Source organism: Lithobates pipiens, unplaced genomic scaffold (genome assembly GCF_037356315.1).
Source record: "Lithobates pipiens isolate NorthernLeopardFrog02 unplaced genomic scaffold, aLitPip1_a1.2 Scaffold_8, whole genome shotgun sequence".
In the NCBI taxonomy this organism is placed as follows: domain Eukaryota; kingdom Metazoa; phylum Chordata; class Amphibia; order Anura; family Ranidae; genus Lithobates; species Lithobates pipiens.
The window spans coordinates 49,611,347-49,855,139 of record NW_027507903.1 but is presented as its reverse complement, the minus strand read 5'-3'; the positions used below and the strand labels follow the sequence as shown (position 1 = coordinate 49,855,139).

The 243,793-nt window shown below is 44.2% G+C and overlaps 4 protein-coding genes across 7 annotated transcripts; 2 read left to right on the top strand and 2 right to left on the bottom strand.

Moving 5' to 3' along the window:
* Positions 1-734: 734 nt before the first annotated feature.
* On the bottom strand, positions 735-134,089 carry SERINC4 (serine incorporator 4). 3 transcript variants are annotated; one of them, XM_077473125.1, is made up of 13 exons: positions 133,899-134,089; positions 133,497-133,667; positions 131,250-131,417; positions 129,213-129,388; positions 114,071-114,150; positions 91,356-91,449; positions 83,362-83,573; positions 75,648-75,743; positions 73,482-73,608; positions 29,918-29,990; positions 29,533-29,578; positions 9,483-9,659; positions 735-2,008 (listed from the first exon to the last, which is right to left on the bottom strand). In XM_077473125.1, the coding sequence occupies exons 2-13, from the start codon at positions 133,581-133,583 to the stop codon at positions 1,920-1,922; spliced, it is 1,425 nt and encodes a 474-aa protein (XP_077329251.1). In that variant the 5' UTR covers positions 133,584-133,667; positions 133,899-134,089; the 3' UTR covers positions 735-1,919. The 3 variants fall into 3 exon arrangements, with proteins under 3 accessions (XP_077329251.1, XP_077329250.1, XP_077329252.1); XM_077473124.1 differs by having other exon boundaries at positions 9,506-9,659; XM_077473126.1 differs by having other exon boundaries at positions 1,868-2,008; positions 9,589-9,659.
* Positions 134,090-147,688: 13,599 nt separating this feature from the next.
* On the top strand, positions 147,689-170,035 carry HYPK (huntingtin interacting protein K). 2 transcript variants are annotated; one of them, XM_077473025.1, is made up of 4 exons: positions 147,694-147,890; positions 151,791-151,846; positions 155,595-155,646; positions 169,580-170,035. In XM_077473025.1, exons 1-4 carry the CDS (start codon positions 147,729-147,731, stop codon positions 169,673-169,675), a joined length of 366 nt encoding a protein of 121 aa, XP_077329151.1. In that variant the 5' UTR covers positions 147,694-147,728; the 3' UTR covers positions 169,676-170,035. The 2 variants fall into 2 exon arrangements, with proteins under 2 accessions (XP_077329152.1, XP_077329151.1); XM_077473026.1 differs by lacking the exons at positions 151,791-151,846; positions 169,580-170,035 and having other exon boundaries at positions 147,689-147,890; positions 155,595-155,654.
* Positions 170,036-199,709: 29,674 nt separating this feature from the next.
* Positions 199,710-214,620, bottom strand: MFAP1 (microfibril associated protein 1). Its single transcript, XM_077471828.1, has 9 exons — positions 214,474-214,620; positions 211,242-211,461; positions 207,598-207,733; positions 206,797-206,978; positions 204,993-205,101; positions 204,265-204,425; positions 202,539-202,698; positions 201,512-201,601; positions 199,710-200,117 (listed from the first exon to the last, which is right to left on the bottom strand). Exons 1-9 carry the CDS (start codon positions 214,550-214,552, stop codon positions 199,938-199,940), a joined length of 1,317 nt encoding a protein of 438 aa, XP_077327954.1. The 5' UTR covers positions 214,553-214,620; the 3' UTR covers positions 199,710-199,937.
* Positions 214,608-224,143, top strand: RPL37A (ribosomal protein L37a). The gene is made up of 4 exons (XM_077471829.1): positions 214,608-214,747; positions 217,849-217,977; positions 218,055-218,137; positions 223,999-224,143. Exons 1-4 carry the CDS (start codon positions 214,745-214,747, stop codon positions 224,060-224,062), a joined length of 279 nt encoding a protein of 92 aa, XP_077327955.1. The 5' UTR covers positions 214,608-214,744; the 3' UTR covers positions 224,063-224,143.
* The last annotated feature ends 19,650 nt before the right edge of the window (positions 224,144-243,793 follow it).

Genomic DNA, 243,793 nt, shown 5'->3' with positions numbered 1-243,793 from the left:
GCCTCAATCATGATAACGACTTCATTCTTGAGTTGTTTGTACATGACCTAAGGGACGGGAAATTGTTAAAGCGGAACCCTCACTCACTTTTCTTCTCTATCTCCCTAGCTCTCTCCCCTCCATATTCTGAAAAGTCCCACCTTTTCTTTGCTTTTCCATTATTTTTTATAATTTGCCCGACCCCACTCCCTCGTCACCATTTTCACCAAGGCAACAATAACGATGTCCTGCTCTCATATCCACATCACAAATCCCAGGAGGCTGCGGGAGTGGGACAAACCGTGGTCGCTGGGTGGAGTTGGCAGGTATCATCAAGGGTAGGGTTACTGAATGCGGAAAAGGCAGCCAACTCACGAAGATGGATGTGGACCGGGATGGTGGCACAGGACTGACGCTGTCACATCTGAAGCCCCATACACACTGTCAGTTTTTCTGTTGAGTTTTTCCTTCAGGTTTACCAAAACCATGTAGTGCAAGGGCCTGCCTGCTTGCATACAAATTGAAACTCCTAAGGTTTGACCTCATATTATATGGTTTTGGTAAATCTGAAGGAAAAACTCAGCAGGAAAACTGATAGTGTGTATGGGGCTATAGGACCAGATTGCAGCAGGACAGCAGTGGATCAGCTGGATAGGTGAGTAGTTGAATTGAGGTCATCGGAGCATAACATTGTATGACATCACATGATAAATAAGCAGGTGTAAAAAAAATTAAAAAAATTAAAGGCAAGAGGGTGAGGTACCTCCTAATTGATGATTTGTTTATTTTCCAGTTTGCAAATATACTGAACAGGCTTTCTTGAGCAGTGAGCAATGACAAATTAATCTCCCACCTACAATGGCTACCATGGAGGCAGTTCCCATTGACATTCAATATAAGCGGGTTACTTCTACACTGACAACCAGAGCAAGAGTTTTTTCATTGACCACCAATGTAAAAGGGCATATCCCCACTAATCACCAATCACTCAGCACCTATTTAAGGGAACACTTTTCCAGTGCTGATTAGTGTGAAGAGACACTTCAATTTTCACAGTCTGTACTACTTTTCTGGCCATTCATATTCATTAATTTTCTTTGTTGCCATATAGAACAATGGGGGGTTGTGAAATATTTGGCTCTGGGTATGCCATATTCTTTATTCCTTTGTAGAAACCATTCAACAACTTACTGATCTGGTATTTTACTGTAAAATGTAGATATAATAATTTTTAACAGGGGTTGTTTGGGACATTAACATTTTTTGAGGGTTCTATCAGGGTAAAAGGTTGAGAAAGGCCTTTGAAAAATATAACAATCCAATAGGAATTTTGTGCAAAACTGGGAGCAAATGAAAGCAGACGTAAAGCAACCAATCCAATGTCATTTGTCATTCTAGGGAAGATCAGAAGATGAAAGCTATATCCCATTGGTTACTGTGGGCAGCACCACTATATTCTCATCATTCTGCCAAGCATCTGATAATGTTTGTTGCCTTAACGTACAAAGAAAATTGTGTTAAAAAAGAAATTGAAGGGTTCCTATGGAATTGAACATTTAGGACTGTGTTGACTCATTAAAGTGAGATAAGGTATGACTGCTAAGAAATAATGCATTAACTCCAGGGTTATTGTATATATCCCTTCTCGTCCAAAAATGTAAAAAAAAAAAAATTTCAGTGCTTGTATTTTCATCCAGTTGCCTCCGCTACAGCAAGTACTTTACAATGGACTCCTTCCATAACACGTATGCACTGAACTAATAAAACCAATGTTCAGTCTGAATGTCAATGCATCAATAAATATAATGGGAGTTACTATTTAGAAACTGTGACTCTGCGTAATTGTCTCCGTCCCAGCATATGCTGTGGAGGTCCAGTCTTCTGGTTTTGTCCATGTCCAGGAAGACACGTCGGTGCCAAAAGTATCCACAAATAAAGAATCACACATGTCCAACAAGAAGCCACCTTGATCCAAAACGTGGGCCAGCTGCCATGGGTAAAGATGGACTCCAGAGATGAATCTTCATAGCTACAAAGGAAAAGGAGCAGCATGAGAACACACTGATCTTCAAACATTAGTCATGCTGATAATTAAACATTACTCATATATAAGGTGTGATGTGTTTGAATAGATTACCATGGTGTGTGACCTTATGAATACACAGTGAACACCTCGCTCTACTCTCTGGGGTAAACATTTCTCTGCTTTAAAGAGCACCTATTGTGTTGGAGAAAACAATATATTGCAAAGGAGAAAAGGAGGGAAGGTAGACATTGTCCTTATTTTTCTCTTTGCTTTAGAATACTTTGGAAAGGTAATATTAAAGCTGAATTCCAGGTATGATCTATATTGCATACATACATTGGTCCAGCTTGGCACAATATAAGTATGTACCACAACAACCTGTTCAGGCATGGACTCCACTGCACCTCTGAAGGTATGCTGGGGTATCTGGCACCATGCCGTAAATCATAGATCCTTAAAGTCCTGTAAGTGGGGCCAATTATTTTGGAGAAAACAATACACTGCAAAGGAGAAAGGAAGGAAGATAGACATTGCTCTTGCTTTTCCTCATTGCTTTGGAATATTTTGGAAGGGTAACATTAAAGTGGTTGTAAGGCCGTAGTTTTTTTTACCTTAAAGCATTCTATGTAATAAGGTAAAAAACTTTTTGTGTAACAGAATCCCCCCCTGCCTCCCCCCATTATACTTACCTGAGCCTATTTATGATCCAGTGCTCTGCATGAAAGCCAAGGGTCTCCTGGCTCTGTCCCTCCTCTCTGGGCAGATTGATAGCAGCAGGAGCCATTGCAATCAAATGCTGTGACGAAGAGTGGGGGGCAGGGCTGAGCCATCCGGTCTGTGTCAATGGATGTGGCTCAGGAGCAAGCCTGCACAAGTGGCCCCATAGGAAGCATCTTCCCATGGGGTCACTTGCTGAAGAGGAGGAGCCAGGAGCGCTGACAGGGGACCCCAGAAGAAGAATATCTGAGTTTCACTGTGCAAAACCAATGCACAGAGCAGGTAAGCATGACTTGTTTATTATTTTATTTTAAAAGGGGAACCTTTAATATCACTTTAAAGCTGAATTTTACGTATTATTGCATAAATACATTAGTCCAACTTGGCACAATGTATGTACAGTATATCTCATATTTGAGGGGCTGCTGGGGAAGATGACAATCATTGTAGTAGTCAGCACTACCAGAGTGATAGCCGCTATTTTCCATGTTTTGTGCCGAGCGGCTTTCCCACTGCATACTGATCACAATGAATTAATACAAAGCATTCTCTAATACAGGCATACCCCACTTTTAAGTACACAATGGGGTTTATTTACTAAAGCTAGAAAGTGCAAAATCAGGCTCACTTCTGCACAGAAACCAATGAGCTTCCAGGTTTTATTACCAAAGCTTAATTGAAAAAGCCTTAATAGAAGCTTATTGGTTTCTATGCAAGTGAGCCTGATTTTGCACTTTCTAGCTTTAGTAAATAAACTCCATTGTGTACTTAAAAGTGGAGTATGCCTGTACTACGAGGTGGCAAAGAGGAGCAATATTGTAAAGATCTCCACCTCTCTTCTTGTACCCTTGCTTTACACAATTTATTTGCAACTGCCAGTTTATACACAAGGCTATATGTACAAGAGGGGAGTCATGAGAAAGCGCTAGTTAGTGTGAAATGCGTCAAATTTGTCCTGTGCTTCCACAGTATCTGGTTTGCTATATGTGGCATTTTTATATGTACAATAAAGTGAATGATGTTTACAGAAGTACGGCCACTTGGATCTTATTTGTTTCCATTTTGCATGGCTGGATGAGTGGAGCTGGCACCCAAGGAAAGGTAGAGAGGATTGTAGTGGCGGATCTTCCTGAAGCAACAGCATATACATTGTATATGTACAAGAGTGTTTAGGAGCCTGGTGTTGATGATGAGAAAGGGACCTCTGGTGGTCCTACATATAAAGAACTAACTGATCCTGAAGGGTAAGACTAGTATTAAAACAGCAAGGGGCATCCATGCTCCCAGCCTTCTTGCTAAGAATTACCAGACAGTATATTTGGTGTACTGAGATGAGTTAAGATCATGGTATACTTTTTTAGTGGAAAAAAAATAAAATAAAAAATTTGATAGTTAATAATCTGCAGACTGGTTTGGTGGATCGGCCACTGGAATTTCTTATGTTTGTGAATAACTGTTGTTCACGAACCACCCTAAACATATTTTGATCTGAATCCCAAAAAAATGCTTTGATCATCTATTAAAAAAAAAAATCTACAATTTGATTTGCTGTTACTTGTTGGAAGGTTCACAAGTAACATACAAGTGGGAGAAGTTATTCCACTCTTCAGATAATTAAACTGGGACATGGCCAACTTTTCTATACTGCACTGTAGAGAAGGCCATATCTGATAGCAATGAGCTGCTTTATGCTATATGTCTGTGCAAATTCCAGGCATGTGCATTTTCCTGCGTATTGCAAAACACTCCTAAACTTACTCCAAACAAACCCATGCCTGAGTCAGACCAGATATAATAACCTCATTGCAGGATCTACATTATCATCAGATGCCAGCAGGTACACTCAGTTTCTCTTAGTTTGCTCCCAGACCTCTTTGAACAGGTTAATGTAATGTTCAGAATGTCAGAGCATGATTTTAAAAATGCAGTTCACCTTCCACCATTCCAAGTGGCAACATCTTCACCTATCAGTAAGTTACTGCATTAGTGCATCAAGTATAGGGATGTGTAAATCAAGTGCAGGGTGGAGGCACAGAAGTGCCCGGTGTAGTCCCCCAAATTGGCCAATAGATGTAACCATATAGTTGGGAGCCCAGTAGTGAAGAGTAGGTTGTGTAGGTTCCTAGGTAGCCGCTAGAGGTCTCCAGATTGATGAATGTAACATATCATAGATATCTAGCAATCGCTTGCCATCCCCCTGCCAGTGTGGGGCATTTTCAGTAAAAGGGCTATGTATATATAGTCAAACGGGAGTCCACCTGAGATGTTAATCATGGGAAGCAGTGCAATGGACCAAGGCATGCAAAGATGTAATCTTTGAGGCTGTAGCTTCTGGGAGCTTCCTTTTAGAGAGGAAACGTGCAGAAATATGGCTACTCACATCCCCTTTGCTTTGCTCTGGCAAAACTCCTATAGGAATGGGATGCTCCTGGACTCGGTTCTCATTTCTCCTGTTTTTATTTGCAATGAAGGAATGTGTCATCACCACGGGGAGGACTGAAAGTATGTAAATATGTAAATCAGTAAAGAGTTGAAATGCTTCTGATGTGTGGTCTCTTTCTTCTACTAACCTAAAGATGGGAACATCTTCTGAAAACAAAACTTGTGCCAGGTGATGCTGCTATTGAGGTCCATTGCCATAAAGCCTGCAGAAGGCATGGAACAGACTACTGGTGGTGCTGGCTAGGCCATACTGGGGGCCTCCTAGAGGTGTCTCTGTGATGGTGCTCAGGGGAAGATCATGTGCCAATAGTTTCTCATTCAGCCTTTCTTAACCTTTTTGTCCTAGAGTAACCCCTGAAAAAAATGTCAGATCTCAGGGTATCCCTGCGAAATCTAATTCATTAGGGGCCATTGGGAAAAATGTTAGCTGGTTCTTCCAAGTGGTGCTGATCTCAGAAATATTCAGGCACAGGTCAGTTAACCACAGCTGAAGGAACCCATTGCAACCTTTGGAGGAACTCTATGGTTCCACAGAACCTTGGTTAAAATTTATTGGTTTAAGGGAACCCACCTATGTACCTAATGTACAAGTGCTCCCTCACTATAATGTCTGTGCACATAGAGGACATGTCCACAGCACACGACTAGGATGCTACACAACACAAACATAGGTTCACTTTTCCAAAACAAAATCATCCTTCTTCCTTTTATCTAAGCCCTTGTACACACGGTCGGACATTCTGACAACCAAATCCGTTGGATTTTGTCCGACGGATTTTGTCCGAAACTGTTGCATACACACGGTTGGACAAAGTTGTCGAAAAATCCGATCGTTCAGAACGTGATTACGTTATTTCGTTATGACGGGACTGCGTTCACGCTAGTAGCCAATAGCTTTGGTGTAGGAATTTGATCTGAGCATGCGTGGCACTTTGTCCGATCGGAATTCTCTACACATGATCGGAGTATGTCCGATCGGAGCATTTTGTCTGAAAATTTTACCAACAAGTTGGAAAACTTGGTCCGTCAGATACTCCGACGGAAACAGTCCGATGGAGACCACACACAGTCGGAATATCCGACAAAACGGTCCGATCGGACACATTCCGTCAGAATCTCCGACCGTGTGTACAAGGGCTAAGGCAGTCAGCAGTGACAACCTGTTATTATAGGATATTGTGCCAAGTTCAGCAACCTATAAAACATTCTTCATTCCATCTGTTTCTATGTGCTCATAATTAGGTTACCTCACTGGACAAAAGTACTCACTTCACCTGCCCAGGGATCAGGAACAGACTTGATTTCAATATATCAAAGGAATGTTCTGTTATAATTACAGAATGGTGTATGCAAAATCCAGAATTACATGCTTCTGATGATGAAATATTAAAGTAAATTGCACTCTTAGCTGGTATGAATCATTTTGTGTGTTATGTTAAAACTCTATCTGATAAGCTAAGATTAGCCAAACTGACCAAAAGGGCATCAAGGCTAACATTCCAGGACGACTACCAAAATGTTAAGGGCAAAATAATATGGAACATTAAAGCTGAACTCCAGGTTTGATCTTTGTTGAATGCTACATTGGTCCTGCTTGGCACAATGTAAGTATGCATATTAGATACCTGATGGTTCCCTGAGGAAGCTGACTATTAATGTAGTAGCCATGATCTTCTGGGTCCTGTGCCAAGCAGCTTCAACTCTGCATACTGCCCACAGGGGGCCACTTACTGGGCACTGTCACCATTCACAGAACACCTTATATTTTTTTCAATGAACACAAAATGTTCTCTGATTGGACAAGGTGGAGAGGGGAGTTGATAAAGTCAAAATCTCCACTTCCTCCAATCAGAGAACCCTTTGGCATTGATTTACTAAAACTGGAGAGTGCAAAATCTGGTGCAACTGTGCATGGTAGCCAATCAGCTTGTCCAATTAAGCTTTGACAAAAAAAATGGAAGCTGATTGTTTTCTATAAGGAGCTGCACCAGATTTTGCACCCTGTAGTTTTAGTAACACCCCCCCCCCCCCCCCTCCTGTATTCAATGAAAAAATAAAATAAAATACAAAGTGCTCTGTGAACAGCGGCAGTGGTGATCAATCAAACCCTTGTGGTCAGCGTGCAGTGGGGAAACCCACTTGGCACAGGAACCTGAGGAACATGGCTATCAATGTAGCAGTGTTGACTAGTACAGTGATTGTCAGCTTCCCCAGCAATCCCTTGGGCATGAGATATACTATACATACTTACTAGGGTTGCACCGATACTGATATTAGTATCGGTGCCGATACCAAGCATTTACACGAGTACTTGTACTTGTGCAAATGCTCCGATGCCGATGCCTAATCCGATACCTGGGTAGTCAGGGGATGATCGGTGCAGAAGTGGGGGCTGTTACAAGCACCGATCTCCCCTTATAGATTTCAATAAAGCAGCTGAGAGCCGCTTCTCCTCCTCTCCCTTCCGCGGCTTTATTGAAGTCTATACAGGGAGTTCGGTGCTTGTAACGGCCCCCACCTCCGCAACGATCATCCCCTGACTGTTCCCTGTGTCCTTCTCCGTTTCCGTCTCTGTGTTCCTAAGGTCTACCTCCAGTACCCCTCCGTGCCCTCCTCCGTCCCCCCCTCCATGTCCTCCCCCGGTCCTTCACTCCCCCTCCGTGTCCTTCTCCGGTCCTTCTCTACTCCCCCTCCGTGCCCCCCCGTCCCAGATCTGTCAGGATGGAGAGTGGAGGAAGGAGCCGGTAAATGTGTAATTTATCGGCTCCTTCCTTTTCCAAATGAACAGATTCGGTGATCACTCACTGTCCATTCATAAGTGAGCATCATAATCTGAGTTTAGAATGCTTCAGTTTCTGAATGGAGAGGAGACCCCGTCTCCTCTCCATTCATCTTTAGTGCAGCTGAGGCTGCAGATAAATGAACTTCCTCAGTCCCTTTCTCTGTCTCAAAGGGGAGATGTCATGACCCCTGATATCTCACCAAAAGGAAAAGTTGTAATAAATAAATATTTAAAAGTAAAATTGTAAAAATAAAAATAAAAAATTGACATTGTCCACCCCCCCCCCAAAAAAGTATTGTAATATATATATATATATATATATATATATATATATATATATATATATATATATAGTAAAAAAATAATAATAATAAAAAAAACTGTGGACACAGTCCATGCCTTATTAGTGCCACCTATCAGTGCCCATCAGTGCTACTGTCAGATGACATTAAAAAAGTGTTGGTAATCAGTATCGCGAGTACTTGAGAAAATGTATCGGTACTTGTATTCGGTCTTAAAAAAGTGGTATCAGTGCAACCCTAATATGTAATACATTGTGCTAAGCTGGACCAAAGTAACTATGTAATAAAGATCATACCTGGAGTCTAAAAAAAAAAAAAATTGGGCCCCGGGCAGCTTAAGTCATAATGTGCTAGTATGCATTGCATACTAGCACATTATGACAGACTTACCTTAGAATGTAGTCCTGCAGTGGCACGCTGTCACCACTGTTAATGCTTCCATCTTCACCCAGTCTCCCTTGTGGGTTTGCAGTATCTGGCTGTTTAAATGTAGCATGTGCACGGGGGTCACGGTCGCAGCACAGCAGTCTCAATGGATGGGCATACTCCAGTATGCCGTCCATTCAGAGTGCAGTGCACACGCGCCAATCATGACACCAGCCTCTACAAATTCACTGTTCCTAATCACACCTAGGCAATTTAAATTGCGGTCAGAATCGTCACGATCCTGCCCGTTATATCAAATCATGGCAAAACGCGGGGTGTCTTTGCGATGCCATTACTTCTTAATGGCACCCCAATCGCGGCGTGATAAATCATGCTGCAATTGCGGCAAATCGCAACTTGCGGCGCTGACGCCCAAAATAAGTTCCTGCTCCTTTTTGAGTGACACGCTTAATGTATTGCGATTTTGCTGTGATTGCAGAGTGATAAATCGCACCACGTGCCATTAAGATGTAATGACACGGAAAACGTCTTACCACGATTTGGAATTTCAGGCAGAATTGTGGACGATTTCGCCTCTAATAAAATCGCCTAGGTGTGAATGGAGCCTAAAGGTAAGCCTTATTATAAGCTTACCTGTAGGTACAAGTTATAAAGCGGACTTTACTACCACCGTTAAGAGACTTGTTTTTAAGACAAGTTGCTGCACTTGCGGAACCCTCCCACATGAGAATGTCAATAGGCACAATAAATGAGGTCTAAGAGCTCTTGTGGACTCTAGCTAAACAGTCAGTAAATCACAGGGAGTCATTTCTCAGCCGGCCTCTTGAGCAGCAGGAGGACTAAGCACCTGAGAATGTGCGGAATGCGCACCTGAACCAGTTGGTGAGCGTCATCATCACATAGAGAGAGGCGAGCACAAATACAAAGTGGAAGAAAGAATAACTGTAGATTACACTTTCCCGCTCATCGTGAATCACCGCTTGTCCACCGCTGGCATCCGTATCTTCCTCGCAGCTCCGATCCCCTAATACAAAGGAAGTAGATTGTGACTGGTAGAAATCTGGTACAAATCAATATATATATATATATATATATATATATATATATATATATATATATATATATATATATATATATATATAAAAACCTGAAAAATAACCATAACCAATATGTACCGGTAACACACCAGTAATGATTTGGTATACCGGTAAACCAGAAACAATAACATATTTAACTATTTTATCCACCCAAAGATATGCGATATGCGATTCCGTTCAGCCAGTCTTATGATTTGGAGACCTCCATCACACTGCATGACCAGAAAAAGGACAACGCTATTTCCTAGTTGTTGCTGACAGCATCCACCTCCATCTCTAGCCTGCTTGTTCACCTCTGTCCAATAAATAGGCCAATGATCTAGGAAGCTGCACACTAGGACATTTTGGAATAACGGTTACTGGTTATTCAGTGTGGCACGGCTTTGTGAATTACATGATTGGCTGATTGGAGTTAAAAATTATTTGGTAGGTAAAATATTTCACATATATTTATTTCAACTGTGCATTTAAAGTGGAGCTCCAGGTTCCTTCAGAAAAAAAGTTAAAGCTCAGCAAATACAAATACTGTAGCTGCTGACTTTTAACCCTGGAACATTTGGCTGCTCAATGTCCAGGACACTTTTTGCGATTTGGCACTGTGTCGCTTTAACTGACAATTGCGCGGTCATGCGAAGTTGCACCCAAACAAAATTGACGTCCTTTTTTTCCCACAAATAGAGCTTTATTTTGGTGGTATTTGATAATCTCTGCGGTTTTTATTTTTTGTGCTATAAACAAAAAAAGAGCAACAATTTAAAAAAAATAAAAACACAATATTTTGTACTTTTATATAATAAATATCTTCCAATTTTTATTTTTTTTAAAGCAAATTTTTTCTCAGTTTAGGCCGATATGTATTCTTCTACATATTTTTGGTAATAAAAATCGCAATAAGCGTATATTGATTGGTTTGTAAAAAAGTTATAGTGTCTACAAAATAGGGGATAGATTTTTGGCATTTTTATTATTAGTTTTTGTTTACTAGTAATGGCAGCAATATGTGATTTTTAACATGACTGTGGCATTATGGCAGACATATCGGACACTTTTGACACATTTTTGGGACGATTGACAATTATACAGCGATCAGTGCTATAAAAATGCACTGATTACTGTGTAAATGTCCCTGGTAGTGAAGGGGCTACCACTAGGGGGTGATCAAGGGTTTAAATGTGTGTTTTCTGGCTATTAGGAACTCACAATCCGCATCTCCTCTCAGAACAGGCATTTGTGTGTTTATACACACACGTCCCTATTCTGCCTCTTGTGCCCACGATCACTCATCATCCCGACCACCGGTCATGAGCATCAGCACCCCGAAGCACCCCGCAGCCTCCGCCTGCTATCCTGCTTAAAGGAGATGACATATAGCAGTATAATGATGGCAGCTGGTCGGCAAGTGGTTAATAGTAGGGCATTTACCTGTCCAGGAATCCAGTGGTGTCCTCACCTGAGCTGATTTTTCAATTGGCTTTCGGGTGCTGACACCATCTTGACTAAGAAGAACCAGCCTTGTGGCTTCACAACTGATTTCCTACTGCACATCTTTGTAAATGGTGCAGCAAACTGAGCAGGAAGTGGGAGCGGGTACCTGTCAAAACCAGGTACCTGCTCCTCCCCAAAAGCTGCCAAATGTGGCAGCGGATGGGGGAGAAGGCAGACAAACAGAGCTTCCCCTTTTGGGTAGAGTCTGCTTTAACTATCCTTCTTTAATAACTTGCTGTCCAGGGGGGATTTTTTTACCTGGTATTAAATCCAAAAGCAAACTTTTATTATATTACTGCTTACCATTTTTTTTAGATGTGATGGCTGCATTTGTTTCCTTCTTTAGGCTTTATTTCTTCTATTTTGATCTGGTGATCCACTCAGTAAGTCTGTTGTTTTTTCAAAAGAACAAGCTCTCCAGCAGAATGTATCAGTTAAAGGAATGAGACAAACCATTTAACACTAGCAGGGGTGCGTACAATGGTCAGCTTTTACTTAGTTATGTAAAACCTTTATCCCAAAAGGAAAAAAAACATTGCTGTCACTGCTTATAAAGTATTTGCTGGAGTTTGGCTTCAGTGTATTTAAATTTGCTAGTACATCTAATACTCCCCTCTCCCTAGACTGATAATGCTGCTGTCCAAATTTGCTCCTTGTGCTCTTTCATTCAGAGTGGGGGCGCTCTAATACAGGAGGTGTGTTACTGGACAGATCACCAGGTGAAAACAGAGGGGAAAAAACCTAAAAAAAAAAAACGAATGCAGTATAAATTTTCTGGGAAAAAATACAATAATATGAATTTTAGAGTACACAAACACAATATAATACCTATTTTTAAAAATAAAATCAAAATGATGATGTTCTCTTGAATAAATAGATATCAAAGATTTAAACACTCAAAACTGCATGCACCCCTAAAATTTTTCAAGGTGGCCATTTTAAAAGCCCCTACAGGTTATTATTATGGAGTTAATCACTGGAAGCACAGCTTTAACCTCTGGCCCACCTTTCCAATTAGATAGGACACAGGTTTGGACCTGGAAACTTTTGCAGACAGGTGCTCACAGCCTAGGCCTGGGGCAATGGAGTGGAAAGAAAGTACCTTTTTTTTAAAAGTTGAGCAGGGGTATGTAATGAACTGGGGATACTGGAATCCATAGATGGGGGGATGTTGTTAGAATAACGTGGAAAAGGTGAACAAACCCTTTATAGAAAGTTGAAAATAACAGACTTACAGGCCAGATCACCAAGTGAAAGGAAAAGGAAAAAAAAAAAAGAAACTTACACTTACAGTATACAGCCAGCACATTTACTCAGCTCTGGAAGATTTTACCCCCTTTTTTATGACCAGGCTAATTTTTCACTTTTTTTTAGCACTGTGCCACTTTAACTGGTAATTGTGCAGTCATGCAGCACTGTACCCAAACAAAATTGATATCATTTTTTTCACAAAAATAGAGCTTTCTTTTGGTGGTATTTAATCACCGCTGGATTTTTGATTTTTTTGTGATATAAATGAAAAAAGATCGAACAATTGGAAAATAAAAAACAAATCCAATAAAATATTTATTTAATAAAATTTTGGCCAAAATGTATTCTGCTACATGTCTTTGGTAAAGAAAATCTCAATAAGTGTATATTGATTGGTTTGCATGAAAGTTATAGCATCTACAAACTATAATATATATATATATATATATATATATGAATTTATTTTTATTTTTTATACTACTAATGGCAGGGATCAGCAACTAATAATGGGACTGTGATAGTGCGGTTAGCAATCTGACACTAACTGATGTTGGGGGGGGGACTGACTAAGTGCCAAGGACACTATTACAGTGATCAGTGCTAATATTATACAATGCTACTGTACTAATGACACTGACTGGGAAGGGGTTAACGTTTAGGGCATTTAAGGGGTTAAATGTGTGCCTAGCAGGGGCAGCCTGTCCATTGTGGGTACACGAGCGCTGCCCCCCCATCCATGCCCCACTGCCCTTCCTATCTATGCACCCAGCGCATGAATTCCTATGGCAGGGATGGACGGGGGTGTGTTTTTTATAGCCAGAGGCCAGAGGCAGAGGCTCTAATAGGCTTCAAAATAGGGTGGGCTCAGGGCGCAGAGCATTGCGTTCAGAGCCCACCTAGGTGTGTTGCAACAGCGAATAAAGATTCGCAGTTACAACACTGATCCTACTCCTGGCCAATTGGGAAGCGGGTCTGATACCCATCACCTGATTGGCTGAAAAGACAGGCTGAGGCGATCCTATTGGACGCCTAGGAGAAGAAGGGAGGAGCCGCACAGAAAAAACAGGACCCCACTGTCAATAGAAGCCCACTGCCGCTGGAACCTGCAGCCTCCCGAAGCCTGCCGATGCCACCGAAGCCCGTCACTGCATGCCGGTGCCCGCAACCCGCCTGCCAGACCTGTTTGGGTAAGTGTGGGGGGTGATGACTGAGATGCCACCGACCAACGGGAGGAAGGAGTGGTTTGCCACCCCCTCAAAAATAAAAAACTCTGGCCACCACTAGGAAGCAAAGTGCAGGTTTTTGCTCTCTTCTGTCATTCGCTCACCCACCTGATCGGTAGACATGTGCACTGACAAAAAATGTGTTCGTTTTCGTTTCATTTGTTTTTTTACTTTTTTCGGAAATGCAAAAATTTGAAAATTGGGAAATCTGAAAATTCTAAATTCCTAAATCCAAAAATTCGGATTTTCACATTTCCGGGTTTCCGAATTTTGAATTTTCAAATTCCAAATTTCCAAATTTTGATTTTCCGAATTTTTGAATTTCCGAATTTTCGAATTTCCGAATTTCTGAACTTTTGGAATTTGAAAATTCTAAAATTCTAAAATTAGAAAATCCGAAAATCTGAAAAAAAGAAAGAAAATCAGTAAAATTCAAAATAATAACTAACTAATATTAACTAACCATTAAATTATACTGTAGGTATTGGAATTTCCTTTCAAATTTGGCTGTATGTGAACGTAACGAATACAAATTTATCGAATTATCCAAAATAACGAATACCGCATCTAAAAATATGGAATGGAACAGATGAATAATAAATAATAATAATAATAAAAAGGTTTTATTATTATTATTGTTATTTATTATTATTAGATTGTTACATTCCATTTGTTTAACCACTTGCTTACTGGGCACTTAAACCCCCCTCAGTCCCAGACCAATTTTCAGCTTTCAGCGCTGATGCACTTTGAATGACAATTGCGCGGTCATACAACACTGTACCCAAATGAAATTGTTATCATTTTTTTCCCACAAATAGAGCTTTCTTTTGGTGGTATTTAGTTACAGCTCGGAGTTTTATTTTTTGCTAAACAAACAAAAAAAGATGCAAAAAAAAAAAAAAAAAAATCATGTTTTAATAGTTTGTTATACAATTTTGCAAACGGGTCATTTTTCTCCTTCATTGAAGTGCGCTGATTAGGCGGCACTGATGGCTGCATTGGTGGGCACTGATGGGCTGCATTGGTGGGCACTGATAGGCTGCATTGGTGGGCACTGATAGGCTGCACTGGTGGGCACTGATAGGCATAGTTAAGGCGGCACTAATAGGCACAGATAAGGCGGCACCAATCGGCACAGATAAGGCGGCACTTATGGGCAAAGATGGGCACAGATAAGATGGCATGGATGGGTGGCACGGATAAGTGGCACGGATGGGTGGCACGGATGGGCACTGATAGGTACCACTGATAGATGGGACTGATGGGCACTGATAGGTGGCACTGATAGGTGGCTCTGATAGGTGGCACTGCTGGGCACTGATGGGCGGCACTGCTGGGCACTGATGGGCGGCACTGGGGTGCAGCACCTTTAAGGAAGATTGTGGGCACTGTGGGTGGCACTGTTGGTGGCACTGCTGGATGGCACTGTGGGTGGCATTGTGGGTGGCACTGTGGGTGGCACTGTGGGTGGCGCTGTGGGCACTATGGGCACTGCTGGGTGGCACTGATGGGGGGCACTTACTTTCATTCAGGATGGCACTGCGGTGGGCAGGTGGGCACTGGCAGGAGGCAGGTGGTCAGCTGTAATGCTGGCCGTGATCGGGACTGATGTCCCGATCACGGCCGCCGGTGATCGGCTTTTTTTTTCTCTCCTCGCGCTGTCAGCGCGAGGAGGAATAATAGCCGATTACCGGCTCCGTTCTGTCACATGATCAGCTGTCATTGGCTGACAGCTGATCACGTGATAAGGGGTCGGGATCAACCCCTTGCACGGATCGGTGATCAGGCGAGTCTCGTGGTCTCGCCGATCACAGAGCGCGCCGCGCGCGCCCCTCAGGGGGCGCGCAGGCTGCTCGTAACCGGGACGACGTCAATAGACGTAGTCCCGGAAAAGTAGATCCGCGCTAATGCCGTCATTTGGCAATAGCGCGGATCTCAAGTGGTTAAATACAGCATTTGTTATTTCAGATAATTCTTAAGTTTGGATAAATTCATACTCGTTATGTTCACTAACAACCAAATTTGAAAGGAAATTCCAATACCTATAATTCAATATTTGTTATTAGTTATTTCAGATTTTCGGGTTTTTCACATTTTCAGATTTTCATTCCTTTGAATTTTCTTTCTTATTTTTCTGAAATGTACCAATTTCCCAAATTTGAAATTTCCAAAATCGCATGGTAAACAATAATTTTAAATACTTTCAAATGACATTCATCAAGCCACCAAATGCACTGTGAATTTTCATACGGATGTTCATTTGAACTAATGCGTGGTCCATAGACATGCGCACAAGGTGTGCCAGGTGTACCTGGGCACAACATAATCACCAAGTTCTGCCCAGATTCCCCCTGCTGCTTGGCTGCAGAGAAAGGGGCTGGGGAATCTTTGTCCTCAGTCTCTTTCTCTGTCTCTTTTGAGACATCAGGGGTGCTTAGACCCCTGATATTTCACTAAAGCCCCCAATGGGGCTCCTAAAAAAATTGTAAAAAAAAACTAATAAAGAATTATTGTAAAAAAAATAAAAATAAAAGTAATAATAAAAAATGATAAAAATAATCTCTGCCCTACTGAACTGACACCGACTAAAGCTCTACTGACACCAACCTCTGCCCTACCGACATTGTCCACTGTTCTACTGACACTGTACATTGAAATAAAGGATGTGATGCGCTGATTTCCAACCATACAATGATCGCAATAGGCCACAGGTCTGCGATTATCAAATAAAGTGCAACTGTGCATAAATTAATCAAGTGATGCTTCTGTGCATATATAACAGTAATAACTAGTGCATAAAACCATAAGGTGACTCTATGTGCAAACAAACGCAGATTTGTCATATAGACCAAAATGCATATATGAAGTGTGTAAACTTAATTACAAAATGTATATAGTGAAGCAAAAACAGATTCTGGATATAAGTTATAACTGGATATACGTTAAAGTGATAACTGGTGCAAAAGCCATAAAGTGACTGTATGTGCAAAAAAACACGCAAGTTTGTCATACAAACCAAAAAATTTAAAAAGTGAATGTTACTTATCAAAAAATGTGTAAAATGGAGCATAAACAGGTAAAGAAAGAAAAAATATAAAATATTCAATTCAAGTGGCCGGCGTGATTGAAGGTAAATGTCCCATACACAGTCAGATCATGCAATCCGATGAATACGCTAAGTAAAACGTGCAGCGTGCTGGGCAATTAATCCATCCGTGATGATCCGTGCAAAAAAGCAAATATTATGCAATTACCTCACTGCTGTGAGTGAACAGCAGTATAAATGATGAACACCAGGATGATTGCAAAAAACGGCTGTGTGACACAATCTATAGGAGACTTCTCTCACTTCCTCGTGCGTGGCAGGTAAACTCAGAGAAATAGATTAAGAGGGACCGCCATAGTGTAGTATTTAAAGCATAGAAGTTTTATTAAATAGGTTTAAAAACTACTCACAAACGAAGCTGATAAGAGCACATCTGACAGACAGCATTAAAGTAAGACCGGATATGAACGTCACTTCCGGGTTCCTACGCGTTACGTCTTGGAGACTTCAACTGGGACACTGTACATTGCCCTACTGCCATATATAGATATATATACATTTATATCAATCTATATAGATATATATATTTTTATTAGGGCTGTGGAAATTAAAGATTAATTCCTCGATTAATTATTTTGATCGATCAATATTATTTTGATCGGTACTCACCTCTCCGCAGGCTTCCGGGTCTTCAGGGGGTTCCGTCGGAGATCTGGTGACGTCACAGACATCTACCTCACTGGACTCCTGGGGAGGAGTCCGGTAATGTTGAAGTTCTGATTGAACGTAACGCGTACGGGGGAGGAGCTATGCGTGACATCACCTGCTGCTGCCCTACGGAACTAACACGATTGTCGGCTTTACATGCTGTGTTTTTATCATCTTCATGTAAGTAGTTTGTGTTTGAACACAAAAAATAAATCTTATACTTAAGCGGTGAGCAGTTAGATCTTTTCTTTCTACCCATGACCTGGCGTCCTTGCTGAGATCTAAGGAGACGTGAGAGAAGTTTATGGTTCGTGTTAATCCTTTTGATACCCGCTTGCATGACCATCTGTTTGCACAGGGGTCCATGCCATAAGATGAGAGTGATTAGTTAGACCGGAGGTGGAGGGATTGTCGCGCTACTGTGGAAAAAAACATTACTTACATCAGTGCTACAGCTTGAATTTAAAACGTATTTGTGTGAACTGTGAAGTTAAGTCATGGATTGTGGAAACGAACTAGTGTCGGGTGATTGTATATAGTGTATACCACATTTACCACTGACTAATGCAGAGTTGCAATGCAAGGAGATCAGCTAAAAGTAGTGGATCTGTATGTGTGTTATAATTAATCAAAATTAGTCGATTAATCTATTTTAAAAAAGTTGATTAATCGAACATGAAAATTTTAATCAGTAACAGCCCTACTTTTTATATATAGCTATATATAGATATATCTTTATACACTATATTACCAAAAGTATTGGGACGCCTGCCACACACACATGAACTTTAATGGCATCCCAGTCTTAGTCTGTAGGGTTCAATATTGAGTTGGCCCACCATTTGCAGCTATAACAGCTTCAACTCTTCTGGGAAGGCCCTCCACAAGGTTTAGGAGTGTGTCTATGGGAATGTATGACCATTTTTCCAGAAGCGCATTTATGAGGTCAGGCACTGATGTTGGAAGAGTAGGCCTGGCTCCACTCTAATTCATCCCAAAGGTGTTCTATTGGATTAAGGTCAGGACTCTGTGCAGGCCAGTCAAGTTCCTCCACCCCAAACTCGCTCTTCCATGTCTTTATGGACCTTGCTTTGTGCACTGGTCCAAATCATTTGGTGGAGGGGGGATTATGGTGTGGGGTTGTTTTTTTCAAGGCCCCTTAGTTCCAGTGAAAGGAACCCTTAAGGAATCATCATACCGAGGCAATTTGGACAATGTAATTCTCCAAACTTTGTCGGAACAGTTTGGGGATGGCCCCTTCCTGTTTCAACATGACTGTGCAGCGGTGCACAAAGCAAGGTCCGTAAAGACATGAATGAGTGAGTTTGGGGTGGAGGAACTTGATTGGCCTACACAGAGTCCTGACCTCAACCCGATAGAACAACTTTGAGATGAAATAGGAGACTGTGAGCCAGGCCTTCTCATCCAACATCAGTGCCTGACCTCAAAATGAGCTTCTGGATGAATGGTCAAACATTCCCATAGACACACTCCTAAACCTTGTGGACGGCCTTCCCAGAGGAGTTGAAGCTGTTATAGCTGCAAAGGGTGGGCCAACTCAATATTGAACTCTACTGACTAAGAATGTCATGCTATTAAAGCAGTTGTAAACCGTTGGACATTTTTTTTTCTCTCCCTGCAAGTAATGCATCGCATACTAGCACATTATGTTACACTTACCTTAAAACTAAGCTCTCCCAGCGCCGTGATGTCAGCGCTGCAGGCGCTTCAATCTTCACCCTCTTGCTCCTGGGTTCGTGGACTCCAGCTCTGTGACTGGCTGGAGCCTCGATGACGTCACTCCTGCGCATGCGCGCGTGAGCTGCTGATTATGACACAGGACTCTGAAGAAATGGCACAGGTGGCCGTTCTTTCAGAGCGCATGCTCCAGCGATGTCACTGGCTGCATGTACAGTAAATATCTCCTAAATGGTGTCTGTTTAGGAGATATTTACACTACCCATAAGTAAGCCTTATTCCTTATTATAGGCTTACCTATAGGCAAAAGTTAGTGATGGAAGTTTACTGCTACTTTAAAGTTCATGTGCGTGTAAAGGCAGGCATCCCAGTGCTTTTGGTAATATAGTGTATATATATATATATATATATATATATATATATATATATATATATAGTTGTGCTCATAAGTTTACATACCCTGGTGATTTTGGCCTGATAACATGCACCCAAGTTGACACAAAAGGGTTTGAATGGCTATTAAAGGTAACCATCCTCACTGATGATCTGTTTGTTTGTAATTAGTCTATGTGTATAAAAGGTCAATGAGTTTCTGGACTCCTGACAGACCCTTGTATCTTTCATACGGTGCTGCACTGAAGTTTCTGGATTCTGAGTCATGGCGAAAGCAAAAGAATTGTCATAGGATCTGCTGGAAAAGGTAGTTGAACTGTATAAAGCAGGAAAGGGATATAAAAAGATATCCAAGGAATTGAGAATGGCAATCAGCAGTGTTCAAACTCTATTCAAGAAGTGTAAAATGAGGGGTTCTGTTGAAACCAAACCACGGTCAGGTAGACCAACTAAAATTTCAGCCACAACTGCCAGGGCAATTGTTCAGGATGCAAATAAAAACCCACAAATAACTTCAGGTGAAATACAGGACTCTCTGAAAACATGTGGTGTGGGTGATTTTAAGATGCACAATAAGGAGGCACTTGAAGAAAGATGGGCTGCATGGTCGAGTCGCCAGAAGAAAGCCATTACTATGCAAATGCCACAAAGTATCCCGCTTACAATACGCCAAACAGCACAGAGACAAGCCTCAAACCTTCTGGTACAAAGCCATTTAAAGTGATGAGACCAAAATTGAGCTTTTTGGCCACAACCATAAACACTACATTTGGAGTCAGCAAGGCCTATGATGAAAGGTACACCATTCCTACTGTGAAACTCAGAGGTGGATCGCTGATGTTTTGGGGATGTGTGAACTACAAAGGCACAGGAAATTTGGTCAAGATTGATGACAAGATGAATGCAATATGTTTATCAACAAATACTGGATGAACATTTCCATTCATCAGCCAGGAAGCTGCGAATGGGACGTACTTGGACATTCCAACATGACAATGATCCAAAACACAAGGCCAAGTCGACCTGTCATTGGCTACAGCAGAATAAAGTGAAGGTTCTGGAGAGGCCATCTCAGTCTCCTGACCTCAATATCATTGAGCTACTCTGGGGAGATCTCATATGTGCAGTTCATGCAAGACAGCCCAAGAATTTACAGGAACTGGCGGCAGCTTTACCATCCGAGAAGATAAAGAGCCTCATCCACAACTACCACAAAAGACTTCAATCTGTCATTGATGTTAAAGGGGGCAATACACAATATTAAGAACTGGGGTATGTAAACTTTTGATCAGGGTAATTTGGGTAGTTCTGTTGTCATTATGATTTAAAAAGAATAAACACAGTTGATTGATAATAAATGGCTTCAGCCAAACACTAACCATGAGTGAAAGAAAAGTTTTTGTGTTATCATTCATATTCTCTGAAAATAGCCAAGAAATCCTAAATTCTGCCAGGGAATATAAACCTATGAGCACGACTGTATATATATATATATATATATATATATATATATATATATATATATATATATATATATGTATATATGTATATATATATATATATATATATATGTAGCAACTGACCCCCGAAGGAGCGGCTGATTTGTTGGGCTTACCGTTACCTTCTTAAAGAGGAAGTAAACTCTGATGAGTTTACTTCCTCTTTTTTTCCCTGCAAAGGTAAAGCATAATGGACTACTATGCATCGCATAGTAGCCCATTATGTGTCACTTACCTGACACAGGAGCCAGCGAAGTCGCGCTGTCCCCTGTAGTCCGCCGCATCCATCTTGCTAGTGGCGTCTCGCAGCTCCACCGCTGTCATTCGGCGAAGCCGCGATGACGTCACTCCCGCGCATGCGCACGGGAGTTGACAAATGCGGCAGCTCCATTTTTGGAACTGCCGCGTTCAGTGCGCCTGCGCGCCGCTGTCTATGGCGCATGCGCCGTAGACAGCGGTGCCCGTTTTCGGGCAAATATCTCCTAAAGCATATAGGTTTAGGAGATATTGCTTGGACCTACAGGTAAGCCTTAATCTAGGCTTACCTGTAGGTCAAAGTGGTTTGTAAGGGTTTACAACCACTTTAACCTCGTGTACGTCTAAGGGTTTCCCAAGGTAGATGGCCCAAAGTATTGTAGAAACTGACACTGGATCCACTTTTGGGATTTTTATTTGCAAAAAAGAGTAGACAAAACACAGTCTCTCAATGAGGGTTAGAGGGTTTAAGTAGAAAGTTCAGGTACTCTTGGAACTGCTCAAAATAGGAAGTCTCTCACTATAGAAATCCAGAGAATAGCCACTCACAACTGGATTCTCACAGCTACCGGATAGACCTCCTCTCACTAGGCCTAGCAGCCGATAGAGTGTTCAGATAAAGGAAAGCCTCTGCCACAGACTTGTATACAGAACGTTTGAATAAAGTCTCTGTCACAGACTTGTTGTAGAACACTTGTAGTAACTGAAGGATGTAGACAAATTTAGAAAGCCCTCATACGGTACCAGTATCTTGCAGCCGGTCCGGTGATACCGTACAAGTGTAGATTCACTTGGTGTCTTTCAACTAAGCCTCCAGGCTCTTTCTGAGAAGCCAGCCTTCAGCGTGGCCTTCTCCCTAACAGTCCTCCCCTGGTTGCTTCCTCAGTTGCTGGGCCTCTCCACAGATGAGACGGCACCGGACCACCTTTGAATCCTCCTTCCAGTTACTTTCCATTGGGCTAGCCAGCCCCTGAGACTCGGAATTGGATGGATCCGCACCCCAGGCCATGAGAGCCATGGGGGCTGGTCAGGAGGACCAGGACCAAACAGACAGAAAGGTCTTCTGGACCGGAACTCAGAAGCACATGATGTCAGTACCTTAAGTACCCTCTCCTAGAGTGCACAGCAGGATGAAACTCCCACTGAGCTGGTTTCGAGAAAAAGTGGCACTCAATGCACCCAGCTGAACTACGTTCTCACAATTGCCAGTGATGACAGCGCCACCTGTGACCAAGCAGAACACAGTGCAATCCAGCTAGACTGGCACTGAAACCATAATTTGGTATAATTAAACCCCAAGTTCTAGGAACTTTAAATAGAGAAAAACACATAGCTCGTGCTCTTCAGGAGCCGGCGCTACATGTATATATATATATATATATATATATATATATATATATATATATATATATACATAAACACACACATACATGTGCCTGAGCTTTGGGATGTACTCCCTAATGCAATAGGCTGCCCACACCTATGACATGGTTAGCTTTAGCTATGATCTCAACGGGTCACCAAAGGAACAGTCATTCCCTGTAAATCCTGAGTGATCCCAATGGTAATTTCAGCCAGTAAACAAAAGCCATAAAGTATGTATTACACAATCCTCTACTGACTTTGACACTGAAAGAAACCTTCTCTTAAGTCTCAATTTTTCATGCCTCCCCTTGTGCATGGCCTAGGCCCTAGGGGAACATTTCTTTGCCAGCTCATCTCCATATACATTTTTTCTTTATGATAGATGTGTTGGTGACAGTTACTGAGATACTGACTGGTACTCCCTGTCTCTACAAATAAGAAAAAAAAAGTCTGGGAACACATAATTATGGTACACAGTGGTGAGTAATAGAAACCCACAAATCACATCATACAGCTGTCTGGCACATCATCCTCAGCACATATTATCTGGTGCAGGTACTTGTAGACAGATGTACATTTAGGGCTCCTGATAACAGCTATATGGATGACACAATAACTTTGCCACCCTGAAAGATATAGCTTTCAACATTCAGTTTTTCTCAGCATGAAGTCATAAAACATGACATTGGGTCCAATGGCATTCGTTTTCTCACTGAAAGTATTCAAGATATGTCTTGCCTCCCAGTAAGTATGTTATCCAAAGAGATAAACCAATTCCCTTGCGCCATTTCTCAACCATATTCCCAACATGTTTGGGATTTTAGTGTACTCTCAGTGACTGTTATTATATTTATCTTTTAATAATAATAAAGACAATCACTCCTCCAACTCATGCAGTTACCGTATATACTCGAGTATAGGCCGACCCGAATATAAGCCGAGGCCCCCAATTTACCCCCAAAAAACTGGAAAACTTATTGACTCGTGTATAAGCCGAGGGTGAGACATGGCTGTCCATCCCTGTGTGTCCGTCCATCCCTGTGTGTGTGTCCGTCCATCCATCCCTGTGTGTGTGTCCATCCATCCATCCATCCCTGTGTGTGTATCCATCCATCCATCCATCCCTGTGTGTGTGTGTGTGTGTGTGTGTGTGTGTGTGTGTGTATCCATCCATCCATCCATCCATCCCTGTGTGTGTGTGTGTGTGTGTGTATCCATCCATCCATCCCTGTGTGTGTGTGTGTGTGTGTGTGTGTGTGTGTGTGTGTGTGTGTGTGTGTGTGTCCATCCATCCATCCCTGTGTGTGTGTCCGTGCAGCCTTGTGTGTGTGTCCAGCCTACCTGTGTCCCGAGCCTCCGTCCCGAGCCTCCTCCGTCCCGAGCCTCCTCCGTCCCGTGCCTCCTCCGTCCCGAGCCTCCTCCGTCCCGTGCCTCCTCCGTCCCGTGCCTCCTCCGTCCCGTGCCTCCTCCGTCCCGTGCCTCCTCCGTCCCGTGTCGTGCCGATGGATCGCCGCTCCAGGATCGCCGCTCTTCTCGGCGGCCATTCTACAATTCAAAAGCCGCGCCTCCGCCTCCGCCTGTGATAGGCGGAACACTCAATTTCCCAGCAGCCTGTGTTCCGCCTATCACGGACATCGTCTCATCCTCGTCCGTAGTACGAGGATGAGCGGATGTCCGTGATAGGCGGAACACTGACTGCTGGGAAATTCAGTGTTCCGCCTATCACAGGCGGAGGCGGAGAAGGAGGCGCGGCTTTTGAATTTTAATGTCCGCCGTCTGTCTGCTCGATACGCTGATCGAGCAGTCAGACAGCGGTGACTCGAGTATAAGCCGAGGGGGCACTTTCAGCCTCAAAAAAGAGGCTGAAAATCTCGGCTTATACTCGAGTATATACGGTATGTGTAAATTGGAGCTTGAACTATTGAGCTTTGTAAGCAGGTATTTTTCAGCACAGCCGGTGAGACTAGTCTGGCTAGCTGAGATCTCCAGCTGCTGACTCAAAATGAAAATACTAAATGTTCACATACAATATTTCTTATTTACCTGACTAAAGGAAAAATATATTTGAAATCGTTTTTTTTTTTTTGCCTAAGCCCCCGTACACACGGTCGGACATTCCGACCACAAAATCCGTCAGAAAAAATCAGACAGATTTTGTCCGAAACTTGTGTTGCATACACACAGTCAGACAAAGTTGACAGAAAGTCAGATCGCTCGGAACGTGATGACGTCCGTTCGTTACAACAGGACAATGTTGCGGCTACTAGCCAATAGCTTTGGTCTCATAATTTGATCTGAGCATGCGTGGCACTTTGTCTGATCGGAATTCTCTACAAATGATTGGACAAAGTCCGATCGTTTTTTTTTTGTCGGAAAATTTGAGATCCTGCTCTCAAATTTTTTCTGTCGGAGTCTCCGACGGAAAAAGTCAGATAGTGCCCACACACGATCAGATTTTCCGACAATATAATCCGATCTGACCTTTTCCATCGTAATTTCTGACCGTGTGTACGGGGCAAAACTTTGACACCTACCAAACGCTCGGTAACATTTGTTTTATAAAAACGGTGTACAACTGAATAACTCAGTTTACAAAGGTGCCCTGAGAACTATTGGTTAGTTGGTTGTTGGTTTGTGGCATGTTAAAATGAGGAATGCAGTATCAGTTGGCTTCATTATATGTGCCTCGTTCACTATGGCTGGCTCTGAGTCAGAAAATTAGGACAAATGCAGCCATACAATTTATAATAAGAGGTCTTTTTATAAATAATTCACTGCGTGAATGTCTCAAGCATTCACTCATCTGTCACAAATAATCCTGTATTTTGCTTAATATTGTTATTTCTTATGATCGTCAGCTCCACCTAGTGCCATAATGCAGTATTTCCTGATTGATGTATTTAATACTGCATTGTGTGCACTAGATGGAGCTGATGATAATAGGAAATAAACATATGAGGCAAAATACAGGTTTCATTTTTTTTTATAGTGGCATTTCCTTCATTACCAGTGACATTTACACAGTAATTAGTGCATTTTTATAACACTGATCGCTGTTTAAATAAATGTCAATGGTCCCAAAAATGTGTCAAAAGTGTCTGATCTCTCCATCGCAATGTTGCAGTACTGCTAAAAATCGCAGAACGCCGCCATTACTAGTAAAATAATAATAATAAAAATGGCATAAATCTTTCCCATAGTTTGTAGACACTATAAATTTTGCGCAAACCAATCAATATACGCTTATTACGATTTTTTTTTACCAAAAAACTGATGAAGAAATTTGTTTTTTAACCACCTCAATACAGTGCACTTACACCCCCTTCCTGACCAGACCAATTTTCAGCTTTCAGCGCTCTCACAGTTTGAATGACAATTACTCAGTCATCCTACACTGTATACATATGAAACTTGCGTCCTTTTTTCCACACAAATAGAGCTTTCTTTTAGTGGTATTTAATCACTAGTGGGTTTTTTATTTTTTGTGCTATAAATAAAATAAAACGTAAATTTTGTGAAAAAAATGCCTTTTTCTTCGTTTCTGTCATAAATTTTTGCTAATTAGTAATTTTTCTTCATAAATTTTGGCCAAAATTTATACTGCTACATATCTTTGGTAAAAATAACCCACATTAGTATATATTATTTGGTCTCTGTGAAAGTTATAGAGTCTACAAACTATGGTGCCAATCATTGAAAATTGATCACTTCTGATCAGGCCTTCAGTACATCAGGTGTACCTCATTTCTTGAGACACTAACAAGTCAGGAAAGTACAAATACCCCCCAAATGACCCCTTTTTACAAAGTAGACATCCCAAGGTATTAAGTAAGTAGCATGGTGAGTTTTTTTAAGTTGTCATTTTTTCCCACAATTCTTTGCAAAATGAAGATTTTTTATTTTTTTTAATTTTTTTTTACTAAATTGTCATATTATCAGGTTATTTCTCACACACAGCATATGCATACAACAAATTACACCCCAAAATACATTCTGCTACTCTTCCCGAGTATGGCGATACCACATGTGTGAGACTTTTACACAGCCTGGCCACATACAGAGCACTAACATTGATGTAGTACCTTCAGACGTTCTACGAGCAAAAATTACGCATCTCATTTCTCAACCACCTATTACACTTTTGAAGGCCCTGGAGTACCAGGACAATGGAATTTCCAATAAAATTACCCCATTTTGGAAAGCAAACACCCCAACGTATAATCTGTGAGGCATAATGAGTCTTTTGAACGGTTCATTTTTTTCCAGAAGTTTTTGGAATATGTGGAAAAAAATTAAAACGCCTTTTTTTTTACACAAAATTGTCAATTTATAAGATATTTCTAACACATAGCATGTATATAGCAAAAATTACACCCCAAAATACATTCTGCTACTCCTCCAGAGTATGGCGATACCACATGTGTAGGACTTTTACACAGCCTGGCCACATAGAGAGGCCGAACATTGAAGTAGTACGTTCAGGCGTTCTAGGAGCATAAATGACACATCTCATTTCATTCCTACCCATCACACTTTTGAAGGTCCTGGACCACCAGGACAGTGAAATTACCCACAAAATGACCCCATTTTGGAAAGCAAACACCCCAACGTATATTCCATGAGACATGTGCTGCAAATAGGTACTCGGGTACTCTGATGGCCTGGTGACAGGTACTCGGGTACTCTGATGGCCTGGTGACAGGTACTCGGGTACTCTGATGGCCTGGTGACAGGTACTCGGGTACTCTGATGGTCTGGTGACAGGTACTCGGGTACTCTGATGGTCTGGTGACAGGTACTCGGGTACTCTGATGGTCTGGTGACAGGTACTTGGGTACTCTGATGGTCTGGTGACAGGTACTCGGGTACTCTGATGGTCTGGTGGCAGGTACTCGGGTACTCTGATGGCCTGGTGGCAGGTACTCGGGTACTCTGATGGCCTGGTGGCAGGTACTCGGGTACTCTGATGGCCTGGTGACAGGTACTCGGGTACTCTGATGGCCTGGTGACAGGTACTCGGGTACTCTGATGGCCTGGTGACAGGTACTCGGGTACTCTGATGGCCTGGTGACAGGTACTCGGGTACTCTGATGGCCTGGTGACAGGTACTCTGATGGTTTGGTGACTGGTATTTGGGTACTCTGAAGGGCGGTGACAGGTACTCATATGGACTGTGACAGGTACTCGGGTACTCAGATGGACTGTGACAGGTACTCTGGTACACAGATGGACTGGAACAGGTACTCGGGTACTCAGATGGGCTGTGACAGGTACTCGGGTACCCTGATGGACTGTGACAGGTACTCGGTACTCTAATGGACTGTGACAGGTACTCGGTACTCTAATGGACTGTGACAGGTACTCGGGTACTCTAATGAACTGTGACAGGTACTCGGTACTCTAATGGACTGTGACAGGTACTCGGGTACCCTGATGGACTGTGACAGGTACTCGGGTACCCTGATGGACTGTGACAGGTACTCGGTACTCTAATGGACTGTGACAGGTACTCGGGTACCCTGATGGGCCGTGACAGGTACTCGGGTACCCTGATGGGCCGTGACAGGTACTCGGGTACCCTGGTGGGCCGTGACAGGTACTCGGGTACTCTGATGGGCTGTGACAGGTACTCGGGTACTCTGATGGGCTGTGACAGGTACTCGGGTACTCTGATGGGCTGTGACAGGTACTCGGGTACTCAGATGAACTGTGACAGGTACTCGGGTTCTCTGATGGGCTGACAGGTACTCTGATGGGCTGTGACAGGTACTCGGGTACTCTGATGTGCTGTGACAGGTACTCAAATACTCTGATGGACTGTGACAGGTACTCTGATGGACTGTGATTGACAGGTACTATGAGGGGTGGTGACAGGTCCTCTTTATTGGGGGGGGGGGCAATCAGTATGATTGGTGTACACTGTATGCGGTAACGAGATGTTACCGCAATCTCCTCCTCACACACGATCGGTGTGTGAGGAGGAGAACCCGGTAACATCCCGTTACCGCAGTTTGTTTACATTTTTGTGATCGGCTGTGAAAGGATCACAGCCGATCACGTGGGTAAACAGCCGGCCAATGGCTGTTTACCAGCGTCGGTGACGAGCAGTGTTCCCGGGGAACACGCCGCCACCGACGTGCACGCGCAGCGCGCTCGCAATTGCGCGCATGCGCCGTGCAAGTTCGGGGTGTGACCATCTGTGATCGGCCGTGACTTCATCACGGCCGATCACGTGGTAAACAGCCATAACGAATGGCTGTTCACCCCCTTCGGTGGCGAGCGGTGTCTCCGTGACACGCCGCCACCGAAGAAACAGGGATGCGCGCGCTCGATCGCGCGCATTCCCTGTTTAAACGGGAGGCCGTCATATGACGGCCTCCCACCACAATAGATGCGCCGCCTGGCCGTCATTTGACGGCCGGCGGTCAGCAACTAGTTAAGAAAAAAATTGGAGGGTATTTATTATAGCAAAGAATATATTTTCAAAATTGTCTGTCTTTTTTTGTTTATATCACAAAAAATAAAAACCGCAGAGGTGATCAAACACCACCAAAAGAAAGCTCTATTTGTGGGGAAAAGGATGCAAATTTAGTTTGGGGAAAGCATTGCATGACCGCCCAATTGTCAGTTAAAGCGGACCAGTGCCAAATTGTAAAAAGTGCTCTGGTCAAGGAGGTAAAATCTTCCGGGGCTGAAGTGGACTGGTCCAAACACTCATGTATAGTGTCGTGAACTTTTTCTCATAGGGTTTAATGAACTCTACCTACAGTGTCAGCGCAAATTCTGGTCAACATGAGGTGGACTAAACTCAACCCATGAAAAGCTTAATACATTTGAGGCTCAAAGACATAAAAACACTTCACAGATTCCTCACCTTCTTCTTCGTCTTCTTCAGGACAACAGAAGCAGCAGGACGCTTTCTACATAAAATGTATAAGAAACAAATTTTATAGATGTCTAGAGTAAGAATAATCTACAATTTAACCTTCAACATCGCAGTCTGCCGTTATGTCCTATCTCACGTCTGACTCCAGCTCAGTGCACTGTGGATCATTGTTCTCTTTTTGCTCAATTTACTGCAGTTATTCTCTCAGTGAATATGCTGATCTGAACTAGCAATGAACCTCCTAATATCCCCTGTACTGAGCACATGTAATGCTTACCCACCAGGAAGGAAATGCAAGCAAAATGACTTCTGCTAGAAAACACAGATTATGTCAAATAAATGTTTCTTTATCCATTGCAAATATTCTACTAACTTGAAACTCGTAGGTATAGACTTTAATCATCCACATTGGACCAAACATTTCTGCAAGGTATGAGGCTTCATTGCTGCAAAAAGAAAACAAAAAGCTTATACTTAGTAGGCAATGCATTAGACATTTAAATATCATGTAGACACTCAGTAGCAACACACTACATTACTTTAAGTGTAAATTACTGCGGGTTCCAGTGCTGTCCTGATAATATTACAAGTACAAAACAATAAAGGTAAGATTGGGAAGAGTGACAATGTTGGTCCGTTTTAGATAAGGCACCTCATCCCAAGAATTAGTTACAAAAGTGAAAATATGGGGAATAGGGATTATTGCGGTGCCACACAACTCAAATGAATAATAGTTTAGAAAAATATATAGTTTATTACAACATAGCAAATAAAGACAAAAATACAGTATACATAAAGATAATCATTTCAAATTTGGGGAGCACACAGAGTATCAATACAGGGCCAGAATGGTCACTGGTGTAGGCCTTGATATACTGTCTTCCCTACATGTTTCGCCAAAACATTGGCTTCCTCAGTGAACAGTAATTGAAAATGATTCTACAGAATAGAAAAAAAAAAACATAAGAAAGATATCATCTACAAATCCCACAAAAGAAAAATAATTAACATGCTGCATGGTATTGAGAGGTGATTTAACTACTTCCCACCCAGCCAATGTACATATACGGCTGGGTGGGAGCCTCCTCCTTCTGACTGGACGTTCAGGAACGTCCTTCAGAAGGAGGGGGATCGCGCGCGTGTGCCCGTGCAGTGGCGCGATCCTGATGCGCTCATGTCACCCGGACACTGCGCATTTTAGATCGGCAGGGGGGCTCTGTGATTGTCCCTCCTGATTAGATGACAGCCGTGTCCAATCACGGCCGTCATGTGATGTAAACAAACGGTGGGTTCCTAGGCAATCGGCTCTCCTCTCCTCACATGGAAGTCGCCGCTGAGGAGAGGAGAGCAGATCGCTGCAGCCGACTGGTGATCAGTGAGTATGAGCTGTTTTTACAGATTTTTACTCACTGATCACCGGTCTAGTATAAAACACACATGTCCCCACACATGTCCCCAAAACACACATGTCACCAAATAATAAAAAGACATGTCCCCAAATAATAAAAACACATGTCCCTCACATATGTCCCACTAAAATCACATGTCCCAATGATTATCTGCACACATATGTCCGTGATCACCTGCACACATCTCTACATGATCATTTGCATACATATGTCCGTGATCACACAAACCAATTATTATACACTTAACGGAATTTTTTTTACCAAAAACATGTAGCAGAATAAATTTTGGCTTAAATTTATGACAAAATATGATTTTATTGGGTTTCTTTTAAAATAGAAAGAAGAAAATATTGTTTTTTTTTCAAAATTTCCGCTCTTTTTGCACTTATATCCCAAAAAAAGAAATATCGGAATTGTGAATAAATACCACCAAAATAAAGCTCTATTTGTGTGAACAAAATGATAAAAATTTCATTTGGGTACAGCGTAGCATGACCGCGCAATTGTCACTGAAAGTGCGAGAGCTCTGAAAGCTGAAAATTGGGCTGGGAAGGAAGGGGGCGAAAGTGCCCTGTATTGTAGTGGTTAAATCCAGCGGATATAGTTTCAACATTTCAACCCTCCCATAGATGTTAAAAAACAACCCCATGTCCCATTGATCCAGTACATACCCCAATACACCCGGCAATACGGCTAGCAGAGTGTCCGCCCAGTGGGTGGCACCCCACTAAACCACCATAATGTGGCTGCAGAGGGCAAAAGACGACTGTTAAAACTAAAAAAACAAAAGAAATATTTAGATTGAGGATAATAAACTGAAATGCCAGTAACTTCTAGATTGTAAGCTCTAATGAGCAGGGCCCTCTAGTCCCTCCTGTATTGATTTGTATTGTAAGTATCCTGTCTGCCCTCATGTTGTAAAGCGCTGTGCAAACTGTTGGCGCTATATAAATCCTGAATAATAATAATAATAATAATAATAATAATAATAATAATAACTATCCCAAAAGCAGTATACATAGGCCAACAAGGCCTCTATACATACCCAATCAAAAGACGAATAAATTCAAAAAGGGGGGCACTGAAAGGACCAATACAAGTAGGATCAGAGTCAAGTAGGATCAAGAGATCAAATTTTAAATTATTATCTTTATGTATACTGTATTTCTGTCTTTACTTGTTGTAATAAAATATATATTTTTCTAAACTATTATTCATTTGAGTTGTGCGGCACCGCAATAATCCCTATTCATCCATATTTTCAATAAAGGTAAGACCTTTGGGTGTCTGTCAAATAGCTTAATGAATTAAAAAATAGAAAGCCACAACTATGAACCATAAGGCACTGGTGCAATTTCAGATGTGATTTGGGTAGGGTTGCCACCTTTTCTTCAAGCCAAACCAGAATACTTTAGTGGCGGCATTTTTTTTGGGGGGGGGGGGGGGTATACGCTATGAGATAAAAGACCTGGGACACTTTTGGTGGCCTGAAAGAGAGTAGTATAGCTCGCTGTAGAAAACAGTGTGCGCGGCTAAATTGTGAGTGTTGTGCATGGAATGCAGGGGTTTGATATGTCCTGGGGACAGGGCTAGTGCTAGCACGGGGGTGGGGAGAGTTAGATATGTGCTGGGGGGGCAGTGGCAGCTGGTGCTTAAAATTTTTTGGGGGGGAGCAAACAAACTGAAAAATTTTGAAAAAAAAAAAAACATCAATTGCACCCTCACTGTGCCCCATACTATGCAGCCACTGTGCCCCATAAAATTCAGCCACTGAACAAACAGAGTCTCCAACCCTTAATGAAATACTAAGAACCACTAACCTACATATTTCTTACGAAGTTATGTTCGCTATCTCCCAAGATAACTCCCACTCACTACAAACAAACTGGAAACAATGGTCTGATTGGTATAACGCAAACAAAGTCTGATAAATACTACTTTCATAATACACAATACTGTCGACTTATTTCCCTCATGTTCTAAATCACATCCCACTTTCTGTTAATTTTATTGTCCTACTAAATACTCTTCTATGACAGTTCATTTTCGACATAATTTTCCCAAATACTGAATATATGGGCTGATAGCTAGCTGGATTAATCACAAGACACCCTGTCGTATGGTTGTGGGTCCTTCCCGGTTGCTCTTACATGGGGTCGCAGTCAGTGTTGGTCATCTTACTTTAAAAAAGTAATTAGTTAAGTTACAAATTATTTCTCCCAAAAAGTAATTGCCTTAGTAACTCGGTTACTACATTGGAAATGTAATTAGTTACTCAGCAAAGTAACTGTAACAGGGGTGGCAGCGGTGGTAATTAAGGGGTGGCAGCGGTGGTACTTGGGGGATGGCAGTGGTGGTACTTGGGGGGGTGGCAGTGGTGGTGGTGTACTTGGGGGGGTGGGTGGCAGTGGTGGTGGTGTACAGTACTTGGGGGGGTGGCAGCGGTGGTACTTAGGGGGGTGGCAGTGGTGGTGTACTTGGGGGGGATGGCAGGCAGCATTGGTACTTGGGGGAGTGGCAGCGGTGGTGGTGCCATCCTCTCCCACCACCACCTCTGCCTCTTACTGATCCCATCCCCCACCACCACTGATCTCATCCCTACCCTATCCCCCCCATCACCTCTGTTGTAGAAGTGATGGTGGGTGGGTAGAGATGGGATCAGTAAGAAGCAGAGGTGGTGGAGGACTTGGGATGGATCGATTGCACTGCAATTCGAACTGTCAGACAGTCACTTACTTGAATGCCTCCAGGGATGCCTTTCCTCATGGGGAGGGAGAGAGACCCTCCCCTTTACTCGATTGGTGTCAGTTGGTCAGCTGACTTAATTTTTCAGTGTCCGCCTTCCTACATTCTCTCTCTCTGGATAGGCGGGGCGGGATGGGGCGGTCCAGACAGTCTCTCTGAGTCTCAGCCTCTTCTCAGCTCAGCGGGCTAAAGCCCCCCTCCCCGCGACAGAAATGAACGGCCAGGCAGTGCAGCCACAGCGGGCCTCCCGGGCGGTAGATGTAATTGCGGTAACGCCACCCAAGTAATGAGAACTAAGTTACCATGATGGGAAGAGTAATCAGATTACTCGTTACCCTCTAAAGTAACTGCGTTAAGTAGCTCAGTTTATTTTAACTGAATTACTTACATCACTGGTTGCAGTATGTGCCCATGAGGGGCGGCACCAGGTGGAGAGCGGTCGGAAACCATGATACATGACTGTGGTGTCCTTTTGAGACATCAATGCTAGTCCTGATTAAAATACTAGCTAAAGTTAATAACCCTATCGATGGTTAACAAATGTTTTTCTTTTCAGCAACATATCTAGACACATGTCAAGTACAATGTGCAGAACTATATATTTAAATAACCTTAGTGAAATGTACTGTCCACATATACAGTGGTGTGAAAAAGTGTTTGCCCCCTTCCTCATTTCCTGTTCCTTTGCATGTTTGTCACACTTACCGTATATACTCGAGTATAGGCCGACCCGAATATAAGCCGAGGCCCCCAATTTACCCCCAAAAAACTGGAAAAAATTATTGACTCGTGTATAAGCCGAGGGTGAGACATGCCTGTCCATCCCTGTGTGTCCGTCCATCCCTGTGGGTCCATCCATCCCTGTGTGTGTGTCCATGCATCCGTGTGTGTGTGTGTGTGTGTCCATGCATCCGTGTGTGTGTGTGTGTGTGTGTGTGTGTCCATGCATCCGTGTGTGTGTGTGTGTGTGTGTGTGTGTCCATGCATCCGTGTGTGTGTGTGTGTGTGTGTGTGTGTGTGTGTGTGTGTGTGTGTGTGTGTGTGTGTGTCCGTGCAGCCTACCTGTGTCCAGCCTGCCTGTGTCCGTCCAGCCTGCGTCCCGTCCAGCCTGCGTCCCGTCCAGCCTGCGTCCCGTCCAGCCTGCGTCCCGTCCCGGCCCGGCCCGGCCCGTCCCGGCCCGGCCCGTCCCGTCCCGAGCCGAGCCTCCGTCCTTCAGCTCTTCGTCGGCGGCCATTCTAGGATTCAAAAGCCGCGCCTCCGTCGGTGATAGGCGGAACACTCAATTTCCCACTGACTGCTGTTCCGCCTATCGGATGTCCGTGATAGGCGGAACACTCAATTTCCCAGCAGCCTGTGTTCCGCCTATCACGGGCATCGTCTCATCCTCGTCCGTAGTACGAGGATGAGACGATGCCCGTGATAGGCGGAACACAGGCTGCTGGGAAATTCAGTGTTCCGCCTATCACAGGCGAAGGCGGAGCCGGAGGCGCGGCTTTTGAATTCTAGAATGGCCGCTGTCTGTCTGCTCGACACGCTGATCGAGCGGGCAGACAGCGATGACTCGAGTATAAGCCGAGGGGGGCACTTTCAGCCTCAAAAAAGAGGCTGAAAATCTCGGCTTATACTCGAGTATATACGGTAAGTGTTTCGGAACATCAAACCAATTTAAACAATAGTCAAGGACAACACAAGTAAACACAAAATGCAATTTGTAAATGAAGGTGTTTATTATTAAAGGTGAAAAAAAATCGAAACCATCATGGCCCTGTGTGAAAAAGTGATTGCCCCCCTTGTTAAAACATACTATAACTGTGGTTGTCCACACCTGAGTTCAATTTCTCTAGCCACACCCAGGCCTGATTATTGCCACACCTGTTCACAATCAAGGCATCACTTAAATAGGAGCTGCTTGACACAGTAAGGTCCACCAGAAGATCCTTAAAAGCTACACATCATGCTGAGACCCAAAGAAATTCAGGAACAATTGAGAAAGAAAGTAATTGAGATCTATCAGTCTGGAAAGGGTTATAAAGCCATTTCCAAAGCTTTGGGAATCCAGCGAACCACAGTGAGAGCCATTATCCACAAATGGCGAAGACATGGAACAGTGGTGAACCTTCCCAGGAGTGGCCGGCCGCCCAAAATTACCCCAAGAGCGCAGCGACGACTCATCCAAGAGGTCACAAAAGACCCCACAACAACGTCCAAGGAACTGCAGGCCTCACTTGCCTCAGTTAAGGTCAGCGTTCATGCCTCCACCATCAGGAAAAGACTGGGCAAAAATGGCCTGCATGGCAGAGTTCCAAGGAGAAAACCACTGCTGAGCAAAAAGAACATCAAAGCTCGTCTCAATTTCTCCACAACACATCTTGATGATCCCCAAGACTTTTGGGACAACATTCTGTGGACCGATGAGACAAAAGTGGAACTCTTTGGAAGGTGTGTGTCCAAGTACATCTGGCGTAGAAGGAACACTGCATTTCATAAAAAGAACATTATACCAACAGTAAAATATGGTGGTGGTAGTGTGATGGTCTGGGGCTGTTTTGCTGCTTCAGGACCTGGAAGACTTGCCGTGATAAAAGGAACTATGAATTCTGCTGTCTACCAAGAGATCCTGAAGGAGAATGTCCGACCATCTGTTCGTGTACTCAAGCTGAAACGAACTTGGGTTCTGCAGCAGGACAATGATCCTAAACACACCAGCAAGTCCACCACCGAATGGCTGAAGAAAAACAAAATGAAGACTTTGGAGTGGCCTAGCCAAAGTCCTGACCTGAATCCTATTGAGATGTTGTGGTATGACCTTAAAAAGGCTGTTCATGCTCGAAAACCCTCTAATGTAACTGAATTAGGACAATTCTGCAAAGATGAGTGGGCCGAAATTCCTCCAGGACGCTGTAAAAGCCTCATTGCACGTTATCGCAAACGCTTGGTTGCAGTTGTTGCTGCTAAGGGTGGCCCAACCAGTTATTAGGTTTAGGGGGCAATCACTTTTTCACACAGGGCCATGATGGTTTGGATTTTTTTTCACCTTTAATAATAAACACCTTCATTTACAAATTGCATTTTGTGTTTACTTGTGTTGTCCTTGACTATTGTTTAAATTGGTTTGATGTTCCGAAACACTTAAGTGTGACAAACATGCAAAGGAACAGGAAATGAGGAAGGGGGCAAACACTTTTTCACACCACTGTATATTGTACATCCTTGTTTATACTTTATGTTTATCATTGCCTTTTCTGATCTCTGTTATATTTGAAAAATTCTCAATAAAAAACAATGTTATGTAGCGCCGGCTCCTCACAAGCACATGCTATATGTTTTTGAAAATTAATATTCCTAAAACCACAGTTGGGTTTTAGGGCTAATTTTGTTAAATCATGGTTTTAGTACCAGTCTAGCTGGATTGCACTGAGTTCTCCTTGGTTGCAGGTGTCAATGTCACCGCCAGCAAGTGGAAGAACGCAGTCTAGTTGGCTGTATTGAGGTTGAGATCAGGACTCTGTGCAGGCCAGTCAAGTTCTTCCACCCCAAACTCACTCATCCATGTCTTCATGGACCTTGCATCTATGTCTTCATGGACCTTGCTTTGTGCACTGGTCCAAATCATTTTGTGGAGGGGGGATTATGGGTAAGGTTGTTTTTCAGGGATTGAGCTTGGCCCCTTAGTTCCAGTGAAGGCAACTCTTGTGCTAGAAGAGGTCATATGGTAGAGGGGGAGGAGATTTGTGCTAGGAGGGGGGATTCAGGGAGGGGTTGTAATGGTAGGGGGGCTTTGGAGTGGGGGGGATTTGTGCTTGGAGGGGAAATTTGAGGGATAGAGGATTTGTGCTAGGGGGTGAACTTTTTTTTGGAGATTGAGAATTTGGGGTATTTTGTGGAGACAGAGGATTTGAAGGGGAAATGGGAGATTTCTGCTGAGATTTGTACTTAGGGTGTAAGCAGGCAGATTAGTGCTCAATTCTTTTTTTGGGGGGGAGGGTTATGTCATGTTCTCCCCTGGCTCTAAATGTCCCGGTACTGTTTGAGAAGCATACTGTATATTCACATATCACTTGGGAACAGGGGGGCGGGGGACACATTATTAGAGCAAATCCTGCAAGTAGATTTAAAGAGTTAATTTCATCAACCAGAGGTTATGCGTACAATGCAAATAATAAACAATTCATGCAGTCAGTCCTCAAGGATCTATGTGGTAGAACATTTATCCATCTAACTCAAGACGTCAATGAAATTGAGCACTAATATCCCCGGTATAATCCAGAATATATCCACACAGACCTCCCCAGGTTTGTCTATTGCATCAAATGTAATCTGAAGGTCCAAGACCAAAATTCAATGACTTTAACTCCAATGTGAAAAGACTACAAAATGACCAGACAACCACTATCCATTTGCAGTCAAATTGCCATAACAGCACCGTATTAAAACACAATAAACAGAATTAAATACAAAATAGGAAAACACAATACATAAAACAACAAAATATCTGTATAATTGACCCTACAAGAGATGAGGTCTTTGAAGGCACATATATAATCACAACAGCCCAACTGTATGTGCAACCTTGTGAAATGTCCCCAGCCACTACTACACTGCCTCAGGGACAACCACCAATGTACCCTCAGATACAGAGTAATCATATCCCAATGTTACCAACGTAACCTATTGTTAGGAAGGGACACCCATACATAGGATAGACTCAAAAATGACAACAAAAATTAGCTATCACAGCAAAATGCTCCATCAGCTTGTAGGCCAGTGAAGTCTACTTTCTCCACTGCAGGTGACACTCAACCTCAGCGGCATTGCAGAAGTGAAGGGGGGCATGGTAATTCTATGCTTTCCTGGGTCAATGGAGGAGCTATCTGATTGGATGCTGCTTCTCATGTGATTCTGGCAGCCATCTTGGGTTAGGCAGAGTCTATTTGAAAACCTTGATCTACAGATTGGCGCCCATCTCATATGTGGGTACTATAGGGAGACGTCACTCATCTGGTAGAGGCAGTGATTAGCAGACGAAACAGGTTCCAGATGAGTAGGGAAAGGATAGGGACAATCCATGCTTTCTGGAGACCTCCCCATTTGAGTACAGACTGGCCAAGCCAGACGCTGTCTGTACATTTGAGATCTGCTCCGCTACACACTAATGTCACATTCTATGAGTGTTCCCGGTCAGACACCTTCCCGCCGGGCTTGTTGTGAATTATTGAATTGTACATTACAAGTTTTGTTCTCTGCAACTGGACTCGGAGTGTTTACTGACGCCACAGCACACTGCACCTCCCCAATGCTGATCAGCAATAACTTTGAATTAAAAAAAAGAAAATATTGATGAGGTTGTATCTAGTTTCTGCCTTTAATTCACACTCACTCTCCACCTACCGCCCCAGATTGCTTTAGAAGATTAACAGAACTAGGCCCTTTTAAACATATCTGGTGGGATTGTCCTAAGAGCTCATACAAACCAATATATATTCCTAGATCATCCCACTAGGAAAAATCCCATAGAAGCCCTATTGTAAATGCCCTACACTTAAATTTTAAGAACTTGATCTATTGAAGGAATTTGACTTCACTCCATGAGATGTACACCATTCTAGGCTTTTCGTAATATCCCTATTCTGTCACCTCGAAAGTGTGCCTACCAATAGTTAACCTCCTTAGCGGTATTCCTGAGTGTGGCTCGGGGTGAATTTTCAGTACCAAAATCGGTAACCCCGAGCCACACTCGGGATCGCATCGCAGGATCCAGGTACAGTTACTTACCTTGTCCCCAGGATCCTGCGATGTCTCCCCACTGTGTGTGCGAGCCGTCCTCTGCTCCATTCATCACTGTGACGGGCTCCTGCGAGCGTTGCGACACATGGGGACGGAGCATGGCACCAAATTCAAAAAGTTAAAAACACACAATGCATACAGAAAACTGGAAACTTACAGATTACATTACTGTATCACATTATTTCACAAACCTTTTGTCCCTAGTGCTTTGTCCAGAGCCTATATGCAATTTTATATTATATATACCAGTACTGTTCTTTCTGCCTGGAAACTAGAGATTATCCATAGCAACCAAAACCGTCCCTTTACATCAAAAGTGGTTTTAGACCAGCTAGAAACAGCGATAATAAATTAGAATCACTCGCAGAATTGAGCGATAGCGATTTGTGAGGAGATCCGTCATCAAATACTGAAAAGTAATGACAGTGACAATTCTGCAACTGAGCAAATCTCTGTGTTTTTAATTTGATTACATTATTGAATCATTTTTAGTATTATTATATTATTATTTGTTATGATTATTTATAGTTATTTATTATATTATAATTTACGATTTTGTGTTTCAAACTTTACCATACCCGGGATGTCTGCTAGACTCTTGTTTGGTCAGATTTAAGTGAGTTATTCCTAAAGTCGCGTACACACGATCAAACAATCCAGTGGAAAAGTCTGGCGGACTCTGCCCGTGTGTGGGCTCCGGCGGACTTTTTTTACCCAAAAGTCCAGCGGACTAAGAAAGTAGTTTTGCACATCAATCTGTACGAGTGCCCCCCCTCCTGTGCCGTACCAGGCCACGTGCCCTCAACATGAGGGGGTGCTTTGGGGAAGGGGGGCCACGTGCCCCCCCAAAGCACCTTGTCCCCATGTTGATGAGGACAAGGACCTCTTCCCGACAACCCATTGGTTGTCGGGGTCTGCGGGCGGTCTTCGGGGGTCTTGTCCCCCTTTTCGGTTCTTCTTGCCGGGCCACCGTGCCTTCTTCTAGCTCTTTTACAAGCGGTGGCCCGGTCTTCTGTCGCCGCGTTGTCGCCGCCTTCTGTTCTTCTGTTCTTCTCTTCTTCTTTTCTTGAGCTGTTGCCTCATCGCTGTCTCTGGTCACAATGACAGGCTTATATAGGGACATTGCCGGATGATGTCACCGCCCATTATGATGTCACAGTCCCAGCACCCTCTGGGATGAACCGAAGTGGGGGACAAACCTCCCGAAGTAAGAAGAAGAGGGCGGCGGCGAAGAAGAAAGCCAGGCTCCTCCGCTAGTAAAAGAGCTAGCAGAAGATAGCAGAGGAGTCCAGCGAGAAGACCCCCCAAGACGGAAGAACCCCGGAGTTGTGCAATAAATTATTTTTAACCCTTGTGTGTTGTGTTTTTTTATTTTATTTCACAGGTGAATGGGTAGGGGTACATTGTACCCCATACTCATTCACATAGGGTGGGGGGCCAGGATCCGGGGCCCCCCTTATTAAAGGGGGCTCACGGATTCCGATAAGCCCCCTGCTCGCAGACCCCGACAACCAATGGCCAGGGTTGTCGTGAAGAGGCTCTTGTCTTCATCAACATGAGGACAAGGTGCTTTGGGGGGGTGGCGCGGCCCCCCCTTCCCCAAAGCACCCCCTCATGTTGAGGGCATGCGGTATGGCACAGAAGTGGAGGGTGCTCGCTCGTCCCCACCCCCATTCCTGGCCTGCCGAGTAGCGTGCTCGGATAAGGGTCTGATATGGACCTGGGTGGGGGACCCCCACGCCGTTTTTTCGGCCTAGGGATTCCCCTTTAAGTCCATACCAGGTGACGGGGCCAGCAACGCTTCCTTCGCTGGTCCCGGCTACCCGGTGCCTCCCTCAAAATGAACGGTCTTTCCTCCGTGTGTGTGGGCGAGTCCGTTCATTTCAAAAGTATGGTGGATAGTCCGGCGATATGGCGGATAGTCCGGCGGACTTAGTCCGCCGGACCTAGTCCACCGCAAAAGTACCGCGTGTGGGCAGGTAGCTCGTTCGGAAAGTCCGGCGGACAGTCCGGCGGTTTGTCCGCCAGACTAAGTCCGCCGGTTAGTCTGATACATGTGTATGCGGCATAAGAATTACAGGCCTACAATATAAAACGCCAAAATTTCCATGCAAAACATTGTACCACTTTGAGCATCAAAAATCTGATATAATCATACCGCCAGGGAGGTTAATGTTGTTAATTCTTTGTAGTAATTAAATGTAAACACCTTTAATAAAAAAATATGTTGAAATAGAAAGAAAAATGAATAAAACTTAGCCCCAACAAGTAAAAGTGCTTTTACCTTGGGCTAAATAAAGATACAGATACTGTAATGGAAAAGGGCCAAATACCTGCTACATGTAATACAGTTACTGTGACTTCTTAAAGTGGAACTTTACTCTCTCAATCAACATTAACTATTTAATCTTTATGCTTTTAGCCTTAGTAAATAGATAGGAAAGCACATTATAGTTACTTTTTTTCCATTTTTTTTTTACATTTCCTCAAAAATGATGTCATACATCTCAGGAGTCTTTATGGGTATTTTCTTTTATCTGAGCTAAGCACACCCTCCTGCCTGCATGCCTGAGCTAAGGGCAGATGGATTCCAGGAAGTAAATGCTAAATGAATCATCTTCCCTTACGCAAGATGGCTATGGCTAGAAATGCTAGGGGGTGTTTTTCAAAGTTACTTCTGAACAAAATAAAGCATGGAGACATGGATGGATGGGTGAGTTTGCTGTGACTATTAACCACTTGCCTGCTGCCCACTTTTACCCCCTTCCTGACCAGGCCAATGTTGAGCTTTCAGCGCTGTCGCACTTTGAATGACAATTGCACGGTCATGCAACACTGTTTCGAAACAACAATTTTTGAATTTTATATTCACACAAATAGAGCATTCTTTTGGTGGTCATTTAATGACTACTGTTTTGTTTTTGTTTTTTTAGCTAAATAAACGAATAACGACCAAAAATTTAAAAAGAAATAAATAACATTTTCATAGTTTGTTATAAAATTTTGGAAACGGGTAATTTTTCTCCTTCACTGATGTGCACTGATGAGCAGGCATTGGTGGGCACTGATGAGGCTGCACTGATGGGCACTGATAAGTGGCACTGATGGACAGCACTGATGGGCACTGGTAGGTGGCACTGATGGGCACAGATGGGCGGTGTTCTGCCGTATAGAGTCCGGCCATCAAATGGTGTCTGAGCAGACGAAGCTTCGGAAAATCTCCGAAGCTGAACGGCACCTGCGCCGTGAGTGGAGGTGGTAGCCCCACCATCCAAGCGGACATAGGGTTGTGAATTTGAGAGGGCCCCTCGCGGGCGAGCTTCGCTCGCCACGCTTCGGGCTCGGCCTCGCTGCGCTCGGCTCTTTTTTATTCTAACTCTATGTCCACTTGGATAGTGGGGATAGAACCTGGACTCACGGCGCAGGCGCTGTTCATCCTCTGCATTTTTCGGAATCTGTGTTCCTGTGTACTGCGCATGCGCAGTACGCAGCGGACACTATCCGATGGAGGACGCTATTTGACAAGACAGCGGCACTGGTGCGCACACATTGGCAGCACTGGTGGAAACACATTGACAGCACTGGTGGCCACTGTTGGGACTACACTCATAATCAGGACATAGATAATCAGTGCCCTGATCATCAGTGTGCATGTCCTTTTTAGAGACGCCAGTTATCAGCTCTTCTCTCCAATCCTCATGCTGTCAGCACGAGGAAAGGAGTACAGATCATGGCTTCTATTTATATCTGTGATTAGCTGTGTCCAGCTCTTTACCTCAATCTTTGATCAGCAGTGTCCTCCGGAGCGCCGTGCGGTCGGCCTGCAGCAGTCGCGGGGTAAGCGCGATCACGGGAGGCCATCCGCGCTGTAGTTGTCATTCGGCTATAGCACAGTTGGCAAGTTGTTAAAAGTTGTTAAAAGTGAATTAAATTGAGTTTTCAGTTTGTAGTGCTCGGATGCAGCTATCTTCTGCTTTAATAAACTCTAAATAATGCCTAAACACAGAATGACACACACTTTATGTTAGCAAAATATAAAGTGTGAAATAGATGGCATCAGCACTATACAGGTAAAAGGAGTCGTGTAAAGTCAGATCTTTCGTCAGCAAATCTTTATTGAGCTTCTAGAAGCTTGACCTCAGTAATACACTAAAGACCGAATAGGATTGCTTCCTTCTTAGTCACATAAATCTGATGCACTTAGGTAGAGGCCAATACTAACATTTTCAACAAAAGAAGCGTTTCTGGTGCTCCGTAAAAGGGCAAGATCTGCTTTAAAGTAATATTAAACCCAAAAACAAAAATTTATTATAATGCAGCTTACCAATTCTTAATTGTGGTGGCTGCATTAGTATTCAGTTTTTTTTTTAAATGCTTTTTTCCACCTTTATTTTCAACTGATGATTTAGCCAGTAACACACTTATGTCTAAAGCCCCGTACACACGATCAGAAATTCTGCCAGCAAAAGTCAGATGTGAGCTTTTGGTCAGAAATTACGACCGTGTGTATGCTCCATCAGACTTTTGCTGAATTCCAGCCAGCAAAAGATTGAGAGCAAGTTCTCTATTTTTCGGTCGGAAAAAGTCCCAATCCGATTGTCTGTGCAAATTCCGACGCGCAAAATTCCTACGCATGCTCGGAAACAATTTGACGCATGCTCGGAAGCATTGAACTTAATTTTCTCGGTTCGTCGTAGCAGGGGCGTACTAAGTGGGGGGGCGGGGGGCGTGCCGCCCCGGGTGCCACACACTGGGGGGGTGTCAGGCCAGCGCCCCCCCTCCCCTCTCCGCAACTGAAGTGTCAGACAGTGCTGTGAGGAGCCCGAGGCACTGGCAGTGGGCAGCATTGCGGGGGGGGGGGGGGTGTGACATCTGCCGGCTCAGTGATCCGGGACCCGGCTCCCCTTCTCTCTGTGGTCGCGTCGCGCTGCCGTTGTGATCAGTCTCGGGCAGCGGCTGTCACTCACAGCCGAGCAGAGTGAAGCCACCTCCCCCTCCTCCATGCACAGCACTGTGTAGACAAGGAGGGGGAGGCGGCTTCACTCTGCTCGGCTGTGAGTGACAGCCGCTGCCCGAGACTGATCTGAACGGCGCGATGTGAGTCACGTGACTACAGAGAGAAGGGGATTATTGCGCCGGGTCCCGGATCACTGAGCCGACAGGTGACACTCCACTCGGGTGCTGCTCGCACCTCCCCCCTGCAATGCCGCTGCCTTGGGCTCCAGGTACACTAGGGGTTCTTTACTGTGGTGGGTCCTGCACTGTAGGGGGTCTGCACTGTAGGGGGGGGGTCCTGCACTGTAGGGGGTCTGCAGGGGGGGTCCTGCACTGTAGGGGGTCCTGCACTGTAGGGGGGGTCCTGCACTGTAGGGGGGTTCTTTACTGTGGTGGGCCCTGCACTGTAGGGGGGGTCCTGCACTGTAGGGGGGGTCCTGCACTGTAGGGGGTCTGCACTGTAGGGGGGGTCTGCACTGTAGGGGGGGTCCTGCACTGTAGGGGGGGTCCTGCACTGTAGAAGGGGTCTTGCACTGTAGAAGGGGTCATGCACTATAGGGGTCCTGCACTGTAGGGGTCCTGCACTGTAGAAGGGGTCCTGCACTGTAGAAGGGGTCCTGCACTGTAGGGGGGTCCTGCACTGTAGAAGGGGTCCTGCACTGTAGGGGGTCTGCACTGTAGGGGGGTCCTGCACTGTAGAAGGGGTCCTGCACTGTAGGGGGGTCCTGCACTGTAGAAGGGGTCCTGCACTGTAGGGGGGTCCTGCACTGTAGGGGGGTCTGCACTGTAGGGGGTTCTGCACTGTAGAAGGAGTCCTGCACTGTAGGGGGTCCTGCACTGTAGGGGGTCCTGCACTGTAGAAGGGGTCCTGCACTGTAGGGGGGGGGGGGTCTGTACTGTAGGTGAGGATTCTGTACTGTAGGGGAGTCTGTACTGTAGGGGGGTCTGCGCTGTAGGGGGGTGGGTCTGTACTGTAGGAGGGTCTGCACTGTAGGGGGGGGGGGTCTGCGCTATAGGGTGGAGGGGTCTGTACTGTAGGAGGGTCTGCACTGTAGGGGAGGATTCTGTACTGTAGGGGGGTCTACACTGTAGATGGGGGTCTGTATGGTAGGGAGGGGGGTCTGCACTGTAGGGGATCTGTGTAACATGCAGAGGGTCCAGAGCTGTGAGGGGCTGTGTAATGTAAAGGGGTGCAGAGGTGCAGGGTGCTGTGTAATGTAAAGGGATCCATGGGTACAAGGGCTGTGTAATGTAAAGGGGTCAGGAGGTTCAGGGTGCTATGTTATGTAAAGGGGTCCAGAGGTACAAGAGCTGTGTAATGTAAAGGGGTCCAGAGGTGCAGGCTGCTGTGTAATGTAAAGAGGTCCTTAGGCGCAAGGTCCTGTGCAATGTAAAGGGGTCCAGAGGTGCAGGGCGCTGTGTAATGTAAAGGGGTCAGGAGGTTCAGGGTGCTATGTTATGTAAAGGGGTCCAGTGGTACAAGAGCTGTGTAATGTAAAGGGGTCCAGAGGTGCAGGCTGCTGTGTAATGTAAAGGGGTCCAGAGGTGCAGGGGGCTGTGTAATGTAAAGAGGTCCTTAGGTGCAAGGTCCTGTGTAATGTAAAGGGGTCCAGAGGTGCAAGGTCCTGTGTAATTTAAAGGGGTCCAGAGGTGCAGTTGTGGAGAGGGGGGGTACACAGTAGTGACAAAAAGATATTGAAGGATGCAGAGGTATGCAGGGGACACGGTGGGTGTTTTTACATTTTATGGTGGGGGGGGGGTGCCAGATATAGGATCCGCCCGGGTGCCAAATGCTCTAGGTACGCCCCTGCGTCGTAGTGTTGTACGTCACCGCGTTCTCGACGGCCGAAAGTTCAGAGAACTTTTGTGTGACCGTGTGTATGCAAGCCAAGCTGGAAAAAACATCCAAGTTTTTTCCAACGGAAATTCCGCTTTTGTGTACGGGACATTAGGCTAGGTTCACACTATACCGGTTTCCTGGTGGCCACATTTTACCATTCTTTTTTCCACGCTAACTGATTGACAACAGAAGGAGATAATGGCTCCTGCTGCTGTTTCTCTGTCCAATGAGGCGAGAGAGAGCTGCTGCTCTCCTGCATATTGCTGGATCAAGAGTGGACACAGGTAAGTATAAGGGAGGCAGAAGGGTTTTTTAACCTCAATGCGTAGAATGCATCAAGGTAAAGAACTTCGGCTTTTAGAACCACGTTAAGAAAAAAGCACACCCCTGATAACAGCAGCATAGTTTTGATGCAGGTGTGGAGAAGTGTGTGATTACGTGTAGTCTCATACACAAATACAGCCATGGCCAAAAGTTTGGGGAATTAAAAAAATATACATTTTCACAAAGTCGGCTGCTTCAGTGTTTTTAGATCTTTTTGTCAAATGTTACTATGGTATACTGAAGTATAATTACAAATATTTCATACATGTCAAAGGCTTTTATTGACAATAACATGAAGTTTATGCAGAGTCAATATTTGCAGTGTTGACCCTTCTTTTTCTAGACCTCTGCAGTTCACCCTGGCATGTTGTCAATCAAATTCTGGGCCACATCCTGACTGATGGCAGCCCATTCTTGCATAATAAATGCTTGAGGTTTATCAGAATTTTGTGAGGTCTTTTTTGTTCACTCGCTTCTTGAGGACTGACCACAAGTTCTCATAATGAAATTAAGGTCTGGGGAGTTTCCTGACCGTTGACCCAAAATGTCAATGTTTTGTTCCCCAAGCCACTTGGCTATTACTTTTACCTTATAGCAAGTTGCTCCACCATGCTGAAAAAAGGTATTGTTCTTCACCAAACTGCTCTTGGATGGTTGGGAGAAATTGTTCTTGGAGGAGTTTTTGTACCATTCTTTATTCATGACTGTGTTGTTAGGAAAAATTGTGAGTGAGCCCACTACCTTGGCTGAAAAGTAACCCCACACATGAATGGTCTCCAGGTGCCTTACTGTTGGCATGACACAGGACTGATGGTAGCGCTCACCTTTTCTTCTCTGGACAAGGTTTTTTCTGGATGCCCCAAACAATCAGAAAGGGGATTAATGAGAGAAAATGACTTTACTCCAGTCCTCAGCAGTCCAATCCCTGTACCTTTTGCAGAATATCAGTCTGTCCCTGATTTTCTTCCTGGAGAGAAGTGGCATCTTTGCTGTCCTTTTTGACACAAGGCCATCCTCCAAAAGTCTTCTCCTCAATGTGCATGTAGATGGACTCCCACCTACCTGCTGCCATTCCTGAGCAAGCTCTGCACTGGTGGTGCCCTGATCCCGCAGCTGAATAAACTGTAGAAGACAGTTCTGCCGATTTCTGAACTTTCTTGGGCACCTGGAAGCCTTCTTCACAAATTGAGTAGAAATGTTTTTTTATGGGATTAAGTTCATTTTTATGGTAAAGAGAGACTTTGCAATCAAAGTGGTTAACCCACTTTCACAAAATCACATAATCCATTCTGTATCTTAATGCAGCGCCCCGCTGTCTCTGTGTTTTATTAAATAAAATACCTCCTTTACCGTATTTTACGGCAGCTGCTGTGCTCATGTAACCGTGTCTCCTCTCTGCACGTTTGACAGAAGCAGCAGGAGGGGCTGAGATTCCCCCGCTGATATCAGCAGGACGCGAGGAGGAGAGAGACACGGCTGGTCACGTGACCACCGGGGAGCTGCTGTGAAATACGGTAAAGGAGTTATTATTTTGATAAAACACAGAGACAAGGGAACACTGCATTAAGCTACAGAACGGATAGTATACAGAAATATTTGTTATTCCTGCAGCAGAAGGGGGATAGGGGGGATAGGGCGGCACTGTCACTAAGTGACACGCGGGGGGGGGGGGGACAGAGGAGACAGACACAGAAGAGCAGGCTGCGGATGAGGCACATAAACTGACCACGGTGTCAGGGCTCAACAGCCATGATTACCGTGGTCAGTTTACAGAGGGGAAGGGAGAAACTGGCAGGATCAGCCAGATTTTTTAGGTGTTACAGGGATCCAAATTACACAGCACAAGCACTGTGCTGTAAAAAATGCTTTAAGCCCAGGTTCACACATGTGTGTTGCAAATTGAAGCTCCGGTTTCACTGCAAAGATAAAAATCAGTTGTTCAGAGGTTCCTCTGCGTTTTAGCTGCAGATCAGTGAGGGGGGGGGGAGGTGTAGTGAGGAGAAGGAGAGAATTTGTGTTCAGGACGGAATGCATCTGCGAATCAGATGCGTTCCCATAGAAAATAATGGGTTGTAATTTGTACCGCAATGCCCAGACACATTTTTTGTGCAATGCGCAGTGCGAATGCAACGCACATATGTGAACCAGATTCATTAAAATGAATGTATTTTAAAATGTTCTGCGAATTGGATGCGGTGTAAGACACATCTATTTGGAATAGGTGTGAACGGGGGCTCAAGGAGCAGGATCCATATTATTTTATTTTTTGGGGGTTAACAAACACTTTAATTGCAATTCATCTGATCATTCTTCATAACATTCTGGAGTATATACAAATTGGCATCATAAAAACTGAGGCAGCAGACTTTGGGAAAATTCATATTTGTGTCATTCCCAAAAGGTTTGGCCACGGCTGTACAGCTTGAACCTAGGTTTAGAGTATCTGCAACAGAGGCACCTTTGGACAGCAGCATTGACTAATAATTTATATGAACTTGACTAATAAATTAAAGTTGAACTCCGGCTAACACTTTTTAAGCAGAAACTGTTTTTTTTATATCATTTTGGGATAAGGGTTTTACATAAATTAATTAAAGCTGACCATTGTTAAATGGTTTATCTCAACCCTCTTACTCCTACCTTTGTGGGACTGCTAAGTCTGTTGAAGCAAATAGAAAAATAACAGATTTACTGGCTGGATCACCAGGTGAAAGAAAAAGGGAAAAAAAGCCCCAAAAAAAAACGACTGCAGCCAGCACATTTAAGCTGCAATATTTTACATTTTTGTTGAAGGGTTTAATATCAATTTAAAATACTGTGCAACCCAGGAGCAATAATCACTACTGTACTATTTTCAGTTAAATACGTATGTTTGTAACCACCAAATAACTGCAATTAGAAAATGTGCCTGAATACTGTATAAAAGCAATTGGGACGGGAGGCCATAAAACAGGATAAAAAAACTTTAATTTTATACATATTCTGCCCTTAGCGCCAAAAATGTAATACTACAGTTCATTACATGTACACCAAAATGCAATAATATGTAGAAAGATGAAAAACAGTAAGATAAGTGGAACAGTCAATAAAAAAAAGTAACATAAAGCAAGTAAACTGACCACAGTGTCAGGGCTCAACAGCCATTATAAACCGTGGTCATTTTACAGAGGGAGGGTATAGCCAGGCAGGATCAGCCAGGTTTTTAGGTGATATAAGGGGCCAAATTACACAGCACAAATACTGTGATGTATAATATGCTTTAAGGAAACAGGATCTGTTTTTGTTTTTTTAGGGTAACAAATGCTTTAAGTGTGTCTGTGTTGCACAAATTTCCCAATTTTCCTTTGGGATTAATAAAGTATTCTGTATTCTGTATTGGGATGGGCCTTGACATCAGATAGAACCCAAGTTCATTCCTATTCAGGACCATTTATGGACAGAACCTCCCACAGGATATAAAGGGTGGTTCTAATACTCCAAATGAGTACTCATACTCAAGTGAGTCTGTAGGTAGGTGCCATCTACTTTCTACACTGCAGGTGGCGCTATTCCACAGCAGCACTGCAGTTGGAGAGGAAGTCAGGAGGATGGTTCCCGTATGGTTTACTGGGTCACTGGGGAAGCAATCCGATTGGATGGCGCCAACCCATGTGTCTCCAGCAGCCATCTTAGATCAGGCAGATCAGTTTAAGGCCCTGGCTCCCAGGTTTGGTGTGCATTTTATGAGTTGGTAGAGTAGGGATAAGTACCCCATCATCCCTACCCCCCTGGTAAGGACAGAACTAGTGGCAGGGAAAGGTTTCTGACAAGAAGGGAAAGTGGAGGGTTTGCAACCTCTCTGGACATCTGCCTGCTTACGCTCATTCTTCCCCTATCTACAGATGTTGCCTGTTTGGCTGTGTGTTCGACTGAAACCTGCTTCTACGTGCTATTGGAACTGTGGGTGTTCCCGGCTGGGCTGCCTTTCCACGGGGTGTTTGCGAACTGGCTTTGCATTATTTCAATACAAATAATTTAATCGCACTGTGTGTGTTATTGCCGCTGCACCCCACTGCACAGCTCAATGTTCAGTAAAAAGATTGTATCTATGGAGGAGCAATTTAGCCAACTTTGTTTAACCACTTCAGCTTTGGAAGATTTACCACCCTTCATGACTAGGCCATTTTTTGCAATACGGCACTATGGTACTTTAACTGACAATTACGCGGTCGTGCAACACTGTACTCAAATAACATTGATGTCATTTGTTTTCCCACAAATAGAGATTTCTTTTGGTGGTGTTTGATCACCTCTGCAGTTTTTATTTTTTATGCTATAAACAAAAAAAGGCCGACAATGTTTAAAAAAAAAAAACAATATTTTTTACTTTCTGCTATAAAACACATGCAATATAAAAAAAAAAAAATCGAATTTCTTCATCAATTTAGGCTAATATATATTGTGCTACATATTTTTGGTTAAAAGATCCCAATAAGCGTATATTGATTGGTTTGCGCAAAAGTTATAGCTTCTACAAACTATGGGATATTTTTATTTATTTAGTTATTTTACAAGTGATGACTGCAATCAGCGACACTTATAGTGGGACTGCGAATCGAACACCTAACACTTTTGACACTTTTTGGGTACTAGTGACACTAATACAGTGATCAAAGCTAAAAAATATACACTGTCACTGTACTAATAGTTATATAGTAGGTGAGATTGAAAAAAGACACAAATCCATCAAGTCCAATCTATGTGTGTGATTATATGTCAGTATTACATTGTATATCCCTGTATGTTGCAGTCAGTCAGGTGCTTATCTTATAGTTTCTTGAAACTATTGATGCTCCCCGCTGAGACCACCGCCTGTGGAAGGGAATTTCACATCCTTGCCGCTCTTACTTGTACACACGATCTGAGATTCCGACAACCAAATCCGTCGGATTTAGCAACCAAATCCGTCAGATTTAGTCCGTCGGATTTTGTCCGAAACTGTTGCATACACACGGTCGGACGAAGTTGTCGGAAAATCCGATCTTTCGTTACGATGGGACTACGTTCAGGCTAGTAGCCAATAGCTTTGATTTAGGAATTTGATCTGAGCATGCGTGGCACTTTGTCCGATCGGAATTCTCTACACATGATCGGAGTATGTCCGATCGGAGCATTTTGTCGGAAAATATTTCCGGCAAGTTGGAAAATTTGGTCAGACGGAAACAGTCCGATGCAGACCACACACAGTCGGAATATCTGACAAAACGGTCCGATCGGACACATTCCGTCAGAATCTCCGATCGTGTGTACAAAGGCTAACAGTAAAGAACCCTCTACGTAGTTTGAGGTTAAACCTCTTTTCTTCTAATTGGCCACAAGTCTTGTTAAACTCCCTTCTGAAAAAAGGTTTTATCCCTATTGTGGGGTCCCCTGTATGGTATTTGTATATTGAAATCATATCCCCTCTCAAGCGTCTTTTCTCCAGAGAGAATAAGTTCAGTGCTTGCAACCTTTCATTATAACTAATATCCTCCAGACCCTTTATTAGCTTTGTTGCCCTTCTTTGTACTCGCTCCATTTCCAGTATATCCTTCCTGAGGACTGGTGCCCAGAACTGGACAGCATACTCCAGGTGAGGCCGGACCAGAGTCTTGTAGAGCGGGAGAATTATCGTTTTATTTCTGGAGTTGATCCCCTTTTTAATGCATGCCAATATTCTGTTTGCTTTGTTAGCAGCAGCTTGGCATTGCATGCCATTGCTAAACCTATCATCTACTAGGACCCCCAGGTCCTTTTCCATCCTAGATTCCCCCAGAGGTTCTCCCCCCAGTGTATAGATTGCATTCATATTTTTGCCACCCAAATGCATTATTTTACATTTTTCTACATTGAACCTCATTTGCCATGTAGTTGCCCACCCCATTCATTTTTTTAGATTTTTTTGTAAAGTTTCCACATCCTACGGAGAAGTTATTGCCCTGCTTAGCTTAGTATTATCTGCAAATACAGAGAATGAACTGTTTACCCCATCCTCCAGGTCGTTTATGAACAAATTAAATAGGATTGGTCCCAGCACAGAACCCTGGGGGACCCCACTACCCACCCCTGACCATTTTGAGTACTCCCCATTTATCACCACCCTCTGAACTCACTCTTGTAACCAGTTTTCAATCCATGTACTCACCCTACATGCCAACAGACCTTGTTTTGTACAGTAAACGTTTATGGGGAACCGTGTCAAATACTTTAGCAAAATTCAGATACACCACGTCTACGGGCCTTCCTTTATCTAGATGGCATCATCCCCTCCAAGAGCTTACATACTATTGATGTTAAGCTAACTGGTCTGTAATTCCCAGGGATGTATTTTGGGCCCTTTTTAAATATTGGTGCTACATTGGCTTTTCTCCAATCAGCTGGTACCATTCCAGTCAGTAGACTGTCAGTAAAAATTAGGAACAATGGTCTGGCAATTACTTGAATGAGTTCCCTAAGTACCCTTGGGTGCAAGCCATCTGGTTCCGGTGATTTATTAATGTTAAGTTTCCCAAGTCTAATTTTAATTCTGTCCTCTGTTAGCCATGGAGGTGCTTCCTGTGATGTGTCATGAAGATAAACACTGAAGTTTTAGTTACTGAAGCCCCCAATTCCCTCCTGAGACGAGAGAGGAGAAGAATAAGAATAAATTCAATACCTTTGTCATACCTTTGCCATCTCCCCATCCTTTGTAACCAGATGTCCTTCCTCATTCTTTAGGGGCCCATATGGTCTGTCCTCTCTTTTTTACTGTTTACATATTTAAAGAATTTCTTGGGATTTTTTTTGCTCCCCTCCGCAAAGGAGTGTCTTTCATGTTCTATCTTAGCCGTCCTTATTGCACCCTTACATTGCTTGTTGCATTCTTTACAAAGTCTGAATGCTGCTGATGATCCCTCAACCTTGTATTTTTTGAAGGCCTTCTCCTTTGCTTTTATATGCATTTTTACATTGTAGTTAAGCCATCCAGGACTTTTGTTCGCTCTTTTAAATGTATTACCCAATGGGATGCATTGGCTAATGCCCTTATTTAATATGCTCTTAAAGCAAACCCTTCTCTCCTCCATGTTCTTTGTTCCTAAGATTTTATCCCAATTTATGCCTTCTAGCAAGGTTCATATTTTAGGGAATTTTTTTAATTCAGTGTCTTTGCCTTAGATGAATGCGCGGTTCCCTCTGCCCAATCTATATCTGGATAGTTAAAATGCCCCATTATGATAACACTTCCCATCCTTTCTCCTAATCCAAATTGTGATAGGAGATCTGTCTCCCCTTCCTCCCTCATGTTAGGGGGCCTATAGCATACTCCCGGTATTATTTTCCCCTTAACTTCATCCCTTTGGAGCTGTACCCCTAAGGATTCCACCTCCTCCCTAGCACCCTTAGTAATGTCATCTCTCACATTCACTTGTACATTATTCTTGATATATAGGCATACCCCTCCCCCATTTTTTACCCTCTCTATCCTTGCGATAAAGGGAATTCCCTTGAATGGTTGCCAGCCAATCATGAGAGCTGTTGAACCAGGTCTCTGAAATTCCCACAAAATCCAAATCCTCTTCGTACAACCGTATCTCTAGTTCACCCATCTTGTCCGCCAGTCATTTGTGAACATGACTAATGACACTGGCTGGGAAGGAGTTAACATCAGCGGCGATCAAAAGGTTAAATGTGTTCCTATGGAATGCTAAATAACTGTGGAGGAGGTGCTTTGACTGGGGAAAGGTAAAGATCTGTATTCCTTCTTAGCAGAAGCGCAGGATCAGTACATTCCCCTCTCACAAAATAGCCATTCTGCCTGTCTCTCGAACGATCGCACGTGCCCCAAAGCCGGAATTGTCAGTTCAGATAGTAGATTTAAATGGACTTGACAAATTAAAGCCTAACTCTAGTTAACACTTTATAAGCTGTTACAGCAACAGTTTTTTCCTTTTGGGATAAAGGTCTTACATAAATGAAAAAAGAGTTGATATCACACAATCTAGCCCATTTTTGGCCTGTATTGACATGTACACTAGGATAACCCAGGTATGCATGCTTATTATAAATATATATATATATATATATATATATATATATATTCAATATGTAATTATAAATGGTATATTATATTAACTTTTATTATTAGACATGAATACATAATTATTTGCATTGCCTTGTTGTTCTTATGGCCAATATAATGTTGCCTGTCCAAAACATTATTTTTTTAAATTTGCCATTAGTATGGTTTTTGGCAAACCCTTTATATCACTGTAAATTCACCTTTTTCTAAGCTTTTACATCTTTCCCAGTCTATAGCTTTCATTCGTCTCAGCTATTATATATTTTACAGTATATTTAGCTGAAGGCAATACATAATATACAAAATACCGTATGTGTTTTTTCCTAGAAACAGGCTCTCACAAGTATGTGTAGTTACTACAAGTATAAGTGAAAGAGCAGCGCATCATTGAAGAGCTATGACAGTAGGAAAATAACAATTACTGATTTATAGTCCTTAGTGGGTGTAACACCAAAAAAAAATGTCATATATTGCAGCTTACTGATCCTTAAATGTGGTGACTGTATTAGTTTTGTTTGTTTGTTTGTTTTTTTGTTTGTTTTTTAAACACCTTTCCCTTTTTTTTTTTTCACCTTGTGATATTGCCACTAACACTTACAGGGTAACTCATAAACCAGGGGTCAGCAATCTTTTTCCACTTATGAGCCAGATTCAATGTATGTCAATGCATGGAGGGCTGCATTCACCTAATAAATGAAGATAATAATCTGGGCCCCTTTACATTACACAGCCCCCGCACTTCTGGACCCCTTTACATTACACAGCCCCCCTACATGCCAACCCACATATTATGCTTTAAAATTGTGCACACTAGTGGAATAGCAACAAACTACGGTACTTAAAAATCTCCAGAGTTACAGAGGTCTTGTGCTACAATTATTGCTCTCGCTCTAACGATCACGGCGATACCGCACATATATGGTTTACATTTGCGGTCACAACTTACGTATGCGCTCTCTTCTGCGCGTGAGCAGGGAGGGACAGGGAGCTTTAAATTTCTTTTTTCTTTTTTTACGCTGTTCCTTTACAAAAAAATAAATCTGATCAATTTTATAGCTGTCACAAGGAGTGTAAATATCCCTTGTGACAGTAATAGGCAGTGACAGGTAATCTTTATGGATCTATAAGACTTTATCTATAAGACCCCAAATCCCTCCTTTGCACTTAAAAGCATTCAAAACAACAAGTTTGGCAGTTGGATGCTTTAATTTTTTTAAATTTGGCACCTTTAAGTCTTCTGTAAACCGGAAGTTATGTCATGACATCGCTTCCAGGTTACTAGATCCGAGACCCGATTGAAGACGATTGTGGCTTAGTTCGGGTCTCCGGCCAGCCGGGGGACGTGCTGGCTGATCGCTCGGGCCTCCCGGTCTGGAGTGCCTGGGCAAGCCATGGAAGGCGGCGGGATAACAGCCAAGTGGCTTCTTAGCTGTGTCAGTTGTTATCACAAGAAAGCCAACTGAGGTTAATATGTCCGGGGTTGATATGAATTCATCACGTGCACTGACAGCCCAGACATTTAGCAGCGGTGGGCTGGGTGCGGCCCGCAGCCAGTAGGCTGCCGACTTCTGTCATAAAGGGTGTCGTAGACACTCTTTAGAATTCTGTCAGCTGCCGTTCCAAAAGTGTTGGTACTTGTGGCCGGTTCATGTACCTGTCATAAAGTCTGCTGCCGGCGCTGGTCACTGAGGCCATTTCATTGATCACACTGACTGGTGCATGGCCAAGGAGTTTTGTAGCAGGGTTGGATAGAGAACCGAGAGACAAATTCCCCATCAGTCTTGTATATATGCTTTACATTCGCACACATTCCTGGAAACAGGGCCCATCAATAGTGGGCGCTGCAGCGACTACCATCTGGTTACTGGAAACATCACAGATAAATGCACATATTCACCAGCACACCAGGATCTTGAAATGTCATCCAAAGGTTTTAATTGCAGAAAGATCACATCCCAAGAGAAAGTGCAATGTTTCGGAGCCTCGCAGGACCCCTTTGTCAGACAGGTGATGAGGTGAACCAGTGACAAGACAGCATATATGTATAACATCCACCAATCAGAGTACAAGAAAAACTAGTGCCATCCCCTCCCTCTGACATCAAATGATGTCATACTCTTGCCAAAATAAACTAAAATACTGCTGGCATTCAGAAAAAACAAAACTACCATTGTATTATTTTGCTGAAAGAGGAGGGGAGCCAGGTCAGGCCGCTATTGCCAATAAATGGGATTCTGAACAAATTCTCCATCGGGTCCACCCGGCTATTGATTGACAATGCATGGCAGTGGGCAGATCCATAGCTGCTATTTCATTCAATATCAATCAACAGCCAGACGTATCTGATGGGGAACTAGTCACTCAATTCCCCATCAGGCTCCACCAACCCAGCAACAAAATCATTTCCCAATCAAGACCATTGCCATATTTGGGTAATGACATCACCACTACCCCGACCACTATTTTTGCATTTAGCTTTAGGCCTGGGAATCTTCTGGCTGAAAGATGAATGGGTCCGCGGATACACTACTGCTCGAATATATCTCCTAAGAGCTGGTCCTAATTTCCCCCAGTTTCCAAATAAAAGAAATGTAGGGGAGAACCTGTTGCTGTCATAGCGGAGGTATTAAGAACTATCCAAGCCTATTTCCCCCGTTTGGACAGCAGCATTGTCAATTTGGGGAGAGGGTTGTGTTAGATAGACTAGCAGATTTAGGTGGACCTGGCCAACGAATTAAAGTCAAATTTCAGGGGCGTGGCCAAGATGGCAACCAGCTAGGACGTGTTTGCAGAGAGCTCCGCACCTGGCAGGCTATTTATCCGGTATTTAGGGACATATATCTCTCCCCGTGGGCCGGTGAAGCGGTGGTGAGGCTCGGGGATGCGCAGGGGTAGCTCCGGTTCCCATAGGAAGAAGCACACGGTCCCGGGAACCCCGCCGGGAACTCCGCTACAGACCCGCGCGGCACGCGGGCAGGCCTACACCAACATGGCGTCTCAAACGGACCACGCTGACACGCCACCGATGGGTGAGGATCAATTCCAAGCTCTTATGCAAGCGATCACTGGTTGCCAGACTACCCTAACCACTAAGATAGAGCAGATACAGCTCGACATGGGGCTTATCCGGCGAGATATGGATAAACACCGGGAGCGGCTTGCCGAGGTGGAGCGGAGGGTTGGAGACGTGGAAGATGTTACCCGCGACCATGATGCCTCCCTCCGTACCCTGCAGGTGCGGGTGAAGGCGCTGGAATCCAGGGCCGAGGACCACGAGAACAGGAATAGGAGGAACAACCTGAGGTTGGTGGGCCTCCCGGAAGGGTCGGAGGGTCGTGACACCGAAGCCTTTACCGAACGTTTGTTACGTACACTTCTCCCGCTCGCTGAGTTCTCCCCTCATTTTGTCGTGGAACGAGCGCACAGAATGCCGTCGGTTCGTGGCCCACCGGGCGCCCCGCCACGCACGTTTATTTTCCGCCTTTTGAACTTTAGAGACAGAGACCTGGTTCTTCGGGAGGCGAGGAAGGTGGGAGACCTGCGCTTTGAAAATGCTAAATTAATGCTCTTTCCTGATTATTCTGTGGAGACGCAGAGGCAACGCAGGACATTTGACCAAGTCAAGGCCCAGCTGCGCACCAAAGGTCTCAAGTACAACATGATGTTCCCCGCGAAACTCAGAGTGATTGACGGAGAATCCGTACGTTTCTTTACCGCCCCGAGTGAGGCCTCCAGATGGATTGATTCCCTTCCCCAGCAGAGATAATTTTTTGATGGTGATTACCCGACTGGGGTCCACAAGCATCACAAGCTATGCCCAGTGTTAAGCGGATCGAATTCCCCCCCCCCCCCCCAGCTCTGTCCCTCCATTTCGGAACTTGGAGGGCAGGTCGGAGTGCCCCTCTCCTTTTCATTACTGGTTTTGGGCAGGGGGCGAGGAGCCGACCTGATATTCTGATGCTCTTTAGGGGGGGTCTACGGGTTCATGTCCTCATATTTCTGTCTAACGGGCCTTAGGGCCCTACCTTTTCTCTAGTTTATACCCGGGGGGGTTTGCGTGACTACTTCTGGATGTGAATACATTGAACTGATGATGCTGGACCCCGCTACTCCGATGTTGTCGCCCTGTTGGATGAGTTGTTACTAAGAATGAGCCCTTGGAACATTCCAAGAGAATCTTGTACTTCAATTGGAGGCGCCACATACACTACGATTTGTTCCCTTTTGTCTTGTTTTTTCTTTTCCTTTGCCTCCAGGAAGCGGCTGCGCTGGAGTTTGTCTACTCTGCGCAGGAGACTCTGTCCTAGGTGTGCTGGTTGATACGCACCGCCCCCACGGGAGATTTCTCCTTTAAATGGGTTTGATTATGTTTGGTTTGGGTTCTCAAACACCCTGGGGCTGTTCTTCTGGGGTGTGGGGTGGGAAGGGAGGGGAGTTCTGTTTTTTTTTCTGTTTTTTTTGTTGTCTTTTTGTTACATGCTTTCATGTTTTCTGGTATAGACAGCGCTACTATAATGAATGTACAAGGTATACCATTGCATTACTTAAGATGAGATATTTATGCCCCGACCCTGGTCGGGTGGTCGTATCCGATGGTCCCCCCTGCCCTTCCAGATTATGGCTCCGTTGAAGATCCTCTCCTGGAACGTTAGGGGGCTTAACCAGAAGATTAAACGCTCTCTTGTTTTTGACTACATGAAAAAATATGTTCCGCATATCTGTATTCTTCAGGAGACGCACCTAGTGGGGGGAAGGATTATGGGATTGAAGAGGCCCTGGGTGGGACACCACTACCATGCCACATACTCCGGCTATGCCCGGGGGGTTAGCGTCCTTATCCACAGGTCCCTTAATTTTGAGCCTCTTGATATTGTCACAGATAAGGACGGGAGATACGTACTGGTCCATGCCACAATAGACATGATAGAAATGGTGCTGGTGGGTCTTTATATGCCTCCTCCTGCGGATCTGTCTCTACTACATAAACTGACTGCCCTGATAGCCCAATTCCAGACTGACAATGTGGTTATAGCAGGGGACTTTAATATTCCTCCTAACCCTTCTCTGGATAGGTTGACGCCTGACCGGGCCACAGACTCTCCAGTTTCTCGCTGGGCACAGGTGTTTGGGCTGGAGGATGTCTGGAGGTGGAAACACCCATCAGATCGCCAGTTCACGTGCCACTCCTCCTCCCACAACACACTCTCCCGTATTGACCTAGTCTATGCTGGTGCCCCCATGCTTCCCAGGGTCCTTGGAATAGAGTTACTTCCTCGGGGCATCTCTGACCACTCCCCAATGCTGTGTACATTGCAAACCTCTACCCCTCAGAGGGATAGACTATGGCGTTTGTCTAGGTACTGGATTGAGCATCCCACCATTGCCTTTGAGATGGGCGGTGAAATCCGGGGATTTTGGGCCTCAAATGTTGGCACGGCTTCTGGGGGGATGGTCTGGGATGCCTTCAAGGCCTATATGAGGGGGTGCTACCTCTCCTCCATTGGTCGGGAGCGCAGGAATGATAAGATCACGGTAGAGGAGGCAGAGGCCAGGGCCCAGGAACTGGAGACCCGGTTCACCCTCACGGGTAACCCGCTCACGGCTCAGGATATGAAAGTAGTGTATAGAGAGGTGGTGCTCCTTAGGGTGGCTAAAACAAGCAAACGTCAACTAGCTCAGACGCAGAGGATTTTTGAACAGGGCGAGAAGACGGGGAGATTGTTGGCCTGGATCTCGAGGGAGCAGGCCCCAATCTCCACTATCCCTCGAATACAGAATAGTGCTGGGACACTGGTGACGGATCCCCTTGCCATTAACGCTTGCTTTGCAGAGTTCTACTCCGCCCTTTATTCATCTAGGGTGCAATACTCAGCACAGGAGTTAAGTGCCTTTTTGGAGGGGGTGACACTCCCTGCCCTTACTCCTGAGGCCAGGGACGGTCTGGACTCCCCGATCACTCTGGCGGAAGTCCGGGTGGCGATGGGGTCCATGCAGCCGGGGAAGACCCCTGGGGAGGATGGGATACCCCCGGAATTTTATAAGTATTATCTAGAGGAGATGTCAGTTAGAATGCATGATATGCTCACCGGGTCCCTTCGGGAGGAGGAACTTCCTCCATCTATGGCACAAGCCATCATAGTGGTGATCCCTAAACCTGGGAAGGACCCCCAGCTGTGCTCGTCATACCGACCCATTTCCCTACTCAACTCGGACACGAAAGTGCTGACCAAAATCCTTGCCAGGCGACTGAACGAGGTTATACTTACCTTGATCCATGAGGATCAGTCTGGCTTTATGCCAGGGAAGGGGACAGATATTAATATTCGCAGGCTCTTTACTGTTATGGCCTCGGGGGATGCAGAATGTGGGGAGGAGGTTGTGGTCTCCCTAGACGCGGAGAAGGCCTTTGATTCTGTGGAGTGGGACTATTTGTGGGCAGTCCTCCATAGATTTGGATTCGGTCCAGCCTTTATCTCCTGGGTCAGGGCGGTGTACAGAGCTCCCACGGCCAGAGTGCGTACGGGTGCGGTCCTCTCCCCGCTCTTTCCCCTCCATAGGGGAACCAGGCAGGGGTGCCCACTGTCCCCGGGGCTTTTTGCACTGGCAATTGAACCTATGGCGGCTATTCTCCGCTCCTCTCCTGAGGTTCGGGGTATTGTCCGGGGTCCTTTGCAGGAAAAAGTTTCGTTATACGCTGATGATACCCTGTTGTATCTCAAGGACGACGGAGCCTCCCTACAGGCGGCACTGTCGCATATAGACCGGTTTGGACAGTTCTCGGGTATACGTATAAACTGGGCGAAGTCAATTCTATTCCCACTACATGATGGTGAGGGTGGTTCCCGAGTAGATGGGCAACTGCAGAGGGTTTCTCAATTTAAATATCTAGGGGTGGAAATACACAGAGACCTGAAACAATTTATTACCCTTAACCTGAGTCCGGTGGTTGCCCAGTTGACCCAGAGGTGTACTGGGTGGAGGTCCCTGCCGCTTTCGCCAGTGGGACGGGTCAATTTAATCAAAATGTCGGTCCTTCCTCGGTTTACCTATCTCTTCCGTCAGACCCCAGTCCACATCCCGCTTAGATTTTTTAAGAAATTAGATGGCATTGTTTCGTCCTTCGTCTGGAATGGTAGGCCGCCTAGAATAGCTAAAACAACCCTCCAGCGGCCCCTTGTGAGGGGCGGTCTGGCACTGCCCTGTTTTCTGAAATATTACTGGGCGGCAGTCCTAGTGACTGTCCGGTGGTGGCTCTCCGAGGGCCCGGTCAACCCTGCGTCCTCGTTGGAGGCGGCGTTGTTGGGCTCTTACGCGGAACTCAGGAACCTGATCTATAGGGGACCACGATCTAACCCTGGGATAACCCTCCCGATGCGTACGACGCTTAAAATATGGGATCTGGTGAACAAAAGGTTGGTGGGCGCAGGGGTGTGGGCCCCGGGGACTCCCCTTTGGGGGAACCCCCGCTTGCCCCACTTTCAATCCATCCCGGATCCGATTGTTTGGGCCAGGCATGGAGTTACAACACTGGGGGACATAGTGTCCCAGGGGCAGCTACTCTCCTTTGATGCTATTAAACAGGCCAGGGACCTCCCGAACCATATGTTCTTCAGATTCCTGCAGTTGCGACACGCCTTCCGTTCTCAATTCCCATCTAGAGCGACTCTTGGGGTGTCGGCGGTGGAGGAGGCGCTTGGTCCTGAGGGGGGAGGGACGCGCACGCTGTCCGTGGTGTATGCCGCGCTGACCGTATCGGAGGAGACTAGGATCTCCCATCTGTTTGAGCTCTGGCAAGGCGACATTCCGGAGCTTACTGAGGAGGACTGGGAGGAGGGTTTAAAGCAATACCTGACCCTTGCGATTTCTGCAAGGGACAGGTTTATACAATTGAAGTTCCTCCACTGGGTATATTTTTCACCGGCACGCCTGGCAAGGATTTACCCTGACCGATTGACTACCTGCCCCAGATGCAAAGAAGATGATGCTGACTTTTTTCACATGGTCTGGTCCTGCCCTGGGGTAGTGGGATTTTGGGGAGGGGTCCTGGCCGATATTAATGCAGTGGGGGAGCTTACGATTCCACTTAGCCCGATACCTCTCCTGCTGGGTATCTGTGATTTTCTGGATATCTCCTGGGGGAAGAAACTGTTTATTTTTTACACTACACTCTATGCGAGGAAAGCCATACTACTGCAATGGAATCAACCTCTCCCTCCTACTAAACAACTGTGGCAGTCCCTGGTGAACGCGGCTTTGCCGCTCTACAAACTTACATATATGGGCAGGAACTGCCCTGGGAAATTTGGGAAGATTTGGGCGGCATGGGTTGAGGCGAAGCATTTGACCATTACTTAGGCTAGGGGGAGAGGAGGGTGGGGGGAGGGGGGGGGGGTCTTCTCCTTCTTTTTTTGTACTCTCTGTGGCTCTTTTTTTGTGTGGTGGGGGGAGGTCTCGGGGGGGCTTTATATTTTATGCTGCAATGATTAGTGACTCTACACATTGCTAAGAAATATCTGTGCTTATATGTGATACATTTGATTATCTGTCTACTCATAATATGTATGTACTTGGCTGACGCATGTCTGTTTTCTGTTTTTTATTTCTTTATTTTTTTGTGTTTGAAACATAAATAAAAATTCTTTGTTAAAAAAAAAAAAAAAAAAAAAAGTCAAATTTCAGCTAACACCTCTTTAACCACTTAAGGACCGCCTCACGCCGATATATACGTCGGCAGAATGGCACGGCTGGGCACAATCACATACCGGTACGTGATTCTTTAAGTGCCCAGCGCACTCCAGACCCGGTCCTGTGCTCTGTGACCGTGGGACCAGCGGACCCGATCGCCACTGGTGTCCCACAATCGGGTCACAGAGCTGAAGAACGAGGAGAGGTCTGTGTAAACAAACCTCTCCCCATGCTTCCCTGTGTGGCTGCCATCGATTGTCTCTTCCCTTTTATAAGGAAGGACGATCAGTGATGTCACATGCCAGGCCACGCCCCCCTACAAAAAAAAACACATAACGTCATACATAACACTAAACTGTCCCCTAGTGGTTAACCCCTTCACTGCCAGTGTCATTTACACAGGAATCAATGCATTTAAATAGCATTGATTGCTGTATAAATGACAATGGTCCCAAAAATGTGTCAAAAATGTCCAATGTCTCCGCCATAATGTCACAGTCACAATAAAAAACCCTGATCGCCGCCATTACTAGTAAAAAAAAAAATATTAATAAAAATGCTATAAAACTATCCCCTATTTTGTAAACGCTATAACTTTTGCGCAAACCAATCAATCGCTAATTGTGATTTTTTTTAACCAAAAATATGTAGAAAAATACGTATCGGCCTAAACTGAGGAAAAAAAACGTTTTTTTTATATATTTTTTTGGGGATATTTATTATAGCAAAAAGTAAAAAATGTTGCATTTTTTTTTTTTGTTTATAGCGCAGAAAAAAAACCTGCAGAGGTGATCAAATACCACCAAAAGAAAGCTCTATTTCTGGGAAAAAAAGGACGCCAATTTTATTTGGGAGCCACGTCGCACGACTGCGCAATTGTCAGTTAAAGCGAGGCAGTGCCGAATGGCAAAAAGGGGCCTGGTCCTTTGGCTGCAAATTGGTCCGGGGCTTAACTGGTTAAGCAGTTACAGCAACAGTTTTTTTATCCTTTGGGATTACGGCTTTACATAAATGAATAAAAGTTGATCAGTGTAAGCACCCCATCATGATTAAATGGTTTGTCCATTTTAGTCACCATTTTGTCACTTTTGCTGGACAGCTTGGTCTGTTAAAGGAAGTTGAAAAATAACAGACGCAGACTGGCCTTACACATGAAGAATTTTGTTTGAAAACTGTCATTTTCAAAACATTTCTTTGATTACCAAAGAGTTAAAGGGGATGTTTAAACAATCAGTTTTGACCAGAGAGTAAAAAAAAACCCAAAGGACAAGGATGGAAAATGTTTGTTGAATCCAATGGGGGTGAACTAACTTGTATTTGTTGAAAAAAAAAATTAGTTAACTCCAAGTGGAACTAAACCCTCCTATCCTTTACAAAGAAGCTGTCTTTTTAGCCTGTTTGATTGGTAGTTGCCATGGTGCTGCACATGTGATCAGTTAGGACACCAGCCATTTGATGGCTTGACAGTTTGGTAGAAAGCACAAGCAACTGTGAAGGTTATCATTCATGACATGCCTTGACCAGTGGTGGCCTGTCCATTAGGGGCGCAGGGGCGGCACCCCCTAATCCAGGTACCTGGCTCCTAATCTACATGCAGGGAGCTGAACGCATGGATTTCAATGGGGTTTATATATTTTTTGAAACACATGATTAGAGCCTGAGGCAGGTCCTGAGACCCAATTGGCCAGGGAGTCTTAGGACTCCCGGTGAATAAGGTCTCAGGACCCCCTTCCTGTTCAGCTGGGAAGAGAAGCAATGGCCCTGGCTCTTCCCTCGGTAAGCGGAGCAGCCTCCTAAGGTAAGGCCACTGATTGCTGCCTTCCTGCCTGTCTTCTGCAGGGATGGGGGGTGGAGGGGTGGGGATGGCAGGTGTGCGCGAGAGGGGACAGGTTTGTTTGCCACCGCCTCCCCAAAATATTGAACACCAGCCACCCTTGGTCTTGACTGTAACTGTTTTGGGAAACCATTAAAATGTTTATGAAGCCTAAACATTTTGCATTAAGGTAAAAAATGTTTAAGTAGTAGTATTCCTCCTCCCACTCTTAAATGTACCTAAGGCCTCATTCGATCCAGCACTGTGCCCTTCTGCAGCAGCTCTCTCCCCTCACTTCTTGCTCTTACAGGCTTTGCTGTTAATCATAGCCAATGATGAAGGAGCGACGACAGTGCTGAGCCCTGCTGTGTGTGTCTATAGATGCAGGCAGCTATGCTTGGGAGTGATCCTGCACTAGTGCTCCCACAGAAAGTGGCTTCCTATGGTGGGCACTCACTGCAGAGGAGGAGCCATGAGAACTGGAGGGGGACCCAAGAAAAGGAGAATCGGGGCCGCAATGGCCACTGAACATAGTAGGTAAGTATAAGCCTGTTTGTTATTTTTTTTTAAAAAGCATTTTAAATCTATGGCAAAATCAAATAGCCAGAGGGATGATTTCTCTTCTTTGCCATCCAAACATTTGAATGAAATTCTGTAGGTGTAATGCCGTGTACACACGATCCGATTTTCCGACAAAAAATGTTGGATGTGAGCTTGTTGGTGGAAAGTCCGACCGTGTGTATTCTCCATCAAACATTTGTTGTTGGACTCTCCGCCAACAAATGTTGGCTAGCAGGTTCTCAAATTTTCCGCCAACAAATTTTTGTTGTTGGACTTTCCGATCGTGTGTACACACGTCTGTCGCACAAAAGTCTGAAGTACAAACACGCATGCCCGGAATCAAGTATGAGACAGAAGACCCCCGAAGACGGAAGAAGACCCCCGGAGCTGTGCAATAAACTATTTTAACCCTTGTGTGTTGTGTTTTTTTTTTTACTTTTTTTCACAGGTGAATGGTTAGGGGTACATTGTACCCCATACTCATTCACATAAGGTGGGGGGCCAGGATCCGGGGGCCCCCTTATTAAAGGGGGTTCCCGTATTCCAATAAGCCTCCCGCCCACAGACCCCGACAACCAACGGCCAGGGTTGTCGGCAAGAGGCCTTTGTCCTCATCAACATGGGGACAAGGTGCTTTGGGGTGGGGGGCCACGCGGCACCCCCCCATGTTAAGGGCACGCAGCTTGGTACGGCTCAGGAGGGGGGGGGGGGCGCTCGCTCGCCGCACCCCCTTTCCTGGCCGACCGGGTAGTGTGCTCAGATAAGGGTCTGATATGGACCTAGGGGGGACCCCCACGCCGATTTTTATTCCCCTTTAAGTCCACACCAGGTGACGGGGCCAGCGATGCCTCCTTCGCTGGCCCCGTCTACCTGCAGATGCGCTCAAAGTGAGCGGACTTTTCTCTGGGCGGGAAAAGTCCGTTCATTTCAAAAGTACGGCAGAATGGCACACACACGGCCGGATTGTCCGCCGAAATGCGAGTCCGGCGGACAGATTGGAGTGCAAAAATACTTTCTTAGTCCGCCGGACTTTTGGGTAAAAAAAGTCCACCGGAGCCCACACACGGCGGGATTGTCCAGCAGACTTGAGTCCGCCGGACTTTTCCACCGGATTGTTTTAGGCATTACTAGCCTGATCGTCAGTTGAAAATAAGGCTACTTTCACACTGAGACGCTTTACAGGTGCTACAGCTCTAAAAATAGCACCTGTATAGTGCCTGTAAAGCGTCTCTCCTATGTCTCCGGTGTGAAAGCCGAGGGCTTTCACACTGGAGCAGTGCAGTGCGCTTGCAGGACGGTACAAAGTCCTGCCAGCCATATCTTTGGAGCACTGTAGGAGCAGTGTATTCATCGCTCCTAAAGAGCCCTTCCCCATTGAAAACAATGGGGCAGCGCCGCTAAACCGCCAGCATAGCGCTGCTGCAGTGGCACTATGCGGGCGGTTTTAACCCTTTTTCAGCCGCTAGCGGGGGTTAAAAACCACGCCGCTAGCGGCTTAATAGCGCAGCTAAAATGACGGTAAAACAGCGCTAAATATAGCACAGCTCTACCGCCGATGCCCACAATGCCCCAGTCTGAAAGTAGCCTTAAGGGAAAAAAAAAGAAAAGAAAGCAAATGCAGCCACCATGCATATAAATATTTTTTTATCTTTGGGTATAGTACCGCTTTAACAAAAACTGCAGCAATATGACTGGTAGCTGTGGAAACACACATATATTTCCTCCAGCTTGTATAAATCAGTCTAATAGCAATGATATACTACTGACAGGACCACACCTGTATAATGCTTTACAAGGAAGACACTTTCCTCATCGTAATCATTTTATTGGGAGCAGTCAAGTCTTTTATGGATGACCTTTCCTCCTTGTTAACTTGCGGCAGTAAAAAGCTTGGCTATAGAACAATTACAATGTGGTTAGAAACATTGACGTTGGCATAGTGCTAGCATAGAACCATAAGTAGGAGTCTATACGTGAACAAACCTCCAAAGAGCAGCTGCGGCTTGCCCCGTGTTTTCAGCTTCCAAGGTTGCTGGCTTAATTAAAGAAGATATTCTGCATGCTTGGAGAACCAACAATTCCCCACGGTCCCCCTCTGCTCTGCTCATGACCTTTCAGCATTTCCACTCAGAGCTCAGTTAAGTATAGTAAACCACATTATTTATAACAGCTGCCAATGCCTTATGGCCTTATTCAGATACCGTAAATATTTTTATGCTTTTGCCAATCATACATGCTGCCTCCCCTTGCATTCCTTGCCACATCCACAACGGTGCATTTATTAGACCAGGATAAGCCCAAGTCATCATGTTGCACACAAAACAAGTTGCACCTGTCCAAAGGATAACATCTGTAACATGTCTGGCAACTCGGCACACAATTACCCATTCAGAGATTTGGTCATGTATGTTCTTTTTGACCACTTAATATATTACTGCCTATATCTGTCTCTCATCTATATACAGGGGCGGACTGACCATTCAGCCACTCGGGCACTGCCCGAGGGCCCTGGACCACTAGGGGGCCCCATCAGGGTTGCCAGCCTCGTAAAAACAGTATGTAAAAATCTGTGTTTTTTTTTTACATCTGTCTCTGAAATATCCCTTACTGACATCTTTTTGGTCTAAAAATCCTGAGATTATAGCTGCCCCACCTCTCCAGTACCTTCTCAGCCAATAGAAACATGTCTGTGTATACTGTGTGATTGTATACTGTGTGATTGTATACTGTGTGTGTGTTTGTTTATACTGTGTGGCCCCATAATCTCTGATTGGCTGGGGGCCCCATAATCTCCTATTGCCCAGGGGGCCCCATAATCTCCTATTGCCCAGGGGGCCCCATAATCTCCTATTGCCCGGGGGCCCCATTAGTTGTCAGTCCGCCCCTGTCTATATACCTATACTGAGATACTGAAAGGTAGTGAAGAAAATAAAGTTAATATATATTAAGATATATGTAATAAATTATGAATATCCCCCCACGCTCCAATCAACTCAAACGTGAAAAACAAATATTACAGAATTAAATTCATACAATACTGTAATCAAGTGCTGCTACTTTCAATATCAACTGTAAAACCAAAGTGAAATTACTAAAAATTCAATATGACTTATAATTGTAATGCTGCGTACACGCGACCGGACTTTTCGTCGGACTTGGTTCGGCGGACTGGAATCCGTCGAACAATTCAATCGTGTGTGGGCTTTTTCTTCCCAAAAGTCTGGCAGACCTAGAAATAAAAATTTCTTCATATCTTTCCGACAGACTCGAGTCCGGTTGAAAAATACGGTCGTCTGTGTGCTAGTCTGACGGACTAAAACCGACGCTAGGGCAGCTATTGCCTACTGGCTATGAACTTCCTTATTCTACGTTATTACGTTGGAATCCATCGGACTTTGGGGGGGATTGTGTGTGGTCAAGTCCGTTCGCTTGAAAGTCCGGTGGACCTCAGCTGCAAAGTCAGTCAGATTGTCCGCCACACCAAATCCGTTGAAAAGTCCGGTCGTGTGTATGCAGCATTAGTCCACAGTAGTGCAAAACATCTATCAACAAAACAAATCAGTCATCACAAAAACGTCAATATTAGTGCACAAAAGTCCTCTAAAAAGTGATTGCATGCAGAGATATGGTCCCCAATGATGTCCTATTGGAATACGTCACCCAGAATTCCACCACTGCTGTGTGTCACATCAGACCCACGTCCATCAATCTGCAACTCTGCTTAAGGATCAGTTGTTGAAAGTCTCCTTATGCCCATACACACGATCAGAAATTCTGCCAGAAAAAGTCCAATGTGAGCTTTTGGTCAAAAATTCTGACCGTGTGTATGCTCCATTTGACTTTTGCTGGCAGAATTCCAGCCAGCAAAAGATTGAGAGCAGGTTCTCTATTTTTCGGTCGGAAAAAGTTCATATCTGAAAATGCGTTTGTCTGTATGCAATTCAGACACGCAAAAATCACGCATGCTCAGAAGCATTCAACATCATTTTCTCGGCTCGTCATACGTGTTGTACATAACCGCGTTCTTGGCGGTTGAAAGTTCAGAGAACATTTGTGTGACTGTGTGTATGCAAGCCAAGCTTGAGTGGAATTCCATCAGAAAAACCATCCAAGTTTTTTTCTGACGGAATTTCTGATCGTGTGTACGGGGCATTAACCACTTTCAGACAGGACCATTTTGCTGGCTTAAGACCAGACCACTTTTTGCGATTCGGCACTGCGTCACTTTAACTGAAAATTGCGCGGTTGTGCGACGTGGCTCCTAAACAATATTGACGTCCTTTTTTTCCCACAAATAGAGCTTTGTTTTGGTGGTATTTGATCACCTATGTGGTTTTTATTTTTTGCGCTATAAACAAAAATAGAGCGACAATTTTGAAAAAAATGCATTATATTTTACTTTTTGTTATAATAAATATCCCCCAAAAATATGTAAAAATAATTTTTTTCCCTCAGTTTAGGCCGATACGTATTCTTCTACATATTTTTGGTAAAAAAAATCTCAATAAGCGATTATTGATTGGTTTGCGCAAAAGTTATAGCGTTTACAAAATAGGGGATAGTTTTATGGCATTTTTATTAATAATTTTTTTTTTTTACTAGTAATGGCAGCAATCAGCGATTTTTATTGTGACTGCGACATTATGGCGGACACATCGGACATTTTTGACACATTTTTGGGACCATTGTCATTTATACAGCAATCACTACTATACAAATGCAGGGATTCCTGTGTAAATGACACTGGCAGTGTTGGGGTTAACCAGTGGGTGGCAGTGTAGGGGTTAAGTGTTCCTAGGGGCGTGTTACTAACTGTGGGGGGCTGGGCTTTGTTTTAGTGAACACCGATCTCTGCTCAAATCACATGGAGCAGAGATCAGCGTCACTTGTTGCTAGGCAGAACGGGGAGATGCTGTTTACAACGGCATTTCCTCGTTCAGCCGCCACGTAAGACGATCGTGGGTATGCCTGCGGCGATCGAGTCCGCGGGACCAGCGACCGGACTCACGGGGGTCCCGGCTGGCACGTGAGCCGGCGGCTTGCTCGCGGTGGCGGGGCGGCATTTAAAACTGGATGTACCTGTACGCCAATATGCCTGCCATTGCCATTCTGCCGACGTACATCGGCGTGCGTCGGTCAGGAAGTGGTTAATAAGCCACTCCACACGGTGGTGGTGGAATTCTGGTTGAAATTGAGGGAATTTGTCCTGGGAACAAGGATTTGAAGTGGTGGGGAGAAGATGTGTACTAGGGGAAATTTTAGGGAGGATTTGTGCTAGGCGGGGTGAATATTTTTTTTTTGGGGGGGGGGGGGGGCTGAGCTGGGGGAATCTTAGGGATGGGGAGGACAAAAATTTGTGGTGAGATGGAAGCATATAGTGGGGAGAATAATTAATAATAATAATAATAATGATTTCAGCAAGAGGGCAGATATGTACTGGGAGGAGGGGGAATATATGCTTAGGAGGTAAGCGTGCAGATTAGTGCTCAGTGTTTATGTAGAGAGATTTTTTTTTACGTATAAAGCTCATACGTCTTAAAGGGGAGGCGCAGTTTGGTATGTTCGCCCTGGGCACTAGATGACCTTGTCCCGACACTGTGTATATCTATTTCTTGCGACTTAAAGGAGAAGTATGGGAATGAAAAAAAAAAACATTTATACTAACCTAGGTAGATGCAGCATCGGTCTGATGCTGCATCTGTTGTCCCCCCAGCTCTAAGACTAAGAACCGAGCGATCACATGCCTGCTGATCACTTGGTTATTGGACATTAGTGAGCATAGAGCGGTGACTATTTGTTACCGTCTCTCTGCTCTGCCCCTCCAGTGCTCATTGGACCACCAGGCTGTGGAAGGGGCGGGAACAGCTGGCTCAGGGTCCCAGCAGCATGCTGAGTGGCTAAGCCAGCTGCTGGTCAGGCATCTGGTGGATTTAGACTGCTTTAGCTCTTTTGGCCATACTTCTTGTGACCCAGTACTTGTGACCCACAGGAGAAGTCTGGTCAAAGGAGTTTTGGCACTACTTCTTCATTATTTTCTTTATTTTATTTTATATTCAGTATTGGCATTACAGCACAAAACTGCTAAATTAACTAAATGCATGCTTTTGTTTTGATTTTAGGCAAATTAACTAAGTCAGTCAAAATTGCATGAGTTATCAAGCCTTGAAGCTGAAGTTCATCCCGTCCATACCAGACCCAAAGGACCTGGTATGGACGGGATGAACCCATGCCGTTTTTTTCTTAAATCTGTCATAGGGCTCCCCTTAACCACTTCAATACACTATATTATATATTGTACACTGCACTATATACCCTGCACTGTATTATATATACTACACTGAGTGCACTATATACTCTGAACTGTAGTATATATACTATACGGACTGCACTATACACTCTGCTGAAAAATTGGGCCTTAAGCATTGGTGATGGCAAAACACGGTAACCCCTTACAGTTACTCTTGTTGGGGCGCAGGAATGGTCCCTGCTGTTAAATATTATTTCAGAGGCTGCTTGTCCTCTTTTAGTGGCCTGTGAGCGGCCCACACCACCTTGTATTATATAATGTGGAGACTGCCTGAAGAGTATTTGAAACTGTACACACTCTGTTATATACTGTGTACACCGCCTGCACTGTATTAGAAACTGTACACTGCCGAATGCACTGTATATAAAGGCTACGCTGAATGCAGCATATATATATATATAAATTAAAATGTAGGGGGGGGGGTTGATAACTTTTCTGATGGATTCTGTGCACGGTGTCTAAGGGTGATATCATCCTTTTTCTGGTGAGTTCTCAGAGAATGCTGAGAAGCCCAGATCTTGGAAAAAGATGATCCTGCACTGCAGCAACTTGCATGAGATTTGTCATACCCAGCATTCCCCCGGATCTACCACCTTGAATAAGCAGTCTTTGCCTGAAGTGCAAGATTCACTTTGAAATAGCTTTGGATTGGCAATAACTGTGAGCTAATGAGTCAAAATAACAGAATTTAAATTACTCATCAGTCTCAGTGGATTGAACCTATAGCCATTGACTTTACTAAAAGCCATAACAGTTACCAATATTTTTATCCTTTAAAAAGATAGAATCAAAAATCCATAAAGAATACAATTAAACCTATTTTCCTTAGGGTTGGTTGACGATACAACTGCCATTCTATTAGCAATGAAGAATTCAGTAAGCAATGAAACCTCGCTCTTTGCTACAGATTTTAAGCAAGAGAAAAGCAAAAATGGTATTTATGTAACTTTGGCATGACTTCTGAATACTCAGTAGTAATAAATCCTAGCTTCTTTTCTATCCGCATTATTAACCTTCACAAACTTATGTGTGAAATCAGTTGAGTTATTCCCATTGTGTTTTCCATTGATTGTGCATATTAAAAGTGTCATGATCCTGCCATGTGAATATTTATTGTCTTAGCAGTTATGTCTTTGTACCTGTTCTAAGTCAATGTACAATCAGTCCACCCCACTAGCTAAAACCAGCTAGGTTAAAAGGAACAGTATATATAAGTTCTCTGTACATTTAATTCCAATACAAAATGCACATGGAAAGATGTTGAAAGACAGTAGCTTATGCTACGACTTTATCATTTCAAAGTAAAAATCTATATTGGAGAAGAACAGTTTCCTGCTTTTTTTTTTTCATTTGGTATTTCTAATTGTATGAGCAAATTGAAAAAAATATGCACCTACCATGCAAACAAGACACACAAATACATAATGACTGTCCCAATAATGGCAATTGAAGTGTCTTCGGTCTGCATTCCATCCCTGCTGATACTTGGAACGCATACTGTGAAATTCTGCCCTCGAAACTGAACTGCAAAATATGCAATTAAAACAGAAAAATGAGAAAACAATATATATAGAAGGAGGAATAGTACCCCGCCGTAGGTGTCAGTGAGAAGAATTGTTGTAGTCCAATTGTTTATATCAGTGGGAGGGAGGAATAATGCCAATTGTTGGTGTCAGCGGGAGGAATGGCGTCTCCTTGTTGGTGTCAGTGGGAGGAATACTGCCTGCAGGTCTGTCTTTAACAGGAGACAAAAGGAGCAGCTGCCCTGGGTCCCGTCATTCTGTGGGGATCAAAGCAGCTGCCCCTTAAAGCAGAGTTCTACCCAAAAGTGTAACTTCTGCTTATTTATCTCCTCCCCCCCTCCGGTGCCACATTTGGCACCTTTCGGGGGGAGGGACCTGTTTTTGACTGGTCCCCTGCCCCACTTCTGGAGATGGCATAGCGGCAAAGCTAGCCCCTCCTTCTTCTTCCTCTGCCGCCGGGCCATCTAGAAAGTGCAGCGTGCTTCACGCACACACAGTAGGGGACCGGCTGTGAAGCCAAAAGAAAATATTTGCCCTGGGTCCAATAAATATTAAAGATGGCCCTGACTGTCTTGTATCAATAGGAGTAATAATGCTTAGGATCAGTAGTAGGAACAGTGCCCCAGGGCCTGATAAAGGCAAACAAAGAGCTGCATCTGGCCCGCGGGCTGCAGTTTGGAGACCACTGTGCTAAGGGAATGATTTGTCTTTGAGGGAAACAGTCGTGACTGGTTGTAGTTAGCTAAATCTCTAGCTAGTTTAGATGAGAAATAAATATTTCTTCTTTTAAGCAAGCCACAAAGAACCTCTACATTGCAGCTGCAAGAAGGCAAATCTGAAAAACATTTAACTGTCTATGGTGGTGACAAAGGCTAACAGATATGGGCTTCCGTAATGTGCAGAATAGTTGCATTCGGAATTACAAAAGCACTTATACTAGCAATCATATCAGAAACACATACAATGTGGATTTTATATGACCGTGTTCTTCTGTACTGAGATATTATTTATTGTGTATTTATATCAAACTATACTACCTACCTATTTTGAAGCAACTTCAAGACATTTTTGCCTTTTGCGAACAGCTGGTGTTAAGAAACTAATCTGAGAAAGGCAGAGTAAAAGTAATACCCGCCGAAAAGAAAGCATTGCTATTACACAGTAGGTAAGACAGAAGTGATTCAAGGGAGTTGATTTACCAAAGACAAATAGACTTTGCAAAAGAAATTGCACTTTACAAAGTAAATTTCCCTAGAGCTTAGTGAATAAGGTAAAGCTGATGTCCATCAGCCAATCGTATGAAAGCAAAACAAAAATGTATTATTTTTTTCATTTTCCTTGTATATGATTGGGTATTCTTTGAAAAGTTAAATTTCACTTCATTCACTAAGCTCTGGGGAAAATTCCCTCGCAAAGTGCAATTCCCTTTGCAAAGTGAACAACTTTTTTTTTCCTTTAGTAGATCAACCTCAAACTAGTGATAACATGCGTGAGACATAGTAGATGGGATGTGACATTTGCGATGTTTTACAGAAAAAGATAAATAGAAGTAAAAAGGATTTTTAAAACAATGACCAATCACAGAAATGACCGAACACGATACCTTCTAAGATATGGTAATGGCAAGCTACTAAATATCACAAAACAGACATTTCTACAAACAGAAAAAGATAAAAGGGGCCATTTTAGACTCAAAGCAGCAAAATGGTAAAGATAAAAAGACAAACTTGTTTTGTTTATTGTGAGGCTTGTCATGTAGGAGAATGGTCATGTTCCATTATAATGTGATGACAATGAGTGTTTGATCTATTTGGGAGACTTTGATATAAAACCTCCATGGTGAACACAATCCCCATTATTGATGGAGTCTAATGGACTCAGCACTGCGCTGTGATCTCACGGCGGCTCATAGAGCCAGACTTGACAGCTCCAGAATGGAAAGGTTCAACTCAGGACACAGCTAGTATATCAATATTTAAAACCACAATGACAGTGATTGAAATGCTTTGTTCTTCACAACATCATCACTTTTTCACTGACCTCTTTCCGGAGGTCGGCTAGAAAGAGCTGAAAATGTAAGGTATGTGACATAGCAACTGATGATGGAGGCTTGCAGCAATCCAGAACGTGGTTGCTCTAGAAAACAAGAAATAGGGTTATAGAAATGTTCATTTACATAGTTAAATAGTAAGGTTGGAAAAAAACATAAAAAACCAACAGAGAAATAAATAAATAACTACTAACCGATCCTAGACTGATGCCCCTCTCTATCAGACTCTTTATTGCCTTCCCCCTACTCCATCGTATTAAACAATTCAAAATACTAACCACATCATGCAAGGCCATCCACAACATCGCCCCCAGCTACATCACCAACTTCATCTACAGATATTGTACAAATCGTCCCCTCTGCTCCTCCCAGGACCTCCTACTCTCTAGCTCTCTTGTTACCTCCTCCCATACGCATCTTCAGGACTTCTCCAGTCCAGAGACTCTACCATTCTCTTAAACTCCCTGCCCCAGTATGCCCAGTCAGCTCCTACCCTGTCCACCATTAGGCGATCCTTGAAAACGTATTCAGGGAACCCCACCTCCACCTAAGAACTGTACCCAAGTCGCCTCCATCAGATCATCGCCCACACCTATTACCTTTTGTACCACCTCCCCCTCCTTTTAGATCATAAGCTCCATGAGCAGGGGCCCTCCTATTTCTTCTGTATTGAACTGTATTGTAATCATACTGTCCCCCTTTATATTGTAAAGCTCTTTGTAAACTGTTGGCATTAAATAAATCCTGTATAATACATTTTATATAATAAAATATAAAGAATCCTATAACCACACCATACACTATGATTCAATCTTCTCCAGTGGGGAAAAATAAATTCCTTCCTGATCCCCAATAATTTACTGGATCAGCATTCTCTGGTGTTGTTGCCTATATTGTAAATGTTAATGAATAGCACTCAGACTTGGTGAAAAAAACGAAAGCACGTTTTGCTTTTGTTCGTTACAATGGTATAAAGGCAACAAATCTAACAATCTTTCTAAACAAAGGGCCAGACTTTGGGGGGGGGGGGGGGGGGCTGTGGCCGGTAGGAGTAGAAAATGCTTTGGCACCAGTTTGAGTAAACAGTGCCCCATCATTGGTGTTAGTGGGAAGAATAGTGCACCAATTTTGTGTTCTGGTGAAGGAATAGTGCCCCATCCTTGGTGTCAGTAGAAGGCATGGTGCCCCATCATTGGTATCAGTGGGAGGAATAGTGCCCCATCATTGGTATCAGTGGGATAAATAGTGCCCCATCCTTGGTATCAGCGGGAGGAATAGTGCCCCACCCTTGGTGATAGTAGAAGGAAGAGTGCTCCATTGTTGATATCAGTGGGAGAAATAGTGCCCCATCCTTGGTGTCAGTAGGAGGAAGAGTGTCCCATTGTTGATATCAGTGTGAGGAATAGTACCCCATCATTGGTATCAGTGGGATAAATAGTGCCCCGTCCTTGGTGTCAGTAGAAAGAAGAGTGCCCCATTGTTGATATCAGTGGGAGAAATAGTGCCCCCTCCTTGTTATCAGTGGGATGAATAGTGCCCCATCCTTGATATCAGTGGGAGGAATCATGCCCCATCCTTGATGTCAATAGAAGGAAGAGTGTCCCATTGTTGGTGTCAGTGTGAGGAATACTGCCCCAAGGGCCAGTTAAACGGAAACAAAGGTTCGCAATTTGGAGACCACTGATCTAAGTCATCATAACAAACAATCTCCAGGAACCCTTAGTGGAAGGAATAACCCTGGGAACCAATGCAACTGATGCATATGGTGTCGGGAAGGAATTTTTCCTGATGTAGATGAATTGACAACTGAGCAAAATTGTATTCCCTTACTCTTCCGATCAGAAATTTATAATAAATTGATCAAAAAAGGTGTAATTTTATAAACCTTTCTAACAATGAAGTAGAATGTTTTATAAATAAAGTGTATCTAACCCCAAAATCAAAAATGTGATATGTTGCAGCTTAATAGTTCTTGGTGTGGTGGCTACATTCATTTTGTTTTTTTCAAGCTTCTTTTGCTTTATTTTAACCCACCATATGATCCTTCAAATAATACTCTTCCTGCCCTAAGGTGTCTACGTCACTCTACTCTATCTATGGAGGGGACCATGGCTGTCACCCTAGGCTGCTCTCCTGATATGAACTACAAACAAGTACATATCTCTATGCCTTCATTACATGAGGGGGAACGGCAATTGGTAGTTTACAGAAGATAACTAGGAAGGAATATATTCTTGAGTACACCATACAGGAAGTGATAAGGACCTTTTTGGTTTTCTGGCTAGATTAACAATTATTTTCTGTATTTGATGAACATTTTTAGCTTGAAAAAAAGAAGAGAACTAATGCAGCCACCACATTTAAGGACTGTAAGCTGCAATATATTATATTTTTGTTTTTGGGTTTATCTATACTTAAAAGAAGATAGACTGTCACTGAGTTAATATGTGTTATCATCTGGATACATTTGCTTCATCAAGCACCTCATGTAACATCAGAATTTAGGTTCCTACTGGGGTAATGTGCGTCAGTACTCTTCGCAGCACGCTATTAAATACAACCACAGCAAGCCTATAATACTCTATTTTATTCCGTTGGGCCATTTCAAAGCCCCGACAAAATATCCTGGCGGCTTCTTAACCATGGGGGATACAAACATCAAAGTGGGATGATACTCAAAGTCCTGTTTGGTACAAATGTCAAGATACAAGAATACCATTCACATGCTAAGTAGACAAAGTCATGACCTCACATGGCCTCACTATATGATCGGTGCCAATTGAATTACAAGAGGGGGGGAAGGAGAGAGCTGACGGCTCTGATGTGATTTCAGCACGTTTATTTACTTGATGGTCAAAGGGCAATCACTGTTTAGACAAGGCCAAATAACGATTAGCATTGCTGCCAGACTGGAACACATGCAGGGTGTAATGTCAGCTGGCTATTATTTTTTCACAACTAAAGCTTTAATGTTCCTGCAAGAGTACATACATGTATCATAACAGAAATTCTAAACTTTGATATAATTCAAGACCTAAATGTAATAAGTTATGTTTAGCGGAGTTATTCTTTAAGCTTAATGACGTAATCATGTACGCACAAGCCTGCTTGACTTAGAACTCACTGGTTTAAAACCATACCTACTTGGCGATCGATAATTGGATTTATAATAAATAGATATAACATAGAAGGTTAGGTCAGCAAGTAGCCTACATGTGCCAGCCTTTTTCTTTGGAATATCAGAATACAGACCCCAGTGTATCTAATAGAGTAGTAAATATGGTGTCATCAACTAAAGTCAATAAAAATGAAGGCACTTTTTTAAGGTCAATTATTCTATACTTAGCAAAAGAATATTTTCAGAAAACCTGTCACGGTCGTTCCACCATCCCGACCGTACATAGGAGACTTACCCGCAGGTTTCCTGTACAAGAGGATCGTCGGTGCCCTCGGACGCGGGTTGGCGCTAACGAACGCACGCGAGTGCATGTAGTCCCTAACAGGCGCACGTTGACACGAGCGGGCGCACGCGGGTGCGCGACGAGCCGAACGGGCGTACGTGGGTACGCGGGGTCACGAACGGGAGCACGGTTACCCGCGGGGGTACGCAAACGTACCGTGCGACCGTTCTTGGCGCCCAACAAGCTATTTAACCACTTGCTTACTGGGCACTTAAACCCCCCTCAGTCCCAGACCAATTTTCAGCTTTCAGCGCTGATGCACTTTGAGTGACAATTGCGCGGGCATACAACACTGTACCCAAATGAAATTTTTATCATTTTTTTCCCACAAATAGAGCTTTCTTTTGGTGGTATTTAGTTACAGCTCGGAGTTTTATTTTTTGCTAAACAAACAAAAAAAGATGCAAAAAAAAAAAAATAAATAAATCATGTTTTAATAGTTTGTTATAAAATTTTGCAAACGGGTCATTTTTCTCCTTCATTGAAGTGCGCTGATTAGGCGGCACTGATAGGCTGCATTGGTGGGCACTGATGGGCTGCATTGGTGGGCACTGATGGGCTGCATTGGTGGGCACTGATGGGCTGCACTGGTGGGCACTGATAGGCATAGTTAAGGCGGCACTAATAGGCACAGATAAGGCGGCACCGATGGGCACAGATAAGGCGGCACTGATGGGCAAAGATGGGCACAGATAAGATGGCACGGATGGGTGGCACGGATAAGTGGCACGGATGGGTGGCACGGATGGGCACTGATAGGTACCACAGATAGATGGGACTGATGGGCACTGATAGGTGGCACTGATAGGTGGCTCTGATAGGTGGCACTGCTGGGCACTGATGGGCGGCACTGCTGGGCACTGATGGGCGGCACTGCTGGGCACTGATGGGCGGCACTGGGGTGCAGCACCTTTGAGGCAGATTGGGTGGCACTGTGGGTGGCACTGTGGGGTGGCACTGTGGGTGGCACTGTGGGTGGCACTGTGGGTGGCACTGTGGGTGGCACTGTGGGCACTATGGGCACTGACAGGGGGCACTGACGGGGGGCACTTACTTTTTCTTTTATTTTACTTCAGGATGGCACTGCGGGAGGCAGGTGGGCACAGGCAGGTGGCAGGTGGGCACATGTATTGATGGCCGTGATCGGGACTGATGTCCCGATCACGGCCGCCGGTGATCGGCTTTTTTTTTCTCTCCTCGCGCTGTCAGCGCGAGGAGGAATAATAGCCGATTACCGGCTCCGTTCTATCACATGATCAGCTGTCATTGGCTGACAGCTGATCACGTGATAAGGGGTCGGGATCGACCCCTTACACGGATCGGTGATCAGGCGAGTCTCACGGACTCGCCGATCACAGAGCGCGCCGCGCGCGCCCCTCAGGGGGCGCGCAGGCCGCTCGTAACCAGGACGACGTCAATAGACGTAGTCCTGAAAATGTAGGTCCGCGCTAATGCCGTCATTTGGCAATAGCGCGGATCTGAAGTGGTTAAGGAATCAGCTCCTGTTCCCCAGTGCTGTCCTGTCTACAGCGTTCCTGTGACTTCTGCTGCCAGTTCCTGTGTGTTCCTGATACTGTACCCGACCTGTTCCTTGACCTTGCTTGTTTGCCGCCTGCCTCCGACCCTTTGCCTGATTGACCTCGCTTCTGCCTTCTGCTCTGTACCTCTGCTGCCCGATAGTTGCCGACCCGGCTCGCCTCTGACCATGCCTGCCTACCCACCTGAACTTCAGCACCAACTTCTCCTGTGGTTCCTGCCTGACTACCTGTGCCAGCTGTTTCTGCAGTTCCTGTCCGGCTTCCAGCGCTGGTTGCACCTGCCGTTCCAGTCCGCTACCTGTTCCCGCTGTGCCTGCTATCTGCTACCCTTCATCCTCTGCCTGACCTCCTGCACCAGCTGGTGGTATCTCCGTTGCTGCTACCCGGCCTGGCACTTGTGTCCTCCGGACTCCTGAATCCCTGTTTCCACCTCCAGGGGCTCTCGAGCCGGAGGCTTACGAGGCGCCGCTCCCTGCACGTTTGGGCTCTCCAACCAGGTACGTGACAAAACCAATGGGCAAGAATAGTTCAGCAGATAATAATGTGCTCATAATTTATGTGACAGTCAGTGTGGCTAATGGTGCAAAATTCAGTAACTCAAAGTAAGCAACTAATCAGAAATTGGCTTTTACCAAACATTCTTAAAGTGATCCTGTCACGTCTTTCCAGAACAAAATAGCAGTTTCTTTTTATAACCCACCTCCTATGCTAATGATACCTTCCTTACACTCTTCCACTGCTCTGTTCACTTACCAGAGCCCCGAATAAGTAGCTCATGTTGGTTTGTGTTGTAGCTTTCACAGGGCTAAGGATTTTCCCGTGGCGCCAACACTGCTTAGGCCTTGACCACTCAGATGCAGAGCAGTGCATTACAAGCAAAGAGGAGTGGGTAAAATTCTCCGACATACCAAGTAGTTCACAAAGCTCTGGCTGGTGAATGGAGCAGAAGGAGAGCATCAGTAAAGTATCAGGTGGCTGACCCTTTTTCTCACAAAGAATGGCTACAATGTATGGGGGAAACCCTTAGATTAGAGAAGTATATCTATCAACATAGGGGTCGTCCTGATAAATTCGAAAACATATGGGTTTCCTGGTTGGACATCCCAGGCTTGAGTCCACTAGAACTGGTAATAGATAGACTGCTCATAGGCTAGACCAGATACCCCTAACTAGTGAACTTAAAGTGGAACTCCATAAAAAATCTAAAATCCCTGCATCTATAGACACCAGGCATCTAACACTAACCTCTCTATCCCTGTAAAGAAAAGATGAGTATACGTACCTTTTTGGAAGCCGATCTGACCCGCTACGACCCGATTTCCAGCGCCGGAAGCTCTGCAGATGACACAGAGGACAACGGCTGTGAAATGACAGGGGAGTGACATCACCCATAGACTATCCGTCTCCTCTACACCCACCTCTACAGTGAAGCGGTCAGAGCGGGTCAGATCGGCTTCCAAAAAAGGTATGTATACACTTTTTTCTTTACAGGGATTCAGAGGTTGGTGCTAGAGCCCTGGTGTCTATAGATGCAGGGATTTTAGATTTTGTATGGCCCTCCACTTTAAGGTTCCACCCTGAAAAAAGTTTTTTTTTTTTTTAAACTCAGCAGCTACAAACACTGAGGCTGATCCTAGTAGCTAAGTGATACTGGCAAAGGAACCTTCAGACTTCACAGCTGGTTTCCTACTGCGCATGCTCAAGTCACGCAGCTCTTTCTGAATTACCCCGTTGTCTTCTGGGACACACACAGGTCCCAGAAGGCAGAGGAGATAAACTACTAAGGTAAGTGAAAAAAAAAAAACGATCCAAAAATGAGGAGTGGTCTTTCCTTTAAGAACAAGTTCTAAAGTTGGGTGAAACTCCTCCTTAAGCATAAGCTTTACAGTGGAAGCTGAAGGTGGGGGATACATCCCGGAATATTTATAACAAGGTGGTAATTGTTCTGTTATATATCCAGACAAGGTATACTATTGTGTTTATTCAACGATACATACAGAGTTATCTCCAAATGCCTGATATTTGTGTGTGGTTGTCTTAGTAGTACTTTATCTGTATGGTTTCTTTGCTATGTGTTTTACTTTTTTTAATAAGCTCAGATGGACAATGAGCTGCGGGAATGAAGCTGTGCGAGTTCAGCTGAACTCGCACGATTTCACTCCCGCATGTCTGGCCCAATTTCGGCCGCGATTTCAGAGACATGTGTGCAGCCCAAAATCGCAAAAAGTAGTACAGAAAAATCACTAAAAATGCAGAGTTACACTGATTAGAACGGTGCCAAATCGTACCAATGTGAACCAGGGCTCAAATTCTTTTTGATTTAAAAAAAGTATCAGGTGAGCTTGTTACTTTGTGACTAAAATCTGATTAGTAGCTATGAGCTAATACTCTTTTCATTGGGTAGTTACATACATAGTTAGTCAGGTTGAAAGGAAACGTCCATCTTGTTCAACCTTTAGAAAAAACAAATAAATAGAAAACCTCCATAGAAACAATCTACATACTCCCAGTTGATCCAGAGGAAGGAAAAAAAAATCCACTAAGCAAGTTCTAATTTGCCTCAATGGGAGAAAAAAATTCCTTCCTGATCGTCCAGAAGGTAATCAAAATATTCCCTGGATCAACAATCCATAAATAACTTCATTGAATAAGTCCTGAGCCCATAGATCCAATAGATACAGTAAACACAGTATAAGAAGACTTACTGAGCTGTACACAAGGTGTGATTGAAATGAAGGACATGATTATACACAGGGAGATGTTAATACCGATGAGTCCTTTGTTCAGTAGGCAGCCAGCAGGATGGGTGAAATACTTGTATAGTAAATAAAAGGCCAGGGAGGCAATGGAATAGAAGAGGAGTGTGGTGAATAGGACAGCAATATACCAGCGCTTGTCTTTAGAAGCACCGGTCAGCCTGGAAGAAAAAGAAGGCACAAGAATTCACAACACAGGCCATGTAGAACCATTTATTTCACATATTAAGCCGGTGCCTATGAGCTTTGATCCCTGTTATCTGCTGAACAACAACAGAGGACAATAAAAGGAGAAACACAGCACTTGTTAATGAGCGCAAACTGTCTAGAACAGCCTTTCTCAACCATTTAAACAGAGGAACCTGATGAGATACCTTTTTTGGGCTCAATGAACACAATTTATAGATCAAGGTACCTTAGTGGGTAGGATGCTCCCTACGTTTGCAGGCCTTAGAAAGAGTGTCCCTTACAGATAGCTAAAAAGATTGATGGTATCAGTGGTTACTCATCTCAGAGGTAGAAGTTGTTCATTGCACAAGGAACCCTTGACAACCCTTCCTTGTGGAGGAACCTTAAGCCCCATACACACTATCAGTTTTTCTGCTGAGTTTTTCCTTCAGGTTTACCAAAACCGTGTAGAGCAAGGGCCTGCCTGATTGCATACAAATTTAAACTCCTAATGTTGGACCTCATATTATATGGTTTTGGTAAATCTGAAGGAAAAACTGTGTATGAGGCTTAAGAGTTCAACAGAACCCTGGTTGAGAAAAGCTGGTCTAGAACTTTGAGGACAGAAATGTATCATTATTAGCAAGGCCAAATTTTAGGAAAAACTATTCAATTGTAGGTATTTCTAGTGGTGTCATGACTGAAATCCATACTAATGGAGCCACTTCTGTAATTCTCATATATATATTGTAAGGGATCTTCCCGGGGTAGGGTGAGTTTGGACACAGTTCACAGCAGACTTGGAATTTATAAAGCAGACCTTGGCGTTTATTCATGGTACAAACAGTCCAACAAACAAAATATACAGCAACACCGTGCTTCTTGTGTATAACAGGAACAAAATAATAACAAAAAAAGAAAACAACCTAGCCCGGCTGGGCGCTTACTAACAGGTTCTTCTCACCTATCTGACACTTATAAACACAGCGTCTTTCGCCTGGATATCGCAGGGTGGGTTTTAGCTCCAGCAGTGGCTGTGCTTGCAGCTTCCTCCAACACACAGACTGTTCATTTCCCTGGCTGAGAGCGAACACCTGCAGGCCCGCAGAGCCTTTACCTTCCCAGGCTAATTAGGATCAAAGCTCACCTGATCCAAAACCCAGAACTGGATCGAGGGATGGGGGGTGTGGAATGACAGGTCCCTCTACCAAACCTACCTGCCATTCCATATAAACCCAGGCCCGGCAAGATTAAATAACAACTCAGCAGCATATTGCTGCTGAGAAACTGATCCATCCTGGACTTACCATCTCACACTGTGTAGCAACCTAGGTGAGATGTACACCCCCTCAACCACTTCTCCAGTGACATGTCTACATATCCCCCCCCTCTTTTTCAGACCGGAGGGCTGAGCCTTTTGTCCCCACAGACAACTCACCCTCGACAATGCGTCAGCATTTGCCTGTAATTTGCCTGGCCTGTGTTCCACAGTGAAATTAAAGTTTTGTAAGGACAGAAACCATCTAGTCACTCTTGCATTTCTCTCCTTGTTTAACTTCATCCATGTTAGGGGGGCATGGTCTGTCACCAACTTGAATTTCCTGCCTAGCAAGTAATACTTTAAAGATTCTAGGGCCCACTTCACTGCCAAACATTCCCGCTCCACAATGGCATAATTTTTCTCGGCCGGGGTTAGTTTTCTACTCAAGTACGTCACCGGATGCTCCTCACCATTCACTACTTGTGAGAGTACTGCACCTAAGCCTGTGTTAGAGGCATCTGTCTGGACCAGAAATTCTCGCCTGAAATTGGGGGTAACTAACACAGGTGGTTGGCACAAGGCAGACTTAAGGCTTTGGAAAGCCTTCTCGGCCTCTGGGGTCCACGTGACCATTGCTGTCTTTCCGCCCTTTGTCAAGTCAGTTAGTGGAGCAGCAACTGAGGCAAAGTTCGGCACAAATCTACGGTAATAACCCGTAATACCCAGGAAAGCTCTAACCTGTTTCCTTGTCAGGGGTCTAGGCCAATTCTGTATTGCCTCAATTTTATTTAGCTGTGGCTTAATCAATCCTCTCCCAACAATGTAGCCCAGATATTTGGCCTCTTCTAGGGCTAGAGCACACTTCTCGGCATTTATGGTCAACCCTGCATCACTTATGGTATCCAACACGGCCTGTACCTTACAGAGGTGACTTTCCCAATCAGGGCTAAAAATGACCACATCATCGAGGTAGGCGGCTGAGTAATCCCGATGTGGTCGCAGAATCAAGTCCATCAACCTCTGGAAAGTTGCAGGCGCTCCATGTAACCCGAATGGCATCACTACATACTGGAATAGCCCATCAGGGGTGGAGAATGCAGTTTTCTCTTTAGCCTCGCCAGAAAGTGGAATCTGCCAGTAGCCCTTTGTGAGATCGAGGGTGGTTATGTACCTGGCGTTACCTAACTTCTCAATCAACTCATCTACCCTGGGCATAGGATAAGCATCGAACTTGGAGATCTCATTCAACTTTCTGAAATCGTTACAGAACCTCCAAGTTCCATTGGGCTTTGGGATTAGCACAATCGGGCTGGACCATTCACTCTGTGACACCTCAATTACCCCCAGATCAAGCATACGTTTTACCTCGGCAGATACGGCTTTTCTACGTGCCTCCGGTATCCTATAAGGCTTTAGGTTTACTCTGCTTCTAGGCTCAGTTTCAATGTGATGATGGATGAGGTGGGTACGCCCTGGGAGGTCAGAGAACTTGTTTTTGTTTTTCTGTAAAAATTCCAGAGCCTCCTGTTTCTGTGACACTGATAGAGCATCACCTACCTTGACTGGAGGGATTGGTGGTGACAAATTATTAACAGTATTTGTCGCCACCAAGGATTCCCTGTCTTTCCAGGGCTTGATCAAGTTTATGTGATAAACTTGGAAAGGCTTCCTTCTACCTGGTTGGTGCACCTTGTAGTTCACCTCACTGATCTTTTCAACAATTTCATAAGGACCTTGCCACTTCGCTAAGAATTTACTCTCAACAGTGGGGACTAGTATAAGGACCCTATCGCCTGGGTTGAATGTCCTGATTCTTGCGGACCGGTTGTAAATTCTACTTTGGGCCTCTTGAGCTCTCTGGAGGTGTTCCCTTACCAGGGGCATTACAGTGGCTATACGGTCCTGCATTTGTGCTACATGCTCAATAACACTCTTGTATGGGGTGGACTCACTCTCCCATGTCTCTTTTGCAATGTCCAGTAGACCCCTAGGGTGACGACCATAGACCAACTCGAATGGTGAGAACCCTGTGGACGCTTGGGGCACTTCCCTAATAGCAAACATGAGGTAGGGTAATAAATGATCCCAGTCACGACCATCTTTTCCCACCACTTTCTTCAACATATGTTTCAAAGTTTTATTAAATCTCTCCACCAATCCGTCCGTCTGGGGGTGGTATACAGAGGTACGGATGTGTGAGACTTTAAATAGTTTGCATAATTCCTTCATCAGTTTTGACATAAATGGCGTACCTTGGTCAGTTAGGATTTCTTTGGGGATCCCAGTCCTAGAGAACATATAAAACAACTCACGTGCAATTGTTTTAGATGCAGTGTTTCTTAAGGGTACAGCCTCAGGATAGCGGGTCGCATAATCTATGACTACCAAAATATACTGGTGTCCTCTAGCTGACTTTACAACGGGACCCACTAAATCCATGGCAATACGCTCAAAAGGCACCTCTATAATAGGGAGCGAAACCAAAGGACTGCGAAAATGTGACACTGGGGCACTAACCTGACATGTGGGGCACGACTCGCAGTATTTTTTAATGTCATCATATATCGCCGGCCAAAAAAACCTCTGGAGAACCCTCTCTCGCGTTTTGTCAGTCCCCAAGTGTCCCCCAAGAACATGGTTATGTGCCATGTCAAGCACCTGACGCCGGTACGGCTTAGGTACCAGAAGCTGTTCCACAATCTCATCCTTAATCTTATTGACTCTATAGAAAAGATCATTAGTCACCGAAAAATGTGGAAATCTTTTTTCAGCCTCTGGTTCCTGAGGTACCCCATTCATAACAGCAACCTGCTCTCTCGCATTTTTGAGAGTGGGGTCCTGTAATTGTGCAGCGCCAAAATTATCCCTAGACACCTCTAAGTCTAGTATATTTTGCTCAGTGGGAGGAGCCTCCTCCTCCCCAGCCAGGACCTGCAAAGGAGAACAATCATTTTCATCCTGCACACTTCTATCATTCACAGGGGACAAAGCAACCCCCTTAGAGGTATCCCCACTCCTTTTGGGGATTTTCCTTGTTTCCCAGAGAGCCCAGAATAATGGAAAATCGCGCCCCAATATTACATTATGCATGAGGTTTTTCACCACACCCACTTCATATTGTACGGTGCCTTGTTCAGTCCCGACTTTAGCCAGCACTATAGGGTACACTTTTGTATCACCATGTATGCACACAACACTCATATGCTTTTTAGAATCTAAGTCCCCAGCCACCAGGCTAGCATGCACCAAGGTTACGAGGCTTCCCGAGTCCATTAACGCCTCAACGGGAAGGTCATTGATGGTAATATTGCAGATTTGCGGTTCAGTCTCTAGTCCAGGAACTGCAGCACAAGATGGTTCCGCAAACAGCGACTGACGCCGGCTAGCGTCACACTCCATGGGTTCAGTGGTAAGAGGGCAATGGGCAGACACGTGTCCCGCCTCATGGCATCTCCAACACTGGATAGGGCCTGGTCTCTTTGGCAAGGAGTCCTTTTCAGAGCCCCTTAGCCACCCGGGACCATCACCAGTCTTTTGTCCCTGAGACACCACTTGAGCCCTTTTCCCTCCATCAGCACCCCTCCACACTCCCCCAATAGATGGAAGTCTCTTACCAGCTGACGGCACAGATCTGGCGCTCCGGGGAGGTGAAGATGCTGCAGGAACATCACGGAGGTAGTCCTCAGTCGCCTGGAACCTCTCCACAAGGTTGACAAGTTCGTTTGCATTCTTAGGATCACCTTGTCCCACCCAGCGTTGCAGGTCAGTAGGAAGCGCTCGGAGGTAGCGATCCATCACGACCTTCTCTAGGATTTGTGCAGGAGTAGAAGTGTCTGGCTCCAACCACTTTCTTGCCAAATGGATTAGGTCATACATCTGGGACCTCGCTGATTTGTCCAGACTGTAGCTCCAGTTGCGTACCCTCCGGGCACGGACTGCAGTAGTAACTCCTAGTCGGGCAAGTATCTCCTCTTTTAGCCGAGTATAGTCCTTAACCTCTTGCTCACTGAGGTCATAGTAGGCCTTTTGAGGTTCACCTGTTAAATAGGGCGCAATTACCTCTGCCCACTCAGCGGCTGGTAACTTCTCTCGCTCAGCCACGCGCTCAAATACTGTTAGATAGGCCTCAACATCGTCCTCAGCAGTCATCTTTTGCAGCGCTTTCTGCACAGTCCTTCTCCCAAAAAAAATCTCTGGAGCGGCTCCCATCACTGTGGGTGGATTAGCAACCACAGGCGCCTCTCGATTTACTATCAGGTGCTCGATAAGTTGTTGTTGGCTTTGGCGCAAAGCTTGCAACTCTTCCTTATGCATCTGCTGTTGTGCCGCCATGGACTGTTCATGTCGTCTATTGGCCTCTGTCTGAGCCTGCTGTTGTTGCAAACTCACTTGCATAAACTGCTTCAGCATCTCCTCCATGTTGCTGGACTGTTCTTGGAGTGTAGTTGCAGCTTTCACCCAGGACATAAGCAGCTGTAGCCAAGTCTGTCCACACCGTTGCCCCTAGCAACCGTGTTGCCCGAATTCTCCACCAATTGTAAGGGATCTTCCCGGGGCAGGGTGAGTTTGGACACAGTTCACAGCAGACTTGGAATTTATAAAGCAGACCTTGGCGTTTATTCGTGGTACAAACAGTCCAACAAACAAAATATACAGCAACACCGTGCTTCTTGTGTATAACAGGAACAAAATAATAACAAAAAAAGAAAACAACCTAGCCCGGCTGGGCGCTTACTAACAGGTTCTTCTCACCTATCTGACACTTATAAACACAGCGTCTTTCGCCTGGATATCGCAGGGTGGGTTTTAGCTCCAGCAGTGGCTGTGCTTGCAGCTTCCTCCAACACACAGACTGTTCATTTCCCTGGCTGAGAGCGAACACCTGCAGGCCCGCAGAGCCTTTACCTTCCCAGGCTAATTAGGATCAAAGCTCACCTGATCCAAAACCCAGAACTGGATCGAGGGATGGGGGGTGTGGAATGACAGGTCCCTCTACCAAACCTACCTGCCATTCCATATAAACCCAGGCCCGGCAAGATTAAATAACAACTCAGCAGCATATTGCTGCTGAGAAACTGATCCATCCTGGACTTACCATCTCACACTGTGTAGCAACCTAGGTGAGATGTACACCCCCTCAACCACTTCTCCAGTGACATGTCTACAATATATATATATATATATATATATATATATATATATATATATATATATATATATATATATATATATATATGCAGTATTCTACACTGATGAGCGACAATCAAGCAACATTTCTATGACCATGTTTCATCACAGATCCATTAATAGTGATGGTCAGTTATTGAGAAACAGCTGACACCAAGCAGACAATAGGACCTGCACTATAGCTCCCGACTTCAATATTTTTTTTTTTTTTTATGTTTGTTAAAAACTAACTTCACATTCATGACCATGTTTTGATGTTACTTACATACTAAGGGTGTAACATTAAACATGACCACAGTCCAGCCTCAAACCTCCCCACATGACAGAATCCACAGATTTTTCTATCCGCCATCTACTGTCAAATTTGAAATTGGTGAAGTGGAGCATGGCTCCACCTGCACAGCCTTGTCATTCGTTTACAGGGATTTTGGAATGATGAAACTACAAGTGCCATTTTCCGCGGTGACACTGATACTTCCTCCAGCTCTGTTGCTGAAGATCTGTACTGAGATACAGACCTGAGCTCAACGAACGTTCTGCATGAACCATTGCCCGGAGTTGCAAATCTTTGCAGGCAAAAAAATGCACAATTTTGCTTTTTGCAATATGGGTGCATTTATTATTTTGAAGAAGGTGGAGCTCTTCTTTAACTCCCTCACCTCTTTAAACTAAAATTTGGAATTGAAACATGCCTATTGCCTCTTAAAGAGGAACTGCAGTCTGCTCACATAATTTGGAATAAAAACATCTTTGCCATTCTGATGCTTCCCTCCAACTACGTTGCATATTATTTTATATATATTATGATTCTGTACTTGCCAATTATGCTGCAGAAATCTCCCTCCACTAAGTCTGGCTGCAGCCATTTTAACCATGGGCAGCTGAAGCTTCTGTTTGTTCACTTCCTGGATTTACACAGACACACAGAGGCACACCTCCAGCTCTGCAGCCCTGCAGCTGTCATTGGCTCTCTTATGACTCATCCCCCCTCCCTTCCTGGCAAATTCTCACGTGAGCGAGAGAGAGAGCTGTGCATGATGTCATACGCCTAGGCTAATGACCAGGCAAGAAACAAGAAGTGGGCTGTATAAGGTATTTACTGGCAACAAAAAAATGGTTTACTATACAAAGTTAAACAACAAGGGCAGAAGATTTAATAGATGGAAAGTTGATAAAATGAATGAAGGTCCGCTTTGAATGGTATACATCAATGGATAATTGCGGATAAAAAAGCAGACTTGTTTCTGGCACCTTGCCAATACTGCCCCCATGTGGTCACTGACTTTATAACATACAGTAATGGGTTGTACAGTTGTGGTTCTCTCACCAGTTCTTGTTCCACGTGTGAGCAAAAGCTGTTATCAGTATCAGCTGGATGAGGACAAAGGAGAATCCACCACATACACCAATATAATGCCACACTGCGGAGACAAAAACGAGAGTTACAGGTCTTTCGGAGATTGGTTTGGTTTCAGGTAAATTAGGCTACACTTCCTAAACTTTATTCATTCATCCATCCATCCATTTTTTTCATTCATTTATTTTGTACGGGTTTATATTTTTTCACATAAAATCAAATTGGTAATAAGTATTTTAATATAAACGAGTGGGATGTACTACTAGAACTTCCCCAATAAAAAATGAATATGGCACCTTTTTTTAAGCAGACATGTCTGTCTGTCAACATTATAGCTGAAGTTTTGGTAAAAAGAAATAATTAGCTGCAACTGCAGTCACATAACCTGGCTGTAATAAAGAATGCCCCAGATCCGCAGGCTGATGGTACCTATAGAAATCTCCTCTTTTTTGATGCCCTGTCCTCTTCACAGTGCGGGGGTGTCAGGAACGTGGTGCCAGCTGTCACACTAAGACACGCTGTTTGACTAATGCGCTAATGCTAATGTATAGGTGAGCACATTCTTATGAGGATGCATGCTCACGTCCACTGCTCCCCATTTAAACCTGAACTCTGCGCTAGTTCTTAGCTGTATGGTCTTCAGTCTTGTTCCTGTGATCCAGTCCTGTTGGGCATCTGTGATCCTGTTACTGATCCAGCTTCCTCTCTGACCTTGCTCTCTTCCTTGCCTGCTCATTTTTTTCTGTCTGACTTTTGCTATTGACCCTGGCCTGGACTACTTAGCATGCTTCTGCCTAGTGACTGTACCAGACTTCTGCCTGTTTGACCAGTGGCGGCTGGTGCTCCAAATTTTTTTTTTTGGGGGGGGGGGGGGGCGCAAAAAAACTGAAAAATTCTGAAAAAAAAACCCATCAATTGCAGCCTCACTGTACCATCAATCACAGCCACTGTGCCATCAAACGCAGCCACTGTGCCCATCAATTGCTGCCACTGTGCCATGAAATGCAGCCACTGTACCACCAAACGCAGCCACTGAGCCCATCAATTGCCGCCAATGAGCCATCAAATGCAGCCACTGTGCCCATCAAATGCAGCCACTGTGCCATCAAACGCAACCACTGTGCCCATCAAACGCAGCCACCGTGCCCATCAAATGCAGCCAGTGTGCCATATCAAATGCTGCCACTGTGCCCCATGAAATGCTCCCACTGTGCCATATCAAATGCTGCCAGTGTGCCATATCAAATGCTGCCAGTGTGCCCCCTGCCCACCATCTGCACTTACCCAGTCTCGGTGGGAGAGCTCCTTGATACTCCTCTATGTCTTCTCCCGTCCTCTATTCCCGTCCTCTGCTATGATTGGATGCCTGATAGGTGTCCAATCACAGCGCCTGTCGTTTCAGCCAATCAGGTGATGGGTAACAGATCCAAGCACCTGATTGGTGGAGAGGCATTTTAGTGTTAGGAAAGTGAATATTCATTCGCTTTTCTAACACAGCCGAGTGACCGGCGCTCACAGGTCACCTTTTTTGATGCATATTAGAGCCTATGGCTCTAATCAGGTGCTTCAAAAACACCCCCCGCTTGTAATTCAAGCACCCGGCACCTGGAAAGGGGCCGAACGTCTGAATAGGGGGTGGTAGCAGTGGCCATAGATAGATTCATACAATTCATGAATATATATATTGGTGATAGAGGGGGTGGCAGGAGAGAGGGGGTGGCGCCCGTGTGCCCTTATTGACGCACCACAACTGTTTCTGACTCTGATTCTGCTCAGGTCCTGGTGTCTGTCCATTCAGCTGTCACTTAACCAGGTGTAGGACCTGACTCCACCATCAAGTGGGTGCATCTACAGTTCATCTCCAGCTGTACCTGTTCTCCTCAGATACCAGCGCTCCCAAGTTCCTGCTCACAGTGTCTACACCTTGGCACTTGTGCCTTTTCTTCACCCCTAGAGTCCCTGTCTAAACATCCAGGGGTGATTGGATGGAAACTGTGAAGAGGTCCCCCTTGTAATCTCAGGCTGTGCATATAAGTACAGGTTAATAGCTTTGCATGTAACATTAAAGTACATTAAAGAAGGCCCCCGACAGCCATATGCCATCTTTCTGTTCTCTCCTCCACTGGCAAAAGTCCATGCATTGTTTTCACAGAATGCAACAAATTTTCCAAATGGGGCAGAGGATCCTGTCAATAATCCGCCTCTCCCCGATCATTTTGTGAATGTGTTGCATTAGGTATGTACTTCAATGTTAGATTCAAAGCTATTAATCCCTGCAGCGCTAGAAGTTCTGCTCTGTGAAGTGGACTGGGCATCACTGAAGAGAGTATTTCTATAGGAGACATCGGCCTGCCAGATATGGGACATACAGTATTTCATTGCAGCTAAAAAAAAAAAAATACCCAAACTTTGGCCTTAATGTTATAATTCAATGGACCTCTGATTGGGTCCCCTTCATGCCCTGAAACTGTCACCTCCTGCTTTCCCTGCCAAAGGAAAACAAAGGGACTTGGCCAACTACCGTAAATGATGGCTTATTTTCTCGTATATAGACATGCTGTAATGATCAGCCTTAAGCCTTCCACATTTGCCAGTAAATTACAACGTTAATAATTACATTTCAAACACTTGGGGGTGTATTTAAAAAACAATTCAGAGCTATTCTTCCTGCCAAACGCTATGTACATTCATTCAGGCATAATTGAATGTTACTAGGCTATTTTTCAGGTCAGATGTTTGTCATTCATAAGAATAGCATGAATGAGGAAAATACAACATTATGGCCACTAGATGGAGCTAATAATCCTACTGAAAGCAAGGATAAGAAACAGAGATATTTAGTAAAAATCAGCACACATTACACATAGTTAAGCACACATTTAACCCCAGATTGCCCTAGATGTTAACCCCTCCTCAGCCAGTGTCATTAGTACTATGTCAATGTATAGTATTAGTGCTAGTCACTGTATTAGTGTCACTGGTGACGTCAGTGGCAGTTAGTCCGTTCCCATTCAGTGTCAGTGTCAGATTGCCTGCCGCACTATCACAGTCAGTGGTGGCCCATCCATTTGGTGCCACCCCTCCCATCCATGCAATTCCAATGGGGAGGGGTTTTGCAGCCTGTGATTATAGCCAGAGGCTCTAATAGGCTGCAAAAAAATGGTGGGTTCGGGACGCAGAGCACTGTGCTCCGAGTCCACCCAGTTGTGTGACAATAGCGAATGAATATTCGCTATTATCGCACTGATTCTCTCCTCCTGGCCAATCAGGAAGCGGGTCGTGAGACCCATTTCGTGACTGCCTGAAAGGAGAAGCCTTCCTATTGGAGGAGAAGACGTACAACCGAGGAAGAAAGGAGGAGACTCAACGCAAGCAAAGCCCAGGACACGGAGGAGACAGAGAGAGGGAGAAAGTCACCACCACTGCCTGTTAGCACAGGGTGAGTGAGCTGGTGACAGGGGTGTGTGGGTCAGGTCTGCCTGCCACCCCCCGACCGATGGATCTTCAGCCTCCACTGATTACAGTCCCATTATAAGTCAAACATTCAAGTTTATATACCATAGTTTGTAGATATAACTTTCACGCAAACCAATCAATATACACTTACTAGGATGTTTTTGTTTTACCAAAGATATGTAGCAGAATATGTTTTGGCCATAATTTATGAAGAAATTTTTTTTTTTACTTTTTTTATTGGATATGTTTCATAGTAGAAAGTAAAAAATATTGTTTTTTTTTCAAATTTTTTGGTCTTCTTTCATTTATATAATAAAAAACCCAGTGGTGATCAAATACCACCAAAAGAAACCTCTATTTGTGTGAAAAAATGTAATAATTTTTTTTTGGGGTACAGTGTTGCATGACTGCGCAATTATCAGTTAAAGTAGCAAAGTGCTAAATAGCAAAAAACGGCCTGGTCATGAAGGGGGTAAAACCTTCTGGAGCTGAAGTAGTTAAGTGTCAGATAAAGCTGGACATTCTGGAAACCGGGTGGCACAGATGCACGCCTATATTAAATATTTATGAATACAATGCAGAATTTATATACAGTGCCTTGAAAAAGTATTCATACCCCTTGAAATTTAGCACATTTTGTCGTTACAACAAAAGACTTAAATGTATTTTATTGGGATTTTATGTGATAGACCAACACAAAGTGGCACATAATTGTGAAGTGGAAGGAAAATGATAAATGATTTTTTAATTTTTTTCACAAACAAATATCTGAAAAGTGTGGTGTGCATTTGTATTCAGCCCCCTTTACATGGTTCTCCAAACTAAAATCTAGGGAAACCAACTGCCTTCAGAAGTCACCTAATTAGTAAATAGAGTCCACCTGTGTGTAATTTATTCTCAGTATAAGTACAGCTGTTCTGTGAAGTCCTCAGAGGTTTATTAGAAAACCTTAGTGAACAAACAGCATCATGAAGACCAAGGGACACACCAGACAGGTCAGGGATAAAGTTGATTAGAAGTTTCAATCAGGGTTAGGTTATTAAAAACATATACCAAGCTTTGAACATCTCACGGAGCTCTGTTCAATTCATTATCCAAAAATTGAGTATGGTACAACTGCAAACCTACCAAGACATGGCCGTCCACCTAAACTGACAGGTGAGAGCATTAATCAGAGAAGCAGCCAAGAAGCAGCCATGGTAACTCTGCAGGAGCTGCAGAGATCCACAACTCAGGTGGGAGAATCTGTCCACAGGACAACTATTAGGCCGCGTACACACGCGCGGACTGTTTGCCCAACCTTGTTCGTCAAACAGTTTCGGCAAACAGTCCGCTCAAAATTTGCATGAGCGGACTTGCCCACACACGAGCGGACTGTTTGACGAACAAGGTTGGGCAAACAGTTCGCTCAACTTTTGAAATGAACGGACTCGCCCACGTAAGGAGGAGGCAAATCCGCCCATTTCGAGCGCGTGTACAGGTAGGCGGGGCCCGCGAAGGAGACGTCGTGGGCTCCGCCGCCTGGAATGGGCTTAAAGGGGAACCCCAACGCCGAAAAAAATCGGCGTGGGGGTTCCCCCCAAGTCCAGACCAGACCCTTGTCCGAGCACGCTACCCGGCCGGCCAGGAAAGGGGGGCGAGCGAGCGCGCCCCCCCTCCTGAGCCGTACCAGGCCGCGTGCCCTCAACATGGGGGGTGCCTTGGGGAAGGGGGGGCCGCGCGGCCCCCCCACCCCAAAGCACCTTGTCCCCATGTTGATGAGGACAAGGGCCTCTTCCCGACAACCCTGGCCGTTGGTTGTCGGGGTCTGCGGGCGGGGGGCTTATCGGAATCCGGGAGCCCCCTTTAAGAAGGGGGCCCCCGGATACCGGCCCCCCACCCTATGTGAATGAGTATGGGGTACAATGTACCCCTACCCATTCACCTGTGAAATAAAGTACAAAAAAAAACACAACACATGGAAAAAGTATTTTATTGCACAGCTCCGGGGGTCTTCCGTCTTCGGGGGTCTTCTCGCCGGACTCCTCCGCTATGTGTGTGTAGCTCTTTTACTAGCGGAGGAGTCCGGCTTTCTTCCTCCCCGCCGCCGGCCTCTTCTCCCGACTTCGGGGGTCTTGTCCCCCTCTTCGGTTCTTCTGCCGGGCCACCGCGCCTTCTTGTAGCTCTTTTACAGGCGGTGGCCCGGTCTTCTGTCGCCGCCGCTGTCGTCGTCGTCGCCGCCGCCGCCGCCGCCTTCCGTTCTTGTTCTTCTTCTTGTTCTTCTTCTTGTTCTTCTCCTGGAGATGTTGACTCGACGATCTCTCCGGCCGGAATGCCAGAGCCGCGCTGTGCGGTCACTTATATAGTGACAATGGGGCGGTGTCACATGGTATATGTCACATGGGTTGGTCACATGGTGACCCCGCCCCCTTACGATGTCATAGTCCCCATGTGACATCAACCCATGTGACCAACCCATGTGACATATACCATGTGACACCGCCCCATTGTCACTATATAAGTGGCAGCGGAGCGTGTCCCTGGCATTCCGGCCGGAGAGCTCGTCGAGTCAACATCTCCAGGAGAAGAAGAAGAAGAACAAGAAGAAGAACAAGAACGGAAGGCGGCGGCGGCGGCGGCGGCGACGACGACGACAGCGGCGGCGACAGAAGACCGGGCCACCGCCTGTAAAAGAGCTACAAGAAGGCGCGGTGGCCCGGCAGAAGAACCGAAGAGGGGGACAAGACCCCCGAAGTCGGGAGAAGAGGCCGGCGGCGGGGAGGAAGAAAGCCGGACTCCTCCGCTAGTAAAAGAGCTACACACACATAGCGGAGGAGTCCGGCGAGAAGACCCCCGAAGACGGAAGACCCCCGGAGCTGTGCAATAAAATACTTTTTCCATGTGTTGTGTTTTTTTTTGTACTTTATTTCACAGGTGAATGGGTAGGGGTACATTGTACCCCATACTCATTCACATAGGGTGGGGGGCCGGTATCCGGGGGCCCCCTTCTTAAAGGGGGCTCCCGGATTCCGATAAGCCCCCCGCCCGCAGACCCCGACAACCAACGGCCAGGGTTGTCGGGAAGAGGCCCTTGTCCTCATCAACATGGGGACAAGGTGCTTTGGGGTGGGGGGGCCGCGCGGCCCCCCCTTCCCCAAGGCACCCCCCATGTTGAGGGCACGCGGCCTGGTACGGCTCAGGAGGGGGGGCGCGCTCGCTCGCCCCCCTTTCCTGGCCGGCCGGGTAGCGTGCTCGGACAAGGGTCTGGTCTGGACTTGGGGGGAACCCCCACGCCGATTTTTTTTGGCGTTGGGGTTCCCCTTTAAGCCCATTCCAGGCGGCGAAGCCCGCGACGTCTCCTTCGCGGGCCCCGCCTACCTGTACACGCGCTCGAAATGGGCGGACTTTCCGAGCGGGAACAGTCCGCTCATTTCGAAAGTACAGCGGACAAGCCCACACACGGGCGGACTGTTCGCTCAAACACAGTTTCAGCGGACAGTTTTTCGGAATTTCCGAAAGACTTTGTCCGTCCAACTGTCCGCTGAAACTGTCCGCTGAAAGCCCACACACGAGCGGACTGTCCGCCCAAACACTGTTCAGCGGACAAGGTTGGGCGAACAGTCCGCCCGTGTGTATGCGGCCTAAGTCGTGCACTCCACAAATCTGGTCTTTATAGAAGAGTGGCAAGAAGAAAGCCATTGTTGAAAGAAAGTAATGGCCCGGAACTGGTGAACTAAGGGGAAGGCCAGCATGACGAGGGGGAGACTGTGAGGCGGAGGCTGTGTCGGGTGCTGAGCAGGAGAGGGGTTGGTAGGCAGGCCGGTGGGCGGTGTCACGTAGTTAGGTGGGCGGAACCGGCGCACAGAAGAGCATTCGGCGCCATTAGTCAGGAATAGGTAGGAGCTTTTCCCACCCTACTAAAAGTTTAAGGTGTTCGATAAATGTGGAATTAGGGTGGTTTGGTGATGGTTGTGGGTGTCCAAGGAAGGTTGTCTTGCTTATTGTCGTAGCAGCACTAGGTCTATGGGGTCTTTGAAGGCGGTGCTACAAAATAATGGAGGTTTAGGGGAGTTGGGCTCATAAGGAGGTATGGGTGTCCTTTCCCTTAAATGGTAACGATGGTGTAGAAGGTTGTATCTGGAAGGAAGTTGCTGCTTTGTCCCAGAGCTTTCATAATACGTGGCGGGGGGCCTTTTCATGGGTGTACCGATACAACTAGCTGATTGGTAATTATAAATTACCTTCAAAGACCTCTAGATCAGGAATTGTGTAATACGGATGTTTAGTTGGTTTATAATGTTTGTTGTAAAATGTATTTATAAGTTATGTTTTTAAAATAATTTTTTGTATTTTCATGTTTGTAATTAAAAAGGCTGCTATGGCCATTCGACTCCAAAGAAAAATGTGTCATCTGGTCAATTGTAAAATAGGATAAGAGAAGGGTATAGGTTGTCATCTTAGGGAGCCTCACGAATTAGGCACATCCCTTAGTCAAGCCATAAGAAGTCCTGTGTGCAGTCTGCAAGAAGCTATTGGGGGGGGGGGGGGGGGGGGGACACAGCAAACATGTGGAACAAGGTGCTCTGGTCAGATGAGACCAAAATTGAACTTTTGGCCTAGAAGCAAAACGCTATGTGTGGCGGAAAACTATTAATGCACATCACCCTGAACACACCGTCCCCACTGTGAAACATGGTGGTGGCAGCATTGTGTTTTGGGATGCTTTTCTTCAGCAGGGACAAGGAAGCTGGTCAGAGGTGAGAGGAAGATGGATAGAGTCAACTACAGGGAAATCTTAAGCCTCATACACACGATAGGACTTTGTACAAACTTTCCCTTGGATTTTTGTACAAAGGGTGTCGGCCCTGAACTTGTATTGCATACACACGGCAGGACTTTTTCAGCCAACTTTCACCAAATGATGTGGTTTTTCTGCTCTTTACTGCCACCTTTGGTCAACTTCTGTATTGTTGTCTGATCTTTTGCATTGGTTCTGAGCATGCCTGTTTGTACTTTGTACAAATGTCCTATGGTTTTCTGTACACACGATCAAACTTTGCTCCATCGGACTTTTGTTGCCAGAAAGTTTGTCCGTTCGCACAGCCAACAAAAGTCAGATGAAAACCAAAAAAGTTTGTTCGATGGAGCGTACACACTGTCGGATGTTGCTCCAAAACAGCTAATTTGCATGTTTGTTGTCAAGAAGTCTGATCGTGTGTATGGGCCTATAGAAAGAAACCTTTTGGACTCTGCAAAAGACTTGAAAATCCAATTGAGAATCTGTGGCAAGACTTGAAAATTGCTGTTCACAGACGCTCTCCATCCAATCTGAGCCCTTGTACACACGGTCGGAGATTCCGACAACCAAATCCGTCGGATTTTGTCCGACGGATCTTGTCCGAAACTGTTGCATACACACGGTCGGACAAAGTTGTCAGAAAATCCGATCTTTCAGAACGTGATGACGTAATTTCGTTACGACGGGACTACGTTCAGGCTAGTAGCCAATAGCTTTGATGTAGGAATTTGATCTGAGCATGCGTGGCACTTTGTCCGATCGGAATTCTCTACACATGATTGGAGTATGTCCTATCGGAGCAGTTTGTCGGAAAATATTTCCGGCAAGTTGGAAAATTTGGTCCGACGGATATTCCGACGGAAACAATCCGATGCAGACCACACACAGTCGGAATATCCGACAAAACGCTCCGATCGGACACATTCTGTCGGAATCTCCGACCGTGTGTACAAGGGCTTACAGAGCTTGAGCTATTTTGCAAAGAAGAATCGGCAAAAATGTCCCTCTCTAGATGTGCAAAGCTGGCAGAGACATCCCCAAAAAGACTTGCAGCTGTAATTGCAGCGAAATCGGGTTCTACAAAGTATTGGATCAGGGGGGGTTGAATACAAATACATCTCACACTTTTCACATATTTGTAAAAAAAATTGAAAACCATTTATCATTTTCCTTCCACTTCACAATTATGTGCCACTTTGTGTTGGTCTATCACATAAAATCCCAATAAAATACATTTACGTTTTTGGCTATAACATGACAAAATGTGGACAATTTCAAGGAATATGAATACCTTTACAAGGCACTGTAGATCATTTTAAAATGATATAAAACAAATGTTTATAAGCTTATAAACATAATAATACTGACTACAAGCCATTATACTTTCCCTAAAATCACTTGAAGGAGGGAAACAAATTATAAAGTGTCAACGCAAGCAGGAATCCATCCATAGTAAGTTTCAGAAAAAACTGAGTAATGTATGGGAATATTTTATTTTCCTGTATAAATCTTCCATTGTAGTTAAAGATGATTGCATTCTAGTGGAGCAGTTAATCCTCTGCAATGCCTTTAATGTAGTGAAGCAGCACTGTAGTTCTCATAACTTATTCATGTCCTCAAGACTCAACTCCTAAATACTTTTCTAGAGATTAAGCACCGGGAGTCCAGTGCCCCCCAGTGACACAATTATGTAGCTGATTACAGTACCTAGAAAGAGCTTAGCTCAGTCACTGCAACTGAAAATTAGAACATAATAGTAATTGAGCATAAACACATTAAACTGCTCTGAACTTTTTTTGTCTCCAGAAAGCTCTGAACCAAATTAAAATGCTGTTTATATTCCGGTCACGGCTCACAATATAAAAATGATGTTATACATTAAACTGCAATTCAGAATTCATTTGATAAAATATATAACCAGTTGACAGCTTTAGAATAAAGTACAAGATCTAGTGTTTGGAATATATCATGGTCCCATTGCTAAAGCACTCATTTTCTTTCTAGTTCATCAGTCCAAGTTCATTCTTGTCTCACCCACAACTTCTGGAGCTTGACAGCCAATTCCTTTAAACAGCCACTAATCTTAAAGTAAAGACCGATCGATGTGATGAAGCATCTCGAAGCATCCCAAAAATCAATATAAAAGTTCCAATACCATGGAACATTTAAAGACGGATTTTATTGTATGCAGTACATTAGCTGGCAAATTACTGTTAACTGAACATTTATAATAGGGTCAGTCCGCTTCAGAACTGATGAATGTTGGTGAGATAAATCACCCCCTGGCATCCGATTTCTCTTGGGGACTTGGTGAGAACTTTCCCTTTATAGTTCAAGGCTTTTTAGCTCTCCTCCATGAAGTTAAAACCAAAAACCAAATTTGGTCAGTGACTCCATAGAACTAAAAATATGCAGAATGAAAACTGTCTTATTTTTTTTTACGTCTGGGTATATTTTAGCCCAAATGGATAACATATGTGTCCATTATATTCCTGGAAACAAAACAAAAGTCCCCAAAAGAAGAGGACCATGTTGCGATTTTAGCTGCGTTTTTGCTATAGCAAATTTTTCCTTTAGAAAGGTTATTTTGCTGCAGTGCTGCTATAAACATGGGAAAACTGCGCTACTTTACAGGCAGACTAAGGGGACCCCCCAGGAACTATATTTAAAGGAATATATATATATATATATATATATATATATATATATATATATATTTTTTTTTTTTTTTTTTTTTTTTTTTTTTCAAAATAACAATTTTTATTCGTTGTCTCAATAGAAAAACAGTACAAGAATATAAGAGAAAAATTAAACAATGCGTGAAAGAATGCAGTAGCTTTGAGAAGGGAGGAACCTTCTTCAAAATTAGCATTATACATTTCAACTTCAGTGCTTTAGGACAGTGTTAAGCAGTACCTGAAGTCTGTTATCATACAAAACATTGCATAGAGAGTAATGCCCCATACACACACAGTCTGATTTTCCGACGGAAAATGTGCGATCGGATCATGTTGTCAGAAAATCTGATCGTGTGTGGTTTGCATCTGACTTTTTCCGTCGGATTTTCCGATGCACAAAGTTTGAGAGCAGGATCTAAAATTTTCCGACAACAAAATCCGATTGTTTAACCACTTGCTTACTGGGCACTTAAACACCCTTAATAACCAGACCAATTTTCAGCTTTCGGTGCTCTCACATTTTGAATGACAATTACTCAGTCATGCAACACTGGACCTATATGAAATGTTTGTCCTTTTTTTCACACAAATGGAGCTTTCTTTTGGTGGTATTTAATCACCGCTCGGTTTTTTATTTTTTGTGCTATAAAAGAAAAAATACAGAAAATTCTGTAAAAAAATGAATTTTTCTTTGTTTCTGTTATAAAATTTAGCAGATTAATAATTTTTTCTTCATAAATTTTGGCCAAAATTTATACTACTACATATCTTTGGTAAAAATACGTAAAAATTGGTGGATATTATTTGGTCTTTGTGAAAGTTATAGAGTCCACAAGCTATGGTGCCAATATCTGAAAATTGATCACACCTGAAGTACTGACGGCCTATTTCAATTCTTGAGACCCTAACATGCCAGAAAAGTACAAATACCCCCCAAATGACCCCTTTTTGGAAAGAAGACATTCCAAGGTATTTAGTAAGAGGCATGATAAGTTTTTTGAAGTTGTCATTTTTTCCCACAATTCTTTGCAAAATCAAGATTTTTTTTTCTTTTTTTTTTCACAAAATTGTCATATTATCAGTTTATTTCTCACACACAGCATATGCATACCACAAATTACACCCCAAAACACATTCTGCTATTACTCCCGAGTATGGTGATACCACATGTGTGAGACTTTTACACAGTGTGGCTACATACAGAGGCCCAACATGCATGGAGCGCCATCAGGCGTTCTGGAGCACCCAGGACAATTCTGACATTTCTCCCCTACATGTAAAAATCATCATTTATTTGCTAGAAAATTACATCGAATCCCAAAACATTATATATGTTTTTTTAGCAGAGACCCTGGAGAATACAATGGTGGCTGTTGCAACTTTTTATCTCGCACGGTATTTGCGCAGCAATTTTTCGAATGCTTTTTTTGGGAAAAAAAACAGTTTTGTGCTTAAAAAAAAAAACACAGTAAAGTTAGCCCAATTTTTGCATAATGTGAAAGATGAAGTTATGCTGAGTAAATAGATACCTAACATGTCACTCTTCAAAATTGCACACGCTCATGGAATGGAGCCAAACGTCGCTACTTAAAAATCCCCATATGCGACGATTTAATTTTTTTTTACTGGTTACATGTTTTGAGTTACAGAGGAGGTCTAGGGATAGAATTATTGCTCTCGCTCTAACGTTCGCAGCGATGCCTCACATGTGTGGTTTGTACACCGTTTTCATATGTGAGCGGGACTTACGTATGCGTTCGCTTCTGCATGCGAGCACATGGGGACAGGGGCGCTTTAAAAAAAAAAAAAAAAATTTTATTGTTCATTTTACTTTATTTATTTTAGTTTGACATTTTTTTCCCCAAAAATAAATTTTTTGATCACTTTTATTCCTATTACAAGGAATGTAAACATCCCTTGTAATAGGCATATGGCATGACAGGTCCTCTTTACAGTGAGATATGGGGTCAATAAGACCCCGCATCTCACCTCTAAGCTGGGAAGCCTGAGAAAAAAAAAGATTCTGGCTTTGATCGTATTGGCGAGTCGGTAGAAGCACCGGAGGGCGGTGGGAGGGGGGGATGTCTATGGCTGGGTATTGCAGGGTATCACGACTATGGCTAGGTATGGCTGGGTATCTCCGAGTATGGCTGGGTATCTACGAGTATGGCTGGGTATCTCAGAGTATGGCGTTGCAGAGTATTGCGTTGCAGAGCATTGCAGGGTATTGGCAGGTGTTGCAGAGCATTGCAGAGTGTTGCAGGGTATTGGCGGGTGTTGCAGAGCATTGCAGAGTGTTGCAGGGTATTGGCCGGTGTTGCAGAGCATTGGCGGGTGTTGCAGAGCATTGCAGAGTGTTGCAGTGTCTTGGTGGGTGTTGCAGAGTGTTGCAGGGTATTGGCGGGTGTTGCAGAGCATTGCAGAGTGTTGCAGGGTATTGGCGGGTGTTGCAGAGCATTGCAGAGTGTTGCAGGGTATTGGCGGGTGTTGCAGAGCATTGCAGAGTGTTGCAGGGTATTGGCGGGTGTTGCAGTGCATTGCAGAGTGTTGCAGGGCATTGCAGAGTGTTGCAGGGTATTGCAGAGTGTTGCAGGGCATTGCAGAGTGTTGCAGGGTATTGCAGAGTAATGGCAGGGAATTGAGGGGTTAAATTTCAGAGAGCAGCGATGTGGGCACTGCAGATGCAGCCCACATCGCTGCTGACACCGATCTCTTCCCCCTCCGCGGTACAGAGAGGGGGAGGGAGGAACCGGCGTCAGTTTGTTTACAAGTGATCACTCCGTCATTTGACGGAGCAATCACGTGGTAAACGGCCGCGATGAGCAGCTGTTTACCGTGATCCGTGCGCGCCCCAGGGTTAAAACAACCGCCCTGTAGCCGTCATTCGGCTATGGGACGGTTGTTAAGTGGTTAAAGGAATATATATATATATATATATATATATATATATATATATATTTTTTTTTTTTTCAAATTATTTTTATTCGTTATCTCAATAGAAAAATATCGTGAAAGAACGCAGTAGCATTGAGAAGGGAGGAACCTACTTCAAAATTAGCATTATACATTTCAACTTCAGGGCTTTAAAACAGTCTTAAGCAGTACCTGAAGTCTGGTATCATACAAAACATTGCATGGAGAGTAATGCCCCATGCACACGGTCTGATTTTCTGACGGAAAATGTGCGATTGGACCATGTTGTCAGAAAATCCAATCGTATGTGGACTTTTTCCATCGGATTTTACGATGCACAAAGTTTGAGAGCAGGATCTAAAATTTTCTGACAACAAAATCCGATTGTTTAAATTCCGATAATGTGTAGACAATTCCGACGGACAAAGTGCCACGCATGCTCAGAATAGACTAAGAAACGAAAGCTATTGGCTACTGGTCTCTTTGTAGTCCCATCGTACGTGTTATACTTCACCACCTTCGGAACGATTGGATTTTCTGACAACTTTGTGCGTCCGTGTGTATGCAAGACAAGTTTGGGCCAACATCTGTCAGAAAAAATCAGATGGATTTTGTTGTTGGAATGTCCGACTGTGTGTATGGGGCATAAGAAGAAGGGGAAAGGGAAAAGAAAAGAATAAAGAGAGTAAGGGGGAGAGAAAAAGAAAAGTAGAGAGTTACTGCTTTGGCTCCGTCACCAGCTCAAGGTAGATCCTCCCGGTGATGCCATAGCTCCCAGACCTTATTGTAATCTTCTAGTCTGTCCTGTATCCTAGCGGTCATTTTCTCTATAAGCTCAAGACTTGACCCTAGTATACAGGGCTTCCAGGGAGGGTGGTGAGTGTTTCTTCCTGTTAAGGGCAACCAGGCATCGTGCAGCCGTGAGAATGTAAGTAAGTAATTTCTTATAGGGTTTGGCTATTTTCAATTGAGAGAGGCCCAACAAAAATAATTTCGGTGTCATATGTATCAGCACCTCGAAGAGGCGGGTCAGTAGTTGTTGTGTTGAGCGCAAAAATTGAGCTATTAAAGGGCAGACCCAGTAGATGTGAAAAAGGGTTCCTCTATCCCCCTGACAATGCCAACAGCGGTCAGAACTAGAAGGGTAGATATCACGGAGCACGTCCGAAGTCAGGTACCAAAAGTAATATTTAATTTTTATTGTTTCACTTTAAGCATTCTTACAATCATTGCTCCGGAAAAAAATGACATTTTGAAAACTTTTTTTTGCACTGATACATGTCCCCTGGGGCAGGACCCGGTTCCCCAAACACTTTTTTGGGTAATAAATTGTATATAGGCCTTTAAAATGAACACTTCTGATTTTTCATGTTCTGAACACTTCTGATTTTTCACGTTCGTGTCCCATAGACTTTAATGGTTTTTGGATGTTCGCACAAATTTTCTGTCTGTTCTGGTGCAAACCGATCTGGGGGGGGGGGGGGGGGGTGTTCGGCTCATCCCTAATCTCCAAAGGTGGCACAGGTTCCCTTTACAGAATTGATTGATGGTTGGTGTGAGGGCTCCTGGGAGTGGAGCCTGGCTGGTTAGTTTTTCACAAGAGTGTTACAGCACCGAAAAAAAATGTCTGGGAGGAACGTGAAGTGATCTTATTCCAAGTCAGGTTGATTTACTAAAGGCAAATAGGCTGTTCACTTTGTAAGAGAATTTTGACTTAGCTTAGTAAAGTTCTGCTGACTTCCATCATCCGATCATGTGTGGGAAAAAAATTTTTTTTTTTACATTTTCCTTGTTAATGATAGAGTATTTAGGGAAAATTCCCCTGCAAAATAAACAATATATTGCCCTTACTAAATCAACCCGATTAACTCTATGGACGGCATATAGTATATAGCTCCTGCTTTGAGAAGTACAAGTGGATTTGGGAATTTTATACCTTTCTAGATTGTGCTGTTTTCCTTCTAAGTATGGTATAGTTTGGCCAATGCGCAGCCTTTCCATGTTGATTCCTTATTGGGTGTCTTGTAGATGACTGGATGTCAAGACTGTAAACAGTTGCTGACTATTACGAGCTGTTCTGGTAGGACATTTGTGGAGTTACAGAACTTAGGTAAAGTTGCTGAGGGCAATGCATGTTCTCCATCTAGTCTGTCTACCACCAGTTTTTGCAAAGTGCAATCTCATATGTGTTACATTTCCACCCAAAACTGAAATATGGATTTGGGTGAATTACTTCCTTAAAAGATCACATTTAAATAGTTAGTCAGGTAAAAAAAAAGTCCATCTGGTTCAACCAATAAAGAAAAAAGTAAGCCCTATACCCACAGTCGATACACAGAAAGGCAAAAAAATTCAGCTTTCTAATTCATAACCACATCCACTGTTAAGCCCTTGTACACACAGTCCGAGAATCCGTCGGAATGTGTCCTATTGGACCGTGTCGTTGGATAAACTGACTGTGTGTGGTATGCATCGGACTGATTCCGTCCGAATATCCGTCGGACCCAATTTTCCAACATGTTGGAAATATTTCCCGACCAACTGGTTCGATCGGACATACTCCGATCTTGTGTAGCGAATTTTGATCGGACCAAGTGCCACGCATGCTCAGATCAAATTCCTACATCAAAGCTATTGGCTACTAGCCTGAATGTAGTCCCATCGTAACGAAATTACGTCATCACGTTCTGAAAGATCGGATTTTTTGACAACTTAGTCCGACCGTGTGTATGCAACAGTTTCAGACACAATCCGTCGGACTAAATCCGACGGACAAAATCTGACGGATTTCGTTGGCACAATCTCCGACCGTGTGTACAGGGGCTTAGTGTATATGCACAGTATATGGTAAACGCTATCCAATAATTATTTTGTGGTGTCAACCACGCTGAAATTCCAAAACTCAGAGGTGATCTGCTTCTAACATTTTCCTCCATACACTATTAAATAATTGCAAATATGTGTACTCATTTTTGTGGGTTCCATTAGGCAGGCATTCATTGGAACAATTCTTAATACAATTTGAAAGATATTCATAATGTTTCTATTACTGAAGTAAATTAAATATAGTAACATAATTTCTTGTTTTATGACTTCTATTTAGGGTGATCAATCATTGTTTAGGGCTGTTGCTTATTTGAACAGTAATAGAGATCTTTTAGCAAAAGTGTTTTTGTCAGGACCCAGATCTGAACCTGCAACTTCCGCTGGGTCTAGCAGCATCTCGGCTTGTTGAGCCACCTGAGATGCTGAACAGTGCTCTGGACACTTGCTTGGACAATCTTGCCTTTCCCTTGAACCCTGTTTCTGGTGAACCTTGAACTTTGCTTCTCCCATAAACTTCCTATTCAGCTATGCCTGTGTACCTCCTGTTTGCCAGATTACTGTTGCTCTCTTCAGCCACCCATATCTTCTTATTCTGATTATTGTTGCCCTCTACTGCCACCCATATCTTCACTACCACTAGTTATTGATCTTTAGCTCATTCCTCAACTATGCTTCCATTTGATCCCAACCTGCAACCACTTGTTACAGACCTTTGACATGTTTACTGACTATACTTCTGCTTGACCCGTACCTGCTATATCTACTACAGGACCCCAGGTTGCCCACCTCCTGGTGAGGCGGTCCTGAGGACCATGACCTGGTGGTAACACAAAGCAAAACACATCTCCACCATCAGGAGCTCTGGTGAATACCAGTTAGTGCTTATACTCCACACCTCAGGTGAATCTGTGTCATCCACCAGGGTGACCTACTTGCAGTCTTATCCTGCTCGTTGGTAGTCTCGGAGCCTGACCACTGATCATGATAGTTTTGTAGCTTGAAACTCAAAATCAAAATCAAATGCTTTTACATTGTGCCTGTTCTCATATGAGCGCTTATTCTCCTATAGCTACTTTTGATAAAGAATTGGGCATTTTTGGCTCTATAGACAATGGGAGCACCTGAAAGATAGCTAAAACAATTAGCATTTTCTAGTCTGTACAGCCATCTCCTCTTTTGAGTAACTATATTTCCATTGGCTAAAACATAAACCCTCAAGCCAAAATACACCAGAGAAAAAAACCCATAAAGATATTCTCCAAAATTGCCGTAAACACTCAAGCTCATGTGTGCCTTATGCCCTTGTACACACGACCGACTCTGAAGGTTTTTCCGACGGAATTCCGCTGAAGCTGTCTAGTGTGCACACGTTCACACCAAATTCCGACAAGAATGCAGTGACGTACAACACGTACAACAGGACTAGAAAAAGGAAGTTCAATAGCCAGTAGCCAATAACCTCCGTCTCGTACTTGCTTCAGAGCATGCAGCGTTATTGGTACGTCGGAACAGCATACAGACAAGCGGTTTTCCCGATAGGAATTGGTTCTGTCTGAAAAATTTAGAACATGTTCTCTTTCTAGGTCCATCAGAATTTTCGACGTAAAAAGTCTGATGGGGCATACACACGATCGGAATATATGATAAAAAGCTCCCGTCTGACTTTTTCTGTCAGAAATTCTGCTCGTGTGTACAGGGCTGTAGATTGTAATTGTCTTGAACTAAAAACAAGAATGTCTATTGATGACATTTGGTGAAAGCAACTTTTTATAAAGGATATTTTTTCTCTAAATTACCGTATTTATCAACGTATCACACACACCCTAATTTTAATAGGGAAGTTTCAGGAAAAAAACATATTTTTAAAATAAACAACTTTTAAGCAAATTAAGAGCCCATTCACACAGGGGCAACTCCTGATCCGACTTCAGGTCGCCCCAAGTCGCCTCAGGTCGCCTCAGGTCGGACAACATTTAAAAAGCAATGTAAGTGAATGAGAGCCGTCTTAATGCACACTACTGAAGTCGCTCCGACTTCAGAAAAGGTTCCTGTACTACTTCTATCCGACTTGTAAGCGACCGGTACCCATTGATTTCAATGGAGATCGCCTCCAAGTCGGATCTCCGTCTATACGGAGGCGACTTTGACAGAATTATTAGCTCTGAAGGGGGAACTCCACGCCAAATTTCTGAAAAAAATTTGGCGTGGGTTCCCCCTCCGAGAGCATACCAGGCCCTTAGGTCTGGTATGGATTCCAAGGGGAACCCCCTACGCCGAAAAAATGGCGTGGGGCCCCCCCCCCCAGATCCACACCAGACCCTTATCCGAGCACGCTACCCGGCCGGCCAGGAAAGGGGGTGGGGACGAGCGGGCGCCCCCCCCCTCCTGAGCCGTACCAGGCCGCGTGCCCTCAACATGGGGGGGTGCCTTGGGGGAGGGGGGGCGTGCGGCCCCCCCACCCCAAAGCACCTTGTCCCCATGTCGATGAGGACAAGGGCCTCTTCCCGACAACCCTGGCCGTTGGTTGTCGGGGTCTGCGGGCGGGGGGCTTATCGGAATCCGGGAGCCCCCTTTAATAAGGGGGCCCCCGGATACCGGCCCCCCACCCTATGTGAATGAGTATGGGGTACAATGTACCCCTACCCATTCACCTGTGGAAAAAAAGTACAAAAAAAAATACAACACAGGGAAAAAATATTTTATTGCACAGCTCCGGGGGTCTTCCGTCTTCGGGGGTCTTCTCGCCGGACTCCTCCGCTATCTTCTTGTAGCTCTTTTGCTAGAGGAGGAGTCCGGCTTTCTTCCTCCCCGCCGCCGGCCTCTTCTCCCGACTTCGGGGGTCTTGTCCCCCTCTTCGGTTCTTCTGCTGGGCCACCGCGCCTTCTTATAGCTCTTTTACAGGCGGTGGCCCGGTCTTCTGTCGCCGCCGCCGCCTTCCGTTCTTCTTCTTCTTCTCCAGGAGATGTTGACACAACGCTCTCTCCGGCCACAATGCCAGGGACGCGCTCCGCTGCCACTTATATAGGAACAATGGGGCGGTGTCACATGGGTTGATGTCACATGGGTTGGTCACATGGGTTGATGTCACATGGTGACCCCGCCCCCTTACCATGTGACATCAACCCATGTGACCAACCCATGTGACATCAACCCATGTGACACCGCCCCATTGTCCCTATATAAGTGGCAGCGGAGCGCGTCCCTGGCATTGTGGCCGGAGAGAGCGTCGTGTCAACATCTCCTGGAGAAGAAGAAGAAGAAGAAGAAGAAGAAGAAGAACGGAAGGCGGCGGCGGCGGCGGCGACAGAAGACCGGGCCACCGCCTGTAAAAGAGCTATAAGAAGGCGCGGTGGCCCGGCAGAAGAACCGAAGAGGGGGACAAGACCCCCGAAGTCGGGAGAAGAGGCCGGCGGCGGGGAGGAAGAAAGCCGGACTCCTCCGCTAGCAAAAGAGCTACAAGAAGATAGCGGAGGAGTCCAGTGAGAAGACCCCCGAAGACGGAAGACCCCCGGAGCTGTGCAATAAAATATTTTTTCCCTGTGTTGTGTTTTTTTTTTGTACTTTTTTTCCACAGGTGAATGGGTAGGGGTACATTGTACCCCATACTCATTCACATAGGGTGGGGGGCCGGTATCCGGGGGCCCCCTTATTAAAGGGGGCTCCCGGATTCCGATAAGCCCCCCGCCCGCAGACCCCGACAACCAACGGCCAGGGTTGTCGGGAAGAGGCCCTTGTCCTCATCGACATGGGGACAAGGTGCTTTGGGGTGGGGGGGCCGCACGCCCCCCTTCCCCCAAGGCACCCCCCCATGTTGAGGGCATGCGGCCTGGTACGGCTCAGGAGGGGGGGGGGCCGCCCGCTCGTCCCCACCCCCTTTCCTGGCCGGCCGGGTAGCGTGCTCGGATAAGGGTCTGGTGTGGATCTGGGGGGGACCCCCACGCCGTTTTTTCGGCGTAGGGGGTTCCCCTTGGAATCCATACCAGACCTAAGGGCCTGGTATGCTCTCGGAGGGGGAACCCACGCCAAATTTTTTTCAGAAATTTGCCGTGGAGTTCCCCCTTGAGCTCATTCTCTGCTTGGCCTCGGCAAAAGTCGCCTGGCCTGGGGCGACTTGTCGTCCCAAGTCGGGCTTGAAGTCATCACAAGTCGTGTTGAAGTCGTCCCAAGTCGCGCTGTGATCTTAACTCAAGTCGTGTCCAAGTTGCCTCACTCAAGTCGCCTACAAGTCGTGTTGCCCCTGTGTGAATGGGCTCTAAGGGTCAGTGCCCATCAATGTCCATCTGTAGCCTGTTTAATGTCCTCAATGCAGGTTAAATAAAGTCCTCAATGCAGCCTGATCAATGCATAAATGCAGTCTTAATAAAGTCCTCAATGCAGCCTGCTTAAAGCGGGAGTCCGCCGTTTTTTTTTTTAAAAGCCAGCAGCTACAAATACTGCAGCTGCTGACTTTTAAAATAATGACACTTACCTGCCCAGCGCGCCCGCGATGTCGGCACCCGAAGCCGATCTCTTGATCGTCTCTCGGGTGCTGCCGCCGCCATCTTGGTTATGGGAATCAGGAAGTGGAGCCTTGCGGCTTCATTTCCCGGTTCCCTGCTGCGCATGCGCGAGTCGCGCTGCGCAATAAGGATGGTCCCCCGCTGTCTCTGGGATCCGTGTGTTTCCCAGCAGACAGCGAGGGACCTTCGGAAAGGGGCGTAGATTCTGCGGAAAGGGGCGTAGCTTCTGCAGATATCTATGCCGGAAGTAGGTGCAGATACCTGTACTGTACAGGTACCTGCACCCCCCTCCCCCCTGAAAGGTGCCAATTGTGGCGCCGGAGGGGGGGAGGGTTCCAATGAGTGGAAGCTCCACTTTAGGGTGGAGCTCCACTTTAATGCCTTTTTTTAAACTACCGTCATTTGCAACCTGACCATCTCCCTGAACAGCATCCTGAATCAGAAAATCACCGAGCCGTCATCTCCTCTCCACTCTGCTTTCACGACACACACACACAGACCCGCCTCCGCCATCGGCATTGGACCAGCTCCTGTGATAAGCAGAACACTAGTCCAATGCCAGTGGCGGAGGCGGGACTGTGTGTGTGATGTGAGAGCCGAGTGGAGAGGAGATGACAGCTCAGTTAGGTACACTATCGGGGTATAACACACACCCCTGATTTGCCCCTGATTTTCAGGGGGAAAAATATACGTGTTATACACCAATAAATACAGTATATCATCCAATATCTCCCCTTCCTATCAATGGTTAGCTAATGTTTTGTTATTGGAATTTACAGCAGGCAATAATGTTGTTTATTTATCATCAATTTGTATAAAAAAATCAATAACACAAATCATCAATCAAGTATAGCCAGCTAAGCACAGCTTTAAATTACAGAACTGTACATTGCTCATATATAAATGTATATTCTTAAACAACTACCAATATAAATATGCAGAAATCTGAGAAAGAGGTAGTATATTTCATTAAAGTGGAATTTTAGGAATTCAGACACTTTATAAAAAGTGAAGGCACGCTATGAGTTAAGTCCAAATGTGCTTTATGACATCTCCTTGGCTTATCTCTGTTATTTTTACATTTGATAGTTTTATTGCTCTGCTGGAAAGAGAGAAACACACAGAGCAACTATGCCTCCTCCCCCTTCTGCTGCCCATTCACAGAAGCCTTTGTATTTTGTGAATGTGTTTAAATAATACCAAGGTTTCTGTAATTGGGTAGGAAGGGGTGGGCATAGCATCTGCAGCGACCCTCCTGTTCAAGATGCAGAGCTCACAAAAATCAGCATCGCTCTCCCAGATCTACAGGGAAAGCTGTCCTCCAGGAGTACTATAAAGCTGTCAGATGTAAATAAGAGAGCTAAGCCCAGGACATGTCCATACACTTCACTGGACTCATAGTGTGCCTTAAGTTTTTACAGAGGAGCTGAGTTCATGGAATTCAGCTTTACAGTATATTAATATGTATTAATATTTATATTGTCAATTGTCAAACACTCATCAGGAAATATGTATGATGTCCTGTCTTTTTCTTACCTCGTATAAAGGTTTCAGCAGGGATGAAGAATGCTGCAACACACATTCCAACCAACATCATGAACTTCAGGAACCAAAAACTATGGAGTAGAAAAGAGATTGCAATCAGGATATGGCAATTAATAAACCAATATATTATCCATTGCACTATTAGTAGGCAGTAAGATAAAAAAAATAGTGCACCCTTCAGCCTTTGGTAGGGGCAGTCAGTTTACTGTGCCAGTATCACATGAATGGTGAGAAAGGATAGGGGTATTGTTGATGGGGAATCCAGGCCAACATCCCAAATGAATGAAAACAAAATGAAAATAACCCCCTAGTGGGACTTTCAAGGCCTGTGGTGTATTAACACATCATAATGTATTATAAATTACCAAGAAAAGTATTTAAAAGAATCTCAAATAAAATTTTTTTTTGCAAAATTACGGTATTTAAAAACAGATTAAGGCTGGTGTAAAGGAAAGCCAACATAATGCAAGTTACATACATGTAATACAGTTCTACAGATTCCACAAAACTGTCATGCTAGAAATACTGTGGCAGAGCATACATGGAAAACACCCAACGCGTTTTAGAAGTTCATTCTTTCCTCAGGGATGTATATATTAGTAGAACGGATCACTTATATTGACAGAAAGTAGAACTTACGTACATCAGTCAAGGTGGTTAAAAAAGATGGTCAGTGATGGCCATCCCAGTGCCAGGGAGAAGAGAAGATTGGTGGTGATAACGCCCCAAATGAGGTCAAACAAGACCTGCCAGGGTGCATGCCAGATAGAGGGAAGTGTAAATATATGATGTGTTCTAGCAAGTGGACGGTTTGTGCTTAATCCCAGACAGTTGGGGAATATGTACGTACGTACGTGACACTAGGGTAATAACGCTTGCTCGTATTCCTAATTGTCCCCGGCCATTTTTTTTAATTCATTGATTTATTGAGAGTCACATTTCACTTATTTTGCGCTGCATTTGCCCTTCATCTTTATTATTTCTATTTTATGATTATGCAATTGTTGCACATTATGATATAAGAATATTGGTCAATCTTGGTTTACATTGACATACATGTGTATGTTTTTTAACACATGTGATATATGATTAGGTATTGATATCACATTGGGGGTTATTTACTTAAGGCAAATCCACTTTGCACTACAAGTGCAAAGTATAAGTGCAAAGTGCACTTGGAAGTGCAGTTTCTGTAAATCTGAAGGGTAGATCTGAAATGAGGGGAAGCTCTGCTGATTTTATCATCCAATCATGGGCAAGCTAAAATGCTGTTTTTTATTTTCCTTGCATGTCCCCTTCAGATTTACAGTGACTGCACTTCCAAGTGCACTTGTAGTGCAATTTCAAGTTCACTTTGCGCTTGTAGTTTGCACTTGTAGTGCAAAGTGGATTTGCCTTTAATAAATAACCCCCATTGTCAGTAGTATACTAAGTATTCATTATAGGTTAGGATTGGCAAGCGCTGCTTACCTTTCTGTCTCATAACTAGAGGCTAAACTTCATTTTGTTATGGATAGAGCGAAGAGAGATTAGAACCCCTATCAGGTTTTTCATTTGTGTCTTTGCCCCCGTCAGGGAGATTCACCCTCTCTGTTTGTCCAGTTTACCATTATCACCGAGAGTGAGCCTAGGTTCACACTTATGCAATGCAGGAAACGCAGAAAATCCTATGCGTTTCCTTCATTGCATTGCAATCACACGGCATCCATGCGATCTGCTGCAGGTGCCAATGTTATCTTAAGGACACCCTGTAACAGATCGCAAACCACAGTGCGATTGCCAGAATCGAATCACATGGGTGTGAACACCCATGCAATGTGATTCAGGTACGGGGGAAAATAGGATCCTGCACTATTTTGGTGCAGATGCAATGCCATTTCAGCCATACAAACTGTATGGCTGCAATCGCACTGCACAGATATTGCATCATCATTCTACTTGCAAACAGCAGAACTTTATGAGAAGCGAGGTATTGTGGAAGACAGTTTGCAGTTTCTTTTCAATGCAAAAAAAAAAATCAAACTCACACAACAATATTTCACCAAGACTAGCTCTGATGTGACAGAACTAAGCTAATTTACCATCACTTTATCACAGTTGTCAATCCCTAAAGAATTACTGCACTGCTGGCAGAGGTAAGACTTCTCTCTGCGGAATCCTTTGTTTGGTGATTTTAAAGAAAAAAATATATCCTTAGGAGAACTTTTTATTCATAACTTAACACTGAGCTTCCTAACATATAGTTCAGCAGGATGGAATCCTGGGACAGAAGTAAAAATGAGATCCAGGATTTCTTGTTTCAGTGCCTTGAAAAAGTATTGATACCCCTTGAAATTTTCCACACTTTGTCATGTTACAACCAAAAACATAAATGTATTTTATTGGGATGTTAGACCAACACAAAGTGGCACATAATTGTGAAGTGTAAGGAAAATTATAAATATTTTTCAAAATTTATAACAAATAAATATGTGAAAAGTGTGGTATGCATTTGTATTCAGCCCCCCTGAATCAATACTTTGTAGAACCTCCTTTCACTGCAATTACAGCTACAAGTTTATTTTGGGATGTCTCTACCCGCAGTGGAAATGTGGAAAATTTCAAGGGGTATGAATACTTTTTCAAGGCACAGTGTGTCTCACTGGACTGACAGTTACTTTTTCTCCCAAGCACTTGACCAGGGGACTCTGCTCTTTTCAGTACAAAGTCTATATCACATATTTTACAAATTCTAAAAAAATCGAGTTTATATATGAATGAATACAATTCAAGTAAATAAATGCATTTGAATTTAATATTTTTTAAAAAAAAAAATCAAAATTTTACATAGTTTACAAATTTAAAAAAAAATGGTTTATATATGAATGAAGACAATTCAAAAGAATAAATATATTTTAATTGAATCTTTTTTGTATTCAGCATAATATATGATTCAGAACAAAGGAGAAAGAATTTTAGTAGCACGTGTACCCCCATCAAAGTCCCCCCTTACATCATAGTCATCATAAGAGCTCCCCTTACATCAGGGTCCCCATCAAAGTCCCTCTTTACATCAAATTCCCTCCTTCATCATGATGCCCATCAGATTCCCCCCTTACATCACAGTCAACATAAGAGCCCCCCCTTACATCATAGTCCCCAACAGGGTCTCCCCTTACATCAGAGTCCACATCAGAGTCTCTCCTTACATCATGATAATCATAAGAGCCCCTTCTCCTTACATCAGGACCCCATCAGAGTGATATGATTCAGAACAAAAGAGAAAGAATTTTAGTAACACGTGTATTCCCATCAAAGTCCCCCCTTACATCACAGTCATCATAAAAGCTCCCCTTACATCAGGGTCCCCATCAGAGTCCCCCCCTTACATCAATGTCCTCCCTTACATCATGGTGCCAATCAGGGTCCCCATCAGAGTCCCTCCTTACATCAAATCCCCCCTTATCATGGTGCCTATCAGATTCCCCCCTTACATTACGGTCAACATAAGAGCCTCCCTTACATCATGGTCCCCAACAGGGTCCCCCCCTTTTATCACAGTCTGCATCAGAGTCCCCCCTTACATCACAGTCATCATAAGAGCCCCTCCCCTTACATCAGGGTCCCCCTTTACATTACAGTTCACATCAGAGTCTCTGTTTACATCACAATCATCATAAGAGCCCCTTCCCCTTACATCAGGGTCCCCATATGAGCTCCCCCTTACTTCAGGGTCCCCCATCAGTGTCTCCCCTTACATTAGGGTCCCCAGCGGAGTCCCCTCTTACATCACAGTTATCATAAGATCCCCCATTTTACTTCAGAGTCCCCCCTTACATCACAGTCCAAATCAGAGTCCTTGTTACATCAGGGTCCTACCTTACATCAGGGCTGAAAATATGTCACCAGCACAGCAAGGATTCTCCAAAGGGGTCCAAAGCTTAATTCAAGCAGTCACAGCATATTTAAAAGGCAACATTTTGGGGCCACACATGGCCTCTTAATTAGGCAAGTAACAATGTGCAGTGCAGAACATAAGATATTTAAAAAACCATCCACCAATCAGTAAAGCAACAAGCCCAGCTCCTCCCTCTGACAGCATAAAGATGTCATAAGCCCACCATTACAGTATATATTTAAAAAATTACAGAACTGCCAAACCACTCACAGAAGATGCTATCAAAACAGAAATCAATAAAGATGCATGATGCGCAAATAAAACAAAGTATTAATGGTCACTGTTGTTAGTCAAAAAATGTGTAAAAAAGTAGCAGAGTTTAATTGAGCTATGGCGGACTGATATATTTCTGGGATTTGTTTATAATGGTTGCCAGGCACTTGGGGGGGATTGTGACCTGCCTCTGTCATAGCAATCCATGAGGCCGGGCTGGCCACCGCACATTTATACGCAGCTGGACACCGGATAGGGGGAGGCGGCTGCGCCTCCAGTTGTGTAGGGATAAGGATGCATAGGGTGAGAAAACTGGTGACAGAATAAGCGTAAGGAAACAAGGAAGATAATGGAAGAGAGAAAGAAAAAAAACAGGTAGGGAGAAAAAGAGGATAAAAAAAAAAGAAGAAAAAAAAAAAAAAACAAGCATAAAAAACACAAAAAAACTGAAAAAGGAAAAAGGGGGAAAAAAACAACTAACAGAATAAAGAAAAATAAAGAAAATATAGAAATAGAGAAAAAAAAGATAGCAAAATAACAATCAAGATAGAAAAGAACAGGATTGAACGTAAGAGTAAGTAATAAAAGAAAAGAGAAAAATAAAAAAACAGAGGAAAATGACTGAGCATGAGAGAAAAGCCAAAGCCGGGAGAGCAGTGGGAGAGGACTCAAAAAGGAGAAAAAACTGACGTAAACAGAGGAGATAAACGGAAAACGGAAAAGAAGGAAGGAACGACGGACAGGGGTATGAGGGTTCAAAAAAGGGGGAACGGAGAAAAGCAGTGGTGTCCGTAAAAGGAAACAGGTGCTAACACTAAGCAAACTATGTAAAAAAAATTGATTCTGAAACATCCTCTATTAAAACTCAATTAAAGCAGCGTTCCACCCAAAAGTGGAACTTCCGCTTTAAGGCCTCCTCCCCAGCTCCTGTTTATGAAACTGAGCTTTTGGGGAGGAGGAGAGAAGTACGTACCTCATCTTGACAGGTACCTGTTCCCACTTCCATTCTGGTCGCCTTAGGCGATCGGAAGAGGTTTTTCCCCCTCCTGAAGTCTTCTGGGACACATGACAGGTCCTAGAAGACTTCGGGACCAGTCACAGAGCGCAGCACCACTCTCGCATACACAGTGGGCACCCGGATGTGAAGGCGCAAGCTGACACAGCCGGGTGCCCATAGTTGAGATGCCGGCACCACCCAGGGAGCACACAGGGAAAACACAACATGGGTGAGTGTCACTTTTTGCAGCTGCTGACTTTTAATAAACAAAAATATGATTACAACTCCATTTTAACATCAAGGAAGCATGTAAAAGATAAATTAGTGGTAAGGCCCCCAGGCTGTACAGTGTTCAGCGTATATATCCAGTATGTCTCCCTACGAAGGAGGAAACAGTTATTGTCCCCGTCCCTCCAAACTTAATCAACATGTTCATTTACCATGCCTCTTAATTCGTGTACCTGATGTAACAAAGTGTACTGTCACTGGTTTAGTGAGGTCGACAGGTTCATCCTTCGCAGCTTTAGCTAAAGCTGTTCTAATATCACACCCGTGTCTTCAGAACCTTAGTTTGAAGGGACCGGTTGTCTTACCCACATACACCAGTGAATATGGGCATTTTAAGATGTGCACACAGTAATCAGCAATGCAATTCATATAATCATGTATTCGATAGAGCTTGCCACTACTGGGTGTACATAATTTGCATCACATATCAAGAACTTACAAATGTTACAATTGTAGCATCTGTAGCAGCCCTGTTTTTGTGACATCCTCATTCCTAAAATGTAGTATACATGACTTCAAGCTGTTGTGTCCTCCAGTCTCATCATCCCTGGAACAAATATGTAGAACTGTTCTTGCTAGTGCCTAAGATGAGCACTCCTGTAATGGAGCAGAGTGTTTCTATCAGTGGGCTTTGTGAAGACAGTGGTCATGAGTGAGCCCTGTATATTTGTGATCCTCACATCAAGCTAGGTAATGCTACATGTAGAAATCTATGGATTGAATGTTATATCAGGAAAGATCCCATTCAAATATCAAAAAATCTGATTAATGCCGATCCCAAATGAGAAATATGTCATCAATAAGGATGAGCCGAACACCCCCGGTTCGGTTCGCACCAGAACCTGCGAACAGACCTAAACTTCGTGTGAACTTTAGAACCCTATTAAAGTCTATGGGACTCGAACGTTCAAAATCAAAAGCGCTAATTTTAAAGGCTAATATGCAAGTTATTGTCCTAAAAAGTGTTTGGGGAGCTGGGCCCTGCCCCAGGGGACATGGATCAATGCAAAAAAAAGTTTTAAAAACGGCAGTTTTTTCGGAAGCAGTGATTTTTATAATGCTTAAAGTGAAACAATAAAAGTGTAATATTCCTTTAAATTTCGTACCTGGGGGGTGTCTATAGTATGCCTGTGAAGGGCTGCATGTTTCCCATGCTTAGAACTGTCCCTGCACAAAGTGTAATTTCTGCAGGAAAAAAAGTCATTTAAAATCACTCGCGGCTATAATGAATTGTCGGCTCCCCGTAAAAAAGGAATATTACACTTTTATTGTTTCACTTCAAGCATTATTAAATCACTGCTCCCGAAAATACTGCAGTTTTTAAAACTTTTTTTTGCATTGATACATGTCCCCTGGGGTAGGACCCAGGTCCCTAAACACTTTTTAGGACAATAACTTGCATATTATCCTTTAAAATTAGCACTTTAGATTTCTCCCATAGACTTGTACAGGGTGTTCCACGGCTTTTTGAATGTGCCGCGAACACCCCAAATTGTTCACTGTTCGCCGAACAGGCAAATAGGCAATGTTCGAGTCAAACATGAGTTCAACTCGAACTCGAAGCTCATCCCTAGTCATCAATGTACCTTGTCCACCATATAATATGGTCAGAGAAAAGTGTGGTTATATAAATATTACATTCCTCTATATACCCTACAAACAGATTCGCGGATGAGACCACTCACTTGGATACTGATTATTTCAGCATACTTAAAGTATATGTATACCCAATCACTAAAATCTTATCATGTCATTTTTATTTTTTTTATATATTTTTTATTGAAAAATGTTCCAAATACAAATCAAGATAAACATTTGTACAGAGTTCAAAAACATTTTAAACAGTGGTGCGTTGATCATTCACATACTGTTATAATATCCAGCATCTATCTGGCTTATCATGTCATTTTTAAAGTCATGTTCAATATGTTTAAATCTGCAGCTCCCCTTAAAAAAATAAATCTTGTGATCCTGCCATCAAATTTCTTGTTCAGGCACTTCCTGTTATAGGGTGACAACTCTCCAAATTGTACTCTTGCTTAGTCACTCTGCAACAAGCTGTTGTGCAAACACACACTTCATACATATGGTTTTCTGTTCATAGGGTGATACACATACAAGGAATTGTGGGTGTGTTAAAAATTATACCCCATGTCTCATTTGGTGGGAAATACAACCACCAAACATGACCTGTTCAAGTAAATGGGGCATCACCTTGCAAGCACATGAAATGCATGCATTTGCGGCATGGTTTTGCTGGCTTTTCAGGGTTAAAACAGATGGTGAGGAGGTGACATATCATCCCTAGCTGCCTGTCAACAGCCCTCTGAAAAGTGATCCATCCTGAATTGCCTTTCAGAGGAGCAGCAAGGGCTGACGCAAGTGTGAATGAGCCCTAAGCATATTCTCTTTATTAGTCCAATCCTGAAGGTGACAGCATACATAGGAGTGTACATCGCCAGAGAAACTTAGTTGGTATATCTAAAGCCTTTTGTGGGAACATTCTACAGATTACACTGTATATCTAATGGGTATGGTCATCATCTATATCTGTAGTATAGATCTAATGGGTATGGCCGTTATCTATATCCATATTGCAGATCTAATAGATATTTTCATTATCTATATCTATATTAATTGTAGATGTAATAGATATTTCCATTATCTAAAGTATATACACTATATTACCAAAAGTTTTGGTACACCTGTCTTTACACGCACATGAAACTTAAAGTGGTTGTTAAGGCATTATTATTATACTATGCCAGACCCTCTATTAGAGGCTGGCATAGCACAATGTGTAAGTTGTATTTAAAAACAAGCGCTGTGAATACTGAATAACAGCTGTCTTCAGGCCAGCTTTCCAGCTCTGATAGTTATCTTCTGCGGAGGGACCGTGAACTCCCTCTGATGTCAGAGGGAGATTACGTGGCCGTTCATCTCCTCCGCAGAGCTGGAAAGCATCCTTCGAGTCACATGGCCGACCTGAAGACAGCTGATATTCAGTATTTACAGCGCTCATTTTTAAATACAACTTACACATTATTCTATGTGACAAATGTAATATTTTAATATTACAATAATAGTGGCGGTGGGCGGGGCCAGGACAGAGACAGACAAAGAGGGCGCTGATAGGAAGGAAAGAGGGGGTGAGGAGGGAGAGAGGAGAGCAGAGAGAAGGCAGCCTATCACGGAGGGAGACACTTTGACCATGGTGATCAAGTCGCGCTCCGTTCTGTACAATGGAATCTTTCTAATAGGAGCGACTCAAGTCACTCCAATTTAGAAAAAGGTTCTTGTACTACTTTGGGGGCGACTTTCAGCGACTTGCATTGACTTCTATATAGAAGTCGTTTTGCAAGTCGCCGCTGAAGTCATGTGCAGGTCGCCTCACAGAGTCAGCCTGCAAGTCGTGTTGCCCCCGTGTGAACCGGCTCTGAAGAGGTATGAGGCACTAACTAAAAATAAATAAACAAAAATAAGTGTGATAAACACACTTAACACTTCAAGGATCGTACTAATGGTGATATGCTAAATTAATCACATGCTAATAATCTTCAGTATAATAGAGCAATAATAAACACTAATAAACAATGAATACTTCCAAAAATGTGCTAAAAACTGATGTGCTGAATAGTCAAGTGCCACAAATCTTCAACATGATATAAAATAGTATACTAAAAGTTCATAATAACAAGTATTTCTAATAAAGTGAAAATAAAGCAATAAAGTCCAAAAAAGAGACAGATCTCCAAGTGACAGCTCATATAAAGAGACCAAAGTGCATGTGCAGTATGATCAAGGGAAATCCACTTCATCCAATAGATTTCACCATCCGTGGTGTGCCTCTCATTTCCCCCAGCCTCTCACCTCATATAAGGATTGTAAGTTACTACTTTTCGTTTTAATAAAGTGATTGATTATACTACACTATGGAGCCCCTCCCCCTCTTTATTGCATGACCCAACATCAGACGAGCTTGAAGTCCATATTGGTATCAGTATTGCTGTGATCATCTGCGGAGATCGATTGCTTGCTGAGGGTACTGCATATATTTATACCAAGGCCTGACTTGACCTGTAGGGGTCTTTATATGAGGTGAGAGGCTGGGCGAAATGAGTGGAGCACCACAGATGGTGATATCTATTGGATGAAGTGGATTTCGTTCGATCACACGGCACATGCACTTTGGTCTTTTTATATGAACTGTCTCTTGGAGATCTATCTCTTTTTTGGACTTTTGATTACACTACTAGCACTTTTACAACACTATTGCACTTTATTGCTTTATTTGCACTTCATTAGCCATTTAAAGACCAGGCCTCTTTTTCAGACTCGGTGTTTACAAGTTAAAAACAAGTTTCTTTGCTAGAAAATTACTTAGAACATCCAAACATTATACTTTTTTTTTCTAACACCCTAGAGAATAAAATGGCGGTCATTGCAATACTTTTTGTCACACTGTATTTGCGCAGCAGTCTTACAAACACACTTTTTTTGGAAAAAAAAATCACTTTTTTGAATAAAAAAATAAGACTAGATGTATATCAAACTCACTTATAATGAATAGGTAATAATCACCAAAACGAACCCCTTAAAAATACAACAAAATCTCAAATACTATTTGTGTATATATCATTAGATCATAGTCCTTTTTATGCAATGGTTCTTTAAACCGAAGCAAATTCCTTCAACTCAGTTCCGGTACATCTTCTGGTAAATGTTGCACACGTGTCACCAAAGGAAACCAAAACGTGCCACCATCACCCTAAAGAATGGCCACTCACCAGACTTCACCATACAATCAGCCTTTGGTTCATTCAATGGATAACCAATCCTCAATCCACTCTCCCGTTAGCAATTCCTCAATATCCGTATATTCATATAAAGGTAAATAAAACCAACATAGTGTAAAACCGTTTCACCTTTAATTATAAAAATCTCTTAAAACATATCGCACTCACATTTCTGTGTGTCTATTAGATGACACCAAGCTTATCCAGCCATAAGTACACAGCATGGAATCGGACAAGCCAATGATGTTCCGCAGGTGGTTCTCTCCTCCCTCCTTTCAGCCAACCTGTTCCTGACTTTTCCTTGAAGAAAATATATCGCCCACAGCTTCTACGCAATTATGCGTCGTCAGGAAGCTCAGTAACAGTAAAGTTAGCCAATTTTATTTTTATTTTTTATATTGTAAAAGATAATGTTACACTGAATAAATTGATACCCAACATGTCACGCTTCAAAATTGCGCTCGCTCGTGGAATGGCGTCAAACTTTTACCCTTAAAAATCTCCATAGGCAACGTTTAAACAATTCTACAGGTTGCATGTTTTGAGTTACAGAGGAGGTCTAGAGGGCTAGAATTATTACTCTCGCTCTAACAATTGCGGCGGTACCTCACATGTGCGGTTTGACCACCGTTTTCATATGCGGGTGCTACTCACGTATGGGTTCGCTTGTTGGGACAGGGTGCTTTAAAAAAAATGTTTTCTTATTTATTTTACTTCATTTTATTTATTTTTTCACTGTTTTAAAAAACAAAAGTGTCACTTCCTATTCCTATTACAAGGAATGTAAACATCTCTTGTAACAGAAAAAAAAGCATGACAGGTCCTCTTAAAAATGAGATCTGAGGTCAAAAAGACCTCAGATCTCATATTTGGACTTAAATGAAATAAAAAAAAAATTGAAAAAATTAAAATAGAAAAATGTGCATTTAAAGCGGAGGTCCACCCTAAAGTGGACCTTCCGCTCATCGGAACCCTCCCCCCCTCTGGCGCCACAATTGGCACCTTTCAGGGGGGAGGGGGGTGCAGATACCTGTACAGTACAGGTATCTGCACCCACTTCCGGGATAGCTCTCTGCGGAAAGGGGCGTAGATTACGCCCCTTTCCGCAAGTGCCCGCCCCTTTCCGCAAGTGCCCCGCTGCCTGCTGGGAAACACACAGATCCCAGAGGCAGCGGGGACCGTCCTTATTGCGCAGCGCGACTCGCGCATGCGCAGTAGGGAACCGGGAAATGAAGCCGAAAGGCTCCATTTCCTGATTCCCATACCCAAGATGGCGGCAGCAGGACCCGAGAGACGATCTAGAGATCGGCTTCGGGTGCCGACATCGCGGGCGCGCTGGACAGGTAAGTGTCACTATTTTAAAAGTCTGCTGCTGCAGTATTTGTAGCTGCTGGCTTTAAAAAAAAAAAAAAAAAACGCGGACTCCCGCTTTCAGGCGGATGGGCGGAAGTGTCATTTTGACGTCGCTTCCACCCTGCTATAGTATGGAGATGGGTGGGGATCATCTTCCCCTCACTAGTCTCCATACACAGCCACGGACAGGTTCCGATTACCGGGAGGGGGGTTGGCATCTCTCCCACCACCGATAACGGTGATCTTGCAGTGAATACACCACAGAGACCACCATTATCGTAAAAAGGACTGCCGGCTCTAAAGATGGATACCTCGGTTGTGGCAGCAGATGCTGTTGTTACCGAGATATCCATCTTCAAACTGCCGACATAAAATAAATAGGAAAAAAACTTTTTTTTTAAGCCGGTCGGCAAGTGGTTAGAAATACTTGCTATTATGAAGGTTTAGTATTTTATATCATGTGGAAGATTTGTTGCACTTGACTATTCAGCACATCAGTTTTTAGCACATTTGTGGAAGTATTCATTGTTTATTTATGTGTATTATTGCTCTATTATACTGAAGATTATTAGCACCTGATTCATTTAGCATATCACCATCAGCACAGTCCTGGAAGTGTTAAAGAGGGATTTCACTGTAAAAAAAAATATTAAAATCCAGCAGCTATAAATACTACAGCTGCTGACTTTTAATAAATGGACACTCACCTGTCCCGGGGGTCCAGTGATGTCAGCATCCAAGGCCTATCGATCGCTCGGCTCTCGGCTGCTGTCTCCGCCATTCTCGGTGAGGGAATCAGGAAGCGAAGCATTGCGGCTTCACTTCCCGGTTCCCTACTGCGCATGCGCGAGTCACGCAGCGCAATGGGAATGGTCCGCGCTGTCTCTGGGACTAGGGTTGCCACCTTTTCTTCAAGCCAAACCCGAACACTTTTGCAACACAGGGAATTTTTTAATTTCTTTTTTGCTGTAAACACTATAGGATTATTAAAGACCTGGAATACATTTGGGTGCCCAAGGAGAGTAGTAATGTAATGCACAGAGTGCGCCTTGGCACACAGTGGCTGTGGCCAAATCACTCAGCCACAGCCTGGTCTGAATAATGTGTCTGGGTTTCAGGTGGACTGAAACCCGAACACATGATTCAAAACCCGAACTGTCCGGGTGAATCCTGGACAGGTGGCAACCCTATCTGGGACCCGTGTGTGTCCCAGCAGACAGCGTGCCGGGACAGGAAACAGCATAGACTCCCGTGGGAGTCTATGCCCGGAAGTGGGTGCAAATACCTGTCTTATGCCCCGTACACACGATCTGAACATCGTACGACCGATCGTATGACCGTTTTCAGTTAATAATTGCAAGTAGAAATTGAATAGCTTAATAAAGTCACGAAAATTCTCGTACAAGAGAAAAAAAAATCTGAAGTGATGTCATGTGTTGTAATGTATTTGTATTGTATTTTCGGACGACAACTATACTGACTAAACGAAAATCGCACAATCTGGAATCGTACGAGGAAAATTTCCATGCATGTCTGATCGAATAATATCGGATGAACGGTCGTGATCGGCTGTCAAAAGTAGTGTACACACGATCCGAAAATCGTACGATCCTTCCTTGGACGACTGTTTTCGTACGATATTCGAATCGTGTGTACGGGCCATGGACATGGCTATGGCCATGGCCATTGGACAGGTATCTGCACTCCCCCTCCCCCCTGAAAGGTGCAACTGTGACATCGGAGGGGGGGAGGGTTCCGATGAGCGGAAGTTCCACTTTAGGGTGGAACCCCGCTTAAGTGTGTTTATTACACTTATTTTTGTTTATCTATTTATTTTTAGTTAGCGCAACATACCTCTTTAGGCTCGGTTCACACAGGAGGCGGCACGACGCGGCACGACTTGCCGCGCCGCGACCTGACAAGTCGCCCCCGTTCTGTACTACGGAACCGTTCTAAGAGGAGCCACTCGAGTCGCTCCGACTTAGGAAAAAGGTTCCTGTACTACTTTTGGGCGACCTCGGGCGACTTGCATTGACTTCTATACAGAAGTCATTTGCAAGTCGCCGCTGAGGTCGCGGCAGGTCGCGGTGCGGCAAGTCGTGTCGCCCCCTGTGTGAACCGAGCCTTACTCATTGCACTTTCATTGCAATCAACAGTCTGCCATCAATTTCTTCCTTTTATCCCCAACACTGACTTGTTATGACCAGTAGCGTTTTGGCAAACACTGAGCAGCATTTGACTAGCCTAACTCATTAACCACTAGGGATCCGCGCTATAGCCGAATGACGGCTACAGCGCGGACCTGCTTTGCCGGGACTACGTCTATTGACATCGTCCTGTGCACGAGCAGCCTGCGCGCCCCCGGAAGGACGCGCGCGGCGCGCTCTGTGATCAGCTAGTCTATGAGACTCGCCTGATCACAGATCGAAGCAAGGGGTCGATCCCGACCCCTTACCACGTGATCAGCTGTCAGCCAATGACAGCTGATCATGTGATCACAACAGAGCCGGTAATCGGCTATTTTCCTCCTCGTGCTGACAGTGCGAGGAGAAAAAAAAAAGCCGATCACCGGTGGCCGTGAGAGGGACTTCAGTCCCGATCACGGCCAAGTAATCAGTGCCCATCTGCCCCCTGCCAGTGCAACATACATATGGTAAAAGTGCCACCCATCAGTACCACCCCTTAGGGCCCATAGTGCCACCCATTAGTGCCACCCATCAGTGCCCATAGTGCCACCTATCAGTGCCCACAGTGCCACCTATCAGTGCTGCACCTCATATGCCACATATCCGTGCCCATCAGTGTCATCTACCAGTGCCCAGCAGTGCCCAGCAGTGCCGTCCATCAGTGCCCAGCAGTGCCACCTATCAGAGCCACCTATCAGTGCCACCTATCAGTGCCCATCAGTCCCATCTATCAGTGGTACCTATCCGTGCCCATCCGTGCCACCCATCTGTCCCACCCATCCGTGCCACCCATCCATGCCACCCATCCTATCCATCTTATCTGTGCCCATCTTTGCCCATCAGTGCCGCCTTATCTGTGCCCATCAGTGCTGCCTTATCTGTGCCTATCAGTACCGCCTTATCTGTGCCTATCGGTGCCACCTTAACCGTAACTATCAGTGCCCACCAGTGCAGCCTATCAGTGCCCACCAGTGCAGCCTATCAGTGCCTACCAGTGCCGCCTCATCAGCGCATTTCAATGAAGGAGAAAAATGACCTGTTTGCAAAATTTTATAACAAACTATTAAACATGATTTTTTATTTTTTTTTATTTTGCATTTTTTTTGTTTGTTTAGCAAAAAATAAAACTCCCAGCTGTAATTAAATACCACCAAAAGAAAGCTCTATTTGTGGGAAAAAAAATGATAAAAATTTCATTTGGGTACAGTGTTGTATGACCGCGCAATTGTCATTCAAAGTGCATCAGCGCTGAAAGCTGAAAATTGGTCTGGGCATGAGGGGGGTTTAAGTGCCCAGTAAGCAAGTGGTTAAACAGGGTAAAAACGGTGATATTACAATAATTAATAAAAATGGTGCCACTTACCCATTGTGAACCATCGCCCTGAACTCCTGCGTAGATTTCACATTGAAGAGGAAAACGGACAGGATGAAGTAAAAAGATGCGGTCCCAAAGCAGACTCTGTACACAGCTGTGTACCCCACAAGATTATCGCAGTCTGATCCAGGCAAATGTTTGCACAGCAGAGACATCCAAGGCACCTGTATGTAATAAAACAGACATATTACAAGGGGGGGCACTGAGTCATGGGCATTTATTAGACATAGCCAGCTTCCCTAAATCCAAATTATAGACAAGAACATGCTGATACAGTCAGTGTTCTATAAAAGTAAAGTACAACTAAGATCAAAATGTATCATTTAACGTGAAAATTAAAGAAAAATAGAGCTTTTTTTTTTATGGTATTTGATCACCTCTGCGGTTTTTATTTTTTGTGCTATAAACAAAAATAAGACAGACAATTCTGAAAAAAAAAAAAAAAACAATGTTTTACTTTCTGCTATAAAACATATCCAATAACAAAATTGAAAAAATCGAATTTCTTCAAAAAAATGTAGGCCAATAAGTATTCTGCTACATATTTTTGGTAAAACAAATCCCAATAATCGTATATTGATTGGTTTGCGCAAAAGTTTTAGTGTCTACAAACTATGGGATATTTTTATTTATTTTGTGCTAGTAATGGCAGTGATCAGCAACTTATAGTGGGACTGCAATGTTGCGGCGGACATTCTGACACTAACTGACACTTTTAACACTTTTTGGGAACCAGTGACAGTAAGACCCCTTTCACACTGAGGTCATTTTCAGGTGTTTTAAAAATAGCGCTTGAAAAGCGCCTCTCATGACTCCCCAGTGTAGTGTAGACTTTGTTATTATTATTATTATAATACACGATTTATATAGCGCCAAAAGTTTATGCAGCGCTTTACAATGTATAGGGGGGGGGGGGAACACAATTACAGTACAATACAAAAGGTACAGGAGGGCAAGAGAGGTTGAGCTTTGCAAGGGAATCTTCCCCAGAGTTTAGGGAATGAAGTCAAACTCATTTCCATCATCCAATCATGTGCAAGCAAAAAGGCTGTTTTTTTATTTTCCTTGCAAGTGATTGGGTACAGGCATATCCCCACTTTTAAGTACAAAATGGGGTTTATTTACTAAAGCTGGAAAGTGCAAAATCAGGCTCACTTCTGCATAGAAACCAATGAGCTTCTAGCCCCAGCTTGTTCAATTAAGCTTTGGTAATAAAACCTGGAAGCTCATTGGTTTCTATGCAGAAGTGAGCCTGATTTTGCACTTTCTAGCTTTAGTAAATAAACCCCATTGCGTACTTAAGACCCCTTTCACACCGCCCATAGCGTGGGCGGTAAAACACCGCTATTTTTAGCGCATTTCGGCCGCTAGTGGAGCGCTTTTACCCCCATGAGAGGCCGAGAAAGGGTTAAAACCGCCGGCAATACGCCGCAATAACGGCGCTTTGCCGGCGGTATTACAGCGCTGCCCCATTGATTTCAATGGGGAGCAGCGGTGGAGGAGCGGTAAACACACCGCTCCTTCACCGTTCCAAAGAAGCTGCTGGCAGGACTTTTCCCTGACGTCCTGCCAGCGCACCGCTGTAGTGTGAAAACCCTTGGGACTTTCACACTTCACACAATGGTGCAGCTTTTTATGGCGGATTGCAGGCGCTATTTCTAACGCTATAGTGCCTGCAAAACGCCCTGCTGTGAAAGGGGTCTTAAAGTGGGGTATGCCTGTATTCGTTACAAAGTGAAATTTCACCGTATTCACTAAGCTCTGGGAAAATTCCCTTGCAAAGAGAACAGCCTATTTGCCTTTAGTAAATCAACTCCAATAATAGTCCCACAGTGCAGTCCACCACATACATCCTGATCCCAGATGTGTAGCACCTACAGTGATGATGTGCATCAATAAGAGTACACTTCCAACACTTTGGAAAAGTAGTCTTGTAATCATTTGCTATACCTGAAGACCAGCCCACTAAACACCAAATGAATGTTATTTGGTATCCAGACTTTGGGGATAATTGCTGCTACTTACGTGTTCCTTGACAGTTTCTGACACTTTTTTGGAAAGCATGAGGCAGCAGACAGTGGAGGCCAGAATGTGGAAGAACGTGTACATGAGCCTGGTACCAGTGGACACTTTAATGCTGGGGCAGCATGCGCAGCAAAACGAACACGGAGAAGGTCCACAGCAACAAAATATCTAAAAGTCAGAACAATTTAGTTTAGCATTGTAAACACACATTACTATATAATGGAAAAAAAATGATCTATTTATTTAGGGCACAAGTGCAATCAGAATTTCTTTCTAATATAAGAAAAGCAAAATCAACTCTAATAGGTGGGCTACACAAAATAAATGTATTGAATACGTAGAGCCCGCAATAACCTGAAACCATTAGCATAAGAATTTTTAACCACTTTAATGGTAGACACTTTTACCCCCTTCCTGCCCAGGCCAATTTTCAGCTTTCAGTGCTGTCACATGTTGAATGACAATTGCGCAGACATTCAACACTACCCAAACTAAATTTGTATAATTTTTTTTCACACAAATAGAGATTCTTTCAGTGGCATTTAATCCCTACTGTTTTTTTGTTTTTTGTTTTGCTAAATAAATAAAAAAATACTTAAAATTTTGAAAAAAAAAAAAAAAAGTTTTAGGCCAAAGTTATTCTGCTACATTTCTTTGGTGAAAATAACCCAAATCTGTGTATATTATTTAGTCCCCCAAATTATGCATTTTTGGAAAGTAGACAGTCCAACGTATTTAGTAAGAGGCATGGTGAGTTTTTTGAAATTGTAACTTTTTGTCACAATTTTTTTGGAAAATTAAAAAATGTTTTTTCTTACAATATTTTACATTTTGTACATACTGTCGCCAGTGCAGTACAGTGTCATCATATAACTGGTGTAATAGTGATCAGGGACACTGATTGGTGAAAGTATGTAAAAAAATAAAAAATAAAATGAATACATTTTTTTTCAATTCTTTAAAAAAAATATATTTTTTTATTACATATTTTTCTTTTTTTACAATTTTTTTTTATTACATTAAGTGGCCAGAGCAAGTTTCACCATAGTGACACTGCACTACTCTGGGGAGGTGATCAGGATTTCTCTTTCCTTTTTTTACACACTATGATTGCTTAGAACTGTGAATTTCCCAGTTATAAACAGCCATTTTTTGCTGAATAAAAATTATCCATTCACTGTTTACTGTTTTTTACTGTTGTAATTAACTGTGATTGGCCACATCTAATTGCATGATACAGATGGGCTGTGATTAGCCCTGTCTGTACCATGTGATCACTGTGACCAATCACAGAGCTTACACAATAAAAGGCATGAATCAAAGCCTTTCATTATGTACAATTGTCATGTGAACTACTGTGATTGGTCACAGTGATCACATGGTACCAGCAGAAGGACTGTACAGTGATCTGTCATCGACCGTGTCCGGTGGACACAGCAGGTGACAGATCGCGCTGGAGTGCGGCCCGTGGAGCGCGCGTGAGGGCGCAATCCTGAGAGGACATTGTATGATGCCCTCTCAAGATAATAGGGCTCCAGTCCGGCTGTCATGTTACACTAGGCGGTAAGGGGTTAAAGTAGAACTATAGGCAAAAAAAAAACATTTCCATTATAGGTAGAGTAATGGAGGGTCATAACCCCTGTCAGTTTATTGTTTGCCATCTGTGCTCCATTTGGGGAGATTTCCCTTTATTTCCTTTCCCATAGCCAAAACAGGAAGTGAGGAAATCCCTGCAAACTAAGGAAATCCCATGGGGACCCCCAGATTACCAGAAATAGTGTCCTCATTGGAAGATTTCCTTTCTATTGCTTTTTTGGGGACAACCAAAAATGTGGGATTTTTTTACATTCACTTTCAATAATAATGGCAAACAGGACAAATAGAAAGGGTGAATCAAGGGGCACAGGTAGCAATAAAAAAACGATAAGTGTTCTAATCCCTCTTCACTGTATGAAAAATAAAAATAAAAAGTTTTACCTTTAGTTATACTTTAAATATGATATCATTATAAGATATAAAAGTTGTGACCCCCATTACGCATGCACTTTAAATGGGTCATGATGCTCAAGACTGGTAAGATGGGCTCCTCATCATGTGGTACTGTACTGCCCAGCGCTGATGTCATTGGGAGCCCGTCCTATTGGCAATAAGCCCACCTGCCCTGCCACCACGTATACGTATATTGCTGTCATAAGATGATTAAGCAGCATGTACATGATCCAGATGATGATATTAGCTCACATATACCTGATACGAGGCTGAATTTATAAAGTCGGTGCATAGCTTGTTTCTTCTCAAGGCTTTGCGGACAGCAGTTTTATCCATTAGCCTCATAACTATAAATGAATGGTGGAGGGCTCTTTACAGTGTTATGCTACTCAGATGAAAACATCTTCTTGTTCCTGGTAGGATGTCTACCTGTAGCAAAAAAAACAACCCTTATCTGTAAAAACATATGTGCTATGGTAAGGAACAAAATGCATCTAAAAATATCAAATTTTGTCAAATAACATACCCATAATCATTAACAGCAATTGGCAATAGATACTATTTTAAATTCTTCGGACTACAGGTACATATGGTAGAACATAGTCTAAAGTAATACTGACAGTCTTTCCAGTACTGAAGAACTCAGCAAGTGGTACTTACCCCCTACCACATCAGGATTCCAAATAAGGCCCGTCTTAAAGAATCCACCACGAACAATTCCATCCTCTTTCTACTGGCATTTTCTTGCTTCTTTGTAGATGGAGAATTGTTTTTTTCATCTCAAGCAGCCATCTCATGTAGGGAACATGCAATGCTATAAGAGATAAGCCTCCGACTTACACATGGCACTCAGTGTCAGAGTCTTACCATCTGCACAGGAGGGGGAAGGCTGTGGAAGGCTCAGTACATTAAATAGGATTTATCCAAAGCCAGTTACTTACATTTCAAGACAACCGTACCTACAATGTCTTCAACGCGGCAATCTCAATGTTGAAGCCGTATGCTGGTGGAGTACAATAAAATATGTGCAAGCAAGGGCTTGTTCACATCAGACACATTTCCATATTCTCCAATAATGTGAAAATTCATGGCCTTATAAATATAAGTTGTTTTCCAGGACCTGTTCATGTTCTACATTACAATACATTGCAGGAAGTTCTACATGTTGGATAGTGGTATGCTAGCCTGCATTTTAGCATCCAAGTTAATTGAATCCTATTAAAATGCAATGAAAAGGCAAGTTAATGTTCATTATTCAATGCATTATGATAAGAACAATCCCTAAAACCTGGCTTATGGGTAGCTGATGTGAAGTCTTAACTTAATTTGATGAGAGACAAATTCTGCTGTATATGATTGCAAATAGAATTAAAAATGTGTTACGGAGCACACATCAATTAACAAAAGAACATCACGTCTCTCAAGAAACACTTTCCTGCACCTAAAGCTGCTAAGGGTATACATAAATAGTGTCACCGAGTTAGATAAGCCTATTAACTCTTAATTTAGCCAGGATAACAATATAGCCAGCAGCTACTGTATGAAGTGACAGGCGGGTCACCAAAAGAACGATGGCATTTGCATACAAGGTGACAGCACCCAGTAATCTACAAATCCCCTCCCACTACAGTGTGGTGCATCCTCAATCAGGGATGTATATAATATAATGGCACTGATGGTTCAGTGCCCAATGCAGAAGGCTTAGAGGGGCATCACTAAGCCTCAAAATGTGTGTAGCGCCCTGTTCCTAATGAGCAGACGCTATTTTTTTCAAATTTAAGTTGTCTGAAGCTGCAGTTTGGCTCAAGCTAATTATTTCAAAGTTCTGGTTTCTGTACCAGTTCGGCTGGGTTGTGCTAGTTTCCACTTGGCCATGGGTGTCGCTGTCACCACCGGTAAGTGTTGGAAATGCAACAGGCTGGATGCATTGAATACCACTTTTACTCGGAAATAGCCCAGTGGGAGTGGTTCACATGCTGTGCATTCTGGGTGAGTGTATTTAAGGTACTGATGCCATTTGAAGAGGTTCTTTTCCAGGGTTCGCTATCCCGACCTCATTGCCTTCCTGGCCTGGGGTGTGTGCTGCTCCTGTTCCTGTGCCTCGAGGCCGGCTGGCCCAAGGTTTGCAACTGAGAGAGTAGGCCCAAAAGTCCTGGGGCCTTCTGATCCAGGGGTGGTCCTGTGCTGTCTTGCCTGTGGGGAGAAGCCAAGAGACTGGAGGATCCAGGGGAGGACTTTTCCAGGAGAGGATCGAGCAACAAGCCTGGAATCTCTGGAAGAGCCTGGAGACTCAGTTGGAGGACGCAACCCAGGTCACTAACCACACAGTATTGCTCGATCGGCTGAAGGAAACTGGTACTGTGTGACAACTCTTTAATATTTCTCCAGAAGTTAATTTAAATTGAAAAGTCTGTGGCAGAGCCTTTGTTTGAGCATCCCACCAGCTGCTAGGTCAGTGAGAGAGGCCTATCCGGTGATTGCTGGATCCAGTCTGTGGAAGCTGTTTGTCCTCTGGATCAAGAAAATACCTCTAATCCACAATTACCAGGTACCTGAACTCCCCTTAACCCTCTATCCCTCTATTGCAAAACTTTTTGTCTATCGCAAATAAATCTTGGAAAAAGGACTACGTGTCATCGCTAACATTCTTTGGGTTCACTTTCCAATGGGGCCCCTGAGACAGAGAAGCGAGCAGGTGAGGTAACGGTAAGCCCAACAAAAAACAGAAGCTCCTTGGGGGGTCAGTGCTACATGTGCACATTGTGATAAGTGTTTGTGGACATTGAAGATATTCCTGCTATATGGAGTGAGTTTGTTAGTTGGTGATGGCCCTGCTATATTTGCTTTGGGCTGTCTGTATGATATTTTGTGTGTACATGTGGTGGCTCCTGGCGGCCGCCTCTGTCCTGGTGGATAGGGAATAAGGCACTTGGATTTTTGACTTTGGTTGGTTTATACATCTTTACATCAGAAATAAGGGCATACTCTCACCCCTGAGGAAGATAACATTTGAAATGCATTGGAATATCCCGGCTGTGGGGGCAAATATTGGACTATCAACACAACAATTGTAATTTGATCACTGACCAGTGTTATTGCTGTTATTTAAAGGAGAAGTATGGGAATGCAAAAATAGGTGATACATGTTACCCTCATACCTGCACTGCAATTTTTTTTCTTTCCCCACCCCTTTAGTTTTTGCAGAATAGTCTTTTGAAGTGTCCAAAATCTGCCTCTAATGGTTCTCTCTCAGTTTAACAGTTTCCAGGGAGTGGATACAGCTCTACAATCCAGACCCTTCTTCACTCCCTCCCTCTGGAGGACATGTGGGTGTGATTGGTGAAGGTGCACACCCAGGCTGCTATCTAGAATGAGCACGTTCTTCATGTGCCTCTGTTTCCATGACAGCATGTCCCCAGCTAAAACCCAGAAGCAGAGGGACCGTGTGATACAAGTGAAGTCCTCAACTTTCCCTGGCTGTTATCTGCAAGCTCCCCTCTGTGAGACCCCAATACCTCTCCCCTGGGCTTTGATGTTCCTGTGTCCTCTGAAATCCCCCCCCCCCCCCCACTCATTCAAAGTTCATGTCAGTGTCTCGTGCAGCCGACAGGAGGAGGGGGGAGTCACTGAAAACTTCTCATGTACAGAAATGAACACTGGTGAGCTCTCTACACACAGCACTGTGTTATATCAGAAGAGGAGACATGGAAAGAAGCATAGTAACATGTGCCCTGTGTCTGTTCTCTGAAATGTACACAGTGCTATGTACTTGTTGGGGGTCAAGAAGAGGAGGACTGCAGATGAGAAGTGTCAACATACAGCCCGAAAGGGGAGAAGCCACTATGCAGGAATACTTAGGCTTTGGAGACCCTACTCTCCATCTGATGCCCACAGCGCCAGTCAGACTGCTACTGTTAGTGAGGTAGGCAGTGGGCCTGAAGCTACTACCCTGGCCCAGCAGCCTGAGTGTGGAAGTTTTTTCTTAAAACCATTGGGGAAAATGTTTGGCCTGATGTCAGGGCATATTCCGTTTCCCCATGAAGACTCCTGTAAAATGCTTTTTAAGTTACCTCTATTCTGCTTTTGTAAAGGGACTCATCTTTGTTTGTAAAAGAGTGGACCTACAACAGATACATATATGGATGTGCCTAAGCAGGACATGATTAGGATTGGCTTAGCAGAGGTCCTAGGGTGACATAAATGATGGTGATTTTAATAATTGTTTATGCAACAAATCTGTAAAGAATTTATATAAAAATATATATATTTTGCTCAGTGTTATTAGTTACAAGTGGCACCAAGAAGGTACCAAGAAATATCTTCTTTGTTAAAGTGTTACCAAACCTGCAACAGTAAAATCTGTCTGTACATACAGCATAGCATGATTGTTATACTCACTGTGGAACTTAAGTGATTACCGTATTTATCGGAGTATAACACACACTTTTTTCCCCCTAAAATCAGGGGAAAATAGGGGGTGCGTGTTATACGCCGATCCCCCGCTGTTTCTATACCCTTTTGCTGCTCTCTGCGGCTTCCGGGTATTTTCAGCTATCTTCGGGCGTTTTCGGCTATCTTCGGCCGTTCTCGGCTATTTTCGGCCATTCTCGGCCGTTCTCGGTGGCTTTCGGAAAGCCGCCGAGAATGGCCGAGTGTGACCGAAAATAGCCGACAATGGCTAAAAATAGCCGAGAATGGCCGAGAACTACCAAGCGCCGCTGAGATACACAGGACATCCGCTCTGTATCTCGACGGCGCCATTTTTAAATCAAATCATTTTCAAATGACTGGCAAGGCTACAATAGAAGGCTGCAAATGACTGACAAGGCTGCAATAGAAGGCTGCAAATGACTGGCAAGGCTACAATAGAAGGCTGCAAATGACTGACAAGGCTGCAATAGAAGGCTGCAAATGACTGGCAAGGCTGCAATAGAAGGCTGCAAATGACTGACAAGGGTGCAATAGAAGGCTGCAAATGACTGGCAAGGCTACAAATGACTGGCAGGGCTACAATAGAAGGCTGCAAATGACTGACAAGGCTGCAAATGACTGGCAAGGCTACAATAATAGGCTGCAAATTACTGGCAAGGCTGCAAATGACTGATAAGGCTGCAATGCAAGGCTGCAAATGACACTGACAAGGCTGCATTGATGGGCATTTAAATGTAAGTTGTTTTTCCTTAAACGTCCCTCCTAAAAGGTTTTTTCTTTTAAATTCCCTCCTAAACTTGGGGTGCGTGTTATACGCTGATAAATACGGTAGTCCTCTGCATTGTGTAAAAATGCTCTTTGATCCTATAGGCACAGATCCTCCACCTCCTGTAGGGTCTCTCTTGGCAAGACCAGAAAAGACACAGAGAGCGTAGTAAAGCTGCACCTGCTCAGTTTGGTCTCTATTGCTGGAGAGAATATTTCCCTGTTGAGCTGAGCTTTTCAGATCACATGATCTTGACATCACACATTTGGGCATGTATACAGATCCTAAATAACAGCCCAGTCCCTCCCTCCCTTCTCCATGCCCAGAACACAGTGGGTGGGATGTCACATCTAGATTGAGGGTTGATTTTCCTCTCATAACAGCATGAGGACACAGGCTATATTGGAAATCTCCTCCCACCTGAACACTCAGCACTCAGACAAACCTGCAGTTTATCATGTAACCATGGTATACAGATCAGCCAAAAAGGTATATAGTGGCAGTAGTATAAAGTAAAAGAAGATTTATAAGCTGTGAGCACTGCGGGAGGGAATACATTTAAATTTCGACTCAGCAAAAAAATATATTCAGCCACAAATGTTGATTCAGCATTTCGCTTGTTGCTAATATATTTATGATAGGTCATTAAACATAGCTAATGGGCTTTCCCTGGTGATGTCTGAATTGGAAACTGAAATGTTTTATAACTGTTACTATTATTTTACAGAATTAATATAGCGCCAACAGTTTGCGCAGAGCTTTACAACATACAAGGGGATCTATTCCAGCAGGCTTCAACTTAATTAACCAATAAACGGTCTCACCGTTCTGTTGCCAGATATTCTTTCAAGGACATTCAATTAGCTAGTTAAAGTCGTATTAAAGTCAAATTTGAAAAAAATTGCTGACTGGCAAGGTTTTTATAACAGATGAGACACTAGAAGTCTCTTCTGTCATAAATGCCTCTCCTGTATGTCATCATGCACAGCTCAGATCACATTTTTTTTTTTTATCAAAATAAAGTTTATTGAGCATATTGAAAAAGTGTACAGACAGGTACAGAGTACAACAGGCACTATACCAAAGGATATAACAATGACATGACCATGTAGACAGTGTAGTACCTCATACATTTTACAATAAGGGTTAATAAATTGGTATCCTCATCCTCATTAATTGGAACGACAAAAAGAAGGAGATTTAACATGGACTACTCCAGATAAGTTACCATGTACCATCAGTGGAATTGAGGACTATCTTTATACCCAAAAGATTAGGCAAAGTAAAAATTACATATATTTTATTCAAAAAATTCAGATTAAAAACATTTGTTGATAACCAACCATTTTACAGGTTTATACCTTTATAGCAGAAACTATATTACAATGAAATGGTACCCAGCCTCCTACAAGGAGGGAGCTAGGGATACAACAGCTTATGCCCAAGTTGGTGAAATTTCTCTACTAGTTTCGTGACGAAGTCGCTTCTTCGGGAGATCTCTTGGCACATCTAAAGTTGAATAGATATATATTCACATGATTAAACTTATACAAGACTTATCACAATAGCACATATCATGACCTTATAAAGTTGAAGTTGTGGAGTAATTTTACAAAAATAATGATAGCATGGCTTACCGCTGGGGTCCCCGAGAGGGGCCCCAAATAGGCACGGGTGGCTCCCAATGTGAGGATCTGCCACCCCCGGGGCGGACAAGGGAGGCACATTGCACAGAGTGGGCTTTAGGTAGCAATTTAAAAAGGGGAAGAAAAAAAAGGGAAGGGGGAAAAAAAAACGAAGAAAAAAAAAACAAACACATTTTTATTAGATAGATCACCTACCCAGATGCAGGTTAATTGCTGGTATAAATATCTAGTCCGGGGACCAATATGCCATACAGCACCGCGGTACAGGATTGATGGTCGGAGTGTCAAATTGAGCAACCACTGTTAGTGACGGGCTGTCACTAATGGGGTAAAGTCTCAAAGGGTCTAATAGCAACAAAAGGAATATTGTGATGTTACTCATAATTTGCCCTCAGGCGTTGTTGTTTTTCCCCCTTCCCTCCCCCCCCCTTCCCCCCTCCCCCTCTCTTCATTGTTTCCTTCCCCTCCCCTTTCAGTCCCTTTTACCTCTCCCCCTTCCCCCCTTTTTTCCCCTCCTTTCCCCCCCCCCTCTCCCCTCCCTCCTTCCTTTCCCACCCCCCCTTTTCCCAGATTCTCCCCTTCTTTTTGATCACCCCCCTTTTTTCCTTTTTTTACTGACCTACCCTAATAGATGCTATGTTTTCAATAAATTATCTGCCACATGTGTTGGCTAAAATGATTTACCAAATGTATCTACATTTACATACATTCCCTTTATAAATTTCTACCTACAGCCCACTCTGTGCAACGTGCCTCCCGTGTCCGCCCCGGGGGTGGCAGATCCTCACATTGGGAGCCACCCGTGCCTATTTGTGGGCCCCTCTTGGGAAACCCAGTGGTAAGCCATGCTATCATTATTTTTGTAAAATTACTCCACAACTTCAACTTTATAAGGTCATGATATGTGCTATTGTGATAAGTCTTGTATAAGTTTAATCATGTGAATATATCTATTCAACTTTAGATGCGCCAAGAGATCTCCCGAAGAAGCGACTTCGTCACAAAACTAGAAGAGAAATTTCACCAACTTGGGCATAAGCTGTTGTATCCCTAGCTCCCTCCTTATAGGAGGCTGGGTACCATTTCATTATAATATAGTTTGTGCTATAATGGTATAAACCTGTAAAATGGTTGGTTATCGAAAAATGTTTTTAATATGAATTTTTTGAATAAAATATATGTAATTTTTACTTTGCCTAATCTTTTGGGTATCAAGATAGTCCTCAATTCCACTGATGGTACATGGTAACTTATCTGGAGTAGTCCATGTTAAATCTCCTTCTTTTTGTCAATGATATGACCATGTTGATACATAAAATGTGAAATATAAGGGGTCCAGATACCGCGAGCTACCGGAGCTCATGGACAACGGGCTGAATATACCCCAATGAGGAGTCAATAGCCAGCCATGTATTTGTTTAGCATTAGTGCAGGAGAGCTCCAATATTGGAGAGCATACAGACATTGGAAATAGCAAGAATATCGTAAAGCATGTATGATATAACAAGCAATGCTCTGTAGAAGAGAATTACTCTGCATCATTACAGGTGGAGGGGTCTTCCAGCCACCTGTCCGATATTTTGTTGTAATTGGTCGGACAACCCCTATGTAAGTATAATACTTTTTTATAGGGCAGATCCATTGTTGGATAGTGAAGGGCGGAACCCTGATCCAAGACCGGGCTATTTGCATTTTGACCAGAAACAAGGATTCCTAACAAAAAATTTAGATATTTCTATTCTTCAGAGATAGGAAGAAGGCCCAGTAAACAATGGCGGGGGAATAGAATCAAGGGGGAACCCATGCGATTGTGGAGGAACTTGACCACCTGTGACCAATACTCTTGGAGGGATGGGTAGGACCATAATAGGTGGTAGATGGTTCCACCGGGGTCTCTGCATTTGGGGCAAGCAGTGCTATGATCTGGTTTATATTTGGAGAGACAAATTGGTGTAAGATAGGACCTGTGAAGGATGTGAAAGTGGGTGAGGCGGTCTGACAGTTTAGGGGATACTACTTTATAGGAAGCTAGTACCTCATCCCAGTCCTCATCCTTCACAAACCACACATCCGTCTCCCACCTGGATTTCAGTTGGTAAGCCTGAGCAGTGCAAAAAAATTAAATTAAACTCAGTGCTGCTCCTTAAACTCAAACCAATGCAGTATTGAGTAAACCTATATCAACATATACAGTATCATGATATAACTTAACGACACAATATAAAGTGCTCAGTGCCAATATACAGTGCAGAGATATGTCCATCCAATGTGGTATGCTGAACTTGTAAACAGTTGTAGTGATGGTTTTCAAGTGACTATTTGTGCTTCCCTCCTGGGTCCCCACTCACCAGAAAAAGGCAGTAAACGTGCCTGTTAGTATCTGCAGATCAGCATCTCCCGTCAGTGATAGCTGGATTGTTAAAACATATGGACATCCTGGATCCTTCCCATCTTACTCAGTGATCAGGCACCCATAAAGATGTATAGTAATGAAGGAAAAAAGGATGTATATAGTGTAATATTCATAAAATCCAAAGATATTACACTTACATCAAGAAAATTTAAAACGTGCAGAGAAAAGCTGCCTTGGCGTGCAAACAATGGTCACCTTAGCTTAGCTTAAATCTTGGAACGAAAGCTCAACAGGTATGACAATATTCCCACACTTCACAGATTATATCAATTGGGAATTCTATATAGAAAAACAAAAAATAAAAATGTATAAAAATATATAAATTGATAAAAAAAAGGGCGTGATCTGTATTAGCCCGCAACTGTTACCATGACTGTCTGAATTTTTTGATATTTTAAACTTCTTCATTAAAACATTTTTTGTGCAGCAATCCCACTTGATTTATTCTACATATAGATAGATAGATAGAGAGAGATTTTTTTTGATTATAAAGGAAAGAAAAAAAGCAGGACATAGGAGGAAGGCAGTGGTTCCTACTACAACCACCATGGAGAAATCCATGATGGAAAAAGAAAGTGTCAAAAGAGAGGAGAAACTCTGCTGTGAAACATCTGAAAGGCCAAATCTGAAGACCAGAAATTGGAGAAGTGAGGAAATATTCTATGGCACTAAGGAGGAAGCAGAAGAGTCAGACAAGACTCTGATGAAGTTGAGCAGCGAGGAAACGTTTTATAGAACAGAGGCAGCACAGAACTCAGCAGAGGAGAGAGCTGAGCCTCCAAGGAAGCAAAGAAGAGTGGAAGAAGATAACATCTCTGTAGATAAGACAGGCATGTCTCTGAGGAAGAGGAAAGGAGTGGATGAAACAGAAATCTCTGCAGAGAAGACAGTTGTGGTTGTGAACAAGCAAGCTATTGCTTGCGAAACATGTCAACTGGTTGTCCTGTGTTTGTCTGATACACTTGTGGCAATAAAGGTACATCAAATACGTTTTTTGGGAAATTCAGAGTGCGACCATTTCTTTATTTTACATGCACACTATTAATTAGGTTTACAGATCACAGTTTATCTATATATATATTTTGTTCATGTATATAATTTTTTTAATTATTTCATTGAATTAATTATTGTTTTTGTTTATATATTAAATCTTTTTTTTTCCACTTTTTTATCAATTTATATATTTTTTATTTTATTTTTTGTTTTCCATATATTGGATTCCAGATTGATATATACAATCAAACACTATGGGGGTTATTTACAAAAGGCAAATCCACTTTGCACTGCAAGTACACTTGAAAGTGCACTTGGAAGTGCAGTCGCTCTAAATCTAAAGGGTACATCTGAAATGAGTGGAAGCTCTGCTGATTTTATCATCCAATCATGTGCAAGCTAAAATGCTGCTTTTTATTTTCCTTACATGTCCCCCTCGGATCTACAGTGACTTTACTTCCAAGTGCACTTTTAGAGCACTTTCAAGTGCACTTACAGTGCATAGTGGATTTTCCTTTAGTAAATAACCCCCATGCCACATTACCCTTTTGCTGCCAGGGCCGTTTTGGTGATTCTATGCAGGTTTTTCAGCCCTAAGACTGTAAATGTGGCCCCTGTAATGAAAAGTTTGAAAGTTTGGATACCGCTGCCTTAAGATGAAGGCAAAACCTTTTTATAATTGTTTTTGTTTGTTTTTAGCAGACCTCCAAACAACAGCCATAAATTACATTTGGCATAACCGTTTGTAACTGTCATATTAATGTATAACCAGACATCCCAAGTGTTCCACGATTCGCGGGAGTCTCCCCCGCATTTGTCTGTGGGCTCCCGGACACCTATGAGTGTCGGGAAATCTACAGGCTGTGCAGACAGAAGACAGAGCAGCTTGAGCGGCTAAATGGAGTACGGCTGCGGCGACCACTTGGGCTGTTCTGTCTGCGGCCAGGGGAGGGGGCAGGACAGAGCCGGGAGCACTCTACTGGTGGCCATTGAGCCTACGCTTGTGGACACTGATGAACTGGCACTGAAGGACACTGATGGGCAGCACTGGTAGACACTGATGAGGTGGCACTGAAGGACACTGATGGGCTGCACTGGTAGGCACTGATGAGGTGGCACTGATGGACTGCACTGGTTGGCACTGATGGGCACTGATATGCTGCACTGATTGACACTGATAGGCCGCACTGGTGGACACTGATGAGGTGGCACTGATTGACACTGATAGGTTGCACTGATGGGCACTGGTGAGGCGGCACAAATGGACACTGATGGTCACTGATAGGCTGCACTGATAGACGTTGATGGGCTGTGCTGGTAGACACTGATGAAGTGGCACAGATGGACACTGCGAAGCGTCACCTCCCTGAATTGAGTTTTTGGAGTTTTATTTTTTATTTTTATTAGCAGACCTCCAAATAACAGCCATATATTACATTTGGCATAACAGTTTTAACTGTCTTATTAATGTATAACTGAAGGCAACTCCTTTTTTTTGTTTTGGATAGAGTGTAGAGGGATTAGAATACCTGTCCGGTTTTTATTGATATATATGTCCCCTGTTAGGGTGATTCACCCTCTCTATTTGTCCTGTTTAATGTTATCTCTGAAAGGGAAAGAAAATCACAAATTTTAGGCTATCGCCAGAACACAAATAAATAGGAAATCTTCCAATAGGCACACTGGTTCAGGGATTACTTCATTTTGGAGGGTTTTCTGTCACTTCCTGTTATGGGACAGGAACAGGAAGTGAAAAGAAGTTTTAAACAAAAAACAAATGCAATATCAAAAATGTATGTAAGATTAAGGGCTCATTTACACTTGCTTTGGCTTTAACACACATTAATGGCTAGTTTACACTAAACAAGATTAGTTAAACCCAGGGCTCAAGTCCTACGGGAACGCATGGGAACGGAGTTCCTGTACTTTTTCCACAACAAGAACTCAGTTCCTGTTAGCAGCCATGTCCTGCAAGACTTTGAAGTATGCAAGCTGTGTGACAGGTGCTACACCAGCAGCTGCTGACACAGCTCGCAATAGTAAGTGCCGCACACACCTGACCATTCAGGCATTGCCAGTAGGGGGCCCCATGACAGCTTCCGCTTCAATCTACCTGTCAATCACAGGGTAGATCAGGTCCCTGCTGAGAGATTGAAGAGATTATATTTAGTCAGACCTCTCGTGATGCGCTCCTCTCCGCCGGCCCCTCCTGATTTTCTGTCTCCTCATCCACCCTCAGTCTCCTGCATATTTGCTCTGTGTGTCCCGCTGAATCCCCAGTACTGTATAAAAAAAATACACACCCTCTTTGTCCCTAGTGGTCTGTGCAGTGCCCTGCATGCACTTTTATATTATAAATACTGTTTTTTCTGCCTGGAATTTGGAGATTGTCCATAGCAACCAAAAAGTGTCCCTTTATGTCAAAAGTGATTTTAGACCAACTAGAAAACAGCGATAATAAATTATAATCACTTGCAGAATTGAGCGATAGCGATTTGTGGGAAAATTCGTCATCAAACACTAAATCTAATGACTGCGACAATTCTGCAAATGAGCAAATTTCAGTGTTTTTGGATTTGATTACATTATATTATAAACTTTATCATACCCGGGATGTCTGCTAGACTCTGGTTTGAACAGATTTAAGAGAGTTATTCCTAAGAATTACAGGGCTACAATACAAAACGCCAAATTTCCATGCAAAATAATTGTACCGCTTTCAGCACCTAAAACCAGAACTAATCATACCGCCAGGGAGGTTAAAGGACTCCTCCTATAACTCAGGTGGACACTAATTAGAGGAAATCATGAGGGGATAGGATTCTCCACATAAAGGGATCTGGTCAGGACCCATATAAGAGACAAAGACTTGGGGGGCACACCCTAAAAATGCATTCCATTATAGATGGTGTTGCACCATCTTTAATAGAATGCATTTTTTAGGGTGTGCCCCCCAAGTCTTTGTCAGATGTGGTTCAAAACGCATCCAATTCACATATATGTGAACTGAGCCTTATTCACATATGGACTGTTGTGGACTCACATTTGACTTAATATTGTTTTTGTCCTTATTTTAGCACTGCTGATTTTTTTTTTTTGTTTGTTTTTTGTTTTTTTTAGAACATCCAAAATGTAAAAAAGGTTGGGCCAGTTCACACTGTGCCGGTTTTTCTCTGCATCAAAAACACAGTGAAAGTAGGTTATATGGTTTCCAATGGCATAGTTCACCAGTGCAGTCAGTTCCAGGGCTTTCAAGTTCTAAAAAAAAAATAGAACATGCTGCACTTTCCCTGCACCGGAATTTACTGGAACGCAGTAAAACATATCAAATATGCACCGGAATCTACTGGAACGCATCAAAAACCCACTGGACCGCAGTTCAGTGAAAAAAAAAAAAAAAGAAAAAAGGAATGCATCTGGAAACGCATCAAAATTGCACTGGAATGCACCAAAAACTTGTTAAAAATGTGCATACAGAAACGCATTCAAAACAGATCTGGAGTGCGTTTTTATGGTGTGAACCAGTGTCACATCACATTCGGCTACCCATCACATTTTGCTACCCACTGGAGTGTGCATGCGCAACGCCGCCATATGCGTTCCAACACTATTGTAAGACCACTTTGCCACAGGGAACCTCGCAGCCTCGCTTTGCTCGCCATAATTTGAGCACAGCCTCGCTTCACTCGGCATAATTATAATCTAACTCTTGTCCACTTGGATGGTGGGGCTTGAACCTGGACTCAGGGGTGTGGCCACAAAATTCTGCGCAAGCGCAGATGCGCAGTCCAGCGGGTAGCCAAATGTGATGTGTATTTCTACTAACCCACAAGAGCTTTCCCAGGACTGTTTGCACTTTCTATACACTATATACAAATCAGAAAGAGGGACAAGTGAGGGAATTGCTTCCAAATGAAGGGACTTTCAGAGCTTTGCTTTTTTCTCATTTTATTTACTGGTATGACTTATACTATATAATGAGTGTGAAATATAATGTTTTATTCACGGGTATGACTTATACTTAATAATAAGTGTGAAATGTAATATTTTATTTACTGGTATGACTTATACTTTGTCATAAACGTGAAAGAAGCAGACTGAATACTACAAATCCGCATATTCTTGCCCCACTCCAAAATGGCCGCCGAGGCCTATCGCAGGATGTGATGTCTCGGGCTGCACCGGATGTAGAGAACCACGCTCGGGTCTGTCCCCTTTCTTCCGGTTTGTGAGAGCAAAACATGGCGGCAGAAGGGGATGTGGAGCTGGAGTTGGAAAATGAGGAGAACTGCAGCGAGCGGCCGGCTGACAAGCCTCGGAAACATGACAGCGGGGCGGCCGACCTGGAGAGAGTGACCGACTATGCGGAGGAGAAGGAGATCCAGAGCTCCAACCTGGAGACGGTGAGAGCACGGCCGGGGGGGATGGGGCACACATGTCTCGGTGTACTGTGGGCTCCCCTGTGATGACTGGAGATGGGGGTTCCGGCTGTCATCAGGTCTATGAATTTTAATGATTTTTTTTTTTTTTTTTTTTTTTTTTATGTTTCACGTGATTCTACTATTCAGCAAAGCTGTATAGTGTGTGTGTGTGTGTGTGTGTGTGTGTGTGTGTGTGTGTGTGTGTGTTTTATATATAAATGGAACGTCTGCTTTAAGGGAGCTGACCCCCAGACATGCCACATTTGGCGTGTCATTTTTTTGGGGGGGCGGGCTGATAACCTCTTTTCAGAGCCGCGCTCCCACAGTTATAATGCCGTCACCGCAGACAAGAGGGGGAGACGAGCGGGGCTTTGTTCCCTCGCTGGACCCTGGGACAGGTAAGTGTCCGATTATTAAAAGTCAACAGCTGCAGTATTTGTAGTTGCTGACTTAAAAATAAAGGTTCAAGGTGTTGTTTTTTTTTTTCTAGCAAACATGTCATATTCCTCTCCACTGTCACTGTGCAGCTCGTTTTGCAGAGTGGCCCTGATCATCCTCTTCTGGGGTCCCCCGGCAGCTCTCACGGCTCCTCCCCACATCAGATAGGATACCTAGGAGAAGCGCTCTCCTGAGGGGGTTACCTTGCGGGCGCACTCCCGAGTCCAGCATTTGTGTGCACAGACACAAATGCTGGCCTTGGCCCCACCCCATCCGCTTCATTGGATTTGATTGACAACAGCGGGAGCCAATGGCTACGCTTCGATCAATTTAATCAAGAGCCGAGAACCCCGGGCAGAGGAAGAGCACATCTCCGCCAGGTGAAATTCCAGGGCTGAGTTGAGTAAAGGGGGGGGTGGCCGGCCGGTCACTGCCAGGTGTTTTTTCACCTTAATGCATTGGATGATCGGACACTTTTGAGACGTTTTGGGACCACTAACATTTATACAGCAATCGGAGCTATAGAAATGCACAGATTACTGTGTAAATGTCACTGGTAGTGAAGGGGTTCACTGTGTTCCCTGCTAAGTGTTTCTAACTGTGTGAGGATGTGACTTTCTAGAGGAAGAGGAGCCAGATCGCTGTTCCTACTTAGTAGGAACACACAATCTGTCTCTCCTCTCCTGACAGAATGGGGATTTGTATGTTTACACATGCACACACGTCCCCGTTCTGGATCTCGCGTGGCTGGCTGACATCACTGCCACACGCAGCGGGCGTGCCTGCTATGGCTCTTATAGGACCCAACATACAGCTGCGGCGATTTGCAGGAATGTGCCGACCTGCTGCAGTATGATGGGCAGGGCTGAGCTGCAGCTCTGAAGTGCAGGACCTCTTGAAGAAGGTTTGTACAGTGAGATGATATACTGTATGACCAGCTTAGGCCTAGAATGCACTTGGCTTCTCTCTAAATGCAGGAGAAAGCTGTCAGTGCCGGGCAGAGGCATTCTTTGCCCTGCAATCCCACGAATACAAGGGGCGTGGAATGCCCCAGCTGCTTGTGATTGGCTATCGGCAGTTGCGGCTTCCAGGCAGGATAGCTCATGCAGATTTGGAATAGTATCCAACACAACTGAGCCTTACTGGTGACATCAGCGACCACATGGTCATATTGGGCCAATGGTGTAATGAGGATTCCCACCCATTTGTGTACATGCAGTTGCGGGCTGGGTAATGTCTCGGCTACATCTGATTGGCTTGATGCCGATAGCTTTCTTTTGTGTTCAGCCCAAACCCAAGCTCCTCATTACCAGGCATGAGCTCAGGGATGTTTGGACACAAACCAAACACGCCTTTGTTATCCCACCAGGAAACTGGAAAGCCAATTATGAGGAGCGGAGGCATTCCCTGCAGCCACACATATATGCACTTGTATTTGTGTGACTGGAGAATGCCCCTGCTGCCTATGATTGTCTATTCAGTGACCACTTCCTAGCGGGATAACAAAGGTGGGTTTGGAGTTGTCTGAGCACACCTGAGGTCATCACTAATCCTTAATAGTAGAAAAGTGGAAAATTCCAGATCGAAACCAAAAATTCAGGATGCTCCTGGCCGAAAACTGAAATGGCTATAGATATATGCACATCCCTTATCTTAAAGTGATTGTAAGGGTTTTTTTTTTTATTACAAACATATAATACTTACCTCCACTGTGCAGCTCAGAGTGGCCCTGAACCTCATCTTCCTGGGTCCCCCAGCGGCTCTCACGGCTCTTCCCAACATCAAATAACCCCCTACCCCTAGGAGAAGCTCTCTCCTTGGGGGGGGGGGTCACCTTCCTGGCGCACACCCGAGTCCATCATTCGGCGTCCATAGCCACCAAATGTATGACTCGGCGCCCACGTCATTGGATTTGATTGACAGCAGTGCAAGCCAATGGCTGCACTGCTATCAATCTTTCCAATCAAGAGCCGAGAACCCTGAGCAGAGGCACAGAGCGTCCCCACCGGAGGAAGTTCCAGGGCTCAGCTAAGTAAAACAGGGGGGCGGGCGGATATCTTGCTGATAACAGTCCAGAGAGTACAGACAGTTATCAGTTAGCATTGTTCCCTGCTATCTCTGTGGACTACAAAATGCCTCCCGCCTGTTGAGGAGAAGAGAGGTGTTATGTAGTCCTAACCTACTCCCTATCTTATGGTGACAACATTGCTCAGTACAGTTGTCACCTTAGGACAGGAAGTGAGTTAATGGCAGGATTACCAGGTTAAAATAAAGGGAAAACAAAAACAAATGCAGCCAATCCCTCTAAAGACTGAGAAGCTGCAATACCTTTAAATCTTGCTCTTGAGTTTTTACTACACTTTAACCAGTTGGCTGCCATTGAGGTATGCCATATGTTGGCAGCTGTGTGTGTGTGTGTGTGTGTGTGTGTGTGTGTGTGTGTGTGTGTGGGGGGGGGGGGGGGTCTTGCATATACAATAGAAATGAATATGTAGTTTCCACACATCTCCATTATATTTGTCACCCTACCTGTAGCAACAACAAAATAAAGAATGTCTTGATACTTGCAGGGCATTGCAACAGCTATTAGTGCAACTCAGGTGCACTATTTAAAGTGGAAGTAAACCCACTTTTTTAACTTTTACCTACAGGAAAGCCTATAATAAGGCTTACCTGTAGGTAAAAAAAATATCTCCTAAACCTGTACGGTTTAGGAGATATTCCCCTCGGTATGCGCCGCTGACTGCAGCGGCGCATGCGCACAAGGGGGTTCTCTCCGCGAAAATCCGGCAGCGCTCGTCCGGCCGGATTTAAATCTCCCGCGCATGCGCGGGAGTGACGATATCGCGGCTCCGGCCACTCACAGCGCCGGAGCCGCGATACCCGGAAGAGACGCCGAGGGAGCATGTCGGCTTCCTCGGCGTGGATCGGGCGAGATGTCGGGGCCTCGTTCTAAGGTAAGTATTTCATAATGAGCTAGTATGCGGTGCATACTAGCTCATTATGCCTTTTGCTTTGCAGGTTTTTTAAAAAAAAAAAAAAAAAATGCGGGTTTACTACCGCTTTAAGTTGTTTACCACCAGCCCTGGGTCTGTACGGACCTTCTGTTTTGGAAGTGGTAAAAGTAAATCTGTGAATTGATGATGCCATACGCAGCCACACTAAAATCAAAATACATGATGCTTCAGAGAGAAGCCTCTTGATTGCGGTTGAGGGAGGGGGGGTTGGTTGGGGAATGTGACCATATTGTATGTTATACCCCTTAATATGATTAACATCATACATGATCTAAAAGGTGGAGTGTGCCTTTTATTGTGGTGACTGTTCTCTTCTATGGTCATTTTTTCTTTAAAGATTGCCATTGAAACAGTCAAAATCTCAAAACTTTTGACTGCACATGAATTCAAAGCATTTTAATTTTTTTTTTTTTTTACCCTTTTTCAGGCCATGTCAGTAATTGGAGACAGACGATCAAGAGAACAGAAAGCCAAGCAAGAAAGGTCAGTTTGTCCTGCTTCATCTCTTTTTCCCATAGTATCTTGTTCTCTAAGCTGTTGATGGTTACAATCTTGGCCGGTTCAGCAGGATCTGTCCAAGATTCAATCCATCTATGGGCAGGCTAATTGTACCCAAGTCGATCCATCGAGTGTCTTGGGTACAACCAGCATGTCGGTATTTTTTTAGGATGTGATTATTTGTCAGTGGCTATAGCCGTTAGCAGTAATCGCTGTGTTCTTCCTGCACTGACTGACTTGATGGGGGAATTGAGCCATTTTCTTTCCTGCAACCTGTTTGCAGGATAGAAAATCGCATCATCTATGACCTGCCTTTTGCAATTAGGAGCCATCATCAAAGCCAAACTAGCTATGGTTTGTTGACTGCATCTTTATTCTAGGGCAGTGATTGCGAACCTTGGCACCCCAGATGTTTTGGAACTACATTTCCCATGATGCTCTGGCACTCTGCCGTGTAGTGGAGCATCATGGGAAATGTAGTTCCAAAACATCTGGGGTGCCAAGGTCCGCCATTACTGCTCTAGGACATTAGTGTAAAGTTATACTTGGGTTTTTGGAAAGGTTTTTATAGGTTAAAAAGTAGGTGAAAAAAGAAGCAATCTGGCAACAAATTTGAATGAGAAGTTACATTAGCCATACTGGGACCTGTTCCTGAAAAACATGGCTAAGAGAATTGAAGTGTATAGCTGCTGTAGATACAAACAATTGTGACATCAGTGCCCACCTCTCCAATTCATCCAATCAAAGAACACTTTGCTTTCATTCAGAAAATGCATAATATTCTCTGAATGGTCTTTGCTAAGTGGCCAACAACTTGGGGTAACAACCTTGAAGCAAGTAGAGATCACTGTAGAAGTGGCATCCACTACAGTGTTTTTTTTCGCTTCAAGGGGCATTCGCCAGGTATGGTATGTACATAGTTACATTGATCCACGCTGGACCCATGCAACTACCCTATATTACCAAAAGTATTGGGACACAGTCTTGTTTGTTTTTTCTATTAAAAAAAAAACAGAGCAGCCCAGATCCTCCTTCTCGGTTCCTTCTTCATTGTGCCTGGCCCCTCCCTCGTGTCATCAAAAAGGTTGCAATGGGGGCACTCGAGTCACAGCTCCCCGTGTCCATTCAGACATGGACCTGTGGTCTGGCCTCATCTCTCTCCCTCCCGACTTTGACAGCAGCAGGTGCCAATGGCGCCGCTGCTGTGTCTCAGCCAATCAGGCGGGAGAGCCTCAGACAGCCCAGACACTTGTTGACATCGCAGGACAGAGATGGGGCTCAGGTAAGTATGGGGGGGAGACTGCACACAGAAGACTTTTTGTCTTAATGCATAGAATGCATTCAAGGGTAAGTTCACCTTTACAGAAAATCTGTAAGGTGACATTACACTGGACCCCCTCCCCAACCCCCATGGTCCCGCGGGACCTAAAACAGGCGATCACTCGCTAGGAGACATGGGGTTGCTGCTTCACCATTTGGGGAATTTTAAACGTACCTTGTAAAGGGGAACTTCTGACTTTACAACCCTTTAATGGCATCCCAGTCTTAGTGGGCAGGATTCAATATTGAGTTGGCCCACTCTTTGCAGCTTCAACTCTTCTGGGAAGGCTGTCCACAAGGTTTAGGAGTGTGTCTATGGGAATGTTTGTCCATTCTTCCAGAAGCGCATTTGTGAAGTCAGGCACTGATTTCCACTAAGTTGGGAGCATAAAATTGTCCAAAATGTCTTAGTTTCAGTGAAAGGAACTCTTAAGGCATCAGCAAACCAAGTGGCCAAGCCCAACCCCTGAAAAATAATCCCACACCATAATCCCCCCTCCACCAAATGATTTGTATCAATGCACAAACTTGAACTTGACTGGCCTGCGCAGAGTCCTGACCTCACAAATGCGTTTCTGGAAGAATGGTCAAACCTTCCCATAGACACGCTCCTAAACCTTGTGGACAGCCTTCCCAGAAGAGTTGAACCCATTTATAGCTGCAAAGGGTGGGCCAACTCAATATTGAACCCTACGGACTAATACTGGGATTCCATTAAAGTTTGTGTGTGCGTGTAGGCAGGTGTCACAATACTTTTGGTAATATAGTATTTGTAAAAAATATTCACACCTCGAATTATTCTTTTAATTCAGCATGTAACTGTACTTGTCCCCAACTGTTGTAAACATACAGCAAAATGTGTGCCATGTGTTCCTTGAAGGTAAAATATGAACCCAAGATCTAATGGCATCAAAGAAGGTAAAAATGCAATTTTCTGTTTTATCACCAATTAAAGGACATCTTGTAGTTTTTAAATATTGGAGTGGTGTCAGCAGTTGGGGTGATTGACTCTGTTTGTATTGGTGTAGTGTTAACCTCTTCCTTGCCAATGAGATTTACACAGTAATCAGTGCATTTTTATAGCACTGATCGCTGTATAAATGCCAGTGGTCACAAAAAAGCATCAAGTCTCTTATCTGTCCGTCACAGATCACCGCCATTACTAGTAAAAAATAAATAAAGAGCAATAAAAATGCCATAAATATTTCCTATAGTTTGCAGACGCTATAATACATTCCATGCCTTCTGTGTGTAGCAGCCCTCCTAACACTTTCCTGAGCCCCATCTCTATCCAGCGATATTGCAGGAGCGACTCGGCTGTTCAGGTCTCTCTCTCCTGATTGGCTGTAGTGGCAGCATTGGCTCCCTCTGCTGTCAAAGTCTGTTAGACAATGAAGGGTGAGAGGGGGCAGGGGCGAATTGTGGCTCTGTGTCTGAATGGGGACACGGAGCTGGGTGCCCTTATAGCAAGGTGCACAGGAGCAGTGAAGAGGGACCTGAGAAGAGGAGGATCAGGGCTGCTCTGTGCAAATCCACTGCACAGAGCAGACAAGTATAACATGTTTATTTTTAAACAAAAAAAAAAATCACTTTAAGGGGTCTGCTTTATAAAAAAAAAAAATCGATGATGATCATAGGAAATGCACTTATTCCACACATTACAGGCATTCTCCTATTTATAAATAGACCCTAATGGCTCCCTAACTCTGCATTCATTTATCTGCCTTTCCAGTAGTTTAGAATGTGAATAGGAAAACGATTTGCTTACAGACATCGGCCCTTCACCCCTTCTCATCCAACCACCATGGCCCTTTAACTGGCTCTTAATGGGTGGGTGATCCGATGTCTCAATTTACATGACCATTGTAATTGGGTGTCATAGTGGTCACATGATTGGGAGCCCATACCATCAGCTCCTGATTATAAATAGAGATTGGGAGTTGTTGGTGACACCTCTGTCACTGTGCTGGGAATGTGCAGTGAGATTGCGTTCAGCATGGAAACCCCAGCCACCATGGATGCATATATGTGGCTGTTAAGACCCACACTCCTTGCTGCTGCACATATGCACTATGTGGTCGGCGAAAGCTTAATGGTTTATTTAATGAAGAGCAGACCTAGTATGGGTGGAATGATAGAAAACCCTCTTGAATCTATTTATTTTTCATTTAACAATCTCTGGTAAATGGGAAGTCCTTTTTACATTTGTATTCCCTGTCCTATGTTGTATGTTGCCACTTTGCTTCACAGTTTCTAAATGCTGGAAGTTGACGATTCTGAGATGTTTTGTGAATGGAATGATTTACATAATACTGAAGTATTACAATTATTAGCGTGGTACAAATTGACGTAACCTGCCCTCATCTTTTTAGACTTATAAACTATTAAAGTGACTTTTTTTTTTTTTCTTTAGAGAAAAAGAACTTGCCAAGGTCACAATCAAGAGGGAAGACGTGGAGCTTATTGTGAGTGAATTAATTTTGATCTGTAAAACAATCAACTGACCTTGCATAAAATCAGGGCTTGACAAATCTCACAAGGGAGATTCTTCTAAGGCCCCTTTCACACAGGCCCCTCTGTTTTGCCGAACCTGCTTACTCAGCGGGAGATCACTCCGCTGAGTAGGTGGATGGCGGGTCTGTCTCCGCTCACTCTGCAGAACGGAGGCGGACACAGTCCTGCTCTCCTCTCCAGTCCATTTTCATCTGATCTGCCAGGCAGATGGAAAATAGGGCCACTATCCGTCTGAATTTTGCAGGCAGGATCGGATTGGATAGCAGCGGCTGTCATTGGACATGTCACAGCTGACATCTGCTGCTCCATAGAGGAGAGTGCAAGGTCCAATTGGGTCAATCTGTCAGTTTTTCAACCTTCTGAAAGGGGACCCAAGTCTCTGATTTTCATTGCTTTCTTTTTTTTTGTTTTAATCTTTATATACTTTTATTGTAAGTCCTCCTTCACACAGCCATTTATCACATGCACTGGATTTTGGTTGCAAGAATCGGCAGACTTTCTTGTGGCTGGAATGACGGGTGCATTTGAATAGCGGCGGCTGCTATGATGTCTGAGCCTGGATACAGCTGACTGCGTCCAGGCTCAGACATCAGTTCCTAACTGCAGATTAAACCCATAGTGTACGGCTTCATGTGAACAGTGGTGGTCGCTGTCACCCTGTCATTAGAATCTACTGATTCTTGCTTCTGGAATCCGGTGTATGCAGCAAAACGGCCATGTGCATTGCTGATTGTCTTTTGTGTACACTCGCACAATATCATGATTGTGAAATTCGAAATCTAGAACGGAGCTAAATTTGAATTTTAAAAAACAAAAAAATATATTGGAAGAATGAGAGCCCCACACCGATTTGCTTAGTGTTGTACAAGTTTTTATTCTGTTGTAGGGATGTAAACCAATGTAGAAAAGATGAGCCTCTTTACAGGATTTTATCAGCACAACAGCAATGAACGATCCAGCATAATGCTAACGCGTTTCAGCCGAAACCTTCCTCATAGCATAAGTAAACAACATAAAATCAAACTTTTATAACAAAACAGCCCCCTTGAAAGAAAAGGAAGAAGGGCGGTACAAACATAATTGACAATCATGAGATCTATTAGTCAAAACATGTGAACAGACCAAGTGAGGTGAAGAGATGAGTGGGGGGAAAAAAGCGAGCAGGAGGAGAGAACACAAAGCAGAAATATTAACCCTATAGACACCAGAAGGAATTTAATCATTTCAAAAACAAGTCTACTTCATTCTTGCCAGAATTCTGGTGTTATGGGTAAAAATCCACCAAACTTCTCTTTGGAGCAGGGTGCGATGTGCATCACCCTCCCTTGGCCTGTTCTAAACCAAAGAAAGAAAAGTCATTTAAGATTCCCTGCATTACTGTTCGAAAGTGCTTGGCTAGATTAGATATGTTCTTGGCGTTCGGGTTAAGTGTATCGTTATAATGTTCTGATATCCTAACTCTTAATGGACGAATAGTACACCCTATATTAAAATATTCTCCAATGTAAAACCAAAGCATTAGCAGCTCTTAATATGGATAAAACATTCAAAACACATAATATAATCTCATGTGGTGCAATATAGAAATCCGATTTCCGTGACTTATCTGGCTCACATAGGTGGCGTCTTCCCCCGGGACTCATGGCGGTGGGTGGTTTGAGTGGAATCGCGATCGATGGTGAGCTTAAAGCCATATATGTGACATGCTGGATTGTTTACAGTTTTCTAGTAAGCAGAACTTGTACAAGGGGCGGGGTTGGGGGGGGGGGGGGGAATGCTTTTATTTCAATAAACAGTTTAACACTATGAGAGCTATCCCTTTGTATCCTTACATGGTGTATTCACTGCATAACTCCGGTCCGGCTAAAGAGAGCTCAAGTTCCCAGTAAGAGATGCTGAAGCCTTACGTTGTGTACAATTTTGCAGGCTCTGTTTACCTTTGGTAAGCATATACACAAAGGGATGAGCACGCAGTGGATTGGTGTAGGGCTGAAACGATTAATCGATATTATCGATAATAATCGATAATGAAAATCGTTGTCAACGATTTTAATTATCAATTAGTTGGTCCGCACCATGTGATCCGCCGAGCGGGCCGCGGCCTTAGGAAAGACTGCGGCTTCGGCCTAGCTCCGGAGCTGGTGGCCATCTTGGTACACCCGGCGGCGAGCTGCGCGCTGATGTCACCCCCAGCGCGGCGTTCAGCCTGTGTCAGCCCAAGTGAAGGAATTGTGGAGGAGTCACGCTGGATGCCTTGCCTGCCCTCATTCAAAACTTTTATGCAGGTACCACTACATTTATTACCTAATCTAACCTAATAACTAACTACTATCTATTAGCTAGGATTAGATAATAACTAACTACTATCTATGCCTTTCCACTTGCTTGGCACAGCCACATTGTTGATTTAAATAAAAAGGTACAACACTACCTTGGCGGGTCTGGACTGAGACTCCGCCCTACACCACCCCGGCACACTGAGGAGGAGCCGCTGTCACCATGAAGGGGTGAGAAAACCCGAGACCCCGGAGGGGGGGGGGGGGGGGACGAAAGCACTGAGAGGAGGTGGGGCAGTGTCACCATGTGAGGGGAGGAATGTGTCATCTATACTGGGGGGACACGTGTGTGTGTGTGTATATGTGTGTGTATATATATATATATATATATAATTTCTGCCCTTTTCAGTTTTTTTTTTTTTATCCGATTAATCGAAAAAATAATCGGCCGATTAATCGATTATGAAAATAATCGTTGGCTGCAGCCCTAGATTGGTGAAGCAACCAATGATACAAGCATACACATTTTGCCTATCATAAAGTCTGCTGGTGTCTTTGGCAATTTGTTACATTTGAACTTTTTATAGGTGGAGAGAGACTATACCACTCTATATTTCTGCATAGTGCATTGCTGCACATTTCAGTGGAAGTTTTTTTAAATCATGAATACATGAGAGTTTGTCATTCATTCATTTTTTTTTGTATTTTTTTTTTTTTTTTATTTTTTTTTTTTTATTGGATTTCTATATTGCACCATATGAGATTATATTATGTGTTTTGAATGTTTTATTCATATTTAAGCGCTGTTAATGCTTTGGTTTTACATTGGAGCATATTTTAGTATAAGTGAGAATTTTTTTTTATAATAACAGCTGTTGGTGCAAACAAATTTTATTTCAATTTTTTTGAGCAATAGGTTCAGGAGTACTTAGCATTTAGATATTTGTTTTTGTTTTTTATAGTAAACCCTATATACTGCATCCGACAAGCCTTACATTCAATGATATACAGTGCTGTTAAAGTATTTGCTCTGTCCTGATTTATTTTTTTTTATATATATTTCTCACACTTAAAGCGGGCTTCCACTGCCTCCGTTGATTTTTTTTATTTTTTTTGGGGGGGGGGGGGGTCATTTAAAAGCAATTTCTGGTTTAAATAAGTTACTCACATGATCCGTTTTTCATTCGTTTGATTTTATTTTCCTCTGTTAAAGACATATTTTAAAAAAACGAGACCCATCGCTTTCATCTTGCCTCTGGGCATGTGAAGCCCACAGGCATTCTCTGACTTGGATCTCCCAGCATGCAGCGGCCGTTGTAGTTACGATCTCGCGCATGCGCTGTAGGTAATATCGGAGCGCCGTCAACCGCTTAGGTTGCCTTCACAACGGGCGGCGTCATGGGAAGTCCCGCCCCGTTGTGATGGCAACTGAGATAAATGAATCCAAGAAGAAATTGCCCCACAGACTCCTGGGAACAATCAGAAAAGATCCCAGGAGACTGTGTGGTTCAAGGAAATGACAAACTAGCTGCAAAACCCCGCCCATATCTGCAATCCCCAGATTAAGGAAGTGGGGAAATGAAAGAAAAAAAAAGGTACAGTTTAAATAAAATAAAAAATGTTCTGTTTTACAAATAGAACAGCTGCTTAATCAATCTGAGCTATTGTGCATAAATCAGGTGGAGCTCCGCTTTAAATGATTCAGATCATCCAACAAATTTTAATATTACACAAAGTTAACCTGAGTAAATCCAAGATGCAGTTTTTAAATGATTATTTCAGTTATTAAAGGCTCATAACACACACTGGATGTGCAGACTATAAAATTTTTGGCAGATGTGAACTTAACGTCTGCTTTTCATTTCAGTAGTATAGTTTTCGTGCAAGAAAAATCGTAAGAGCAAGGCTACGCATGCACAGAAATGAAAGAATACGTACAAAACTATTTAACGCGTTGCCTCACTTCTGACGTATTCTGTCAAATGAAAATTCTCGTATTGTTGGTAACCTTTTTCACTTTCGCATGAGACTAGAATGCTACAAAAATCAGGCATTCTGTCATCCGAAAAACTAAGCGTGTGTATGAGGCTTTAGGGGAAAAAAGCTGTTCAAACCTGCTTGGACCTATGCGAAAAAGTAATTGCCCCCTCCCATGCTGAATCACGAATGAACTGTGATTAACCACAATTTTTTATATTTCACTTGCCATGCCCAGGCCTGATTACTGCCAGACCTGTTGAATCAAAAAAATCACTTAAATAGAAGCTGTCTGACAAAGTGAAGCATGCTAAAGGTTTTCCAAAAAAGCAATACATGCCGTGATCTAAAAAAAATTCAAAAACAGATGAGAAAGGAAAATCCTTGACATATATCAGTCTGAAAAGGATTACAAAGCCATTTCTAAGGCTTTGGGAAGCCACCGAACCATGGGGAGGGCCATTATCCACAAATGGAGAAAACTTGGAACAGTGAACCTTCCCAGGAGGGGCCGGCCAAGCAGACTGACTCTAAGAGCACGACTATGACTCATCCAGGAGGTCATAAAAGAACCCAGAACAACATCTATAGAATTACAAGCCTCACTTGCCTCAGGTAAGATCGATGTTCATGATTCAACAATAAGAAAGAGACTGGGCAAAAATGGCATCCATGGGAGAGGTCCAAAGCCACAGCTGACCAAAAAGAACACAAAGGCTTCTCTCACACTTGCCAAAAAAACATCTCGATTATCCCCAAGACTTTTAGGCAATTTATTCTGTGGACTGATGAGACAAAAATGTTACTTTTTGGAAGGTGTGCGTCCCGTTACATCTGGCATAAAACGAATACAGCATTTGATGACAAGAACTTCATACCCGCAGTCAGACATGGTGGTTGTAGTATGATGGTCTGGGGCTGAGTTGTAGCTTCAGGACCTGGGTGACTTACCATAATTGATGGAACCATGAATTCTGAGTTCTACCAGAAAATCCTAAAGGATAACGTCCAGCCATCAGTTTGTGACCTCAAGCTCAAGTGCCCTTGGGTTATGCAGCAGGACAATGATCTGAAACACAACAGCAAGTCCACCTCCAAATGGCTCAAACAAAGCAAAATGTAGGTTTTGTAGTGGCTTAGTCAAAGCCTGGACTTGAATCCAATTGAAATGCTGTATCATGACCTTACACAGGTCGTTCATGCTGGAAAATCCTCCAATGTGGCTGAATTAAAACCATTCTGCAAAGAGTGGGCCAAAGTTGCTCCATAGCAATGTGAAAGACTCATTGCCAGTTATCGCAAATGCTTGATTGCAGTGAACAACCAGTTATTAGGTTTAGGGGCAATTACTTTGTCCAAACCTGCCTGGGTTTATGTTACAGCTTTTTTGCCTAAAATGAAGCCATCATTTTAAAAACTGCATTTTGTATTTACTTGGGTTATCTTTGTGTAATAATAAACTTTGATCTGAGTCATTTAAGTGTGACAAATATGCAAAGAAATAAAAAATCAGGGGGCAAAAACTTTTTCACAACTGTAAATCACATGCTTAGAATTTCAGTTTAACCACTTGAGACCCGCACTACGTCTATTGACGTCATGGGGTTTCGGTGGTTATATCTAAATGATGCCTGAGGCCACAGACATCATTCAGATATTACCGTTTTCAGCCGGCGATTCCCTACACCATAAGAACGATCATAGCGGCTGTTCCGCCGCTTGATCGTTCTTACGGGCGGCGGGAGGGGACGCTCCCGCCGCCCTCCGGTGCTTCTACCGACTCACCGTTTCCATCGGTGAGTCGGTCACAGGATCTGCCGGCCCCAGCAAGTAATCATAGAGATTTCCGGCGGACTAGATTGTCCCCGGAGTCTCTATGATCGTTCGGAGGCCGGGCGCGATGTTATGACGTCACGCCCGGCCTCGGTATTCAAATTAACGGCGCCGATCTGGCTAGGAAGCCATTTTTTTTTTAATTTAATTTTTTATTTTTTTTATTCTTCCCAGCCTAGAGGTGAGATATGGGGTCTTATTGACCCCATATTTCACTGTAAATAGGTCCGATCGTGCCATATTCCTATTACAAGGGATGTTTACATTCCTTGTAATAGGAATAAAAGTCATCAATTTTTTATTTATTTATTTTTTTTTAAGTGTAAAACTAAAAAAATAAAATTAACAATAAAGCGCCCCTGTCCCCGTGAGCTCGCACACAGAAGCGAACGCATACGTAAGTCCCGCCCACATATGAAAACGGTGTTCAAACCACACATGTGAGGTATCGTCGCGAACGTTGGAGCGAGAGCAATAATTCTAGCCCTAGACCTCCTCTGTAACCCAAAATATGTAACCAGTAAAAAAATTTAAAGCGTCGCCTATGGGGGATTTTTAAATACCAAAGTTTGGCGCCATTCCACGAGCGCGTGCAATTTTGAAGCGTGACATGTTGGGTATCTATTTACTCGGCATATCCTCCTCTTTCACATTATGCAAAAACATTGGGCTAACTTTACTGTTTTTTGTTTTTTTTTTAACATGAAACAGTTTTTTTTCAGAAAAAAACGCGTTTGAAAAATTGCTGCGCAAATACCGTGCGAGATAAAAAGTTGCAATGACTGCCATTGTATTCTCTAGGGTCTTTGCTAAAAAAACATATTTTTGTTTGGGGGTTCTATGTAATTTTCTAGCCAAAAAATTAGGAATTTTACATGTAGGAGAGAAATGTCAGAATTGGCCTGGGTGCGAAGTGGTTAAGGAAATATGCCTCTACAGTGTAAAAGGCCACTGCTTTGCTCTTTTTGTGTCTACAACACTGTTTGCATGTGTTGGAGCTACACGGATAACATCCTGTGACACTCAACCAAGTGTTGGAAGATTGTGAGGTATGGGAACGAAAGAGGCTGGGGAGAGGATAGATCCGAAAGTAGGAGGCCACCTACTAAAGAAGTTGCATCCCTGTTGAACATCATACAGCATTTTATCGGCCTATAAAATAGGAAGGCATTGTTAAACAATTTTTTATGATGTCCTGATATTGCATTGAATAGGTGGTAACAAAATGAGCTGCTCTACTGTTATATTGGGAGTGCTTAGTAGTTTTGCCTCCTGCTCTGCCAATAAGAGCTTCACAATCTCTCCTGTCTGTCCTTCCTCCTCTTTAACAAGAAATCATTATAGCCTTGTTTCAATCTGTCTGTGACAGTGCCACATTCATAATCAAAGTCCGGCTGTGAGGAGCAATTTCTCCTCACAAATTTTACGATAGGGAGGGCTTTAATTGTATGTTCCGGATGACAGCTTGAAGCAAACAAAAGGAATTGCCAGCACATTCCTTCTTGAAAGTTTTGGTAATGACTAGTCCATTTTTGAGTGTTTCCAATAAGGGTTATATCCAGGTAATCGATTTTTCTCACAGTGAACATTTGGATGAACTCTAGGTTCAAATTGTCATTTATACCATACTTAGACCTTTGACTCTGACATGTACTCCTGTGTTTTATGTCTCGCAGCCCTGATTTTATCCTTGCATTCGGATAAAATGATGAATCGCAGGCCTGTCATTTATCTGTGTGGCACGCTTTCATTTTTTTTTATTTTTTTTTTTGTGGTGAGTTTTCGAAGCGGCATCATTCATTTTGAATGGTCCTCCCTCCGCTTCAAAAACACGCCAAAAAAACTCATGTACCAATTTTTGACACGGGGCCAGGTGCATTTGGTGATGCTTGTTTTTTGCTGTGTTTTTCATGTCTTTTGTCGCATGACAATTGCAGCAAAATCGCACAGCTTTTGGGGTGCCATTAAGAAATGTCACTGCGTCTCGTGTTTTGCGGTGATTCTACAATCACAGGCTAACTTGTGCATTTCTGCCTGTGATTCCAATGCACTCAGGTGTGACTAAGGCCTGAGGTACGGACTGAGAGCCATCTCAAGTCCACAAATTGGACTATTTTTTTTTTTTTTTTTTTTTTTTTTTTTTTTTTTTGTCCACCGAAGAGGTCCATGGCTCCTGCAACACACACCTATTTGTTTAAAGAAAGAATAGGTGGGTCAGCTTTTACAAGAAACTTTGACACTTGTATATAATGTCAGCTGCCTGTATCTATGGATGTGTAGCTATTACTTGCCAGCTCTGTGACCGGTTTACTTTTTAAAACAATAAGGGGGTAAGGCATTGTCCAGTCCCTTGGTCACTTGATAACCGCCCACGGCTTCCAATACCACTTATACACCGATGACACTCAAATCTGTCCCTCGCCTCACTCCTTCAGTCTCCTCTCGCATTACTAACTTGCATAGCATGGATGTCGGGCTACTTCCTTAAACGAAATCTCTCTAAAACCTGAGCTCTTAATATTCCCCCCTGCAAGTGCCCCCCTCCATGACTTTTCCATCAAAATCAACAATGCAACTATCAGTCCCTCCTCACGCCAGGGTACTGGGTGTAACCCTAGACTCTGACTTGTCATTTCAGCCCCAAGTCCAGTCGTTGTCAAAAGTAGAATTCACCTCCGTAACATCTCTAAAATTTGCCCCTTTTTAACAAATGAAACCACCAAGCTCCTTATTCACTTCCTTGTTATCTCTCGCCTGACTATTGCAACTCCCTTCACATTGGCCTGCCTCTCCATAGGCTATCTCCTCTTCAGTCTATCATGAATGCTGCTGCCAGGCTTATCCACCTTACCAACCGCTCAGTGTCTGCCAATCCCTACGCTGTCTCCCAATCGCCCAGCGAATTAAATTCAAAATACTAACCACAACATACAAAGCCATTCACAACTCTGCCCCGAGCTACATCACCAATCTTGTCTCCAAATATATAGATCCTGCATAAAGATAACCACTTTGCATATTATTTTATATATACTGTGATTCTGTACTTGCCAATATACAGAAATCTCTCTACCAAGTCTGGCTGCATCCATTCCAACTTAAGCTGCTGCCTGTTCACTTCCTGGATTTAACACACACACACACACACACACCCCTCCAGCTCTCATCATTGGCCCTCTTATGACTCATCCCACCCCCCCCTTCCTGGCAAACTCACGAGAGGGCTGTGCGTGATGTCATAAGCCTAGGCTTTTTACCAGACAAACAGGAAATGGGATGTAAAAGGTATTTACTGCCAGAAAAAAAAAGAAATTATTTTACTATCCAAAGTTAAAACAAGTGCAGAAATTTTAATAGATGGAAAGTTTAAAAAATGACGGACAGTCTGTTTTTTAAAGTATAATTTTTTTTTGTAATTTTATTTTTTGTTTTGGACAGAATAGAGAGGGTTTGGAACATCTGTCAGGTTTATACCTGACATTTATCCCAAATTTCGAGTTGTCACCAGAACAGGAATAATCCTTTTCACCAGGACCCTAGTTCAGGAATAATCCTCTTCACCAGGACCCTAGTTCAGGAATAATCCTTTTCACCAGGACCCTAGTTCAGGAATAATCTTCCTCACCAGGACCCTAGTTCAGGAATAATCTTCCTCACCAGGACCCTAGTTCAGCAATAATGCTAAGGACCAGGAATTACCTTTTTGCTGAAGGTATTTTCACTTCCTGTTGTGGCTATGGGACAGGAACTGAAGGGTAATACTCCCCGTGGGACACGGATGGCAAAAAAAAAGCAGAGTTAGACTTAACGGTAACTCCTTTTCTGAGAGTCTTCCAGGACAGCCCATGAGGCCTAGGGGTCCTCCTACCAGGAAAGGAAACGCATTACCCCTACCAGATAAAAGGGCAGCCCTTCAGGCCCCATGTCAGTCTTCTCAAGACCCGTGGACATCCCTGCAAAATATATGCATAATACACATAACTGGAATGGATGCAGCCAGACTTGGTAGAGCGATTTCTGCATATTGGCAAGTACAGAATCGAAGTGTATATTAAATATTGAAAGTGGTTATCATTATGCAGGATCTATATAGCACCAACAGTTTACACAGCGCTTTACAATATAAATGGAGACAATACCATAAAATACGAGGATTAAGACCGTCTCCTTCTGGAGATTCGCTAATAAATTCTGTCATGACTCCACTGGGAGGTTGTCAAAGTAAGGGATAATAGTTATCACCTTTAACCTTTAGTGGAGCCAGAGCCTCCCTCCAACACTTTTGTAAAAATGCGTGGGGCTGAGGACAGACCGAAGGGGAGGGCTTGAAATTGAAAGTGCCGAAGCTCTGTTCCCTTCTTGACTGCTAGTCTCAAGAATATTTGGAAGGGTAGATGGATAGGGATGTGCAGATAAGCATCCCTCAAATCCAAAGTGGCCATGAAGCAGTTTGGGTAAAGCAGGTTTTTGATTATCAACACGTCTCCATACGAAAAAAGTGCTTGTATCTGATGGAACAGTTTAGAGGCCGAAGGTTCAGGATAAGTCGATACTTTCCTGACGGCTTTCCCACAATAAATATATAGGAATAAAACCCCCTGATCTAAATGGGGAACAGAGATCAGGACTTCTTGATCTAACAAGTCTCCAATTTGGAGACCCAGGGCCCTCGCTTTGGGGAGGGAAGGTGACCAAAAATCGCTCTGGTGGTTGGCAAGAGAATTCCAGCCTGCACCCATTGGCCACTAGGCCCAGGATAAATAGGCTTGGGGTGACTGCTGCTCACTGTGGGGGAGAGGCCCTCAATCTTTCTCCCACTGGGAGACATGGATTACTGTGGCTTGGTGGGTTGTTGAGGAGGGTTAAACAAGACACCCCCCTCAACCTCTGCCTTTGTGCCCTGTCCACTGTTTTTTGGGCCTATTGTCCTTTTCTCTAGGACCTTGCTACGTACCTTATCCACGAAAAAAAAATTCTGGCCTTCTGCTTTCTTTTCTGGAAAGGCCTTTTTTTCTATTGACCCATGTATTCCAGGGCCTCCTGCAGACCTGGATCAAAAAGATGATCACCTGTTAAGGGAAGTCCACATAGGTGCAACTTTGAGGCTGCTTTTTCTGGCCAAATTCACTAAGGCCAAAGTCCTGGTTAACATTCTTGCCAACTCTGTGGAAGAATCTGCTAAAAAACCCCACTGCACGAAAGAGGAGAGGGAAAGGCTTCAGAATCTCTAGAGGTACCTGCCAACAAATGTGTATTGTATTTGTGTCAACCATGAGTCCAAATTTCTGACTACGCATATGGAGGCCAGAGCTGGTTTAAGATTCCCAATAGCTAAATCCCAGGCTCTGTGGAGAAGGAGATCCCCTCTTTTGTCCATTGGGTCCCTAAGCGTGCCCATATCCTCAAGCGCTAGATCCGAGGTGTTTTTTTTTTTATTTTTATTTTTTTTTTTTTTTTTTTTTCCATCTTTGAAAGAGGTGCGTCTAATTTAGGATTTTTGTTCCACGGCTGTGCTGTGTCCTCATCTAATGGAAACCTCCTTTTTAAGGTTACCAGAAAAGTTTTCTCTGGATTTTCCCACTCCAGTTTGATAGTATCAAGAAGGGAACTATGTACTGGAAAAACTAGACTTTTCTTATGCAAACCTTTGTACATAAGATCATGTTTAGACAATTGATAAGTAGAAATGGTGCTGCGCTTCTGCCGTGAAGGTGAAAGCTTAGAGGGATCAAAAAAATCACCTCTAGCATAGATCATAGATATTGTGCAATTTTGGTATCATATTTTTAAACAATGAGCACACAGTAATAAATATAAAAATACCAGGAATCAATATAGGATATATAGATTATATATATATATAGATTATATATATATATATATATATATATATATATATATATATATATATATATATATATATATATATATATATATATATATATATATATATATATAAAAATTCTCTCCCAATAAGTGCAAAGGAAACAGTGTCACATAAAGTGCAGCCAAAATATATATATCAAACAATGAAAGTTCTTAAGTTATTGCTAGAAGTAATTCATCCGTGCCAAAAACATCCAGAGTGTTCACCAACCAGTGTGTGAATTCAACAATTACCTTACAGCCGTAAGGTTAAACAGTAACTCCTCGAGTAGATGGAGAGGAGGGGAGACACAAACCACCATCCAGTTCCTCTAGTGGTAACACACAATGTCCGTGGTGGCTAGCGGAGGATACTCAAAAAACAAACAGGGAGCCAGCCATAGTATAGTATTTTTTTTAAAACCAAGATGATTTATTAAAAACACAGGCTACTCACAAGTAAGGAGGTAATTGCACAAAAAAACAAACGCAGAGTGGTCCGCTCGTGCGTGCTACGTCACTTCCGGTGTCCTACACGTTATGTCACGTACCTCGTACGTGACGTAACGGCCCACGTACACGTACCACGTACATGCGGCCTGGAGGACCGCCCTTTTATCTGGTGGGGGTAACGTGTTTCCTGTCCTGGTAGGTGGAGCCCTAGGTCTTATGGGCTGTCCTGGAAGACACTTACAGAAAAACATCTTGCAGGATTTATAAACCTCCCTTACTCTATCCAAAATAAAAACATTTATGCTTTTAACAGTAATTTCCAAGAATAACCTTTTCTCCTATATGTGTTTTTAGAAACTTAAAGAACATGGTCTTCAGTCACACTGCTGCTTACATCACTTGGCCAACGAGAGTCCATTCAGCACAATCCATGGTTCTTATGGAGTTGACACCACAAAACCAGATTTAACAATTCTGAAAGTAAAACTTGTAATTCTAATGTTCTAGGTGGCTGCAGCATCGATCTGATGCTGCATCTGTCCTCCTGCCACCATTACAATTGAGCAAACAAAGACCGCTGATCACTCAGTTCTCTTGTCTACAGAGAACAGTGACTGACAGTGTCCAGTTCTTTCCTCTGCCCCTCCAGCACTCACTGGAGCGCCAGGCTGGGGAAAGGGCGGGAGTGGCTGGCTCAGGTTCTCAGTGGTGTACTGAGAGGCTAAGCCAGCTGCCAGTCAGGCATCTGGGTGGATCCTGATATTAAAGTTGGGATCCCTCCAGAGTGCAACTGATGTACTTTTTAGCCCACTGTCAGCTGAATACAGGTCACAGGAGTGCAGAGCAAACTGCATTCGTTTGACTTGCAGGTGAATAGTTTAAGGGCTTGTCCACGTGCATTATGTTCTAAAGGATATGTGTTGACCTCCTGTTTTAACCCTGTAAATGCCAAACTACTGCGCAGCAGTCATGTGCATTCCACATTGTTGTAGGCTGATTGCAGTGTGGCCCCATACACTTGTGTTGGTCATGTTCGACAGTGGTAATGCCTGCCAAATGTAACATGCGGTTTAATTGAGAGTGGGGGGGGGGGGGGATTGGGGGTGGTAAAACCATCTGGTTTTATACTATACCTCCAGCCACTCCCCCATAAGCTGTAAAGGCATCGGAAGGGGGGGGGGGGTGTACATATGCCGTGATGCAAAGCAAAACAATTCCCTGCTGCTGCGTTTTGGTGGGCAGTATCACTCACCATACATAATCCACTCAACTGAATGGGAGCACCCAGAGCAACCTCCTGTATAAATGGGTGGTGAGGAGGAGATAGAACACCTCGCTGCCTGTGAAATTCGCTCTGAAAAGCATTCCAGTGAAGATCATTCTTTAGAGGGTAACGCTACTGTAAATAAGGCCTAACTGTGTTTAGATACAACTTGCATTATGTTGCAGTGATGATTAAAGCTTTACCTTCTTCTTGCAGATGAATGAAATGGAAATTCCTCGATCAGCAGCTGAACGAAGTCTGAGGGAACACATGGGAAATGTAGTAAAAGCTCTCATCGCTCTAACCAACTGAGCTAAATCACATTTACTAAAGCTTCATCTCTCCTTATGGAAACCCTCCATTGAAAGTGGGAGCAAGCCTGGATGGTGGACAATTCATTATACCAGAAAGGGACAACCTGGATCTCCCTGATAATTGTGAAACTACAAGTCCAAACAAGCTGACATAGGTGCGTTGGGACTTATAATTCCACAGTTGACAGGGATTCTTTAGATTATGCCATGTTGGTTAAGAACATGTTTAACAAATGGATCAACTAATAGGTACATACATGATGGTCCTATTCAAGTGTTTATTATCAATCTGAGAGCCCAAATGGTGATGTGTAATAAGTTATTTTGAATAAAGGACAACTTTATTATGTGTGCTGTATGAGCCTTGTGTTTTGGGTCTTTTTCATGTTTTTTCCTATATATTTTTATCATGTGTCTTTTTATGGAATTACCTCTTCTCAATGTGGTTGTAAAGGCAGAAACTTTTTTTATTTTATTTTTTTTGATGCACTGCTCAAAAAATTAAAGGAACATTTTGAAAACGCATCAGATCTTAATGAGGAAAAATATCATGCTGGATATCTACAGTGCATCTGGAAAGGATTCACAGTACTTCACTTTTTCACTTTTGTTACAGCCTTGACAAGCTTGACACGCCTATTTTTGGGCAGTTTCTCCCATTCCTCTTTGCAGAACCTCTCAAGCTCCTTCAGGTTGGAAGAGGAGTGTCGGTGCACAGCCATTTTCAGATCTCTCCAGAGATGTTGAATTGGGGTCAAGTCTAGGCTCTGACTGGGCCACTCAAGGACATTCAGAGTTGTCCCCTAGCCACTCCTTTGTTATTTTGGCTGTGTGCTTAGGTTCATTGTCCTGTTGGAAGATGAACCTTTGTCCCAGTCTGAGGTCTAGAGCACTCTGGAGCAGGTTTTCATCAAAGGATGTCTCTGTCCATTGCTGCCTTCATCTTTCCCTTGATCCTGACTAAACTCCCTGTTTCTGTCTCAAAGCATGATGCTGCCACCACCATGCTTCACTGTAGGGATGGTGTTGGCCAGGTGATCAGCTGTGCCTGGTTTCCTCCAGACATGACACTTGCCATTCAGGCCAAAGAGTTCAATTTTTTTTCTTTTTTTCTATTTTTTTTTTTTTTTTTTTTTTTTTAAATTAGAGATTCGAGGTGCCCCTGTTTACTTCCAACAAATTGTGATGCAGATTTTGGCTGCACTCACCAGGTGACATAGCATTGAGTTCTTGTATCTATCTAGTGGGATATGTGTACATTGTAATAGAAAAAAGGCCGGGTCTTCCATAACCTGATATTCAGTGAATAATTGAGATTCACTGAACTTCTTCCCAAAACTGTCTAATTACTGGGCAGAACCAAAAAATATGGGCAATGGTACCTCTCTCCTTACAACACCTCCAAATCAATTTGTTTCATCAGACCAGAGGATTTTGTTACTCGTGGTTGAAGAGTCCTTCAGGTGCCCTTTGGTAAACTCCCGGTGGGCTGTTCTGTGCCTTTTACTGAGGAGTGGCTTCCGTCTGACCATGCTACAATACAGGCCTGTCAGCATGCTGCAAAGATGGTTGTTCTTTTGGAAGGTTCTCATTGCTTCGATCTAAGGTAAGTAATACATAATGAGCTAGTATGCTATGCATACTACATTATGCCTCTGTCTTGCAGGGTGTTTTTTTTTTTTTTTTGCTGGGGTTTACAACCACTTTTAAGACCCCTTTCACACTGGGGAGCCTGCAAACCGCCCTGAAACTTCCACTGCTGTCTCCAGTGGGAGCCGTGCACAAATTCGTGTGGCGCTCGCGGCCCGCAATGCACTGCTCCATCGCAGTGCGTTGCTGGCTCATGATTGGCCAAGCATGCACTGTAACCCTGTATGCTTGGCCAATCACAGCGCCGACAGAGAGGGGAGCCATAATTGGCCACAGGCAGGATACCTGTGGCCAATTATAGCTCGGGGTTTAGTACACGCCCCACACTATATATAAGGCTGCCAGCGCGGCGGCCTTGTGTAGTGTGTTCTGGCGTGCAGGGAGAGAAGGATAGGCGGTACAGTTTGTTCTTTTTCTCAGGCATCTGCAGAAGTTTGTGGGTGTTGTGTTCCTCCAGCACAGTATACACCTGTATCTACCCTTTATTGCTGGTGTTCTATAATAAAGGCATCTGCAGAAGTTAGTGGGTGTTGTGTGCCTCCAGCACAATATACACTACCCAATTGCTGGTTTTCCCATCTCCCTGCAGGCCATTACTATGTCTGGAAGGCCAACAAGGAGAGGCAGATGGTCACGAGCCAATAAAAGAGGGCAAGCAGGCTCTGTGTCTAGAGACAACAGTTCTGGTCTGGACGCGGTGCATCGTCATCAGCACGTGGCCATGGGACACGCTTGTCCTTATTTTTGGCAGCTGGACATGTTGAGCTGCATCATGCTGAAGACTTGGTAGAGTGGATGACCAAGCCCTCTTCATCCTCCTCATCCTCTCTCACCCAGGCTCGGGTACTAGCAAAGCAGCTGCCAACGCATCCTCTTCCCTCGTCTCAATGTCATCATCAGTCACTCCTTCCCTAGACCCACCATGTCCTCCTGAGGAGTCCCCCGAACTGTTTGAGCACAGTGTTGGGTACATGCTCCATGAGGATGCCCAGCTTTTTGAAGGCTCTGATGATGATATCCAGGTAGAAGGTGGCAGTAGCGTGAGAGCGAGGGGATGCTCAAGAAGGACAGCAATCTGGCATGTTCCACCAGCTGCAGCATACTGCCAGGTTTGCTCCAGTGATGAAGAGGGAGGGGATGATAAGGTCACTGACTCCACGTGGGTGCCTGATAGGAGAGAGGAGGAGGCACATCTCCAATGAGGCAGGATGCCCTCCGGGGGCCAGCTTAGGGGCAGCACACCTACTGAAACACATCACAGAGCTCCGCCTGTGCAGGGCGCTGGCTCTGCGCGTTATTCCAAAAGTTCTTTGGTGTGGGCCTTTTTTGAGTTCATCAGATTGCACCGCTGCTATTTGCAACATATGTCTCAAGCGTATCTCACGTGGCCAAAACATCAGCCGCTTGGGCACCACATGCTTGACCAGACATATGTTGACCTGCCATGCAGCTTGTTGTCAAGCGTACCTTAAAGACCCACACCAAAGAACAAAGCGGACCTCTCCTTGCTCCTCATCAGCTGGGATCTCCAACCCCACTAGACCTTCAATCATCTCTGAAACCTGCACTGAGAGGAATGAAGGTGTAGAATTAGGTGTGTCACAGCCAAGTACTTGCGGGCACTCTGCTAGCAGTACACCCACGTCCAATAGTATCAGGCAAATTTCCCTGCCCCAGCTGCTGGACCATCAAAAGAAGTTCACTCCCAGCCATCCAGATGCCCAGCGGTTGAATGCTAGCTTGGCTAAATTGCTAGCACTTCAACTGCTGCCTTTTCAGTTGGTAGACTCGGCCCCCTTCCGTGAGTTTGTGCAATGTGCGGCTCCTCAGTGGCAGGTCCCCAAACGCCACTTTTTCTCACGGAAGGCGATTCCGGCTCTCTACCGGCATGTGGAAGGCAATGTCCTTGCCTTGCTGGACAGGGCGGTCAGCAGGAAGGTGCATATTACCGCTGACTCATGGTCCAGCAGGCATGGACAGGGACATTACCTATCTTTCACGGCCCATTGGGTCACTCTTCTGGCAGCTGGGAAGGATGCAGGACAAGGTGCAGTAGTGTTGGAGGTTGTTCCGCCACCACGCCTCCAAAATGCTACTACTGGTTGTGACACACCTCTCTCCTCCACCTCCTCTTCTTCTTCTTCCTCCATGGCCTCTTCCAGTGCTCTGTCCTCTGAACCAGCGGTGCTCCGTAGGCGTTCAAGGGGCTACGCAAGTACGCAGGCAAAAATATGCCATGCCGTGCTTGCACTGGTTTGTTTGGGGGACAGGAGCCACACTGGGGCAGATATTTTGTCAGTTCTGCAGGGGCAGACTGAGAGGTGGTTGACACCACGCCAGCTTAAGCCAGGAATGGTGGTTTGTGACAATGGCACCAACCTCCTCTCCACCCCCCGACAGGGACAACTGACCTATGTGCCGTATGTGGCTAACGTCCTTAACCTGGTGGTGCAGCGGTTCTTGGGCAGGTACCCAGGCTTACAGGATGTCCTGAGGCAGGCCAGAAAAGTCTGTGTGCATTTCCGCCGATCATTTAATGCCAGTGGTCGGCTGGCTTAGCTCCAAAAGGAGTTGAACCTGCCCAAGAACCGCCTTATATGTGACATGCCCACCAGGTGGAACTCAGCGTTGGCCATGCTCCAGCGGCTGCACACAGCAGAGGGCCATCAATGAGTACCTGTGTGACTACGGCACCAGGACAGGTTCAGGGGGGCTCGTTTTTTTCTCACCACGCCAGTGGGCCATGATCATGGATGCATGCAATGTCCTGTCACCGTTTGAGGAGGCCACAAGGATGGTGAGCAGTGACAGTGCATGCATCAGTGACACCGTACCTCTTGTCCACCTGTTGGAGCATACGCTGTGTGGAATAATGGACAGGGCACTTGAGGCAGGAAGAGGAGGATTTCCTTGCCTCTCAAGGCCCCCTTTATCCAGACAGTGTTCCTGCTGTCCCACCCATCACACAGGAAGAGGACGAGGAGGATTGTGTCAGCATGGAGGTGGAGCCTGTCACTCAGCATCAGCAGCAGCAGTCTTTTATCGATGATTTACAGTCCCAAGAAACCCGTGGACTTCTACGTGGCTGGGAGGAGGTGGCTGCGGATCATGTTGTCCTTAGTGACCCAGAGGACTCCGGACCGAATGCCTTAGCTAACCTACGCTGCATGGCCTCCCTGATCTTGCAAAGCCTGCAGAAGGATCCTCGTATTCTTCGGATCAAGGAGAGGGACCATTACTGGCTGGCCACTCTCCTTGGTCCACGGTACAAGGGTAAGGTTTCGGATCTTATCTTGCCGTCGCAGAGGGAGCAGAGGATGAGACATCTCCGGGAGGCCTTGCAGAAAGGTCTGTGCAACGTGTTCCCAGAGATTGGGAGATTACAAACTCCTGGTCCTGGACAACGTGTTGCCGAGGCTTCGGTCAGTCACAGGAGTGGTGGAGAAGGTGGCCGTCTGACCGATGCGTTCAGACAATTTTTTAGTCCGCAGCCCCAAGGTATGATCGGTTCCAGCAACCATCGCCAGCGTCTGATATACATGGTGCAGGAATACCTAGGGGCAAGGTCAGACTTGGACAACTTTCCCACCAAAAATCCTCTGGCTTACTGGGTCTTGAGGATGGATCACTGGCCAGAGCTTGCACAGTATGCAATTGAGCTACTGGCCTGTCCTGCATCCAGCGTTCTTTCAGAACGCACCTTCAGTGCTGCTGGTGGCTTTGTAACCGATCACTGGGTGCGCCTGTCCACCGACTCGGTTGACTGACTGACCTTCATAAAGATGAATCAGTCTTGAATCACCACCAGCTACCAATCACCTGAAGCTGATGTAACGGAATAATTTTTTTGGAAATGTCACATCCCTTCAAGACTGCCTATGCTGATGCTGAGTGACTGTCCTGTTATGTTGACTGACTATCCTCTTCCTCCTCAATGATCCCGCTGATATCTTGGAAGAACATTTTTGGTTCTGGGTGATGCCACCAGCCCAATTTTTCAGCCCCTGTTTAACAGGGCCGTGTAATTACAATTTTTGATGCAATGCTTTGCAGCAGGGCTCATTTCTGCACTCCAAATAGAGTATATGGTAGAGGTTGCAGTGTCGTTGCACCAGTGCCTAAGGCCCAACTTTTCAGCCCCTGTTAAAAGGGCATGTAATTACAATTCTTGATATTAGGGGTAACTGTGAGGACTTATAGTGTTGTGGCACCAGCACCACCACAACCACCAAAGATCCAATTTTTCTACCACTGTTCAACAATGGCATGTAATTACAATTCTTGATATAATCGTTCACAACAGGGCGCTCCACCGCCCACCAAGAGTCACTTTGAGGGCTTACAGTGTTGTGGCAACACCAACACCTTAGGCCCCCATTTCTGCAGAGCATATAGGGCAGGCCCCTACTTTCAAACATCTGACTTACAAACGTCTCCTACTTGCAAACGGAAGGAGACAACAGGAAGTGTGATGAAAAAAGACGGATGGCAAAAAAATTATACAGGGGTGATAACCCTTCCCTATGTTTTTCCAAAAAGCTAAAAAAAAAATTTTTTGGACGAGCTACACTTTAAAAATGTACCAGTTCAAAATTACAAACAGATTCTACTTAACACAACAAACCTACACAGTCCCTTTCTTGTTTGCACCGCCTGTAAACTACTGTTCTGTGTATATAGAGCCTGGGGGCCCCACGCCTTTCCTGTTTTTAATATGGGTACGGGGTTCCCCTTAATATCCGTACAAGACCCAAAAGGGCTGGTAATGGGCAGGGGGGTCTACCCATGCCATTTTTCTCAATGATTTTCATCCATATTGCCGGAACCAGATATTACTAGACATGTGCGATTCGTTTCGTACGAATCTCAAATTTGTACGAATTTCCCAAAAAACGTACGTTCGGAAGGATCCGAAATACGAATTGCCATGCGTCCGAATTCTGTATGCAATACGAACTTTTGTTTACGAATTTCGGATCAGTTGTCGTCGCATCGACGACTCAGTCATTATGCTTATTATGAGGGGCTCCCACCATCCCTGTGCTATGCTGACTTCCTCCTGGGGCTGTACCTCTGCTTTGCTCATTATGAGGGGCTCCCACCATCCCTCTGCTATGCTGACTTCCTCATGGGGCTGTACCTCTGCTGTGCATATTATGAGGGGCTCCCACCATCCCAGTGCTATGCTGACTTCCTCCTGGGGCTGCTTACTATGAGGGGCTCCCACAAGTTCACACAAATTTTTGGTCCGTTCGAAAGTTCTGGTGGGAACCGAACCGGGGGGTGTTCGGCTCATCCCTAGCAAAGTATGGATTTTAACTTGCAAGCAACAAATGCAATAAATGGGCTTAGTCATGAAAGGGTTAACCCATTTTGCAGTAAGGCTGTAACAAAAAAAACGTGGAAAAGGTGTTAAAGTGGTTAAAGTGTTAAGGTGGAAATGCTGTGACTACTTTCCGGATACACTGTATCCTGATATGGACTGGGTAATGTGTTAGGAATGAAAGGATGCCATATAGTTTGATGGAAATTAAAAATTATCAACCTAGAAAGGGCTGAATTCAAAGCCACTCCCGAAAATCAAAGTGACAAAATTATGCAGCAGACTAGTCCATTTTGCAAATTTCATTGCACCAATGGAAAATGGTTTTATGGCCCCCACGTGCTTGTATGCATGCCAGACAATGTTGGGACATTCTCCTAATAAGACGATGGATGCTGTCCTGGGGTATTTACTCCCAGATCTGGATAGGGTTGCCACCTTTTCTTCAAACCAAACCCGAACATTTTAGTGTTGTAAGGCAATTTTCTTTGTAGTATACATTATAAGATTGTAAAAGACCTGTGGCACTGTTGGGTGTCCCAATGAGAGTAGTAATGCAGCGTGCTATGCACGCCATGGCGAACAGTAGGTGTGTCCAAATTGCATTAACAGTGTGAGGGCTTATATAGTGGCATGGTTAAACAAAAGCATTTTTGTATTCATAAAATATTCTTAGATTAAAAAAACAAATGTCACTGTAAATATATGAACTTAACCTATCTTAACCACAGCCTCCCTATAGCCGAATGTCGGCTACAGGGCGGTTTCTTAACTCTGGGAGGCCGTCATATGACGTCCTCCCAGAATTCCGCTCTCGCGCGCCCCCTGGGGCGCGCATTCGAGAGCATCCGTGACCGCCGGGTCCTATCACGGATCACGGTAAACGGCCGCTCATAGCGGCCGTTTACCACGTGATCGCTCCGTCAAATGACGGAGTGATCACTTGTAAACAAACCGGCGTCATGTTATGATGCCGGTTCCTCCCTCCCCCTCTCTGTACCGATCGGAACAGCGGAGGGGGAAGAGATCGGTGTCAGCAGCGATGTGGGCTGCATCTGCAGTGCCCACATCGCTGCTCACCGAAAATTAACCCCTCAATTCCCTGCCAATACTCTGCAATACCCTGCCATTACTCTGCATTACTCTGCATTACTCTGCAATACCCTGCAACACTCTGCAATACTCTGCATTACACTGCAATACTCTGCATTACTCTGCAATGCCCTGCAATACTCTGCAATACCCTGCAATACTCTGCATTACCCTGCAATACCCTGCAATACTCTGTAATACCCTGCAATACCCTGCAATACCCTGCAACACCCTGCAACACTCTGCAATACCCTGCAACGCTCTGCAACACCCGCCAATACCCTGCAACACTCTGCAATGCTCTGCAACACTCTGCAATGCTCTACAACACCCACCAATACCCTGCAACACTCTGCAACACCTGCCAATACCGTGCAACACACTGCAATGCTCTGCAACACCCTCCAATATCCTGCAATGCTCTGCAACGCCATACTCTGAGATACCCAGCCATACTCTCAGATACCCAGCCCTACCCAGCCATAGTCGGTGATACCCAGCAATACCCAGCCATAGACACCTCCCCCCCTCCCGCCGCCCTCCGGTGCTTCTACCGACTCGCCAATACGATCAAATCCAGAATCTTTTTTTTTTTTTTTTTTTTTTTTTTTTTTCAGGCTTCCTAGCTTAGAGGTGAGATGCGGGGTCTTATTGACCCCATATCTCACTGTAAAGAGGACCTGTCATGCCATATTCCTATTACAAGGGATGTTTACATTCCTTGTAATAGGAATAAAAGTGATCAAAAAATTTATTTTTGGGGAAAAAAATGTCAAACTAAAATAAATAAAGTAAAATGAACAATAAAAAACATTTTTTTTTTAAAGTGCCCCTGTCCCCATGTGCTCGCATGCAGAAGCGAACACATACGTAAGTCCCGCCCACAACGGTGTTCAAACCACACATGTGAGGTATCGCTGCGAATGTTAGAGCAAGAGCAATAATTCTAGCCCTAGACCTCCTCTGTAACTCAAAACATATAACCAGTAAAAAAAATTTAAATCGTCGCCTATGGGGATTTTTAAGTCGCGACGTTTGGCGCCATTCCACAAGCCTGTGCAATTTTGAAGAGTGACATGTTAGGTATCTATTTACTCGGTGTAACTTCATCTTTCACATTATGCAAACATTAGGCTAACTTTACTGTGTTTTTTTTTTTTTTTAAGCACAAAACTGTTTTTTTTTTTCAAAAAAAAGCATTTGAAAAATTGCTGCGCAAATACCGTGCGAGATAAAAAGTTGCAACGACACCATTGTATTCTCCAGGGTGTTTTCTAAAAAAACATATATAATGTTTTGGGATTCGATGTAATTTTCTAGCAAATAAATGATGATTTTTACATGTAGGAGAGAAATGTCAGAATTGTCCTGGGTGCTCCAGAACGCCTGATGGCGCTCCATGCATGTTGGGCCTCTGTATGTGGCCACACTGTGTAAAAGTCTCACACATGTGGTATCGCCGTACTCGGGAGTAATAGCAGAATGTGTTTTGGGGTGTAATTTGTGGTATGCATATGCTGTGTGAGAAATAAACTGATAATATGAAAATTTTGTGAAAAAAAAAAATCTTGATTTTGCAAAGAATTGTGGGAAAAAATGACAACTTCAAAAAACTCATCATGCCTCTTACTAAATACCTTGGAATGTCTTCTTTCCAAAAAGGGGTCATTTGGGGGGTATTTGTACTTTTCTGGCATGTTAGGGTCTCAAGAAATCAAATAGGCCATCAGTACTTCAGGTGTGATCAATTTTCAGATATTGGCACCACAGCTTGTGGACTCTATAACTTTCACAAAGACCAAATAATATCCACCAATTTGTACTTATTTTTACCAAAGATATGTAGTAGTATAAATTTTGGCCAAAATTTATGAAGAAAAAATTACTAATCTGCTAAATTTTATAACAGAAACAAAGACAAATTCATTTTTTTACAGAATTTTCTGTATTTTTTCTTTTATAGCACAAAAAATAAAAAACCCAGCGGTGATTAAATACCACCAAAAGAAAGCTCCATTTGTGTGAAAAAAATGACAAAAATTTCATATAGGTCCAGTGTTGCATGACTGAGTAATTGTCATTCAAAATGGGAGAGCACCGAAAGCTGAAAATTGGTCTGGTTATTAAGGATGTTTAAGTGCCCAGTGGTCAAGTGGTTAAAAGTGGACAGTGTCAGTCAGCAGGACAGTGGATGTTAGAAGTAGATGAGTGGACGACACCAGTATGAGAGTGGACACCATTGAAAACCTGGACTGTCCGGGTGAATCTCCGACAGGTGGCAACCCTAACTACTGCTTGCTTAACCCATTCCATTTAATCGAATGTAACGAGGAAGTGATATTTCACCTCCTGCCTGTCTGTCAAATGCCTTCTGAAAAGCAATCCAAATGCGGATTTCTTTTCAGAGGGCCCTACATGTGTAAATGTGTAGTGCTTATGAATAAGCACTACAGCTAGTGCGAAACATCAGCAATTTGTCCTTGTTCGCTGTGTTTGTTCAGCTGTGATGTGATTTTCCAATAAAAGAAAGTGGTCTTCTGAAGAGTGCGGCAGACCAGAGCTTGTTTTTTGTCCCCTTCACTATAGTGACATTTTGCCAGTCCGGCATCCAGCAGCAATCAGTACAGGTAATCATTGGCCATTCAGAGAGGAACGAATTGCTGCGGCCCCTGGTGAAATGTCATTATAGTGAAGGAGGCCTGCTGCCGCACGTACTCGCCAACAGCTGCCTCAGGAATCTCTAATACCTGCTGCTACTATTCAAACCAGCCCTAATCGCCAAGGTGAATGTAGCCATCAGCTGTTAGTGATTTGCCTTCCTTGAAAAGTTTAATTGCTAATTTACAGCACATTACTGGAGGTGGACTTTAAGAAAATTAGGGCATGGAGGAACAGAAGCTGGAGTTGGGCTTTAGGCAGTGGCGGCTGGTGCTACAAATTTTTGGAGGGGCGCAAACAAACTGAAATAAAAACCCCATCAATTGCAGCCACTGTGCCCATCAGTTTCTGCCAGTGTGCCCCCTGCCCGGCACTTACCAGTTGTCGGTGATGGCCTCCACGCTTCCTACAAGTCCTCGATGTCTTCTCCTGTCCTGTGCTATGATTGGACCCCTGATAGGCATCCAATCACAGCGCCTGTCGCTTCAGACAGACAATCAGGTGACAGGTAACCAGACCTGAGCATCCTGATTGGTTGAGAGGTGGGTCAGTGTTAGTAAAGCAATTTATTTGCTTCCCTAATACAACACTGTGTAAACAGTGAACACACAGCGTTGCTCCCACTGTTTACCAATTTTGAAGCCTATTAGAGCCTATGGCTCTAATCGGGCACTTCCAAAAACACCCCTACCACTGTAATTCAGATGCCCAAGAAGGAGCTGGACACCTGAATGGGGGGCGGCAGCAGCAACCATAGATAGATTCATGCAATGCATGAATCTATCTATTGGTAATAGAGGGGTGCAGGAGAGAGGGGGCGGCGCTCCTGCGCCCTTTATGGATGTACTGCCACTGGCTTTAGACTTGGTTCACATGTTCACAGAGGAACACTGTGCTCCCTGTTCTCCATGTTCTCCAAATCAGAAATGAATCTATGCCTGAATTCGGCCCCCCAAGCAGAGCCAAAGATGCGCAGTGCGCTCCTCGGCCACCCTGGAGATATGTGAACCAGTTCCATAAGGAGCCGGTCACATTCTCCTGCTATGCGAATTGGATGTGGGGAAACCCTTATTCAATTTGCATAGGTGTGACCCCCAGCCTAAAGTGAACTGGACATTCCCTAAAACTTTCTAAGGTAACAAAAGATGCCGAGGTTGTTCAAGCTCCTTAGCAGGACTAGTTAAAGCTGATCAGGGAGCAGCGGAGTAATCCTTAATTCAGTGGTTCTGACAAATAAATCAGAATCCCGACAATCTACCGGGGCATGTAAAAAAAAAAAAAGCAGAAGGTGGAGGTCAGTAGTATGGCAGAGGTAATATGTAATACAGAGAGTAACCATCAGTGGCCCACACACAGTCACAGGCAGCCCCTGTGCACATCAGTCTTGCCCATCCTGTGCCCCCCCCCCCCCCCCCCCGCCCCAGGTTCACATCCTCACAGATGCACACAGGCAGCCCCTGAGTTCAGTTTTTATCCACCATGCACCCTCACATCCTCCTTTTCCTCTTACAAGCAGAGATAAGCAAGGCAAAGACCCCCCATTAACTCCTCACCTCCTAATCTAACAACCAGGATACAAGAGTCTGATCAGGCTGGGGAAAGAACAGAAGTAGTTAATCCTTATCTTGCAGCATTCTTTGTGTCATGCTCCAGACCTCCACTTCTCTATCAATCCCCCGGACTTGGAATTGCCGGTGTCTTGTCGAATAGCGTCCTCCATCAGATAGTGTCCCCTGCGTACTGCGCATGCGCAGTACACAGGAACACAGATTCCGAAAATTGCAGAGGATGAACGGCGCCTGCGCCGTGAGTCCAGGTTCTATCCCCACTATCCAAGTGGACATAGAGGTAGAATAAAAAAGAGCCGAGCGCAGCGAGGCCGAGCCCGAAGCGTGGCGAGCTAAGCTCACCCGCGAGGGGCCCTCTAAAATTCACAACCCTATGTCCGCTTGGATGGTGGGGCTACCACCTCCACTCATGGCGCAGGCGCCATTCAGCTTCGGAGATTTTCCGAAGCTTCGTCTGCTCCGTACTGCGCATGGACACTATGTGATGCCCGGACTCTATACGCCAGAACACCGGGAACCGCAGCACAGGGATTACTTCACCTGTGCCCGAAAATCATCAAATAGTCCCGTCAGAGTAATCCTTGTACTGCGGCCCCCGGCAATTACATGCCCTGGCGGATTGATATACACAAGGGGGACCGGGACTATAGTTTAATTGTCGGGAGCAGCTGTACAAGTTTTAGTGCTCTGCTGACTGATTTAACTAGTTCTGTTCCTTCCTCAGCCCCCAGCTGCTGCCCTAATAAGCACGAGCTACGTTCCTTCCCCCGCCCCCAGCTTTGGCATTCTGATCTGAATGAATCATGTGTCCGGGATCCAGGGAGACTGAAAACCGGATACATGATTCAAAACCCGTACTGTCCGGGTGAATCCCGGACAGGTGGCAACCCTAGATCTGGACCAGGGCATCACTGAGCTTCCGAACAGACTGAGGTGCAACCTGATGGCGTCGGATGGACCAAAACATAATGTCCCAGAGGGACCATTGGTTTTAGGTCAGGTGAACGTGGTGGCCATAAAGTGGTATCAGTTTTTTCATCTGGCAGAAACTTGCTGCATACTCCTGACACATGAAGCCGGGCATTGTGCAATGGATCCCAATACCTTTTGGCAGTCAGGGTGCCATTGTCTAGCCCAGGGGTCTCCAAACTGTGGCCCTTTGCTTGCTTTTATCTGGCTCTTGGGGCACTGTTTCATTCACTGATACCAACAATGGGACATAATCCCCCCTCCCCTCCCCCCAACACCAATGAAGGGACACAATTCCTCTCAATTACACAAACAATGGGGCACAATTTCTCCCAATGACATCGATGATGGGGCACAATTCCTCCCACTGAAACAAACAATGGGGAATTATTTTTTTCACACTGACATCAGGACCTTTTCTTCTCCCAATGGCCACAGTGCCCAAAGCTCCCCCAAAGTTTGAAGGACAGTAACTGACCCTTTCTTTATAAAGTTTGGAGACCCCCTGGTCTAGCCTGTAGAGGTCTGTGCATCCCTCCACGGGTATGACTCCCCAGACCATCACTGACCCACCACCAAACCGGCCATGCTGAACAATGATACAGGCAGCATAACGATTACATTCTCTATGGCTTCTCCAGAACCTTTCACATCTGTCACATGTGCTCAGGGTGAACCTGCTCTCATCTGTGAAAAGCACAAGGCGCCAGTGGCAGACCTGCCAATTCTGGTGTTCAATGGCAAATGCCAATCCAGCTCCACAGTGTCGGGTAGTGAGCACAGGGCTCACTTGAAGACATTCCACTTGGCAGACACAAACAGCCACACTGCTCCATCCCAGCCATAAGATCAATAAGGCCCGTCCAGCTATCAGGTTGACTTGTACAACCATTTTTAACCTGTGATGATCTGGATGGTTGGATACAAGACACAGACTCCACTCCCTATCAACCAGATGCGTGTTTAGGGGGAAGAAGTATTATATTTCTCCTCTAAATGCATGGTCAATATAGCGATATACCATAAACTGTGTAGTGGGACTACTTCGTCCTATGTGGATCATTAGCCGTTGTCATCTCCCTGGTCTGATTCCTGTGCGCTGCTCTGATGGACATAGCTCTCTTCATTTTTGAGTTATGATTTCTTTCTGTAGGGGTGGAGCATTAACATTTGGGATGTAAGCTACAGATTTGGAACCCACAAGCCCTTTGCCCCTGAAGAAGATCTGCATTTTGTTTTTTCGCATTGGATGTTCTGTCTGTCTGACAAGTTATGGGCTTTCTCTGCAGCTGTTTCCATTTTTGTTCCCAATATATGTGTTTGTTGCTTTTATTCCCATTTCTATGTTGTGATTAGCATCAATGTGCAATAAATTTATATACATTTTCTACAAAACTGTTTGTGGCCCGTTTAACCAGTTGCTGACCGCTGCACGACGATGTACGTCAGCAGAATGACACGGGCAGGCATATTGGTGTACAGGTATTCCATGCCTGCCCGCGGGTGCCCCCCCCCCATGCCAGCGGCGGTTCAGGAGCGATCCGAGATGAGGGGAAGGCCATTCTTCATTCATGGTCACCCCCTCGCGATCGCTCCTGACGAATAGAATGCTTCCTCTGCTCCTGTAATGTAAACAGGAGCAGCGGAAGTCATGCAATCTCTCCCCGTGTCTGTCTTTTTCATTCCGGCATGGAGGAGAGAAGATCAGTGAGTTGCACCAAACACTACACTTTACAGTAGAACACTATAGGCACACTTTTCACCCCCTGATCACCCCCCCCCCCCCATCACTCCCCGGCACCCCCAGTCACAGTGACACCAATTGCAGTTTTTTTTATTGATTATTGCATTGGTGTAATTTGTGACTGCAATAACTGTTAGGGCAGTTAGGGTTAGCCCCCTTTAGGTGTAGAGTACCCCCCTAACCCCCCCAATAAAGGTTTCACCCCCCGTCACCAGTGTCACTAAGCATTTGTTTTTCTGATCACTGTATTAGTGTCACAGGAGACGCTAGTTAGGCAGGTAAGTATGTTCGCCGCAGCTTTTTATAGCGTCAGGGACCCCTATATACTACCTAATAAAGGTTTTAACCCCCTGATTGCCCCCTAGTTAACCCTTTCACCAGTGATCACCATATAACTGTTACGGGTGACGCTGGTTAGTTAGTTATTTTTTTATAGTTTCAGGGCACCCGCCGTTTATTACCTAATAAAGGTTTAACCCCCTGATCACCCAGCGGGTGATATAAGTAAGGTTTTAGGGTCAGATAGGGTCTGCGTCGCCCTAGGCAGCGTCAGGTTAGTACCAGTACCGCTAACACCCACGCACGCAGCATACACCTCCCTTAGTGGTATAGTATCTGAACAAATCAATATCTGATCTGATCAGATCTATACTAGCGTCCCCAGCAGTTTAGGGTTTCCAAAAACGCAGTGTTTGCGGGATCAGCCCAGATACCTGCTAGCACCTGCTTTTAGCCGTTCCGCCCAGCCCAGCCCAGCCCACCCAAGTGCACTATCGAGCGATCACTGTCACTTACAAAACACTAAACACATAACTGCAGAGTTCGCAGAGTCAGGCCTGATCCCTGCGATCGCTATTAGTTTTTTTGGTAGCGTTTTGATACAGTCGCTGACAGCCTAGGTGCTTTTTTACCTGTGAGTGGCAAATCGAAGGTACACTAGTGCAGAGGCCTACACATTTCTGAGCATGACAGATAGTGAAGAGGAAGTCACTCATCTGTCAGATTCAGGCTCAGAATACAATCCTGTAGAGGACAGCGGTTCCATGACAGATAACTCTGACGACGGAAATGTGGTCCCTGCTAAGGTCAGGCGTGCCAGACCCCGAACTTGTTGTTGTTGAGGTGCAAGATCCGCAGGTCCCTTGTATGGAGCAGAGCAGTACTAGCGCCGCTATTCCTTCTGGTGAACTGGCAAGCACCAGCGGCCTAGTACACCCTGGTCGTACATCCAGCACTGCAGTAGCACTTGGTGACGTGGCGAGTCCCATAAGTGCTATTCAAACTGGCGAGGGGGCAAGCACAAGTAGTGTTCCGCTGCCACCAAGAAGATGAAGACAGGCCCGTCGTGCCCATAGTGGCCTTCCTGCAGAATTCGCCAATCCTAATTGCAAACCCGCCACATCTGCAGAACCCGTACTTCCCCCATTCACTGGCCAACCCGCAATTCAAGTGGAAACAGTTGATTTTACGTCACTTGATTTTTATTCACCGAAGATCTCTATAGATCTATTGTGGACCAAAGCAATTTGTACGCTGGTCAATACATCGCCACTATTCCCCAGTCCTCCCTTGCCAGACATTGGAAACCAATTATGGTTTATGAATTTAAGATCTTTCTGGGCCTTTCCCTCAACATGGTCATAACCAAAAAGGGTGAGTTGCGGTCATATTGGTCCACTGACCCAATTCACCATATGCACGTGTTCTCTGCTTCCATGTCCAGGGCACGATACAAGCAGATTTTGCGGTTCATGCACTTCAATGACAATGAACTCTGTCACCCTCGTGGAGACCCTGAATACGATCGGCTCTACAAAATTCGGCCCCTCATAAACCACTTCAACCAACGTTTTGCAGGCTTGTTATTCAAACAGTACATTCCCAACAAGCGTTCCATATACGGGTTCAAGATGTATAAGCTCTGTGACAGGGCCACAGGCTATACATGTAGTTTTATGGTTTATGAGGGCAAAGATAGTTACATAGAGCTGGAGAACTACCCAGATTATATAGGGAGCGCTGGCAAGATTGTGTGGGTTTTGGTGTCACCTTATTCAGAAAGGGCTACCACTTGTACATGGACAATTATTATACGACCACTTTTTAGTCACTTGTTTGATCATCAGATTGGAGCATGTGGCACCGTGCGACCTAATCGCCGGGGCTTTCCCCAGTAGCTTGTAGATTTTCGTCTTAGGCTGGGGGAGAGAGCCTGCTTCAAGTGTAATAACTTGCTCGCTATGAAGTGGAGGGATAATAAGAATGTTTTCGTTCTTACCTCCCTTCATGCAGACAAGACGGTCCAAATTACTACGGTGACTGGTGTTGTGGAGAAACCCCTCTGTGTCCACAAATATAACCAAAATATGGGAGGGGTGGACCTCAATGACCAGTTGTTGGTGCCGTACCTAGCTGCCCGTAAGGCCAGATGCTAGTACAAAAAAGTGTCTGTTTATTTATTTCAATTGGCTATGCTGAACGCTCATGTGCTACACAGAGCTTCAGGACGGACTGGATCCTTCCTTAAATTCCAGGAAGATGTCGTCAGTGCCCTTCTATATCCAGACAGTGCTCCACCTCACCTTCCCCAACCAAATGCAGGAAGCCGGCTGCATGAGAGGCATTATCCTTATGTCCTCCCACGTACCCCTACCCAACGAGCCCCCCAAAGAAAATGCTGTCTGCAGAAAGCGTGGATATAGGCGTAACAGTCGTTATTATTGTCCCCGCTCTCCTGACAATCATGGTCTTTGCATTGGTAAATGTTTTGAATGCTACCATTCACTAGTTGAGTTTTAGAGTAGGGTACAGCATTGCACAGACTAGGCACACGTTCACAGGGTCTCCCAAGATGCCATTGCATTTTGAGAGACCCAAACCGCTGGAACTGTTACAACAGTGTAAAAAATAAAATAAAATAAATAGTTGTCGTGTGTTCTCTCTCTCTCTCTATTCTCTCTATTGTTCTGCTCCTTTGTACTGTATTCTATTCTGCAATGTTTTATTGTTAACCATTTTTTTTTTCAGGTACGCCATTCAGCTGCAGCACGGATTTATTTATCTTGACAGCAACAGCGTTTTCTCCCACGATACGTAAAGCCATGACTCCAGCGCTGTCGGAGGTGATTTCACCACCACAGTTAAAAAAAAGAGCATATATGCCGAAGCATGGGGGCAGCAGGGGTGGAGGAGCGATTTGCTCCTACCTTTTGCGGGAGGATGCCCCCATGCTTCAGCATATATATATTTTAGGCACAGGTTGAGTTAAAAAAAAAAATATTTTTTGCTATTTTTTTTTGTATTTGCTTTGCAGGTATGGTAAGTTTTACTGATATACTGTAATGTTACTTTTAACCATCATTTGCTTAGCAGGTATGCCATTCAGCTGCAGCGCGGATTTATTTATCTTGACAGCAACAGTGGTTGCTCCCACGATACATAAAGCCGTGACTCCAGCGCTGTCGGAGGTTATTTCACCACCACAGTTAAAAAAAAAGAGCATATATGCCGAAGCATGGGGGCAGCAGGGATGGAGGAGCGATTTGCTCCTACTTTTTGGGGCCCATGCTACGGCATATATAAATGGGGCATATATGCCCACCATTAGAAGTGGGTGGATGAAGGGAGGTATTCTAATGGTGGGCATACCCGCCGATCAATATCTTTTTTTTGTTCATGCCCAACAAGGACCAGCAACGTACTGGTATGTTTCTAGACTTTAAGTGCTTATACCAGAATTATGCCTGCAGGTTTAGATATCATCTTGGTATCATTCTTTTCAGCCAGCAGTCGGCTTTCATGTAAAAGCAATCCTAGTGGCCAATTAGCCTCTAGACTGCTTTTACAAACAGTGGGAGGGAATGATATATTGCTCAAACATGTCATGGTTATATGTGAAATTACACCCCAAAATATATTCTGTTGCTTCTCCTGGATACCACAAGTGTGAGACATTTTGGGAGCCTAGCCGCGTACGGGACCCCAAAAACCAGGCTTTCTAAGGGTGTAAATTTGTGATTTCACTCCTCACTGCCTATCACAGTTTCGGAGGCCATGGAATAACAAGATAACACAAAATCCCCCCAAATGACCCCATTTTGGAAAGTAGATACCCCAAGCTATTTGCTGAGAGGTATGGTGAGTATTTTGCAGACCTTGATTTTTGTCACAAAGTTTTGAAAATTGAAAAAATAAAAAAAATTAACATTTTTCTTTTTTTTCTTAATTTTCAAAAACAAATGAGAGCTGCAAAATACTCACCATGCCTCTCGGCAAATACCTTGGGGTGTCTACTTTCCAAAATGGGGTCATTTGGGGGGGGGGTTGTGCCATCTTGGCATTTTATGGCCTTCAAAACTGCGATAGGTAGTGAGGAGTGAAATCAAAAATTTACGCCCTTAGAAATCCTGAAGGCGGTGCTTGGTTTTCGGGTCCCCATACATGGCTAGGCTCTCAAAAAGTCCCACACATGTGTTATCCCCGTACTCTGGAGAAGCAGCAGAATTTATTTTGGGGTGTAATTTCACATATGCCCATGGAATGTGTGAGCAATATATCATTTAGTAACAACTTTGGGCAAAAAAAAAAGTTTGTAATTTTCCCGCAATTTGTGGCAAAATATAAAATATTCAATGGGCTCAACATGCCTCTTAGCAATTTCCATAGGATGTCTACTTTCCAAAATGGGGTCATTTGGGGGGGTTTTCTGCCATCTTGGCATTTTATGGCCTTCAAAACTGTGATAGTGTCACGTACCTGGTGGACGAGCCCAGAATGCAGGGAGCGGCCCCTCGTATCCCCTGGCTAATGAACCCCTGGAGATGGTGACAGGAATTCAAAAGTTCAGAGGGCACAAGTGCCTGGCAGATGGAGACTGGTCCAGATAAGCAGCAGGGTACCGACAGCGAATAGGTAGGGCTGGTGGTACTTGGCTGGTGTAGACAGGCACAAGTGGGTAGACTGGCAGGCAGATGGACGTCAGCAAGGATGGCAGTCACAGGAAATCCAACGGGTAGGCAGGAACAGCAGAGTCGGGTGCAGGCCGGGTCAGCAGGAAACAGTCAGCGTGGTACAAGAGGAAAAGGCAGAGACGTGGTCAGACAAGCAGAAGTCGTAGGCAGGCAGCAACGGATCAAGGTCAAGAACTAGCCGGGTATCAGGAACCAAGGTAACGGGTACAGGTATAGAATAGCAGGATCACAGAACATGCTGTAGACTGGACAGCAAGAATGGGATGGAGCAAGGGCCTAAAGAAGTCCTTAGGGTGCCAAAACGGTCACACGACGGGTCAGCGTGCCCCCGCGAGTGGACGTGCGCCCGTTCGTGACCCCGCGTGCACGCGTGCGCTCGTTCATGACGACGCGGGTGTGTTCGTTCGCTTTAGCGCGCGTCAAGGGGAAACGGCGGGTTCTCAACGCCAGGCTTCTGCAGGTAAGTCTCCCGTGTACGACTGGAATGCCAGGACGATCGTGACAGATAGGTGGTGAGGAGTGAAATCAAAAATCTAAGCCCTTAGAAATCCTGAAGGCGGTGCTAGGTTTTTGGGGCCCCGTACACGGCTAGGCTCCCAAAAAGTCCCACACATGAGGTATCCCCATACTCGGGAGTAGCAGCAGCATTTATTTTGGGGTGAAATTCCACATATGCCCATGGCATGTGTGAGCAATATATCATTAAGTGACAACTTTGTGAAAAATAAAAAAAAGTTTGTCATTTGTCCCACAACTTGTGGCAAAATATAAAATATTCCTTGTATTCAACCTGCCTCTCAGCAAATAGCTTGGGGTGTCTACTTTCCAAAATGGGGTCATTTGGGGGGGGGGAGGGTTGTGCCATCTTGACATTTTATGGCCTTCAAAACTGTGATAGGTGGTGAGGAGTGAAATCAAAAATCTACTCCCTTAGAAATCCTGAAGGCGGTGATTGGTTTTCGGGGCCCCATACGCGGCTAAGCTCCCAAAAAGTCCCACACATGGGGTATAGCCATACTCAGGAGAAGCAGCAGAATTTATTTTTGGGTGTAATTCCACATATGCCCATAGCATGTGTGAGCAATATATCATTTAGTGACAATGTTGTGCAAAAAACAAAAAGTTTCTAATTTTCCCGCAACTTGTGACAAAATATAAAATATTCCATGCCTCTCAGCAAATAGCTTGGGGTGTCTACTTTCCAAAATGGGGTCATTTGGGGGGGTTTTGTGCCATCTTGGCATTTTATGGCCTTCAAAACTGTGATAGGTAGTGAGGAGTGAAATTAAAAATGTATGCCCTTAGAAATCCTGAAGGCAGTGCTTGGATTTTGGGTTCCCATACGGGGCTAGGCTCCCAAAAAGTCTCACACATGTGGTATCCCCATACTCAGGAGAAGCAGCAGAATGTATTTTGGGGTGCAATTCCACATATAACCATGGCATGTGTGAGCAATATATCATTTAGTGACAACTTTTTGTAAAAATAAAACTTTTTTTTTTGTCATTATTCAATCACTTGGGACAAAAAAATAAAATATTCAATGGGCTCAACATGCCTCTTAGCAATTTCCTTAGGGTGTCTACTTTCCAAAATGGGGTAATTTAGAGGGGGTTTGTACTGCCCTGCCATTTTAGCATCTCAAGAAATGAGATAGGCAGTCATAAACTAAAAGCTGCGTAAATTCCATAAAATGTACCTTAGTTTGTAGACGTGATAACTTTTGCGCAAACCAATAAATATACGCTTATTGACTTTTTTTTTACCAAAAACATGTGGCTGAATACATGTTGGCCTAAATGTATGACTAAAATTGAGTTTATTGGATTTGTCTAATAAAAAGTAGAAAATATCTTTTTTTTTCAAAATTTTCTGTCTTTTTACGTTTATATCGCAAAAAATAAAAATCGCAGAGTCAATAAAATACCTTTAAAAGAAAGCTCTATCTGTGTGAAAAAAAGGACACAAATTTTATTTGGGTACAACATTGCATGACCGTGCAATTACCAGTTAAAGCAGCGCAGTGCCAAATTGTAAAGAGTCCTCTAGTCATTGACCAGCAAAATGTTCCGGGGCTTAAAGTGGGGTGCCCCTAAAAAAAAAAAAATTTAAAGTCAGCAGCTACAAATACTGCAGCTGCTGACTTTTAATAATTGGACACTAACCTGTCCCAGGGTCCACCGATGCGGGGGAACGAAGCCCCCCCTCGATTCCCGCTCCGCTTGCTGCGCCGTCATTCGTACTGTGGGCACCCGGGGCGCTGTGATACGCCGCACAGTCATCTGGGGCACGTGACAGGTCCCAGATGACTGTGCGGCACAAGGGGAAGTGATGTCACCAGCCCGGGCAAGTTAGAAGGCAGACTACGAGGGACCCCCTAGCAACAGGTATTTAGAGGTGAGTAAAAAAAAATTTTTTTTCAGTTATTTTTATTTTATTTACGATTTTTAATCACTTTTTTATTTTTTGGTGGCAACACCACTTTAATTGGTTAAAGTCCCAACCTGAGGAACCTATCTTTTAACTTTTGTAAGGCTCTGGCAGTGCTAAACCTGTTCTTCCCTACACAAATGAGTGGATACCAGGCCTGCCGATGGGTTAAGGACCTTCTACAGCCCTGTCCAGCTCTCCTACAGTAACTGTCTGTCTCCTGGAATCTCTCCATGCTCTTGAGACTGTGCTGGGAGACACACAGCAAACCTTCTGGCAATGGCATGTATTGATGTGCCATCCTGGAGGAGTTGGAATAACTGTGCAACCTCTATAGCGGGCATCACTAAATGGCGGAATGCGGGCCACATCTGGACCGAGGCACTCTTCCACCCGGCCAGCCAATAAAACAGCTTTCCATATCTTCTACACAGACTTGTCTATCTCTCTTCATAGCTGTTTAAAAACCCTGCTCGATTACTTCTGCCTTACTTCCTGGGCAGACTTTAGGTCATGACACAGGAAGGAGTTGACCAGCTGAAGGTAAATGATGTAGGTGGTGTGCTAATGAAATCAGCTGGTCAACTCCTTCATGACCTAAAGTCTGTTTGGAAAGTAAGGCAGCAGTGTGTTTAAATATCTATGAAGAGAGTGAGGTAATCGGGTGTAGAATTAATCGAAAGTTGTTTTATTTTTGCTAAATAAGTACATTAATGCTATAAAAAGTGAACAAAGGTGAACTTAGCCTTACATGGGGGGGGGGGGGGGGGGGGGCAGCCCATTCATGTCAATTGGGATGACACAACCTGCCCCAATTTCACATTTGTGTGGATGCTGGTGCGTGCCCCCAAATGCTGTGTGAGTTTAGGGACATGTAACCACACAGATCTCAGATTGAGGGCATTGGCTTTGTCTGTGCAGCCGCTAATTCCCGTTTGACGTGAATGGAACACCTCACAAACATGGCCCTCACACAGGTTTATGCTTCAAGTCCACTTTGTGATTTTTACCTTCAGGTAAGCGTATAATAAGTCCTACCTGTAAGAAATTAAATCTCCTAAACTGGATGTAGTTGGTGACATCACTGGCGCATGCGCTCTGAAGGTCAAGCGTACCGTGCTGGACCCTCAGATAACTGCGCCGGAACCGAGGGTTCCTGTGCGCATGCATGGGAATGACATCATCGTGGTTCTGGCCACTCACACAGCCGGAGTCCGCGAACCTCGAAGGAAGACCGGGGGAAAGATGGAAGCCCTGTCAGCACGCCGCTGGAGGGCTTCGTTCTTCATAATGTGCTAGTATGTGATGCAAACAGGTAACCAATTTTTCCATTGTCTAACAGGGGAAAGTTTTTTTTTTTTTCCTACTGCAGCAGTTTACAACCGCTTTAACTATGCCCATGTGAAGTACACACCTTAATGTTATGTGCTATCTAAAGTGTAATATTTACAGGCATGTATTTCCACAAAGAGATTGGAATATTCCCCAGAAATACTTAATTTCTTGTCATCTTCAGACAGGCCTCATGCAGGGGAAGTATCTGCTTCTTGGACTATGATCTTGATCGATTACACAATCATACTACAACTTGCCATTTTTGTTATAGCTTAGTGTGCACACGTTTCTCACTAAGATCGGATGCTTCCCATTGTCTGCAGATGCAGAATACTGATGACATTCTTTCAGAAGCACCTCCCTGTACTAAGCACAGGAGAGGACAGATCTTACCATTATTAAAGTCGGCCCCACAGATCACCTGGTAAATCTGGCAAATAATAGTGGTCTTCTTAGAGCATCACTAGCTCTGTCATGGCCTAGGGCAGTGATGGTGAACCTTGGCACACCAGATGTTTTGGAACTACATTTTCCATGATTCTCATGAACTCTGCAGTGTAGTTGAGCATCATGGGAAATGTAGTTCCAAAACATCTGGGGTGCCAAGGTTCGCCATCACTGGTCTAGAGGCTCTATTTGATTGCTTTTGGCGCCGCTCAAAGTAGAAGTGAAAGCATATCCCTGTGTCCCAGAACATGGGGTGCAGGCTTGTCCTAATATCAGTCCAGTGGTTAGTAAATGTAAAGAGGAAAGGATCACCGCTACTCCCGACCAGCCCAGGTGAATAAATGATAGAGTGCCTCAGCCTCCATGTTTCCACCAAACCACATGTGCTAATACATTTAGCCCTATGACGAAGCCCTGGGGTGAAATGCATCAGTGTGGTGTGGTTTGGTGGAGAAATGTAGGCTGAGGCCTCTCTTTACCCTTTATTCACCTGGGATTGCTGGAGTAGTGGCGATCCTTTCCTCCTTACAGGACTAAGATGCTTGTTAAAGTGGTTGTAAACCCTTACAACACACTTTGACCTACAGGTAAGCCTAGATTAAGGCTTACCTGTAGGTCCAAGAAATATCTCCTAAACCTACACGGTTTAGGAGATATTTGCCGAAAGACAGGCACCGCCGTCTACAGCGCAGGTGCCGTAGACAGCGGCACGCAGGCGCACTGAGCGTGCCGCGGTCAACGGCGATATGCCGCGAGTAGCGGCTCCCGTGCGCATGCGCAGGAGTGACTTCATCGCGGCTTCGCCGAATGACAGCGGCGGAGCAGCGAGACCCACCGAGAAGATGGATACGGCGGACTACAGGGGGCAGCGGTGACATCGCTGGCTCCTGTGTCAGGTAAGTGACACATAATGGACTACTATGCGATGCATAGTAGTCCATTATGCTTTACCTTTGCAGGGAATCAAAGAGGAAGTAAACTCATCAGGGTTTACTTCCTCTTTAAGTGCTCTAAACACAGCCAGCTTATGAAAGGAACAAGAGGCGAGGAACAAAAATGTAAACAAAACATTGTTGCAAGGGAAGTGGAAGGATGATGCTCCCTGTCAGGAAGATCCTTCTCACCGACATCCGAGCGGCGTAAGTCGCAGAAGATCTTCTGTGCGGTAAGAGCGTTACTGCGGTCGGCGGTGCGCGCGCGGCCGTTTGACGCAATTGGCGCCAATGGCGCTATTTAAAGTGGATCCTTGCTTTACTGCCTTGCTGCCCGATCAACAGCATTCCTGTGTACTCTGGTATCCTGTATCTGAACCTGACTCTGAATCCGTATCCTGATCCGTATTGAACCCGGCTTGTTCCTGACTTCGCTGTTTGCTGCCTGCCCCCGACTTTTGGCTTTGTACCCGACTACTCTTCTGGATTTCGTTTCTGTACCTGATCTGCTCGCTTGTGCCTGACCTGGACTGTTATACTATCCGTTATCTGCCAGTTGCCTGTTTTACCGCTGCTGGACTACAGGACACCTCCCAGCCACCACCGTACCCGGCTGTTGTTCCCTCTGTGCCCTGTTGTCTCCTACCTCTTGCTGCGGCCTACAGGACTCTTCCCACTTCACGTTATATCCAGTTTTCACCTGCATCCGCTGTTGGACTACAGAACTCCTCCCGCTGTACCCTGCGATCACTTGCACTCCGTTGCCGGACTACAGGAATCTTTCTGCTGTCTGCTGAACCTTACCATTGCCTGCATTCCGCTGCTGGACTACAGGACACCTCCACCATCAACGGTCTGCTGTTTCCTACATCAACCATCCAGTCAGGCACTTGTGCCCCTCTGTGCTCCCGAGCCCCTGTCATCACTACCAGGGCCTCCCGAGTCAGAGGTCTACGAGACGCCGCTCCCTGCATTCCGGGCCCTGCCTTAAGGTACGTGACACTCCCCCTTTGGTCTAAAGAAAAGTTATGAAAGAGGGCCTCCTTATATTTATTGAGGACCTTGAAGATGTTGAAACTTAGCCTTTGATGATGCTCAAAGTGAGATGACCATACAATCCAAACTGCAGGATTTATTGGAAAAGCACTACCAAGGGCAAGAGCAAAAACAGAGGGGTAGGACCTAAGTTCCTCAATGTACTTCCAATCTTCCGAGAAAGATCTTACTATAAGTACAAAATTCTTGTTTGTAACAAGTATTGATAGGCCCACAGGGGTAGTGGCATACCTCCCAACTTGGGATGGGAACGAGGGACACCTATTAGCAGAAGTATGTAGGCATAGGACACACCCCCTTAAAGGAGATTTGTACAACATTCAATGATTAGGTAAACCCACAAGTGCTTTTTTTTTTTTACCACTATTCCTTTATATTGGGCTTTGAGACACTACAAACGAGGAAATGTAGAAATTGGAAGAAATGTTTAGCACTAGGAAACACTTTTTGAAGGATAACAAGTGCATTTTATATACAATTATATAGTTTGAACCAAAATGAGAGACAAATGAGAAGGAAAGAGGGACTTTGTTCCAAATCAGGGGCAGTCCCTCCAAATCAGGGACAGTTGGGAGCTACAGTAGTGGGACTAGTCTGCAACTCAGGACCACCTGAAGAACCAAGGAAGTGGACCAGATGAAAAGTAGCCCTCTGGAAGACGAGGGAGGGGGGTTGATGCTGTTGACGACGGAGCGAAGGCCACAGAAGATTAACCTGGTGCACAAAACAGAGAAGATCACCAGCAGAGAGCACTAACCCCCACCCAAAGGAACGCTGAGCCTGAACCAGCAGACTTACGACATGTGTGGCCAACAGAAAAAAAAAAACCACTGGGCCTCAGACAAAACCAAGTACAGAGAAAAGACTGTCTAGTCCACTTTTTCAACAAAGAGAAATCCTTGAAATAACTTTGCAGTCTCAGGGAACCCCTGCTAATAATTATTATATCTACCGCGTTTCCCTGAAAATTAGACCTACCCCGAAAATAAGCCCTACTGTGATTTTTGGGGAGGGCTGCAATATATATAGCCCTACCCCAAAAATGAGCCCTAGTTTGGAAGGGTTGTGAAGTTCTAAAATGCACTGTATTTCAGTGTTATGTGGTCTAGACTGTGTATGTTTCTGTGATCTGTTTGTGGTGAATACCTTTGTTTCAGCGCTCAGCTGATCCCCCGTTGCTCTCCTCCTCTTCTGCCAGCTGGGGATCTTAGCCCCCCCCCCCTCTGCAGTGCTCGGGGCAGGGAAGACTGATCAGGCATGCCATGGAAGCACCGAGTGGAGCTACTTTCCTCTTCTCCCAGCTGTCAGCGGGGCATGTCGGGTCCCCCTTGCCTGTGCAGTGCTCGGAGTGGGGAAGACCATTCGGGTGGGTCACGGAAGCGCTGAGCGGCGCTGTAGGAGGGTATGGTGTTTGTAGGGACACAGTTTACATTGTATAGTGTTGTAATGCAGTGCATTTTACAGCCACTTTTTACCCCAGTTCAACTGGCCATTGGAGATTCCTGACAAGGAGGGAGATGGGGAGAGAGGACAGCACATGACAAGCCCTACCCTGAAAATAAGCCCTACTGGGTCTTTTTTTGCCAAAATTAATATAAGACCCAAGCTTATTTTGGGGGAAACACAGTATAACTCAAGATACATTAGTGCATTGTTTCTCAAATCCAGTCCTCAGGCCCCCCCAACAGGTCATGTTTTCAGGATTTCCCTCAGATGAAACGGCTGTGGTAATTGCTAAGGCAGTGAAACTGATCAAATCACCTGTGAAAAATAATGGAAAACCTGAAAACATGACCTGTTGGGGGGGACTGAGGAGTGGATTTGAGAAACACTGCGTGTGATGGTCAGTGGAAAGAATGCTCCTTACACCTGTGGTCATTGGGAAGAATTTGCCCCTTACAGATAGCCAAAAAACTCAATGGTGTCAATGAGAACTTATGAGGCAGAAATTGCTCAAGAAAACCCAAGCAACCTCTGGAGGAACCCTGGTTGAGAAACCCTGATCTAGTTAAAAAAAAAAAAAAAAAAAAAAAACAAACAGTCTTACTAAACAATATATACAAATAACGTGAGAATCGTCACAGCATAACAATCCATAAGAATTGAGAAGTGACCCCTAAAACCAGTAGACATGTGACTAGGTTCACATAATACAAAGTATTTTTTAAATGGACACCAGGGGGCGGAGAGGGCAGAGCAACTGCTGTGTGAGAAAATGTCATCAATCTCTCTTGTCAGAGCAGCAGGAGTATAGCAATAGCTGTACTTCCAATACTCGAAAATGTAAAAATTACAAGCTCACAAGATTTCATACACCTCATTGGACTTGAACAACAACACCAGGATGGTGATTAAATTTGCACAGTAGTCCAATATAGTCAGTCAGGCAAAAATCGCTGACATTGTATTGCTTAAAACTGTGTATTTTGTCTAAAATGTATGGTCTTAAAAGTCGTGATGTCATCATTCTGCTCCATCAGTTTCTGTCCCCAGGGTCCAAGAAGAGGTGTCTCAGAAGCGACGATGTCACTTCCTATTAATACTAATCACCATTCACCGAGACTACACATTCCAGAATTCCCTGGGATATAGAGACTGTGTGGGTGGAACTGTGGGCATGTGTGCTACACAGCAACTTTGGACTCCACCCACAGATATCAATGTGCCCCGCTTTGCTCTCATTTTATGACAGCTCGTTTTACGTTGTTTCCCCATAGTGTAAGAAATAATCTGATATAAGGCTCACTTTCTCTGAGCAGGAAAAGAAAAACTCCCCCCGTTGGGTGAAGTTCTGGTTTAACTCATTAAAAGCCACCAAAAAAAAAAAAAAGAAAGAAAAGGAAAAGGCATATGAATTCCTGGAGTTCTGCTTTAGGCCTGCTAAACTAATATCCATTCCTCACCATTATAGTGGGGAATGGTTCATGCCCCACAATAGCTTGTACGCTAGTTGGTGCCCTTCTGGAAGAGTGTGCATCCCTCTCTCCTTCCTCTCATATTATTAGTGCATTACCTGAGGGGGCCAATGTCACCGCAGGGGGAAGTCCTTAGCCTGTATAAGCTCGGACACAGAGCTTACATAGGGATTTTCACTCAAGGTTCCAATAAACTGGGAAAGGCTGCATAAGAGAGGCTATCAAGAGAACCATTTACTTTGGCCTGAATAGCTTAAAGTGCACCTGTCGCACTTTTGTGTAGGAGCCTCCGTTAGCCATCAGCCATTGTTCTGAAAATCAACAAATAGCTGGTTGGCAAAGGGTCCGGTACACTGAAATAAAATGACAGACTCCAGATAAAGGCCTGAATCACTGGTGGGGGGGGGGGGATTTACTAAAACTGGTGAAGCTGTGTATAGTAGTAAATCGGTGTCAAGGTTTTATTGTCAAAGTTTAACCGAACAAGCTGAAGTTAAGCCTGGTTCACACCTATGCATTTTTTTTGTGAGTTTTTTCAGTTTTGCAGAAACACACTACAGTCCATTCAACATGGTTTCCTATGGATATATTTCACATCTGCATTTTATGGAAAGGGCCAGGGACTTTTTTCAGATTTTTGGTTCCATAGACTTCAATGGATCAAAAACGTGTATTGAGCAAAATGGAGTATGCAAACTGCAACCCGCATAGGTGTGAACCGGGCCTTAGAAGCCGATTGGTTACTATGCACCGCTGCAGCAAATTCTGTGTGCACCAGTTTTAGTAAATCTTCTACAACTGGTTCTTTATGTCATTACTACTAATACCACTATATATTTCACCTACAATGGAATTGTCCTACCCCAGCTGTAAAACATCCCACACCTAGAGAAGACTGTGTATGATCAGGTGGTCCAAACAATCTAAAACATCTGAATGCATATTGTAATGTTTGATATTAAATTTATGCAAGGCTTGACACATAAACGAACCAAACATGTTTAAGATTAAAAGGTACAGAGCATTGTGAATATTTACACAATCTTCATAGACAAAATAAAGTCCTGGGAACTGAAAATTTCATACAAAAAGGAAAAAAAAAAAAATTATTTACATAAAGGATTTATCCCGGAATACAGGAAAACTATAACAAGTTCACAAAATTGATCCTCTAAGTTTTCCTTTTCTTCACAGACGGTCTCTCAAACACATCCCTTACACCAGCTGCCTTCTGTTTGAAGAATTTGGTGTTCTGGGCACTCTCCTGGCCCCATGCAGAGTCAAATGATGTTGTGTCTTGATCCACCAAGTGAGTATATTTTGTCCTACCAGATCGTCCAAAGTTTTTGACCTAAAAGACAAACACACATTATGAACAAGAGAGTCAAAGATGTCATTTTCCAAAGTTGAAACTATTTAATGCATCTAAAATGTGTTCAGTTCAACAAAATTATTGAGCTAGCTCTAATATATATTTCTTCATGTAATCATGCTTTTTTTGTATTTTAGGAGTACGGAAAAAATGCACTTAAAAGGGGTTGTAAAGGTAAAAGTTTTTCACCTTAATGCATTCTATGCATTAAGGTGAAAAAATATCTGACAATACTGGCCCCCCCCCGTTATACTTACCCGACCCCTCGAAAGTCTCACGCTCGTCCCAGACATCCTCTTCGCTGATCAGCCTGGCCGCTGATTGGTTACAGTGGATGGATTGAAAGCAGCGCAGCCATTGGCTGTATCACGGGAGCACACCCGCAAGCACTCCACGTCATGTGAGGGAGCTCACATGAAGTTGTGGAGTCCTTGCGGGAGGGAGCTGAGACAGCCGTTGAGGGACCCCAGAAGACCAGGTTCGGGACCACTCTGTGCAAAAACGAGCTGCACAGTGGAGGCAAGTATAACCTGTTTGTTATTAAAAATAAAATAAAAATTATTTTACAACCCCTTTAAAATTGAAATGTTTTGGAGATTTGCTGGTACAACTAAAAGTGGCCCCTAGAGATTACTCCACCCCCTGGAAATGGACCTCGGACCCACCACGGGGCATATTAGTCAAAATGCACTTCTCCCGCTCCAAGAAATGCCTTTTGTAAGCAGACAGGAATTAGGCCTCTCTTCAGTTCTAGGGTAATCGATTCGGCCTCTACGCCGACTTGGCACAGTCCACCCTTCAGAAGTGACGAGGCATCTCTGGGGCTACCCCTCTCATCTCCTTTTTGCTCACAACAGCAAGGAAGTGTTGGCCCACGTGCCTGAGGGGCGGTACTCTTATTTCCAAGAATTGAGCCTCCAACTACCATCTTGTATATCTGGGACCCCCAACAGTCCTCGCCCATTGGGATCTAGTACCTCCCTGTGTAGGTGGCTCTTCTTTGCCTTGCAGAGATTGTGCTTGCTCTCAGATTCTGGAGATCCGTCCCTGCTGTGTGTACATGCAGAGATCTGTTGATAAAAGCTAGGGGCAAGAGGTGAGAGCCAGAGGTGGCTGAATGGAGTTAGTTATCGGTGCAAAAAGGCCAGTGGGCTTTGTGTTTGACATATGTTCTCTAGTCTACACTGTTGACTCTGTTACCCCACTTTGGAGCAGCTGGTCTTGTACTTGAAGATTACTCCACCCACCAGGCAGTAACAACCAGGGACCCATTCTTTCTACACTGTCCTCAAATGTTACAGAACAACTTGTGTCTACAAGCAAACTAGGACATACACAACACTGTACTTGTGTGCAATATGTATAGAAGTTACCTGCATGACTTTGGGTAGGATAGTTTTATTGAAGTGGTCTTCCAATGTGGGAGCACTGAAGTCTCTCTTATATACATCTTCATCTTCATCCTGTGGTGCAAAAAGAAATATAATTTTCCCAGTTTCTATGTTACAAATAAAAAGCTTAAAAGCAGCCATAGCAGAAACAATTACATTCCAACAGCATAACATAATGACACTCTCAGCTCTGTAGTGTGTGCAGAAATTATTAATCTTATGTATCCCATTTACAGCACATTTCTTAGCTTTTCAGCAATGCAAGAATCTCCCTCTACCACAGCTCTGAACTACACATAGATCTTAAACTAGAACTCCAGGTTTGGTGGTTTGCCTATAAAAAAAAATGTAGTTTGAGCCAGCGTGACCAAAACAATTACTCATGGTTACAGAAAGCTCCGGCCGCTGTGTATCCAGCAATACCGCGCAGTAACGAGTCTCACCGCCTTCCCCTGTGCGGCTGGAAAGAAATTGAGTCAGCCATGTGTTATACCCACCATTCAGGGAGCACCCTGTATTTTTTTATCTACAAATACGAGGCCTTGCCTGATCGGCTGAGGTGAAAAAGGTAGGTGGGTGGACGACATCCCTGGCACTACTCCTTTCAAAAGAATTCTAAAACAACTTTTAAGCTTTAGGCACCTTTCACACAGGTGCCTGCCGTTTCGATCAGCAGAGAATCTGTGAGCTGATCCCCTGCTGATCAGAGCAGAGCAGATAACAGCTCTGTGTGTGCAGAGCAGACAGAAATGGGGCAGCTGAAGTAAACCGACTCTGCTGCATTTACACCTGGCTACCTCCAATCCGGTCCATCCAAACGGAAAAAGGACACCTCTATTTTTTTTTTTTTAACGAGCCGGATCAGACCCAGGAGGTATGCGTGTATATACGGACACAGAAAAATGTTATGCAGAACACCCTATAAAACTCCACTTTAAAATAAATTGGATTTAGATTAGATAAAAACTCTGTACAAATCTAAGTCTAACCATAGAATATAATTTCTTACCAAGAAGAAAGCTCCTCTGTGGTAGTATTTCTGCAGGAATTTGTATTTTCCCTTTAGAGCTTTGTTGGTGATTATCTTGCCATTGGCACGAAGTTCAGCACGGCGTTCCTCTTCGGTCATATTACGCATGCGGTCTATTTCTGCCTTCTCCTTCTCTATTCTATAACATAAAGAAGAAATTATCATACTTACAGCATTTCTATTTATAGTGTAAAATGGGGGATTGTTTTGTGGGCAACATACTATACTAGAAATCCAGGTCTAGAACATCAACATAAATAAATTTGTTTCTTAAAGCGAACCTGTGTCTGCCCATGCAGTGCAAAGCAACAGATTCAAAGTAATGCTTGCCTTCACCAGCCACACAGATATTCTTAACTCATTGGACGCTCCATCTAGCTGTTAGGAGTCAAGAAAAATACCCAGTACTTCTAGATAAAATACCATCCAGCCCTTCCAGTGTCCTATGTTGTGTAGGACTTGTCTTCATCCCATGATATGCCAAAGTACCATGGCGTCAATATGTATGTGTCTTTTTTAGCATTCCTTGCATTTTTGTATGCACTTTTTGGCATTGACTATGCTGTGTATGATCTCACAAGGTACAGTAAAATGTTCTTTGCAATGACTGCTTTTTGGTATACATTTCTCATCTAAAGTCCAACCCCCCACCATGTCGGATATTATGTATAAACTCATACAAGTAAAACTGTGCTTTATATCCTATGTGCTTACTCTATATAGTGATTGGCCTTATTCAAAGTCCCCCTGACCAAAATTCACTTTCATTCTGTACTTCTAGGTATGGGGAACATTTCAAATGAGAAGTCCAGCCTGAGCTTGTTTAACTGGACTTCACTTATGGGTCAGAGGAGTGCAATTCATTTTGCACTCCTGTGACCCGTTTTCAGTAGAAAGCGGTCTGAAGTCCGCTCTCCACTGACGTCACAGGAATAAGTCCAGGCAACGCATCATGCCTACAAAGTCTGGATCTGCCAGGTGCCTGGACTTATACCCATTTCAGTGTCTCAGTGAGCCATTGAGAGCTGCAGACTGTTGATTGACAATCTGCAGCTCTGCCTGGGAAGCTGTGAGAACCGAGCCATTGGCGGTGTTCGGTCGCTCGGTTCTCAGTGCAGAGAACAGATGCAGATCTGGTCCGATGCTGCATCCACCTAGGTAAGTATGAATCTGGAAAAAACACGAAACCATACTTCTCTTTTAAGTTGCTACCCATCTTTCCCCTCCGCTTGGAAGCCTTTGCAAGGCTTTCTCCGAGTGAGTGAATGTCATGGTGGGGGACCAAATGGAAGGCAAAGCACAAGTTCACTTTAAGAATCAGTATGGTAGCTGGTGTTTGATAAAGCTGGAATGTCACATTATCAACATTTATTTTCATAACCAGCCGACACTTCACATCATTATCTAGGCCAAGCATCACTAAATGGCAGAACATGGTCTGAGCCGCTGTTCAATCTGGACCCATGGTCACACCATTAAGGAGCTACCAGTCTCAGGAAATGTTAAAATAATAACATTCCTAGAGCAGAACACTAGCGTTCCATAGACAACTAGCAACAACATAGTAGTATGTTCTGTAATGAACTCAGGATCGTCTCAACTAAATATATACAAACGTACTGATGAATACTGCAGACACCAAATTATTAAACATTTATAGTACACAATGGTTGAATGTTTCTGAAAAAATAAAATGAGAACATACGCTTCTCTTTCTTCACGATCACGTTTAATGCGTTTCAGTTCCCGAACCTTCCAGGCTTCATACTCCTCCTCATCATTCTCATCATCTGTATTCAGGGCATCCAGAGCTGCCAGAGTTCTCTTGTTTTCCTCTATCTCTTTCTTTGTCTCCTCCTCCACAATCTGTCAAGTCAGAGAAGTATTAGCTACACAAGTGATTGAATCTTTCTGCTACTGCTCCTTTCTTGTACAGTTACCATTGCATAGATTTCAGTGTGCTGCACAGGACATGACTGCCAACAAGTGGATACATCTCTCAGAATAGCAGAGATTTCATCTTAAATCACTTGTGTAGCCCCAGCCTTAAAAGTAGAATTCCAGCTTGAACATGGCTCAGAAAAGCCTTGTATTTTGTATCAACAAAACACAAGGCTATCTGACTGGCCGAGGTGGAAATTGTGATTTGCCTGACTCTCCACCTCAGCCAGAGAAAGCGATTGGCAGAGAAGCATTCAATTCTGCACCATTTCGTTTTGGCAGCAGGCAGGAAGTTGCCCATAATGCTGCCAGTACACAGCACCGCATACGGTTTGCTGCTAATGCTACTACAGTGCAAACAGTGGCCACATAGATATGTAATGGAAGTAGTTTGTTTGGGCCATCTTGGCCCACGAAAACTATTTAAAGTCATATTATACCTGGAATTCTACTTTAGCAGCATGCGGACAGATAGATCTGCAGCACAGTTACCTTTAGGGTGTATTTACGTCTCTCCTCTGCCATCCGCTTAGCTTCAACCTCCAACTCCTTCTGTTTTTGTGCTTCCACTTCTTTTTCTTGAACCGTTACTCTATCCTTCCTGGAAAAGTAGATGTGCACAATAACCCACTTAAAAGCGATTTTACTTTATATGCATGTCTTAAGAAGGCTATTGCAATATCACAAGAAATCATGTACACAGGCATGAGGACAGAACATATTCTTTCCACTTGCATTTCTTAACAGCTGGTAAAGCTTATGTTCATGGCAGGGTCATCGCTCACAGGTTGAAATGAACACCAAAAGCTGGATAAGAGACGGTGGCCCTACTGCTTTCAAATAGAGCTTTTAGCAGACAGGGCTTTGATATAAACCAAGTTACAAAATGACTAGTCACTACTAATCTGGACATTTCAATAGTTGGGCTGCAATAAACCTAAAAGGGCCGTTACAAGAAGGTTCAAAATATATAATTCACCAACTGTAAAGTAAAGACAAAATGGCATTAAATTCACACACCTCCACCTCACCAAAATAGGCAAGACAATGGCAGCAGCTGCTCACACACCACACCTAACACACCATACCAGCTGACTCTGATCAAGGTTTAGTAGAAGTGAGAGGATGGTGGGAATGGATCCCAAATTATGAATGTTACGTAGTGTTTGCCACCTGAATGACAAAACAGCGCTGAAGTATTTAAAGTGATTGTAAAGTCTTGTTTAAAAAAAAATAAACAAACAATCGTCTTATACTTACCTCTAGTTTTGCACATAGCAGCCCAGATCCTCCTCTTCTCAGGTCCCTCTTTGGTGCTCCTGGCCCCTCCCCCTGCCCCCACAGCAAGCAACTTGCTATGGGGCACCCTAAAAGAGCTGCAGCTCTGTGTCCATTCAAACACAGAGCTGTGGTTCAGCACCCCCCCTTCCCGATTGGCTAACTTACTTTGACTGACAGAAGCAGGAGCCAATGGCACTGCTGCTGTGTCTCAGTCAGAGTCCTGGACAGGCGAGGGACTAGTGGACATCACTTGATAGAGATGGGGCTCAGGTAAGTATTAGGGGGGCTGCTGCACACATAAGGCCTTTTATCTTAATGCACAGAATACATAAAGACAAAAACGTTCTGCCTTTACAACCACTATAAACACCATGTCACAACAACAAGCCCCACTGACATAACAGATTAGGCCCTCAGACTGCTAAATAGCAAAGAGTGGTATACAGTCCACAGTCACAGTGCCATGACATATGATGAATGCCACAGTCTAATGCTCAAAAGTAGGTGAAAACTTAATTGCAGATATATGGCACCAACAGTCTTCTGCCCGAAACTGCAGCCCTTGATCAAAGCTGGAACCAGGTGTGTAGCAATGGGGGTGTTACTAGTAATATCATAATTGTATTGGGGCACAGTCAGCGATTATTAGCAAGTCCACACTGTGAACTAATAGGTCACAGTGCTTAATCCGCTCCCCATACAGAAATCCCAGCCAGTACTGCCTCAGAAATAATTGCTCATCATTCCCCTGGGTTCTAGCGGGTTCCAGCCGTGTAACACTGAAGGATCACATACATGTTCCTGGTCAGTGAACTGAGGGTGGACATGGATGGCCAAAGCCTCGGTAAATAATGCCACCCACTGGGAATATACTTGGCAATAGCAGTGTTGCCAGGTATATAATATGAGGTGTTATGGAATATCTGTGCTCGGATGTTATTACTTGCTTAATTGCATTTTGTTTTACTATGAAAAATGCATTGGTACCCCCCCCCCCCCCCCCCCACACACTTACTTTCTAATGTATACTGGTTTAAGTTTTGGTTCTGGCTCTTCTTCACTGTCTGTGTATTCTTCATATTCAGATACCATTTCTTCCTCAGATTTCCATTCATCCTCCACCTCTAAAACTTCCATTTCCTCATTCTTCCTTTCCTCTGCTTTTAGTCGCATCATACAACGTCGACGCTCAATTTCCTGCAAAAAAAAAAATATAAGCCGATGGGTGATCCAAAATCTCAACATCAACACTTACAGGAGTATCTATCAATATTGTTTGTTTATATGGTGCCAAGCTATTCTTAAGCATTGAACAGAAAATACAATCAATCATTCTCATCGATCCCTAAAGGGGCATACAATTCAATAGCCCTACCAAAGTAAAACGGATACACTAAAGGTAAGTCTAACATATGCCGATAAATCTGCCAGTTTGTTTCTTAGGAGTAAGACCTAAGTAAGACCGATTATTAAAAGGAAAAATACAGTGATAATCTACAAACTCTCAGCGCAACAGCAAGGCAACTAGTATCTTCAGAAAGTAATTGAGGGTAATGTTTTAATATTTATTCTTTTCTTTAAATGCCGTTTCTAAAAATATTTGTTATTATCAACAGCTTGCTGATCATACCAATGTTCCATGAGATGTAGTTCTCAAACTTTTTGTCAGGGGCTCGAAGGTAAAAGGGTTGAGACACACTGCTCTAGATATTCTAATTAGACAATGATGAACAACTGGCTTAACAGAATTTGGCCTTTGACCTTACACAAGTTCAAATCATGTAAGTAATGTAAAAAAGCAGAAGTGCACACTTACCTCATCATCCACCTCCTCTTCCTCCTCCTCACTGGTGTCCTCTCCTCTTTCAACTCGCCATTCTTCTCCTGGTTCAGATTCTGGCTCACTTTCACCCACCACTTCTGGTTCCACAATCTTTCGGTGTCTGGCCAACCTACAAGGGGGAAAACACATATTCTAGAGCAATTCAAGGAAATTTTCTTCCGGCTGAGATCCGAATCACAAGTCTGTGCCATGAAAGATTGTACGCGTCTACTTTCCTTCCTTTGGCGCAAGCTGCACTCTCTGGCGCTTTTCTTACAGTTTCCGCCACACACTCTGGTAATACTCTGTAAATATGAATGTCCCCAATGGTGTTCTCCCTTACATCAGGTGCCCCCTCCACAGTAATTCATTACATTGGGTGACCCCATAAATCAGTTGCCACTGTCAGGGTACCCCCTTGTATCAGGTGTTCCCCACCAGTGTGCCCCCTCACATCATTTTTCCCCACCAGAGTGCCCCCTTACATTAGGTGCCATGATTAGGTGTGCCCATCAGAGTTCCCCTTTACATTAGGTGTGCCCAAAGTGCTCCTTTACATCTGTTGTTCCCATCAGAGTGCCACCTTACATCAGGTATCCTTATCACAGTGCCACCTTAATATAAAATAAGGGGAAAACATGGGCACATATATTATGAAACATTTTATGTTGGGGCATGCTGATGGGTACATTTTGTTGTGCCCATCAGAGTGCCCCTTAACATAAAATAAGGGGCAGTAACCAATGGAGCAGAGATGTGGCACTTAAAAGAGGAGTTCGAGTCTGTAAAGAAAAAAAAAAATTTGAAAAGCCAGCAGCTACAAATACTGTAGCTGTTGACTTTGATTATAAAAAGGACATTTACCTGTCCAGGGATACCATGATGTCGGCACCCCTAGCCGATTCGCCAATCGCCTTTCTGGTGCAGGTGCCGCCATCTGTAGTAAGGGAAACAGGAAGTGAAGATTTGCAGCTTCACAGCCTATTTCCTAGGGCCACACATAAAATTCAGTGACTATTCAATTTCCAAGACAGCAGATATACAACAGCATATAGTCAGAGACTGCAGCCACGATACAAGAGATGGTCAGAGACTGCAGCCAAGATAAAAGAGATGGTCAGAGACTGCAGCCAAGATAAAAGAGATGGTCAGAGACTGCAGCCAAGATAAAAGAGATGGTCAGAGACTGCAGCCAAGATAAAAAAGAGATGGTCAGAGACTGCAGCCAAGATAAAAAAGAGATGGTCAGAGACTGCAGCCAAGATAAAAAAGAGATGGTCAGAGACTGCAGCCAAGATAAAAAAGAGATGGTCAGAGACTGCAGCCAAGATAAAAAAGAGATGGTCAGAGACTGCAGCCAAGATAAAAAAGAGATGGTCAGAGACTGCAGCCAAGATAAAAAAGAGATGGTCAGAGACTGCAGCCAAGATAAAAAAGAGATGGTCAGAGACTGCAGCCAAGATAAAAGAGATGGTCAGAGACTGCAGCCAAGATAAAAGAGATGGTCAGAGACTGCAGCCAAGATAAAAGAGATGGTCAGACTGCAGCCAAGATAAAAGAGATGGTCAGAGACTGCAGCCAAGATAAAAGATGGTCAGAGACTGCAGCCACAATACAGGAGATGGTCAGAGACTGCAGCCACAATACAGGAGATGGTCAGAGACTGCAGCCACAATACAGGAGATGGTCAGAGACTGCAGCCACAATACAGGAGATGGTCAGAGACTGCAGACACAATACAGGAGATGGTCAGAGACTGCAGACACAATACAGGAGATGGTCAGAGACTGCAGACACAATACAGGAGATGGTCAGAGACTGCAGACACAATACAGGAGATGGTCAGAGACTGCAGACACAATACAGGAGATGGTCAAGGGTGGGGATATGCTGCAGGATACTGTCAGACTATGAACATGCTAAAGGAGCTGTTGGAGACTGGGGACATGCTTTAAGAGACAATCATAGGCTGAAAAACTTACACGAGGAGACTAGAAATCACTGCTTGAACAGGGCAATAGCGAAACACAGATTAGTCTGCAGGGTCCCCATGGGCCACACCCTGAGAGCTTGCACCTGGCTGAAGGTTTGGGCACCAGAGCTTTAAAGCAGTAGTATGCAATGTATACTAGCACATTATGAGAAACTTACCTTAGAACAAAGCCCTCCAGCGCTGTGATGTCATAGCTGAGAGGGCTGACATTCTCCCCTGGTCTTCCTTCCAGATTCGTGTGGCCCGGAAGCGATGATGTCACTCCCACGCATGCACGTGGAAGCTGCCGGTTCCGGCACGGGCTTTCAGATAGCTCGTAAGCCAGACCTTCAGAGCACATGCGCCGGTGATGTCATCAGCTGCATGCACTCTGAATATCTCCTAAACCAGGGCTCGACAAACCCCGGTCGCCAGGTCGCATTTGCGCCTAGATTTCGTGTCCTGGCGACTGGGGCAACGCTGCTGGGGTATCCTGTCTCCATTTGGACCCCGAACTCCGCCGCGCAATTCCATCGGGCCGCGCCGGCCAGTAATTGAGGCCGCGGCTTTGCGGCCTTCTAAAATCTTTGGGTAGTCTGGCGCCATCTTGTGGTGGATGTAGAAATTACACCCTATTCCAATAATGCTAATTCCTAATGGAGTGAAGCTCCCCTGCCTGTTTTTCACTGCCCGCCCATTTCCTTCCCAAAGTGAAGAGAAGGAAGTGATTGCGGGCGTCATCTGGCGCCTTTTGCCCAAGGGTGAGTGTGGTGGCTGGTAAATGGCTTCTCATTATATTATATATATATTATTAAATTTATTAATATATATATATATATATATATATATATATATATATATATATATATATATATATATATATATATATATATATATATAAAAAAAATTTTTTTTTTTGTAAAAAGTAAAAAAAAAAATATTTTAATTAAGGAAAAAAAAAATATTATTTGTAATCCTCCCTGCTTGACCCCTTTCACAAGGGCTGTCTGATCAGGTTCACCTGTCAGTTTTTCAGGCGGACCTGATCGAACCCTTAGCAGGGAAATGGCAGTAAATGAGCGGGAATATGTCGGAAATAATAGTCACATTCTTTTGTTAACCACTTCGTGCCCGCGCTATAGATGAAAGATGTCTACAGCACGGACACCAATTGCCGGGAGGGCGTCCCTAGACATCCTCCTGTTTACTTCCCCTCTGCACGCCGCCATGGGCGAGCATCGGGGAAGTTCTGTGTTGGCCGTGTCCCTTGGATACAGCCAATTACAGATCATGCTAAATGACCAATCACAGCGGCCATTTAGCACTCGAGCGGTGTGTCCAATGAGAGGTGATCTCATATGTGGGGGGCTGGGGGCTATCTTCCCCTCACTCGTCTCCATGTCAGGCCAGGGACAGGTCCAGATCGCCGTCACGGACCTGGCTCCTAACTTTTTTAGCTGGCTCCTAGATTCCAAGCAAATTTGTCAACCCCTGTCCTAAACATGATATGTACAGTACCTACAGGTTCACCTGTAGGTACAAGCGGGTGTAACAGAGTTTACTACCACTTTAAATAGTTTACAATCAGGACCGGGTACACGCAACATACCCTTCCGAAGAGCACAGCTGTGCAACTATCAGCTACATGTTTAAATGAATCCATTACCTCTCTTCTACATCTTCATTCATGCGGTTCTGTAACCGACGCAGACGAGGGTCGCTGGTGCTTTCTTCTGGCTGTTCCTCCACTTCCACCTCCTGTTCCTTCCCTTTCTTTATGAACTGGAACTCCTCATCTTCCTCATCAGAGGATTCCATAGGTGCATAGTCTGGTCTTTTACCGGAGACATATCTTTTTACCTTCACCTTCTCCATCGAGATTTCACCTGAAAGATACAGAACAAATGTTCACATATGACAACAGTTTAGGTTTTACTTCAAACTACATTTTGGCTAAAAATGATCGGTAAAGGAAGAACTCCTCAAACACAACACAAACGGAAATCATTTTCGGCTAAATAATTGAGCCCATCAAGTTCTACAGCATCAAAACAGATCCCACTGGCATCACCCCCTCCTGTATAATCCACAAAATGTTTTTTTTTTTTTTTTTTTTTTTTAAAGGGTCCTCTGTGTTTTCAATAACTCATCTGCCTGTACAAGTCCATGCACCTGACATCAGGTCAGGCCTAAGGGAAGGAGGTTTAGGAAAAAAAAAAGTAAACCTTAAAGGATACATTTACTTTTTTTGAACATGTTACACATGTATTTAGGATGCAACATCTGACATGTTTCGCATCCTACCGCGATCCCCTCCCCCCTTCTCCTTGACAGCATGCAGGGAATCCTCTCCTTACACCCGCTGTCACAATTTGACAACAGTGTAGCCATGCAGAGCTCCACCCACACAACCACGTCATTCATTCAGAGAGGTCTGTGAATTAATGAACTACAAGTACCATCTCCTACTGCAGCAGATAGCTTATAGATCTCAATAGACTGTGAGGGCGCTGGTGAGCGCTCTTATGGTTTACTGATTCTTCCTGCCCGTAGGGGACGTAAAGGCAGACAGCTGTACTGAGAGCCTACAGGGGTCTGACACTGACACAGGCTCCTAAAAAAAAAAATTCAGTTTTTTTTTTACCCGTTTTTTTAAGTGAAAAATTAAAAACCTCCAATTCAGCAGTCCCCAACACCTGTGCCGCTGACCTGTGCCAGGCCAGCGGTGGGAGGTGAGCGGTGACAGCGGTCCTCACAGGGCTATTACAGAATGCGGTCGCCTCCTACCACCTGCTGTGCGCCCGTGCCGGTGTGTTCTCTCGTCCTCTGGCCCAAAAGGTAGAAGTCCAGGGAAGGAAGAGATTGGGGGAGGGCATAGACTGTGACGGAGGAGGCTGTGATTGCTATGGGCACTATAATATAAAAGGGGACTCTATACTTGAGGAGATTGTCGCCCTAATAGTGCAATTGTGACAGAGAAAATTGAGTACAGTCCGTGATATTTTTTTTATTTGCACTAATATTATTTTTCAGGGATGAGCTTTCGGGGTGTGTCCCCTTCTTCAAGGTCTAAGCATTACTGATTCACAAAAAAGATTTAGCAGAAGGTAAAATGTTAAAACCAAAAAAAAAAAATCTTTGAGGGAAAGGAAAAACAAAGGGGGACTGCCTTGTAATATAAAGGGGTACTGGAATGTAGAGGGACACTGATATAAAGGGGGGGGCTGTGTTGTAATGGGGGGGGGGGGGGGGCTAAGGACAGACTCGGAATATCCCATCCCCTGAGCCATCCCTGGGAAAATTGGCTGCCATGAAACCGTTGGTCCCTGGCGTCAAAAAGGTTGGAGACAGCTGCTCTAATGTATTATTAGTATTATATAACAATAATAATAGCTATATATTTATTTTTGTGTCACTAACTAACTTTTTTATTACTATGTAATATGAGGACAGACCTACGCAATCCACCCCATTTGTATTCAGACCAGCAGGCCCTTTCATTGCATAGATCTGACCATACACAGGGGCTTGACAGAATTTACTTTGAATCTAGGAGCCAGCTTAAAATAAAGTAAAAAGTTAAGAGCCAGTTTTTTTTTTTCCTTTTTAACCACTTCAATACAGTTTTTTTTCACCCCCTTCCTGCCCAGGCCAATTTTCAGCGCTGCCTCACTTTGAATGACAGTGGTCATGTAACACTACACCACCACCACCACTACTACCACTACTACTACTACTACTACTACCATACCCAAATGACATTTTTTATTATTCTGATCACACAAATAGAGCTTTCTTTTGATGGTATTTAATTTATTTTGCAATATATAAATGAAAAAAAAAAACATTTTCTTCTTCACGGATTTGCAGTGATGGGGCTGTATTAAGTGACATGAATGCTGCAGCCCTGATTATCAGTGTCAATGCCGCCTGTCACAGGATCGCCGGTTATCAGCTTTCCTTTCCTTGCGCTGTGACAGCTCTGAGGGAAGGAAATGCAGATAACTGCCATTTGTTTACATGGGATCAGCTGTGATTGGTCACATGGCAAACGGTCAGTGAGTGATCACAGAGCACACAGGGGGCGGGGTTCTGGGAGGACACAGTCATTTTCAGCCATATATCAGTCGCCATGGTGACCTGGGATTTGTCAAGCCCTGCCATATACTATACAACCTCCTATAGATCTACCGCCAACTATGTAGGAGATGGGACTTTCTGATTGGCTAGATGTGGTGGTGGTCTTCCTAGTACACCATTTTGGTAAATCTAAAGCCCCCCCATAAATACTATAAGATTTTCTGCTGATTTTTTTCCTTCAGATTTACTAAAACCATATTAATATGAGGTCAATCCTTAGGAGTTTCAATTTGTGTGCAATCAGGCAGGCCCTCACACTACATGGCTTTGGTAAATCTGAAGACATAAATCAGCTGCAAATCTGATAGTGTGTATGGGGCTTAACGTTGATTGTATGGAGAGAATATGGTCAGATTGCACCGTGTATGGTCAGATTGTATGGTGTATGGGCACCTTAGGAGTGCAGGAACCCTTTAGTCTGAGCATACACCATGGTACAATCTTATTGTACAATCTCCTGTAGATCTGCCAGCATATATGTAATGCACTGGTCTTCCTGATTGGATACAAGTGGCATGGATAGTGTGTGTCCTCATACGATCAGATTGTATGGTGTATGTCCAGCCATGATCTACAGAAGAGTCCATTAGAGGAAAACAAATCTCAAGATCTCCCCTCCCCCCGGGCGATCCTGTGATCGGTAACAGAAGGGTATATAGCTATGTATACAGTGCGCCCCTCCCCCATATAGACTTCACAACATCACAGACCGGGCTCTGCGGCCTACCCGGGTCCCCGGACCACACACGGCTCCTTACCTTTCTCATTGCGGACAGGGACGGCCCCGGCCGTGGACTGGATCGGCGGCTGCTTGCTGAGAGCGTTGGAGGACGCCATGGCTCCGGTACCGGGGAGAACCGACAAACAGACCTATAGAGCAAAGCCCAGGACAGCTGGAGGACCGCAAACCACAGAGACGACGGAAGGACTGCTACGGCACACTCTATGGTCACTTCCGGGTGCGTCGAGGGAGCGTAAATGACGCAGGCGCGGCAGGCTCCTCCCTTTCCGCTCGGGTCCTAGAGGAAGATGGTGAGAGGATTGTGTGTGTCCGTGGCGGGTCATGTAATCTGGTGGCATCCTTCCCCGAGGGGGACCCCGCTGTACAGCCGGGGTGTGTGTCTGGCAGTGGGGGCTCTGCTCTCCCAGGCTGGGGCGGTATGGATGTGTCTGGGTGATGGTGGGCCTTCTATAGAGAAGGATGGCCGGCTCTCCCCCTGTGGGGGTCAGGCTGGTGTGTGTGTGTGTGTGTGTGTGTGTGTGTGTGTGTGTGTACACACACACACACACACACACACACACACACACACACACCACGACAGGCTGGGTATGGTACATAAGACAGGCCTCCAGTGAGGGGGATGTGTGTCCCCAGAGGAGGATCCTCCTATACATTATCATTGGGCTGTGTACACAGCAGGGGATACTTCTTCATGTAGAGCTAAAGACACATTTTCCACCAATGTCTGGATAGAACAAGTGACTAGTATAACCTCCTGTAAGGTTTATTTTCACCTCTTGTCTTCCCATTCAGGAGATTCCCCTTCACTTCCTGTCCCACAGCCAAACAGGAAGTGAGAGGAAATTCCTGCAGGGAGAGGGAGAACTGGTGTCCCCATAGGAAGATTCCCCCATTATTCCAATGTCACTCCAGAACTCGTGTCTCTTCATTTTTACCCTTGGCAAAAACTGGCCAAAGAGGGGGGAATATCCCTATTGGGGACACGTCAATGAAAACTGACAGGGGTTCTAATCCTCTACATCTAACCTTTGTTTTGCTTTTAGTTCTACTTTAAGGCTCCAGTCACACCTGCGATCTCAAAACTCGCTATAATGGTAAAACGCAGCTTCGGGCGCCATTGTTTTCACAGGCAGCAGTTTTGTCATTTGAACCGCGTCCCCCGAAAAGGAGCTTCGTTTTGGGCGATGAGCTTCGCACAGCCATGACTAAGCCCTTTTCACACCGAGGAGCTTGGAAAACTGCCCATAAAATGCTGCGCTCTTTTGTGTTGCTTTTTTTTTTTTGTGAGACTAATTCAAGAAACCTTTTGAGGCGCTTCCCGTTCATTTCAATGGAGTGGGGCTTTTTCTCGCAGTTAGAGCAGGGCGAGGGGGGGGGGGGGGGTTACCATGTGGGCACACTCCCGAGTCCAGCATTTGCGTCCATAGATACGAATGCTGGACTTGGCCCCGTCCCCAGGCACCTGTGTGATTTGATTGACCGCAGCAAGAGCCAAAGGCTGCACTGCTATCAATCTATGCTATCAACAGCCGTGGACCCCAGGCATGGGAAGAGTGCACCTCCGCCAAGAGAATTATGGGGCTCTGGTAAGTAAAGCGGGAGGGCTGGGTGGCCGCTGACTGCCAGAAGTTTTCACCTTAAGGCATCCTATGCATTAACACGAAGGTTTACAACCCCTTTAAGGCTCATCTGACTGGCTGGGATTGCAGGGAACACTCCTATGCACATAGCGCCTCCTGTGGAAAGAATAGTAATGCAGAGCTGATTGAACACAGCCTCAACTGTCAACATCACTTCACTATTGGAGTGAATGAGATTCTGCTGAGCTCCCAGCGGATGTCATTCTTCATTCTGGCTTCCCTTTTTTCGGCCACTTGGCTGGGCTGGAGTGACTTCAAGCAGTTTGAAGCAAAAAAAGAGAATTTGATGCTACTTCACAATCAGCTGTGGCGCCTGCATTCATTTTTATTTTTCTTTGCTTTCTCCCCTGGTGATCTGGCCAATAACACACATCCTGTATTTGTTCATGCTTTTTGCAGAAACTGAGGACTTCTCTTTTTTTTTTTTTTTTTTTTTTTGGAGCACGTTCACATCAATGCATTTTTGTGCCTCTGCTTTTTGGAAAAGTTTGGACTTTTTTTTTAGATGCAAAACAGCACTATTTTTTAGTTCAATAGATTTCAATGGAGAAGCGGCAGAAAAGCATGTAGTGTGTTTTTACCATGTTTTTGTGTTTTTTAATCTGCCCAGCAGAAAAAAAAGCATAAGATGCAGATCGTGGTAAAAAAAAAAACACGTACAGCAAAAGCACTACAGAAACTCTCCAAAAAGCAACATGCATAGATGTGAATTGAGCCTCACGGTGCCTTCTCTCTGGATGAAGGAGCACAAGGGGCACATTTTGTACAGCAGCATTCCCAGTCTGGATGAATGGGAGTGTTGCATGTACTAGCAGATTTAGATACACTAACAAATTGAAGCCAAACTCCAGCTCATACTTTAAAATCGTTACAGGAATGTTTGTTTTTGGATAAAGATTTTATACGAATAAATAAAGCTGATCATTGTCAGCACCTCTGTCACTGTTGAATGGTTAGCCCCATTCCTGTACACTGTTACATCTGGAAGTGAGCTTGTTCTTTTGAAACAGACTTACTGGCTGGATCACCAAATGTTAGAAGAAAGCCTAAAAAATAAACTAATGCGGGCACTGCTTCTAAGAGTAGGTAAACTGCCATGTTTGCTTTTGAGTTTAAAAACTTTCACTCCCACACATGCACAGGGGTCACATCTCTGCACATGCACTCCTCGGTGTACATTACAGCTGACCAATAGGGTGGAAGAATGTATAACTGAAGAGACCAACAGGGTCTATTCTGTCATAAAATCACTGCCAATCAGCAGTTAAAAAAAAATAAAAATTCGCTATCGCTTTAACGCAATCGTAATCCTTCTGAAAAATCTATGGCAACACATCCCAGGAGGCTTTGGGGGGAATCCCAGGAGCAGTGTCATCAGGGGTTTGGATGCCAAAGCCCAGAATTGATGGCGGGCTCCAGATGTAAACAAAGGTGGTGATATAGGGCCCAGCATGTAGCTACAGAATACCGGATTCACTGGGTGTTTCATGTGGAAAATAATGCAAAAAGTTAAGTGGGGATACAAAAAGAAAGTGATTTGGGAGGGGGCACTGAGGGTTTAAGGCTGCAGAGAGAACTCCTTGGTTGGAGGAGGCCCAGTCATGTGACTGATTTCTGTTCTGACGTTGTATCCCTCATTGTTTTTTTGTTTTTTTTTCATGCTCTGATCATTGTCAAGTGTGATTTGTGTAGGCAGTTTAAAATTTTACAGAGATTTGTAGTGTAAATCTCATGTCTGTAAATTCTTGCAGGCCAAACGCACCAAGAAGGTCGGCATTGTGGGTAAATATGGGACCCGTTATGGTGCTTCCCTAAGGAAGATGGTCAAGAAAATTGAAATCAGCCAACACGCCAAGTACACCTGCTCCTTCTGTGGCAAGGTAAAGACTTGTCTATTCATTAAGTGGAAAGGACATTGTGTTGTATTGTGGGATCTCATCTGTATGTTCTCCTTTAGACCAAAATGAAGAGGAAGGCTGTAGGAATCTGGCGTTGCGGTTCTTGCATGAAAATTGTAGCCGGAGGAGCCTGGACCTACAAGTAAGTACTGTAAAGTTGCAAAAGAATAGCTGTATGTAAATGTGAGGTTGATTTATTAAAGCTTGTGTGGCTGTGCATGCTAGCCAATTGGCTTCTTCAATTAAGCCTTGACAATAAAACCTGGAAGCTGAGGTTTTCACAATAAGATCCCCAGAAAATAAACTCTTTGCATTAATTGATCATATTCAGATTTTGTTGTGGTAAACCTCTGTTGGAGATGAAAGTGCCGGTCTGCCTTCTGGGGTGTGTAAAATTCTTATAGTGCCCATATACTAGATATAAGATTGTTCAAAAATCTGTCATTTGGACAGTTTGTTTATCATCCAGTTAATGGACACAAATCGAAAATTAGTTGTGATGTTTTTGAGCCAAACTTTTTTTTTTTTTTTTTTCCTCTGTTTGTTCATATGGAAATTTACCTACTTTCTGTTAGGACAGAAAGTGATTAAAAAAAATTCTCAAATTACGCTTTAAAGCCTAAGTTAGGAGGGGAGGACGATGAAGCCGGGGGGGGGGGGCAGAGACAAGAGCACAGTCGAGTGTAATTGGGGCACTGCTTCCCCCCCCCCCCCCCCATAGCCTTTCAATAAAGCAGCTGACAGCTGCAGGAGGAAGAGGGGGAGAAGTAGCTGTCAGCTGCTTTTTATTCAAAGGCTGCGGGGGGGGGTGTATACACAGGACAGGCCCCCAGTGAGGTGGATGAGGGTCCTCCTATACATCATCATTGGGCTGTGTACACAGGAGGGGATACTTCTTCATGTAGAGCTAAAGACACATTTTCCACCAATTTTTGGATAGAATAAGTGAGAATTATAACCTGTAAGGTTTTCTTTTCCCATCTGTCTTTCCATTCAGGAGATTCCCCTTCACTTCCTGTCCCACAGCCAAACAGGATGTGAGGGGAAATCCTTGCAGAGTGAGGGAGAACTTGTGACCCCATAGGAAGATCCCCCCCCCCCCCCCCCCCCCCATTATTCTTCCAGTGCCACCCCAAAACTTGGATGTCTTTTCACTTTTACGCTTGGTAAAAACTGGACAAATAGAAAGGGGGGCAAATCTTATCGGGGACACAGCAATAAAAACTGACAGGGGTTCTAATCCTTGTCTGCATCTAACTTTTTTGCCTTTTAGTTCTACCGAGGACAGTTGGTAATTGGTGCAGTTACAAGCTTTCCTTTCCTCACGCCCCGATCTGTAAAGCGCTTTGTCCAAGGCACAGTTCCTGATGCGTGCCAATGGGAGGATGTCCAGGGACGGCTTACACGAACTAGAGGCTGTGAGGCCCTATAACAAAATATAGCTCGGGCAGGAAGTGGTTAAAGTACAGCCAAAGCCCCTTTTGCTGTACTTCTCCTTCTGTAGGTCACAGGAGTGCAGATCATTCTGCATCTTGTAACCCATTTTCAGCAGACAGTGGCTGAAGCCCGATGTCGCAGAGCCAGTCCAGGCTTGGGTAAGATTGGGACAATGAAGTCAGGATCCACCCAAAAAAATATCCATAATTCGCTTTTAATTTTAGTTTCTGTGCCAAATTGATTTGGTTTAACCACTTAAGGATCTGAAAGGATTTGCCCCCTAAATAACCAGGCTACTTTTTGCGATACGGCACTGCGTTGGTTTAATTGACAATTGTGCGGTCATGTGACGTTGTACCCAAACAAAATCTGTCCTGTTTGTGTGGGGAAAAAAAGCTTTTCTTTTGGTGGTACTTGGTCACCTCTGCGTGTGGGTTTTTTTTTTTTTTTTGCACTATAAACGGTGGCCATTTTGAAAGAAACAATTATTTTTGCTATAATACATATACCCCCACAGAAAATCTAAAAAAAACATTTATCGGCGTATAACACGCAATTTTTTCCCCCCTTATAATCGGGGAAATTGTGGGTGCATGTTATACACCGATCTCTGCTGACTGAGCAGAGCGATCGCTGATGAGATACATAGCCAAGTGTACTCTGCTCCGCTCAGTCACGCCCAGTCCCACCATTGGACCTGTGATGTGTCCATCATAGGGTGGGACTGGGCGTGACTGAGCGGAGCCCAGTACACTTGGCTATGTGTATCTTGGCTCCGCCTACTCCCTGCGATCTCAACGCCAATTTTAAATCGTCCAAGCAATGGACACTGGGGGCAAGGCTGCACTGACAAGGCTGCACTGATGACATTTAAATGTACTTTTTTTGTTTTTTCTTTAAACTTCCCTCCTAACCTTGGGGTGTGTTAAACAGTATCCATCACTTTAGGCTGATATATTCTCCATATGGTTCGTTAAAAAAAAAAATGCAATAGGCGTATATTGATTGGTTTGCACAAAAGTTATCGTGTCTACAAACCCTTGGGATAGATTTAAGGACTTTTATGTATATTATTCTTTCTACTGGTAATAGCTGAAATCTGAAAATGATATTTGTTTTCTTTTTCCGGGACTGTGACATTGTGGTGGACAAACCTGACCCCAAACGACACTTTTTGGGGACCTGTGACATTATTGCATCGATCAGTGCTATAAAAATGCACTGATCAATGAAAGATAGGACGCTGGCAGGGAAGGGGTTAACACTAGGGGTGATCAAGGGTGAACTTTTTTTTTTTTTTTTTTTTTTTTAAGATGTGTTCTAACTGTAGGGGAGATGACAGAGATCACTGTTCCCTATCACTGGGAACAATAGATCTGTCATGTCTCCTGTCAGAATGGGGATCTGCCTTGTTTACAAAGGAAGATCTCCATTCTGCCTCTGTATTAGGTGATCACGGTTCGCCGGCAGACATCGAATCCGCGGGCACACTCCAGCTTGTAGCTGGTGAAAGCGTGCTGACATACAATGACTGATTTGTGCAGGAGAACCAACCTGCCGCAGTACAACTGTGGCGGGCGGTCATTAACTGGTTAAAGGATAAGTTCATATTTTATTTATTATGTATTTATTTTTTGTCAAGCCCAGATTTTTAGCATTTGCATCATTGGTCTGTCCATACAGTCGTCATTGAGCAGGTTAACCTATTATACCATACCATGCAGCCCTCCACTTCGGGGGCTTTATAGATAATGGCAATTGTGAAGCAATACTGAACATTCAGTGCCACATTGTTTTCAGGGGTCAGGACATACATAGAATTGCACCTTTTGCACAGTTTGCTGTTCCCCTTGTGTACAGGTGAACCGAATTTGCAGTGGCTATTTTCCTGGGAGTTGCTGCTTTGAAGAACTTTTACTTGAGCGGTGAATGGCATTTTATCCCCCCGGCAATAGACGTTGCTTGATGGGGGAAGAGACAACAGGGAGAGCAGCAATGCTGCTGAATTAACAAACTGTCTGTTTTGACATTTATATAGGAGCAGCTGCTTTATAAGTATAAAGATTGTGACATCACTGCCCACCTCCCCTCTCGTACAATGAGAACATTTCGCATTCATTGTGAGAGCAAACAAGTTTTTACTGAATGGCACCCAGGGATTTGCCAAGTATGACACCCTTGCATTAGTTCAAGCTTAGCCAATGTAGCTATGCAAAATAAGCATACCTGGTATTCAGCTTTAATATATGTCTTCACTTCACGTTTATCCAAATCGGGGGACGGGGAGAGGCATTTTTAAGAATAAATGTATATTATAGTTGGGCTTTTTAACTATTTGAGGTATTTTCTGGCACTTTTGGTTTACAAGTTTTAAATCCGTGTTTTGTTTTTTCTAGAAATTTACTTATAACCCCATAGAGATTTTCTAGATATATCTATATTGGAGAACCCCCCCCCCTGTCACTGGGCAAGGGCACATCACATGATGTGTGTCTTATATCTGACAGGGGCAGAGTGACCCCCATATTCATCCCAGCACAGCTGTGTGGTCACTGTCAGCTGGTTCATGCTGTGGGGACAAGCCTTAACTGAGGGGAGGGGGTTCGTTCCTTCAGAAGTCTTGTGTTCCTTTGAGGTTTCATTGATGGCTGGTTCTCTTGGGGTTCTTCCAGGGATTCAGTGATGGCTGGTTCTCTTTGGGTTCCTTCATAGGTTCAGTGGTGGCTGGTTCTTTCAGTGAGCCCCAGCTGAACTCAACTTGGGTTGAGTCTATGACTGTTGGCCCCGATGCCAAGCTCGGGTGGTCAGTCATGTGGGTGGGGGGCATGTAGGGTGACTTCTCTGAGCTCACATCATTATGGGTGGGGAAGGCCCCAATAGGCCTTACAAATTCTAAAAAAATTTCTGTGTACCATTACTGGTCAGGTGTGATCTTGTGAGAAAAAAAAGTCACATCCTATGTATGAGAAGATTTTAACAAGTGTTTTTAAAAAAAAAAAAAAATCTATATTGGAGAATATTTTTTTTTTTTGTTTGTTTAATGTCACGGTATTTGCACAACCATTTCTCAAATGCATATTTTTTTAGAAAAAATACATAAATTTGAGTTAAAAACACACTATACACTTATTTTACAAGAAAAATTAGATTATGTTGCACCAAGTAAACGGATATCGAGCAGGTCATGCTTTAAGATTGTGCACACTTGTGGTATGGTGACACTACAGTACCTAAAATTCTCCGTAGGTGATGTTTTAAATGCCTTTGCAGGTTACCTGTTTAGAGTTGCAGAGGTCTAGCGCTAGAATTATTGCTCTTGCTTTAATATTTGTGGCGATACCTCACTTGTGGGGTGTGCACACCTTTTACATGTGTTTGTGACTTGTGTATGCTGCTGTGCGTGAGCACAAAGGGGGTGTGTTAAGTGTTAAATTGTTTTTGGTCCCTTTTTTAAGTTTTCTTTATCACTTTTATTCCTATTACAAGGAGTGTAAACACCCCTTGTAATGTAATATAAATAAGGATGACAGGTCATCTTTATTGAGAGATCTGGGGGTCCAAAAGCAAAAGAACAAAAAAAATTTACTTCCATCCTGGACTGGGAGTGACGTCACTAATACTCCAAGGCCTAGACCAGTGATGGCAAACCTTGGCACCCCAGATGTTTTGGAACTACATTTCCCATGATGCTCAAATACACTGCAGAGTGCATGAGCATAATGGGAAATGTAGTTCCAAAACATCTGGGGTGCCAAGGTTCACCATCACTGGCCTAGACTATCAAAGCAGACCTTCTCTTTGCCTGTGTGATCAGCCAGCGGCACCATTGGATAGTTTCTCTGAGGAAACTGTAAGCCCCAGAGATACCGGTGAGCAGCTTCTGAAAGTGTTCCAGCGACTTATTAGTTGCTAGGAACACTTTCAAAGAGAGCCAGCTGCTGACTGTAAAAAACAAAAGAAAAACCTGAGGTTATCACTTTTATAGCCATAATCTTGGTACGCCACTTGCAAACAGCAACGTATGTATTGTGGTTAATATTGAATTATATTTTTTCTCATGTAGAATATGCAGGAAGGGGACATTAATACAAAAGGTATCATAATAAACATTTTGAAGAAGCTGCATGCACGCTATGAGAAGTGTACCCCATCTTGTAAAGTGTAGGATTACAAGCAATGATTATTTTACAGGTAGTTTGGCAGAATATCTGCACATTTTAGCAGGCATTAGTAGTAGTGCAAAATCAGTATAAAAACGACAATTTATAGCTGCTGTGACCAAATAAACAAAAGCTGGGGATTTGTGTTCTGATGAGATGACTGCTTTTTGCATCTGAACAACAAAAGATGTTCTTCCTGAACATTGTTTTTTTTTTCTCTAGAAAACCTAATTCTCGGTAGTACTCAAAAAGCAATTACTGTGTCCTAATTTACTTGAGCAGCAAATTGTAATTAGCCTCTGCCTGCAAGATTGCTCTTTTCATTTTGGCATTCCTTGTAAGTACAAAGGAGGAACACAGATTGAGCAGTTATTGTGTATCACTGAATCTATTTCTGTTCTTCCAGCACCACCTCGGCCGTCACCGTGAAATCCGCCATCAGAAGACTGAAGGAATTGAAAGACCAATAGATCATCCATCCTTCTGAAGTTCTACTCCTTGTCTGTTTTTCTGGACTGTTCTTTATTAAAAGATGTCTTGTAAAATGGAAACAGTTTCATGTTTTAAGTCTTATTGTGGCTGGGGGGGGGGGGGTGTGTTATGACTGTTGGAGAAATCCATAGGATAAAACAGTTAGTGCTGCTTGAATGATTACTCACAAGGGTTAGGTTAGCTACAGAAATTGGAGCTTAGCAGGTGAAGATTTTTATCCAACCTGGTTAATGACTTTTCACCCTTCCAGATGGTTTTGTATTGATTGCTTGATCCTGGTGGAATCTGATTTTGATTCTGTAGGCTCAAAATAAGTGCTCTGCAGTGATCACACTACCCAAATGTTTTAATTAATTTTTTGTTCTCAGGCTTGCAGGAAAACGTATCACTAGGTGATCAATTTCACAGTCCAACCTGAGGAAATAAAAAAATCCTTTTACTGTGTCAAACTAAGTATTGTGGCATTTGCTGTAGTACATTATGGCAAGTGCAGGCAGTACAATTTTATTGTAATCCACAAAATATTTAACTGATTGGTCTTGGTTGCCATTGATAATAGATGATCGGCTAGTTTTAGACACTAGTGAGTCCAGGTTCACACTTGACACGACTTATAGTAGGGGGTCCGGTGTGTCCGTTAACGATTCGGGTGTGCATCAGATCAGAATTTCTGCCTGAATTCGAGCCAAAGACGCACAGGACCCTTTCCAACTGTGGCTGCCCTGGAGGTGTGTGAACCGGCTCCATTGAGAGCAGCTCACATGCCCCTGAGAATTGGATGTAGAGAAACCCGCATCCAGTATGCATAAGTGTTAACCCAGCCTAACTGGTAAACCCGTGGTTACTAAGAATTTGGCAATCTATGCTCACATGCCTGCCCTAAGTTCACTTTTTTTTTTTAATGCGAGCATGACAGACCATTCAAACAGACTGCTGTGCCTGTGTTTCTGCCAAAAAATGCATACTTTCCAAAAATGTGGCTGCAGGGAAATCGCGTGTTCTTTTTGACCATGTGATTTCCCTGCAGCTCCTGCAAATGTGCTGCGTTCTGGGATGCCTGCTGGTGACATTCATTCTGACTGGCAGCCCTGCATGTCTCCTAAGAGCAGTGTGATTTAGCTGAGGGAACAAATGTGATACCCGCAGCCACATGCATAGGTTTGAGCCTAACCTAAGCCCATGTTCATATCAGGCCATTTTGACATGTCAAATCGCTGGCTTTTGCCAGCAAAGGCACTAAGTGAAACACCGCAAAGTTTTTGCTGCACCACACTGACTCCCAAAAGTAGTTCCTGTATTACTTTTGGCAACTTTGGGGGCAAGATTTGAATAGACATCTGTGCATGAACCTGCACAAATGTTTGTCTAATCTCGCCCCCAAAGTCAGACTGCATTGCCGGTTTAAAATTGTGCGAGCTCTGCTGAACTTGCACGATTTCGAACCTGGGCTAAATGAGAATGTGAGTTTTTTTTATTTATTTATTTATTTTTTAACCAGCAGCTTGCTGAGAATTAGAGGAAGCTGGGGGAATCTGTCAGGAAGTGTCTAGACATGCAGTTCCAGGTGATCTCTTAATTTAGTATGGGGACAAAATGCAGTGTCAGGTTATTGAATAAAGCCCCGTCCACATGGGCCAAATGCTGGGTGACATCAGCTAGTTCAATAAAAACATTTGGCTTGTGTGTGGCAGCTGGTCTGCCAGCTTCTATTGGATGAGCATGCTAGAAAAGCAACAGCCGACTGCCTCCAGATCAGCCAATGGCTGAGAGTGCTGACCAGAGTGTTCTGTGTTTTTTTTTTTTTTTTTTTTTTTTTATTCAACCCATGGGCACACATCTAGAAAGTGACAGTACAACACATTCACTTTCAGCTACATGCATGAACCTTATGAACAGAATCTGTTCAACTCTTGTCAAGCGGCATGAAGTTTTTCATTTTGGTATTTTAAGTGATCATCTGGTAAATTCACTAAACAGTCTGTTGTAAAAGTCTTTTCTACTGCATGATAAAATGTGTCAGCAAAACCTGACAAGTTTATCTCAAAGCTTGTTGAGCTGTGTGCACGATAGAGGATGACCGATATTTGCCATTTTTGAATCGGCCGATTGTGCTGATTAAAAGGCTGATTATAACTACAGCGCGACTTGCATATGACTTCTGTAATAGAAGTCAATGCAAGTTGCCTGAGTCTTCAGAGAAGCACTTTCCTCCTCTGGGCAGTGGCCAAGAAAAGATCAGACATTCAATGTTTCTTCTTCAATGGACTGAACTCTGTTTAGGAGTTCAGTTTAACCATTTAAAGACTAAATTTTTTTCTGACACTTGTTGCTTACAAGTAAAAATCCTGTATTTTCTACTAGAAAATCACTTGGAACCCCCAAAAATTATATATATTTCTCTTATATTCACCGACCGACACAGCTCCTCTCTGTAATTAAATGGGTTTGTTAGCCTGCCATTAGGACAGTGTTTCTCAATTTCAGTCCTCATGGCCCACTAACAGGTCATGTTTTCAGGCTTTCCATTATTTTGCACAGCTGTTTCATCTGAGGGAAATCCTGAAAACATGACCTGTTGGTGGGCCATGAGGACTGAAATTGAGAAACACTGCATTAGGAGAACTAGGCAAAAATTGTAACACAATAAACAGAACTTTAGTCCCGCCCCGGGGGACGGACCCTGTGCTAACAACCTTCCTTGCTGCCCAGGCAGAACTCAGTTTTATTTTGCCTAGTGAAGAATGACCTAGGAACCCTGTGGGCACTTTGGTCCATTTTTTTTTTTTTTGATGTTTTTGCGTTGGATTCAGTCGGCTCAGGGCCTTTGGTCGACGGACGAATCCAGGTTGCCGATCAATCTGCTCGAATTGAGTACGTCAACAAGCAGTACAACGTAAAGAAAGAGGGGTAGGTGCTGTGGCGGAAAGTGAATTACAGAGAAAAGGATTTTACGGCGAGTACAAAAATCCTATTTTCTCTTATATTCACCGACCGACACAGCTCCTCTCTGTAACTAAATGGGACGTCCCCAAGCAATGCCAAACGAGGGGTGGGAAACAACAGCATTAAAAAACTTCATCCACCATGGCAAGTGGGAACTAGTGAAACTACACCCACAAAAAAAACAGCAGTGTACGGAAAAACACACTGCCATAACCGGGCATTCTCAACAGGAGAGATCCCCAACACCGCAAACTTTTTGTGGAAGTAACGCAACAGTGCATTAACAAACATCAAAAAAATGGACCGAAGAGCCCACAGGGTTCCTAGGTCATTCTTCACTAGGCAAAATAAAACTGAGTTCTGCCTGGGCAGCATGGAGGGTTGTTAGCACAGGGTCCGCCCCCCCGGGGCGGGACTAAAGTTCTGTGTATTTTTACAATTTTTGCCTAGTTCTCCTAATGGCAGGCTAACAAACCCATTTAGTTAGGAGCTGTGTCGGTTGGTGAATTACAGAGAAAAGGATTTTACGATGAGTACAAAAATCCTATTTTTTTTAAACATTTTTTTTTTTTAGCAGAGATCCTAGGGAATAAAATAGCAGTTGTTGCAATATTTTGTCACACGTCATTTGCACAGAAGTCTTTCAAATGCAATTTTTTGGAAAAAAATACACCAATGATTAAAAAAAAAAAAAAAACAGTAAAATTAGTCCATTTTATTTTTTTATCTAAATGATGCATACAAGTAAGGGCCGGTTCACACAGCAGGCGAGGCGACTCCGACTTGCCTCACCGCGGCCTCAGCGGCGACTTGCAAATGACTTCTGTATAGAAGTCAATGCAAGTCGCCCAAAAGTAGTACAGGAACCTTTTTTCTGAGTTGGAGCGACTCGAGTCGCTCCTCTCAGAACGGTTCCATTGTACAGAACGGGGGCGACTTGCGAGGCGAGGCGAGTTGTGTCGCCTCGCATCGCCCGCTGTGTGAACCGGCTCTAAACTGATTGGAGGTTTGTTTTGTTTAATAAATGTTTAAATGTAAGAAATTCTCTGTATCACTTATTAAGGCTGCTTTCACACTGGAGCGGGCAGGCGTTGACGGTAAAACGCTGCTAGTTTTACCGTCATTTTAGCAGTGCTATTCGGCTGCTAGTGGGGTGCATGTAACCCAACTAGCGGCCGAGGAAGAGGTTAAATGCGCCCGTGAAGCGCAGCTGCCAAATCGCATTGCATGCGTTTCAGCAGTGGTGCCCATTCATATCAATGGGCAGGAGCGGTATACACCACTCCAAAGGTGCTGCTTGCAGGTCTTTTTTAACATCCTGCCAGCGCATCGCCTCAGTTTGAAAGCACTCTTTCACACAGACTACAGGGGAGCCACTTTACAGGTGCTATTTTTTGCCCAAAAGCGCCTGAAAAATGCCCCAGTGGGAAAGGTGCCTGTTAGATTTTATGAGATGAAGGGGGGGAAATGTAAAAAATCGGCCTAACATATCGGCCCAAAAAAAATCGGCATCATATATTGGCCTCGGCCAGAGAAAAACCCATATCGGTTGACCGCTAGTGCATGACATTATGCATGGTCTGGACCCAAGTGGAGGACCTGGCCTTGTCTGGTACTTTTTCTTTACAAGCAAGTAAGTATTTTTTTTTTTTTTTTACTTCCCAAAAATGCATTTTTTTTTTTTTTTTGCAGACACCCTAGAGTCTAAAATTGCAATAGTTGAAAGTTCTATGTTTACATGGTATTTGTGCAGCGAATTTTCACACAATTTTTTTGGGGCGGGGGGAAACTATTTTAATGCAAGAAACGCACTGGATAACCCGAGTTTTTGGTAAAATGTAAGATGTTGCGCTCAGTAAATGTCACACTTTAAAATGATGCACGCTTATGGAATGGCAACAAACTACGATACATAAAAATCTCCATAGGCGACACTTTAAACATTTTTACAGGTTACCTGTTTAGATTTGGAGGTTTAGTGCTAGAATTATTGCTCTTGCTATAACATTTGTGGCGATACTTCACGTGTGATTTGAATACTGTTTACATATGTGTGCATGTCTTGCATATGCGTTCACTTCTGCATGCATGCACTGGGGGCCCTTTTTTTTTTTTTTAACTTCTCCCTTTCTTGATCACTTTTATTCCTATTACAAGGAACATCCCTTGTGATATAAAGGATGGCAGCTCCTTGGAGAGGTCTGGGGTCTATAAAAACAATTGTTTACTTCCCTGGACTGGAAGTGATGTCATGACGTTGCTCCAGTCCTCCTAGACCTGCAGTATCTCAGATAAGTGAGTACACCCTCAAGTTTTTGTAAATAGTTTATTACCGTAATACCTTGGATTAAGATCCTAATTTGTTCCAGAAGCATGCTTGCAATCCAAAGCACTCATATATCAAAGTGAGTTTCCCCATAAGAAATAATGGAAACTCTGTTGCATAGTAGGTGAGGTTGAAAAAAAAAGTCCAACCTATGTGTGTGATTAGATGTCAGTATTATATTGTATATCCCTGTATGTTGTGGTTGTTCAGGTGCTTATCTAATAGTTTATGTTTTTTTTGTTTTTAAATAATTCTCCCCGCTGATACTGCCTGTGGAAGGGAATTCCACATCCTAGCCACTCTTATGCCCCGTACACGTGATCGGAATTTACAACGGGAGATGTTTGATGTGAGCTTGTTGTTGGAAAGTCTGACACTGTGCTCCATCGGACATTTGTTGTCAAATTTTCAGACAAAAAACGTTGTTGTTAGGAAATTACAATCGTGTGTACACAAGTCCCTTTCACAAAATTTCACGCATGCTCGGAATCAGAAGGAGCCGCCCTGACTATTGAACTTCCCTTTTTTTTTTTTTTTTTCTCGGCTCGTTGTACGTTCTTGCGTTCAGAATTTTGGGCCAACATTTGTGTGACCGTGTGTATGCAGGACAAGTTTGAGCCCAACATCCTTTGGAAAAAATCCACGGTTTTCGTTGTTGGAAAATCCTTTATGTAGTTTAAGGTCAGGCGTCTTCTCCAGAGAGAATAAGTTCAGTGCTTGCAACCTTTCCTCATACCAAACATCCTCCATACCCTTTATTGACTTTGTTGCCCTTCTTTGTACTCACTCCAGTCTTGTAGAGTGGGAGAATTATTGTTTTTATCTCTGGAGTTGATCCCCTTTTTAATGCATGACAATATTCTGTTTGCTTTTAGTATCAGCTTGGCATTGCATGCCGTTGCTGAGCACCAACAGGTCCTTTTTCATCCTAGATTCCCCCAGAGCCCCCCCCCCTCCAGTGTATAGATTGCATTCATATTTTTACCACCCAAATGCATTTTTTTTTTTTTTTTTTACATTTCTCTACATTGAACCTCATTTGCCATGTAGATGCCCACCCCATTAATTTGTTCTGATCTTTTTTGCAAGGTTTCCACATCCTGCAAAGTTATTGCCCTGCTTAGCTCAGTATAGTTCGCAACTAGAGATTGAACAGTTTACCCCATCCTCCAGGTTGTTTATGAACAAATTAAATAGGATTGGTACCAGCACTGAACCTTGGGAGACCCCACTTCTCACCCCTGACCATTTCGAGCACTCTCCATTTATCACTACCCTCTGAACTCACCCTTGTAGCCAGTTTTCAATCCATGTACTCACCCTATAGTCCATGCCAAGGGACCTTATTTTGTACAGTAAACATTTATGGGGAACTGTGTCAAATGCGTTTGCAAAATCCAGATACACCATCTACGGGCCTTCCTTTATCTAGATTGCTACTTGCCTCCTCATAGAAGGTTAATAGATTGGTTTGGTAAGAACGATTCTTCATCCATGCTGATTTCTGCTAATGATACCGTTCTTATTACTAAAATCATGTATATAGTCCCTTATCCTCCTATAAGAGCTTGCATACTATTGATGTTAGGCTAACTGGTCTGTAATTCCCAGGGATGTATTTTGGGTCCTTTTTTAAATATTGGTGCTACATTTTCTTTTCTCCAATCAGCTGGTACCATTCCAGGTCATAAACTCAGTAAAAATGAGCAACAATGGTCTGGCAATTACTTCACTGAGTTCCCCAAGTACCCTCAGGTGCAAGCCATCTGGTTCCAGTGATTTATTATTGTTAAAGCGGTTCTTCACCCTAAAGGGGAAGTTCCGCTAGTATTATCCCTCCCCCCCTCCGGTGCCACAATCGGCACCTTTCGGGGGGGAGGGGGGTGCAGTTACCTGGATAATCCAGGTAACTGCACCCACTTCCGGCCAGACCGCCGCATGGCTCCGCCCATCGCCGCATGGCTCCGCCCCCCGTTGTGTTCTGGGAAACACAGTTCCCAGAGACACAGCGGGGAACCAGCGCAGCGCGACTCGCGCATGCGCAGTAGGGAACCGGGCAGTGAAGCCCTCTTGCTTCACTTCCCGATTCCCTGACAGAGGATGGCGGCGGTGGCTGCAGCGAGACGAGCGATCGCTCGTCATCTGCCGCCGACATCGCTGGAACCTGGGACAGGTAAGTGTGATATTATTAAAAGTCAGCAGCTGCAATATTAGTAGCTGCTGGCTTTTAATATTTTTTTTTTTTGTGCAGCTCCTCTTTAAGTTTCCCAAGTCTAATTTAAATTCTGTCCTCTTAACCATAGAGGTGCTTCCTGTGATTTGTCATGAGGATAAACACTACAGTTTGGGTTATTGATGCTCCCTGAGTCCCTTGTGTAGAATAAATTCAATACCTTCACCATCTCTCCATCCTTTGTAACCAGATGATCTTCCTCATTCATCCTTTATGGGGCCAATACGGTCTGTTTTTCCTTTTTATTTTATTTATTTATTTATTTTTTTATTTATTTAAATTTTTTTCTGTTTACATGCTTAAAGAATTTCTTGATTTTTTTTTTTGCTTTCCTCGGCTATGTGTCTTTTGTGTTCTATTTTAGCCTCCTTAAGTGCACCCTTATATTTATTGTTGCATTCCTTCTAAAGTCTGAATGCTGATGATGATTCCTCAACCTTGTTGTGTTTTTTTTTTTGTTTTATTTTAAGGTCGCCTTTGGTTTTTATATGCATTTTTACATTGGAGTTAAGCCATCGAGGACTTTTAAATTTATTACCCAATGGGATGCATTGGTGAATGCCCTTATTTAATATGCTCTTAAAGCAACCCCATCTCTCCTCCGTGTTCTTTGTTTCTAAATTTTTTTCCCAGTTTATGCCTATCAGCAAGGTTTGCAGTTTGGTGTAGTTGGCTCTTTTGAAATTCAGCATCTTTGTATTCCCCTTATGTTCTCTGTTTGTGTGTTTTATACTGAAGCCAATTGACCTGTGATCGCTGTTTTCTAAATTGCCTCGTATTTCCATATCTGTGATCAGGTCTGTATTGTTGGTAATCAGTAGGTCCAGTAACGATTTATTTCTTGTTGGTGCGTCTACCATCTGAACCATGAATTTGTCTTGCAAGACATTTAGGAACTGGTGAGCCTTAGACGAATGCGTGGTTCCCTTCGCCCAGTCTGTCTGGATAATAAAAATCCCCAATTAGATTAACATCCAATTTGTGATAGTATATCTGTCTCCTCCTCACTCAGGTAAGGGGGCCTACTTAGCATGCTCCCAGTATTTTCCCCTTCGCTTAATCCCTTTGGAGCTCTAACCATAAGGATTCCACCTCCTCCCTAGCTCCCTTTAGTAATGTCATCTCTCTCACATTCACTTGTAAATGATTTTTGATATATAGGTGTACCCCCCCCCCCTCTTTTTATTTTTTTATTTTTTTTTTTTACCCTCTCTATCCTTGCGATAAAGGGAATACCCTTGAATGGTTGCCAGCCAATCATGAGAGCTGACAAAGTCTCTGAAATCCACACAATTTCCAAATCCTCCTTGTACAACAGTATCACTAGTTCACCCATCTTGTCTGCCAGGCTCCTGGCATTGGTGAACATGCTACGTAGTTTAGAACGGTCACATACTATCCTCTTATTGGGTCTTCCGAGATTGCAACTAGGACGTGTTACTATACTTGTCTAGGGTTTGTGCTTTAGTCAACCTACCCCCAACACTACCCTCTGGAATATGTTATGCACTGACTAGCTCTACTCCTTGGCTGTCCCCGCCCGTCGTCTAGTTTAAAAACCCCTCTAACTTTTTGGCCATCTTTACTACCAGCTGATCTGCACCCTCCTCATTTTAGGTGCAGTCCTTCCCTTCTATAGCACTGGTGATCAACTGACAAGTCGGCCCAGTCTTCCAGGAACTTAAACCCCCTCCTTACTACACCAGCTCCTCAGCCACTTGTTTACTTCCCTGATCTCGCTCTGCCTTTCTGGTGGCTCAATGTATCGGTAGTATTCCTGAGAATACTACCTTGGGAGGACCTTTTCCTCAATTTAGCTCCCAAGTCCCTAAAATTGTTCTTTAGGACACTCCATCTACCTCTGACTTTGTCATTGGTGCCAACATGCACCATGACAGCTGGGTCTTCCCCAGCCTCTCCCAGTAATCTCCACAGATCCATGATTGCCCTCTCTGTCCTAAGAATTGAGTCGCCTACCACCAGAATCTTTAACCCCCCCCCCCCCCCCCCGTAGGAGTTCTTCCCCTAACCCTGGGAGTCCCTCAGCTCCAGTTAGTTTTTGGGATGCTCCAGCCCTGGATCGGCCTCCCTGGCACTTCCCCTCTACCCTTCTTGACTGTCACCCATCTACTCTTTTCTAGTGCCTGCACCTCTTTGTTTCCACCCGCCTCTGTGCTGGCCCCTGCCAGGTACGTTCCCGGCTCTCCTTTTAGTATGGAGGGTCTTCTCAGTGTTGACAGTTGCTTCCCCAGATTCAGAACCTGGACTTTCAGGGAAACAATGTGCTTACATTTTGCACAGCAGTGTTCACCCTCGATCGGATGATCAAGGAACGCATACATGCCGCAAGATGTACACAGAGTCACATCTTCACACCTGCGGGGCATCGTACCTACTAATTGAGGTTTGGGGATCATACCCTTTACAAATTACTTAACGCTAATACGCAACAAGATAATATACAGGCACTCGCAGACCAACGTGATTCGTTCCACAACCACTGCTAGTGTATGCAGTACTGTATGTGGCCAGCGGTGTGGGGGCGCTAGTGGCTCCCAGCGCTTTCTGGAGAACTCGGAGATATGCCAACTGTTGACATTTCCAGGTGCCCTGATGCATGTTATGCCCACCCCACCCAGTGAGGAGTATCTCAGAGTTCGCTAGGAAGTGCTGGGAGCCACCAGCATCCCCCGGATCTCTGGCCACATACAGTAATATATACACCCGCAGCTTTACTACATGGACTAACACCAGACTCCTTAACGCGGGATATCCATTGTGAGTGCAATTCCACTTTTTTTTAACATTGAAACTGTGATCCTTGTACTGCTTGTAAATCAAGTCAGCACTCGCATATCGAGTCAAAATTAAAAGTTGCTCATCTTTCAAAATGCTTGTATACTGCGTTACTCGCAAACCAAGGTATTACTGTGTATCTTTTCATGTGACATCACTGAAGAAATTACACTTTGCTACAATGTGAAGTAGTACATTTACAGCTTGTATAACAGTGTAAATTTGCTATCCCCTCAACATAACTCAACACACACCCATTAATGTCTAAACTGCTGGCAACAAAAGTGAGTACACCCCTAAGTGAAAATATCCAAATTGGGCCCAGAGTGTCAATATTTTGTATGTTCACCATTATTTTCCAGCACTGCCTTAACCCTCTTGGGCATGGAGTTCACCAGAACTTCACAGGTTGCCACTGGAATCCTCTTCCACTCCTCCATGGTGACATCAGGAAGCTGGTGGATGTAAGAGACCTTGTGCTCCTCCACCTTCCGTTTGAGGATGCCCCACAGATCCTCAATAGGGTTCAAGCCTGGAAGCATGCTTGGCCAGTTCATCACCTTTAGCAAGGCAGTGGTCGTCTTGGACATGTTAGCATTCATGGTCCCCTCAATGAACTGTAGCTCCCCAGGGCTGGCAGCAGTCATGCGGCCCCAGAGTATGACACTCCCAGCACCATGCTTGACTGTAGGCAAGACGCACTTGTTTTTGTAACTCCTCACCTGGTCACACACAACACCATACCATCTGAACCAAATAAGTTTATCTTGGTCTCATCAGACCACAGGACATGGTTTTAGTAATCCGTGTCCTTAGTCTGCTTGTCTTCAGCAAACGGTTTGCGGGCTTTCTTGTGCATTATCTTTTTTTTTTTTTTTTTTTTTTTTTTTTTTTGTTGACCTGCTTCTTTTAATTTATTTAATTTTTATTAATATTTTCACCAATACAAAAAAAAATAATTTACAAGACCGGGGTGGCGTAGCCTAATACATTCCAAGACATAAGACAAAATATGATTGAGTAATGGCGTTGACATAGCATAATTCACACTTAAACCTAAATGTTAGATATATTGTTGACAAAGAAAGAAAAAGGGGGGGAGGGGGCGTCGTCCCCACACCCAGACACTCCATCCAGGAGTAGTGTTATGGGGTGGGGGGCGAGGCCTCCCTCCCCCCGCCCAGCGCCAACCTACCCCCTCCTTCTCTATCCCCCTTTCTTACCCTGCTGCGATCAATTTGCTGTTTTATTGAAAATTTTCCATACGTAACTAACCATATTATACTGTATAGAGAAGGAAAAAGAAGATACCAATAACGTACCAGGCAGGTTAGTGCGCTGAAACTGTTATGTAGCGCCTACTCATCGATGCCACCCCTTGATGCACTTTCCCCCCCCTACCCCCCCAAACCTCCCTACCACCCACCCCACCTCGAGCGCGCAATGCCGGCAACAACCGTCCCAGTCACAGCCAGACAGCCACCTCCGTACGGGCCAGAAGAAAAAAAAAAAAAAAAAAAAAAAGAAAAAAGGAGGGGGCTCCGCATAAGGAGGAGGGGAGGAGAATCCTCCCTGCCATCCGCCGGGCGGGTACTAGGCCATCCATATATTGACCTCACTCCAGGGGGAATCCCATATCAGTCAGCCAAGGATGCCATAATATCTCGAATTTTCTTAAATTATTTAGCTTTATAAGCATTACTCTCTCGCACCATATTAGAGAGTTAATTGCGTTGACCCATTGTCCAGTATCCGGGGGGTTCCTAGCTTGCCAATTAATTGCTATCAGTCGCCTAGCTTGATATAGGCACTTCAGGACAGATGGCTTGATTGGCAGAGGAATATTAACCCCATCAAATATCCCCAGTAAACAGGCCCTGGCCTCAGGTTTCAGGGTGGTCTTAAAGGCTCTATTTATTTTAATGACTATTTCTAACCAATAACTATATAGCTTTGGGCATTTCCACACCATGTGGAGGAGATCCCCCGGTGCCCCACATCTAGGACATTCATCCCTAGGTTTCCTCCCCATTTTCCATAACTTCTGGGGGGTGTAATATGCCCGATATATGAGGAACAGATGGGACACGCGCTGCGATGGAGATATAGAGGCCAAATGCCCCTGTTCAAGCGTTTTAGCCCACTGTTCCCGAGATATCGGGCCGAGATCCCCTATCCAACCCTGTCTACTCTTGGCTGGGCCTTCACCTTTCAGGAAACTGCCTCTAAGCTTCATATATAGGCACGAAATCTGGCCTTTTGCGTGCCCATGATCTATAAGGGCCTGGAGCAGGGGTATTTCAGTTCGCTCGATAGTGAGTGACCCATATTGGGCCTGGATTGCATGTCTCAGTTGCAGATATTTGTAAAATGACCTATTAGGGACATTGAATTCCTGGCTGATAGTTTCAAAAGATTTCATTACGTTCCCCTCATAAAGATGTACTATTCTATTAATCCCCTGGCTATCCCATTCCGGAGCTTTGTCGACCTTATTTAGTTCAGACAGATGACGATTACACCATAGAGGAGTATAGGTAGTTATTCCCGCATATCCTAGCTTGCGCTTTGCTTGCTGCCATACCTTCCTCATTAGAGTATTAGTGGGGCAGCTATAAAAAAGGGCATTAGCCTCCAGGGCTTCGGGGACCAGTTTATGGGGTGCTCCCATCATCATCAACTTATGACCTATAGACCCCCCCTCTTGAAGTCCTGCCCCTGTTAAGTGCTGGAGTTGGGCGGCCAGGAAGTATGCACCCAAGTGTGGTATGGCCAACCCTCCCTCCGCGACGGGCAGCTGCAGCGTATGCAAGCCTATCCGAGCATGCCCCTTTTTCCAAATTAATTGCCGAATGAGCGAGTCCATGATTTGGAACCATTTCTGGTTGATCCAAATTGGAGAGTTGTGTAGAATGTAAAGTATTTGGGGTTGCCAAATCATTTTTACTAGGCTGCAGCGGCCCGCCACCGAGAGAGGGAGGCCACACCAACTATTAAGTTTCGTCTTCATTTTCGTCAATAATGGTGCCAGATTCTCGTTGGCATATTGACTTACGTCCCCTGATATCCAGATGCCCAGGTACTTCAGCTTAGTCACCAACTCCAGGCCTGTTATCGTTGAGGGGGCCCCGTGTTCCCCATGCCGGAGCAGTGGTAAAAGAGCTGATTTGCCCCAATTGATCTCTAAGCCCGATTGTTGACCGAACTCGCCCATCAGATGGATCACTCTATTCAGGGTAGAATCCACATCGCCGATAAAAAATAGGAGGTCATCCGCGAACAAGGCAATTTTTTCCTCGGAACTACCCCGCCGAAAACCCTGTATGTCCGGGCAAGATCTTACCAGGGCCGCAAGGGGCTCCATGGCCAATACAAAGAGGAGGGGGGAGAGCGGGCACCCCTGCCTTGTACCTCTTTCCAGTTGGAATGATTCAGAGGTTTCAGTACCCAACTTGATTTTGGCCCTAGGTTTGTTATACATTAATTTTATCCACTGGGTAAATAAGGGGCCAAATCCAAACCTCTCTAGGACCCTCCACAGATAGCCCCATTCCAAGCTGTTGAAGGCCTTAGTGGCATCGAGTGCTAGGATGGCCCCCACCCCCTCATTATCTCTAGGTAATTGGACATTAAGGAAGACTCTTCTAATATTAGTGCTGGTCGCCCTACCCGGGATAAAACCCGACTGATCTGGGTGTATGAGTTTGTGAATGTATGTGTTTAACCGAATTGCTAGTACTTTGGCTAGTATTTTAATATCCGTACATAGCAGGGATATCGGCCGATATGATGAAACTTCCTGGGAGTCCTTTCCCTCCTTCAAGATTAGAGTAATATTAGCCTCACGCATCGAGTCGGGGAGTTCCCCTGTCTCCAATGCGTGATTCAATATCACGAGGAGTTCCGGCAATAGGACCTCCCCATAGCGTTTATAGATTTCTACTGGAAGGCCATCTGGCCCTGGGGATTTATCGTTAGGCATTGCGGCTACTGCATTCCTTAATTCCTCCAGCGTAAGTGGTAGCTCAAGGGATAATTTATCATCCGTTGATAAAGTTGGTATTGCTGTCCGAAGTAAAAAATCAGTCGCCGAATTACCTTGTCCCTGGATGACAGATTTATATAAAGTTCTATAGTAGTCATGGAATACCCTCATAATTGCGGAAGGGCTGGAGACAAGAACGCCTGTAGGAGACTTGATTACCTGGGCTACTGTTGGCGCACTGTTAGTTTGAACCAGGAGAGAAAGGGTTCTACCTACTCTCTCTCCTTCGCCAAAGTAATGCTGGCGCTGAAAAATCCGCCTGTTCTCTGCTTTTTTTAGGAGGGCTATTTTATAGACTTGTTGGCTGTCCAGCCATTCCCGCCGGCTTGCGGTCGATGGTGCTGCTATGTATGCTTGTTCTGCCTGGGCGACCTTATTTCTCATTGCTAAGTCCTGGTCTCGAGCTTTCCTCTTAATAGTTGCCACTTGTTGTATTAATGTGCCCCTAATGTAGGCTTTTAAGGAGTCCCAGACCGTACCCGGAGGGGCAGAGCCCCTATTTATTTGAAGAAATTCCCCTAAGTTATCCTGGTGGGAGCTTGGGGGACCCATTAATACCAGCCAGCCCGGGTTAATCCTCCACTCTCTTGGACCTGGTCTAATACCTAGAGACAGTATCATGGACAGGGGGGAGTGGTCAGACACCCCCCTTACTCCGTATTCTATCTCCTGGACCACCTCCGCGGCTGCTTTATTGCCCAGTACCATATCAATTCTTGATAGTGTGCAATAAGTGCTGGAGAAGCAAGAATACTGTCTTACTTGAGGGTGACGTGTTCGCCATAAGTCATTTAAACCTATTTCGGAGATGAAGCCCTGCAAGCGCCCCATTTTGGTCACCAATGGAGCAGGAAATCTATCCATATGCGGGTCCAGCGTTTCGTTGAAGTCTTGTGCATTATCTTTAGAAGAGACTTCCTTCTGGGACGACAGCCACGCCGACCAATTTGATGCAGTTTGCGGTGTATGATCTGATCATTGACAGGCTGACCCCTTCAACCTCAATGCTGGCAGCACTCACATGTCTATTTCCCAAAGACAACCTCTGGATATGATGCTGGACCCGTCCAATCAATTTCTTTGGTCGACCATGGCGAGGCCTGTACTGAGTGAAACCTGTCCTGTTAAAGTGGTTGTAAACTCTTACAACACACTTTCACCTACAGGTAAGCCTAGATTAAGGCTTACCTGTAGGTGCTGTAAATATCTCCTGAACCTATATGGTTTAGGAAATATTTACAATTCCCGCACAAGGATTCCTTCTGCGCATGTGCCGATGTACTCAGTGCATGCGCACTCTAGAAGGGTCATGATGTCCCGTTTTCATTAAAAGACATGCAGTGACTGGCGGTTCCCACATGCACGCGAGTGATGCCACGCGACTGGCCAGTCACAGAGCCGGAGTCCGTGACCCCAGAAGGAAGGTGGACGCTTCCAGACAGCAAGGAAATTGGGGACATCGCTGGCTCCTGTGTCAGGTAAGTGACACATAATGGGCTACTATGCGATGCATAGTAGCCCATTATGCTTTGTTTTTGCAGGGAAACAAAGAGGAAGTAAACCCATCGGGGTTTGCTTCCTCTTTAAACCACTGTATAGTTTTGGCCGCCGTGCTGAAGCTCAATTTCAGGGTCTTAGCCATCTTTATGTAGAGTAACAATTCTCTTTTTCAGATCCTCAGAGAGTTCTTTGCCATGGTTAACTTTCAGTGACCAGTATGAGACAGTGAAAGTGACAACACCAAATTTAACCCACCTGCACCCCCATTCACACCTGAGACCTTGTAACACCAACGAGTCACATGACACTGGGGAGGGAGAATGGTTAATTGGGCCCAATTTGTATATTTTCACTTAGGGGTGTACTCACTTTTGTTGCTAGCAGTTTAGACATTAATGGCTGTGTGTTGAGTTATTTTGAAGGGACAGCAAATTTACACTGTTATACAAGCTGTACACTCACTACTTTACATTGTAGAAAAGTGCGATTTCTTCAGAAAAGATATAATAAAATATTTACAAAAATGTGAGGGGTGTACTCACTTAAGGGACATATTTGGTGTGACCACCCTTTGCCCAGGGGCCCATGATGCTATTAAGACAGCCCTGATGTGTACTGTACCTAGAAGAATGCATGCTGGTTTGAAAGCAAAGTAATGCACTGGGGCCCCTACCAGTTTGCCCCAATTTACGTACCTACTTTCAAGAAATATAGTATAAATAGTTGATGGAATAAAATACATTTTAAAAAAGGAAAACATTCCATAAATCAAAGACTAATCAACACAAAGGGCCCAGTACAGTGGGGAGTGTAGAAGGGCACAATACTGGAATCAGGAGGGCACAGTATAGGTTATGGGACGCATCCCGGGACACGACCATCTCGGGACAGTTTAGTAAAAAGCATTAATGTCCCAGACAGTTTGCAAATATGATGTAATGCAAGATTATTGCAGGACCCCATGCACCTGGGGCCCCTGGGAAGTGCCCTTGCATTAAGATGGCCCTGGTACACACATACACGGTTTTTGCAGGTTGATTGTTCCAACAACCTTGGAGGGCTAACCACAGATCCTCTGTGGATTTAAGCTTCTAGAACTCCTTGTTCTTTATGCTGAAGATAGTTCTGAATGTCATGATCTGCATGTTTGAGGTCGTTGTCCTTCTGCAGAATAAATTTGGGACGGATCACACACCTTCCTGATGGTATGGTATGGCACAATGGGTATCTGCCTGTATTTCTCCGCTTTGAGGACACCATTGATCCTGACCAAATCTAGTACATTACAGAAGGTTTTTTTTCAGTTTACAAGCGCCTCTCCATGTTATTCTATTTGTCCATGCACACACAGGCTTTTAGGAGCTGAAAGTGGCATAGGCGTTTTGAAGTTGTAAAAAAAAAAAAAACCCAGGGCCATCGTGTTCTAAGGACTGGCCTTAAAGCTATAAAGACGTTGGACGCTGGTGAAAGCGGCTAAACGCGGCTTAATGCTGGATACAGCCGTGTTAAGCAGTTTTATTTATTTTTGACATGTCAGAATCAATGATTCCCTATGAGAGCCTATTGATTTCAATAGAAGTCACGCCACAAGTCTGATCATGATAATCCAACTTGCGATGCAGCTTGTGTGCTGAGGATCTTGAATGGGAACCCTCCTCAAAATGGAACGAAAACCTCAATGCTGCCTCCCGCTGTATTGGTGGGGCTGCCGTGTTCCATTACTTATATAACCATGGATCAGGGCCACCCGGTGACGTCATCCAGATGCCCTGCCCCTTGTGACTTCACCACCCGGCAGCCCTGGCATTACAGTGGAAGAGAGCATCAGAGGAAGAACAGAGGGAGAGGACAGCAGAGAGGAGTACCAGGGGAGGAAGACATTGCCAGAGGAAGAAGGAATCGGAAGAGGAGATGTCGGAGCTGCTTCAATAAATTACTTTGTCAAAAACCTGTGTACTGTTTTCATTTTTGACATTTCTTTTTGGGTGAATGGGTATGGGTACGATGTACCTCATACTCATTCACATAGGGTGGGGTGGCTGGGATCTGGGGGCCCCACCTTATTAAAAGGGACTTCCAGATTCCGATAAGCCCCCTGCCCACAGACCCCGACAACCAATGGGCAGGGTTGTCGGGTTGAGGCCCTTGTCCCCATCAATATGGGGACAAGGTGCTTTGGGGTTAGGGGGGCACGCATAGCCTCCCCCCTGCCCCAAATCACCCACACACAATGTTGAGAGCATGTGACCTGGCATGGCATGGTCCAGGGGGGGTTCTCGCTCGCCCCCCCTTTTCCTAACCTGTCGGGCTGTGTGCTGGTATGGGGGGGGGGCACCATGCCATTTTCTTTGGCATGGGGGGTTCCCCTTAAAATCCATACCAGACCCTATATTATGGTCTAGAGGGGAAACTCCACGCAAGTTATTTTTTTCATTTTGGTGAGGGATTCCCCTTCAAAATCCTCAGCGCACAAGCTGCACCGCAAGTCGAATCATCATGATCCAACTTGTGGGGCGACTTCTATTCAAATCAATGGGCTAACATAGGGTACCATTGATTCTGAATAGAGACAAAGAAACTCTGCTAAAAGCTAGCGTGGCTAAATGTGCATTAATGCCAATGCAAGAAGCTACTATAAGTGCGTTTTTACAGCTGCTTTTTCCTGCCGTTGGTAGTGAGTCTGCAGCTCATTTTTTCGTTTTAACGCCCTGTGTACATGAAGCCTTATTGTACCGCTCTCCAGCCCTTCACTAACAACTGCCTCCTGCTACAGCCAAATATTTCACATTTTGACTCATCAGTCCAGAGCATCTGCTGCCATTTTTCTGCACCCCAGTTCTTATGTTTTCATGAATAGGACATGGAAACAAGTGTAGGTTATGATTAAGCACTAGTTGTAGCGCAAAACGCATTAACTTTCAGCTGTACCCCACACTGATGATTTTATGGAACATGCAATAAAGGTTGATGTGCAGCAGTTTCTGGATCCTTTTCTTTTCTGTAACATGGAAACAAGGTTAGGTGACTCATCTTTGCTTGAAAACATCAGAACTGGGGTGCAAAAAAATGGCAGCAGGAACTCTGGACTGATTTTGAAATATTTGGCTGTAGCATGGGGCAATTTGTTCACGACAGATTAAAGCGGAGTTCCACCCAAAAATTGAACTTCTGCTTATCCGGTTCCTCCCCCCTTTCGCTGTCACATTTGGCACCTTTCAGAGTGGAGCAGATACCTGTCTAATACAGGTATTTGCTCCCACTTCCGGAGATAGATCGTTGCAGAATCTGCAGCGATCTACACCATGTCAGCCCCCTCCTCCATCCTTCCCCCTGTCTTCTGGGAGACACACAGGTCCCAGAAGACAGCAGGGACCAGTCAGGATGCGCAGTAGGGAACCAGGCTGTGAAGCTGTAAGGTTTCACTTCCCGGTTCCCTTACTGAAGATGCTGGTGCCTCCACCCAGAAGCCGAGGGACAGGTGGGCTTCGGGTGAGGACATCACAGGCACCCTGGACAGGTGAGTGTCCTTATTTTAAAAGTCAGCAGCTACAGTATTTGTTGTTGCTGAATTTTTTTTAAGCAGAACTCTTTAACTGCTTGCCGACCAGCCACCATCATTATACGGCAGCAGGTTGGCACAGCTGAGATAATCAAGGTAGCTGTACAGCAGCCGCTTTAAGAACTATAGGGGGCGCAACGCTGTTTCTCCCCATATAGTGGCTATTTTCTTTATTCATTACCTGCTGGGTTGTACTTCCTCATCAGGTGAATCGACACTGGTAGACCAAAGGTCTTCAGACAGGAAGTGATCCCCTATATAACCCCTCCCATACAGGAAGTACTTTTGTTTTTTACCAGTATCTGCA

What these genes read in the sequence shown, in the direction of transcription:
- SERINC4 (XM_077473124.1), bottom strand. Translation starts at nt 133,583, where the DNA reads ATGAGGCTAATGGATAAAACTGCTGTCCGCAAAGCCTTGAGAAGAAAC. An exon ending in CACACCTTGTGTACAGCTCA is followed by an intron (nt 75,744 to 83,361) that starts GTAAGTCTTCTT and finishes CTTGTTTTCTAG; the next exon opens with AGCAACCACGTTCTGGATTG. An exon ending in TGAAGAAGACGAAGAAGAAG is followed by an intron (nt 9,660 to 29,532) that starts GTGAGGAATCTG and finishes CCTTTGTATTAG; the next exon opens with GGGATCGGAGCTGCGAGGAA.
- HYPK (XM_077473025.1), top strand. Translation starts at nt 147,729, where the DNA reads ATGGCGGCAGAAGGGGATGTGGAGCTGGAGTTGGAAAATGAGGAGAAC. An exon ending in AGAGCTCCAACCTGGAGACG is followed by an intron (nt 147,891 to 151,790) that starts GTGAGAGCACGG and finishes ACCCTTTTTCAG; the next exon opens with GCCATGTCAGTAATTGGAGA. An exon ending in CAGAAAGCCAAGCAAGAAAG is followed by an intron (nt 151,847 to 155,594) that starts GTCAGTTTGTCC and finishes TTTTTTCTTTAG; the next exon opens with AGAAAAAGAACTTGCCAAGG.
- MFAP1 (XM_077471828.1), bottom strand. Translation starts at nt 214,552, where the DNA reads ATGGCGTCCTCCAACGCTCTCAGCAAGCAGCCGCCGATCCAGTCCACG. An exon ending in AATGAAGATGTAGAAGAGAG is followed by an intron (nt 207,734 to 211,241) that starts GTAATGGATTCA and finishes TCCCCCTTGTAG; the next exon opens with GTTGGCCAGACACCGAAAGA. An exon ending in AAGAGGAGGTGGATGATGAG is followed by an intron (nt 206,979 to 207,597) that starts GTAAGTGTGCAC and finishes TTTTTTTTGCAG; the next exon opens with GAAATTGAGCGTCGACGTTG.
- RPL37A (XM_077471829.1), top strand. An exon ending in CCTGCTCCTTCTGTGGCAAG is followed by an intron (nt 217,978 to 218,054) that starts GTAAAGACTTGT and finishes GTTCTCCTTTAG; the next exon opens with ACCAAAATGAAGAGGAAGGC. An exon ending in GGAGGAGCCTGGACCTACAA is followed by an intron (nt 218,138 to 223,998) that starts GTAAGTACTGTA and finishes CTGTTCTTCCAG; the next exon opens with CACCACCTCGGCCGTCACCG.